At 36.9% G+C, this 288,358-nt stretch overlaps 1 protein-coding gene across 6 annotated transcripts; it reads left to right on the top strand.

Annotated features, from left to right (window-relative positions):
* The first annotated feature begins 111,130 nt into the window (after window positions 1-111,130).
* On the top strand, window positions 111,131-277,921 carry EPHA7 (EPH receptor A7). 6 transcript variants are annotated; one of them, XM_038134119.1, is made up of 17 exons: window positions 111,131-111,469; window positions 115,513-115,577; window positions 119,828-120,497; window positions 165,987-166,142; window positions 167,007-167,342; window positions 231,240-231,364; window positions 234,920-235,088; window positions 242,518-242,626; window positions 243,322-243,377; window positions 247,213-247,326; window positions 251,423-251,608; window positions 252,168-252,229; window positions 253,260-253,469; window positions 254,528-254,677; window positions 259,124-259,317; window positions 260,434-260,589; window positions 274,129-277,921. In XM_038134119.1, the coding sequence occupies exons 1-17, from the start codon at window positions 111,373-111,375 to the stop codon at window positions 274,322-274,324; spliced, it is 3,051 nt and encodes a 1,016-aa protein (XP_037990047.1). In that variant the 5' UTR covers window positions 111,131-111,372; the 3' UTR covers window positions 274,325-277,921. The 6 variants fall into 6 exon arrangements, with proteins under 6 accessions (XP_037990047.1, XP_037990046.1, XP_037990049.1 ...); XM_038134118.1 differs by having other exon boundaries at window positions 247,201-247,326; XM_038134121.1 differs by lacking the exon at window positions 274,129-277,921 and adding an exon at window positions 261,769-263,893.
* The last annotated feature ends 10,437 nt before the right edge of the window (window positions 277,922-288,358 follow it).

Raw genomic sequence — 288,358 nt, 5'->3', positions numbered from 1 at the left:
ACCTTTTAAGTTTAGTTTATGATATTTATGGCTTTTTCAATGTTTAGAAAATAGACTTTTTCAAAAACAGTTCTAAAAATCACAAAACTTAAAGTTACATCTATATGAATAGTGGCCATTTTGATGGAGTTCAGTCAGTGAATTTGGCAGGATTTTGCTATTGTGCTACATCAAACAGTGGAAGAGAGACATTTCAGGTCTAGACCCATGATGTAATCCTTTATCCCAAGGCCTTGTGTCCTTTCTATTTCTAAGGATATTTTCTGTTAACAGTTTTTAAATGGTATTCAACATTGAGGGTGGCATTGTTCTTTTAGGAGAAAGAAGCTGAGGTGAACAGCTTCTTGTAGGTCCTGTAGCTGTTACTGAGGTTTCAGCCTGGGTCCTCAGGACAAACCAAAATTAAACCAAACAAAAGGAAGAACAGTAATGTTGGAAGATAAATCTACAGTTACTTGTGATAATCTGAGTTGAAATATCACTGCTAGAGAAAATAAGCCCAGCACAAGGCATAATTGCCTTTCCAAGAGCTGGGAAATTGCTGGCCTTGATCTGTTAAAGGCATTGCTTTTTGTTCCTTTCTTCTGGCCAAGATATGAAATGTAATTTTAAAAAAAGAATAGACTGACCAAAAAGAAGGTATCAGTAGGTTTCTTTTTTCATTTAAACTGGAAAAATGCTGTTTTTCTGCAGCTAAAGAAAAAAACTGCAGAATTTACAAACATTCCTTTACTTCAAAAAAATACATTCTGCAAACCCTTATACATCAGTGGCTGCAAGTACCAAAATTGTATGCTGTTGTTTTCTTGATTAGCCTGCCTGTCTCTACTCAAAGCTTAGGTAGGATAGCTAGTGAATATACCACAAAACATCACTGGGTAGCCATTGTAAAAGACTAGGAAGTGGAACAGTTTTGTTTATTAACTCTGATACTTTTAATTTCCCTTAAGTATCCTGGATCATTTCTTGTTATGACACTGCATAGATTCCCACAGATGTGTGTGAAGAGTTTTACATGTAAAAAAAATAAAAGCCCCCTCAGTGCTGGTGCCACAAAAAAGTGAGAAATATGTATTTTCACAGTGCCACGTCATGATTCTGCTGAGCAAAACTGACAGAGTAAGGCATAATAGGAGGAAAAGGCAAACAGTCACCTTCAAAGATGGTTTCTGTATTGTTGAATCAGTGTTAAGACCTTTACTACCCTTCAAAAAGGCCGATTTCTTGTAGCTAGTTTATAGATATAGATGCACGTTTATGTGATACCTGTTAGAATAGTCAACCTACTAAACAGAACCCATGGTAATACCAAGTAAACTTATAATGTTTAAATCACTGAAACAGAGAGTTAAAGGAATTTAAATGCTCTGAGGGACTTGAAGTAGTCATGTAGTGCTTCTCTCTAGGTGGAATCAGGATAAGTGAAAAAAAAGTTTAGTGATCACGGCCCATAATCTCCATAACCTTTGTGTCAATGTAAGGACTGAGATTTTAAAAGCAAAATCTATCAACAAATACTCTGTTAAGCTCATGTTGCTGGAAGTCACTCGTATTCTTTTAGATGTTGCATCAGCCAATTTGTTTTCAGTGTAGACCTACATAACATGACAGCTTACAACACAAAAAAGGTGTCTCTCTTCACTTGACAAATTTGATTCCTCAGAATTATCAGATAACATCCTGGTGTCAGAAATTAAAGTCAATTCTCATCTCGCTTACACATAGTTTTCTTCAACAGACAAAAATTCTGCCTTTTCTTGTGCTTTCTCTGAAGAAAACGGGGTCAAAGAAGTACATGAGCATTTTACATGGTAATTAACACATGGTGATTACCAGGAAGGTTAGCACAAACAAAACTTCATTAGCTACTAAAAGCACCTGAAAACAACACACGTGGTGAAAATTTTATTAGAATTATATTTAAAGCCAGGCCTCACAGCCCTTCCCAATATGTGACTTTAACAACTACTGCAGAAAAGATAATTTCTAGTATATTTTCTTTACAGAGAAAAGGTAAATGCTAGCTAATTTTTTAATTTGTCTGGTAGATTAACTACTAGATCTCATTCCTTAATACATTAAGATATTACTCTCATTCCCTTAACAAAGTTAGGCTTCTTAAAGGAGCATTTAATCATATAGAGAAGTCTCCTGTAGTCACTTAACATGCAGCAATTTACTAACTAACTTAGGCTGATTTCTTTGACCTGTCATGGGAGTGCTTATGCAAGTAAGTACTCAATAATTTGGCTTCCAAATGTGACTTTTAGGAAGCATTCAAGACACTCTTCACTTCTTAGTAAGACAACACCAAAATAATTGTATTTATGGAAGAAAAAAAGGGAAAACAAACTTATTACCTGTTATCTCAACTTTAAAAACTACTCAAGAGAAAAGAAAAACAAAAAAAATAATTATAGAGTATTTTTCTCCTCAGAACTTTAAGAGTCATGTCCCCACTATGAACGAAGTGATTTTAGAGTAGAAGTAGACGTCATGAAACCCAAAATGTGCTCAGTGACAGAAACTTTAAAAAACCCAAACTCTGAAATATAAATGGTGTGCATATTCTGGATCACAATTCTGGGTCAATAAAAGCATCCATTCCATAGAAGAGATTAAAAGGTGGGCATGAACACTATAAAGCTTGATAATTGCATAATAGTAACAGTTCCTAACATGTTGTACATCTTGAACTGTGATTGGGAGTTGTCCAAGAGTTTGCTAAATGACATGTGCAAAGGATTTCTAACACACAATCTTGTTCTGATGCCTCTAGAAATTCCTGGGAACTATTTGATTTATGAGTATAGATGTAGGTTTTAATTTCATCTTAGTTCAACATTATATGCCAATGTGTTATCACAGTATTCTTGAAGCAGTAGGAATATAAATCACTCTGTTTTCAGTTACTAACATGTGCTAAGAAATGCTAAGAAATGTAAGTTCATATTACACATTCCAAACTATATTTTATATATGTTTAAATCATGCAGTCACAGACCCTTGAAATATGGGAGCATTTATAAATACGAAAAACACTAAAGCACCAAAAAAAACCCCAAACTGCAGATCACAAGTGTGATCTGTGATTTATGAGCAAAAATTTTGCATTTGACATTCAGAGTTTAATACCCAGATTGCACCAAAATATTGTGTGAACTGATATTAATATCTCAGACCATGTTTTTTTCATCCACTAAATGGAGTAGTGGTGTCTATCTACCTACCTGGTAAAGATAAAGTAAATTGCTTTTTTTTATATACCATGTTTCCAGTTGAAATATTTTCTTGATATAAGTTTAAAATTTTGATTTTCTTTCAATAAAAAAAAGCTATACGTAAAAACAAAGTGAAGGAATACTTAAGCAGTAGCCATGATAATTCTAGACTTAGGCCCTGGTGTATTCACTGAAGTCAGTGGAATTATATCTAAACTAAAATTTAGCACACTGTATGTAATGATCAGTGAAGACACTTTGTGGTAAAGAACTTCATTATTGCTTTTTTATTTGGGCTATTTTTAGGCTGTGATTTTTTTTTTTTTTATGTATCCAAACAAAGATCAGTAACTGCTAGAAGTTGAAACAAAGATTTTTGTCTCATATTGAAGCATAAAGGACCTCCTTTGTAAACTGGTAATTTGTTGCAGGCAGAGATATTTCTGATACTAACTGGATTACATTTCACACATTCTCTCCACATAGCCAAAAAAATAAAAGAAGACCCCATGCAATCTGAGACATGCTGTAACTATGCCAGTTGTTGATTCTGGCTACTTTGGTTGATCTCCATAGAGAAAGTTTAACTGGATAGCATATTAAGGGACAGAGGAATGGAATGTGGTACTCTCACTTTCAGCAGGTTTTATTTTTCAATAAACCCTTGCACTACTCGCTCTGTGTGGATGAGTAGCACAAGATTTGGCAAAGAAGATGAAAGAGAAAATGTAAAAATGCTCTTACAGTTCTGAAGGAGGAAAAAAACTCTATCAAAACTGAAACAAAAAAATTCACAAAAAGCAAAAACCCAACCACAAGGCCAAAAATTCCCTATACAAACCAAGAGGTTTTCCTATGCATGCTGTGAAATGGTATCTTTCAAGTTCTTTTAAAATCTTGAAGAATTCAATTTTGCCTTTTATTTTTAAGTATATTCTACCAGTTTTCTAGCTAAAAAGAGCTTATACAAAGCACGATGTAAGTTCTTGCACATCAGCTGCCAAAAGCAGAACAAGTAGAACTCTGGAGCAAGATTTAGAAAGGAATAAGGCTATTTTCAGTTGAGTCATCTATCCCTTGGCTACAGAGTCAGGGCCTGCATGTTCTCCTGGTAGTCATTAATAGTGGGTCAGTTTTGGATAGGGAGTTTGACTCACCCCTTGCAGGTATGACCTTCTGGAGGCATTTGAGTATGTATTTTGATATGTTCAAGCACAGAAAGGTCACTAAGCTTGTTAGGCTGAGGTTCTGCCAAGCCTGCCCCAGTGCTGACCTGCAAGTGTTTTCTTACAAGTGCTTCAGATGAGACGGATACACACACAGTTCTCCCAAGCATGGGGCAAAGAGGGCCTCCACAGAGGGACTGAGGTACCTATGGCCTGTTTTGCCACTGAGTTTGAATGCACCCTGTGACTGTGATTTTCATCAGCATTAAATATTAGCATTAGCATCACTTTAGTGAGCTGTAGTTTAAATGAAATTTACTATTTCCTCTTTAGTGTTTTGGCAGTTTCAGATTAGTCCGTCTGGGCAGTTGCTTTGCAAAATTAATTACTTCATCCAAAATTTTTATTCTTTTCTGGCCAAATTATCCTGTTTTCCTCAAACCTTCAAAGCTAATCAACACATTACATAACTCCAGCAGATACCAAGAGGAGACACTTTAAAAGAAGACACCTTCAAACAACTGGACTCAATTATTCTTAAAGAGTAATCACTCATTAACCTGATTAAATGTTAACGGCAATATGGTAAAGGTGCTATGTTGTCTAAATACACTCTTTTACCAATTGAATGCACAAAGTGTATGAAAGTAACATGAATTTGAATTGTGAAATTCAAATCATGTGGAGCTAAGCTGCAACTTGCTGTTTTGCATAAGTTCAGAATCAAAGGGCCTATCATTACAACATCATGCAAATCTGTCTAACATGCAGCTCTATTTAGCAAGTAAAACAAGGGCACACAATGCCACAGAATGGTGTTGCTTTGTGAATACAGCATCACTGTTCACTCTGCACACTGTATTTTATGCTGCATACCCTTTCTCATGAATTCCAGCGTGCTTATCTCAGAAGGGCTGGGGCAAGTGCTGTCCAGCAGGTCCAGGTGTCTGACCAGAGAAAGTGTCCTAGCACAGCCTGGTGAGAGCTAATCCTGATGGATTCATAGAATAGTTTGGATTGGCAGGGATCTTTAAAGACTCATCTACTCCAACACCTCTGCAATGAGCAAGGACATCTTCAGCTGCATCAGGGGGCTCACAACCTCATCCAACATGACGTCAAATGTTTCCAGGGATTTGGGATTTTTTTTCTGGCAGATGAGTAATCTGCAACCTGTTCCAGTGTTTCAACACCCTCATTGTAAAAAGTTTCTTCCTTCTGTCTAGTGTGAATCTACTTGTTTTATTTTTTTTTTAGTTTAAGATCATTACACCTTGTTCTACTGCAACAGGCCCTACTAAAACATCTGTCCATTATGTGTACCAAAGACAGCTGGTAACCATACAAACAGGCATTAGCATCGTCCATTGCTTCCCAGCTCTAATTAGTACCAGGATGTTATTTGCAAAATACTGCAGTCCCCTGGAAAATATTGGGGGAAAAAAAAAAAAAAAAAAGCAGCCTTTTGCAGGTTTTTTTGTGCTGCCTTGGATATCTTGATATCTTGAGCAGTGTCCAGGATATACTAATAAGTCTGTGTCAGTGAGCATACAAATGCACTTACCATTTCATATTTGCCTTTAAAAGCCTCTGCCATGCATGCATCTGAAAGGTCATGGGGTTACAGGCTTACACTTCTTTTTGATCCTGAAAGAGAGTTTCAAGGGCATTTCATGCCTACCTACTACCTCTGCCTAGCACTAGAAAAATGACCATTTGAAGTGATGTCTCTCAAATCTGATTTTCCTCTATGTGGAATGGATAATGTATCCTAATATATCCAACCAAAAATAGTCAATAAACAGGTTAGAAACAATAGCTGTACATAAATTAATAAAAAATTGAAACTTGCACAAAGACTTTAAGTTGAATCTCAAACACATAGATTTAATACTGCTTCATATATAATTTAACCATTAAGTAAAGTATAACATGAATCACATTAAAGAAAGAAAGTAATGTTTATCTGGCAATGGACTTTACATGAATAAATCCCAAAAGTTATTCTTGCCTGGATACTGCTGGCCTTTAATTTTATAAAAATTATAATTCTAAGGTTATAAATGTGAGATATGGCAGAAATATCTAAAAAATTATATAGTGCTGGTAGCTTTAGGTATGATAATGAATATGCTCTACTGCCCTTTTTTCTCCCTCAAGTTCCTCCAGCCACCACTGAAGAGCCCCAGCTTTACTTTGCTTATAAAAATTGACATGATTACAGCCCCTGGCTGCTCAGCAGCTTTCTTGTTTTTACATTCATTGAAGCTTCAGGAAATGAAATGCAAAGAGCAAGGATGAAATGAAAATCTCATGTATAAACTGTGTACCCTGAGCACTCTGAGTACTCTGTGTACTCTGAGTTGTGAGGCACATAAAGCTTTAGCAATACTTTACTTGCTAGTACACAGAGAAAAGTCTGTCTCCTCCACACACATGCATACATACAAAGGCACACAATGTTGTTCAAAACAAACCCTCCAGCAAGAATATAGAGCATATTCATTATTGTTTCAAATATTTCTACCTTCCAAATCAGTTTTCTTTTTTTGTTTATAGGTTTTTGGCACAAATTCTTCCTGAAATCACAGATCCTGAAATCTTGCACTGACTCACAAGGAAAAATTATTTGTTTTTTAAAGTTTTAATTTAATTTAAAATATGGCTGGGGAAACAGGTTTATCAGTCCTCACCTCTATAATGCCTAGTATTTTGAGTTTGCTCACAGGAATGCAGGGATTTTTTTTTATTTAAGGGGCTTCAGACACAGATCTTCATGATTTCTCCATCTAGAACTTCTGGGAAGAGGAAGGAAGGGAGAAGAGAATGCAGAAATATTTCAGCTGTGCAAAACATTATTTAAGCATCACTAACTGAGAATCTTAGTATCCTAGAATCTTGGTTTGGGTTGGTGGAAATCTTTAAATGTCATCTAGTCCAACCCCCTGCAATAAGAAGAGACATCGTCCACTAGACCGGTTGCTCAGAGCCCCATTTAACCTGACCATGAACACTTCCATGGATGAGCCATCTGCCATTTCTCTGACTAACCTGTTCCAGCCTTTCACCACCTTTATTGTAAAAATTTTTTTCTACCTATGTAGTCTGCATCTTCTCCCCTTTTGTTTAAAACCTTTAATAACTGTCCTATCACAACAGGCCCTACTAAAAAATTTTTTTCATCTCTCTTGTAGGCCCTCTTTATGTACTGGAAGGTCTCCATAAGGTCCCCTCAGACCCTCCCTTTCCTCAGAAACAGCCCCAACTCCTTCAGCCTTTCCCCATGGAATAGGTGTTCCAGCCCTCCTGTGGATCCACTCTCACACGTCAATAATTTTCCTGTGCTAAATACCCCAGAGCTGGACATGGTGTTCCCAGTGGATCCTCAGAAGCAGGATCAGAGCAGAAGCATAGATTCACCTCCCTCAACCTAATAGCAACCCTTTAAGCTGTATTCCAGTATATAGTTGACTTTTTGGGCTGCAAGCACACATTGCTGGATCATATTCTGTTTTTCAATTCAACCATTGGTGTGCATACTTTTTCTCTTCCTTTTCTTTCCCCAGACTTTCTACTAGCATCTCTCTTGCACTTTCTTTTGCTCCATGTTCTATTACAAAATCCTATTTGCTTTTCAATAGGCTTGATAAACGCTCTGGCCATATTATAGGTTTTCCATGATAACACTGTTGAAAATAATTTCAGCAATTCATAACACATTTCTTATCCCACACTAACACTCCTTTCTGTCTTAATACTAGGCTTTTATTTGTGAGGACTTATGGCGATCAAAATGTGTAACTGATGCATTTAAAACGTAAACCAGCAGAATTAAAAACAGGTTTTTTTTCAGCAGGATCAGTTCCCCATTTCAGAACACACCACACAAGCTGTTATTCTGGTGAATGTAAGGAATAGCTAAAGGCGTGAACAATAAACAGGAACAGAGACTGGATTTTTGGCTATTGCTGAAACTAGCACTGATGACTGAAAATATGCATATCAAATGGTGTTGAATATATAAAAGTGCCTTTTGTGAAGAATGGTTAGTTGATACTTGAAAGAATATATGGATGGTATAGAAATACAATATACCCAACCCTTAAGTGCAAGATACTGTGACAATCGCTGCAAGATTCATTAACACTTTGTGTCAAATTCCCAGCAGGATTTCTTGATAACTCTCTTAGATTTGACACTACAATTTTAACCTTTTAGTCTCAATACATGCTTTAGGCTAGATAGAGTTTTCAGTTCTACAAGCTCATATTGGACAAAAAAAATTGGGCAAAGCTTCCAGTAATCAATGGGTTAAAATGTAATGTCATAAATTTATACAAGTTAAAGACCATACATATATTTAATTATGCAACCAATAATCTAAAAGAGAACATACCAATACGTATGAGAGTATGATCCTCTGAGTTCAGGAGCATACACATACTCCATGCTGAAAACTAAAAATTGTAGGGAAAAGCTGTTAAAAAAAAGCCCATGATGGGATGCAATATCCAGAAGGTAATTATTTAACCTCTAAACTTAACTTTTCAGTCTTATTCTTCAGAAAACTGTTAAACAGGTTTTAATAGCATAATTTTAATGTTTTCTGTGTTTCTTTCCTTACTTAAATTAGAACTATATTTGCAACATAAAAGGTATGCAAATACCTGTTCTAAGAATTACAGAAGAAATAAATAGATTTTCATCATATCTGTTGTTTTATTATTATTACTGTTGGCTATTAAAGAATGCAATTATTAAAAATTATAAAGATTAGATCATCTAATTATTTTTCTCATTTAAAATTGGGCTCTGAGGAAAGATAATTTGTTCTCCTGGAAATTTATGTCAATTTCAAACAAGCAAAAATCATCCTTAAAAATATAAATTGAAAAATTATTATATTCTAAAAACATAAATCCCAACTTGCAATGTCTCAGAAGTTTGTAACTTTTGATAACTCTGCTGTCTGGGCAAAATTCACAGGAGTAAAATGAAAGAAAGCGCAAAGTTCATCTTTAAATATGAGATTCAAGAAGCCCAAATTTAATAATTTAGAAAGAAAATAACAAACGTATGCTTCATGGTTCGTAATACCTCGGCATCTAGTAGAAATATAGACATTTCTTAAGTGTGATTTATCTCCTTGCATCACCTCTATGATGGGACAAATTGCACTCTAAAGAGCCTGCCTGACCTTTCACCCTATTGTGCTAATGTTGTGAAGGTGAAGATTTTGTCTTTGTTGAAAGCGGGTCCAGGTTCCTGAGAGGACCATATGAAAGAAATGGCTTGAGTTGCAAGAGACAACATTCATAGCTGGAGTTCAGCTGCAATAATAAATGAGACAAAGAGAGGCAGGCAGATGCAAAATTAACCCTAGCTGAAATTTTCATTTGTGTTTAGAGCCAAAGAAAGGTGCAACCAGCAGAAATCTCAATTAATTATGAGAAAATTGCTATCACTGGCTTACATTGCTATCAGACTGAAAACTAGTGGAATAGTTTATATTGTTAGAAGATTGGAATCTTCTATAGCATTTTTAAGAATGACATGGTGGCAATCATAAAAGGGCAAAAGGGCCTGAAGATTGAGGAAGTCAATGCTTGCTATAAATCAAGGAAACAAAGGTGAGAATTCCTAGTTTGTATCTGGAGCAACATTTTTTGAAGCAGGAGACAAAATAAGGTGTTGTGGGGGAACTGTGTAACAGATATTCAGAAAGTGCTAAACAGGGCAGTAATGAAACATTGGAGTAGCTAAAAATTTCAGATAAGGTTTTTTGGAAGTAAAAGTTGTTGTTGCACAATTTGTACCCAAAAATTAGTAATTTTACTTTGGATTTCATGTTATTAGTAAAGATTAATTGAATGAATGTGTTCAAAATTGGTATTTTGTGAAATATATACAGTTAGGGTAAATCTTCAACCAAATTACTTGTGGTTTTTCAAAGAGAATAAAAAAGCCACAGGTTTTTAATGATTATTAATAATAAAAAACCAATGCAACTTATCAATTTGAGAATAGACTTACAAAATTAAATAATTTTTAAAAACTTCACAATTATGCAGAGACAACATGATTCTAATAAAATGTTCCTAGGATGTACTTAAAGAGATTCTGGCTGATATTCTTGTGAAGCATGAGATGATGACGTATAGTTTCCAGCCCATTAGTAACCAAGACTTATGCTAATGGCTCATAGGAATAAACATCTTTAAATCAAATGCACTAGAGAAAATATCCAAGTGCCTTTAAAAAAAGTGTGCAGCTGAATGATAAATGACATTTTAATAAATGTTTTAATATTAGAGATACTGATGCTGGTGTTTATACAGAATAAGCAAAACAGCCCAATATAAAATGCCCTTCAGGAATTCATGGCTCTATATGACGGGTTGCAGACAGATAGAATTTCTATGATTTAATTTAATTACAGATGGATGAACTTTAGGGACCTGTGACATGTGAATTAGAAAATTTAATGAATCCATTTCTTATATGAACTTTATTTTTTGTAGGAGTTTTTCCATACTTACTGCACAACGTATTTTACAGTGTATTATAGGGAATTTCAGGCAAAGAACAGGTACTGTCATGAAGAGAAAACAAAATTTTATTTTCATGCCTGATTTTCACTCTGTCTTTGATTCTTCCATGGTGACCTGTTTCCAGAGAAGACAGGTAACTGGTACCTTTCACAGTTACTTATACATCCTGATTTCCTCATTTTCTATATTGTTTAACACTTCAAGTCCCGATTTTCAGAAATGATAAAAGCTACTAATGCTTAAGGCATTTAGAGGAATTTTTTTCAACATACAACATTTGATATAGCATTGAAATACCATGTCTGAATTATCTCTAATTTTAAAATAGTGGGGTTTTTTTGTTTGTTTTAAAATATATTTAATGTATTTTTTTTTAATCTTGAAGGTAGTCTAAATATTATTTAAATGAGACTTCTAGATAAAAGTTATTTACTGTTTATAAAAAGCATCAAGGACCCATGATCAGTGGCATAGAAAAAGCCAATATAATTGCTAGCAAGTCTGTTTCCTCAGTGGTGGTGGAATAATGTACGGGATGTATATACTTAGCTCTGGAAAGAGAACCAAATAAGCTCAAAGCCATGATAAACTCACCTATGAGGAACTGTTGCAAATTCTTCCCACTGAATTAGAAGAGGTAATCTGGCAAAACCAGTTTGTGATCAGATCCTTCAGGACCGTGTCACTCTGAGTATGCACCCAGGGCACAGAGTTTACTTTTGCCCAGGAAACCCTCACTAACCTTCCCCAAACATGGTCTGTGCCAATGGAGCTCTGGTAAGCAATGTAAGCCTTGAGGAAGAAGAGCAGATGCTGAACATAAACAGTGGAGAAAAACATGGGGTTTTCACCAAGTATACTTCAGAGTTTTCACTGAGTTTTCAGAAGGAGAGCTCAGTGTTGTGGTGCGTGGTTTCTTTCATATAAATAGAAATTGGTATGTTCTGTTCTCCCCCATTGAATGGTTCTGCCCTGGTTCCTCCTCCCTATTTGTATGCTGTCAATCTCCCTGCCTCCTCCCTAACTGTCACATTTTTGCTGTGTCATTGTTACAACCCCGCCCCAGTTTCCCATCCATCACTCAGAGGCTCCTCCTTCGCTCTAGAAGTTTCCATCAAATCCGTCGAGTGATTGGATTGGGAGCCGAAGCCCCGCCTCCCCATTGATTTTATTTGCTAGCCCTACAATCTATCATTTGTATCCCTCCGCTCCCTTGCTTTCCCATTGGACATTGAGTTGTCTCCGCCCATGTTTCCACCCCTGTTCATATACCCGTGTCGGTCCTTCCCCAGGGTCTTTGTTCAGCTGGCCCCCCTGGAATTACAATGAACTGGACTTGCCCCTGAACAGAGTCCCTCTTTTCGTTTCACCTCGTCTCCGCTGCCTCGCTAGCGAACTCCAGCTAGGTGCCCTCCGGACGCCCCTGGCGCATCTGGAGAGTGCCCCCCTGCTGCTAGCTGCGTGTCGAGCTAGCCGGAGCCAGATCTCCTCCCCTGCCTGGGGAGTAGAGAAGATGCAGCGCAGCAGCTCAGCTTCCTAATAAGACTTAGAACTACACCAGTTCATGCTGCATCTGAATATGGATTCTTCCATCATCTTTTCTCTTGTCTTGCAGACATCCTGAAGCCACAAGACAGGTATCACAGAAGCATTAAGGTGACAAGGATCTCTCAAATATCACAGAAGATTGGAATATATAGAAAGCCCATAAGATGATAGACTGCCAGGTTAATTTTTTTTACTCCCATCGTAATCCATTAGTTGTGATTACTACCCCTTCAAGCTGATACAGCTCCTTATACTACAGGTTGTTACTTCTATGATTTTTTTTTTTTTTTTTTATTCTGAAGCCAGGCTTTGCTGACTCCTTTTTCTCATGTGGAAAATACATATTTTGGACCATAATCAGTAGCAATCCATTGTCTTCAAGCTGACAATACAAAAAAAAAAATGAAAAATGAACTGTCACAAAGTTCTTTGCATGGTCAGTGATCCAAAAAATGCCAAAGATTTTCTGTAACTTTGACATATAGCAAATTATTCCTCCATGAATTCTTTGTGAATGTAGTGTGAGAAAATTTGTGTAAAAAATAGTCATGTCCTATCACTTGCAGATCTGTACCTTCCTGTCTCAATTAAAAAAAAAAAAAAAAAAAAAAAAAAAAAAAAACCTTGACGTACCAAGTCCTAAGAGGCAGACTTTTGCCCCAAATGTGAGTCATGCTGATTACACCAGCACTGTGAAATAAAACACCATTTGGAAATTTTATGCGTAATAAAAAATACCAACAAACTAAATCATTTTACTGTTCCCTCCCAAAAAAAGGGACATTAGAATTTGCAGCATCTTAGGTTTACTCATCTTAGGGGTAGGATTTTGAAGCGTGATGGGGATGTGTGAGAAATGGGCAGAGACCCACCTGAACAGTTGCCTGCATAACAATTCCCTCTGGCCCTCACAGATACTGAGCTCAGCTGGTGGTTTTTTTTGTTAGAGGCAAAATGTTTCATCGAGTTTGGACCTCTTGTAGAAGATTTGGGAACCATGCAATATTATTGCACAAAAGTTGCTGTAAAGCTTTAGTTATCTGATAACAAGACCCCAGAAAAGCAGGAATGTAGTCCCAGTGGCACAATTTTGAATCTTTTTTGCCAGGCTGTTACAACACAGGAACACAAGTTAAAAGCTATTGCTCACGATGGAATCTCCAGCACCGTTACTGAAAACAAAGCACGATTAAGATGAATAAACAAAAAATATCTTTATCAGCAGACAATTAAATGTAACTCTAGGAACTACTGTTAAGAGTGAAGACCTAAATAAAGAACACAATTTTTTCTGATGTCTATGAATCTCAAAATCTCTTAACCAAAAGCTTTGCAAGAAAGTTTTATGCTGCACATAGTGCGCTAGATAAGGAGATTTTGTAAAAACTGTCACAAATTCACCTTTTTTGCTAAACTCGGTAGGAAAAAATAACTAGAAATGGTTCTAGCTTAAATAACTTCCCCCTGAAGACAACAAAACAACCAAATTTATGTTATATCAAGGATCACTGAAATATGTGAATGAATACAGAGATTAAAATATTAAGAGCCTCAGGAAAAAAAAAAAAACAACTGTGAAAACTTCCCCAAAGCAAAAGTGAAGCCCAGTCTAATTTGCCAAATTAATGATGTTTGGAATGATTTGGCTTCATACATTTGCAATGATTTTATGAAAAAAATACAGAATAATATATTTGACTATAAAGTATTTAATTGTCTTACATAGAGTAAGTTCACACTGGATTGAAAGTGTGAACTCTCGGTTGGATCACCTGACCTGCAAAAATACTTTTATAGTTTTTGAAATGTGGGGGAAACCAGATCAGCTGAAAGTGAAAAGTAATTTTTAGAATAGTCTGTTCATTCTGATCTCATCTTGAATACAATTATTTTAGGATCATTTCAATAAATATGATCTGAGGTTTAAGCATTATATATGTTGACAAAAGAAGAAAGATTAAAAGAAACATATGAGAGAAATATAAGCTTTACAAAAGCACATTAAGGCATATTTTTCAACCATACAGGGATACTGTGTCTGTTGAATACTAAAAAAAATTTAAAAGAGGCAAAGAAAAAAACTGAAACCAAAAACCATCTTGGTTTACCATATTTTCTAAAGGAAAAAAAAAAAAGTATGCAAAAATCTTTCCTTTTCTGAAAAAAAAAACAGGGTGTGGAAAGGAGAGAGAAAATAAAATAACATTAAAAAAATTAAGTTTTATTTACTTTTTGAGTAATATGTTTCCAAGGAGTCATACATAGACAGCTAAAAATATTTAATATGTATGTATGTTTATATATGTTTTTATATAAAATAAAAAACCACACATATATAAATACACATATATATTTATATCAAAAAAATTTTAAAGTAGCAGGTGACATATCACCTTTACAATCATCTAGAATGTTCTAGATATAGTGGTATATTAATATATAGGTGCATAGATATATATAGAGAGTTATACTTATTCACTCATAAACATGAATGTGGAAGGCTGAGTATGTACATATATTTACCAAACAGTTACAGTGGCTTTATTTTGACAGTCGCTCTATATTTTCAGTAATTGGATTTCAGTTTAGAAATCCAATGTAAAGATATTTCTGCTGTACAGAAAAGCTCTAGACACAACACATGCATCTCATTTTCTGAAAAAATGTCTGCATACAATCCTTTTCTATGTCAGTGTAAACTATGATGTATATGTTGAAGATTAAATATGTATATAATAAGTATTTCTATGTATGTTTACATCATATATTCATTTATGTACACAATGTATACTTGAGAATTCCAATGCACATAATCAAAGGTAGACACATATATAACACATGTATACTTTTTATCGTGAATCATATAACCCTTTTATCCATAAACATGAGTATATTCAATCCCACTTGATACACAGACCTGCCTTTTCCACCTTAAAACAAAACACAGGGGAGGAGGAGATTATTTCTACCTAAAAGACAGCTGCTTCCTAAAACAGAAAAGGTACAATTCTTTAAAATTTTCAGATCAAAGATCCTGATAAAGCACATGAACATCTGCATTTCCTTGGGGGAGAGATGAGGGCATTATTTCAGTGCCTCTATTTTACAGACTGCTGCAGGAGATTGATAGGCAAGCAGTTTAGTCCCCCATGAAAGTCTGGCTGATTTAGATATACATACACCTTTACATCTCTTATCTTGTTGTTTTAATGAGTTCTCTCTCCTGTCACTATAAGGTCCCCTGAAAGCAGCCCTAAGCTGGTTGCCACCATGCTTTCATTAAGTTAACTCTCCCCCAAACAGAAAACATGAGGTCAGTAGTATTCTGATTCATTTATACATTAGAAAGGGACCAGGGAAGATGCAAAGATCTCGTATCCCTGTACTTTGTAATGGAGAACCCAAATTTCAGTGAGAAGTGACAATTCATAATGTTCTATATCCAGAATGCACAAACACACACTGGAAACAGCCAGATGTAACAGCATTAACTTTCCAGTGCTTTCCAGGTTGACAAAATGAAGTTTATTTCACTATCTAGATCACACAATTACATAGTGCAAAGATTTGCTTTAGAATTAGGCTTATTAATGTTATTAATTAACACCCAAATCAAGCAGACATGAAAAAAAGAGAATTTGGTGAACCTAATGATATTTTCATCTTTTCTTTACTCAGGGAAATTTCTTATTCTTTCTTGAATCAATAGAACTATTTTCCAATTGCCAAAGCAATATTTTCAAAGACTTTTTTAAAATTATTGATCATCTTGCTGTTCTAATTTTCCCTTCTTTCAAATGAAGTATTGTTCCTAATTAAGCTATCCTTAGATATAGAAGCTTACGAAATTATGTTTGTCAGGTGGGTTGTCCCAAGTTTTCAGTGCTCTGCTTTCAGTAAATGAGTGTAAGTAACAAACACACTGACAGAAATGAAGAAGTTTCAGATTCAACAAAGGCTTAACTGGCAAGGATTAGACATAAGAATATAAATTTCAAGCTTTGAAAATAATTATTAATTAATGACTAAATTATACTAATTAATAATAATCAAGTGATCAGTAACAAAATAAATGCTACAACTGCCGATATACTATTGGGAAAGGAAATTACTATGTAGAAGAAAACTTCCTTCTTCCCACAGCTAAATTATTAAGGGTAATGTAAAGCATTGCCATTTCTGATTTCTACTTAAGTTGCCATGAGGGCACTTAATGGCCTCAGGAGAACAAGAGGTTGGGCACTGCACTGCAGCCTCCATAACAAAATGTATTTATACTGGTCAGAGTGTTTCCTTTTGTCTATGATTGGCTGGTCAGGAACAACACGGACCTGCTGGATTGGGTGCAGATGAGGGCCACCAAGATTGTCAGAATGCTGACCACAACTCTTATGGGAAAAGGCTGGGAGAGTCAGAGTTGTTCAACCTGAGAAAGAGAAGGCCCCAGGAGACCTTATATTATTAATTATTTAATTATTGCAAGGCTGGGGAAGCCTTCCAGTAATTAAAGAGACCCTATAAGAAAAAAAAAAGTTGGGGACAGACTCTTAAGCAGGGTCTGGTGCAGTAGGAGCAGAGGTAATGTGTTTGACCTGAGAGTAGATTTAGATTAAAGAGAGGAAAGGATTTTTAAAATGAGGATGGTGAAACACAGGAAGAGTTTACACAGATAGGTGATGGATACCCCACCCCTAAAAACTTTGAAGATGAGGTTGGACCCAGCTCTGAGCAGCCTGACTTAATGAAATATTTCCTATTCATTGCAAGGAGATTAGACTAGATGCTCTTTAAGGTCCCTTCCAACCAACACAAACTATGATTCTATTGCTACATGAGATCATGTCTTCACCAACGATATGGTGTTGAGAGCTTTCCTTCCACTCATCTTCTCCATGTATTTTGCTGTAGCATGTGATCACTGTAATTCATGCCAGAATAATTGGTTGTGTGGTGACCTTATGATCTGGATCAGGACATCACTGTAGTTTGAAAACTATTATAAAATATACCAACAAATTGGCTGAACATGGATTGTTTCCCTGACTTTGTTCATAGCCCAGATGCACAAGTGGAGATGATGCTGTAGCATCAGTGAAGCATCAAGAACACCTGAAGGTTGTCATGGTTTAAATTCAGCCAGCAACTAAGCACCCTGCAGCCACCCCCTTACTGACCAACAGTGGGATGAGGGAGGAAATTGCAGAAGTAAAAGTGACAAAACTTGTGTGTTGAGACAAAGACAGTTTAACAGGTAAACCAAAAGCTGCAAACAGTAGCAAATAAAAATAAGGGAATAATTCACTGCTCTTCAAGGGCAGGCAGGTGTTCAGCCATCCCCAGGAAAGCAGAGGCTCCTTCACATGTGATGGTTATTCATGAAGACAAATGCCATCACTTCAAGCTTCCCACTCATTCCTCCTGCTTTCCTCATTTTTTTTATGTTGAGCGTGATGCCACATGCTGTAGAATATCCCTTTGGTCAGCTGGTGTCAGCTGTCCTGGCTGCGTTCCCTCTTGAGAGAGAGACAAGTCTTAATGTTTAATGACTCAAACAATTGGCCATTTGCAAAAGCAGCAGTGCTTTGCTGAGGATGTGCAGGGTCACAGCCCAGGGGCAGAGGGGGTGAGCACAAACCACCCACCATGGGGGCTACAAACTGGATTTTGGGCCGTAACTGGAAGAGACTGATAAGAAGAAGATTCTGTGAGGTGGGACAGTGCTGTTGTTAGCATGACAATGTCCTCCTTTACACAACTGGTTCAGCTGTGAAAACTCCCCTTGGGGGAGGTACCAGGAGATTCACACATAGGCCTGAAAGTCTTTCTCCCATCTGATGGGGCATAACTGGCTCGGCTACACTGACATGAGAAGGAGCTGTCATGTCTAATAATGTGTCATAAACTGTCAAAGACATCTGAAACATCCCCAGTCTCATTTCTAGGGCTTTCCACAAGAGGACTGGGCATGACACACAGTGTTACTGCTGACAGTGTAAAACCCCCCCACAGGGTGTTTCTATACAAATCTAATCTATATTAACCCACTGAACTTTGTGGTTTGGGCCCCCATACCCAACAGATCAAGAATGAGATCATCACTTAACCAAATGGACATCAAAATTGCAACAAGCCAGTCTCACTGCTTATTCCATGAGTGGTGATACCTTTCCTCTGTGTTATAGCTCCACTCTAACCTTTCTTTCTTTTTTCCTTATAAATTTTCTGAAGTGTTATTTTTTATGCTTTTATATTGCTATATTTCTACAGATTCTATATTTCTACAATAATATATTGCTATATTTCTCCTTTCCATTGCAACTAAATTGTTGTAAAATAAACCAAACATATATTTTTTAATTTTTATTTTTAGATATTTATTTATTTAAACATACGTAAACATTTGTTGCAATAACGAGTGATGTAGGCACCCTGGGCATGTGTAAAAGGAGTGCTCTTTATTGCCAAAAACCAGGCCTTTCAAAGCAGTTAGCCAGTTATCAGTTTACATAGTTTTAAGGCACAACAATAATACAATAATTCAGTGTTGTTTCACTTTAATCTGCCCCAAGGCAAAGTCTGATCATTAGTCAGAATCAGGTGTTCATGTAATTCTCAATCAGAAGTTAGAGAATCTGAGTACTACAAAGCTTAGAGAAATGTTGGTATCAGCCTTGCTGTTATCCTCTTGAGGTTTAGGAATGAGAGAATAAAAATTGCTAGTTACTGCATGAGAAAATGATTGGTGGTGAAAACTATGTGTGAAAATTAAAAGGAATGAGAAAAAGAAATTTAGCTATTTAAATGCTACAGCGGCATTTTTTATTTTATGCAATGCCCTTAATAGCGTAATTGAGACATATACCGACATAATATATTTGATATTTCAAATCCTGAGAAGAAATAGTGTTCCTCATCTTTTAAAGATTCACTGTGCAGAAGAATAGCAGGATGTTTTGGGACGTGTCTTTTCCAATGCTGCTTTAGAGTATAGTCACAAATGTTCTCTGTCACGCTTCACTCTGAAACAACAGGTAAAAAATTCTCATTTGAGAATAAACAGGAATGTTTATCCAGCAAGTTTCTACCAACTGAATGCTGTTAACATGTTCTTCACATTCAAGCTTTCTTTCTTGAGCTTTAACTATCTAGAGAATTTTATAAATCTGATAGTTAGAGTAAGGAGTCTTACAGGTGTATTCGTACCTACAGGGTTCTGTGCAGCTTATTTCCATTTGATCTTAATGGCCTGGCATTTGAGGCATCTTGTGCTTTCATAACTTCACTGAAAATTGTATTTACTGCATTGAAAGTATTCTATTTAGAATTTACCTTGATAACTATGTTTTTTTCATATTTCTTACTAATTTAATTATTTTTATAAGACCCAAGGCTGATAAAAATGTCTGTGGGCAATTGTTCACACCAGAGCCACAGTCACAGAGGATGTGCAGAGGATGGACTTGGACAAGCTGCAGTTTCTGCCTTCTGGAGGAAGCCTCTCTTACAAGGGCTGAGGCTGAATCAAGAAGTACTGATGTTTGTTCATCAGCCACAGCTGTTTTTTTTTTTTTGTAAACAGGAACTTATTTTTTCATAAGGGGAGTTTAATCTTCAGTCCACCACAGGGCACTTTAAAAAAAAATCTAAATATATCTACAAAGAAAATTATTTTGAGAGATGACTGATGAAATCCAACATATGCCTTGGTTAATTCTTGGCAATCATCTTATAGTCACAGTGTTTAACTGATTCCTATTACTCCTGATACACATTTTATGTAACAGGAGGGGTGGTAGCAGGATAATTGTGGGTTTTTTCCTGAAATTATCAGTTTTCATGTATAATTCTTACTTATCTTGCAGGTTGCTGCTTACATGCCATATCTTGGACCACTGCTCAGTTCTCAGCAGTAGGTACAAGCATGTATGCCCACAATTTTTTTCCCCTAAACTTAACCATATCTTTTTGTGGACACTGTAAATAGAGGCAAGGGAGGAAAAATCCACCTACAAGACTTTATCAGAGGAAGACTAGAGAAGTATCTCAGCACACTGAAATGCAGTCACTCCTGCCTTAAAGCTCCCACTGAGATCTGAAATCAGTCAATGCTGCCAGAAATTGATATGAAGGGAAGCAACAGTTCCCCCTGAGAGAGTGAATGGCGCAGCTCCTCCTCCCCTGAGCTCAGCAGCAACAGGCAGGAGCTGCCTCTTGCAATAAATAACAAGGTGCTTCTCTGAATCCTGAACTCAGCACGATCCGACAACTTCTGCCTCACACTAAAGCTGTGAGTCTGCCGAGAGGGAGCCACACCACCTCATCGTGATTCTGTGGGGTGGGGGAGCAGGGGCAGGGCTGGGCAGGTGTAGTGACAGAGCCTGCGGCAGCCTGAAGACCATCGTCATTAGCAGAAAGAGAGGAACAGAATGCATGATCACAGGCACCACCAAAATCAGAAAGGAGATCAAAGAAAGATTAAGTGGGAGATTAAGTAATCAAAGATTACTGTGATAAAGAGGAAGAACAAATTTGGAAAATATCTGGATCACACCAGCTTATTATAACAGAAAATCTTTCTAGACAGTTTGTCAACAGCATTACCTTGGGAGAGCATTGCTGATGTGTTGCAGATCACAGATCACCTACAATTTCTGAAACATTTAATTTGATTCCCCTTCCTGACTGTCATTGTCTCTCGCTGACATTTAATTGACCCTGTCTTTTCATAACCAGATAATATTCATTAGAAACAAAGTGAAAACAGAAAGATAATACCAAAGTAGGACCTCCAGGTGCTCAAAAAATCATTTGACTGATGTATGTAATTGCCATCATATTGTTTTAACTTTTTTTTCCAAAAAAAATTTATTGGGTTACAGCTTTAAAAATACCAAAAGATGATTACAATATTGCAGAGCGTCAAAACAGTATTTTCAGATCTGCATAAGAGATTTGCATGCTAAGACTAAAACGACCAGCAATCCCTTTATGTACAAGTGGTGTTCATATTTCCTACACACCTCTCAAACCCCATCTCAAATATTTAAAGTGTTACTTTATTCTGAATGTGGAGCACTAGGATAAAGCATATCTATAAATAAGATTTGCCTCCCAAGTCACTCATTCTTGGTTGAGCTTCACATCAACCTGTCCATTCCGTTTTGTTAGTTTTCATTAAAAGCAACTAATTTAAAGGCATGATAAAGACAATTCAAGAGAGGGTAAAAAAGGCCTACAAAGCAAGGCAGATTTAAAAAATTGTATGGGTTTAGCATTTCCTTATGAAATGTGCTGTTAAGTAGGCCCCAAAGCATTAATAGTCTCTGAGATTTTGTTTCTCTCCTGTCTGGCTTCAAAAGACATAATGAGCCTAGAACAACATGTTTTAAAATGATCTACCTCTCTCAGCTAAACATCTTCAAGAAAATATGTTGGAAACACAAAATATTGTGACCTGTTTTCTCTAAAATTTGGCACTACCCGTTTAAATATGTAATGCAGTAATTGCCTCAAGGATAACAACAGCAAGAATAGCTACAAAAGTTGTTAACTGAGATTACCAGTCACCACGCAACATTTTTTTTAATTTACAATTTCCTCATTTCCTCCTCATGCCCCAAAAGGACAGAACTATCCCTTTCTCCTGGCATTCTGTTGTCACAAATCTAGAAGACAGCATGTCCTTTTTCCTTTCCTTTCCTTTCCTTTCCTTTCCTTTCCTTTCCTTTCCTTTCCTTTCCTTTCCTTTCCTTTCCTTTCCTTTCCTTTCCTTTCCTTTCCTTTCCTTTCCTTCCCTTCCCTTCCCTTCCCTTCCCTTCCCTTCCCTTCCCTTCCCTTCCCTTCCCTTCCCTTCCCTTCCCTTCCCTTCCCTTCCCTTCCCTTCCCTTCCCTTCCCTTCCCTTCCCTTCCCTTCCCTTCCCTTCCCTTCCCTTCCCTTCCCTTCCCTTCCCTTCCCTTCCCTTCCCTTCCCTTCCCTTCCCTTCCCTTCCCTTCCCTTCTTTTCCTTTCCTTTCTCAGAATATGCTGTGATACTCTTGACTTTCCTAGGTACTCAAATTTGAGAAAGTAACTGCAATATAGGAAGAAACTTATAAGTCATATTTTCAAAACAGGTAAAATAGAGAACAACCCCTATATAAATAGAGCACTACTTCAGATATAGCTTCAAGCTTAACTGCAAAAGATTTGCTGTGTATTTGAGGAAGAATCATTTTCCTCAGTGTCATGTCTTGCCATAGATTAATAAAGACTTCCTGGTATTTGCTAACCTATGATTTCAAACCACTGGCATCTAAAAATGCAACCCACCTGGAATTTTTTAACTTTAAAAAAAAAAAACAAAAAACAACTATGTCTGGACTGCCTGGGACAGTGTTCTGCTATGACACCTTTATTTAAATAAATAGATAACTCTAGTAAAGACAGCTGGAGGCTGTGAGTAGCTGCAATCAGCTAAATACTCAACTGTGTCTGTAAGACAGTGAGGTTTTTTTCTTTCCATTGTTTAAATACCTACAAGATGATCCTTATGCTTAGTGCATCCCGTAGTATTAATGAGGAATAATGATAACCCTATTTGGAATAAGAAATATTTCACCTTAAGCTCATACACATAGTGGCCTGACCAGGCTAGGCTGATTTTCCATAGCTGAGAGAAGAAAGAGGAAGGAATTACCTCAGATCATGGCTAACAATTACAAGTTTTTGTTGCATTAAGTCAAATGAAATCTTCAGTCTTGTTATCACTGCCAGTCCTTCTCCCCTTTCCTGAACCAAAGCCTCTGCTGCCTTCCCTAGAGCTGCCTTGTGTCTCTTCTCCTTGCTCTTTTACTTTAGCACGAAAACTCTCAGCTAGAATCAACAGCAGATGTAAAGAATTAAGCACACTGCAAGGAACAGGAACAGCATTTGAACTATTGCTCATGCTTTATTCTTGCCTCTCCTGTACAAATTTGGCTCAGACAAAAAAAAAAAAAAAAAGAAAAAAAAAAAAAAAAGAGGCTTTTCTGGGTTACCAGCTAGTTGGCTGTAAAGCTACAGTGCAAAAATCACACAATCTTTTCCCATCAATTGAAGTAGGTTTGACAAATTCCATGAGCAAACGTGCATCATGCCTGTCCAATGCATGTGCTTATTGCATAATTTAACATGAACGCTGATTTCATTTTAAAGAACAGAAAATGGTGAGAGGAAACATAGTGCCAAAAAAGCTTTAATGGTAAAGTCATTGAAGCTATGCTGGTCAGCTGCCAGTAGACAGAGGAGAAAGCACAATCACTGGACAAGTTGGTTTGAGAGAACTGATGGGAATAGGCATGGTGAGGTGACTAGTTTTGTATTTGAGTTTTCTAATCCCTGAAGTCTCTGTGTGTCTTACTCCATCCTCTTTCTACATAGAGTTCAAACCACATTGATTGATTCTTCTTTTATATGTGTTGGATCTAATTCAAAACTGAAAGAACTCTAAGCAAATGCTATCTGATCCTATGGAATACAGCCTATTTTGATATAGGAACTATATATATAACAGAACTGTTGTAGCTTCCACATAACTGCCTGACAAAATCAGTCCTAAGGATACACCAAGCCTGGACAGGGCCTATGCAATCTCCAGAAGCATTTTGGGACCTCTGTAACAGTTGTGACAAAGAGCTATTTCCTCTTACTGCTTTCTATACTTTATGCCCCATCTTTTGCTCTGCTTTTCCCCTCCTTCTTCAAAATAATTTTCCTTGTTAAAAATTTGAAAGTAGTGTTCATAAATATGTCTATCAGTTTAAATAATAAACTTAATGATTAATGCAAGTTGTTGGACAGATTAGTTTTCAGCTGTTCTGATTTTTTTTCAGAGAACTAACTATAAGACAGCTGAAGCCTTTAATATTTTTTATTTTGATTTAATACTTGTTGTGATGCTTTATAGTTATCTTAAAAGCCAGTAAATTGCTCTTAGAACAAAAACATATAACAAAGAGAGTAATATGATGAAGAAGAGGATATATTTATGCACAGAAAAATAAGTAATGTGTCATCAATGTTTTACAAATAGCTTGCAGCATATTTAGACCATATATTTAGAGAACTGATGTGCAAGAAATTCTTCACACATAATCTCCTTATACTTTCTTAATTACAGTTTCTAAAAAATACCTTCTTACTTCTTGGGCTGAACCAAGACTGAAAATAAGAGTAATGAAAAAATTCACTCTTCACTAGAAGGATAAAAATGTCATCATGGTGTAGGAATCAAATGCATGTTTTCATGTGTTCACTATAGCCAGACTATATTAGGACTGGTATTGCTACGAAAAAAGAATAATTCTGTATATTCTTCTGCAAGACATTTACATGTGTTCTACAAAGAATTCTTACTGAAATACCCACACATGGTATGTATAAAATCAACAAATATTATTTGATGACTGCAAAATGATCTACTCTGTTATACTAAAAGACTTCCACTCATTTTGCTCACAAAAAAAAACCCCAAACAACTAAGTTGAAAAGTAATAAAGGGATAATTTGATCACAGTGAATCAGTAGCTGAATGGCAAGAAAAGACTAGATATCAAAAGTTCTAGAGATCAAATCTTCATACTATAATAAAAAAACCATCTTTATACAAGTTCACTAGGGAACATCAGATAGCTGGATGAAATTTTGTGTGTAGAGTCACACAACAGGTGAATGCTAAGTAATCAAACATGCCACAAAATTCTTACTATATGAGTTTCCATAGTGTCATAGTGTGTAAAGTATAGAAATAGGCCTTCTCTGTCAGGAGATTTAAGAACTCATAGAATCCAAGGAGTGTTTGATTTGGAAGAGACCCCAAAGATCACAGAATTCCAACCCCCTGCTATGGGAAGGGACACCTTCCACAGACCAGGCTGCTCAGAAGTCCCTTCCAAACTGGCCTTGAACACCCTCAGGGACGGGGCATCCAAAACCTCTCTAGGCAACCTGTTCCAATATCTTGTCCCTCTCAGTGAAGAATATCTTCCTAACATCAAATAAAACGTTTTCTCAGTTTAAATATAGCATCCTAGCATCAGTTAAGATTCTCTCAGTTTAAACAGAACTTCCTGTCATCAAATAAAAACTGTCTCAATTAAAACTTCAACAAGTTCCCCCTTGTTCTATCACTATATGCTGTTTTACACAGTCCATCTCCAGCTTTCTTGTACCTTTAGGTAGCTGCTCTAAGGTCTCCCCAGAGCCTTCTCTTCTCCAGCCTGAACAAACACAACTCCCTCACACTGTCTTCATAGGAAAGGTGCTCAACCTTTAGAAGACAATTCTGAACACCTTGATGTGTGCTTGCATTGTGATAAATTTGCTTGATGACTGTGGTGCATTGCCTTTCAGAGACAAATACTCTTACACTCACCAGCCATGGTCCTGTGTAGCAGTAGAAATGAAATATTGCTGTCACTGGAGGTACAAATGACAAAGAAAAATGCACTGTATACCACTTCAGACATATATCCATAACCAGTAGGCAACCTCTTTTTTGCAGCCCTTCTAAAGCTACATGATTACTTCTCTTCTAGGCTTTGCTTTAATACATAACTGGATGTCAAAAATGTTCCTTAGGAGTTTGAATAATGTAGAAAAACTAACAACTTCAGTAGAATGTGAATTAAATGGGGACAGTTATAGCACTGACAAAAACTTTCCTGTTAGTAGCTTTTTACCTTAAAACATTTCTCTGCTCCTGTACTGGCTGTATGATCTCACTTCACTGAAACATGGAGGAGAGAGGGAGGGAGAGAAGGCAGAAAGAGATGTTCTGTCTGAAAAGAAAGAATAAGCTAGAAAGAGCTTATACTAAACTGAGAAACTGAGAAAAGGTACCCCGAAAATTTAGAGTTTCTATTGGAAAAGCAAATTAGGTGAACAGAGTGCTTCCCCTCTCTGTCTCAAACTCTGTTCCTGGGAATGAGTTCCAAAAGGTCACCGAACTATGATGCCCTTGGTACAAAGGAGATAATTCTCTGCCCAGTGTTTCCTCAGCCTGCAACAGCAATAGAACTGCAGATCAGGCAGACTGTTTTATGCTTATTTCTTGAACTAGAAAAAAAATAGTTTCCTGCTTCCACAAATATTTAAAATCAGCATATTTGTTATAGTAAGGAAGGAAAAAATTAGAAAGTCTTCTTATAGAAGACAAAGTGACAAAAGTAATAGTAGTCAAGGAAAACATTTTAACTCCTGCTACTTTTAATGTCAAATAGAGATTAAAATACCTAAGAGTGAAATATAACAGACCCTTACAAGGTTCTTTGGCAGAGACCACAAGAGCAGTCCCACTCACCCCTCTTGCCTGGCTGGTTTCCCATAGCAGCATCAACCTGAATGGAGCAGGGCGGGCAGCAGCTGCCACAGTCCTTCCCTGTACCCCATTCCCCCCATGACTTCCCCACAGAGTGGTGCTGATTTCCTAATGCATATTGTGTGTGGCCTTTGAACCGACAAAACTGAAAAATTCTGTATCTAGACTTCAAATCAGGCATACATATAAAAATCTGTCCACACTCCTGTAATATCCAAGTTTTCTGCATCTGCATTTCTGAGAAGAAATTACCCTGGGAACAAGCTGTCTACTTATTTCTGGTATTTTGACAAGGTTTTTCTCACATGCATTGGTGATGAAGGTCTAGTCCCTCCGTCTAGTATCAGAAGAAAAGAAGCATTTCTTCTGGAAATACAAAAGCCAAGATAGCAATCATTCTGCCCAAGTCCTAAAGAAAGGGTTGGTAAATTTCCTCAATCAGAAGAAAATTGCCTTTTTCCACTGTCCTGAAGTCTACAGCTGACAGTCCTGTGTGCTACTTTGTTCCTTAGCCCTGGAAAACTCAGCCTCAGTGACTGCCAAGGTAACATCAGCAGCACTGGGGAAGTAGTAGGAATGCTGCCCCACTTGAGAGGCAGCACTGGATCCCAGTCTCTTCCAGCCTCTCAGGTGCAGAATGAAAGCAAGCTGTGTTCTGCAGGGTCCTTCGAAACCAGGACTCCGTGAGTGGACTCCCATCCTGATGCTTTGTTCATTCGACTGTGAACAGCCTCTGGGTAGCCTCTCTCCCCTTTCTTCCTTCTTCTCCCTGGTTTTGGAAAACTCTGTTTGGTATGTACTGCTGGGAAGTTTGAGCCAAACCTTGTTTTATACCAACAGCAACCCAAGGACATTTTTATATGGAAATCACAAATTTATATAGTGTTTGTTTCAGCCCATGTATTTTAGATTCTGGAAATAGTTGTCCATGGTGAAGATTTGTAAAATGTTTTCTAAGTTAATCTGAGCCACTTCCATCTGAAAGTGCTACACAATGTAGCTTCAAAGTTCAGCAGCTCTTTTCATGTAGTATTAAAAAAACCCAAAACATAAAAAAACCCAAACCAACCATAAGAAGGGAAACAGGTAAGCAGTCCATATTGTACTCACACCAGCTTTAATTGCAACTCCGGACAAGGTACTATTATTGCTAGAAATAATACTCTGCTTTGTTTTATGTTGCTTTTATGTTTGAGTCCTGACCTTGACATCAAACACAGGTTTTTTTTAAGGGTCTTGAGGAATTTTTTTTATTAATCAGGTCACACTAAAGCTGTCAATTTATAACTTCTGCTACTAGCTTTCTAGTCTTGACAAAGGTTATTTTTATTGTTGGTTCTCTATAGAAAGTGCTATTATTTCATGTGATTAGAATGAGGATTTTAAAATGTCTTAAATTGCAGTTTTCTGGAACCATAACCACTGATGGAAAATCAGAATAAAATGTCAGAGTTTTAACAATGCTCTCCTTTACAAGTCTCCATCTCTCAACATTAAAATATTTAGCAGAGTCTGAATACTTCCGGCAGCTTGGAGAAAATTCAGCTTTTTGAACATGGAAATTAAAAATTTGTAGAGTGGAGAGAGACAGGAACTTAGAAAAATGTATCACAAATCATTTTAAGTAGCAGCAACAAATGGAACTTTAGAAATTAGAAGAGTTTCATAAAATCAATGGCCAGTTTATGAGTAAATTTGCCCTCTGTGGATTTGTTTACTGACCAGGAAAGAGCTATGACAAAAATGATCTTTTCATGTCCTTTTAAAGTGACAAAAATAAGATAATCTCCAGGTGGTCTTTTTTTGATAAATCATTTTTAAGCTTAGTGGCTACCCCTGTGTTGTGTTCTGACATCTTGACAAGAAAAAAGTGCTTATAATGCTCCTACAGGGTTTGTTCTAAAGCCTTTCCCTACTGTTAAGCAGTAAATCAGTGACTGACAAGATTCCTAACCCACCACCTCCTGCCAGGGTGACATTAAATTTACACCTTATACTGTAATCTCTTTCCAGCTACCTAATAAGGACAAGAGAAAAGTCACTTCTAGAATCCCAGTTCCAAAACCTTGGGTAATTTCCTCACCAAACTGTACTAGTGGAATGTTAGAAGGTACCTCACCTCAAAGACTTGTGAGAGTCTCTTAAAATTACTCTGCCTTATTCAAAGGTGGAAAAGGCCTTACATTTTTTGACATATAAATTACTGCACAGCATATTATTCGCTTTGGCATATCTGTAAAGGAATACATCTGTACCTTTATACCACGGTGTCTATGTTTCTATCTCCCTAACAATATAGAAAATTATGAGGGTTGCACTGTTTTGGTACTGATGTGGCTCCCTTCTTGGTGGGAGGGCTACTCCTAATTTTGTGGGAGTACTCTTATTCTGATCATGGCCAGTTTACTCCTGCAGCCAGCTGGCCTTTGACACTGCTGAAGCATAAATAAGAAGCTGTGACCCTCTTGCTGTGATGATAAGCTTTTTGTTAACCTCTGGAAGCTAGCGGCAAATGCACTACTCCCTGGAGTGTCTACAGCTAGGAGGGAAAGAGAAACGAGGGAAGAGTAACCCTGGGAGTAGCTCAGTTGGCTGGAGCACAGTGCTAATAGTGCCAAGATTGAGGGTTCAGTCCCGGTACTGTTCATTTCAAGAGGTGGAATCAGTGTCCTTGTGCGTCCCTTCCAAGTCAGAATACTGTGTAATATTTTCTACATTGACAGTATGCCACAGTCATCCCACAAGAAGGATGCAAGGAGGGCTTCCATCAGGACTTCCTGGACAGATGATCTACTTCATAGTATCACCGGATCACAGAACAGTTCTTATGGTAAAGGACCTTTGGAGATTGCCTAGTCCAAATCTCCCTCTCAAAGTTACCCAAGACTGCAAGGATATTTATAAGCCACCCTGAGCCCCTTTGCCTACATGTTGAACAATCCTAGATATATCAGTCCCTCCTTGTATACCCACTAATAACCACAACTGGACTTGCTCCAATAAGCCTGGGTCTCTTGTGCTGTGGAACCCAACAATAGACTGAGCACTCCAGCTGTGCCTTGCCAGCAAAAAGTTAGGGGGAAAGGATCACGTCCCTTGACCTGCTCCTTCTCATTCATCCTGGGATGCTGTTGGCCTGCTCAGCTGCAATAATGCTTTTATAGCTCATGTTGAGCTTTCTGGCCACCAGAAGCCAGGTCATATTCTGCAAAGTTGTTTTGTAACTAGTCAACCCCAGCATACAGTTGCTGCATGAGTTTGGTCCTCTATACACTTCCCCTTGTTAAACTTCATGTGGTTCTTGTCAGCAGTCTTCTCATAAAGCCAAACTGAGTTTATGGGTCTGCAGAAAATTGTTGGTCTAGGCTAAGTACCCCTCACAGGTTTTGTGGGAAAAAAATTAAAGAATATTTTTAAGAGCAAAGCAGTCTCTCCTCTGCCTCCTTCTGTGTTAAGTTACAGAACCTTTTTTGAACTAGACAGGAGCAGCTCTGCCAGTGAACGGGTTTTGTCAGGCCAGCAAAGACAACTTTTCAACATACTTTTAAGAACAAAGGCACAAACAGCATACTTTTTATTGCTTTTATTTAATGACACAGAATACAGCTTCTTACACCTCAACAGACTCCAATTGGCTCTATCATAGCTCTGCTTTGATAAATTTGTCCTCAGCCAAGTACTGGAGGTCAAATGTCTAGGTCCTCATTAATAACTCATAAAATCTTTATGGCATCATAAAAGAGAAGAGAAGAAGAATGAGGTGAATGTCTACTGTTTTAGCAGCTGTACAAATCCAGAAACTAAGTTAAGAAAATTCATCGCTTTAATTGCACAGCTAAACACTATAGAAAAGAATTTCCCTTATGAGCTGCATCCAGTTTAGAATCTTAGACTGTCAGTCAGGGCAGGCATAAAACCTTGGCCTTAAATCTAGTGATCTTAATTTGCTCCCAGAGAATCCAACAACAGTAATGTTAAAGTGAGTATTGGGCTTCGATTGATTGGGTTTTTTCATGCTATGCTCAACAGATTAATATACAAGGACTATTTTCCTTATAATTCTCAGTTGTGTCTAGGCTACAGATTTTCTAAGACAAAGTTGGAAGAAAAAACTTCATATCTGTTGTGTTTTCTAGCAATTCTGTCCAAAGCCTATCTAATCCTTCTGTTTCCCGCTAGAAAGAAGAAAGAGGAGAAAACTCACATAAAATCCCATTAAAAAAATAGCTGTTGAATATCTGTAATGGTTATGGATCCAGCCGGAATTCCAAATCTTTCAGGGTTACTTGATTTTTATTTTTTTTAACCTCCTGGAAATGTTCTGATATATATGCATCATGAATAATTGTAACATTGACCTATACTTTGCATTTGAACATTAAAACTGTTGAATGTACAATGTCTTTATGTGTGCACATGAGTATGAAGTTATTACATGCAATGTCAGTTTGGAATTCAGCCAGCTCTTAAATAAGATTTATATTTACTTCATTCAGGCTTGAGAAGACTTTTGCACATACATTTTACACATAAATGTAATAATAGATACACGTGTGAAAATACACACACCCACAACCCCAGACATACACACACCACTTAAACCTACCTAAACCTGTTAATATGCTATATGTGGTGGGTATATATATATATATATAAAATTTTTGAATTTTGTATATATTCAACATTTACAGATATAAAAAGAAAGAGAGAAGAAAAGACAGAGGCGGAGAACTGAGTGAAAGAATGGAGAGAATCCTTCATGGGTCCCAAGTTTCCCAACCTTCTAAGTCTTTACAGGGTAACTTTGGTTTAGATGAGCAATATGTTGAACTATTTATTTTCCCACCAGGACAACAGCAGGCTTTTGATGGATGTCTAAATCCTATTCTTCAGCAGCAGCAGCAGCAGCATCTGTGACACAAGATCTCTAGAGGAAGTGACTTTTGGAACTCACTCATACTTCTGTCCCTCTGTTCTTGCAATCTGATACTATATTGCATTTTATCTTCAGCTGCAGTTCCCTCATGATTTTCTTCCATTTTTCCTTCATCTTCCAGCTTTCCGTGTTCCTTTGTCCTTCTGCAGTATCCTTTCCCCCATAAATGTACAAACACTTTTTTTTTGTTGTTCTTTTTTTTCCCACTTGATTCTGTACTCAAGAGCTTCAAAGGAAAAGGAGCACAGCTATCAATTATGCTCATTTCCCCATTTGAAAACAGAGGGCAGAGAAAACATGAGTGGAGGTCTCCCTTGAGACAGAACTATGCACCTGGATTATGAGACTTAATGAGAATATATGAATGTAGCAAAGCATAAAAAGTCATATCATTGAGTGAAAAGCAGACATTCATGAGTTTAGAAAGTAGAGCATATCATAATCTCATAAGTATTTCAGGTGATTATTTTCTATTTTTTTCATCCTACTCAGATTTTTTTCTATAAATATGCAATCAAATCAAAGCAAGAAAAAATGTTTCCTGATCTTTTTTGCCTTTTAAATGAAATAGTTTTGACCTTTGAAGATTTGAGGTTTTTGGAGTTTATTTATTTTCTCCAAGAACTATACCTCAGGGGGTCACAACCTTGAATATCTATATTAATTTGCTTTTTCTTGTGGAATTCATGCTTCCACAAACCTGATAGTAATTTAACATATTTTTGTGTAGTTCTAGTGGGGCTTGTTCTCTAGAGTTCAATCTTAGCCAACAGCTTGCTGTGATCCTAATGAAAATCTGTATCTGTCACACTGCAAAATTTTCCTAAAATGGTACTTCAAAAACTAATACTTCAGCTTGCAGAAAATATGCAAATAGAGATCCTAAATGTAATATGCCATAATTTTAATGAAATCAGCTTCCCAGCACTTACATTTATGGAAATAAATACTATTAAAAATGTGCACTGGCTCACTAGGCTAATTTGTGATGTTCTTTCTGCTGCACTCAGTCACTGAAAATTCATGTCTCAAGTCTATGAGGTGGATCTGAACTTAATGAAATAAAATGACAGTTTTTTGCGTTCTAGGTTGTACAAACTTGATGGGAAAGTTTATTTCTGTATATGTCTGGAGATTATAGAAATAAACTGAAATGGGAAATACTAGGTTAAGATAAATGTCCTTCTGACAATTGATTATATAAGAAATAACACTATATACATTTCTTTTTGTTCATTAGTATCTATCAGACATGAACTGATTAATTACACAGATTAAGGAAAAAAATAGATCCTTATAAATTGTATTAAAAAAAAATAAACAGTAGTGTAACTTCCTTAATTAACCTGAAATCGCACAATACCATTAATCTGATTTTTTTCTTAAAACTCAGCTTTAACTTAATAAACTCAATTCCAAACTAATGTAAATATGAAGCAAATAGAAATGAATACTGCTATCTACATTTAAAATATTAAAAGTTATATAAACAAAGCAATTAAGTCAAGGTACACAAACTGATAACACTAGAGCTGACTGGAAAAAATTTATTGGGGTGAATTTTCTTGTGTCTTTGTGACCTACAATATAACACATAATCCAGTTCTGTCACTGCCAAGCTCTCTGGTAGCAATGCTCCTGAATTACTGTAAATAGCTTGCCATTCCCAATGGAGACAGGTGCAAAATTCAGTCTAAAATGCAGGCTTATGCTTCTTATCCTGCAAGAATTGGGTATCATATATGGTTATACTTACTGAACAATAATAGTTTTTTCTTCCTCTGAAGTACTATAAAAATTATATTCTTACTGAATTTTTGAAGTAACAAAGAAAGAGTACATTCTGCTCATTTGAGACTCAGAGATAATTTAAATACCAAATAGAAAAATATCTCATACTGCTCTTGTTATTATTATTTGTTAATTTTTTTTTAACATTTGGAATATTTATTCCTACTCTGACTTATCTTTATGCTAAGTACTGTGTAAATACAAGTCATAAACAGTCCTTGCTCAAAAATACTATTTTCATGGAAGTGAGACTAAGGAGAAAAAGAAACAGAATTGTGATTGAACATCCAGATCAGGGGCTTCGGGGATTCAGATACCAACACTTGACAAGTTTCTTGTAAGTGTCACAGCAAAGAAGATATTTGGTGGGGTTTTGTAAAAATCTAATTTCTACAGCATGGCAGATGTATATGGGAATATTTCCTTAAACATGCAGGACAGCCTGGGAGGAACTATACATATGTTTGTTCTAAAATATCTTTAAGTAAACAATATGAGGTTTCAGCAGTGGCCATATGTGGCTGTCAGTCTGAACAGTAAATGAGAGATGGAAAAGAGTGAGAAAGATTAGTGGCATAAACTTGATTTCCGATGAAAGGTGTAGTTATTGAATGGAAGAATAATGATGAATGATACAAAGTCAAAGTTACAGCCTGGGGAAATGAACCTGGAATGCTATTTTCATATGGACTCTAAGTGGGGATAGTTTGCCTTTGGTGGGATCTAAAGGAACCAAATTACAAAGCTGAAGAGAAAAAGGAAAAAGGAGACAAGATTGATTTCAGACTAATTTTAGACTTCTGCAGCATGAATATTTACATAGGAGCTAGTCCTCCAAAATAGAGGAACTTTTGAGGAAAAAAAATGTTTAAAAAATGATTGGATGACTATTTTAGCAAAATTTCCATTCTATAAGAGCTATTTTTCTCCACTGTATAAGGAGAAATCCAAAGAAAAGAGCACAGATGCAAATGTCTCTACTGCATATAGGTGATTGAAATCAGTTAAATAGCATCCAAAAAGATTATATTACAGGCAGTAGAGATTAATGGAAAAGCTGTGTATTAAAGGTAGTGTACAAAAGGAAGACACAATATTTAAATATAACCTATACCTGAGGACCCAGAGACTATATCTGAGTCAGGTATTTTGAGTGACACACACAGACACTTCCTCTATATGGATTAGACATTAAGGAAGAAAGAACAAAAGTGCTTCCAATTTTCCTAAAAAGATTTGTTTAGATGAGATGACTAGATAATCACCAGGTAATACTGGATAAACACATCAGAATTTTGCCTTAGACAGAATGAAATTGCTCTGCCGTGAAATCACAGATGGGTGTATTCTGGTTGCATTAGTATGGATTAACCATGTTTGGATGATGAAGAAGGACCACTGGCAGACACATGAAACATAGAGAGGAGAGTAAGGCACAAAGGGGCATTCTCTAAAGGACATGGCAACTGAGACTTAGAAGAGGACAGAGTCACCAGGAAGACACTTTTAAGAAAACAAGCATGGCAGTGTTGAAGATGGATGGCTGTTGGTGGCAGTCAGAGCAGGGCGTGAGATTGATTCTGGTATTTGCCATTGGAAGTGAAAAAGGTAATAGGGCTTTTATACACTGCAGCTCACAGCAGCCACACATGAACAGGTTTCTGATTGAAATGAGAATTAAATTAGCTTTGCACTAGAAAAAACCCTCAAAGGAAATGGATAAGAAGACTGGTGCAAATGCAAGTGTGTGTTTGAACTTTTTTTTTTTCTCTTTACAAGAATGGAAAAAATATAGAACTTGTTTGTAATATGAGACAAGAAGCAGAGATCTAGATGCTCAAAAGTGTCCCAATGTGAGGTAAGGAGATGATATGAGACACTTTAGGCCACTTTGTGGGGAAGAGGAAAACAGAAGCTTCCTCATGCTCAATGCTGGAGAAATATGAGAGGTTAGAAAGGAAAAAAAAAAAAGAGAACAGACTCACAAACTCACACTTTATCTCCTTTCTCTCAATAGAAATTGGCAAGGTCCTCTGAGGAGAGAAAAAATAGGGGCAGAAGGAAGTTGTGATGAATGAGTTGAAGCAAATAGAAGCTGTGATTTTAGATATGGAAATCAATTAATTTGGAGAAGCTGATTTATTTCAGAAAGAAAATGTTAATACTGACTGAAGATATAACAAAGGTGTAAGGAAGCAAACCTCCACCAAGAATTTCTTCCAGCAATTTTCATTCCATCAGTGGAGAAACTAGATTCTGTTGGGTTTGCTGGGTGAATAGTTCCATAAGGCATTTGGGCAGGATGATGGGCCATCAAAAATTTTGAGTCCATCTGGCTGCATGCTCTTCACAAATGAATACACCAAAGCCATCTAATGGTCTGTGAATATAAAAAGGATTTTTGTATGGTTCAGGCTTTTGTTAATTAATTTGTTGGATTTTTTTTTCTAATCTTCAGTTATATTAGAAGTCAGTTGGTCCTTTTTTATGCAGAATTTTCTCTATTTGTCATGGTTTAAAAAACTTTTTTTTCCCTTCTCCCTTTACACTCTAGAACCTCCCTGAGTTGAGCATATGCATCTTCTCCAGGAGGGAATCACCTCTCTCCCTGCTGGATCCAGTTTCACCTCATTCAGAGTGTAGTAACCAGGGTGTCATTGTTTGAACCCAGATATCAGCTGCTTAGTTGCAGTTCACTCACTTCCCCCCCGTCTTCCCCTCCCTGTTGGGATGGATAAGAGGATCAGAAGAGCAAAACTGGGAAAACTCCTGGGTTAAGATAAAGACAGTTTAACAGGTAAAGCAAAAGCTGCATGTGCAAGCAAAGCAGAACAAGGAATTTATTCACCACTTCCTGTGGGTAAATGGGAAGGCATGTGTTCAGCTATTCCTGGGAAAACAGAGCTTCATCGTGTCTAATGATTGATTACTTGGGAAGACAAAGTTTATCACTCTTAGTGTCCCTCTACTTCCTCCTCCTTCCCCTATCATTATTTGCTGAGTGTGATGTCACATGGTATGGAATATCTTTTTGGCCAGTTCAGATCACCTGTCCTGGCTGTGCTCCCTCCCAGTTTCTTGTGCACCTTTTTGTTGGCAGAGCATGGAACACTGAAAAGTCCTTGACCTAGGGTAAGTACTACTGAGCAACAACAAAAACATCAATGTGTTGTCAGCATTATCCCAAAGCAGAGCACTGAAGAAGCTACTCAGAAAAAATTAACTCTATCTCAAGCAAAACCAGCACACAGAGTAAGGAAAACAGCAGACCTTTTTGCATAGTCACAAGCTTTTAACAAAACCCAATATGCTGCAGAGATTCTGTGAGCAAACAAATCAGACAGTTATGCCGTACATTACATTGAAGAATGGGAAAGAAAGGCAAAGAGCTGGTACAGATGGAAGTGACACATGGAACAACTTTGCTGAGGCAAGAGAGTCTGGGAGGAGAAGAATTCAGCAAACCTCACAACAAACAAACAAGACATCACTCATCAACTGAAAGTCACTGAAGAGTCCAGCTACAGAGCACTGCAACAGATCCTGGCAATGAAGCCAGGTGATGATCATACAATAGGGTATCAGCAACACAAGAAAAACAGATGTCCCAAAGCTGATGTCTTTTTTTGCATATGAGCTGAGAAACTTTACTTGCAAGCAGAGTAGATATCAGAGGAGATATCACCTCATCAGATATCATTAACAAGAAATTTGAACTGTTGTTATTAATATGAGTGAAGGGAACAGTATTAGGAATTACTTGTAAAGGACGCAAAGTGAGACAGTCTCGTGCAGCCCACTGTAAATATGAGCAATAAAAAAAAGTGAAGAAGAAAAAGAACAAAGTGAGAAGATAGAAGGGTTGAAAACATCAGAGACTGCTAAGCTGTCCACATACCACCTCTAAGGGTGGACTGAGGGACCATCAGATGGTTTGGATGGGTGCACTGGTACCTGGATAGAAAACTGTCAGGATGGCTGAGTCCAGAAAATGATGGTATATGGCATTACATCCAGTTGGCCTGTCACTAGTGAGGTTCCTCAGGACCCAGTAGTGGTCCTAGTCCCGTTTAATATCTTTATTGATGATCTGGAACAGCTGATTGATTGAGTGTATCCTCAGTCAGTTTGCAGATGACACCAATCTGGGCAGGAGTGTTGATCTGCTGGAGGGTAGGAAAGCTCTGCAGTGGGATCTGGACAGGCTTCATCATCAATGATTTAATGGGTGGACATCAATGCATTAAAACCTATTGTATGAGGTTCAACAAGGTGAAGGACTGGATTCTGCCCTTGGTTCACAACAACCCCATGTATCAATACAAGCTAGGGGAAGACTGTCTGTAAAACTGCTTGGTGGAAAAAGATCTGGGGGTGTTAGTCAACAGTCATCTGGACATGAGCCAACAGTGTGACCAGATAGCCAAGAAACACCCTGGTTTGTATAAAAGTAATATGGTCAGCAGAAGCAGGGAAGTGATTTTCCCTCTCTACTGGTGAGGGTACACCTAAAATTCTGTGTTCAGTTCTGGGTCCCTCCTTACAAGACAGACACTGAGGTACTGGACCATATTCAGAGAGGGGCAGCAAAGCTGGTAAGGAGCACAAGTCTTAGGGGGAGCAACTGAAGGAGATGGGTTTGTTTAGCCTGGAGAAAAGGAGCCTCAGGGAAGACCTTATGACTCTCTACAATTACCTGAGAAGATATTGATATTGGTAGGTTAGTCTCATCTCCCAGGTATCAAGTGACAGGATGAGAGGAAATGGCTTCAAATTGCACCAGGGGAAATTTTTATCAGATATTAAGAAAATCTTCTCCACTGAAATAATTGTCAAGCATTGGAACAGGCTGCCTGGTGAAGTGGTGGAATCCCCATCCCTGAAAGTATTTAAAAGGCATGTAGTTGTAGCCCTTTGTAATACAATTAGTGGTAAACATGGTGGTCCTGGGTTAATGGTTGGACTTAATCTTAGAGGTCTTTTCCAGCCTTAATGATTCTATGTGTCTGTAGATCTGTGATTAGCTATTCTGGTGAGGAGACAGATCAGGACCAATTGAACAGCCTACAGCAGCTTGAAAGTCAGTTTTTAAGATGGCCAAGCCGATGTCTTTGTGGTAGTGGCAGAAGAAATAACAAGGCCATAAACTATGGCTAGGAACATTCCCATTAGAGGGGAAGAAGACTTGTCCAGAAAGGTTGTTCATCACTGTCACATGCTATCCAGGAAGGCAGGCATAAGGCAGAACCTTGTGTCCTTGGATTTCTTCCAAGAACCTAACCAAAACAAACCAAATATATAAAAAATAACCAAACCGCATGACCTTGTGGTGGTATAGTCCCAACTAAAATAGAAACTCTGGGCTTGACCACCTCCAGAGACTCCTTCCAGCCAAGACTTCTATGAAATAATATTTCCTCAAATGCAAGAAATTAAGTCCCCTATACTTTAGTCTGCTGAGATGGATGGCAGATGCATCCTCATGAGTCTGCAAGAGCTAGCTATAGAAAATTATTTACGACAATGGCTGCACTCTCTTAGGATTGTACCAGAAATGACAAAAGAAGGTGAAGAGAGGTGTAAAATGGATCATACATACATACAGCTATGTAAGGGATAGAGGCAGTGGAATGTGAGAAAAGCATGGGATGCATGGAGAGATGTGATAGATATCCCTGGATATGGTTGCAGAAGGGAGGGACAATCCAATGAAAATAAATCCAACCAATTTTATTTTTTAGCCCTTTGGTTCTCAAAACTGGCCATTCTTGCTTCTTTCTCTCCAAAATGAAGTACTGAGTCTATCTTTTTTCTTTATGTTTGTGCAACTCAAACTACATAGGGAATTTGTTCTTCCATTTCCTCACTGAAACTTCTTGATGTAAACAATAATCATAATTGTCATTTAGTATAATGATCAAGCCAGTAATTTCTAAATAATTAATAACACTTTGTTTCTTAGTTTTTTGATATTAAAGACAAGTGCAGATAGTACATAAGTTTTCTTTTTCCTCCAAGGAAGAAACTCCTTGATGGGGAAATAGACAACAATGTGAGATTTCATTCAATTTCCTCACTGAGGATGAAAGGATAAAAAGAAGAAACAATACTGAGCATATGGTACACTACTGCACAGTGAAAAATAATGCATTTGTTCTTACAAAGGTAGAATTTTTAGGGGAGTAGTTTTTTGCCACATGCTTGGTACAAGGGGATAGAAATAAAATTAAACTCTTAACACTACTGATTTGGGGAAAGGCCACAGAATCAACTTATGCATAGACAAACAACTCAAAGGTGAGATAGATTGCTGTGTTGTTTATGTTTTCAGTTTCTCTGGAAGTAGAATGCACTACTGCACAGGAATTAGATTCTAAGTTTCTATTTTGCACCTGTCCCACTGCATGCTGATTCTGCGAAACCTCACTCACAAATGTTTGTTCTGATTTTATAGGCAGCTTTTTAAGATCAGTGGAACTATTTGAGTTACAATAATTTATATGAATAGGTGTTTTCAAGGTCAGTTCCAAATCACAAGGGGCAGCATCCCAAAACAGCCTTCGCCTTCTCTGCAAAATAGAGAAAGATTCAGGTTAGATTTACATGTTAGAACCAATAGGATTATATCTACACTGGCAAACTAAACAGAGCCTAGGGCTTTCTTCGACACTGAAGCCAACTGGCACATCCTTACTATTAAGCTCTCTTGCCATCAAAAACAAGCTAACAACATTCAAACTGCCTATTGGGAATGATTCCCACTCTGTGCTAATTTCCAATGCATGCCTGAGAATTATTTTCAAGCACACTAGTTGGAACAGAGTGATATTGTGTCAGAGACTGTAGTATCATTTTAAGAATATGAATGATCATTTTTTCAGTGTCTCTGCCTGTGCTCTGACATGAATCTACCAGCATGAAGAAAAGGCTTACAGACATTTAATAACTGGGCAAAAATGAATTTGAGTTATTGATCTTCAATCTTATCTCACAAATGTTCTCCTCTTCCCTTCATCCCCTTCTTCCCAAACATCCCTGTAACTGCTAGCATCTAAAGTTACCATATGTTCATGTTTGACATTTAAGTTGTTAAATCTCTGGAATGCATATAAAATGCAGCCCATCTCTCCTGCCTTCATCCACTGAAAACCAGGAATTAGGAATTTCTTTATGAAAGACATGGATATTAGCAAGATAGAGGTTTCTAAAAATCTACATTTTTCTAATAGATCACCAAAGGATGCAGTTGTGTTACAACCATTTTGTCTTTAAGGGCCTGGGAAATGAACTGGATTCTTACTTCATCTTACTACAGATGGAGGTAATTCAAATCTACTGCATCCACCTCCCAGAAGCTTTCTCCGGTTGCTGAGACACCGTATTCTGGAAGAGAAAGACACTTTCTATGTTTCCCATTGAACTTGTGCTACTTTGCAGCAAGAAATGCAAGATTTAATAGACTGGAGTCATGCCACAAGAGAAAACCCACAGGTTAATTAGGACTGGAAGTGATGAGATCTCTCTCTGCTCCAGATACTGTTTAGATGGTGTATCTGATGTAAAATGCATTTCATTGCAGGGCTCAGATACTCTGAATTTTATAAGAGGAAATGGATGAGAAGCCCATTTTAAAATAAGCATCACTGCAGTTACATTCTGAGAGAAACCAGCAGTGCTGGTTTGATCAGCCCTGTTCTGATCATCCCTCTATACAGAATAATAATTGCACAAGTGTGGCAAAGGCCAGTCTCATTTTCTTTTCCTCTTGGGAGAGATATGAAAAGACAGCTGAAGCAAAAGTTGCTAAATAATGTTAATTTTAAAAATCCTGCATCAGTCAATCAGGCTTTGTTTCATTGGTTGATGACATTTTGTTAAGAAGTCTTATTATTTCTTAAAAAAAAAAAGCAAAAAAAAAACCCACAAAAAAACCAAAACACAACAACAACAACAACAACAACAACAACAAAACAAAATAAACCCCAAAAAACCAAACCAAACCAAACCAAATCAAAACAAAAAAAAAGGGGGTAAATTTAGAGAAAATATGTAAACAGGGTAAGAAGTCTAACAAGGCCAGGAAGTGTCTTTAGCACTGATGTTAGCTGACTTGAAATGCCCCATGTCCAAACTTTTAAATTTTCCTGTCTTCTAGAATACTGCAGTTGCTTCCGAACTCCCTTCTAGGAGCAGCCAGCGAGCTGTCCTAACTCCTGTACTGTGCCCAAACACTGTCTGGAGAAGTGACACATGATGTGGGCCAAAGGGTTGCTGGGGACAATTCTGGAAATGATCAAAATTGAGCGGCAGAGATGATTTCCTGGCACGAAGTAATAAATGGCTCTTCCATTAACAAGTATGCAGACATAGCTATTGATTCAAATGGTCCTTTCTTCCCTTTTCCTAGGGAAATCTGAGTCAACACTGTTGAGAATTGATCCAGGCCCTTCAATGGGTTTCAAATGAGTGGAAATCTAATCCCATAAGCAGATGAATCCAACTCACTTAACAGAGACTCCTACAAAGTTGCAAAGGTCTCCCCATGAGTGCTTCCTCATCCAGGAAGACCAGACATCATTTCGAGTTATTCAAAGGGCATTGTTAGGGTTTATTTCCTAAATTCTGCTTGAGGAAAAGCTCGTTGCCTTGCCTGACTAGTTATTCAGATTATGAAGTCCTGATTGATGAAACTGGGAATACCGACCGGAATATTGGATATTAGCCTAGAGACCATTTCATGGAGTATCCAGAGATCCAGAGGAAAGCAATCCCAAAAAGCCCCTGGCAGCCATTCTGTGACTTGAATATGGATTTTTTTCTTATCCTTCCATGCCATTTAAATCTCTATGTTTGATACCATATCTTATCACCCCAGGCCCCTCAAGAGCCATAAAAATTTTACTTGTCTCTTTCCCCAGTTTCTATTCCTTTCTATCCAATTTCTCTGCCCTTCTTCTTTCATAGTGAATTGTAAGTAAGACCCACTTTTCAGGACACAGCCAGGATAAAATCTATGGCCATCAAGATTGCATGTATGTCTGTCCCTTTACCATGTCTCAGGTGATTCTCTTTGCTACAACACCCATTCTGTGGACAGCTTGTCTATGAGACTTGTGTAGGAAAGGAGCTGTAACCTTACCATCTGAGACATCCCTGCCCACCACAGCATTTTCTTCTTTACCCAGGCCTCCAAATAAGCTAAAGAAAACTTTCCCAGAACTGGACCCTTATAAGTATTCCATCTGAGTGCTCAAGGGCATATGACAGCCAAAATCCCTCATAAACACACACCATACAAAAGTCTCAACTAATGTGGTTTTACCTAAACCAAAAAATAATGCAAAATTTACATATAAATTTTCACCAACTCTTTCCTTAAATTCTAGGCTGCTTTGTTTAGTGTAGTGAGTCAGGAAGTCATAACTTATTATTTCCATTTTTACATAGGTTGACTCATCTTCACAACATGTCACTAACACCGCTATGCAGCTTTACAAGACAAATACATTTTATATTGCAGTCAAGTCAGGCTGTTCTTCTGAAAGCACTGTATGGTTCTATCACCTTCACTTCAGTCAAAACTTGCCATTATTTTACTTAGCTACATTCTTCTATGCCCATCTTATCCCAAGAAAATTTCTTTTCTGCCAACAAATTTGTTCAAAATGGTCATTTTTCATAGTGCAAATATTGCTCACAGGTTTGGATGATGGTTTGATTAGCCACTCCTTTACCATCCTTCATCTGTGATGCAGGTGTCACAATAGTGCATTGCAGTTGCAGTTGCAGTAGCTTCAATATGCATTCATATTTTGTGATATGAGTATTCCCCAAAAACACTTAGGAACTTTGTGCACCAAAGTGTCAAATACAGGTGCTCCTCATTTCAGTTCTATTCTCACACTAGAATATACTTCTTCATTTGGACAAATATCTTCCATCAAGACCATATAATATGAATGAGAACTCATAAACAAAAAGACTGACAAGAATTCCCTTTGTGGGTAACTCTTGCTATGTTTCCGTTCTAAAGACTGTCTTTTATTTTTATAGATTAAAACACACGGCTGATAATGAAATAGAAAATTAAGTGGAAAACAAATGTTACTTGTCCATGGCCTCAGGTTTTTAAAGAGTAACTGAAATTGTCCATCTTGTGTAATAATTTCAGTGTGGTAAATTTACTCTGTAGTTCCACTAGTCTGGTAGCATGCTAACAGCAAGCCAGAAAAGAGCCCCAATATCCACCATGCCATTTCCCAGAAATTCTTAAAGGGAAGGATCAGGGGAATTGATGTAAGGCATGATCATGTAAGGCAAACCATTAACTGAAAAAAGTGAGCTACATACTGTGTGCTGACTTTATGCTTCCTTATTAATACATTAAGGAACACAGAAAAAAAAGCCAACTGTGGATATTGAGCCCTAATCCTAGTGCTGAAGATATATTCACATGGTGTTACAAAGTCTGAAAAACTGCTGGATAATGACAATCTCAACTTTTCATTTTATTTTTGTCAGGTTTTCACACTTAACTGCCCTCAATGAATAGGGTTTCCTGAGTATCAAAGTAATTGGGTATCAAATGAACAACCTTAATTGTTGCTAATAACTGAAAGGATAGCTTTTGGCCCTTCCAGCAATTTGTAATGAAGGAAGAATAAACCTAAAACTCAGAATAACTTTTCAGCAATTTCTCAGTCAGACAGAATGGTTATGAATGTACATCAATCCCTTCCTCCATTATTCATAAATGTCTATTTAGAGTTCAGCATTTCTACTTAAGCATTTTCCTTTGTCCTCACTGCTGATCAAAATTTGGAAGATTTCAGAGGAAAAAGCCTTCAGGAAAAAAAAAAATAGAAAAGGAAAGCTTAGCAAGATCTCCCAATAGGAAATTACCTTTCATGTGTGTGTGCCAGGGTTTAGGTGTAAATGAGAGAAAGAAACCTAAGAGGGGCTAGTGATGGTCAATAAAGGAACTTATGGTTGATGGGCAGATAGCAGAGCAAGAGGATGTGTACACATCAGCATCCAACAACCCAGAGGAAAAACAAGCCCTTTCTCAGTGGTAGATCTGACACTTGACTTGGTGTATGGCTAAATGCACTGCAATGACCACAAACTGGTGCAGCCAGAACTGAATACCCTGCAGCTGTGGAAACAGTAAATTGATATGCTTGGCTCTTGTGGGATTGAGTAACATTGCTGTAACTGTTGTACTTCCAGTGGACCTCAGCAATAACAAAGCAAGGATGTTCAAGATCCTTTCCTGTTATCCAGCAGAACCAAGACCATTTTCCTTCTTCTCTTCTCTTCTCTTCTCTTCTCTTCTCTTCTCTTCTCTTCTCTTCTCTTCTCTTCTCTTCTCTTCTCTTCTCTTCTCTTCTCTTCTCTTCTCTTCTCTTCTCTTCTCTTCTCTTCTCTTCCTTCCCATTAAACATCTTCATGGTAACATTTTTGGGAGTGCAATTGCACACTGATCAGTCATGCTCCATAAACTGTCCTTGACAAAATTATGAAATATAAATCAAAGAAATGGTAAATCTAACTCTGTGCATGTCTGCATGTTTGTTAACATATAAAGTGTCTGATCAGTGTGAATTTTATAGTGAAAATAAAATTATAAGAAAATTGCTGTCTCTTGATCAGCTATGAATCTGCATAGCAGGTTTTTATCATATTATTTGAATTTGTTTCATATTTATTGAAAGTTTTATTTTCATAAAATCAGCCCTTAGTTACAATGTGGGTATTTTTTACACCAAGTAAGCTTAACATTTTATTTCTCAATAAAAAGATCAAAAATGTTCTGCTCCAGAAATATTGAAGCATATGTTGTCTAAAGGTTTCTAAGCCCCTGAAAGTTAAGTCCTTCTCTAAAGGATTTTTAACTGTTACAGAAAATATAAAAAATCAGAATTAGGGAAAGTGAATTAGCTCCAACCAATTTGCAGGGTTGGATTTTTTTTATGAATTCAGCTTACTGTTGCCCTGTAATAAATCAGTTATTTTTCAACAGTGCAAAGAAAATGCAAAGTGGCTGTAAAAGGCTGACATTTTCAGAAAATGTAAAGTGGCTGTAAAAGGCTGACATTTTCATGCCTTTTATGCTCACTTTCTACCATCTTCAAGTACGTTTAAGACCCTTGCTGTTCCACCTTTATCCAGCTTTCTGCTTTCTCTTATTTATTAGTCAGTCTTGTGTCTTTTAACCTAAACTGTCCTTCAAGAAAACTTAATTTCCATTTCAAAGGCTTTATGAGCAGTTTTCAGGCAGCAGAAATCTTGTTTAATTTAAGGAATTGGTGCAAGATTTTGAGATGCAGGATATGATGGAAGGGAAAATTATGTCATGTACAGAAAAAATTCTGTTGCTTTATTTTAACCTATTTTCTGCAAAACAGGTTGTCCAAAAAGTTTTGAGTGAGGGTTACCTGAATTGTCTTGAGTAAACTTGAAACAAAGAACTAGAGTAGTACTGGGAGCTGTTCATTAGAAAACTTGTAATAATGTATATCTCTGCATGCTTGCAGCAGACTTTTCTGGTTTTTTTATAGATTCCTTGGCTAAACATTCATGATACAGGATACTATACTTTTCAGGATATTAAGGTGATTTTAAGATAACTATTTCAGTTTCATTATAGGGAGCAGGATTTCACATGCAGACATTCATTATTTGCCACTTGGCCATCATCAAAAACCTTCAACAACCCAGGCCTCTTTTTTTTTTTCACTGTTTCATTGAGTCGCCTTGTATTAGGGAGAGAAATCAGTCCTTTTCCTGGGAAAAAAACTGCCAGCATATTCAGGATTTTGGATGTATGCTCAGTCTACACACCCTTTGGGAAAAGTCTATCCCTTAACACAGGTCAAAGATTATTATTCCTAGTAGGGTGGGAATAATTGACTATGGTCAAAATCTTGTTTCCCTGTGGCAATGTCATATGACCAAATCAGGCAAACAAACCTAACACAGAATTATTCCCGGATTTCTGATCTCACATGGGCTGATAGAGTGCAATGATCCTGCATTTTAAGTTTCTTGGGTGCTGAGCAGGGTCTTGTCATCACAAACTGTGAGTGTTTGACAGGCCAGACTGTGAACAAAGTAAGAAAGCGGAACAAAGTTTGCAATTTTTTTTAGGTTTCCAGAAATATCTATTCTGGGAAAAGGTGTATTTCATACATGTTTCTGAAGTCCCTAATTTAACTTTGCCACTGTGCAAAAAATAAAGTAGACAAAAAGTAATTTGAAAACCAAATAACTCTTCAAGTCAAAAGGAGGAGAGATAGGCAGTGTGTGTGAGCCTGCACATTGCGCCAGTGCGAGTTGTGCTTAAAATATCAGCTTTTTGATTTTAGAAAATGAGTTTGGAAGAATACTTGATGATTACTGATTTTTGGTATAATTTTAAGATCGATGAAAGTATATTTGTCACATGTTTCTGATGCATGTATCGCAGAATAATTTTGCAGTCTTTGACATAACAGGCAATCAAATTTATATTCTAAGCCTGATAAATGCTTCTGCCCTCTCTCTTCCAAATACCATCCATTCTTTGTGACTTTATTTTCAATTTGACAACTTGAAATGGTTGGCAGAATGCATCAGTGATGCGAAAAAAGTGCCATCCAAACCTGGGTTTTGATATTTTTTATCATTTTCATAGATAATTTTCCAAATTAATCAATTAAGAAGTCCTAAAAAATAGGCAGCTTTGTTTCACATTGACAATAAATCTGATATTTTGCAATAATACAAATTGATACAAATTAATAATACAATAATACAATAATACAAACTAGAAAAAGAACACACAGTTGTGTGTAAATTTGGGTTCTGAATAATGCTAAAGTGATGGAGTTTAGGTGCTTAAATCCATGTGATCCTTTTTTCCACTTTGAATCCATATTTCCATGAACTTTCTCAAAGAAGTAAAATGTCTAACTTGGATTTTTAAAATTATCACACATTTAAAAAGAAGCACTACTTTGTCAAAAATCATACCTTTAATAGGAGATGATTGAAAAATTCTTACATTCTTTCAAGCACTGGCATTGATAGTGTGTGAATCTGAGGATATGCTACAGAGAATCTGAAGAGCTCTGAAATGGTGATACATGTCTGAGCCATGATTCTTAGGTTGATCATTTGATTACTCACTCAATTCCTGATCTTCTATTCCCAGAATATTTTTTTTTCCTAAAAGCTGGAAAGTAATTATTTAAATACTTTATGAAATCATGTTTAAGAGGCATGAAGGTGGGCACATTTTTACAGTATCTATGTAGCACTAACACAACAAACTAGAAGGGAAAGTCACAACTTCACTGTTCTCTGTTCTGTTCACTGTTGAATGGATCGTTTACTGAAAGCCAAACATGAGCTACTCATTTCACTTGGAGCAAATAGATAATATTAATGGCCTCTCAATATGCACGTGAATATGAAATGTGCAAACTGGGAGCCCCAAGGGACAATGAATATATCGAAGTAGTCCATGAAGAAATAACTAAGAAAAAAAGTTTATTTCCCAGAGGCTTAAATTGATTATGCAAAAAGTGAAAAATCTGGAAACTGAAGGAGAAAGTTAAGGATATGTTTTATAACAGCAAATAAAATACAGACGTAGTTATACATTGGAAGTGGAAAGAAAAATGTGCTCTAAAGTCAATTCAAACCAACACAAAAAAATAACACCAACTTTGATGGCCTTTATGTTGGATACATAACGCAGAGGAGTGGTTCTAACTACAACGAGGATAAAAAGAAATCAAAAACCAAAGCAATTTCATATTTCCCTCTGACAAGAATTACCTTTTTCAGAGTTGTAACTGTACCCTACCTAGTTTATATAGGAGATTTTTGGTCCTTCAAGCTGGGATTTCTTTATTAAATTCTACTGTATGTAATTATAATTTTCTAATTTTTCATAATATAACCCAATATGAACCGATATTATTTGAAGTAATATCTTGGAAACTTACATTCTTTTACTTATTGCCAATTTTCAATACCTATAAAAATTGAGCTGAAAGAATTGTAAATTGAACCATTGTATATAGGGAAAATTCTATCAGTGCCCGAGTTTGTAAGTGTATACTTTTTGGGTGTTACAGTCCATCACAAGTTTAAAAGACTGAGAACCTTGAAACACATCACTGTATGTATGATACTAAAACTTTCTTCTAAATATTCTCTATCAATAATTTTTATATTCTTTTTTGCTTTATTTACTTGGCATGAAAAAGAAAGCTGCAGCCTACCTGGTCAACCCTAGAAAATACTCAACTATGTTTGATAACTGAAGTACTACCTATTAAACTGTTCTGAACTGCTGGCCAGGACAGAAACTTAAGATAAATGTCTGGACTTTCTGCTTTCTAAGGCTTCCTAGGATAAAATTTTCAAAATTCTTTTAACTGAGGTGATAAATATTTAAACTATCCAAACTGAGAGGGACACATTGATAATACACTATGTCATTGTCATGGCTTCAGAGGGAGATAGGTCTGCAGGTACTCATTGCCAGCTTTCAAAGCTCTCCAAGGAAGTTAGAGGACCTGTGCAAAATATCTAAGTACAGAGTTCTTTACATTTGAGTTGTCTTGTTGCTCTGAAAGCTATTGGACAATCCATACCCTAAGGCAAACATGAAGAAACTCAAAATGTTTTGGCCTTGGTACAAGTGGTTTGCTGTTTGTTTTCTTGAGTCCTGTATTCTTAATCAGCACTCTGCCCTCAGAAACCTGTTACTGGATTTCACCAAGGGCTTAATTATAAGTGTAACTTTTCTCTCTTCTCTCTTCAGACTCTTTTCTTTCAGATTTAGCACACTTACCCCTGCAGGTGTACTGTTAGTTTATTCCTAACAACTATGCATTTACACCAGCTTTCCAAGAAACCCAAATTAATAAAATGACCTAGCAGCCGTCTCAAATTCTAGTCCCTATTTATTATTTACGCTATCAATAAACGAAAAAGCGTGTATCTTTTCCTTACCTGGTGTGAATAGAAAGATGCCAGTTTGTTTATTTTCAGACACTCACACTGAAAGCTATTAGAATGTAAGAATTCACAGTTCTGGATGTAATTTACATAAATATGTGACTACTTTTAAAGGTATTTGTTTTCAATAATATTTAGGGGTTTTATTTATTTGCCATTGTTTTAATTTAAAGAAAAAAAATAATAAACTTGTTATTAAAAGAGCTTCGTGACAGAAAACATTTGAAGCCTTTATCATGTTCTGACCAAATTAAATTCTGCTGTTGCCCTGAACAAAACCCTCAAAGCTTTTTGTAAGAAAGCAACTATTAAAATATTTCATTGCAAATTGACTTTACTGTAATTGTGCCTGCTGAAGCTCCCCCTTCTGGAGTCAAGTGTCCATGCGGGAATTTCAGCTTCAATCAAAAACCACTCAGAGCACAGTCTGAGAGCACGACCCAGGCTGACCTTACAGGCTAAAAAGCACCAAGTGAGGAAAATGGCCATTTGTTTTTGATCATCTTAACTTAAAAATCAGTCTCCCTGCTTCTGTTACATGACTGGTTTACAAGTTTTTCGCACTTACTGGCTTTGGCAGTATCGAAATATGATTATTTGTAGCAGGAGGTATGAATTTAGGGCTATATACTGTCTGCAATGCAGGGGCCACAACACCCACTGACGTCAGTAGGGAGCTGGTGTAGTGATACCAGACAGACTTTTATTTAATTGTCCAACTGTTTTCTTGTCACATTTGCTAGTCCCTGGAAAAAAAAAAATCGAACCACCTCTGCCCACTACTGTTTTAAATCCTTGCTTCTTTTTTGTCTCTGACCTTTTTTTACAATTTCCTTTGCTCTTTTTCACATTTCAAGTCCTTCATTTCCAACCCAAAGAGGTTTAAATCCCATTTTTGGCCCTCATTCCCTGAACAGTGTCTAAATAGTAAATGCCAAAAGGAACATGCCATCACTGGGCTTCAAAGCTGGTATTCCAATCAGCTAAATAGAAACAGGGAAGTTCACATCTCAGTAATTACTTCAGGGTGCATGAACAGTCAGGCAAATATTTCTGCATCCACCACTATTTAAAAATGCCATTTCAACCACATTAACTTGTTATCTAGTCTGCTAAAACACATCTTTTCAAGATCTTTTATCTTTTCCTAAACTGAAGGTTGAGGAATTAAGCATTTTCAGCCTTGCCACATACAATTCCCTGTTATTCCATGACTTCATGTGATTCCAGCAACTGGCCCACCCATATTCCAGCGATGGTCAAGACACAGTTCTCAGTGGGCTGAGGTGCTTAATGAGATAAGGTCAACAATGAGCTGGCAGTTGGGACAGTTAATATGGGTAACTGGGAGGAAGGATCATATCCTAAGATAAAAAGAAGAGAGATTACAGTCTACTGAGAAAAGAGAGACATCTGCACGTGTGTGAGACCACTGGCACAGGGCACTAGAAGAAATTGAAAAACTGCCAGGAACTCCTTTGTAACAAGAGAAAAGCAGTAGACATTTATATTTGATGCTGTCCATGTTACCTTCTCATTAGCAAAATAGAGGCAAATGTACTGTATGGAATTAAATTAAAATTTGTACCAAAATATCCAGGTTATCCTGCTTGAAGAGCAGCTATAAATTCACTTTGAACTAGAAAAATAGATTGAGTGAGGCTGTGCAGGTTTGGTCCTCAGCTAGTGCCTATCAATGGTTTCCTTAATATCTGATCATTTTTTCAGGTGATGCTAACATGATAGTGTTTGGGAGGGAAAGATTAGACTTCAAAGTGTTCATGTTCAAGTAGAGGAAAAAATAAGGAGCATTAGGGAGGAATTCTATGAACAGGTGCGTAAGACAACAAATAGGGCATTGGTAATCAGCTGTGGAAATAAAGAGTAAAACAAAATTGTTAGCAACTGAACAGTTAATAATAGTTAATAACAGAAATAGAATAGATAATAGAAAATATTAGAAGGCTATAGGGAATTCTGACTGGAACACGTGCCAAAAGTATTATTCTGTGGCAAAAAATGCAGACATCGTTTGAGAATGTGATGAGCTAGTAAAAGTACAAAACAGTCCTGTTTGGAGTTTGCAAACTCCAGATGGAATGCTGAGCAGAGTATTGGGTATTTATGTCAAGCAAAGTATTGCACAAGGCAGACAAACAAAAACAATCATAAATCTAAAAATCAGAACTATTTTGAAAGGAAATATTGAATGACCTGGCTTATCTTAAGCCAAGAGGAAGGCTTATGAGGTGAATGAAGAAGGGAGGAGGGAAGCATATATGCATATTATATTTATTTATTTGTATATGAGCATGCTTGTGTATATATGTGCAGATACAGGACACTGAAAAGAGAAACGAAAAATACATCTTCTGCCTTCACAGCCCAAATGACCAAAAGTCATGCAGCAGGAAAAAAATGAAGTAATAAGTAAAGTAAAAAATTCTCATGCTGGTAATATAAAAAATAGACTGTCTGGTGATATTATTAAGTCTCTATTAGTGGCCATTAAAAAAAAAAAAAAAGTAGGGCAAACATATACGAGATTGACATAGGCTTAATCATTTAAGTCTTGGGGAGGAAATTAAATGGTGTTTCTTAGGGCTCCCACTTCTATTGAGCATAGAAACCTCCTTACGCCTGGAGTTAGATGTGTCCTCTATTTTTCTATTGCTACCAGATGTATGGCTGTTCCTATGCAATTTTTTTTTCTATAGCAATATAAATCACTTTCTAGGATTAAATTTTCATTTCAGAAATGAAAAATTAGTGGCTTGCTGTTATCTGAAAATTAACAAAACAAACCCAACAAAAGATGTATTGTTAGAGTGTCCTGTACATCTTTCCATCAAAAATATTTTTTAAATTATTTGGAATAGAAAAATTAACAAGTTCATAGATATAAGAAATTCAGTGTAAAAAAAAGCAATTCAAATTGTATTTATCAATCAGATATTTATCAATCAAATATTTATCTAAGGATTTATCAAATCTAAAGTTAAGTTATGAGCCATAAAAAAGGCCTCAGTACAAATTATAAAGGTAAGTTACTTAACAAAATATTAATACACTATACACTACAAAAGAGGGAGTGAGAACAAGGTGCAAGGATATAATATTTCTACAAGTATATTTGTGTAGGTTGAAAGTTTAGATACTTCAAGTTGGAAAGTTGCAGAAGTCTGGTTGTTATCTGATGGTTCAGCAGTCAATAAAATCAGGCTTTTGTTTTTCTTTTTCCTCAAAACTTGAATTCTTCCACATTTTGCTCCCTCCCCAACATATTTTTCTCCTTTCTGCTTCTTATTTTTAGCTGTAAATTTAATGTTTCTGAGACTCTAGTCCCATCTCAAATTCAGTTGAGAATTTATTTTAACTGATATTATGATTCTCAGCTGAATTCAGTTGAGAATTTATTTTAACTGATATTATGATTGTCAACTGGCAGCTAGACTTTTCATTCAAAAGCTTCTGGAAAGAGACAAAAAGATATGCACAATGGAACCAGTTCCTGAAGTGTCCTTCCATTGAAAAGGCCAGAAAAAACCACACCTGGCCTCTCCAGATTTCAGTTGAAGAAATTTTTATGTGCCACCTATATTATTTTGTAACATAAAATAGTTAATATCATGAAATTCAGACAGTCACAAAAGTAGAGTGCAATTACTTATGTTTATTTAAGGGATGAGTATAGAATACATCAGCTTTTGCATATATCAAGTTTAATGAACCTTTTCAGTAAAAGATGTTTGTGCATACCACATTGTTTTTCATGCAATTCTTTGCACTGATTAAGAAGATATTCTTCTTCCCTCTGTAGTCTGGTGTCTCAGTCATCCAATGAGGCTTAGAACAGGTTTACATTTTTTTCATGGATGGATTCATGTGAGTTAGAAGAGATTAGGCATTTTCTTTTATATGTCTTCTCCAGAGGAGAGCAAAGGAATGGCTGTTGGGTGCATTCATCTGACTTTTGTTTCTCTAATTAGGGAACTTTACGTCACCTAAATGCTACATCTGTGACTCTTTTGAATTCCCATTGGCTGTGTAGATCTTAAGGAGATGATCTCACTCCAGAAGCAAAGCATTTTGCCATTTATTTGAGAGAAAGGTTCTTCTCCCAGATAGCACTAGCAGATGAAGCTCTAAAATTCACAACATGTAAATTACAGTGGAAGCACCGTAACTGATTTTTTTCAGTATTAAAAAATGCTTTTTTTAGGTCATGGAAATGCTGACAACTAAAACTAAAAAAAAAAAAAAAAAGGATAATGGAAGCTGGAAGCTATCTCCTGTCTTCACTGTTATTTATCAAATACTCCTCCTTCTCCCCTTCTCATTTCAAACCAAAAGCCAGGGCTGTCATGTATCATGCATTAAAATAAATAAAATAACATGGAAGAGGAGGCAATTTTAAACAGCATTTTGAAATACAATTTTAAGGTGAAAGCAAGAAGAGTAAAAAAAGTTCCTTTGGTGTCATAAGGCAAAAAGTTTTCTATTTCATAAGTTATGTTAAAATGAGTCCACCTTTTACTTGTTTTTTCCTGTGATTGTAATCAGGAGATCTTGATGTGCCAGTATTACTTATAAGCCTGAGGGACCCAAAAGGAGGGTTAAGCAAGTGAATTTTTCCATGCAAAGTCACATAAGAGCCAAAACTAAAGTATCAAAGTTAGAAATTCAGTTGCAAATATATTAGTTAATAAAAGTGCAAGCTCTATTTCCTGTCTCTAAGCAGGAGTGCCATGGAACAGGGCACATCCCCACAGCTAAGATGTCCTATCAGCCAGACTCTATGACCTGCTTGGAAAGATCCATGGACCATGATATTTCCTAGACAGTGGTCAAGCATTGTTTGTTGGTATGTAGCAGAAAGTGATATAAGGAGCATGCCATGTTTTTAAGCAGAACTGATGTTTCCAGGATAGCACTGAAGTGCCTGGCTCTGTTAATTTATTGACATAGCCATAGCCTTTGCCTCCTGTGGTGAAGCATTTGACATTAGGTTACCTCATCTCAAAAGTAAACCTATGAAGTAACATAAATACCTAGTCATACATCAGAGTTCTACTCTGTAAATAGAATTTACAGTTTAGAAGTATTACCTGAATTTAGATATTTCTCCATTTCAAGAAAATTTCTCTGAACCTGACTTTTATTTTGGACATAATGAAATAGATAGGAATCTTTTTACTGGATATTTTTCATTGGAGGTTTCTTATGTGACATATGCATTCTATTCCTACAAATCAAAAGAAGTAGCAATGGTTTCGGGTTTGGTTTTTGGTTTGTGGGGTTTTTTTTGGGTTTTTTTCATAGAAGGAATGGTTTTTATTATGTGATTTTTTTTTTAATATGTAGTAAATCTGGTTCACAATAATTACTATCAAGTTTGATTTTTATTTCAGTGTTCGTTCAATTGTAGAAATCATGAAAAAATCCCCCAAATCAGATTGTGAAGCACATCTTCTAGCATCTTTTAAGACAATTTAATTCTTTGAGCAAATTTCTCAGGAAGAAGAATGTACCACTTACTCAGCAGAGGGGCTGTTCATCCCCAGATTTCCTCAGGCTTTTGCTATTTACACTAAGGTGATCTTACTGGAGTGTTTGTGTGGTGACCAGCACCCCTATGAAGATAGCTACAGAAGCAGAGACCTTTGAACTTGAGGTTGGTTGATGAGCCTGTAAAAACAGCTTGATCTCCTGCACAGCATTTGCCCCATTAATTTTTTCTTTGTGATTCTTCTGCCTTGTAGTGTCCTTTTCTTGTTGTTGAGTTTGTATTTTTTTCTTAGACTAATTTTATACATGGTGGTTGGCAAGGGAGACAAGATAGAGACCACATAAAGCATGGGAGGAGGGAGCAGCAATGCTGTGTTGGGTTACTGCTTTGAGTTGAATTGACTTTTTTTTATCAGTCACAGTTTTCAGTACACTGGTCCACTAAATAAACACTTTCTACAACATTATTGAATTTGGTTCAGAAGAAGCAAAATCTAAAAAATAACATTGAAAACAGAACCACCATGGAAAATTATAACTTTTCAGGAACCAATAAGAAAGCTCTACGTGGGAGATGATAGCCTGAACAAGAACTTTTGGACTGGGGGAACATGAAACAAAATATCAGACTTAGAAATATTAACACAAAATGCATGTCAGTACCAAATTTGCTAGTAAATATATAACAGTAGTACTATTCTGACAAGCATACCCAGTCAACACGGACCAGAACTTTGCTTCAATTCATAGTCACTTTGGCTATTTTACTCATCTTATGAATATATGAACTGTACAGTTTTGTGAAGTGCACAATTTTTTCCACATATTTTGTGATAATTTGGCTGGAAAAACATACAAGCATGGATCATGGTTAAGAGAGAGACAGAAAACCAAACACTCCTGCTGTTGTAGGTACCAGCTGCAGAGTGATAGTGTTGATGTCAATAAGAACAGGAAACTGCTAAAGCAGAAGTACATGGATTCAGAAATTAAATCCATATGATTAAATCCATGCAATCTTGAACAACAGATGAGACACAAGAAGCCAAAATGTGAACCACAAATATTTGGGATAAAAATGGGAAGTCTTTTCTTAACATTTTCATTACTTGAGATTACCCTGCCTCCCACCCCCAAAAAAACCAAAAAAAAACCCAAATCTGGCAATGTGTAGGATGTTTGGAGAATGTAATGCATAATGAAGAAAATAGTCCATACAAAAAAATAATAGAGAAATGTTTATAGACATTTAACCAAAAGACAAATGAGTTAAAAATATGGAAAGGACATCCAGTTTAAGAAAAGACTGAGCAAGAATGTTGACAACCAGCAGGGAGGACAAGGAGAAAGAAGGAATATGAGTTGCAAGATGCCGTTAGAGGCATTTCAGACAGCAGCATCAGTGCATGAAAATGACAGGAACTGCTTTGGAAGTAGTCCAGATCAATTTGGCAAAAAATATTTTAAGACAACAGCTATAATCAGAATGTTAAGTGAACTTAAAACTGAAATACAGGGCATTCCTAGGGCACCCTAAAAGGGGAAAGCTCAGGGGAAAACTATTTGAATACTAAAGGCCAAGAAACAGAAAGAAGGTCCAAATGAGCAGGATGTGCTTTGAGACTGAACTCTGCAAGGACAGAACTGAAGAGGTCACAGGAAAAATTAAATATACCTTTCTGACTTAGTGTAAGCACGGAAGATTATGAACTGATTTACATTAATAATTGCTCTGTAACGTGAATGATTCATGAAGTTAAAAAGTCCTTTTTTAGCATACTGGAAGAAAAGAAGTTCCAGCAGTATAAGGGGTACCAAGCTGTTTCCAGGACAGAGACTAAAGCAGCTGTTCTGTGACAGTAAGTTGACCTCCTCTGAGACAGCACTAATTTAAAGTACCCAATGATTTCTTAATAATAAATGTATGTTCTTTTCTTTTCATCTGAGTAAGCCTATTTTTTTCTATTTGAATATCATCACTGTTTCTAGACAAAATATGCTATGTCTATTAATAAAAGTAGCACACTGTCTTTAAGGGGGGAGAACCATTTTCACTGCAGTTTGCCTACTTCTATTTGAATTTCTCTATGTTATTTCAATAGCTTTAATGAAATTAGTCAAAAGCTCTTTCTGCTGCGTTGCTTGGAGGGAAATGTAGGAACAGAGAAGGAAGCAGTGAGGCCCTGAGAGCAGCAGGAATAGGAACAGAGCTTACATAGCAGGTTACAAGGCCCCAGGAGTGTCTCCTCATGAATGCAGCAGGGCTGGTACTAAGCAGGTTGAGACGCTGTCAGCTTGAAGAAGGAGTGAGCCTAGGGAGAGTCACTGAAGTTAAATGCCGGAGAAGCCATTAGCAGCAAAGCTCTTGAGTTTCTCCTGCCAGGAGTAAAGGAAGGATGGGAACTAATCCTTTCACAGATATCCTGCAACCAGGACTTGATTTCCCATAGATCTTTTACATTTAGCAGGCACTGTTCCCTCGGCTTATCCAGAAATATCCTGTTCCTCCTTATTTCCCCTGCTCACTTGCATTCTTCTCTTGACCTTCACCCCAGCACAAAACGTCTGTTTTAGAGCCATTTGAGATCCCACTCCCTGAGATTTAGAGGAGGAAAAATATATTTGTTGCAATGAACTGCATTCCCCACCCCCAACCCCTGAAAAGAAAATACATGTGCTACATTTTGTTCAACAAATATCCTTGAGGATGTCATTAAAAGAGGATTTGAAGGGAGAGGGGGTTAACAGATATCTGGCTGAGAAAATTTTTCTGAGACACATTTTCTAATCAGTTAGCCATTACAAAAAGTAAAAGGTATTCATCTGCATGCACATTGCTGAAAAACACAGAGAACCATTTTACTGTACTACACAGTGTTATGGGTCAGCTTCCAACTTCAAATACACACCTCCACATTTCTCGAAAATTTCCAACACAACCACAAAGCCATATGTTTAGAGATTCACAGAAATACTCAGCTGGAATTACAATTTGATCCTTAATGCCTCAAGTACGTCAAACAGACTCTTCATTGTGCTAAATGCCATCTGAAAATAATTCTGTACTGAGGTAAGATTGCACGAGGATTTCCATATATTGGCATATGATGAATCTCACACCAAGGGTATGCTTATAGCATAAGTTTACCTTGTGCCCCTGTCTTCTGATTGCAAAATAATGAGTTTTCACAAGTAATTCTCTGATGCAGTGAGAGTGAAAACTCTGTGATCATTCATGTGAGTAATGGCTCACATGCATGAGGGTGAGGTTTACAAACTGGCTTATCTTCTCTCCATTAATTTCTGCTCTGTTAGCAAGAGCTATATGTGCAAAGTATCACCAGCTTAAAATACCTATATTGTCATCCTAAATACATTTGCAATAGTATAATTTCCTTCAACAAATAGTCTGAAGACTGCATAACATTCTAGGTATATGCAAAAATCTCATATTAACAGAAAATAAATAGGAATCAATAACTGCTAAGCTGGTCAAATGGAAAGGGTATATAACTCAGAAAGCTGTTTCATGTCCAGTAATCAGTGTTCTGGGAAAGAGCATGAGAATTAGGCAGGCTGAGAGTGGCCATTTCCTGATATAGCATTTTAGCTTCTACTTAGACACAAAATAGTCTATTTTGTTTGTTCAATTACAAAACCAGAAGTCCTAATTGAAACAGTAATAGTAAAATATTTTTCTTTTTAGGGTTAGGGTTTTTTTATTATTATTTGGTTTTGGTTTGTTGTGGTTTTGGGGTTTTTTTGTTGTTTTTTTTTTTTTTTTTCAATAAAGTATATTACCAGAATATAGAATTAACTAATTATAAAAGTTTTACATTTGCTCTCTCTCAATGGAAGTGGAAAAATTTTCATCTTTCAAAATTCTGTTTCATTTTGAAATCATTCTGACACAAACAGACATATTGACAATGAAATGGAAGAGTGTTATTCACTGTGCTCTGCTTACTGTCATTCAACTGGGAAAATGTATGCAACCCAGCAAAGTTCTCCAACTCAGAGAAAAATCTCAGATTGGGCTAGAACAGGGAAAGAGGAAGAGGTGATATTTGTAATGTAAATATAAAGTCTTACCAGTGAGATGAAAACTTGAGAAAATTGCTAATAATTTTATTTTTTTCTGATAATTTAAGTATTTTAACTACTGTAATAAATTTGTTAATGAATAAAAGAGCATGCATCTTAAATGTTCCAATTTCCTTTCCAGCATATTGTACATAAGATGCCAATCACTTCCAAAAAACCAAAAATTGTTCCAAAGGACCTGGTCTTTTCAAATGGGCTCTGATAGCACATCTTCACCACTCTTTTTAGTCTCTGGTCTCAGTGAGGCATAAGCAACAATAAATATGCATTTACAGGAAGGAAGCATCCTCTATATCCAAAAAAACTAATGTCAAAAATCTCAGATCACATGAGGAGGCCCCATGAGTTTAGAGAGATTGTTGAATGCTTAGGAAAGGATTCCTTTGCCCAAGAAAGAAGATGATCTCCAGTGTTCTCCAAATCTCCCTTACTGACTCAATCATTCTGGGTTTCTGCTGAAGGGACTGCAGGCAAGAATTAAGGACTTGGGAGTATTTTAGAAGTTTACCTTGTTTTCAATGTGCCAAATGGCTCAGAGTCAAATTTTGTCCCAGATACCTAGCTACACATTCTTTGCTCTCCTAGCTTGGGGAACTTTTCCATGTTCTGTCACACTTGAGTGTGCTGTTACAAAAAGAGAACTGGACTTAACAACTAATACAGAAGTTCAAAGGGGAATGTGAAGGCACCAGAGTCTCTAGATAATGACAATGTTTTGTGGTTTAGCACCAGCCATTGCACTCCTTGCAACCACTTATTCACACTTTCCCCTTTCCCCACCTAGTAGGGGGAGAATCAGAAAAGTTAAATTCATGGGTTTAGATAAGAATAGTTGAAATGTTGAAACAAAGTCAAATATAAACCACTAATTATAACCTCATCATCATTATCATCATCATCATCATTGTCAGATGACGGACTAACTCAAGTCAGGAAAATGATGATGACACAATTGTTTACTAACCACTGAACAATACCCAGCCCTCTCCTGAGCAGTAATTGCTCCCTCCCAGCCACCTCTACACAGTTTATACACTGGGCATGAGCTTCTGTGGTACAGAATATCCCTTTGGCCAGTTTGGGTCAGCTGTCCTGGCCATGCTCCCTCCAGCTTCTTGTGCAGCTCCTCACTGGCAAAGCATGAGACACTGGAAAGTCCTTGATTTAGAGTTAGCAATACTTAGCAACAACTAAAATATCAGAGTATTATCAACCTTATTTTCATATTAACTTCCAAACATGGCACTGCACCAGCTATTAAGAAGAAGAACAATTATATTTCAGCCAAAACCTGGACAAAGTGTTTTTAGCACTCAATTGCCAAATCAGAAGACATGCTGGATCAGAAGGAAGATCATACAGTTCATTAATAGAAAATACCCTCACTTAACCAGCCTTCTGCTGGATTTAACATGCCATATTTCCACCGAGTGCATTACAAGGTACACTAAGTGATTCTACCAAGTAAAAAGCAAAACTCATTGGGTAAGGGTTGCTGTAGGACAGCCACGATGCTCAGTAACAGTTCTCATATGTGACAAGTGCTCTTAGTCTTACTCAGCTTTCATAATTTCTAGACATCTGGAAAGAAATTGTCAAGTTTAAATGCAAAGCTATATCAATATTTTTAGCATCTCTTAACAGTTCTTTACTCAATTATAGTTCATCTTTTAGCGAAGGCACTACATTTCTACTTAATTATTTCAGGTTCTGGCAGACTTACAAGCAGAGGATATTTGTTCCAAGAAAACTGTATCAGCTCTTTTAGCAGTCAATATTTCAGGTGGTTCAAATTTCACACATTTTTTCATCAACAGTTAATTATCAAAATGCTGTAAAGGACAATAAGTATTACTTAAATTTAATGATCTTTCAGTCTAGAAAGACCATCTAAACAAAACATAATTCTGATTTCATGTAATGTAGGCTTCACCTCTGTATCCAATTATATTTGTGAGTGGAGAATGAATGACCAGAATATATGTATGTTGAGTAAAATCTAATTTTCTAGAAGCAAAAAGTGATGATTTTCACACTGTCATTAATACAGAAGTAACATTCACAATGAATATTGATAACATATTTTGTATTAGCATAGTTAAATACTAAGTACAGAGAATTACCTTTTATGTTACTTCAGACTGACATTTTAGAAGTGGATACAAAATTGCTAATTAAGTAACAGGATATCTTTGGGAAGAGAAATACAATTTGTAAAGTAAGGGCATAAGCATACAAATAGGAAGGTATGGAGAAATCCCACATTATTTAAAGAAGCAGTTCCAGTTACATAATGAAGACTAAAGAGCTGAGAAAAATCTGCCTTAAAACAAGAAACTTTGTTTCATTCTTCTGCAACAGGATTCAGTTCTGAGGCAAGGTAATCTCCTTATAGAATAGTCCTTCATTTGCACATTGTTGCCCTAAGGCTTTATCTCCAATCTTCTTCCTTGACATTCGCTATTTTGGATTACTTCACTGGTGTACACCTATCCTCAGTTCACAGCTTACAGAAATAAAAATATGAGAAATATAGAAATATTACTTAAAGAAGAGACTAAATAATGATTGATAGAGTGAAAGATTGGATGCCGACAAGCTGTAAACTCAATTATTTCACAGATCCGACATTATGGAATCTTAGGAGAAGGCCAGTGATTCCCATTTCCCATTTTACATGGCGTTAATACCTCAGATAATACCATGAGAATCTCCACACACTGGAGAGTGTGGTAGCGACTGTCAGATATTTGATTCCTCACTTTTTTACCCTGAATTTTCTGTAAATACTACAGTTCAAATTATTCCAAGAGTTTAAAGCAGAGAAAAGAAAACTCACCAAGGTCTTCCTGATTTTTCCTTTTGAAGTACTTTATTTTCCTTTTTGTTTTTTTCTTTTGCAATGTAACAAATGAGCAGAAATCTGTCAGAGTCCAAGGTTTATGCTGCTGTACACACAGCTGAAAGCCATTTTTGACTTGTGGGATGGAGTGACAAAGGACTATTAAATACTTACGGGTTTTTATCATACCACACTCATTACCTCACAACATGACAGCTGGCTGTAGAAATGGACGTTTTAGGTTCTGCCATAACAAAAACCACACTGGTTTCAAGAAAGACACTGTTTTTCAATGACAGTGAATGATGTACAAATATCTAAAAGTATAAGGAAAGTTTAATTACATACAGCACTTGACAGTTAAATTTTGTTTGTCATTAAGTTCCCAGTTTCCTTTGACTTCTCAAGTAACTAGGTTGCCCATTACCCAAGTGAAATGATTCAGCTGAATTGCTGGTCATTCTCCAGTTTTTATATCTGGCTTACTAGTGTGGACACCTGGAAGTTAATTCTCTCACCTCAGCCAAACTGAGTGACTTTTTCCTGTAGGGATTGGCTTATTTGTAGACAAGGCCCTGAAGTGGTTGTGATTTCAAACATCCTTGTAATATATTTCTTTTCTGGGGGGGGAAAAGGGCAGCTGGGATTTTTTCTTGTTATTGGTGCTTTGTTGGTTTGGGTGTGGTTTTGGGTTTTTAAATTTTTTTTCTTTCTCATAATTTCTCTCACTGAATTTGGGCAGTTATATTGATTCTGTCATCTTTTAATTGTTTTTTTTTCCATTATTACCTGCTCATGTTCAGAATAAAGTAATATAGCCCAGTGCATCAAAACACTGAAATTCATGAGTTTTGTCAGTTTATGGAATAATATGCATCAGGAGCCTTTTACAAACAAGCTCATATCTTGTTTGACAGATATCTAATTCACAGGTCTTGGCAGAATGTTTGTGCACTTCAAGCCAGATGTAGGCATCATTTTTCCTGCCATGTGGTCCACTGCGATACGAATCCTACAGTGTCTGTTCCCTTCTCAAAATCTCTTGCTGCTGGAAAAGCCTAGAAATTGCATGAACAGTAGCATGACCAAAAGCCCTTAGTGTTGGCAATTTCCAAAAAAGCGCTTTCTGAACTGTCTCCATCTTCCAGCTCACCAGACCACCTCCCCTCCTGTTCTTTAGGCTTGTCAGCATTATCTGCCCACCTCCCCAGCAGCTCTCTACTCTCAGCAGAGCTAATTGGCTGTCTTGTGCTTAGCCCAGCCAGAAGCAGGATGAATGCACGTGTAGGTGTGAAAACTGGTGACTTTCACCTGTGAGGATGATCCATCCAGGAGCTAGTTTTGGAGCCCAGATCTCATGGTTTTATACTACAACCAGAAGACTAATCTGCCAATTTTCACCTTCACAGTAAGTGTTTATGCATTTCATAGCTGTCTATGTGACAGATGCTGTGATTTCCCTGACTCCATCTGTTTCTGCTGCTGAGTTAGACGCCCACTAGTGATAAGAGGTGTCAGCTTTCTCATCAGAGAAGTTGTCTTTACCGTAGTACTATGCAGAAGTCAAATGGGATGAAATCATCTGAAAACTTTATTACTCTGATGTGCAGAGCAATTGTTCCAGACATGTAACCACCTTTCCTGAAGGCAAAATTCAAAATTCATTCCTTCCTGCAGATCAGGCAAGTGGGTAGTTATGCATTTTTTTCTCCTGTAGCCTTACTGTAGGAAGGAGCTGCATGTAATGTCATGTCAAGGTAATTGAGTTATTCATTGCAAATCAGATTATCTGATGAACTTCACCATTTTTTGCAAAATAAATTATTCAAGGATGCATTAGATGAACAGATCTAATTTCAGGTACAAGTGCTTTATAAATTTTATTCTTTTCCTCTTTTTGAGAAGCTCACAGTCTAATAACTCTGTACTTCAAAGGTAAGAGTAGATCTATGACTCACATCTTAAACATCACGACTTAAAGTACATCTCTATACATCCAAGTGAGGAAAAGGACTCTTGTAAAAAAAGCAGTACATAAACCACTGAGACCTGTCTAAATCTTTGGACAGCTTAAGCCTTCTGCAGGCCTTCTGTGTGCAAGGCAATATATTATTTTATAAATCATTAACATTCACATCGGATTAGATCCAGCAAAGCTCTGAGGCAAGGAAATCTTGCCTAATTGGCCCCTTTTCATAAGATAAAGAAAAATATGTTTAAATAGGCAAGGTGTTACAACTAGTTGTGACAGAAACCATCATTTAGCTTAATAATTGTAAAAAAATCCCCCATACAGAAATGAATGGAAATTTTTCTGAAGGAGGTAGAAGTATGAGGCAAAGATTACAAATGTGGAAATGATTTGCATTCTGAATTAACAGCCCATGTTAAGAGTATGCTTGCAGTTTGTTCAAGGAGGTTTAATCAGAAAAGTAAACTGTAAGCAAACTAACAAGGCATTTATTGCCAGATTCCCTCTAAGAATCAAATCCTTCTGTTTATTAAACAGATTTTTTAAAAGAAAAAGGGGGAATCTACTTTTCAATGAAAAGAGGGATATCTGAAAGGTTGCATCTTGTGGAACAAGTAATAAAAGGGGTGCAAAAAGGACCTCTGAATTGTTTTCAATTTATAAGGAAGATAATTCAGTCATGTGGTCTTGCCCTAAAGTTGAAGTTACATTAATTTATCACTTAGATTGGGAACATCATACAAATTCAGATATTTAATATTTTGGTTTCAGTTTGATTCAAATCAGACACTTATTGGCAGTAAAAATGAATAGATTTATTTTTTTTTATTTTACTGGGCCCATAGTGAAACTGTGTAGTAAAATTTTCAGTATTTAAAACAATTAAGGTAATCAATATATTCTAAAATGTATAAACTTTAAAGACCACTCATTCATTCTTTAAAACAAGTTGCAATATTTATTAAATTTTTAATCAAAGTGTTGTACATATGAACTTTTACACTTTTAAAGTTTTGACTCATTTTAAAGGAAGAATGAAAATTATAACAGGAATTAGCATTTTTGCATATGCTCACATTTTATTTCAGTCTAAAAAGCAAGTCTTCTCAATAGAGTTTTTGGTTGATCCCTATTTAAGAAGAACAAGAAAATATAAACTTTATTATCAAGGGGTAATGATGCATATTACAAGACTCTATTTGCAATAAGATAGACATTATTTCTTCATGTAAAAAATGTAACTAAACATTCAATTGGAGGTATTGCAAAGTTTTCATACACACAAATAAAATTAATATTAAAGAATAAATTTGGTAAATAGTGAAAGTTTATTGGGTTCAATGACTTCAAAGATGTGACTAAAATATCATAAAATAATTTTAATTTTCCTATGTGGAATAGGGTTTCTCATAGATATTTATTATAAAGTCCTACATTTCTGTCTACTATCTCTCCTTTGTTGTAATGTACAATCTCTCCTTACCTGCAATGTGCCAGGAGCTAAAGATACTCCATGTCCTTCAAAAATATTATAATTGATGGAGAAAAATAGAAACTTAAATATTAAGTGAAAGGACATTAAGTATCTAGGAGATGGTCAAAGTACACAAATTGAAATACAGGAAATGCCACTTACAAACCAAACAAAACACTTTTACTCTGTAGGTGACCAAACAGGAGAGTAGAATGTCCAGAGATGAGGTTTTCGACTTTTCATCCTTGTAGACACATAAGCTAAAATCCTCTTGATACTCAAATATGTTTTTCACCTTTCAATTCCTATGGGTACAGACAAGAGGAGATTTCCTTAGGCAATTTTATGCTTATTTGTCTGTTGCAAGACTTATGATCCATTTCTTTCTGTATCATGTCTTTTCTAATCTGATAATTTTCACAGTTTCGTGGATCATGCCTAATTAGGACGATTTGGGACATGGAAAGGATTATTTTATTTTATTTTATATATCTGAGTTACCCATTTTTGTAGAGACAAATAGAAGAAATGTTTCTGTTTTATAAATCCCAATGTTTTTCTGTCAGAAAAAATACAAATGTGTGGCACTATTGACTGATGATCAGTTAAAGAATTAAATTTTATCTCCCAGACTGTATTTTGCAGAACTATCTGGTCAATCATTCCAGATGTTGCAAGTGCAGATTATTCTTACTACATGTAGTACCTTTTTCTCCTTCCTAATAAGTTTTTCCTATTTTTTAAACATTTATGATTCTTGTCTTGGTCATTTTGAATTGTATCCCTGCTCTCCAAAGTACTTGTATCTTTTTCAGCTTGATATCATTAAATAGAGGTACTCCCAATTATTGTTAAAAAAGAAGTGGTATCAGACTCAGAACAGATATCTACCCAACCTATTCTCTTGAATTATTTGACAGCAAACTACACAAAACTATACTTTTCTTCTCTAGTACTCTGTCCATCCAATTTAAATAGTTTTATCTATATCATATTTAAGCTACTTTGATTATGGTTATGATGTCACCAAAAACTGTTTAACAACCAAGAAAAACTACATCTTTCACTTATGTCTCTTCCCCAAGGAATAGCTAGAAATTGTATTGATTCAACATGATTGTTCTTAACAAATCTGTGTTGGCTGTTACTTACTGCCTTATTATCTTCTAAATGCTTACAAATAGATTCTTTGATTTTTATTCCAAAGCCTGAAGTTCAGTATACACATTTCATCTTACCACCTGAGATTAGTGACTGCTAATTGTGTTTTAGCAGTCAGTTTTGTGATGATTCAGTTGTCCTTCCTTCACTGAACAGAACTATTAACTAGTCTGAAATTATTTCAGCTAATTCCCTAAAGGCAAAGACAATTAAATCTCTAGTTTATCTAAGATATTAAAGATTTTAAATTTTTCCTATTATAAATTGAATTTTGACCCTTCTCTGATTGGTGCCAATTGTAAGTCATATCCAACAGTTTAACTTAAAAGAGAGTAAAGAGTACAAATGACAATGACATTTCTGGTATTCTCAGTGGTGTTTTTCTTAGTAGCTTTCCAACCTGATGGCTAACTGATCAATTCCTCTTATGCTAATGTACTGATTCAAAGCATTTTTATCTTGCTTTAGATTTCTGTTTAGCTATAACTTGCAATTTCCAAGTGAATTTCCATTTTTCTTTTAAACTTTTTCTCCTGCTAGATGAAATCTTTGGATTCTACAGTTCTGTGATGCTCCATTAAAATCACTCTAAAGATGCAGATTTAGACCGAAGCATCATATTCTCTCATCTAACATTAGCTATTGAGAAATTCAGGCTACTCTAAGATATTTTCATATGTTATTCCTACAATAAATGATAAGAAGTAGGTTGAAATGAGGAGGTAATCTTATGACACATGCTGTCCTAAATTTGGTCTCTGAGATATGGAGGATAAATTGTCCTTTGGAAATGCTCATCGCTGTTGCTAGTCACAAACTGTGCTCATCACACCCACCACATTGTTCTGAACTTCAGCAAATGTGATGGATCCAGATCCAGTGTTATTTCTGCACTAGCTATGTAACTGTGCTGAAATTATCCTACACTGCCTTAGAAATATTAGTCAAGTTAGATCATAATACCTCAGTGAAAGAAGGAAGTGAAGACTGAAGAACCTGTCTGTTCTCTGCCATAAAACAATGCTCGGAAGTTTAGGACAATAAATATTTTTCACCTAACTAAATATGTACATAGAATACAGAATTAGGAGAAATAGTCAGAAAAATGATGATAAATAAAATGAGAAGGTCATGAAAAAAACCATAACTTTTATTTAAACCTGAACTACTTTGCTCTAAAGAGTGTAATCTGTGATTTCTAATACAAAACTACTTTTGGGATCTCGTTTTCCTGTTGCTTCTTCAGTTAGGCAGTTCTAGCACTGTACAATCACTTGACATGATTCTTTAAAAACATTTTTGCTTTAATGTCTGAATTTTCTTAGTTACTTGCTCAATGTCACTTACAAAGTAGTTAGAAATTAACTGCTTTGGTGAACCTGTTTTGTCGGTACATACAAGTTATACTACAAGTATAGATATTTGTCATCCTGGAATAATCTTTAGAGAACCTTCATGCTTCAAACACTGTTTTCCTTTTCAGAAAAAAACAAAACAACAACAAAAACATAAAATTAAAAGACTATATACCTATTCCCACCATTTCTTAATGCTCATTAGTAAAGAAACATGACACACAATTCCCTAAACAAGTAAATTAAAATATATTTCAGAGTACAAAATCAATAGTGCCAAAGTATAGGACAACATACTTGCTACTGAGTGTTATGATGAAACTCCTGATCTGAAGACCTAGCTGTTGTGGTCATCATTGTCCTAGAATCTAAATTAATAATTAAAATATGATACTTTTGTCTGTTTCAGATCAACACAACTGAAATTTGTATTGTCCTCAGGAAGATGGTGTGATCAAGGAATAGGAAAATTATCTACATATAATGTGGACTCCACCCTGAGTTGGGAGAAAGAGATAGAATTATTTGTATTGACAGCCTCAAGCTGTCAATACAATTAGGTGGGGTGGGTATCTTACATGATATGAAAAAGAGTCCCAGTACTTCAATTACCCATAAGAGGTGATCCACTGGAGGTTCCTCTAGCTTTCCCCAGCCCTCACCCATGTGTTTCTGTTGCTGCCAATTCCTGCAGGCATCAGGCAGAAGCAGAGGCATCTATCCCATGGTCATCAGCACTCACTGTTTGTATTCACTTCTGGTTGTGTATCAGGACAAATCACTGGTGAACATCCTGAGCTACTGCATTTAAATGTTCATAGCTTGTGAGTCACAACTGCCCATCCTCATATCTGTAAAATGAGATGGTAAGTTGCAAATTTCTGATATGCTCTACAAGACTCAATTGGCAATTGTAAAGTGCTTTGAGATACTATAATTTATAAAAAGATTCATATGCATAACCTATGTGTTATTATATCAGTAAAATTTCTTTTATTTATGTATGGGAATATTTTCTTACAGTTCTGGCACAAAATACATAGAAAACCACAAATAAAGTATAATAACCTTTTTAAAATATAAATGATAGTGGGTGTTCAGAACATCAAATGATGGCAAGATTTAGACTCTTCAGCTTGAAGCTGATAAACATATGTACAGATTTTTAGAAGGAGGCTTCATATTTCAGAAAGAAATGCTTAGATCTCAAACCCAAACAAATGGAAAACATAGTTAACTGATCTGCATGATGTAATGGTGGATCTGGAATGGTGTGTGTCTGTCCACCCACTGTTGTACAGGCACTCAAGATACTAGTCATGAAACTATTTTTACCATCATGAGCTTGGTCTTGTAACCACCCACATTTGTCTTTTAGGTTCTCATCTGTCAACGATGTAATTCACACCTTCACTTATAGACCTGACCTGAAGCCAAAAATAAGAAACTAACAATATTTTTTTAAATTTCATTACTTCTCCTAAGATTTATTTTTCTCTCTATTTTTTGAGAATATTTACATGAAATTATTCCTACAACAGCATTCTTAAAAAAAAAACCCACTAGGTCTCTGGGAAAAAAAAGTAATTACGTTTAAAATATTCCTTAGGAAGTAAACAGAGTTTGAGCTGCAGACTGACAAAAAAGAGACAGTTGTTATTCTTGTTTACAGCATGGCTACTTTACTGATTCTACATGGGAACTCTTCAAGAATGAAAGTAGCTCCTTCACCCTAAAGAATGTCCATCTAGTTTTCTGTACATCTTAACCATCAGGACCTTCCGTTCACTTGTCCAAATTAATTTACTTTCCATTTTCAAAGTCTCTAGAGAGCCTTTTAAGTTCTGTATGTTCAGACGTCCTTCTCATAGTTGTTCATCTATCTTTCAAATCCATTAGCTGAGGGATAAGAAATTTTGTTAATATTTATACAAAAGCATCATTAATTAGGACCGAATCTTCTTGGAAAGAAGGCTATTTGACAACTGCTCTCTGATTATGCTCTTGAACTTTAGTCTTCCTGTCCTCATCACTGATTCCCAGATTATGATATCACAAAGAATAATTGAGATTATCCAAATTAGCCTTAAGGCAGGCATCTTCTGTGGATTAATTTTAGAGCTAAGAGAGCAGGTAATAGCTGTAGTCTAAAAAGTGCTAGCAGTCAGCAAGGCTAAATCAGGCTGTTTAAAGATAATTTTCAGACCATATATAGTATTTGCAGAAATATAAATCTATATATAGCAACCTACTGAAAAATACAAGAAACCTGTTATTTGGCTATAAAAGCTCAGTAACTTCTGAATCATGGTTTAAAAAAAATAAAAAAGAAGCCTTGCTTTGAAAATTCAGTCATGCAGCATCCACTAGAAATTTGAGAAGCTCGTGCTGCAGTCAGTTACTCCATTGATTTGTTATTCTGCCACTGTCACTGTTTAAAAATTGTCTACTTTCTAGTGTAAATGCACATGGTTTAAACGTCCAAGCATTGGTTAAAAGCCCCAGTAATTCATAATTATGCTAAATGTATCAATCAGCTATGAACAAGTCCTTATAGCTCAAAGGAGTTAATTCAGGTGTTCCAACAGAGTATCTGCCATCTTCATTTCTGCTGATTACATGGGTAGTTTGTGTAGAACTTTTACACTTCCTAATTTTTCTTGCTACAAAACATTTTTAAAGGATCCCAGATTCTTTTCAGCTTCTATGAAGATACAGTATTGTGACTGCTACAGACTCCTTCAGATAGTATCTTGTGGAAGTTGCTTCTTGCATTAATAGTGTGCACTGTGGGTTCACAGCCTTCAGAGCAGGCTGAAGGCTCCTTTGCTCAGTTAAATACATGGATATCAAGCATCGTACATCTTTGGGCTCCTATCCAAGGTGCATGAGTTCTGTGGTGAATCCAAGACATTATGATCACTTTCCACATTGTGCAAGATGTCCTCTTGCTGCCCTTAGCTTGTGGTTGAGTGAAGTTTATGAGGAACAACTCTTAACTGTATTGTTTGGGGAGGAAAGAGCTCAGTTGCCATCCTGCAACTGTCAGGCACGTCATAGCTTTAAGAGCGGACAGCAGTATGTCAGGGAATTAATGCATTTCTGATAGTACCTGTGCAGCCATTGAGGAGCTACATTTACTAATAGCAGCACAAGCACTTTGTCAATCACTGCACACAGACTCATCCACAAATCTTGATGGTTCCATGTCAACAACGCTCCTCGGGAAGGACACATAAAGATTTGCTGTCACCACAAAGACGCTTTTGCATGAATTACAAGCTGTATGCTTACATAGCAGTCATTCACTGTTGTCAGGTGATTTGAGAAGTCTGTCCTTTAAGTCTGACATATGAAATATGGATACAGAAAGGAATAGCCCTAGAGAGAGTGTACAAAGAACAGGAATCACATGTGGTGGGAGTCCTCTGGATGTGGGATTGTGGTGTTGGAGTCATGGATATATTAAATATAATGAAGTGCAGATGAAATTGATCTGTTGTGTTCAGTTCCTCAGTTGTCTGATATCTGGGGCATTTAAAAGTAAGAAGTAAGCTCAATATCCCGTCAGAAAAAATAACATTTCCACCTTTTACAGTCACACAACTGTCCACTTCAAACACTGCAAAATGACAAGAGACTGAAATGATTTTACTTTTTAAAAAGCTATACCTCACTTAGCACATTCATGTCTAAAAACAGTGCAAGTGAGTTGCTGGTAAAACCTCATAAAAATATGCCCAAATAATATTTTAAATAGATTACTTACTCTGTAAGAGAGTACCCTAATAATATGCAATTATCTATACATATATAGCTACTTATTTTTATTTCATCCAAGCCTATTCATTATCTCTCAGATTTCAAATACCTCACAGCTTCCCGTGAAACCTTGCAGTCTCTCTGCAGCACACTATAGCACAAACGCCTTTGGCCCTTTTTTCGCATTCATGCTGCAGTTTCTAGGCTGCTGCTACTGAGATTTTGGCTGGAAAATGCTCTTTCTTCATGGTTGCCTCCATGAGGGATTCAGCGTAAGATTTAGTTCACTGAGCTTTGACTAAGGTAACATCTGCTCTAACTTAATACAGATCCTTCTGAAGTCCATGGGTAATGTAATTATTCTAATTAAGATATTAAGTCAGTTTGATCCTACAGGCAATGCCTATGCCTTTCTATTGAGATGAGAGATGCACTGGGTGAGGAGGTTAAGACTACATGCATATTAGTAAAAAAAAGACCAGGACTTTTTTGTGGCCTGAGCCAAATCAGCAGGGCATGGTTTTGAGTCCTCCATTCAATAACATACAACCACTTGTCTGCCAAAGCAGGGGAGATACACTTAAACTTCTATTGAAATGATACCTGCCTTAGGCTGTCCCCCAGCAGTGCATGGATATTGTCTGGGACCTGGACACATGAGCCTGAGATTAGCTCACTTGGTTGGAGCATGATGCTAAAACCACCAAGGTTGTGAGTTTGATTCCTGTATGTGCTGTTTGTTTACGAGTTGGACGGGATGATCCTTGTGGGTTCCTTCCAACCCAAACCCTTCTGTGATCCTATGAGTGTGTGCCAGTGGTAAAACCCACCTTCCATCTTCTGTAGTTTCCCAGTATAAGTGGTTTAGTACATGTATATGTATCTACCTTCTGTACAACTAAAAATAAATCAAATTGATACACATTCTGGTCTTGAATGTATTCTATATTAAAAGATCAAATTGTGGTAAAGGAAAAAAAAATTAAATGTATAAAAAAAGGAATTATTGGAACATCACTAACCAATTCACCCACTGTGCTAAAGACACCACTTACAGAACATTTATCCAGAAGCTACACATCTGAGTACTGTCTATACCAGAACAGCCTCTACTACTGTAATTGTGCCAGTTATCAAATCTGGCTCTGCAATCATGCCAGATGCAAAGATTGTCACTGATGCCACAGTAACTTTTTAACATAGATCGAGTTTTACTGACAGGCAAAAACTGAAAAAAAATTTCTCTCTATTTTTTTTGAGAATATTTACATGAAATTATTCCTACAACAGCATTCTTAAAAAAAAAATCACACAATCTCTGAGAAAAAAAATTAAATACATTTAAAATAAATTCTAAGGTAGATTTACATGTGAAGGACAAATGGCATACACCAGAGTTTATTTATAGACTGTAATATAATAAATGTTTTTATTATGTGATTGTAATTTTTCTCATACATACCTTCCATTTCAATATTTTTTTGTTCCCTCTTGACATGGCTATAGATCCCTTTTCTGAATAACTATTATGAAAATTATATTGTCTGATTAACAGCTGTGTAGCTTCCCAATAACCTAAGAGCTCATTCTGTAATCACAGAAATAGTCTTTCTGAGTGCAATGGGGCTATTTGCATGAATAAAGACTTGCAGCCTCAGTCCCTAAATTTGTATTTATAGTATCTTTAAGTATAATAAAATTAAATTACAAATGAGTCTCTGATTAAGTGCCCTTTCAAGTGCTATAAAATCTTACATTGAGCCAGAGCTCCCTACTGTTCCTGTGATAAGTAAGTGTTCAGAAAGATAAGACTGGAGGGTTTAGTAGGATGTAGATCATGGGATCATTTTTACCTGAGTTTTTAATAGAAAACAGCTTTTCCTGCCTACATATAATATGAAAAGGTATCCAGGAGCATCAAACTTCACTCTAGTTCCTTTTCATAGGTTGCAACTACAGATTCAGAAATGAGATCTGGAAAGATTTGACGTGATTGGTTCTCCTCTGGCACAAAACAGAGGACTGCTGGCCAAGCTACAAGTCCTGCAGAAACAACTCTTGTCAAAACACCTTAGTTACAAATATTACAAAGAAATCAAGTGAGAAAAGAAAAGTCAAAGGAGATTTAGACACTGTTGTGAAAAGATCCCAACAGAAAAATAAGGTAGGCAGTGAAGACTGTGATTCTCTCCTGCAAAGACTGATGTCAGTAGCCAACTCGTTAAAGCTCAGGTACTCTTTAGTTGCGTCTCCTATCAACCTTATTTCTTCAAATATCTCCATATTTCCTGCTCTTGAAAGTTACCCATATAACCCATGTCTGAGACTTTGCATACCTATAATTTCTTTTATCCCACGCCAAAAAGATTTTTCTTTTCCCTCTCACCTAGTAGAAGTACAGAGAGATGGTTTTCCCAGCTACACCCTGGTTGCCACCCAGCTTTTTGCCCTGGCCCCCAGCTGAAGCAGACTTTGGAGAGGAAGCAAGCTTCAAGAAAAAAAGGAATTAAATGTGTTTCATTCTTCTTACCCCCTGCCTTCTCCTGCTGGCTGAATATCTGTCCCACATGTCCTGGACAGTTCCCAGCTGAGAAAACATTGGTCAGTTGTTTAAGTGGTGCTTTATATGTGTGTGTGTGTGCGTTTAACCCAAATCTGTAGAGTTCCAGATTTTAAAACCTTAAGCTATGAATCTAGTTGGATCTTATGTTCATGATCTATCATGTTTTATGTATAGAAAGTATACTAAGTGCATGTGTAAAAAAAATCAAGCTAAAATCTTCTTCCCCTTCTATTTGGACTCATACAGCTTTAAGAGTGCAATACTAGGCTGAAATTTATGACTGAGATTTCTTGAGCATCTCCTCCTCCTCCTCTCTTTTCACTGACCTTGGCGTCTGCAGAGCTGTTTCTCTCACATAGTCTCATTCCTCTCTTTGGCTGAGATTTGCTGTTCCACAGTAACTTTTTCCCCTTCTTAAATAGGTTATCCCAGTGGTGCTACCACCATCTCTGAGGGCTCAGCCTTACCTGACAGCTTGTCCATCTTGGAGCCAGATGTCATTGGCTCTATCAGACATAAGGAAAGCTTCTGTCATCTTCTCAGAGAATCCCCTCCTGTAGACCCCTACCACCAAAACTTTGCCAAGTAAACCACTAACGCTGTTAGACAAATATATATAAACATCTTATCTCAGAAAGAATTGTGTTAATGAATATTCATTGCTTGCTGAAGAAGTCCCACTGCCTCAGAAATTACTTCTGTGATAGATGAGCTCTGAGATGTGACGGTCTTTGTCCCTACAGCTAGCAGGACCTAGTACTTTGTAATTTGTTAGCTGGAAAAGTCAAGCAGGGGAGATTAAAAAAGGAATTTTTTTGTGATTAATTTGCTTGCACTCCCCAAATTCAAGTGAAGTAAAAGCTAGAGTGAAGCTGCTCAACATTTCACCTTAAATTTTACCTTGACTCTCACCTCACTCCATCTTGGCGCTGACATATGAGCACAAGTAGATTGAACTTGTTTGGCTGAAGCAGCTATTTCCTGCTATTATTCACCTTGCTTCTTGCTGACATGGCCACTTGCAGCTGGGAAGACTGGACCAACTTGAAGTCTATTTCTTAAACAGCTTACCACTGCCACAGTAAGGCAAAAGGCCGGCTCTAAAATGATACCATCCATGAGCTGCCTCACACGGAGCCAGTTGTCCTATCCATGGGGAATGCACTCCCAGAAAAAGGGTAAGGCACAGTAACTTTAATTTAATCATCCTGAGAGTCAATATCCTTGGTCACCCTGAATATTCTTTGGACCTTTTCCTCTTATTACTTCATTTACATACTAAGCCATTTTCTATGTATTTCTGTGAAACCCCTTGAACATGCAAGTGTTCTCTGGTGTTTCCAGTTCCAATCTTAGCAGAGACCACAAACTTTACTCTTTGTTAGCACCTCAAACTAGACAGCAACTTGGCCATAGAAAGGAACATTTAGTGTTTTATTCATCATTTAACACAGACATCTTTTAAACCATTCATAGTGCATTTTTATTAAACAAAAGGCACATTATTGGCTTAGAGCCATTTGACATAAGTATTTTGTGGTCAAGATCTAATAATGTAAAACATCCTGAAAAACATTTAAAAAATAATATAACAAGATTTGTATGTCATATCACATAAAACTGAGAAATTTAAGGTTGAATAATTGGAAATTATTGAACTGTATGAACTGAATTTTGCTGAAATCTATAAAAATACAACAAGAATATATAAGAAGAAGTTCTGATATCTATTCCAGATGTATCATTTTAGTCTGGTTTCTTGTTGCAGTAAGGCTTATGCTACTATGCTGTCTATCTTACAAATAACTTCTGAAGTCACTCCCCAATTTCAAATAACTTAATAAAGATTTTAAGTTTTCAAAGTTCATATGATAATTGGAATCAGGATACAGAAAAGACCCCAAAGTTATTGTCTCCCCTGAGGGTAAAGCAAATACAATTTATCCCTTTACCTCCTTTGAGGGGAATCAGACATCTGGTCATTCAGCAATTGTATATTGACAAGAAATCATTACAAACAAACATAAAACTACCTAGAGCAAGTATTAATAAAACATTTAAATTATGTGGAGGAGGAGGTAGACAGTGTCTGTGGCAAGAAGAAATGATAAAAGTTATGGAACAAAATTCAAATGAAATAAAGTTATACTGCTTCCATTATTTGTTAAATATCCTTTTCTTTCAAAACTCTTTTTTTTTTTTTTTGTTAAATCCCATCTTCATGTTTCATCTTTCCTTTTTTTTTTCTTTTTTTTTTGTAAGGAGAAGGAGTCTGTGTTTAAAAGCTACTAAAGAACAACCATCAAATAAGATGTACAAGATAAGGAGTTTTTCTTTGTGTGTGTGTGAATTTTGCGATGAGTTATGGAAAGTTCTTAAAACATTAAATTGCACAGTATTAGAGATGCAAGCTAGACTGAAGTTCAGGATGACATGCTTGGATGGAGATACTGAAACATGATTTTAACATGTTTGAATCTGTCATAGTTTATAGGACGAAAGCATCAGGTTCACCAAGTTAAAATATGAAATATCATGTAAATTAAGAAGGAACCAGTCTTTTCAGTATTCTGAGGATAAACACTGAAGGTGTTATAGGTTTGGGTACTCCCATGAATCCTAACAGCACTCTCTGTCTCTTTAAGGCAAGAGATATGTAATTGCTTTCGAGATTCGGCAGAAAATATTGGTTATTTACTAGGCTTTTTTATGCTTTTAACAGTAGCTGACTGCCTTCAACTCCAGTCCTAGTAAAAGACCTCAACAGAAAAGGCAACAAAATGTGCTGAAAAGCAGGGAGTCATTTGCTACTGAATGACCTGATTTTCCTCAAGGAATAAGATCCAAGGTAAAACCAAAACCAGCTGAAAGCTGTGCTGAGAAACAGTTCCAAATAGTTCCTACATGTATCTACACAGAGACAGAGAATATAAGAGAAATAATTAACAGCACAATGGGATATGAATTTAAAATGGATCAGCCTGCCACACAAACATTCAGTATAGACTTTTAAACTGTACCTATCACATTAAATTCAGTCATGTCTGGGAATGTTTCCAGATGCTGGAACACAACTGTCTATGTGAATAAATACTTAAATGTTTCTTGGCACTAACCTGGCTCATGCCAACTAGCACGGTCCAGACCATGCCTGGAGATAGAGCTTGCACCGTCTAGCTCGTTCCCAATAAACATCTTACGTGCTATACCCTGAAGTGGAGCTGGGAGACTTGGCTACCAGAGAGGTGAGCACCACCATGCCAGCTGGCCCCAGCACCTAAAAGTGTTCTAATGCACATATAATGCACTAGTACAGACAGTATTAGTGAGAACTTTGAAAAATGCTGTCTGTAGTAGCTACACCATCTTGAACAGGGAGTAGCTGGTCCCTGGCAGAGAAATCATTGTGTACATCCATAATAGGAAGTAACGAAGAGCAAATATTATTTCCATGCTTGATTCTTGCTCTGTGACTCTTCTGTGTATAGAGATCCCAAATAGTTGTGTCATTGTATGCAGTTTAAAGCACACATTGCTACGCAATTTCTTGTATTCCAAGAGAAAAATGGTAATCACAGATTTCTACAGTAGGTTTTTAATAAAAAAAAAACAACTAGATTTTTTATTTCACTTAATGTGCTAGTGAGAAGAACACGAAAAAATAAGGCTCATCCAATAAATTAGTCAGGATGAAGTATTCTTCCACTCTAATATTAATGACTCAACATCAGCTTGGCAGAAGATATTAAGTTGGGTCTCTCAGGAATCCATTCTGGCTTCAGTATCATTCAATATTTTCAATAATGACTTGGAGACTAAAGTTAGGAATATGTTAATTGCATTTGTAGATGAATACAGGGCTGAAAGCAATCAAAATATTGTGTGGTACAAGACAGATGTAAATGGCTGAGCCTGTGTGTACCTCATAACTTTTTTTTTCTATTGCAGAACTCTAGTAACCATGATCAGGGATTATAGATATGTTTGTCCTGCCAATACTAAAAAATAACTGTTAACAATGATAAATAGGATATAATTCCTGAAAAGGAATACATAATCAAATGAGATAAGGCAAACTCTTCCTGATAAGAAGAAACAACTAAATGTACACATATAAAATATAAGAATCAGTAACTTTGCAGTTAGAGAAAAAGATCTAGGTACTTTAGGAGATGATGAATTAAATGAGTCAACAACATGACATATTTCAAATACCATGAATGCTATCTGTGTTGCATTATTAGGAATGTCATGTTAAACAAGTTAGGCAATTATGCTGCACTGCTTAGCGGTACATCAATGCACTTTACAGTACTATTTTCAGTTCCAGTTACTCCTCAAAAAAGTGCAGAAAAAAAGGAGAATAATTGAAGCACTTTTCCTAAGCAACAATTTAATCAAATTTGCAAGAAACTCTCAAGTGGATGAGTTTTAAAAACAGTAAAATATGCAGACTTAATAAACATTAAATAAATTAATTCTGTAAATACTACATGACTCAACTATCCTTGCATATTAACCAGAAATAAACATAATGTTATAGGATTAAATTTGAGGATTAAAATAGAAACCCGATCATGGATATTTTGTAAAGCTTTGACTTCAAGTTGGCAATGAAAATAGCTTCCAGTTGAATCAAGGAAATACCAATGAGTGTAACAAAATAGGCACATTATGTTGGGTTATAGGAAGATTATTCCTTTTCCAAATAGTTTGGAAATCTTAGGACCATAAGACAGATATCTGTCTTTTGTAAAGAAGCCACAGCCGTTCCCGGCAGAAAGGCTAGAAACAGAACTAACCATGAATCTTGTTGCTACTGGAAGTGTCCTTGGAGGAAGTGCATTAACTGGTAAACTGTAAGTTCTTTAGAGCCACAAAGTGTAGAGAAAGGCTTTACATCAACAGGGTAAAAGGTGTAACAGAGGCAGAGCAATCCAGAGCATTGAAAAAACAACAACAATAACAACAATAATAATATTAATATGATGATAATAATGATAATAATAGTAATAATGAGGTGAAGAAGAAGAAGAAGAAGAAGAAGAAGAAGAAGAAGAAGAAGAAGAAGAAGAAGAAGAAGAAGAAGAAGAAGAAGAAGAGGAAGAGGAAGAGGAAGAAGAAGAAGTTGTTTCAGGAAATGTAATCCACAGTATTGAAGAAAATTAGTGGCTTCGTGAAGGATCAGTAGGAAGGGTAGATGATAACTAGGGATGAAAGGCAGTTTGAGAGAAGTGCCTGAGTATACCAAGTCCTGGGAGAAGTCCCACAGAGGTGAGTTTTGGGAATGGGAGCTATGGGGAAGGGAAGAGACAATGTAGCAGAGGGGGAGTGCAGACAATGCCTAGAATGCAAAAATAGTTTTCCATAAGAAAGCTGAGTCCAATGTTGTCAGCTGACAAACATACTTTGAGTCAGGATGTGGGGAAGGATTCAAACAGTGTGCCTGTGTCTTATCTTTCTACAGGGCTATGTGGCCCATTGCAAATACACAGCTCTTTATATCACTATGCAGAACAAGCAGCTCCAGAAGAAATGGTCATGTGGTCTATTGCCATGCAAAATAATTTATGTAAGCTCACTTCTTTTATCTTACATCTGGTTTGAACAGTATTTCACTAAGACTGACATTTTTCTCCTATTTTTTAGCTGTCTATCAATTAGTTATCTATTACTAATCAATTGCTTGGATCTCTCTCTAGTGAGCAAAGGAAATTATATTCTCAGTGGCCCACCCTTTCCTTTCTCATTCTCTTTTTTCCTTCTCTTTTCCACCTTTCTTTACTACTTTTCCCTGTGTTTGCTTCTTTGCTTTCTTTCTTTTCATTGTACCTTTCTGCATTTCTTATTTGGGATCATTTTCTGCAGACTTTGTGTACTAGATCTGGCTCTAGAAGAATCTGGTGAATGCCATAGCTGGGTGCAGTTGCTGAGTGAGAAGTGAAAAGAAATGGGTATTTATCTGAAATGGGTATTTAGTGTGGAGCTGTCAATGGTTCACTGATAGCTACCCAGCAGAAACTAATGACACTATGAAGCAAAAGGCATTATTATTTTATTTACATGCTTTGTGAATACTTTCCAAAACCATGACATACCCCACCATACTTTCTCCTCTTTAACCAGTAAAGCCCATTCTTTTCTTTTTTTTTCTAATAGCTTCATTAAATTTTCTCTGTTATTCTGTGGCTTTTTCCATGCTGGCCTCTGCATACAACATTCTCCCTAGACTGGAAACTTGCTATCAGAGGCAATTCACCAGGTGGCACATGGGAAAATCCTGCACACATAATTATGTGTTTTAATTAGTACTAATGGGAATTACATGTATAAATACCACATACTTTTGGAAGTCTGTTGCACGCAAGGCAGGAAGGTTACTGAACTTCTATTAAAACAAATGAACTATTTCAAGAACAAAAGGAAGGGATGTTTTCTTTTAATGTTAGCAAATTTTACCTCTTGGTTATAGTCCCTAATCCAACGTGGTAATGTAGTGATTCTATGAGAAGGAAAGGGATTCCATTTCTTTCAAGACAGGTTTTGTTTTTGCATCTATTAGAAAATGAAGAATGATTTTTTTTATATCCATTTTAAAAAGCCATGGAAAAGCTCAATTTACTAAGTGAATAAACATGTACGTGAAAAATCCTTGTACTCCATTAGAATTTTATGACTCTTGTTTATTGTAATCAGAAACCATCAATAGCTTATAGTACTTAAAGGCCATGATATGGGAGAAGGAGACAAAAGCAAGTTGGCAGAAATATTAGCATAAACTGAATACAATGGCAGTCTTTCATAACACAGACTAACAGATAGGAGTAATTAGTTCTACCACACCATTTGAAATCTTGTTTGCCCTATGTAGAAAAGGAAAATAATAATGGGAAGAAAAATATAATTATAAGCAACATAAGAGATGAATTGTAAGGAACAGTTTAGCTCTTCAGTGATACTTGATCATTTAGAAATTTACAAATCTTCTCTTAGATATTTATGAAAGAAAAAAGTACTCTCATCACTGATTACACCTTGAGATCATTTAATGAGCAGCAACTGAAAGCAATTGATTTTACAAACTATCCTTTTTCTTATTTTATGTATCCTATAATCGACAAAAGCAAATGCTAGGATAAATCACAAAAAGATTCAATCTACCAAGCTGTAGATGCATTGTTAACCTTAACTGTAGTACTCATATACACAAATATTTGCAAGATCAACACTCAATTAAGTATTCAAAATAATAAGAACTGGAGCCATATGATTTTCAAACAGTAATTACTTTTCTATTTAGAAATGTGCAATCCACAAGCACTGTTTTCTCAATTAATGTGGAGAGCTCATTTCACTGGAAAAGAATTATTTGAAATTACTTTTTCTTGTTAAAAAATATGAAATAATTCAGCCCTGGAATTTCACTGAACTTAATAGATAAGTGACATGCGTAAATCACACCTGTCATTTTACAGATGAAAGGGTTTGACAGGATGTGAATTGCAACTATAAATCTTCTATATATGAATAGGATAGTAGAGAGTCAGAGGTTCGGTTTTCTAAGTCATGATTTGTTGACAGTAATGGCCCTAATAATTAGTAGCAAGTTTTTTATAATATTTAAGGAGTAAACTTCAAGGGTCACTGATTTTAAATCAAACCTTGTAGCAATTTGAGTTACCTTGTGTTGAGGCATCAGAAGGCTGTCACCTCATAAATCCCCTTGTATTCTTAACTGGTATTGACAGGGCTCTGTTGCAGCATTATATGACTTCTGATTTATTTTGTATGGGAAATGAAGCACTTGCTGTGGAAGTGTTTCAATACTGGAAATTCTCAGAGGGTGGCTTTATTGTATTAATAGAGCAGTACAAATAAAGTTTAAATCGTTTATTGTTCCATAGGCTGCAAAAAATGAGCCTGAAAGGGATCTAAATGTTTCTTTATATCAAATGCTGAAGAAAACTAATTTTTATTATTACAATCTGACAGCTAGATCTGGCATTATGAAAGCTACCCACCCTCATATCAGATCAGCATCAAGTCGGGCAACAAGAAATTTTTTTCCTTCAATATTCAATATATATGAATTGCTTCCTGCTACACAATATTTTTCCAGACACCTAGGTTAATCACTCTAGCATGAGAGAAAGCCATTTCCAGAATTAAATAAATCACTGTTTGAAGGTGTCTCTCTCTACACTGGCTATAAAGGGAGCATGGACTTATTGTATAAAAAGGTGAGAACTTCAAGCAAAAATAAGGATTTCCAGCCTTAGACTAAACCTTTGTCGAACCGACATTATTGTTTCCAACAGAATATACCAATAGGACCCCTAAGTTCTATGTAGCAATTATACTGCCTGTTTCTATCAAAAAAAGAAGAATCTTGCTGAGCCCTTCACTACAGGTATGTAGGTGGTAGGGATCCTCTTGGTGTATGGAGGAAGGGTGTCAGCAAGGTTGGAGACCGACTAGACTACGGTCCATGGGTATGAGTGGGCCCCTTTTGCCTCATGTCAGACTCTTAATTGCCCTGTGAAAAACAGCTCCCCATGGACACGCACTTCTTTTACTCTCTTTCCTTGCATTTGTGCTCCATCTAGACTAATTGATATGTTCTGTAATTGCCAAGGTGATAAAATATGTGGAGTAGCACATTCCACATCTTACTGGTGAATTATTGGAAATTTGTCCACATGCGGGTTCATGGACATGGAGCAGTTCTTAGTGATTCCTGCAGCATGAGGCACACCCAGGTGAACAGGTATATTATGAACACCACCTGCAGTTGCTCTTCCACCTCCTCAAGAACCCCTTTTGGATGATTTTTTTCACCATTTCTTTTTCTTTATATCCGTGATGCTTGAGGACCCACCATTCCCCAGCAACTCATTAACTTCTTGTCGGCCCTGGTCATTCCTGGAATGAGGAAAACATGCACAGGAGCAGGGGGCAGCTGCAGACAGCATAAGTCATCCTACCACATTTCCATACATCACAGCAGCAGGCAGTGCCCACCTGTCCTTTGATGATACTTCCAAGAAATGATGAGTGCTTTTGGGGCACTCTGCTTGCTGTCTCCTGCTGTTTCCCTGCTCTTATGTTTGTGACCCCTAAGTTGTTACCCCCTTCCCTTTCCTGTTTATTATTTCTCCCACAATCCTTCTGCTTGCTCCAGAGTGGGTTTTCTTTCCCTGTTTATCTTCCCTAGAACAGGTTTCAGGGAAAGACATTTTAGCCAGGCATGAATTTGTCCACAAGAAAAAAAAGACAAGAGGAGCACCAGAAGCTAATGTATGTTAAGGGAAGAATGTAATAACAGGATTCCTCCTCTACCTGTTACTCAGGTTCTAGAAGTCACTGAAGTTAGAAATTTTCAGACTTAACCCCTGTGCTAATTGTCTTGAAATTGCCAGTGGTATTCTTCTTCATTTTGACCAACCTTATACTTCAGTTCTACAACCGCATTTATCAAAAATTAATGGAATGTAACAATATTTTGTGAGAAAACCGATTTATCTTCTTTGCTTCATACTTGTTAATTGTTAATTTCATTGGGTTGCCCCTAACTTGTGCATGGTGAGACTTGGTGTAGAAGAATTCCCAATTTGCTTTTGCTATAAAGTATGTGATTTTATGGGCCTCCTTTACATAATTTTCTTTATATGACATCCTTGGTTCCCATTATTAGTCTTCCAAATGAGAAATTTAAAAATATTTAGATTATTGCATGTGACACTGATAGCACAAATGGTACCTTTTTTTTTTTTCCTCCAAATGAAATAATCTTAAAAATTATTGTAGTATTCATTTTGGAGTCCCATTATTAATTTTTTCAGTACATTATATTTCCTGTTCATTTTCTTCCTTTCTCTGAATAATTACCCCCTTCTCATTCCAAGATCTTCTTGAATCATCTCAATCAATGTTGACTCTTTGATTAATGTGAAGAGAGATGACCTTTGCATATAATCGCTGCCCTATTGGCAGTGGAAGGTTATCTCTCCTATGTAATTGTGATAAAATTATAAACAAAAGAATTCTGTGTCACCATTATACAGTTATTTGTCTTTCAAGGCATTAGAAAACATATTTTTACCTTCTTTTTTGCTATTTTTCTTTCTTTGGTTTACTTCTCTGTACTTTTGTTTTATATATTATTTGTCTCTATTTACTTATGGTGATATTTTGCTACATTTGTTCACACTGAGTACTTGAGTAAAATTTTGTTTCTTAATCCTACTGATTTACATCACTGGAGCACACACGTGAGGATTCAAATAATTATGTCATTTGGTCCCCATACTGTGAGCTCTTGGACTCAAACAAACCTTGTTTGAGTTTTGTTTTATTTTTGTTAAGTATCATATCAGTTTTCAGAACTGTAGGAAACAAAAAACGATATTTTTTTTAAAATTAATACATATTATAAATAGAAATAAAGACCTGTAATATCATTAGTCCTTATCTTGATTGTTTAAGGAAAACAGCCTAAACCAAAGCCATTTCCTTCTTTCTTTCTTTCTTTCACAAGCCTATAATTCATGAAGCAGTATTCTGCATCTCCTGAAAGAGTTTAGGAATGGTTGCTTTCCTCTGGGGTATTGCAACTTCATACCACTTTCTTCCTCTGAGCTGTGCCTAAGTGGAATAATTGAACCCATAATTTGCAGTTACACTAGCGGGAATACAATTATAAAGAGTCTCACTCCTAAAACACGTCTTTTTTTCATTTGATTTAGGCACTTAGAAGTCTAATTCCTATTGACTTTCAAATGTGATTTAGCCTCTTGTGCCAGATTTGTAAAGGTATTTAGGTTCCTAATTCCTGTAATCAATGGAAGATAGTAGCCTTTAAAAATCTGGCCCTGAGGTGCATAATTTCTATTGACTTTCCTAAGTGTCTAAGCCACTTTCAAACTTCTGAGTCACGCAGGTGTTTTTGAAAAGTCACTAAATAGTGTCTACCAGAAAACCCTCTCCAGTCAGTGGGTGAGAGTAGGAGTTGTAGTTCCAGTGTGAATACTCTCAGCCTTTTATGGAGAGAGCTGACAATGTCTGCAGTTGGAGAGATGGCACAGAAGTCAGTGATTAATTGATTGGACGTAATTACTATATAAGGCACGACTCCCAGTCTTATCTTGCTCACATACCACGATCACTGTTGTTACTATTGCAGCTAATGGTATTCTTATAAGGCAGCAGCTTTCACCCTTGTCTATACAGGTAACCAAAGTAGACTTTTAGAGCATCAGTCATATTTTGATCTGATAAATTTAGCTATTTATCAGTGGTTTATTCTATGCAAAACATTAGTCTTGCTAAATGCTCAGTTAAAACACAACTTAATCTTTCTGAATACAGATATAGACCAAAATAAAGAATATAAAAAAATTATTTGATAATGATATATATTCCATTTTGCACTCAGTGAAAGTACAACACATGAGCTTTATGTGTGTGTCTTTTAAGAAAGGTGTGACCAGAACACTTGTTTTCCACAAACTGTTGACCATATGCTAGTTTTAGATCATGTATTTCCACTGATGCCAAGTAGGTTTTCTGATTCATATCTGAAGTTGTCTGTGGCTTTTTATATGCAAATAAGGATAAGCATTGTCCATTTTTTAGTATAAATTATGCCCAGATTAAGTCAATATGCTTTGAAGCCATATGTGTCTTTAGGCATTGATGCACTGGTGCATCCTCCTTAGCAACATATTGGTGAGTACCCATCCACAGAGATGATGTGGATGGAAGCTTAGGCAACAAGGCCTAAGAGGCTCAAACTGATTCTGTGTTAAACATTTCTAATAAATGTTGCCCTGAACACGGAAAAAAAATTGTTTCAGACACATATTTGTCTTTTCTCAAATGAATAAACCCAACCAAACTAACAAAATCCCATGCACACATGCACAAGGAAACAGCTGTGATTTTTATAATGAAATTTTGCAGGCAATTAGCCCGGAATGTAGAATAATCAGTTTAAGTAATTTAAATTGGGCAATATGTTGTAGTTTAAAAGCAACTATTGCACACCCTCAGTAGTTACTTGCCATTGGGATATCTGCTCTGCACTGATGCTGCATGTTCATAATATGCAATCTGTACTATTGTTACAACACAGTGTTTCCATGTTTAAAGCAGTCATTACCTTAATGCTGCAAAATTACAAAAGTAGTGACTGTGTTTTACACATATAAAATAAAGATGTTGAAAAAGTGTTCATGGGCTTGCTTTGTGACTGCAGTATGAGCTGCAGATCCCCTGTAGCTATTATAAATTATTGTGGATACACATTCATACTACATGTGATAATGACCCTTGGGAAGAGCAGGAAAAATATAACTTCATGTTATAGAAAATATAGACATAGAATAAGACTGAGAACACAATGCACTGTAGAAGTTCTGTGTCTTTTTTTTTTCCTAATTTCCATTATAAAAGAGATAAAAAACTAAGAATCACCCTAAAATTACATTGACAGGTATGCAAGATTTTCAGCACAAGACAGAGAATACAAAATGAGAATACAGAATACACAATTTATTTTATTTGACTGCTTTCTTAGTTAACAATTCTGATTGTACTAGGGCTGCCCTATTTCCAGGTTTTTCCTGACATGTCCTCATGTCCTCTTTTTCCTCCTGGAAATGGGGTCCAGGTGGAATTTGAGTATTTTGGAGATTTGGGTGGTTTTTTTTTTTTGTTTGTTTGGGTTTTTTTGGGTTGTTTTTGGGTTTTGGGTCTTTTTGTTTGTTTGTTTTTTGGTTGGTTTTTTTTTTTTTTTTTTTGAGAATTCCAGATGTGTGGCAGCTCAGTTGGAGGAACAGCAGAGACATGTAGGCTACATATGGGCAGGTCAATCCATCTGATTTTACGTGTACATGCAGACCATCTGTACAGCTCAGATGCAGCAAGCCCGGTGTTTTGTGGATGTATTTCTCCTGGGAAATCCAGACTGAAAGCATACCTCCATTTTTACTAAGTTAGAGAACTTTAGAATGAGGGACTCAGTACAGCAATGCTCTGTACTACTGCTATACTACGGAACGCTACACCAAACAAAATTGAGATTATCATCTCCTACTCTGTTGTCTCTGTTGTCTCAGCAGTCCTGTTGAGCTGCTTACAAAAAGATGAAGAGAGTAGTGCTGGGCCAAAAAAGCTGACCTTTGTAAAGCAATGGATGGCCTTTTAAAGCCATCACATTGTGAGGACACAGATCAGATAGCACCATATATCAGACACAGCTGAGAGCATACCCTTAACTGGTGATTCAGTGTTTAGCTGCCTCATGGTATTACAGCAAAGACTGATTACAATATATTACTATTCAAGACCATGTCAGTACTCAATCACCACAGTGTGGAACAATTCTTTACAAAATATATCTTCCTCTGCCCCAAAGAAATCCAGGTTAGGTGATATATATGGTTAGGAATTTAGTCATCAGTGACATTCTGCCTCAAATCTAGGCATTAACATTTCTGACTGTAGAGGGTTAACACCGGTTATACTCAACTTTTCAAACTCAGTGATTTAAGAATGCATGGGGTCTTCAGCTCCAGAATTAGTAACAGATGGTGAGGCAGGATTCATTACCAGTCCTGAAGAGCACTTTTCCTTACTTTCCTTGCTCCAAAAGTGATTGAGAATGCAGCCCAGAAATAGAGGTGTGCAGATTGCTTGTCATGGGGAATGCCTGGTTGGTAAAAAGCCCTTGAACCATTGCTGTGCCTGACTGTTATGTAAATCTAAACTCAGTGAAGTCATGGCTGAAAATTAAAGAGATTATTTTAAGAAATGTTGTATACTCCAATATTTCTAACTACTTCTGCGTCACTACATTCTCGGTGCCATCATAGCACACTGAGAAATGTTTAAGCCCTTTGCTATTAATAGATCTTTTTCTTAAGAATTACATTGTTATGAGTGGGAAGTAAAACCTGGTTTGTTTAGGCTTTTAACTTTTGTAGAATTTCTCAAGAATAATTCATGGCACCATACAAGAAAATTGTTACAACCCACTAGAGTATTTTAAGGTACTCTCTGTTTGAAGAAAATGTATATATCATTTTGAACCAGTACTCATACAAAATATCATTTGATAATAAACATGTTTTTCTACCCTACCCTTCATTCTACTATCCTGTCTCAGAAGAAACCCTTTTCTTTTTCCTCCTTTTGAATCTTAGGTACCCTCTAATCCCACAAACCTACTGTTCATTTACATTTCTTTCTATTATCCACAATCTCTCAATGCCTGCTCTTTTCCTCCCAATGATATAAACATTAACCTTGCCACTGAGAAAAAACAACTCACATCTTTCTACTTTAGAGCTAATTGATCATTGTTTATAAAATCTTGCTTAATTTTTTCCTCTAACCTGAGCTATTTTCCAGCATATCTTCGTATGTACAATGAAACTATTCTTATTACAGTTTCTAATTACTCTTTTTTTGCCAGGCACTATTTCATCTTAATCTTTCAGCTGTGTTTGATATTACTGACCTCTCCTTAACTCTTGTCTCAGTTAGTTTCTGTGATACTTTCCTGGATCATCTCTTGCTTTTAACATCTGACATTTCAGTGCATTCATCAAAGGAGAAACCTCAGAGTGGTGGAACTACACACTGTGTTCTAGATTGCTGTCTTCTTTTTCATTTTCTACAGGTAATTTTATCTTCAGATGCAAACTGATTTTATTCTTCCTCTGGTATGACTAATCATACTTCTACTTCGTCCAAATCTGTTTTCTCCTGTACAAATCAAAATACTGTTTCATCTCTCATACAATCCTGAATATATCTAGTTGTTGGCTCAGATTCCATGCAGCTAAAATAGAATCCTTTTCTTAAAGACTTCCTCAATGTTTTCCTTTTTGCTGAAAAAAGCAAAGACCTATCTGTCAATCACACCTATCACCTAGCCATCACAGAAATCAGTATGAACAATTAAAGCTAAACAGTCATTTAGACTTGCTTAATGGTTAATGAAGATTAATAGTTTTAGGCCTTTTTAGACTTCCCTAGATCTTTATTTCCAAGATGTGTCTAAATATTGTGAAATATCTCTTGGTTGAAGCCTTTTCTATCCTTTCTGTCTATTTCAGCTCGTTCCTGTCATTGGTCATTTCAGTTAGCATAGCATCCTTCTCACAGGACCTAAGACAGTTAATTTTTCTCTTTCAATACATTCAAAATGGTTCCATAAAGATCTTTTTTACAGTTTGGCACTTTGACCAATTCATTCCATCCCTCTCTGTCTTTCTCCCGAATTTTCTTTCCCTCTTTCTTGCACTGAACCCTGACTCCTGCTTTCACATTCAAGGAAGAGCTTTTCATGGCTTGTTTTTGCCAATTTCATTCTGTTAAATGCAGTTCTCAATTTTTATGTCAAGCTCTTATGTTCTTTTTCTCTTTGTGTTTTTCTTTTTTTCTTTTTTGTTTTGCTTTACTCACATTTGGAAAGGTATCCTTGTAAACATCTGCAATCCTAACTCACTGTCTTCCTTTCAACCTTTTCCCTGATGCCTTCAAAATACTTCCCAACTGTCTGGCTGCAAGTGCTGAGCCAACTGCCTGCAATGCTGACCACTGTGCCTTATTGTTTCCTTATTTTCCTATTGTAAAAATCTGAGCTTGAAAATTTTGCCTAATGCTGAATTTAGTTGTTCAAAGTAGTCAAAAATTCAAAAAACAATTCATCCACTGTTTATAGAATGCAGTATGAAAATGGGAAAAAATAACTCATTCACATGACAAGAATCTTAATAAAGCTCAACACCTATGTGAAGACTGGGTTAGACAAAAAAAAAAAAAAAAAAAAAATCAACCAAAATCAATATTACAGAAAAGGAGCTAAATTTTGAATTAAATAGTCTTGGATATTATATTCCATCTGTAGCCTTACTTCTCAAAGCTTTAAAAGAAAATCTCTTCCTCTCAAATGGCCTCAGTTGAGTCCGAGGAAAAAAGGAAAAAAAAACCCAAAAAGGTGCTGTTACTGTTTCTGTTATTGTTATCACTGCTGTCATCAAAACACTTCCATTAAGCACTCATGATCAGCAGGATGTACCCACAATGGACACCTGATCATTAGTCCACAGAGTTGCAAACACAGAACAAGAGATCTTTATCCTTTTTCATTCCTTCAGCACATCTCTGTGTTTTCCTCAGATTCTTATTGCTGTCACTCATTTTCTTGCTCTCTTCCTTCCTGTTTTTCAATCCTGAGAGCAATCAGAATGTCAGCAAAAGCAGAACAGCCCAGATGTTTCAGCCGAGCCTCAGCAAGAGCAGTGAAGGAGATGGATCTGGTCAGATAAGTCACGCAACATCCCCAAATATGTAGTGAGAGCACAGAACAGAAGCCATGGTATTAGAACTGACTGGTTCTCCTAAAAACCCCTAGAAGACCTATTTCACCCAGCTTTCACCCTCCTGTTTCTGTTTTCTCTTGTGTATTTTTTAAACAGGAAAATAGGACTTAGCACACGGATTATCTCAACATTCACCAGCAGAGGCAGTGCTGTGTTTTGCACCATGAGAGAATGAGGCTGCAGTGAACTTGCTGAAGATACTCAACTCAGAGAGCAATTGGTAAACTGCAAGCCAAGTCATGCCAGGTGCCTCATATCTATCAGCTCAAAGGTAGCTTCCTCTAGAGTGGATTGGTCTTGTTCTCAGAACAGGGCCTGAATTTCTTGTTCACAGAACACTCAGCCTGAATTTCCTGTAGGTCCTATTCATTTTACCTTGGAACTAAACAGTGAAAAAGGCAATTACATTCTTCTTTTGTTTTGTGTGGGGTTGGGTTAGTTTTCATTATATGAATGTTTTGGTTTTGTTATGTGTTATTTTCTGTCTCAGAGAGCCAGAAGATAAAATGGCCTTGTTGAGCTGATGACTCTTAAAATGTGAATCAAGACAGTTTTGGGTCTTTCCTAAACATTACCTGCTCACTGGTGACTGGATTATGTTAACATTCCTGATTTTTCTGAGCCCATTCATTCCTTTAAAGAGTACCAGTGGGTATTATTTGCCATTCCGTGGTTCTAGTCTATAGATTACAGGTCTTTGAGGCACAGATTTTCACTTATGATCATAATCACCTTACCATGGAGGTCCTGCACCACTGTACTGATGGTTGTTGCAAATAACAGTTAATGTATCTGCTCTTTTTCATTCTGCTGGCACTGGGAACAAGTTTCAATTACAATCAGGGGCCGTGTGTCTTGTTCTTCACAAACAGCCCCAGACCTCACCACAGAGAGTGAACGCCTTCTTCCCTGATGGAAAGGTCCCTCCATCTCTACCCAGCAGGCAAAGATATATATACAAAGCCAAGGCTACAAAGGAACAAGCTGAAGTAACTCTCTTGAGCTAAGAAGCCCCAGGTTAAGGAACAGGTGTTTCCAAAAATTAGGAAGCTGGGAATGGAAGAAGAGGTGAGCTTATTTCCATGAAGAGAGCTTGCCCCAGGCAGTCCTGTAACTCACTGTAGTAGGCTTTCTCAGGGACTAGCCATCTGTCTAAGGCTGACCTATACACTGAATAAGCCACAGAGCCATTTCTGTAGCTGTTGAAGGCTTGCTTGTAAAATCCCAAATATTTGCTGCATCTAACTGATCACACTTCTTTTCTATAGGAAATTTTAGTTTCCAGATCACTTTTGAGGCCAAATAATAGAAAAGACCCTCATTATTTTATGTTACCAAAGAGGGATACATCTATTAAGCATGTCTTGAACACATTAATGTTTTGGTATGTTTATTATATAACTTTATTTTATAGCATTGGAGATAATGATAGCTTGTACAGGCAATTCAATGAAAATAAAATCAAATTTCAGAGAAAAATTAACACTTAGTTTTTTTCTAGAAGAACAAATACTTCGTTCTGAGTATTTGGTAGTTTTTTCTTCTTAATATCTTCATTCTCCTAGTAAGTTCTGTAAGACCGTTCTCCTATGTAAGTCCTTCATTTAGAGATATGTTTTTCTATGGCTTTTCAAAAATTATTGCCAATTGTATTAATAAATAACTATTCACTAGGTCACAGAGTAAAAATGAAAGTAAGTCTAGGATTTTCAAGAAGAGCAGATGCCCCATCTGGGATTCATATCAACCAACCTTGGCCCACTTCCATAAATACACAAAGTTTTAGGTAATAATCTTAATTCCCTTTACCAAGAGCAGAGAAAGATTCAGAACTCAAACTAATCCTTAGATAGGTCTTAAGACTGTTTTGCTGACCTGACATTAACTATAGATGGTTTTAGAAGATGGTTTAAACAAAATTACTATCATTTAGTGGTATAAATCTAAGCCAGATAAAACTGCCTCTTAAATTTTAGATTGTACCCTGATGAAAATCTCAGCATTATACAAAATCCTGAAAAGCTGTAATGTGGGAGATTGGAGAAAGAGCAACTGACTGCCAATATTCACAAAATTGTGTTTCTGTTTCAATTCAAAAAGAAAATTAGTCAAAAAGTTGGCTCCCATGGTCCCAGAGAAGGCTTCAGGAGTAGGGTTTCTAGAAGCAAGTTTCCTCACTTCTGCTGTAAGGGAACTTTCTTGATTTTCTCAGTGATGCTCACATCAAAAGAAAAGATTGTCAGGGATGCTGAACCAGAATATTACAGTGTTTCTTATTCTCTTTTTTCTTTTTTAAATTTTTTTTTTGCTTCACCAAAAAATATTTATTAAACTTAATCCAAGATCAAATATTTTCCAGTTCCCTAAGGCTTTACATTTTGTTAGAAAAAATGATCCACTAAAATACTTTCACACAGCTCTGAGAAAAAGTGTGCCAAATACAGCTGAAAGAGGACAAAAAATATGTTCTGTCTCAAAGCCTTTGCACTGTCCTAGTGAAAGTGTGGACATACTATCTAAGATTGTATATCTCTTCCCCTACCTTGAGCAAAAATTATTTCCCCTTGGTCTGATGCAAACCAGTTGAATTTTGGTGGTTTGTATTTTTTCTTATCTTTTGAATCAAAGAAGCTTTTAAACCATTTGATTCTCTTCTCTCTTGTCCATGAAAGAGCTTGAATTATTCTATAGGACTTCTTCTGAGGACAGTCCTGCTGAGTAAGACTGGGGGTGTTGGTGGATACATGACCCAGCAATGTGCATTTTGCAGCCCAGAAAGCCAAATATGTCCTGGGGTGCATCAAAAGCAGCATGGCCAGCAGGGTGAGGGAGGGGATCCTGCTCCTCTGCTCTGCTCTTGTGAGAATCCACCCATGGTGCTGTGACCAGCTTTGGGATCCACAATACAAGAAGGACATGGACCTGCTGGAGTGAGTCCAGAGGAAGGCCACAAAGATGATCAGAGGGCTGAAACACCTCTCTCTCCTATGAAGACCAAGAGAAAGGGCTGATTTGGAGTTATTTAGCATGGAGAAAAGACTCCAGAGAGACCTTATAGCAGCCTTCCAGTAAGTAAAGACCTTCAGGCAAGCTGGAGAGGCACTTTTTAAATAACGTCTTTTAAATAGTGATGGGGCAAGGAGGGAATGGCTTTAAACCGAAAGGGGTAGATTTAGATTAGATATCTGGAAGAAATTCCTCACTGCGAGGATGAAAAAACACTTGAACAGGCTTCTCAGAGAAGTTGGGGATGCCCCATCATTGGAAGGCTTACAGGCCAGGTTTGAAGGGGCTTTGAGCAAAGTGATTTAATGGAAGGTTCCCTTGTCCTTGGGAAGAGGGTTGTAACTAATCTTTAAGGTCCCTTCAACCCCAAACCATGATTCAGTGACTCCCTAGGCTAAAGACTTACTGGTAGCATGTCTGATGGATGCACTAAAACGCAGGACAGGACAGGAGAGGTAATCTGAACAGGAGTCAGTTTAACAATCCTCGGGAGAAGCAGACCATGCTTTGAGCCCTGCTGAGAGACTATCAGCTCAGCAATCTCAAAGCTGAAATAGCTTCTAAACTGCAAGCCTCCACCCTAATATTCTCATGATTTTACCATAATCCATCACAGCTAATTATATTAACTTTCTCAATTTCATGCCATATGCTTCATTATCTCTGCAAGAGAAGTCAAGATTTCCAAAGGACAGTCTCTTCTTTAAATTTGAATATGTTATATTTTTTTCAATTTCTTTTATCATTGTATCCTACTTATCTTATGCATTTAGTGATGTAGTCACATTACCATCATCAGATAACAAGAAAATTGGCTTTTTCTTTGTCTTCCTTTTGTAAAACTCAGTCAAACCATGTTTCCCCTTTCACAGTTGAGAACCCTGCCCAATGATACAGTTGAAGTTAAAATTAGTTGAAAGGGAGAGAGAGCTTTTGTTGGGATCTGGCTGAAAATCACTGCTTAGTGGAAGGAAAAAGTGCTCCTACGTTTTCCACAAACACTTTACAAGGCAAGGAGGAACTTTAAAGAGGAATGACAGCAAAAACTATTGGAAGATTAATGAGGATCCCTGCAGCCTGGTCTTTTATGGATCACCAGCTTTTCTTTCATCAGCTATATTTACTCAGCAAGTAAATCTACTGCTAAAAAATATGAAAAGCTCTTCCACAAGCCTGTTTAAAGGTAAGAGGCCCTAAACAAAAGAGTTAACAGCATTCTAACAACAAAGAAAGCCTTGAGGGCGGGAAGGAAGAAAAAACCCTTAGGAAAATCTTCATCTTGTCTGTCAATTAGTCATTTTGCTATTCACTGCATTGCAGCTCCTGAACTATCTTTTCTCACAAATGAAAAGAATGCAACACAGAGTGGCTAATCATATTACTGCATTGATCTTTTATTAAGCATATGCTGAACCTCTTGGATTGTTATTAAAACTAAAATGTGTTTATGGCATGCAGCATGTATATCTAGCCTTCTGGATCAAAGTATCTTCTGGCACTGTCACATACTAATGAGGTGAGTTGAGCTCAGAAACTTCACGTTCATCAGGAGAAATGAAATTTTGTATATTATACATTTTTAATGACTTGTCTCAGTCCTGATTTTAACTAGTAATAAATTACATTTGTAACTTATTACAGCAAATGCAATTTGTAATCATACAAAACATACCATGGAAATAGCATTCTATTGACAGAATTTTCTCATGCATTTCCGCTATATTCTTGATGACATGCTGGTGATTCACATTCTATTAAAAATTATCATCTAAAACAGGCCACTCTTAATTCATTCTTAATTCTCCTTGCACTCTGCTCATCTGTGGGGAGGCTCTCCCATATGAGAAAGCTCTGTAGACCCAGGGGATCAAGTCCAACAGGTAAACCAAACTGCTGACAAAATTTTTGCAGGAAATTACTCTCTTTGTTACATTTTCACTAAGAAACTAAGCAGGACTAGGACATGGCTCTAAACAGAGACCTATGACCATCTATGGCTTATCCCACCCACATTTGTAATTGCAAGCAGAGGCTCAGAGACAGAACTGCCTGGAGTGGCCAGCACTAGCTCAGGTTGGGGACAAGGCAGCAGGACTGGCTGCAGAAGCAGTACCTCCTTTAGGAGGGAAGAGATTCAAAACAGGAGTAAAGACCAGAACATGGTCTCTTATTTATTTGTGTGCATATAGCTTTTGTTTGCTTTCTGTCACATCTAAAAGCTTCGTTCATATTTTGTGATGTTGTTTCACTGTTTAAATCACTTTTATAGGTATTTAGCAGATTTTTGCAATATATTCCTTGTAATAATGCTCAATATATAATTACAGGTGGTTAGGGATCTTTTTTTGAAACAAACCCTCTTTGTAAAAATTAATGAATAAGCAAATAAACAGTTTCTGCCTAAGGTATTTCTCTGCAAAGAAAAATCTGATTTAATTTTTTTAATTTCTCTTTGAGAGAAAATAAAATTCCACCATGACCAAAAACCTTCAAATAGAAAAATATTTTCATTTTTCTTTTGGGATTTCCTACAGGAAAACAAAAAATAAAGATTTTTCAGCACGATCTACAGCTTCATTTTTATGCACAAATATCAGTCAGGTTCCTTAGGACACAGCAAATCCTGCAGACTACCAGGTTCTCTACAAATATACCACCATCAGATGCCAAATACATCTTTGTGCTTAGGTCCCATGGTCTGTCACAGAGGACAGGCTATAATTTTAGTAGAAAGGAACAGACTGTGTGAGACAACCAAACAGGCAGAATTTATACCATAACATTTCCACGTGCATCACTTGGCTGGTGAAATTCACCTAAAAGCTGGGGCAATTTCAACATGCTTGTTAAAAACGTGCAACAGAAGGCACAACTGGAGAATCTTCTGTATTTTCCTCAAATGCACACCAGAGGTTCTCTCTTCACTAAATTTCAGCCTGCCTGGTACAGCACTGTACTCACAGAAGGCACAAGTGTGCATATGGGAGAAGGGTGGCAAGTGACGCACTGCCTGCTGGCTGTGCATCAAAATCAGCTGACACCACACATTCTCATAAGCTGAGACAGGTTCAGATATCATGCTTTTCAATCATCCCAAGGTATCCTATAAGGCTGTTTTCATTCCAGTTCTTCTCCTAACTTCAGTCCTATTCATAGTAAGAAATACTTTAACATGCATACATGGAGGCTTTCAGTTTTAGGCAGTGAGTATGGGAAATAATACAGGTAAAGATTTAAACAAAACTCAGAAGATACTGATACAAGCAGGCTAGGGAAAGCATAGTCCCCCAGTCTCCAGGGTCTTGTAATTTCTTCTGTATGTCCATAAGAAAGAAGGAATTTCTCCATTGGTACTTTTTTTTGTGCTCATACTCCTGACCCCAAAGACTTCCTATTGTGTACACCAAGCACTCTGGGGCCAGCCCTGACCACTCACACACCACCACTGTGTAATACACCCCTTCAGCCAAGCTAGGCTAATCAAAAACAATAATTCAAATCCAGCATGTTCAAATGAACTCTGCAGTGAAAGAGAGAGCTAAAGGACCTTTCTGATAACATTTGCATGTGAGTCATTAAGCAGATGCAATGCTTAGATTGAGCATTGCTCAGTTACTCCTCTTCATTTTTTGTTGATTAGGCTATTGGTTAACAATAGTCTGCAAACATTTAGATATGTTTTGAGTAATGAATTGCTGACTGCTGTTGTTAAAGTTTGGATAGATCTCTAATTTTTGGGCCAGAAGTGATGTGCTTCATCCTCACCCATGCTATGAAGTTATTTTTATTGCCAGTAAATGGCTGATTTTTAAGTTCTACAATGGACATTCTAGTCCAAAACGGACACAAATATAATGGAGAAAATGGAAATAATTCTCTTTTTAGAAATACTTATATGTGTTGAAAGATTTGGAACTTTTTAAAACAGTAATTATCTGCACAAATAACCTTTACATTTTTCACATATAGACATCTTTCAGTCTCAAAAATCATCAGCAATCACAAGTTAGCATACACTTACTTGTGAATGTCTATGAAAATTTACTGCTTGACCACATTAATTCTGGTTGTACCACACTAAAATGCAGAAAAGACCACTGCATACTGCAGAGAGGTCTGTACCACATTTTAACTTTAACGGATGTTCAGTAAGTTTATTTTTAAAATAAAATATCACTGTTTAAATACTTGGAAAAGAGAATATATTTGAAAGAAAATTTCAATAAATACTTATTTGTCTGTTCACTCAACCCACTTCCCTTCATTACCATTTGCTTTGGTTTCACCCCTTTTAGAATTTGTTTTTATGTTCTTAGAAGATAACATCATATTTTGTAAAGTTTCTACTGTTCTCAGCATGGCTAACATTGTATAAAGACAAACAGCAAATGGGTAAAAAGTGACACAACATAATTACTCTCCACCTGAAATACTAGGTAACTTATTTTTGCATAAAATAGTAAGGGGTTTTTTTTCCACAATACCTCAAGCATTGTCTGTCTAAATTAATCAAACTTTTAGCCTGGATTTAACTGTCATAAATGCTGTTTTCTAAATAGAGTAAAACACAAGATCATGCATTTTGTTTTTCATAAATTCTGTCTTCTACACAAAAACGGGTTTGCTATTTTCAGCATAATAACCATGTCATCAATAAACTTGCCATTGTACATTGAATATCTTTCTTCCATGAACTCTGTTTCCCTTTTTCAATCTACCTATTCAAATCTAGTGTCTTGGTAATTCAGCTTGAGTTTTGGCTCTAGGGTACTATCTCTCCTCACGCAGTGAAGTTTGCCATCTAAGATGAAGTGAGAGATGTGGTTCATGGAGACACTTGCTGTCTGGTTGTACACATAGATCACGCATGCCAGCCTCTTGTTCAGTCACTGCAAGGTTGACTTGTGGTAATTGGTAGGTTCGTTTGCAGGTTGATTTGCCAGGTAGCAGACTGTGACCTTTAGTGCGTGCCTATTCCAAGGCTACTATTAAGAAAATAACTTTTCAGCAATAGTGGATAAAAGAGTATCTTATTCTTCTCTTACATAAGAGCACATCCAGGACAGCCAGCCAAACACTATATCTCTTCAGGAACACAGCCTATGCCCTCTTATAAACCAGGAATTTTTTTAGATATGTGATGTGCAGATATCAGTGTACATCCCTACACTAATCATCCAAGGCTATGAGCTCTAGAGGTAAAATAGTCTTTGTCAGCTTGAAGGTCTGGCCCTCTCAAGCTGGATTTCCTCATTTGGAACTGGCAAACTTCAGCTGGATTCAGTTGTGTCCAAACCAACCTCTATCTGTCTTGTCAGTTTGAATAACCTCAAAATCTCTATCTGCAGTAGTAAATAAAACAACAGTGTGGAATGTTGCCAAACATCAACTATTTGTGCTGTTAGAGCAGAACGTGGCCAGATCAGCTAGTACTTTCCTAAATGATTCCTGGGCATGGGCAGATGAAATTCCCCATGGGGAGCCTGGAACTGGGTAACTGATTTGCTGGCTCAAACAGTTGAGGAGTGGGATACAGAAACTTCCCTACCAGGCCACCAACGTGACAACATGCACAAACATGGCTTCCCAAGACAGATTTAGCCAAAGTAGGTAAAAAACCTATGACCAGATGCCAGGAAACAGGATGTCCTTATCATCGTCTCAATATCATACAATTATACAAGAGTTTGGGTTGGAAGAGACATTTAAAGGTCATCTAGTCCAACACCTTGCTATAAGCAGAAACATCTCTAACTAAACCAGGTTGCTCGGAGCCTTATCCAACAGAGAATTGAATGTTTCTAGGAATGGGGCACTTACCACCCTTACTACCCCCTTACGTGGGTAGTCCTGTCTTCCAAGTACAGAGCAATATGAAAGGACGACTGCATCACCTCGAACATCCTTGAGTACAGAGAATATATTTAGAAATCTCAAAACACGGTTCTGGTCCTCTTCAAAATGCCCTTAAGGAATTCTTCCCATCTCTGTCAAAGGCTTCAAAAGCCTGACAGAATATCTACCTTCCTGAGTCATAATAATGAAGAGCCACAGCACTAATGACCTTTACACTGGTTGGACTTTCTAGCAATACTTATTTTTGCACCCTAGAGAATCAGTTCTGCAGAAATAGGATGCTCTGCTTCAAAGTCCTATAAGATCCCAGTGGTCAAACATGTTTTGGACTGGCACATATTTGAATGAGCTGGAAAACAGGTCTCAAATCCTTGATTAGTAATGAAATTGAAAGACATAACCTAAAAGGATTAGAAGACTGAGTAGAGATTTGCAGCAGTCCTGTTGCAACCTTATTGCAAGCTGAACTCACACTAAAATAGGTCATCCTTTCAGGGACAGAAAGGAAAAAAAGGCAAGTTTGACCCTTTATGCTATAGAATCACAGTTCTGATCTATTAAGTTGTGTCCTTTTTGAAAATTATACATATAAAAAAGTCATCAAGAGAACTTCGCACTTCTGTTTCTTTTGAAGCCTACCAACTGAAAAAGGTAAAACAGATTTTCTTAAAGTTTTGTGAGGAAAGTATAATCCAATAGTGAAGAGTGTGAACAGCAAATTTCATCCCAGAGTTAATTTCTGTAGCCCATTTATAAATCTTTGAAAATACAGGTTTGTAATGGAAATACTGACAGACCCTTAACAATAGTGCTGCTATAATGAGATTTGTCATTTATGATTAATTGAGGATAGTCTTAAAACATCTTTTCTAAAACCATCTTCTTTCCATCGAATTTATTCCCCATAAAGCTATATCATAAAAATCAGTTCCCCAATTTTGTCAAGTGCCAGAGACATTCTGTTTATTTACCCTTAATAATAATCCAAGTTTCTAACAACTAATAATTTCATCTGTGTCACTTCAATCAAACTGACTTGATTGAAAACCTACAAAAGCAAGGTTTAGGAATCAGCAGTGTTTTTAAAGAATGTATTTCTAAATGCAATATTGTTTTATAATCTGTGAAATAGAAATGGATTTAAAACAAATGTATGCCTAATGATATGATTAAATTAAGAATTAAAAAAAAGTATGGTTAGCTGAAGACTATCTAAAAAAATGTTTCATTCTAAATGTTTCATTTAGTACATTAATACCACTTTGTGAATGCAGTTCGTTTACTCTAGTGTAATTGAATTTGCTTGTTAATCTGTTTCCAAAAGGTGTTCAAAAATACAGCTGTGCAAGCAAATGGAATTTTACAAAAATGAATATTTATGAAGATCCAGATTTCCTTATTCCCAAAGGAATGCTCAAATTTTACTCTAAATCTTTAAAAAGATTTTTTATCTTGCTTCTTGCTTATATTAGTGATGTGGGCTGCTTATTAATCAATGTTTAACAATGTAATTACAGCTGGTTTTAGTCTTACCAGATAACACAGATTAATAAATGACCTGCAACTAGTGAAGTGTGTAGAAAGGGTAATGAATTCCTTCCATCACCACAATAATTTATTAGTAATAAACAAAGAGTATGATGAATTAGAAGAATTTGTAGAGTTTCTGAATATTGCACCAAAATTTCCAGATGAAAGCATTTAATCACGCAGTTTTCATTCATTTATTTCCTTTGTAGCAATTCTGTGAGCTATACTATGCTGGGATTTGCTTTTCTGAGCTGTGTTAAGACTTCCATTGAAAGCCAGGTTCCAGAATTTTATATCAGCTCATGCTGCTACACACTAATCTTATCTGTCACTGATGTTAGTGTAACTTTGACATGAACTAACTAATTTCTTTCCATGTAGCAAAAAAAAAATAAATAAATTAGCCAAGCAAAGCTGTCTCCTCACTGGTCAGAAGTATGCGGAATTCCTTTGGACAACAATATGCAGCTGCAGGTAAAAAGAAGCAGTTATTGAAGCAGCCTGATTAATGTGACCTAACTGTCTGCAAAGTGGGGTTATCACACATATCTGCATGCTAGACAGATGTAGCAGCAAAAAACATAAGCAAATGTAGTTTTAAAACAATCTTATTATTTTAGCCTCCTTACCAACTCTTCTGGCTTTTCATCATTTGGATACAGACAGACATCTTTTGAAATCAAAGTTACACCTTTCTGACAATTGTATAATTCCCTATGAACAGCAAAAACTGAAGGTGAGTAAAAAAAGGTAAGGTATAGATAATACAGCATACCCGATGGCATTATCAGTAATTGCACCAAACAGCAACAAAACTGTAAAGTGACTATGACAGTACCCACAGTGATAATCCAGTACACCCCCTACATAGCACAGCAGCCTCCCCCTTTTTGTGTCTTTACTCCTGCTACTCTGCTTCCCCGAGCTGCCCCTCTCCCTCATTCTGCAGGGCAGAGGAGGAGGCAGGCTGTACACTTAATCTTCCCTCACTCCTCTCGTTCCTCCAGCACAGTCTTGAAACAGAACCAAAACAGTGAGAGAGCAGTCATGTAGATCTGCTGTGCCCTCAGGTGACAGAGGATGCTTCCCAGGACAGGCACAGCTCAGTGAGGGTGTGCAGAAGAAGGCAGTTCAAACATCTCCTACCTGACTGTAGGTTACTGTCTCAACTGTAAGTGAAACTTCCTCAGGAACAACTCCCAGCCCCCTAGAAAAGTCAGGAGGAAAGCTAATAGGGGAAGAGGTGGAGAAAGACCTCTCCATCCTTACAAAAGAATGCAGAATTTTTGTTCCTTTAAAAATCTAATATTACCCAGGTACTTGATAATTTTAATAATATCCAGATAAACAGCTTTTGAAAGCTTTAAGTGGTGTAACTCATCATAAATTTGATATCTTAGCAAGTGCATAAAAACACCCACTCCAGGGGTTCACATCAGGTAAGGCTCAGGCTCACAACACTTGGTAATTGGAAGCGTGTGTGAAGGACTGTTAAGAGACTCAGGACCTACTGTGCTTTGACCAACGTCCAGCCCTATTACATATGTGCATCTAAACACTGCATTGACTTCTATGAGGATTGTATAGGTGGAAGAATTGCAACAGTGACTCTCAAAGTGACACAGTGACAGAAGCATATCCGGGGGAACCTGAGGGCACATCAGTAGGGAATTCAGAGCAGAAATCAGTAAGAATGTACAAGCTACGCCTAAAAATATGCATAGAATTCAGTAGGTTAGAATAGGCTGTAATGAATTATGTAACTGTCATGAATTCTTGCCAAAAAGCCCCAACTAGCATAATATTGTTGCAATTATGTCAATTCACAGGAGATAAGAGACTGGCCCTCTGTAAACAGTGTTTCGTGCATGAAGCTGTATTATCTCTACATTCCATTTATCTAAGACTACTGAATTTATGAGGAAATTATGTATGTAGACACATACATATGCATATTTGACAAATAAATGTACTGAAAAGTCTCAGTATGAACAGATACGGTACAGTACTTGTTTTGAAAGAAAAGTATCTTAAATAATCTCCTAGTGAATCCAAATCCAGATGAAGCTCTTGCCAGCTGCCAGCAGTTGCTAACAGGTACAGTAGAGGCAGTGCAGACTTAAAGCTACGTTCTGATTTCAGCAGGAAGGAATGTGACAAACTAGGGTATTTTGCTGAGCCTGATTAAGCACCTAAAATCTAGCTTAATTATACTACAGCTGGCTATCTGCAAGGCACATTATATGGCAGGACAAAGAGGTAGGAATAGCTGCAAAGCCTCCCTGTTTCTCTCTGAGAGAGGAAAGCCTTTGCATAGGCATGCCACAAGAAAATCTTCAGAGCACTGACTTGCAAATCACAGCGAGTGGCAAAGTTAAGGCCAGGCTGGGGAAAGGAAGAGTGGCTTGAGACAGGGCTAGAGACAGCAAAGGCTGAAACTGGTCCTGCAGTGCACCAGCCAGCTTTAGAAGTGTGCCATAATTTTACAGGACATCTGAGCATTTGAGAATACGAGGGCATTTTCAGCTTACCAAATGAGAAGGTGACTTAATTCTCTTTCAGCCTGCCATGTCCTTTGACTGTAAATTTTAAGAGGCACACAATGGCAAATTTTTGGGTGGTTTTGTTTTGGTATTTCTGTTTGTTTGTTTGTTTGCTTGTTGTGTAGCAACATTCATTGACAAGCCTGTGACCATTTGAGGGAAAAACAAACTCCCACTACCCATATGGGATGATTAGAAAGATATATGTTAACAATGAAGAAGGGAAAAGAAGAGTAGATCTTTTCTCCTGGAATTCAGCAGGTAGATTTCTTCTAAAATATCCTTGGCAGATGCCCTGGGTCTGGTAGACTACCTTTTTTTTTTTTTAATCTTAATACTGGAAGTTCACTTAGGTAAGTGGATTTCTTACTGTGGGGCTTACTACAGTAATACAGCAGTTGTAGAAGTTTTTCTGGTAGTGTACAAATTAAATAAGTGAAAGAAATACAAAATCATATTACCTCACAGAGAGCATAAATCTGAATTCTTTGGTTTTGATGTTCAATCTGTCAGAAATATTTATTCATTTCCATTCCTGAAACATTAGTTGTATATTTGGTTATATTTGAAAATGGAATAAAGAAAAGCTTTAAAAGTGAAGGGAAATAGAACATGTTAATTCACATGACACAACAGAAGATGTTGTTAAGTCATGTATCACTGATGAGTTTAATATTATGAATTTTACTATTAGAAGGCAAAAAATAAAGTCTCAAATAAATTGATACAAGATAGTCTTTTAGTCTACCCAAAGAAGACTGTTAAGACCAAAATAATTACAGCCTGCAAGGCACACACCTGTCTAAAATTGCAGTCTAGCTTTAAGATAAAAAACTAAGTGTATTAGAAAATAAATGGTTAATTTAGTCATAAACCCAAGGAAATTATATGATGCTCCAAGATATGTACTATGAATAGAAAATATATTTGTTACCTATGAGATAAATTGTAGACAGCAATGTAGCAAAAGATTATTCAGGGTAGCCAGAATTAAGAAAGGTTATGCATTGGATTAGAAGCCCTAACTCTAAGCAACTGGGCAACACAATGACAGATGAATTACGGTAGACAGCTGCCCTTTTATTCATGAGAAAGAAGGAGCACACACAAAAAAAATTATGTATAAGAAACCACACCCCACTGCACTATTTAGCTCTTTTTATCACTGCAGCTCAAATCACCCTCTCAAGAAAAACATGTGTAAAAGGACAAATAAAGTATTTCTTGAAAATAAGTGCTTTTCACCTGAAACTGCATGAAAGATACTTAGTGTTAAGAGTGTCGCTCTCATTCAGTTGGAGTATCACCTAGCTCTCATCTAGATCAATGGAACCACTTACATGAGGAAAACATAATCTGAACTGAGGCCTTAGATGGGAAACAACTAAGAGTTTGCTAAGCAAATGCATGTGAAATTATATTATTTAAAAGAAAAATAACTATTCAGTGGGGTGAGATTATCCATTAGTGGTGCATGTTTTCATGCAGATAGAGATAGCTAATCTGGTTGCATGAAGGACAGAAGGGGACCAGAGACAATATTGCAATACTGTGATTTATATTTGTCATATTTACTGATTCAGGCAGGGGTTAACTTGTCCTTTAGGGTCTACTACAGCAAAACCTTTTTTCTTCATTATACAGCCATGTAGCTTAATCTTATAGGGGATTTGTATCATGCCTGCATTTGTATGAGAAGATCATTACTCTACACAAACCAGAATTGGCTGTAGAAAGGCAGTTTGTTAGGTACTTCTATTAACCTTCATCACACTATGGTAAATACTGAAGAAACCACATCCTGAAACTACAGTTGGCAAATTCAAGCCAAAAAGAAATGCATTCTGAATAAGGCATTACTTACCCATGAAACACAATATCACATGCACTTTCATATTTAAAGAGGATAAGATATGCAAGGTCTTGTGATTAAGTGTATCTGGCAAGCATCAAGTATCTGAGGACAAAACAAGCTTCCACAAATTAGTATGAGTATTACTTGCCAGAAATCTGGCTTACTTGCAGTGGATAATGAAAGATCAGTTTTGGGGAGAAGTAAATCCACAGACCAGGACAGAAGTGGCAGTATATCTGCATGGGAACTTGACAAGAGTATGAGAATACGTGAAAGATGACAAAGAGGGAAATCTGCAGAGGGTTGTACTCCTGAGAGATGCAATTCTTAAATTATTCTACTTCAAGGAACACCTTCTCCCATACACTTTGGCAGCTTTCCTGTCAGTAGTGATGCTCCACATCACTACACTTCCTGGATCTAGAGGTGAAAGCATTGGAACTCCTGCCATTGCAATCTGTAGTTTCTCTTTCAGAACTAAATAAGGGTTATTGCATCTGTTCTTTTATCCTTTCCCCTCCTACCTCCTAACACAGAAGGGAGATTGAGAGAAGAGATGCTTTCATGCTCTTTCACAGAAGGAAATTGAGAGATTGAGACTGACTGGAATAGGAGGCAATATATGGAAACAGGAAATCTACTGGGTCTGATTTTTCACCTCAGCTGGGCTTAAAGAAGAATCTAGGACCGTCACAGATGGAAGTGATCAGATGTCACTTGTGCTGAATAAGAACAGGAAGATACTAACCTCACTGGAGCATATTGCTAGAGTTTATCTGTCACTTACAACTAATTGACTAAAATACGAATTAGCTGCCCTTATGGTCAGGCTCTTCTATGCACAATTTTTAGTATGACAAACATCCTAGGAAAAATTGAAGCTTTAAATCTTACAAAGAATTGAAGTCAACAAGGATTTTATAAGTGCGGATACTTGTTGTTGCATCTGGACACAAAGACACTCCTTTAATTCATAGGTGAGAAAGGCAAATTATCTCCTTTCAGAATATCTCCAGATGCTATCACAGGATGATGGCACTGGCTTGTCCTGCTCAAGCTTCCCAGGGGAAGGTCTGCAGCACAATGTGATATACTAACAGACTCTGAAGAATGATCAACAAAGAGACAGTATGTTCTCCAAAGGCTCTTGTTGCTCAGTAAAGCAGTTTGCAAATTCAGGTTTATCAGGGGAAGCAGTCTCACAGGACCCAAATGCAGCATGCTTTTGGACCCTCTACAACTCTGCTCTTTCTCCTCAGGAAAGGCAAAGGCTTTTTTGTTCACTGTATGTTTAATGTGAATTTAATTTGTGCTGTTCTATAGAATGTATTTCATTTCCATTAAATGGCAAGATGACACACCATTCTACCTCTATTTCTGTAGTGTTTCTCAAATTGTATTTAAAATTCATAAATTTGGAAAACCTTATCTATGTATGTATTTAGCACAGTAAAACTTTAAATCTCCCAAGAGAAAATTTGACAGTGAATTTTTATTACCATTCTGATATAAGTAAAGACTTTAAAGTGTGAAGCTTTATGGCACTATTTTTGATTAGTGTTAACTAAAATAGTTTTTCAAAACCCAAAACCAAACGGGCATTTTAACTAGAAAAAGAACTTTCTATACAAGCATGCTTTTCAAACAAGCCAGTCCCTATTCTCTACAATTTCTTTATGAACCAATAATATTTATTTAATACAGTGCCTTCTTTACTATAATAGAGCTACTCTGATTTATAAATCCACCAGATTATCTGAAATTGACAGTGTATGAAAATCCATCTCTGGTCTAGATTTGGAATGTAAGTGCCATTACATCTGTAAAAGTAAATATAAAGTCTGATATAATGATTTACTATACATACACGACTTACAAGTGAAGTGTCACAAAGACACTGAATTTTATATTAAAAAGTTTACAAAAAAAATGACAAAAGTAGCACAAAAATGTGTACTATGTATTTCATAGAAAATATTGCACATGGAAAAAAACAGCTCAGGGATTGCTTAGATTAAGACCAAAAATTCAGGGTTTAGAAGATCTTATTTTATTACTTAAAACTAATTTCTTCTTTTGCTACTGTAAAACAGAGTTCAAGGGTTGTTTTCCTTTTTTTCAAAACCAGTCTTAAGGATCACTGTTCTGTGGACAGAACCAAGACTCAACATGATTTACAGAAACGGTGTCTGAGGCTAACCTTCAACAGCTTTTTGAAACTACTGAAATTTCACTTCAGCCCTGCACAAAGTAGGAAAGAAAGAATGAATGAATCCTGCAAGAAGAAAATTAGTGAAAACTGAACTTTGTAACAACTTTCAAATTATGCTAATTTCCTTACATATGCTCGTGTAGCCCTAGAATTCATCCTATATTTCTTGTGCCACAATTTCAGATAGAGTTTTGGTGAAGACACAGTTAAGTCAATTTTAAGGAGGAGGAAATTATTTAAGTATTTTTCCAAAGTCTGGTTAGAGTTTTGCAATTCAGCACAGAGAAGCTCAGCTAGCATGAAGTTAGTATCAGCATAGTGAAGCTTGGTAATGTCAAGAAAATCATTCTAACTACAAGTAAAACTAAAAGACAGAATCTGGCCTACAGGAGAAAAAGGAGAAAACACAAAAAAAGAGACAATCTTGGATAATATTGTTCTTTTCCCATTAACCATTTATTTTGGTGGTACCTGAATAGTAACACATTGAGTTTGATGAAATTCCCAGTTCCTTTTTCTTCTCACGTTTTTTCTTCCTTCTTCTCTCAGAGGTTTTGTTACCAAATCTGAGGATTGTAGTCCATTTAGCTTGAGTATTTTTGTTCACTTGTATTATATCTTTTTTCTGTTTTTCTTTGCAGAAGATATAATACAGCTGGACGAGATGCAATACAGGATGTGCATCCTACAGAATACAATAAAATACTAGAAAACACTACAAATAAAGAGAGAAAATGGAATAATCAAATTCACTTTAAAAAATTTCAAATTCTTCATCAATTTCACAAAGACTTAATGTGAGAAGCACAAAAACCCCCACTCCCAACACTAACAGACAGTCTCGATGTGTATGGAATGTTTTGGTGTAACAGTGAAAACATCCATGACTGTTTTAACAAAGCAGTACATATAATATGTCATCTTTATCTTCACTTACAGTTGTCAGGAAGGCAGGACATTTAAAACGGCTTGATCAGGAAGAAGAATATACACTTCTTTTTTTTTAATATTTTATTTAATTTTGTTGTATGCTCACTCATGTACACATCCTTTGTGTGGTTAATACATTTACATAACTTTGAGAATCCTAGTATATGTGTATGATCTGATACACATATCATACACATACAATATTAGATTGTATAAAATAGTACAGTATAATTTGTAAGAATACAGGTGATGTTAAAAATAATTGTCTGGCCTAATACTTTATGTTGGACAGGAAGACACCTCGTTACCTTTTAAGCCTTTCTCCTGTAAATATTTTTATTTAGTGAGTTTCTACATTTTTATAAACATGTTCATTCAAAATATCAAAGCAGGTTTTTTTAGTACATTGAAAATTGTACTAAAAAATTGTCTTTTTGGCTTTGTGACATAATAAATGCTAGCACTTCATGCTAGGAAACTGTGGAGGACTAACTAGGTTGAAGACTTCCTACACCTTCGTTAATCACTGTTACAATATATGCAACATGAAAACTAACTTCACCCGTGAAAATTTGCCAAGAAGTCACAAAATCCCTGCGTGTATTTAAAACAGCCTTTTAAAAAGAAGATAAACCTACTCACTGTTCTACACAGCTCCCCTTTCTAAGTACACATGCATGAGGATGGGTATGACAGACGGCAGAGGATGAGAAAACCAAGAGTCTGCACTACACCTACACTTATCATGGTATCCAAAGTGTCAATAGAGCATTCTGAATGAAACACAAAAACTGTCATAGTCTAAGCCATATTAATTATTCAGCAAGTTAAAGAAATATAGCGTATTTTGGAGCCTCTCTCTACACCCCTCTCAGAAGTAACAAGGAGCCCGCAGGGAAAGCGCTCAAAGCCCGGAGTATGGTGGCTGTTTATCCGTCAATGCTGAGCATTACAATATTGTTATTATTTGAAGTAGTAATTCTAATTTTGTCTTATCTACCTAAAGGTTCCACAAACAAACCTCCGCCCCGTTTAAATTCCCATTTATGGCATAACATTTTCTATATCAGGATCCGCATCTGCGCAAGGCGTGTTTCAGATTCTCGCACAATCTTGCCACCGAATTACACCCCTGGCTCTTCGCTGCCTTCGCTTGCTTCCGAGACCATAGTCACTTATTCTGTTTACATCGCAATATCTATCCTTTCGAAAGGACACGACCATGCACCTATAGCGGAGCAGTACAAAACCCGGTCCATGCCGCTCGGCATCGGCCTCGGGAAGATTGCGCGGGGCAGAGCTGGAGGAGGCAGGGGCCGAGCAGGGGGTGCGCAGGGAGCGCGGAGCGGGGACCGCAGCCGGGGCCGCCGCCTCTCGCCCCGGGGGCTGCGCGGCCCCGGCCCCGGCGCGGCCCGGGAGAGGAGCGCTCGCACCGAGCCACCGTGCCCCGCGCCCCACGCTCCGCTCCGCTCCGCGGCCTCATTCGGGGAGCGGTAAGTTTTTGTATCTGTCCCGCAGTTGCTTCACTCCGAAGGAGCGAGGCGTGGGTTTGGAGAAAAGAAAGCGGAGGGGTGGGGGCGTGATGGATCCCCGGCAAAAGCTCTCCCGGTCCGCAGGATGAGCGCTGACAAGAGATTTGGCAAGTTCCTCTCCCCCTCGGGTTTCACTTTTTTTTCCCTCCCCCTCCTATTTAAAAACCGTCTCATTGTGAGAGGATTACACGCGCTTCAGGTTACACCCGGGGAGGGCAGGGGGGAAGCAGCCTCTCCTTTCCCTCCCCACATAACATCTATATTGCCATTAACCTGTTCATATTTGGGGCAAACCGGAGACGCGGGGCGGAAAACACGAACGCAATACAGGGAAGGGGTCCCAAGTGATGTCAGCCCCGAGGAACTTGGCTATTGTGGCAGGGCTGTCTCAGGGAACCATCCCGCAGCTCCTGCCGAAGTTTCCCTTTCTGTGGCAGCGACCCAGGTGCGCGCTCAGCCCGGCCACGGGCGGGCACCGCGCGGAGGCAGCGCGGGGACCCGCCGGCGGCTGCTCGGCTTCGGGCAGAGGCGGGACCCTGGCCGGGACCCCTCTCCCTCGTTACCCCAGCGGCTTCGACACGGGGAGAGCAAAGGGAGCGCCGGGGGAGGGATGCACAGACGTCCCCTCTCTCGCAGGACGATCCGGGCAGCCGCCGCCAGGCGCGCGGGACAGCGCCGGGAGCCGCCCGGGCTCGGCGCCCCGCTCGCGGCTCGGCCCCTCCGTCCCGGCGCTGCGCCTCGCGCGCAGCCCGCGGCTCCCCGGCACCGGCGGACACCCGACACCGCCGCGCGCTCATTGGCCAGCGCTGCCAGCCCCGCCCTCCTGGCCGCGGCGACTCAGGGGGCGGCTCGGCCCGCCGGCCGCCGATAGGTGCTGCTGATTGGCCAGAATGTGCTGTCAATCACGTTGAGAGACGGGCCGCCCCGGGGCTGAGGCCCCGCCCCCTTGCCCTCATTGATATTATCGGCGCGCGGCGCGGGCGGCCGGGCTGCAGTCGGGGCTGGCGGGCGGCCGGCCCGGTGCGGGAGCCGGGCAGCGGCGCGGAGGCGGAGGAGAAGGAGGCGAAAGAGAAAGGCAGCCTGGAGGGAGGGAGCGCCGAGCCACAGACTAGCGCAGCAAATTCTCCACCGTCCTCTAGCACCCACCAAGCGGCGGCAGTGGCAGTGTCTAGGAATAGAGAGCTAGAAATATAAAATCACCCCGCTCCTGCACCATGGCTTTCCAAAGTAGGCTCCCTTCTTGGATTATTTTGTGCTCCGTCTGGCTGTTCCGCTTTGCACACACGGGGGAGGCACAGGCTGCAAAAGAAGGTAAGGTGATGCGGAAAATAAAAAGTTTGAGCTTATTTATTTCTTTTGCCCACGAAGTCTGTTTGGTGGCTTAGTAGGGGACCATCCTGCCCCTGCCAGCTCCTTATCAGCCCCTAGCTCAAGAAAAAAAAAAAAAAAAAAAAAAAAAAAAAAGACTTTTTAGTTGAGGTGGGAGGGAGGAAAAGGCATTCACTGGGGGCTGTGTACGTGTGTATGTGTGAGGGACCGGGACAACTGCCTTTGCTCCCAGGAATGAGGTTTGCGAGGCATTCGCACGTGATGAGGAGGAATGGGGCTGGGAGAGCCCCCGGCCCGGGTATCCGTGCCGGGGAGCGTGGCTCTCCCGTGCCAGCCCTGATCTTCCCGAGGAGGTGCAGGGAGGGCGGGTTACCTCGCTGCTCCCTGGGCAGGGGCTGAGGGCCGAGTTTTAGGGCTCGGGACGCTTGGTGGGAGGCGAGGCACAGCGCGGGGCTGGGCTGCGGGGCGCTCCCCGCCGCTCCCCACCGGGGGCCTGCAGCGCTCCCGCTCAGCGGGGCCGGGCACAGACCGCGGGAAGGAGCATCAGGGCGCAGTTTCGCACGTCCCAGCCGTGCAGGCTGGATATATATTTAGAGGATATATACGGCCCAGTGTAGTCTGCCTGCAATGTATGTGCTCTCCCCTGGCATCGCTGGAGAAAGGTTTAGGGTTTTTACACCATCTGCGTAGCACAACAGAGCTACCCCGTTCTCGTCAGTCCAATACTGGTATCTGTGTAAGGCGCACCCCGCACATTTGTTTCCCCCGCGCACGGAGACAAATCAGGCAGTTTTGTATCAGAGACTGATGGAGGTGTTTAAAATCAATTCACAAAGCCCATCTGGGAATCTCTTTTTTCACGCTGAGAAAATCCGAAATGATTTAAAGGAGCGCCCTGCTCGCGCTTGACAGCCGAAGGCGAAGGTCCGTCTCCATCTTCGGGAGGGGGGACGAAGGCACACACGACATGACATGGGAAGGGGGAGGCAGGGCATTTTCGGTGCCTCTGCATATGTATGCGTTTGGGGTTTCCCCCCCGCCTCAGCTGGATGCGTCAGTATTTTTCATCAAACCTCTGGCATGCAATAAAATATCATTTGGAGCTTTAAAAAAAATGCCTTAATTAAAATGTACTCTGCCCTTAAAAGACGAAGTCGATGGCGAGATTAGAGAGGGAAAGAAGAAGGAGCCTTTCCATAGCAGCATTTCGAAAGTTTATTTGGAGGGGCTGTAAAGCACAGAAACTCTCCCGCGGGGAGCCCAAACCAGTAGCCGTGGGGTGGGGAGAGGAGAAGGGCCGAGCATTCGGACGGGGAGGCAGGCGGGGAGGGTGCGGACTGCCTGCCCCTCTCTGCCCTACGGATTGCCCCGTGATCGGAGCTACGCCGGTGCTTCCCACTGGTAGCCTGTCCCGGTTTTTTTCTGTTATACGTGTGTGGGTGGTTATATATGCATCTATACCTATGAGTGTGCGTGTATAATGTCTGTATATTCGGGGAAAATTACCTAGCCAAAGGAGGGTCAGGAGGGGGCGAGCGACAGACAGAGATTTATAGCGGCTACCTGCTGCAAGCGCAGAAAACTCTGGCGGAAGAGAGAGTTAAAAAAAAACCACAAACAAACAAAAAACCCCAAAACAAAACCCAAACCAAAACAACAACAACAAAAAAGTAACTTTGCAGCTTCACCGCCGGCCCCGCCGAAGGGCCGGTGGCGGCAGCAGCCTCGCGTGTTTTCCTACCCCTCCCCGCTGGGTACGGAAAAGGGATGGGAGGGGTAAAAGGCTGAAAAGTTTTCCGAGTTTCCTTTCTGTAGCTCAATAGAAGCTGCGGTGAGATGCTGGAGAGGAACGGGGCAGGGTCCATCTGTCTCTGTAAGAGGGAAAGTGACCGCGTTACCTGCGGAGCCCTCTGCCAGCGGACAGGACCTTCGGGTCCAGCGCGGACAGGGGCAGCGGGCTATCCCTACGCTCCATGGCTGCGAGAGCTCGAGGCTCCCTTCTGGGGCCACTGTCCCGGGCTCTTCCTCCCAAAACCGCGGCTGCCGGGGGTGTGGCGGGGGCGGCCGCGGGACTGGCTTGCGGCTCGGCTGCCAAGCTCCGCTCTTCGGCGCGGGGGCGCGGCCGCCTGCGCGCGGCTCCGCGCAGCGCCCGGAGCGCGACTGCGGCTCCCCGCGGAGGCGAGAGGCCACTGCTCCCCGCCTGCGCGGAGCCCCGCTGATGGCCCATTTCCCGCGGCCACTGCGGCCCCGCGCTTCGCCCGCCGCCTCTCCGCCTCCTTTCGCTCTCCGCCGCGCCGCGGAGGGACCGCGCAGGAGCCCCGGGGCGCTCGGTGCGCTCCCGGCGCGGGAGGCTGCGGGCCCCCTGCGGCTGCCGGCGGGGATGCGCCGTCCCCCCGCATCACTTCCCCGCGTTGCTGAACGAGCCGTGACAGCCACGGGTCTCCTCGCGCTGGGAGCAGGGCAGCAGCCGCTGGCTTGGAAAGCTCTTCTCCGGTAACTTTGGATGCCAGAAGGAACGCCACGATTCTTCACAAGGGGTGTTTGCAGAGCAGGGGTTTCTGTGTTGGGGTTTCTTTTTGTTTGTTTCTTTGTGGGTTTTCTTTTTGTTTGTTTTGTTTGCTTGTTATCTTTTCTTTCTCTGATGTGCTCAATCACTGCTACGTGATGGCGAATTACTGCCAAATAAAAAGTATAATGAATTGCAGCCGTAGTGTGCTGGTGCTGAAATGGTTACATTTTTGGTGGTACCTTTTTTTTCCAAGACCATTATAAATGTTCTTGTTTAACAAGCCGCCACATACACCACCTGCTTTTCTATAGAAAGTGTTACAAAGTAAAGCCCCTTGAATCCAACCTTAATGTCATAAGCCGGTAATCTTTCTAGAGGGAGACTATCAAACTTCCTTAATGAGTAGTTCCACTTCATTACTGGAATACAGGCCTGTAAGCTACCGTTTTGTGTTCAGCTAGCATTCCATGTATTACTGTATGATTTTTAGGCATCTTTTTAGTAATGCACTGAAATCTTGTGTTGAATTCTCCTTGGAGAAAGGGCCAAAGCTAGAATTAAAACTGTTTTGTTAGACCTGCAAAAGTTGCTTCAAGTTACAGCCTTAAGTCACACATCTAAATATCGTAGACAGTATAAAAATGCTGTGTATGAAGTTATAAATAGCTTTATAGCTAAAGGTAGATGGAATAGGTTCAAATTAGGAATGCTACTAAAGAGCTGGTTTATTAGGTTGTGATTTACCACTTTTGGAGGTAGGGTTACATTCAGCTGAAAATAATTGTGGTGCTGCTAGAACTGATGTCTTTCTGTATATAAATGTCACCATGATGTGAAGATTTTAGGAAGCTATTACCATAAAGTGAATTAGTCTAATTTTGTGTTTGTGAAGTGTGTGGTAATTGCAGAGTCTTTCATTTTCTGTATTCCTGGTTGTCATTTATTTGCAGAATTCTTGCTTTTACTTGTGAAATAAAAATACTTGTGAAAGTATTTTTCACTTTGACACTCAAAGAAGATCATTGCTTTTTCAATGTGACTCTCTGCGAGGTATAGACCAGTCTTGTATAAATCAGTTTGGAAATGTGTTGAAATGTCTCTGTGCTTCAAGCTGATTGTAATGACCAGCATATGGAAAATGTCCTTATGAAAAAGGAGAGGGAGGGAGCATGCATCTTAATGACTGATTAATAGCACTTCAGAGCACTAAAGATCCCTCACTTTGTTTTAAGCAATGAAATTGTAAAGATTTATGTATTTACACTCATATATAAGCAGATATGTGTATCTGCTTATATGTGAATGGTACATAATCATTTGTCTGTTTAGAAATAAATAGCTAGTTGTGGGTGCAGATAGTTTTTTAACAATATGAAGAAGAAATAATAATCTGTACAAAATTTATGTTAATTCTATCACTTTTTAAAATTTGTATTTTGTTCCTTAGTTTTAAATCCCCCCTTGTTATGGTTAACAAGCTGTGGAATTTCTTTTTTTTTTTCCTTTTTTTTTTTAGTAATACTGCTGGACTCTAAAGCACAACAGACAGAGTTGGAATGGATTTCCTCTCCTCCCAATGGGGTAAGTACTGCAGGCAGAACTTAAGTTCCTGAAGATGAGTAGTCAGTTTATCGGAGCAGTTGAAAGACCTGCTTTAAACTAGTTCCCCCTCATATTTCTCTCAGTAATCACACCAAGTGTTTATGGCTTCTTCATTCTAGAATGAAACCTCAGGTTACAGTGTACAAATGTACAAGCCAATTAAAAGCAAGTGGCTCTTTGGAAACTTTTGTTACTTTTATGCTTTGTAGTGTATTTTTTTGTGCTGTACAAAGGATTACACTGTATATTTACAAGACAGTATTTTAAATCACTTTTTTTTCTTCCCTTAGAAACAACAGATCTGCTTCTGTGTGGAAACTTTCTAAAAATATGTTTTTCATTTTCTGTAGAATGGGTGATCATAAATTTGTTTACGATGTTTTCTTTGTAATTGAATAGCACAGATTGAAGTGCTCTAAAATAAAAACATTTATACTGCAGATGTGTTTGAAATGACATTCCAAACTTGAAACATCCCCAAGCCTTGAGGGGCTTGATATCTGGAACTAGGCACGAATTATGTGGTTAAGGCCACCTCCGGCTTGCGTACAAATTAATCTTATGGCATTCTATGAAATGTACTATTGTAAATTACACCATTATAAAATGAGATGTTCAGAAGCATCATGTTATTTTCTTATTTATTATATATGTAAAGTTGGAAAATGCTGCTTTCAGTCTGAATTAAAAGTATTATAAAACCTCTTCTTCCTCAAGCCTTGAGGAAGAACATTTTCAGAAAGATATAATGGATATATTGTCCTATCTTAACTCAGTCCCACATGAACTTAGTCTGATAAATCATAAATTACATGAGCAGTTCTTGCTCATGGAAACAGTCTTGCTGAATCTATTGTGACGCCTTGCACGAACAAGAACTTGGGGGATCAGTCCCTTAATCTTCAGTTCATTAAGAAATCTGGAGCCAAAAGAGCGTGAAGTGTGAGTAGGGATATAAAAGTGTAACAAATCCTTTAAATAAGAAGAATGAAAATGTGGAAGTGTCTTTCTTTAAAAGCAAGATTGTAGTATCAATACAAGCATAAACTGGGAACTAATCTAAGGACTTCAGAGGGAATGTAATGCAGGCTCAATGTGTATGATGGCCAATAACCTCAGCATTAGCGTTTTGCGCTGATTGAAGCCGTTACCAGAGGTGTTTGGAAGATTAGCTTGGTGGCACTTATATTAAGCTAACCTGTAGATAATGAAAGACATGTCAACACATGTTGCACATCATCATACTGAAAGATGAAAATAGAGTCCAATTTAACAAATAGTGAAAAGCGAGTTTCAGAGGTAGAAGTGAATTTCAATCACAAATTAAAACTGAATCAAAACTAATGGCTAGATTTGCATGTGTGAAAGTGTTCAGAAAAAGTTGTCTGTAAATTAACATAAAAGTACCATTTTAATAATGTAATTTTGGAAATAAATGTTTTTCTAATTTTAATTACTGAAATATTTACTATGCAGTAAAGACTTCATGGGAATGAACACAGAAAATTTTGAGAGAAACTACTTCATAATCACAGTAGAGAATATATCAGTCAGGCACTCGTTAAATGCCTCATTCCACTGCAAATGCTGCATTTAACACTGTTAAGATAACTAAGAAGTTAAAATACCATAAATTGAAACCAATAGAACAGGGCATATTCAAACAGATTTGCATGTGCAGCACCATATTTTGCAGCAGGACAAAGAAAAATGGAGTTTTCTTTCAGTGAAATTGTTCACTATAAGAAGACTTCAGTGAATGGTGACATCATCTGCCATAGGCGAAAACATGTTGAAGTACTGATATATTTTTTTTTTTCTTTGCAGACACTCTGATTACATAACTGCATAATAAATCACATTTCCCTATTTTTTTTTGCTTTGGCAAAATATGGAAAAATAGTTCCAGTGCTTAACGTTAGGGATCACAAAACACAGTGCTTTTTGTGTGAATTGTATTATTTTCCTTGATTGTAACATAAGAATCTCTTTGATGCTAGCTAGTCTCATGTAGTAGGATTTTGACTCTGAGAAAACTCATTTGTATTGTATTATGAAGAGTAGGTTGATTTTGTAAAATGTATTTTGTTGTTGGTTTTTTTTTGTTTGTTTCGGTTGGTTGGTTTTTTGAGGAGGAATGGTGATTTGTTTTGGTGGAGCAATCCACATCAAAACTCAAGGAGACAGATTCTGTTGTGTGGTGCATGAGAGTCACTTTCTTGTCAAAAATGAAATTCATTGTCTTACTGAGTATCTTCTTGCAGAATCTGGCTTGGTGTCTTAAGGGAAGAATGCTTACACAAGATTAAATATAAAACAAAAAAACCCCAAACCATTTCAAAGAAACCCCAAAGGGCATGGCATTACCTGGCAAAATTTTAGGCTTTATGCCTTTTTTGTCATCTTGATGGGATTTTTTTTTAATGGGGAGATGTTTTTTGTTATCGTGGTATAGACAAAACCCTCTCAGTCCAGGGCCCCTTTTTAAATTTTTCTTGGTTTTTTCTACCTCTTATAGAGGTGAAAAAAATTACTCATTCAGCTCTAATAAATCTGTTATGAAGATAGACATTCTTTTGTTCAGAGGTTAATACTTTTCCATATGCAATCACTTCAGTTAACTCCATGATCATTTAATAATCTATTTCAATCATTTAATACCATATGCATATAATATATAATACTGTATGTATCTCATCTATATTAACTGTAGGTCCTTGAAATGCGCTTTGATATTTACAATTTCTGTGCATTTCAGCATCTGCAGCTGTGATATATTTTGTGGTGATAACTTCCAGCATCAATTCAGCTGCATCTGTTTTTTTCCTGAAACAGGCAACAACATTAAAATGGTCTCATTTGCTGTCAAATAGGCTTGCAGAGTAATGTACACTGTGTGGCTCCTGATCTGGGAAGCCACTGCCTTCTATGCTTGGTTGCCGGCATGAGGAATGTCAGTGGATGCTCTATCCTGCAGAGGTGCCGACTATATGAGTCCCACAAAGCACTTAAGCATGTGCTTACCATTAAGCTCATAAGTACAGTCACTGATCTTAAGCATGAGCTTAAGTGCATTATTGACACCGGGCCAGAGGGCTGAGTGCCATCCAGAGCAGTCATGGTTGCCTGTATCCTGGGGTGACGATGGCTCACCCCCCTCCTCTAATTTACTACAGCTGCAGTTTCTGCAGGCACTGAAATGTTACAAGAAATGTGAAAAAAGGTGAGAGACGAAGATTGTTTTGGTTACACCTGGGCAGATCTGCCTGGTTGATTTCAGTGGAAGGTTTGCCATTACTGGAGGTGCAAATTCCCACACTACCAAAAGCTGTTAAAGACTCTGGGATTGTTAAAGGCTTACCAGCTCGTTACACAGTTGGTAACCTAAAGAGTGAGCATCAACAAAACTCAGGCTTTGAACCGGAGCGCTTTCAGTCATACAGGTTGTTTTTAATTCTGTATGTAGTCTCACAGTGCGTTTGAACTCCCAGCTCAATGAAGTTTGCCCCTTCTAATGGGGGTGCAGCCACTAGACAAAAGGTGAGATGAGGAGCAGCTCCTACTTATCTTTTCTGTTTGTAAATAAAACAGAAGGTACACTGAAAGAAAGGGAGAGAACTAAAGTGTTTTCTTTTTTTCAGATTTTTAATTCTGTCAATTTTTTCTTGCCCTTTCTCTATGCCATTTCTATCACATAGGGGTGGGAATCATCTGACTCGTGAGTTTCAGGACCTGATCCCATGCTTTCTGTACAATTGCAGGTTTCATTGGAAGCTTTATATGCACAAGTTTTATATACACTAATGCTAAGTAATTTCAGTTTCTAAGACTTCACCGACATTTGATTTCTTTGAAAGAGAAGCTGCCTCCCTCCTTATGGTCTTTGCTCACTCAAAAACCATTGTGACAATAAAGAAATGTGGATGAGCTCAGGGTGAAATCAGAACCTGGTATGCTAAACAGCCTTTTCTGAAGCTGCCCCTTTTCAACTGTGCCCATTATATGACGATGATTTTTAGAAGTTGTATGTGGGAAAGACATGCAGGGGGAGAGAGCCTACTCCTGCATTAATATATATTTTCTTCATTTAGGTGCTTAAAAGTATTTTTAACAACTTAACTGTTAAAAAGAAGGGAAATGTGAGTTGTGTGAAGCTTTTTTAAAATACTCAGTAGTTACAACTGGTGATGTACTTCTTGTTTATTACTAACTGTTTGTTATCATTTTAGTGGGAAGAAATTAGTGGACTGGATGAAAACTACACTCCTATACGAACATACCAGGTATGCCAGGTGATGGAATCAAACCAAAACAACTGGCTTCGGACTAACTGGATTGCAAAAAGCAATGCACAAAGGATTTTTGTAGAACTGAAATTCACTCTAAGGGATTGTAACAGTCTTCCTGGAGTTCTGGGGACTTGTAAAGAAACTTTTAACTTGTATTATTATGAAACAGACTACGACACTGGCAGGAATATCCGAGAAAACCAATATGTAAAAATAGACACTATTGCAGCAGATGAAAGTTTTACCCAGGGTGATCTTGGGGAGAGAAAAATGAAACTTAACACAGAGGTGAGAGAAATTGGACCTTTGTCCAAAAAAGGATTCTATCTTGCGTTTCAGGACGTAGGGGCCTGCATTGCTTTGGTCTCTGTCAAAGTCTACTACAAGAAGTGCTGGTCCATCATTGAGAACTTAGCTATTTTTCCTGACACAGTGACTGGCTCAGAGTTTTCCTCTTTAGTTGAAGTGCGAGGAACTTGTGTCAGCAGTGCGGAGGAGGAGGCGGAGAACTCGCCGAAGATGCACTGTAGCGCGGAGGGAGAATGGTTAGTGCCTATTGGAAAATGTATCTGCAAAGCAGGATACCAGCAGAAAGGAGACACGTGTGAACGTAAGTAAACATACAACTTGCTGTAAATTATAGGTCATGTTCTACCAGATTTTTCTGTGGTTTTTTTTTTCTTTTTGTCACTTTTTTTTTAAGAGAAATGCATCATCAGTCTGCTTTTAAAGTTTTCAGATCCTCAGTCTGTAAAGTTCACACTGGTTAATCTAAATCAGTCAGTCTGTCTGATTATGAAAATCAGTGGTTGCACAATGCAGTTTTGAATTTAAAGAAAAAGGTCGATGTTGTAAGCATAAAGATAGGTTCAGGACTAAAATTATGAACTGATTAATCTGTTTATCGTACCTTTTGGTAAGGCTGAATAAATCATACCTATCACAGAACATTGTAGCAATAATGTCAGGTATGAGTAGGTAAACAGTTTGTTCTTTCACATGATCCCTGACATAATTATAAGGAAGCTAAAATGGATGTAGTAGACAGAATGGGTGTGGTTAGTAATGGGAAGAATACACCCAAAGTCAAAACTGAGCTAGAGGTTTTGTGAAGTGTGTAAAAACTAAATGCAAGACCTGTATTTCAAATAGAGTATCAAATTTTCAGAATAATGTATGATATCCTTTCTATATTTTTTTTGAACAAAACTAACTCTAAATTTTTGGCTTGCAGTTGAATCATTGTGATTATTTTAAAATACTAGCAGATCAGAGACTACTGAGGTGTACTTCCTGATTCAAGACAAATTCAGCTAACCATGTTCTTAGAATTATACTTACCCTTAGCCTTGGTGTTACTGGGGCTCCAGGCATAAGACATTTCTGCTTACCATGAGAAAGAATATTTTATTGTCTTTACTTCCAGTAAGAACAAGAGAATCTGCAGTTTGTTTGGGTATTTTCATGTACGTTTAATACAAGGTCTATCATTTTCATCACAAGATAACACAAGGAGTTCTAGATCACCATATGTTTATTGCAAGATAGGCAGACATTTGTTGATGAGAAATATGGTAAGTGAAAAAGTGGAAAAAACCCCCACAAATCTTTGAAGAGGAGAAATGTACATAATCTCAAAAACAAAACTGGCAGCACTCTCTGAGGTGCCTCAGTCTGATGAGGACTTCAAAAACTGTAGAGGATTTGGAACATCCTAAGAAAAAGTAAATTAGTCTTTTTATTAATAGTTTGTCCACATGAAAAAACACAATTTTGCTTTTGATGAGTTTCTATGAGGAAATTCAGTAGAAGGTGAAGTGAGTGGAGTTGATCTGAGGTCTTTATAGCTCCACACAAATCTTTCATTGTTCTGTTGGGAAGGGATGAAGTCTTAAACACTGCAGAGGGTGATCTCATTAGGAGTAATTGTAATGTGAAAAACTGCCCTGGCAAAAGTGTTCAGTAGACTGTATTAGAGGTCTGTTAAAAATATTATGTGCTGTGTCCCATAGAAGTCTGTGTTGAGGTTTTAGATTTTTTTTTCTGAATGACTGATTTTTTTTTCCTTTTTTAGTTAACTTGCTCCTGATTACAGACCTAGTTATCACTGATGTAATTAATATATTAATTTTATTTGACTTTCAGTAAGGGAGAGAAAATATCCCAAAAAACCCCCAGTGTATGTTAGACAGGGGGTGGGGGACATGAGCTGCTTGAGCATGGCAGGGATGGATAGAGAAGAAATTGATGTTTGGTGACTGGAATTCAAGTAACCTGTTTATTGAACAGGCTTCTTAATTTCTAACTGTGCTGATGTTGACAAAAGAATTAAATGATAACTTGTACTTGAGCCTGGTGGCGTGCTCATTTGCAAGAACATTTCCCGTTTTTGGCTTGCTTCCAAAGCAATCGCTAGGAGAACACACTACTCTGGAAGCGGTCCAGAGGATCATTTATGGTATTTTTCCTCTTTTCTTTCAGTGATCCTGTTAAGAGTTTCAAAACAAACTCTGGCCCCATATTGAGGCAAGCTAATGTATTTGAGAGGGAAAAGGTGGTGGGCAGGCACTCGTCGAGTGTGCGCCGAGTCGGCAGCTCCAAGTCAGAACGATCTGGGTGACTGTGGCACACGCTTGTAATTGCTGTCTGCATGTCCTGTCTGGGCTTGAGGATGTTATTAAGTATGATCAACTATGTAGTGACTGATAATGCAGCTGGCACACTGATACTGCGTCTGTTTTTTGTGACAGATATTGAGAGAAACTTATCTGAACATTGACACTAATGCAACTGGCTATCTGTTACTGTCAAGCTGTGTAACAGATCAAGTGGAAGCAAGTTGGTGTGTACTTCCTTAACCCAGAGCTTTTGTAGCCCTGTCTGAGGGCTCACTTCTGCAAATACTTTGTACCTGGCATGCTGTGTGACTTCTTTGGGACTACTCAGGGCAGAAAGTATTGTGCTCTGTCAGGATGGGCAGACGTCTGTGATTCTTCTCTCGCACTTGCTACAACTCTGCTGAATTTGCACAGTAGGATTGTCTTTTAAAGATACAGAATAATACCTTATCTGGCTGTGTTGCAGCAAAGGTAGGAGTAGATGACCACATTGTCGTTCCAAATATCTCTTTAGCCTGTAACTCAGCAGGGATTTTCATTTGTATTACGCTAGCTTGATTGGCTGTCTGTGATTGAATAATATGTTCCTTTTGCATACAGCTCCTCTCCTGTTTGTGAAATTTATTGAGTTTACCAGATACTAAAACAATTGAATTTTGATTTATACACAACTCTACATTGGATGCATTTTTTTTTTTTTTAATGAATGTAAGTAACTTGTAGCACTGGGAAGGATAAGGAAGAAAACAATCATGAGTGGTGAAACACAAAACCTGGAAAATAAGGTCCCCTGTCTTCCCTCTTCATTACTTGATCTTTCAAACTGAGTTAATTCCTTTTTCCTTTGGATGTACACTGATTACTTCTCACTATACAAGTGCCAAAGAATCCTTGCGACCTCAGTGACATACGTAAGAGAGCCAAATTTCAGAGACCTCACAAATGCAATTTAAAGTAAAATCTTAAAGCTGTGTGAAACCAACATGAGGAAACCAGGTGAGCCTCTGGACTTTCAGCTGCAGATTGTTTTGCTTATGTACAAGGAGATTCTTTCCTTAGTGTTGTTCTTAGGTCTGATGGTGTGTAGCACTAGACTTAGGTGTGGAAATCGTACATTTTAAAGGATTATCTTGAAGGGTGCCTAGCAGCAGTACCAGAAAGGTGCTTAGAAAGATTCAGTTCTTCTAACATTATGTATTGCATCTGTTATGGAAGAAATCCCCATCCAACCAACTGAAAAACTGTCATCCAACCAACAAAAAAAACCCCAACCACAAAAACCCAATGGACTTCTTGGTTACTGTAGTGCACTCCCAACAGGTCTAACTTGGACTTTTCTTGCAGTGGAGTTCATTTGATATGTTAAGCATGTAAAGGAATACACTGTGATCAATGATTGATATTTGAAGGTGAAAATAATTCTATGAGAGCTTCTACTATAATGTATTTTCCTTCTGTTCCATGTTAGTTGGGGGTGCAGAGGAAGAGAATTAAATTTATTCAATGAGAGCAATAGAGTGATATTTCAGAAGGTATGAAGCTTCTCTTAATATTACTGAACTTAGAAATTACATAGATCACTGGGCACCGAGTCAAAAAAATCAAATTCCTAGGGAAAGCCAAATGGGTGCATTTTACTGTTAAATGTATTATCATACTGTATGCATTAAAAGTTGTTTTATTGGCCTCCAAATGAGGAGGGGATTATAGCTATTTGCACATATTGTCTTGGTGAGGTAAAAAGGGAGGTACAGGCTTTTCTTTCCAAACTTTGTCAAGTGCTATACACTGTGCCAAAGAGCAAGCTGTATCTGTTCCTTCTCTTTTTTCTTCTTGGGACAAATGTTTTATCTCTTCAGTTTGTGCGATATTACCTGATAACAGATCCAGAAACTGAATTTGCCTTATGTGCAGCATATTTATGGTAAAGTATGTGTGGTTGTGGAATTTTTTTGTTTGTTTGGTTTTTTTTCTTTCTTGTGTTCTCCTTTTTAATGTTACTCCCTTTAGGAGTTTATGTGCCACATGTTTATTAATAGAGAACAATGAATTAAGATGGGAATGTGAATAAGTTGTAATTAAAACAAATATTACTATGCTTCCCAAAAGCCCAGGTTGCACATATTGTGAATTGGGTGTAGAGTTCCGCTCAGCGAGTGTGTCACAGAAGATGTGGGTGACCTGCAACTTAAGTAACCAATGCTGACATTCCTGCATTTTCAACTTGAAAATTTTTTGCTTTGTGAAGATGGCGAAAGTAGAAGAAAACGTTTCAATGGCATTTATATAATCAGGACTTTAAATGTTTCCTCTTTTGAAGAAGAGTTACCTTTCTTCCATTTGCTTCCAAAATGACTCTAGGGAAGAGAATGTAATTAGTTTCAGCTAATTGAACCTGAGCAGAGAATGAGGGTATCTCTGTGTCACTGAGTCTTGTCATTTTCTCAGAAGCCCGTAGAAGTTCAACAGCAGAGCATCTATCTCCTTCTCTTTTTATTCCCTAACATATTAAATAACTTTTCTGTTCCTTTTTAAAGAAAGGCCAGTGGGATCTGATATCAGGCACCACATACAGCTGAATATTAACTATTTGATTAAAAAAAAAAAAGTTTAAAATGCAGGTGTCTTTGCAAAGGATCCTAGCAGAATTCAGGAATATAAACTCGATACTTTAAAGTGAAAGTAAGACCTTTTAGCTAGATGGTCAAGAATTACTGAAGGTGTTTCTAGCACGAAATAGAGATCTTTAATTTCTGCTTCAAGCCCCCTTTAGAATTTGTAGAAAGTTGAATGTTTTGGCTATCCTTCACCCTGTAGTCTTCTGACTTCCCTTCTTGTCAGGGAGGTGTGGTACAAAGATATATTTTCTTGCTATAGCTTCCTTTCAAAACAGTCTAGTGTTCATGAAGAGGACAATTTTTACAAATTTATTTGTCTCTCTAAGTAATTTGGTTTTCTTTGACCTACTTTGTTCATGTTCTTCAGCTTTCTGGATCTGAAAGCACAGGGAATAGAAAGGGGAAGGAGCTATGTCCACTGTTAAACATGACCTCTTTGAAAGTGTTTTCTGAATGAAGTAACACAAAATGGCTGGTGTTCTCACTGGTCAGGGCTAGCCATTCCCTGAAACAAACTGATGGCTTCATGCTTCATAAAATCTGTTTCAGGTCTCTTCTGTGTTGTGTTTTGGCCCTAAGATACAATTGATTTTTTGTAGTGTTGCTTTGCCTGAAGTATCTCAATTAGTTTAATAAGTCTGATTATAGGCCATCACAGTTTTGGTGATACAGCATTCTCTCCCAAATGTGAAAAAGAGATGGGAGAAGTAAAATGATGAGAAGTCAAAGTGATAAGTAATGAAGGCAGTCAAAACCATCTTGTTTTATTGATAATGCCATCAGAGTGATCCCTAAAATGAATTAACTGCAGAGCTACTGACAGGTTTAGTTCCCAATAAACTAGTCATTTTGCTCCAGAAGAGCTGAAAGAGGTGAGATTGCACAAGCAAATGGGCAGCCAGGAGCCCAGATCCTAGAAGTGGGGTTGTTGGATAATGCAATTGGATGTAGAGCTCTTTCTCTCTCCAGCCTCTTCTCCTCTGCTCTCTGGCCTGCCCCTCTTCCCAGCTTCAGCTGTCTCCAGGAAGTAATTTTAGTTTAGCATTTTACTTGAGGTTTGATGAATACAAATTTCTTCAACTAAATTTGCTGCATGGTTGTTGTTTGGGTGTTTTTTGGTCAGATGCACTGCTGTGCACCGATTTTGAAATGAAAACAAAACCAGCAATGAAATCTAAGGGAATTTTAGTAACATCTCCTTTAGTTACAGGGGAAGCACTAAAACTGTCTGTTTTACGGGTCTGGGATGCCACTACTGGATTAGCTACGGTTGCTCAACAGCTGGGCCATTAACTCCTTAGCCATAAAGTGTATCTGCTGTTTGTTCTAAATGAAGCTTTAGTTGGTATTTAGAAATGGAATCTCATCCTGTCAAGTCTGTTGCCCAAAACCATACATTTTGCTTCTGAAACAAACTTTCCTGCCCAGAAATCTTTTGTGAAGGATGCAATAGGTGTCTAATGGCTTTGCTATCATTTTCTAGGTTTGCAATGTTTCTAAGTATAAACAAGTTTTTGTACGTGAAAAAGAATCTGCTTGCTTGGAAATTCTGAGAGGGTTTTTTGTTTTGTTTGTTTTAGTGTGGGTTTTTTGGTTTTGTCCAGGGTTTCTGTTAACCTCTCAGAATTAGCCACTAAAAATAAATCTAAGTATTCTTTCATTTCTGAGTACAAATGGGAGAAGTCACATATAATCCTCATTAGGAGTATCATAATTGTACATGCATTCCATTAAATATGACTATTAGCTTTTTAAGAAAAAGTGAAACAAAACCCATCCAGAAAACAAGGTTGCAGGAACTGGAAAAAGAGAGTTAGTAGGTTACAGAGAAACTGAAAATAGGGATCAATTAATGGAAGAACTTATCACAGAAAAGAGAAGAACATATTAATAACTACTTACCTAATCTTCATGTATCTGTAAAACGTCTATTATCTCTATGGTGAAATGCTGTTGAAAGTTGTTCGAGAAAGCTGCAGTCCAAAGTATAAATTTTTCTTTGAAAATAAGGAAACTTAAGTAAGGTTTTTATTTAAAAAGTGAGACAACCATATGGCAAGATCTATGTTTGGTACTGAAGCTGAAAAAGAAAGGAAATTATGTGGGTAAAATGTTTGGTTAACTAGATTAGGTTTTGAATTTTGCTGTATCCCAAACTTCCTCTGTTATTGTGAAAATATTTGCTCCTCAGCAACAGTTCCTATATATTAAGCAGTATTAAATCCTTAAGAATGTCTTTCTGTTTTCACTTGGGAAACTGTGGGGATAGTTTTAGTGTAGGTTTTCAGTTAATATGCTTATTATTACTTGAACTCTAGAGTAAAAATTAATTCTTGCTACTTGACTTCTCAGCTGGCTTGCCCTATACTGTGCAAGCTCTGTCTGCAACGCTAATTTAGTTATTAAAAATGATAAGTTGTACACAGTTTATCACAATAAACTGTGTGGATTGACACTTTTTAGATTGAAAACAAATAAAACATGTTCAAATTAATATCTTTAAAGTCAAACTGGATCCTTTGACGTTTTATAATAAGCTGTATAAGTTATATACATATAACTTAATTGTGTTGTTTTTTGCCTCTCCTAGAGGTACTAAAAATATTTCTTTTTTAAAAAAACTTAAGACTGGAACCAAATTGAGAGTTAAACAGTTTGTAGCAGTTTCCTTTTCAAAGAATTAGAAAAGCATATTCAGGGAGCTTACTAAAAGCCAGGCACTTGTCAGGAAAAAAATGTAGATGATTTCTACTCTAATCCTTCACAGAGTGTTGTGGCATCAAAAAGAAGAAAAAAAAAGGCAGGTTCACTATTTAGGTTGGCATTAACTATCTTTAATTTCATAAAAAGAAACCCTTATTTATAGAATGGTGTGTCTAATTTCTTCTATAACATAGCATTATTGTGCAAACAGCAGCAGTAGCAAATGCATTTAAAACATTTTTATGAACATACTTCTCCTTACTTAGAGAAGCTTTTATTCCTGCGCGCTTCCTAATCTTTGTGCTGCTGCTGTCTGTCGCAGTGAGTTCTCTTGTCCCTAAAATTAATGAAAAATATATATGTGGAAGTGAATAGTATCCAGTTAATAGTTCACAACAGAAACTGTAGTAATCTTGTGTTTCATTTCTTGCTCTCAGACACATCAGCAATGTGTGCCTGGTGGCTCTGGTGAAAGTATTTTTGTATACTTTTCCATTAATGACTGTGTCTGACTTCACAGTCTCCCTAATAAACACAACACACCAACAAAAAGGAGAGTGTTTGTTGAATTATTAACACTTTTTTTCTTCTATTTTTCTTCATTAAGAAGAGATTTTCCATTTAGGAAAAAATATCTCTTTGACTGTATATGCTCTTTGGAAAAATTTGCTTCATATCAAGCTAATTTATAAATCTAATTCAGAGTAGCAAAGACAACCAAGTATAAAACTTGTGTGCAGTAAGAATTGGGCTCAAATACTGTATTTCTTGAGTTTAGATCCTGTCAGGGCTTGTATATGTACATTTTATTTAGCTGGGTGGCCCTACTGCTTGTCTTAAGGAGGATAAATTTGCTCAGATCTCTAACATCAGTGTTTTTTACCCAGGGTAATTTGATACTTTAATCTCTTAATTTTTATGATTCAGATTAGTTACATGCGTCTCTTGGCAAGACATGGCTCTCCTGAAATAATAGTACCAAGCATTTTTTCCAGTAAAAGTCTAGTAAACTCGAATTGTTAATATCATCTGATATCAGTCTATTCCTCAAATGTGTGTGATTGATGGGGAAAAGAAGGAAGTACATGATTGAGAAACATAATTACAGTTAATATTTTGCAATGTATTTAGTATACATAAATGCAAAAGTTATTTCTTGTTGTAATTGTGGAGTACACTAAGGCTTTAGAGAGGCTGGGGTAAGTCTGCATCAGGCTGGCTGCTGATATTTTTTTTTTTAACAAAAGAAATTCTGATACTACCATAAATAAATATACTGAGAAAGTGTAAAAATGAGGTTTCTACTTTTCACTAAACAAGTTGTAAGTATGTTAAAGAGGTAATGCCTAATGCAGAAAACTATCTGTAGAATTGCAGGCTGAGGCACCATCCCCAGAACTTAATGGAAAGAATCCTATTAACTTAATGAGAGTACCATCATATGTTGATGTTTAACTACTGAGGAAAGTGCTAAAGTTTTAGGTAAGTGTAAGCATATACTTAAACTTGAAACTTCTACGTTGATGAAACATATTTAATGAATACTTTATTAGAATTTTAAGAATTGCAATATTGTGCTGCTATAAATGTATACAGCAAAGTGAATATAAACAGGACCCTACAATTCCACTGATGGTACATCTCCCACTGGCGAAATATATAATCTCTAGGATTATTTGTGGCTATAACTTGTTATTATTCTTTCCTTGCATGTAGTCAGTATGATATATCATGGAGTCTAGGTGACTGGTGTTCATTTTGCAGTGGATGGAACACAGTGGATTAAACTCATGCGGGGACGTCAAGTGGTGTTTGGAAGTCTTCTGGCAGGTGACTAAAGTGGTGGTCTCATGTGGCCTCATATGGCTATATGCATGTGACCTGCTGTACATTCCCTTTCTTTGTCTCACTTCATGTTCTCAGAATGTGACTAAACTGCAAGTGTCCCCTGAGAGTTGCTAGAGCTAATTTTTCTCAAATTACTATGTATGTGCTCTATTTCCAGTCTTATAATGTAGTGTACACGTGCATATTTTCCTGTGGAAGGCTAAACCCATTTGTAGGAGAGGGCAGGATGTCCATCATCCACTTGTGATGGACCATCAAAACAAAACTCAGGACTTGTATGGAGCTTGTATTAATGACCTGATCCACTTGACCTGAAAAGTTAAAATGACATGGGGCCTCCAACCATCCAAATCCCTCAGTTTCTCAGTTTATGAGCTAATGTTAATTTATGGGTGGTAAACATAGTATTTCTTTAACTTCCTGAGTGTACCAGCTTTTTTTTTTTTTTTCACTAAACAATATAAATTATTATATGGTTTGATTTTGAGAAAAAATGATACATTTAATGAAAGAGTGTGTGATGCCTATTTGAACCAATCAATTTGTGTCCACAGAGGGATATAGTTGGTGTTGAGAAACTCATTAAATCTCTAATATAAGATACTGGAACCCTTGCTTAGCTACCATGAAAATTCTTAAGGAATGTTGGCAATGAGGGTTTGTAAGTGAAGTTTATTGTATTCCTAAAAGTTTGGCAATTTGTGTGCCAAACAGCTTGGCTCTGTTAATGCTGGAACAAATTGCATGTTCAAAAATTTGTCTGTGGGACATGGTCTGAGTGGGCAACATGTGGCTGGGATCACTGGCCATATTTACATGATCTCATTCAACTCGTGTTATCCAGGCTTAGGTCAATTATTTTTCTTGCTGAGGAGAATTTGAGCTTGCATCTCTTGCTTCAAATAGGGCATGTCTCTTAACCAACATGGAGTCACTGTTAGAAGGTTTTATTAGCTACTGCTGAAACTTGTTCTCATAGTGTAGCAGTTAAAAACATGCATACAGAGTGACAGATTCCAATGCCTTAGGTAATGAGCTTTCTTTTTCACATATTTATATGTTTGAATACATATGTATATATATATATATAAACCACACAGACATGCATATAAAATATAAACCATTTAATCTTTACTATTTGTGCTCTAGTGTTTCCAAATGTTGACATAATTTTGTTTTGATTAATTATTTGCATTGTGTCTATATGTATGTATTTATTAGGTGAATGGTAGAACTGGAGAAAAAGTTCTACTGATTTTTTTTTTTTTGCTTATAAGAGTGATGTGTTTGTATGTCAGAGCAAATGGAGATATATTGATATTTTCTCTTGTTTTTGTTAGAATGTATAGTTTTGTTTGAAGTCTTAAAACATCAAGTAAGAAAATGTAACTAAAAAGCAAAAGATTGTAAGGAACAGATTTTTTTTTAAAGATAATATTTGATATTTTGTTTTTAATTTCTACATAGAGATAGTTTTGAGATGTGACTGGAATACTTTCAAAGAGAGGGTATTCTTGATTTTATTTTCTTGGATCAGGCCCGTGATACAGCCTCTTAGCTGATAGCAAGCATTGAATCTTAGATATTTGATTTCTCGTGTTTTAAAATGTCAGTGTATTTTTTCTTGATCGATTTATTGGCACAGTAAAGAAATAAGATAACTCTCCATTTTATTTTTTGTTCAATTTATTGAAAAGGTTTGTTCCATATCAGTAGCTCTTTGGGAAAAAATAACATGCATTATATTATTTACTGAGTATATTATAATTGTGACACTGTTCTGTGCTGATTATGCAAGAACACATTTGTCTGTTATACAGACAAAGGGACATCTTTGAAAGTGTGGTCAGTTTTATTGGCACTAACTAGAAGAAAAGAGTAGTGATAAAGTCCTTCCAAATGATAACTACAGGACATGGATATTGTTTTAACTGTTAGCAAATCCCAAAGCTCCACATTGTCACCTAATTATCTCACCTATGGACATCTCAGCTGGATTTCATCTGCAGTCTGATGCTGGGAAGTGGGAAAGTATCATGTGCTTAAAATCATAATCAGGGTTGAAAATCATGTCCCCTTGTGCAGATGGAGTAGAATTCTCAATCTGTGATCTCTGTCTCATCTCTTTACTTAACACTTATAATTAGTTGCATATCACCTAATTTTCTGATTAAAGGCATAATTTTTTGTCTTTATGGTATATATGCTTGTCTGTCTGCTTTTGTTTGTCAGTTAAAATAAATCTCTACTTGTCCTGTCATTGAAAAAGTCTTGTCAGTGGAATTGCTAGTGAATAATACTGGTAAACAAGGGAGAGAAATGACATCTTTTTAAAACAGTTTTTCTTTTCCCTGGGCAAATGTGACATAGGAGGAGACAATGACATACCTACTTTTGATCTTTTATCTTAAAGATTTTCTGTCATATTTAGAGCTACAGTCATTGTATTGTGTATTATTGTTGTAAAAAATCATGTATCCAAGAAGATAAGATTCAAAATTCCATGACAAGTAGAGATGTATGGTTTTTAGAAAATAAAGCACAGGCTGATAGCACAAATGATGTGCAGTATCTGAGTAAGGGATTTTATTTCTCTCCTTAATACAAGGACTAAATGAAAATGCAATACCTGTTCTCACAAAACAAACCCCACTTTTATAATTCTGCCATTTAAAGACATTTTGTGTGTTTAAGCAGTGACAAGGGTATTCATTATTAATTAACATTCAGGAGATAACTGACTGTCAGTTGCCAGTCAGAGTGGAGCTTGGAAGAATGTTGACATTGATTGATGGACATTATTCTGGGACTATGCACAAACAACCTGCTCAGGTCATCTGAATACACAGAAACATTACAGATCAGCTCCCCATACACAAAAAGCTCAGGCTGTCCTTTCTGAAGGGAGGATATCCTTCCAGGTATCCTAGACTCACTTGATTGTTAAGTTAAGCCTTCACTTTCCTGCACTGTGGTCACTAGTTAAGAAAAGTTCAGTTTAGTGTGGTAAATATGGATTAAAAAAGGTCACTGTTCTGTTTCTAGGTATTTGTGATTAAGGTGCTTAAGCGTTCAGTTTGAAGTGATATTTTTTATGTTGTTTTTTGGCATGTTATATGTACTTAGCCAATGGATATATACTAATGCAATTTTTTCTATGGGCAGAAGAAAATCCTCAACCCTCAATTTACATTATTTTGAAATACAGAGATGGAAGAGGCCTTCAATCTTGCCATCTCTATGATCTCTTCAGAAGTGAGTTTTAAACATCTGCAGTGATACCAGTTGCATGCATCTCCTGGAATCAGTAGTGTATTAAGATTCAGTGGAGACACCCTTATGGCACCCTCCCACCTCCTTTTAAAGGAGGGTATAAGAAAGCTCTCAATGTGTCACATACCAATTCCACGTACCCTAAGCTGAGTAGCCTGTGTGTCGGAACTCCTCCTGCTTCTTGTGATGGGCAGCTGCTTGTACAATGGTGGTAGTACTTAGCTAAAGAAACAGAGTATATGGTAGTTTATGGGCTGTAGAGTCTTTCAGGGAGGTGACACTTTCTTGTGTAAATGAACTGCCTGGTCATCAACGTATGATAAGCACCTTTGTATGATAAGCTTCACAGATACTTATTTCTCATAATTTTTCTAAATTTTAATTTTTTTTAGTATGCTTCCAATATATCTCAGTTTATTAACTAAGAGGGCTGCTCATTAAGGTGGCTGAAAAAGAGAGCATATGAAGGGAGCTCTTTTCCTGTGATTATCCATGGGGGCAAAACTCCTGTGCTCTATTACATGACTCGGTACGTTAAAAATTGGATCTGTCTTGTCTTCTTTAAAATCCCCATAACTTTCAGCTTTGGGAGACATTGCAGTTCCACCCACTCCAGATGGAAGAAGCGTGCTGCTGGGAATCCCTTGCCAATCTATGTCCCTGATAACAGTTTCTGAAGCATATTGGGGAAATCTGTTGAGAGCTGTTATAATTTCATACTTGTGTGCCAGTTTTCTTTCTCTGTTTCTTCCAACTACCCGCTACTGGGGTTCCTTAATGCTTCTTTGGGGCTGGCAGGGTATTCCTACAATGAGGTAGAGCTCTCTGCTTTTACCCAGTGGAAAAGGGCATCACAAACGTTTCTGTAACAAAACTGCTTATTTTCCCTTGGGTAAAATCTTGCTTGCTTTATTCATAAAAAAAAATATATATAATAATGAGTCCCTTGGGACTGCTTGTGAAAGTAAGAAAAACAGGAATTGGCCTCATGTCATAACCATCTGTTATTAACACAAAGAGCAAGGGCCCAGTCTTGCAGTCCTTGCTAAAAGCAGTTTGTTTAATAGGAACTACTACAAATATGAAAAATGTGTGTTTTCCTCATTACTGTGACAATATTCCCTTCCAGTAGTGAAAAAAAAGTCATCATGAATCTTGGTGTACAATCACACAATTACATTATTTTATATTGTGGTAGGCTGTATGCAATAAACATCTCATTCCAAGAAATATATGTATTGCAGTATTTTCAAAAATCACTTCAGCTACTTTCACGCATATTTTTTTCATAGTACATCTTTTTATTTTATGGCTGAATTATGACCGGGTTTTCTTTCCTACTGTTTTTATGACTGAGGTAAACATTTTTTATATATATTTTTTGGTTTTTTTACAGGATCTAGTTTGAAAATGGTGCTATTTTCCCTCTCCTCCAGAAGAGAATGTTTGATTTTTTACTTGATAAATCCCCTGCCCCAAACCCACACACTCTCCAATCCCCTCCCTCAATTATAAAAACAAGTGTTACTGGAGAACTGAAATAATTTGATCCATCTTGCCATGCCACGTCATGGCAGAGAGGTAGTTTTGGTGGCTGTTACTTCCATTCACCTGCAGGATGAACTGCTAGGTTGGATTGCATTTTTTTCCCCAACTCCGTGACCTCCCCTGTATTTTGTATTTCTGTCTTCATATTTGAGAGGATTATTCCGTACTATTTCATACAAACCCCATATCTCTGTAAAGGATCAGCTTGATGTCTTCCTGCCCAGTTGTTTTTCCATCAGTTCATCACTAGTCCTGAGAATTATGCCCAGTCCCTGCAAGGTAACTTGAGCCATGAGTGTCAATAGGAGCATTTAATCCGTGCTCTTTCACTTCTGGCTATAAATCTGTTAGTGAGAACACGGGTTGCTATAATCCTGTTGATTGCACCTCAGTGGCAGGCCAGTCCCCTGGCAGGCTGTAGTGCCTTTAAGGGTGCCTTTGAACTATCGGTCTGGCACAGAGCACATGCAGCACAGCCCAGAATCTGGGAAAATATATAAATTATGATAGGAGGCTGCGTGTTTCCATGGTGTATGCAGAAAGACAGGAATTGCTGTGTTGGATCAAAAAAGTGGCTTGTCAAATCCATTACTCTTTTGCCAGCAAATGTCCAGTAGCAGATGTTTGGAAAAAAAAATATGAAGGGACATCAGTTTTGCTTTTCTTCAACCCAAAAGCATTCTCTACAGCTCTGTTATGTCTCCTTTATGTCCTTTCTCCAGTCATTTTGTCATTCAAATGTTAGAATAATTGTTTTCATTTCATGTAATGGATATGTTCCATATAAGCTTCTAGTGTATTTTTGTGATTTTTCTTAAGTTAGTGCCCTCAGATTGAAATAGACTGGAAATTCTACAGATGTTTGCATTATTAACTATTCAAGCCTTAAATTCATACTTTGAACTTGACTGAAAAGGCCCTTGAGGATCTGATGTAGAAGCATAGACAATAACAACACTAAATTGATTTCTGTGCATTTAGAGATGTAGATTTTTAACAGTTTGATTGGGAAAACTAAACTAATAATTTGTAAATGATGTGTAGGACAAATACACTAGAATTTTATTACAGGAACATTACAGCAACTTCTTTTTCTGTGTTTATAGACACTTTGGGCCATTGAAGGGTTAACCCCCTCCCCCGCATTTCCCCCCCCCCAGACAAACAGGGTATCACTTTCCTTAAAATGCCATTGGGAAACTGAGATAAATGGTGAAGCATTTTCTGTGTTGACATGATGTTCGCCTGTCCGATTGCATCCTTCCCAACAGACAGTAGAGAAGCAATTACAAAAAAAGACATCTGTGCCAAGGTTTGGCTAGCCAGGGAGGGCAAGCTCTTGTGTTTAAGAGGTAGAGAATCCAATCGATGAAAATGTCTGGGCCTGTTAGCACCAATAAAGCTGAAGGCCACTGGGAAGCTCAGGGAGGGTCTTTTGTTGCGAAGATAGAAAAGAGGCCGAAGCTGTGACACTTGGGGAGGAATAGGGTCAGCCAGTACGATCATCCATCTTCCTCAATGGCAGCTTTCTGTCAGTTTTTAACCCTGCTCAGCAGAGGATCTAAACCCCTATTGTTGGCACCAGCCAATTCTCAGCCAAGTGTAAATGAAGTTAATATTCACTGACCTTATGCATAGCCAATGAAGGCCCTTGATGTCATCCTGGAAATAATGTTATCTGACACTTCAAAAAGCAGATGTTGGCAGGTTGTTTGTGGTTTTTTGCTGAGCCAGTATGCAAAGACGCATTGTTTAGGCACCTCGCATTTAAACTGATTTCCATAATAACCACAAATAGGCCTTTTTGACCTTAAATTGACATAGTTATGGTTTTAGTTTGCATATCATTATATGCTGCTCACAAAGCCTGGCTAACTTGCACTAAGTGGTCCGGGGGAAGTAGCTTGGTTCACTTAGATAAGAAATATATAGGTCAGTGAGCAAAATTTATTTATGCTGATAAAACAGTGAGCTATTAAAATAGTTTAAATAATTTAAAGCAGACATTTTTAGAGCAAAATGAAGAATAGTATTTTATTTTGCAACATACCTCCATGAAAGGAAATATGTAACAGAAGTAAAAAAGAAAAAATACCACTTTCAGAGGTACAGACAGCTTTTATTTTGAAAGGCCTATTGCAAGCAATTATTAATGCCTTCCTTTGTCTCCAGTAATATTTTGTCATGGCGAAACATGATTATTTTAATGTTTTAATTACAGAAAGTTAAATAATTCTTACAGGTTCCCCTTTGCCAGAAATTTGTCTAAGACAGAAGTATACTAGTGATATCTGCGTATTTGTACAGTGCATTTCATCCAGACACATCCTCAAACCTTCTGCAGACTTCTAGAAACAGAGCACATCCTCTTGTGTAAAAGCCAGTGTCAAACATATGTTGTAACTCTCGGGTGAAACATTGTGGTTCTTTTTAAAGCGCAGTGCTATTTCTCAGCAGCCTGTCGTTCTGATTCGAGGAAAGTTATAAACATATACCACACATGGGAGGTGAAAAGTATTTGATTTGGTTTATTTTTCTTGTAAATTAGCTGTAATTCTGGCTTACGTGTGCTTATCTTATGTGAGATGAGCATAATAACATATGGTTATAAAGTGCAGATGCAGGATGAGTAGTCATTATTAACAAAAAATTTCAGCTGTATCAACCAGTGAACTTGGCACAACCATGTTTTTCCCCTCTGTGTACAAAATGCAGCGGCAGGTAACCAAAATCTAGAAGATTATCTATTATGCCATGGTATTGATGTTAAAAATATGTTTGAATAATGATAATACTATTAGCATCTTTCAGGCTGTGTTGCATTCCTGTCCTTTTGAAATAGAACTCAAAATATCATGACTCTCTCTTTTTTTTTTTTTTTTTTTTTTGGTCAAAGAATGAGTTAATAGCTGAACTGAGAAAGCCTGATAATCACAGTTGCTCAGGAGGCAATTATCTGACAAGCTGGCAAAGATGAGAAATACCAGAACAGATCTACATCTAATTGAAATCACTCAAATCTGATCTTAAGATAAACAGTCCTAGTATTTTTGGAAACTGTGTTATTGATTGTCTTCTTCCCATCAGTTATGTTTGTTTGTACCTGTTAGAGAAGTGAACATGTTTCCTGTAGTAACAGATTTCCTTAGAAACTCATCAGCTAGAGATTTCTCGCTATGTCTTTGCTTGATATTAACTCACATCAGATGAGAATTAACAAAAAAAGAGAGAAATAAATTCACTAGGTTCCTGGATGAAATTTTAAGGAATTGGTGATTGATTTTGTTTGAAGTACAACATTGTATTTCATTAGCTTCTGGTTATTTGTGTGATGTCTGTGACATATGACGGCTCAGTCATATAGCTCAGATGATTAAAAGGCTAATTTTAGTTTAGAACTGATTTTAATGGGGTATCTGAAAGGACTAATTTGTCCAGATAAATTAAATCAGATTCCCCCTCCTTGCCTGCCCCAATCTTATATTCAGTTTATTCTACAGTTATTCTGAAAATACATGAAGTTAGCTGAAAATTTCTGTAATACACAATTACAGCCAGCTACTGAACATTGTGGAAAGAGCAATGAGCCAGAGAGCACTGAAAGCAATGAGGCACCTTAGTGGGCCTTTAACAAGCCCTAAGTCTGCTAAGCAAGCAAATTAATTTGTTTAAGACTTTACAAAGACCCATTTCTTCTGTAAGTTATATTGACTAATAACCAGATTGAGTCACATTTTTGTTTTACTACTCTCCTGTAAATCGGTTCATTTCTGGCTCAGTTTTGTTAGTCTGTCCCTTTGTCAGGCTTTATCCTATGAAAAGTGTAGAATGCCAAAAGAAACATCAAACGGACCCAATTCTGCCCTCTCCTCCAGCAGAAATGGATACTGAACTACAGAAGTTTATTTCCTATTTCTGGAAGGAGACTGTGAAAGAGAAATTTGCCTTTGTGAATTAACCCATGGACAGATTGATTCATTTCATCCTGTTGGTATTGAATATTGTTCTTATTTTAGTTGAAAGTTTGCAAAATGCTAGCTTTCCATGGGCAGGCCACTGAGGAAGTGATCCAAAAATAATATAAATTGAAAGTGTTTGGTTTAATGTACTTTTCTGTTTGGTTGTGGTTTGGTTTTTGTTTGTTTTGTTTTTTTTTTTCTTAAACAAAACAGAACAAAAGAAGAAATGCTTTGGAGTAAATGTCAGCAGAAGATTCATTAGGGGATGGGGACACAGGTAGCTGGAGGGTGTGGGGAGGTGGTTGGGGTCTCTCCTACTGATGGAAGGCAGTACTAGCAGGGGGTTTGCTGGTGGCATTGGTGCTGTGTCTGGAGTTCTGATGGAGGAAACCTGTCAGGGACTGTGAATCTGATGTTCTTGCTTGGAACTAGATTGTTTCTGCTCCTGATTAATCTCATCTGTAAGAACTGAGCTCTTCAACAGCAGATTTTTTTTGGCTTTTACTATTGTTTAGGATAATATATAATTTTCTGGACTCTGGGTCTCCGCAGAAACAGTCTGTATGGATCTGAGTTCATTTGTATTGCATTGTTAGCATGGCTGTGATTTTCTTTGACAGTTACATCAGCTGGGAAGAGAAGAATGAAATTAGATATGAAAAATTGCTTTGTTCTCCAGAGTTTCTAGAAAACGTCTTTGAAGCTGTACTGTGAAATCTCTAGCACATCTGCAGATGATTTGTACTAATAAAAAATAGCCAGCAAAACTCTGTTGGAGAAAATAATATTGGAAGAAAAAAAGCACAGAAAAATCAATTTTATGAGGAGATAGAATATTTAGTACTGACTCATCTTCCCTAATCAGTAGAAAAATGGATTATATGACTAATAATCACCTCAAAGAGAACAGTTAAACCATGTACCATTTTGTTGTACAGATCAAAAATACTGTAAATTACCTACCAATAATGAAATACATGATTTTACAACAAACAAAATATGCCATATTGGGGAAAAAAGATCAGATGAATGGCATAAAGCACCTGCTGTCTGATTGAAGCCTGGGAATATATCACTGAGGAGAGGGTAACTCAGTTATGAGGAACTGTGGACAGAGAGGAGATGCAATCTAAAGATAAGATTTTGGGCAGGGGCTGAGCTTGAGGAGGACTGTGGTGTTCCTCAGCTTCTACTCTATACTTCAGTGTGTCAAGAGGTGGATGAGCACAAATAGAAAGCAGGTGCTCTCCTTGCTGTGGAAGGCATTCCATCTGATGGCTGGCATAGCACTCGCAAAGTGGTGTCTGAATGCTGTGCACAGCATTCATTATGTGTGCATAGCCAGCACCTCAGTCCGCGTGGGGTGCACAGGGGAGCTGCTGTCACTAATGTCACAGCACCACACAGCCACCCTTGCTCTGCTCCACCAGTTCTGTACTTAGAGCTCTGCCTTTGTTTCGTGACGTCAGTAATGCAAGTGTACAAGAATAAAGGTGTGAGGCCTGACCTTGCCCCTTTGAAATGACTGGGAGATTGTCTTTACCTTTCAAAAGCACTGAGGTCTATTTGCTGCCTCTCTTGTTTTTTGGGCTTTTTTTTATATGGCAACAGTTTTCAAAGTGCCTTTCACACACAGAGAAAAGGTAATTTTTTAATAGATGAAATATCTGTTTTAATAGATGAAATATCAATGGTAAATATTGTGGAAATACCTTTCATAAGTAATGAAAGAAAGAAGGGCTCATTTGTAACCACAGCCATATTCTTACTTAGTGAAGGAGAATAAGGTACATTCTTCCTCTTCCCTGCTGCTCCTCTTTCTCCTCAAATTGGAGAGGGTGTGACAAAAGTTAGGTTCTTGTATTACCCATGCAAAAGACCTCACTGTGTTTTATCCACATGGCAAAAGAGACAGGAAAAATACCACTAAAAAAAAACAACAACAAGATGCAATTTGAATTTGTGATCTCAGCCTAAGGTGATTGGGCTCTGTGCTTTTCATTAAGCAAGTTGGAATGTCTCTTTTCTTTATGCACCATCCCCAAGTGCCTGCAAAATTGGAAATTAAAGATGAGCTGAGTTAAAGAAGAATGGTTCTGAAGCTGAGAATTTATTGGTTTTTGGGTTTTTTTTTAACTTCTTTAGCTTTAGACAGACACACTTAGCTCATGTAGCTGAAATTAATTGGGTCCCCACAATATCAGGAATGTCTGAAATAAAAATTATTCTTTAATCCCTCTGTATGCATCTGTTCAGTCTCTGAATGTAATTGGGTCATCTTTTCAAAATATTTTCTACAACTGGAAGGATAAGAAGCCGTTTTCTTCCTGAAGCTAGAGTTTAGATCGTCATTCAGAAACAATAACAACAACAAAGCCACGTGATTCTTGGCACTGGAATATAAAATAGATTACTAATTGCTTTGGAATTATGAATTTACAAAAAAAGAGTAGAAATTAGAAACTTCATGTGCTCACGTATACTTAGATTTTGAAGCCTGTTTTAAAACCCTCATTTAAAATAACTGCAAAGTTTTTACTTTTTTTGTATTTGGTTGGTTTGGGATTATTTTTCTGGGTTTTGTTTTTTTTTTTTTTGGTTGGTTTGGTTTCTTTTTCAATATTCTTTTATTTATGATTAGCCAGTGTATCTTGAAAGACTAAACCTGGGATCTTAATTCATGTCATACACCAGTGACAGGACTGCTTAGCAAGTGACAGTCTAATCATAATAAATTTGAGCAGCTTTTGCCTGTATAAAATCATCATGGGCAAAGTGTCTCCAAGTGTGGGAGAACATTTATTTGTTGCATAGGTGTAAAGGAGGATGTAATTTAACTTGTGGAAATACTCTTACCACTGATGAGGAATGAGGAGCAGAGAAACCCCTTGGGGACTTTGAAAGATCCAAAGTAAAAACTGGATTTGTATTGCTGATGAATACCAAAACCATCCTTTTTCTTGCAAAATAAACGTATTTCCTGCAGAATTCACTAAGCAGACCATAAGCATGAATGGTTAACTCCCTCCCATATGATTGTGGAGGCCCTTGTAGAGTGAAATCTTTGCTACAGCCCGTGTGTGAAAAATACTCTCTACAGCCAGACTGCAGAGGACTTTGAGCACACGAGATCTGGGTCTTTCACAGCCATGCAGCACATCAGGGAGCACAGGACTTACATTCCAATGTCTGTGTAATTACAGTCTCCCTATGGGTAAAATTTAGGTTAAAAGTGAGGAAATATCCTTCTGCACTGAGCCGCAGAAGGTTTCTAGTCAGGGCACACCTGTTCCTCTGTGCTGAAGAGTGCAGGATAAAACAGGAATTGTTGGTGCAGAACAAGCATCTCAAGGGAAATCCAGGTTTTAAAACTGGTGTAAACTAAACAGGAGCAAGTTTTACTCTGTTTGCATGGTTACAGTCAGGAAAAACTGGCTGTGAAGACTGCACTGAAACTCAGCTTGCAAATCAGATGTTTAGCTATGATTTCCAGTGTCTAGTTTCTTTAACACTGAATGCTAAATGGGGATAAACTACTGGATATGCAATACCAGTTTGATAATTTCAGAACTGTATTCCTCCACATTTTTCTACTTCGCATGTGTTTTTTACTTCCACTGAAGTAGAAGTACTTCCCTAGAAGTTTACAGCCTTGCTGCTGCCCATTTATATTATGACATCTGCATTCCTGGAATGATCAACTCCTGCTCTGCTGAATTAACTGAAATACCCCAGCCTTCACTGAGTTTCTTTGCAGCACTGAGAGGTAACACTTAATGCTGTACTAAAAATAAAGTGCAGGAATTTGGTAAAGTTATTCTGGATAATAAAATAAGTTTGAATTTGCCTCATTGCATGAAGTGCCTCTTGCCAGCTCTTGTAGTGTTGTCACAAGCTTTATGGCTATTTGCTGCTGTACGGTTTCAGCTCCTGCAGAAATATATTTCAGTTTCTGTTCTTGAATTTTTTAAGGGTCAGCTGTCAAGCACTTCTGTTGTTTGACAAATGTTGTGTAGTTAAGGATATCAAAAGGAGACAATAAGTGATTAGGGGTAATCAAAAAAGAAACATGGAAATGCTCATATTTTAAAGTCTCCAATGCAAATAAGTAGAGGTGACCTTCCTGCAGTTAGCCCTTCTGTATGCATATCATTCATTAGCCAGGGAGTTTAAAGTTTTTTGTTCAGATGTGTTTTCCAGTTATGGGCTGTTTAGGGCTGTGTGAAAGTCCAAAATAATCTGTTTGCTTCAAAGGAAGAAAGTAATGCCTTCTAGGCAGTATTATTTTAGGACTAAGAGAATGCCTTTCTATTTCTGTCACAAAGCTCTCACCTATGGTGCACCTGAGGCCCGAAGGGGATCATCTCAACAGAGTTAAAAATGGTTGTTCTTTTATTAATAAAACACCATGTATTATGTTTGTGCCTGTCTTGGCTGCTTTCACAGAGGCATCTCATTTAAGGTCATTAAGAACTCATTGATACATTTATTTTCACCACAGTGTGCTAATAACATTCAAAGGCATTAGTATCTGGCTACTGTGCATTTGCAGAAGTTACAGTGCCAGGTCAGCACACATCCTACTTTGCCATGATAAATGAAGAGTATTAACATATTAGGCCAGAAACAGATTTAAAATATTTCTAGTGTCAGCTTTTTGTCTTACATTTCACTTTTTTTTCATGTTCCTACAGTACTGATGTCGGTAATTAGTATCATATGTTAATTTTACATTATTGTTTTCAAATTGAAACAATGGTTAAACATAGTTTGAGAAACTTACAAAATGATGTAGTAAAAGATAATTCTCTAATATGACCAGAAGTCTCATACTGTCCCTTGCTGCCTCAGTAAACACAAAGAATTAATAGAATCTCACAGTACACTGGTAAAAATTCATAACAAAACAAAATGATGTGTACGTCATGGACAAGCAAAATAATTTTCTTCTATTTGTGAAATGATGTCTTTTAATTTGGCCACTGGAGCAACTAATAAGTTCCTAAAAATCATAAGCCTTGTGTGGAAAATACCACTTTCTACAAAATATTCAAATTTATGCATGTTTTTCTGCCATGACATCTTATTTGCATGAGATAGGTTCATCCATGTTTTCATGAAAACAAATGGTAAACCTCTTGCTGAATTTATTTATCAAGCCTGCATAAAAACTGGATGCCATTTTCTGTTTAGCTATTCCCACTGGGTTTTCACTGGTTGAAGTTCGAAAGTGTAATTTTGGCCTTGGTGATGTGAATGGGGTGAGTCTTAGTTTAATTGAACCAGGAACTGACCCAAAGTATTCTGCTTGTTATCTTATATTCATTTTCTTGACAGCTAGTTGCGATGTCACAAAGCAGAGACATCCTACGTAAAACATGATCTAGAGGAGGTACATTTCTAAGCCTCACAGACAATGATTTATTTTAAATTACCTGTAGTAAGAGAAATTAAGTGGTGTAAAATCAGTGATGTTTAAAGATATTTCACACCTTGCTGTTAGCAAGAGTTAATGTTTTTATTGTGTAGTGGTGAAAATGAAAAGGAAGGTTAAAACTTCTTTCTGATTTTTAGCGTAGTTGTAATGACTATCTACATGCACTGCTTCCTATACTAAATTTTGATCTGAACAACATACAGGACACTGAACGATACAGGATCAAGGTTTCTCTTTCTATTTTGATTCCAAGAGTTTTGTCCACTGTCCCAGGAGAAGCGAACTTCAGCAGACGTGACTTGACTTTACATCTGCGCAGGAGGTTATCCCTTGTAAAAAAGTAGACTTGTGTATGAAACCTTTGTCTTCAGCTTCCTTGTCATCCTGCAGTACAGTTGAACATGTTAGCTCAGTTGGAATAATGTGCTGATTTTCTGAAGATGAAAAAAAAAAAAAAAATAAGCCCTTTCCTCATTTTAGGTTCCCACTTCTGTGCTTTCTTAGATTTCACACTACCTGCTTTGGTTTTAGCAACTGTGATTTCAGTCTGTCACCTTCTCTGGCTAAATATAAAAAATGATATGCTCCTCTCCTTGAAGGAGAATATTCAAGAAATGTGATCCCAGTGAGAACGCTGTTTTGAAGCAGCAGGGATTCTTTTTTCCTGTCATTTTCTTAATTTGTTCTCTGTTTCAAATCTTTATCAGCACCTGTCCTTTTAAGGAAACAGATTAAAATGTCTAGGAGTAAACAGAGGATTGATTTGGTGTGAATGTACAGCTTCTGTGCTTTTACAATACATGAACAGGGATACCACATGCTTTAATGTCCTTGCAGACTCGTAGCTGCTTTCCTTCCTTGCCTTTGTGCATGCTGATTTTAGTTCTTCTTTCACTATATTAGGCATAAATTAAATGTATACTCAAAAAATTTTTCTTTTTATAACAAGGAGCATGTTGTATAAAATGCTAGATAATGCAGTCAGGGCTGGAGAGGGGTTATCCATTAAAAAATGGTGGAGATATAGAAGAAAATACTAAAGATACTTGGGTTAATAAAATGATAACAATATTCTGAAATATTACAGAATATATTGCAGTAGCTCAAATATATTGATGACTGTCTGACTGGGTTAGAGATAAAAGCAGTAGACATGCATTTGCTCTGCTTGCTCTCATTTAATTTCATCATAGTGAGTCACATAGGCATCAAGATTTATATGTGTCTGATAAGTGGTCAGGATAGAGAGTGCTAATGATAGTTGTAATGCTTTCTAGAATTCTACTTCTTCTGACTTTGGTTGACATTGTGACTCTAAATACTGCAGATTCTGTAAATTAGGAAGTGGGAGACAGAGGAGGGGACAACCTACCTCAGAATTCATGCCATATTCATCAATATTTAGTCATCCATAGGTAGATTTTTTTAAAATTCTTCCCTCCCTCCCCCCCCCCCCCCCCCCCCGCCCTTCCCCCATGTCTCGACAGCAGAATGCATGGTGCTTCTCACGGAATATTTATCAGATTAGAGTGTGCATTTAGTGGAAGAAATTCAGGAAAAGTAAATCATAAAACATGCTCAGGGGTTTTTGGTTTGGTGTTTTTCTTGTGGGTTTCTTTTTTTTTGTTTGTTTTTATTTGGTTTTGGTTTTTGTTTTTGTTTTTTTTTTCCTTTTGCAAGTAACTTATTTATCCTTCAGTTCATAGAAAATCTTTTTCATCAGTGATCAGTACAGAATGGAGGAACTTGGATGAATCTTACTGGTTCACATGGGACAATTGTCTCTAGCACAGTCTGTTTCTGCTGATGGCCCTAGCGCTGATGTGACAGATGCTTGGAAAGCTGCTGTCCCTACTGCTGCCGTTGTTGACACCATTGCAAATTCTGAAAGGAAAGTTGCAAAGAGTCTTACTCTAGTTGAAAAAGAAGACCCACTGTTAAAATCAAGGTAGCCTTTTACAGCCTGATCCTGTGGGGTGTCTCTTGCCATCAAATGCTTTTGGATGGTCTTAACTCTATGTAGTGGGTTGAAGATCTTCACCTCTTTAAATGACTGTGGTATTAATAGGAGAATTTGGAATATTGTGAGGCGTTTGCACAACTCTTACTGTCTTCATTTATATAACTTAGGTGTTTGCTGCTGTTGTAGCAGTGGTCCTTGGAGGAACTGCTTTTCCAGGACATGAACAAAGAGAGGAGTGACAGTATTGCAGCTAGAAAAAACATGGGAAAAGATAGCTATGGGCAATTTCCACAGCTCTTAATAAGTAGCAAGAGCAAGTGTAGCAGAGAAAAATCAATAAAAGCCCCTTGTCTACCTTCTTACCTCCACAGCCCTTTCCTGGGACCTGCAAGAAAAAAAAGATGCAGGAATAAAGCATTTATCTTCAATGTGCCTGTCTGTTAGATACATCCTATGGCTGACAGCAAAGCTCTTTTCTACTTTATCATTTCATGCTTGTTTTGGTGGAGAAGAGAGTCAGTTATTCTATTTAATTCTATCAGCTGTTAGAAAGTACTCTCTATTCTAGTGATATTTTTCTTTGAGCAGTTTAAATTCTTCTGAAATGGCGCAGGTTTTGCTGAAGGCTGTTGTTGCTGTTTACTATGCTAATGCCTACATGTTTCATCCAGACTCAAAAAGAGGAAACAGTTGATTCTGGGGTGCTCATTTCCATGTACTTAATGGGACTATATCCCTTCTTTGCTCCTATTTTTCATGATTCAACCAGAGAAGATAGAGAAGTTGAGTTGGGTCTGGTAACAAAATTATAAAGTGCCAGTGTGGGGAATGGATCCCAAACACAAATTTTGACTTAGTACTCTTGTTACTAAGCATCCTTCTACATAATTTTCTCCAATGAAGAAGACTACTTAGCCTGAACAACTGGACAAATATCTATCATAGGTAACAAAGAAGTAGGATGAAATCTCTGAATAAAACCAGGTGTGGGTTTGTTCCACTTCTACTTTATACTTCTGCTTAAAACAGAATAGAGGCCATAAACCCTAAATTTTCGGGCTGTACTATAGCTTATCATGACTAATGAAATTTGAAACAGAGCAGGGTAACCATCTTTCTGAAGCTCTTCATATGAAATGTAGTTTAATGGCTATTACCACAAAGAGAAGGGTACAAAAATGTACATTAGGCTTAGAGATACTTGAATAAAATAATTTTGAAGAAAAACCAGTATTTTGCATTTTACTCTACTGAAACCAACTGGAACAATGGCTAAAACAATGACTAAACTTCTTATTTTAAACACTTTTCATGATGTGACATAAGGACATTGTGCATATATTGCTGTTGACTTGATGACTTCAGAATGTGGACCTATGAAGACAGACCCAGTGAAAAAGTATGTTAAGTTCCCTAATGAGGGAGTAGGAATTCAAAATTGACAGGTTTGGTGTACTCAATGTCAGGAATTGAAGCTGAAGACAAGGCAACAATGTGTCAGCATGTCTGGAAGAATAGTATACATGTTCTCTGATATAAAAAGGACAAACTAGAAGAGCTGAGTTGCCATGATGATGAGTTGCTGGGCTCATCTTCTTCTAGGCAACGTATCTGTTGCCCAGAGAAGGTGTGGATTCGCCATGCCTGGAAGTGTTCAAGACCAGGCTGGATAGGGCCTAGTCTAGTGGCAGGCGGGGGATGAGGATGGGAGTTTGGAGCTAGATGATCTTTAAGGTCCCTTCCAACCCAAACCATTCTATAATTCCATTAATGTTTCAAGAAATATTTTCAAGGGAATCTTGAAAATCAAGAAATCTTTCAAGGGAATATTTGCCCAAGTTCATTGAAATGTAAAATAATTTGAATTAAAGAAATTGAGAATAGAGAAAATGATAGCAGCTTTAAAATGCTTTTGATGCAAAAAAAAAAAATAAGGAGATAATGCAGATGTATGGATTGCCAAATGTTATGTTATTCTTTTATACAGAAAAATTCCCTTTTCCCACTCCACTGACATATTTAAGCATAGCTACAGCCTTAAAAAGTAAACCTAAGCCCTACACAATTAAGGTAACTCTACAGAAAATTAGGAACTAAAAGGAGCAGAAGTTTGCATTGCCTGTTTGACCTTCATGAGAGCAGCAGTGCTATCAATCTTTTAAGTTTAACAGAAATGGTATAAAATTTGAGGAGGAGACATAAATTCTGCTGCATATGCAAAAAGCTGCATGTAAATGGGCTATATACCTGTCGAATCTTTAGCTAGACAATATAGACCGAGATAATACCACAAGTCAATCTCTTCCTCAAGTTTTGTGTTATTGGATTTGATTTAATAGTAAAATCACATAAATGCCACCTAATCTTCTTGAATTCTGAGTCTGTCTGAGGTTTTGCTTTGTCTCCTGTTCTCTTCTGACTTTCTCATCTGAAAGGGCTGCTTTATGTGGAAACTACTCATCTACCAGTATGACTTGGCATTTCTTGTCTTCATTCATAAGATTGTGATATTTTTTCTGAATTTTTTGAGGCTTTGTTTATTTTGATTTTTTTTAAGCAGATCAGTGCACAGAAATTCTTTTATTTCTTCATAAAATCTTAAGTCTGCCTGCCTGTTACAAATACTACAAAGAAAAAAGGAGTATTTTATTTCGATACGCCAGTGGACATAAATAAAAGTGCTATGTGCTTACTCAGTGTCAGGAATAATTTATATTAATTTTTAGGACAATTACTATACGATTGATTAGACTGTGAGCCTTGCTGCCAAAGGATGTTGTAGAAACATAATCACGGAAAAGGTCAAGTATCTGTATTTCTAAACTGTACAGCAGAAACCCTTAGTTCTGCAGACCAGTTACAGCTGATGGAAAATTTTATAGCAGCTTCACTGCAAACACAAAGCAGATGCTGTAAGTGAATGCAGTTAAAAAAAAAAAAGAAAGAAAAAAGAAAAGCAATCAGTACAGCAACCCTAGCAATACCTATTTTCACATTAAATTCCATTTCTTTTTCACAAGCTCCCATTATCAGTCTTTGATGAAACAGGTTTTTTTGACTGCTAATCCACAATACGTGCTATGTTCAGGACTGAAGGAGGATGAGTGAAAATCCAGCACAAAGTAGGGGCTGTTTGAAATCTCTGGTACTACTGGAAAAACGTAAGTGCAGAGCACAGATTGGCGGATATATTGGCTTAAATCCATCCAAAGGTTCTTGTTGGGAGTGTACTGGTTGAAAAGCAGTATTCCTGCAGTGCTGGTGTACATTTGGGCTCATTCTTGCAAATATGTCGAGTAAAGTCACTCTTACATCAACTGTGTTTGTACACATAGTTAAAACCTCTCACTGCATTTGAAACAAATTCTAGTGAGCTTTGCATTCCTTTTGCACCTTATAACTCCTTATTCCGAATGACAATTTGTTTTCACAAAATTCCCAGTAATTATAAAATGTCTTAAAAGCTGCAGCTTAAATGCAGACTCGAGTTTCAAGCACTTACCAGCCTTATAGGACATGGAAACCAAAAGGGCACAAAAGTGCATAGAGGTGCTTTATTAATTCAACATGAGAATTAGCGGCTAGGCAAGGGGGTTGGCACACTTTGTAGTGCAGGAGGTAGCATGTTTTCAGGGATTCCCAGATCCCTCAGAAAATTCTATAATTAATAATTGTAGCTTTATACATCTATTGGCAAAAAGCCTAATAAATGGCTTCTACATCTGCTATTTCAGTGATGTCATAGGTTAGTTTGTTCCAAAGAAAGAACGATGAGACATGTAAAGAAAAATAGAAGGTTTTTTTAATCTCTCTTCATAACAAATGTGTACTTGATAAAGTCTTTAACAGTGCAACTTTCTGCAGTCACTACTAACTGAGTATGATTACTTGTTCTTTGGTTCACCGAAACTATTTGCTACTCAAACTATTCATCTTTGGCTGAATGATACGTCAGTAGAGAGGGTTGTATCATTGAAATATGAATGATTGTGAAGCATGCACATGTGTACACACATGCCCACAAATTAAGATTCTTCAGATGTGTGTCCTATCTGTACTGCTGCTGTAGTGCAGGAAATTGCCAGCTAGCGTTTGTATTCATAGCAAATTAGTTTTCATCACCATCCACATAAATGTCACAATAGTCTAATACAGTCATAAACAACTTGTCTGCACCAGTATTTTATTTTGAATTTAGAGTACTAGTTACAGTACACCACTTTGCTCAAAAGCTCAAATATGCCAACCTCAGTTTGATATCTCATTCCCTGTAGGCATACATTACTCATTTTGGCTCAGTCACCAAGATTTTGTGTGACAAGCTATAAGAAGTTCTACGATGCTATGTGTATGGATCTAGGTGGATCCAGCTATTATTAAAGAATTTTGGACAATCTGCTGTTCTAATTTCTCATCGCTACCCAGCCTCATAGGAGGCTCGATGCATATGAAAACAGGAGATTATGAGACTGTGAAGCTGGCTACCATTTGAGGATTACTGGTAATTCCTATGACTGGATACTTTATGTTGGCATGCCAGGACAGGTAAGCCAGAGAAGGATTTATTTGAAGCTATTGCCTGGAGAGCAGTTCCACTGACCATTTGCAAGCGGCTTGGGCTGGGTTTCTGAACTTTGTTTGTGTGGTCTTGTTTAAGGTGGGGTGCAGTGTGCGGTATGTAGGTTGACAGATGTGATACATCAGTCACAGAAGACCCGTATTCTTTAGGACCATTAGCTTGAGGACCTAGCAGGATAGCCTTTGGCAACTGGGCACTGAGTCCTGGGTCTCCATAGACTATAGTGAGAACTGACCTGCACATAACATGTGTAAGCACTAACTGAAATTTATGTGTTGCAAAATCTTGGGAGAAATCACATCCCAAAGGTTTAATCTGTGGCCTGTTGTCAGCTGGGCAGTAGAGATCAAGGGGCAACTTCTCTAAAAATATTCACACTCTATCACATTGCTGCAGTTTCTGTTGATGTTTCCCTCCCAACAGCCCTTTTTTTTCCTGCAGAAGCCCTCAGGGCAGACTCAGGATACCCAGGTCCCACTCTGACTTTGTATTTAAATCCAGTGTCAGAATTGGCCAACCTTTTTCCTTTGTGTAGCTTTCCTGTCACTGTCTCAGAGGAGACCCATTTGAAATCAGTGGGTCTGCTGGACTGGTGTGCTTGCTGGTGATAAGGAGGTGGGTTGTGTAATGGAAATGTGTCTGGCTGTGTGATTAGAAAAAGTTGGGAAGGGGAGGAACTGAGCACCCTGCATGAGGATTGCATGCCTGTTTTGTTTCCCCTTGCTCAGCCCTATTCCTTTGTTTCTAGTGGACTGCTACAGCCACTCTACTCTCTGAATTTGTTCCATCTTTATTATTCTTATTAAATTAACTTCAATTAAAGTTTACTTGTATCTTTTATCACTCAGAAAAAAATACTATTTAAATATTTAATGCAGAAAATTGCAAGACTTGGGAAGAAGGAGAGCAATACTAGGGAGCCAGCATGCTTTAGGGTAGTGTAGCAGAATTGAAGATGGAAATGCATTAGAGACCAGGGAGATACCAGGGAATGCTTTTTATCAGTGACAGTATCTGCTGTCCCCTGGGCCATTGCCATGACTTTCACGCCTTTGTGGGATATGTTTTATTTCTTACTTGGCAGTTCATCCTTTAGAGAATGAATGAATGATTTTTGAATAGAGCTGCCTAATTAAAAGCCCTAAATTCTACCTTTAGTGGAAAACTGAGTTTTGCCGTGGGCTGCAAGAGCACCTCTGTAACATGGACCGTTTCTACTGGGAGCTGCAGACATGTTAGGCGAGGATGAACTGGGCCTCCTTGCCTGTTATTGAACTTCATAAAAATTTGCTTTTTCTCCCCCCTCACTTACATAAACCAGCTTTTGTTTTCTTTTTCTATTTTCTTTCTGTTTGTGACTATAACAACTTGCTTCCTTTTTTATTTTTCTTTCAGTGTCTTGCTCTTTTTTCAAGGAATTGTGCAGTTATTGAGCACTGAGGAACCAACATCTAGAAATTTGTCTTTCTAACAAAAGGCACAGAGATGTGTGAAGAATTACTTGCACAAAAAATCATTTGAGATACAAATTGTTCACAATTAGGATGCTGAGTCACCTCTACATCTGTTAGATATTTTAAGTAGTGATTTGTCAATCAAAGCCAACAACTAAAGCTTCTCTAAATAAAGAATTCATGTTTACCCCTCATGATGGTGTCACTAGCAAGGAGAATAGAAAAATAGGAGTGAACACAGAGTGAAACAGTTTGTCCTGATGACTTGATGTTCACACTAAATAAATTTCAGGGAGGTGTTATTTGTAGTAGGTCTAGTCTGATCCAATTGTAGTTGGAACACATAAGTTTCACTCTTGGAGCTCATCTTCTGGTTAATTTCCTCTGAAAACAAACCCTTTCACTTTCTCTGAGATTATGTGGTAGGAACCAAAACACAGTAAGCATGGATGACTGGGAAATCCCTTCAAAAGTGCACTCTGCATCCAGACAAAAAGGTAAATGTGGATACATTAGTGTTATATTGGCATTCTTTCTATTCTTTTTTGGTTTTCACTAGTTGAAACCCAAGACACAAGTATAAAAAAAATATAATAACAAAACCCCAAAAATAGAAATTCTGTGTTTCCAAACCCTTAAAAGTTTAGTAAATGTTTTAGAATATAGGTATCCTTGAAAATATACCTGACGGCTGGGCAGATGCAACGGAGATTGTTCATGTTCATACTGCAGTCTTTGCTATGAAATACCAGTGGTCTCAGTGGACCTTTGATCTTCCTCGTTTGCCTTGTCTTTATTGCGTGATTCAGGTCATCTATTGTCCAAGACACCTATTACTTCAGTGGGTTTGGTTTAAGCCCTCAGGATATGTAATTACTCAGTTGACTAATGCCAGTAAGTTTTTGGAAATTTGCAGAGAAGTATGATTGCACAGTTCCAGGGAACCTGGGCCTAGCATGTACACAGAGCTGTTCTCTTAGGGGTTTTAAAGGATTAAATGTAATAGTAGCGTAGACTGAAACAGAAAGTGTGATAATCTTAGTCAGCTTGCTTACTGGGCAGAAGCAGCTTGGAAGTGCAGAGCATTTTCAGTGAAAAGATCTTTTGTCTGGTTAGATAAATATCCTCTTGTTCTTTAACAAAAATAAAGTTCATGTTTTGAGATTGCATCGTGCTGGTTCCATAAAGCTTCCTTGAATATCTAACGCCTTTGTTTTGCAGTGGTGTTTAATCACTTGCAGTATCATACACACTTCAGCCATGCACATTATCCCTTAATTATATACGACTAAGCCCCTCTTGACTGTAAGACATGTTGTTTGTTCAAACGCACTTACAAATCCATTTTCTTATCAGTTCTTTGCTGAACATTTACACAACGGGGTACTGTTTAAATATGAAAATAAACCTTTTATAAAAAAAATTGTTTGACCCACCCACCTGGCCTCCATCTGTGATTGTTCTGTCTCTGCAATCTGTTGTCTGCTTTTCCTCAGCATGTTCTTTATCTTTTTGGATGGCTGCTATCTTTGAGCGACTTCATTGCCCCTCCCTATTTTTTCTGTGCTTAGTAGAAAGTGACATTTTCAAATCATAAGGATCAGCCAGGCAGATTTGATACGCTCTCTGCTATAAGACACACTTCTGTTCAGAGTATGCAATTAGTAAAGACAACTTCATTTCACAGTATCTCAACTCATGCTGTACTATTTGGAATTAAAACATTGTGTGAATCCAAGGAGTTTATCATAAAAACTGGTACAGATAAATCTGTCAGAATTAGCAATGCTTTTCTTACCACATGCTTACTGAAACCCAGAAGTTTCGTCATGTTTTGTTCCAGTTCAGTTTCATGTCAGTGAATTACTATAGTAATGCTTTTCCTTTGTATTTTTTTTCATTAAAGGGGAGTTGTGTGTTTGTAATCTCTTAATAAACTGACACTCTAATCTTTATCTAAAGAGGTTAAATCCATTTTTATTTTAAAGGATTATAGTTTAAATTCTTACAAAGACAGTTAAATTTGCAGTCTATGCACTGATAATTTTTTATTGTCTTCTGTGAACCTGAAAGGGAATTCTTTTTTAAAGAAATTAGAGTGTAATTTTTGTTTCCTTTCTGGCAGTATTTCTGTTTTTTCCCATTCCAAACCAAATGTAACTGTGGAGAACAGTTTCTTTTTTTTGCATTAAAGTTCCTTCAAAAGCACCACAATGGATTCAAAGGCATGAACATACTTTTTCTGAGTAAGTAGGACAATCAGCATTAAATGTAGAAATACCTGAGACTAGGATATGCAAGTAAAGTTATTTTTAGATTCTATAGCACTGTTGTGCTGAAGTGGAGTAATTTCTCTCTTGTGGGTTTTTAGAAGTTGGTCTTTTGTTTGGTTGGATTTGACTGCTGTATAATGATGGCCTTGAGGAATGCATTACAGAAACCTGTGAAAATTTTTTTCTGGATTGAGGCCTGGAATGGTAATAGTAGGTCATTGTCCAAAGGAAACAAAAATGTGTTATTAAGTTATTTTAACTTCATTTCAATTGGAAAGCTTATAGAGATGCCTGCTTCTATTCTATTTCACGAGAAAGCCCTCCAGATTTATTTCTTGCCAGCCAATTATTAAGCACCATTACAGCTAAATTAAATTAAACATCCACAACAAGTTGACTGTCTCAAAGCTTCAGTATGAAACAGAACAGATTCGTTTGCACCACTTGCTTTACAGAGAACATTATCTTTGAACCATGGGATCTGAGAGATATCTGAGACTCCACAAAAAGACCTTCATTATTTCACAGGGCCCAAAATGATTTAATGAAAAATTTCAGATTACCTGAGGCTTTCATAGGAAACTCTTCAATTTTATTTGTATCTGGAGAGCTGTAGGGCAGAATTTCTGGCATTTTTGGAGGGAATAATCTGTGTGAAGATGGAATCTGGCATAAAGATAGAATGATTAATCTTAGTGCTGTTGATTCCACAGAAGTACAAGAAGCTACTCAGGTTATATTTTTACTACCTTTACATTTTATTAATTAATTGATTAAACATTTTTGCTGTAAGGAGTGTTTCTACTCCTTTTTCACTTTCGCCTCCATTTTGCAGCCCTTTACCCTGTGTTAGTGACTTCACAGACACTTAATGGCTGTAGAGTGGCTGTAGACACTTAATGGCTGTAGAGTAAACTGGATTGAGGAACCAATAAAACAGCACAAAAGTTAATTTTACAGTAGTATGTCACAAGGCTTTATACATAAGGCTTTAGTGACATATTAATTAACTTGCCCATATAATAAATTTTTATGTTTTGCAGAAGTGGTTTGTCTTGGGGAACTCCTTTGTTAGCATAAGTGTGTCTACATTGTATTTTGGACATCAGCATTTGAGCGAAACAGACTGTCTGAGTGTTCAGGCTTTTAAAGTCAAGTGTTAGGTGAACTTCATGGCAACCTGGTAAGGAAAACTTGGCCTAGTATCCTCTACCTGGCTTGAGCCAAACACTGTCCCGCCCATACCTGTCCATGGATGGGGTCAGGCAGGCAGGTCAAGGTATGGATTCTCCTGGAAGGTTGCAGAGGGGCAGATGCAGTCTGAGGCAGCCTGAGAAATACCCACCTACAGGCATCTGCAGTTCCTGGGACAGCATAAGCCATCTGTCCCCTGCAGCCACCACACTTGTCCATTGAGGAACAGCTCTGAAGGATGAAAGGCAAGTTGTAAACCTTGGTAGTGCACACTTATATCTCCTTGAGTGGTAGATGTAGCTGACATATTTCAATGACAGACCAAAACTTACCCTGCTTTCTGTTATGCCTCTGATGGTAATTTAGAAGCAACTGTCTGTAAAGCTTTCATCGCATCTTCCCTTCACCAGTTCATGTTTCTTCTCCTAGAAGTTTCTCAGTGCTGCTCACAGGAATGAAGAGTAGGAGTAGCCAGGGAGTGAGAGGATTTTTCAGATGTTTGTAAATGGTTTTTGTAAGGTTTGGTGAATAAAACATGGTGACTCTCTGATTAGAAGATTCTGACAGCCGTACTGGCAAGACTATGGGTGTTCATTTGGCGAGGGAAATGGGAGCCTTTGGGGGGCTCACTAGGCATCAGAGATGCTCATGTCAGGGGACATGTTCACTGCTCTGTATAAAAGGTTGTCATATCGTAGTTGTGTTGGAGTAGTGCTGTGTAATAAGGTTGCTATTTAGAGTGTGACCATCGCTCTTTGTTTGTTTGATTTGAGGTAATGAGGCTAAAAGATTCTAAAATAATGGAGTTTCTTAAAAAAATCAATAAGAGAGTGAAAAAAAACCCAGTCCTACCTAGTACTCAGCACTTTTGCATTCCGCTGTACATTTTTACCTTTAATATCCAGGAATCATATAATTATTTAGACTGGAAAAGACCCTTGAGAGCATCATCTCTAACTGGTACCACAACACAGCCAAATCTACCACTTAACCATGTTCATAAGTGCCACATCTACACATCTCTTAAATACCTCTGGGAGCAATGACTCAACCCCTTCCCTGGGCTGCCTGTTCCAACACTTGCAGCCCTTTCAATGAAGAAATTTTTTCTTACATGTTTTCTTTCTTCTTTTTCTTACGAATTAAACCTCCTTTAGCCTAAATGTCTGAATGTCCTTGAGGACTTTTTCTCTTGTCCTGTTGATTGTTATTTAGGAGAAGAGATTGACTCACACCTCCACATAACCTCCTTTTAGGCAGTTGTAGAGAGCGATAAGATCTTCCCTGAACCTCCTTTTCTGCAGGGTAAACAACTGCAGTTCCCTCAGCTGCTTCTTATAAGACTTGTGCTCCTGACCCTTCTGTTGCTTTTCTCTGGACCTGCTTCAGCACCTCAATGTTCTTCTTGTAGTGAGGGACCCAGGATTGAACACAGTAATAGAGGTTAAAGATTTTCTTGTTAAATCCAAAGGCCTTTGCTACATTGGAAAATCAGGTAAGAAGACCCAGAATACCATGGAAATCTTGTTGGCTTGAAATTCAGATTTGTTTTCAAATGATTTTAAAGTTATTTTCCAAATGATTTGTCAGTGATCAGATTTTACTGTATTTTTATTTTAAAAACAAGCAAACCCAAAATACTTGCCCCTCCCCTTCCCAAAATCAATTATTTTCATTACTGTTTTGATGTTTTTCATTCTCTTTACAAAACAACAGGAAACCTTACCTAAGGCATACTGTCAATGCCAAATCCCAAGTGTGCATTAGACACCTTGAAATGTTAATTTGTGTATGGCCAGACAAGGCATGGCTGTACAGAGCCTGTGTGAAATCAGAGGAATTTAGTTACAGAATCTCCCCTGTCAAAAGTCCCTGATGAACTCGGTGAGTTGTTCATTATTTAAGTGGCATTATTTTATGAGCTTCATTGTTTGAGCTGTGCCCTAGAATAGGGAAGCAAAAAAGTGTTAAAGGAAAATCTCATGAAGACGATCTATTGTATTCATTTCATCATCACCACTGGGTTGGAGCGGGTGGGTTGTTTGTTTGCTTTTGTTTTTATTTTATTTTCTTACAGCTGTTTGAGTTGAATTTTATATGAATTAAAAAAACCAAAAAAACCCCAAAAAACAAACCAAAACAAAACCAAAAACCCAACCAAAAAATCATTACAAGAATGTGACAAATTTAGCATGAATTTTTCATATATCTGTATAGAAAAAAAAAGCCACTTACATCCAAATTTCCACAGCCAATTTCTTTTTGTTACAGCAGTTCTCTGTTGTCTGCTGATGTATCCAGAGATGTGTTATTCTGCTCAGTTAGATAATCATACAAATTTCCTATCAAACCATCATAACTTTCACAACATAAGTTGGTTTGTAGTTTTAGATTTGCTTAGTCACTATAGTTTTAACAGATTCTTTTTTAGTAAAAAATTAAAAAAAAATTAACTGAATATTACCATTTTAATAAAAGAGGAAGGAACAATAACCAAAACCTAAAGATGCAGAAGCTATGAGCAAATCAAGTCCATTTCTTCATTAATTTTTGACTGGTTGAGAACCTTCTGAGGAAGATAAAATTTACACTGCTGACAAGAATTTAGGAATGTATTTTTTTTTTTTTTTTAATTTTTGTGATGAACCTATACCACGTCCTGCAAAGTGTGGAGCATTTGCTGCCAAGCTGGCTAATGAGTTGAGCTGTCACTCAACTCTGAGCAGAAGCTACTCAAGCATCTTGCAAACCTAATCTTGAGGGAAGGGCGTGGTTGAACAAAAGGGGAGAAATGGGAAAAGAATGAACAGGAAACCCAGAATATCTCTTCTCCTTTAATTTGTAACTCACCTTACAATTTTGAACTCTGTAACAGTGTAACAGAGTTACATACCTCTGCATTTTTAGTGCGTTTGTATCTCTCACATGTTGATTTCCCCCAGTTTTCATGGTGGCTTTATATTTGTAATTTCCAGGAAAGTTAATGAGAGGTACATGCCTTATCCTTGTGCAGTGAAAATTTAGAGAAACATTATATCATAGCCTCAATGCACAACTTTTAACTCACCCAGTTAATTAATTCTCCTCAGAATGTTATTGCGTGTCTTTAATTGCCATTTAGATGTAGTCTTTTATGTACTGATTCAGAATGATTAGATTCAAAGTAATTTTGCTGTTACAGTATAGTGACATTGGGTATTCTTTGATTTGTAGGATATGTTCTTCAATCTGATTACCTTGTCCTTGTCTATAAATTAGCCAGGAAAACAGCAGAGTACTACTTGGTGCCTGTGTTTCTTTGCAGCTTAGATAAGTTAAAAAGACACATGGTGCCATGCTTGCTTTGGTGGCTTTGTTTTGTTTGGTTTGGTTTTGTTTTTTTTTTTTAAAGCAGATTTATAGAGAGGTGAAGCTTTCACTTCATTCAGTGGAAAAATCCGAGCAAGCTACTATTACCTAGCAAGCATTCTCTTTCTGGATCTCTGTTTTTGTGACCAGCAGTATGTGAACATCTCTCAAAAGACATTAGTATTTTGGAAAACAAGAGCATTGTAGGCTTGGAAAATTAATATGAGCTCTGAGAGATTCCTGACCGGCAACAACAAACATTCAGTGAATGATGGCATGCAGCCATGGGACAGCCCTATTTAGATATGTCATTCACACTATAGCTTAGGCACCATTAAAGTCCTGAGTTTACTCTGAATAAAACATACCACATAATTCCTTAGTTGAAACATGAATAATCTTTAGATGTTATTGCAGTTTAAAAATCAAGCTAAAATAAACTTCTTTTTCAGTTAGACATTTAGCATTGCATAGTAGTTAGACAAAATACTATAGTCTAAGCTCCTTATAAAACAATATATATTAGGTGCCAGAGAAGGCATAACAGATGCCATCTCTCACTATAAAAGTAATTTACAGTTTCAAACATAGTCATGACTGGAATATACACAAATTATTGGAAAAGAGGATCAGAGGTTATGAAGTCTCTTTTTGTTACTAGATTTCTTGTGTCTAATATTTCACATTGAAATCTACAGTTGGGAATAGTTTTATAATGGTTTACTTTCTGTTTATCTAAACTTTTCAGAGACTTCAGCTACAAAGTGCCTTTGGCCAATGTGATCTACCAGCCAAGTATCCCATAAGAGAACAATGCCCCCAAATGTTTTAAAAACATTTTTTTTGACTCTGTGAAAGGTTAAACCTTTTGCATTTCTAATGTCTCCCATGCCAAATGGTCATGTGTTGTGTTTGTAGCAGGTTAATACAGAAGGGGGTTGACAAATCTTTCTATAATCACTACCCCATGTTGCTTTTATCCTCGTCTGCTGCTCATTTCGGTTGTGAAAAACCCTAATATATCAGTGACAGGAGGTCTGGATTTGTGGCTTACTGTTATAATTACTCCCACTGAGGCACTGTCAATAGGATTAAAATAAAGATTCTAGACCTGTCCATCGTAGATGAGGTCAGCAACACTAGCAGTGGGAGTACTGTTTCTGCAAGCTGTGCTTTTAGTCCTGAGTTATGGAACCATAGACTTTAATATGAAGCAAATATTTGAAAGCTCCAGTGGAGAAAGACCAGCTCTTTTTTTTTTTTTTTTTTTTTCTGCATTAGCTAAAATATCCATCTGTAATAAATAATCTAGCAGCATCCATCTATGTCCTGGCCATTCATATATGTGTGTTAATTTTCAAATGTATCTGAGCCCCAGAGAGTTTCAATTACAGAACAATCCATTTTGAATTTTATAATTAATAAAGTCTTTGCAGCTGCATAACTTCATCCAGGAAACATCTGCATGCACTCTTTGTGTATACATCATTTCTGTGAAAAGAGGGTTAGCTGAATTCTCTTTAATTTTCTCAGGCTTGGAGAAGGTAGAAAGGTAAGGAGTTGATTAAAATAATGGAAAACAAATCACAAGAATGGCGAGTTATGCCCACACAGATATTAAATAAATTCTACTCATTGCTTGTAGGAAAAAATACAGTGCATAGGATCACTTATAGTCAACTTCCTCAAGTGAGGAGAGAAAGGGACCTGGGAGAAAACCTGAACCCTTCCAAGATGGGCAATCAATTTCACATGGTTCTCAGTGGGACCAGCCTGGTACCCCAAGTTCATAGGTAATACTGATATTGTTGAAAATCTGTGATTACTCCTTTGTCATCTTTTGACACTGGCTCTGAAAAGTGTTGTTTTTTAAACATTTTTTTCATCTTATTTTGCATAAAACTGTCATACGACCAAGGCTTACTAGTGATGGCAAACTCAGGGAATGGTGTGCAGACCAGAGTAAGAAGACAAGGTCTCTTGCTCTGCTAGCACTATGTCATCTTTATTCTTATCCTCTTACACCGGTCTACTTTTTTATAATAGGATCAAACAGTAATTAGTGCATTCACCTCTTTAATTATTTCCATATAAACTCAAAATTTATTATCAAAAGCCATGTTCAATCAAGTGTCTGACAACTGTGGGGTCTCTAAGTCTTAAGCTGATATGCCACCTGGAAGCCTTGCACTTTGACAAATGGAGATTTTTTAAAAATTGTTTATTTTAGTAGCAAATAATTTTCTTGATTAATGTGTCAGTATCATATAACTGTTTATTCTTTCTCCTTTGCTTATATAACCATTAATTGTTACATATGTCTCTCATAGCCCTCACCATATTTCCATCATTGCTCCCAATTTGAGTTCCCTAGCTATCCTAGACACAAAATGAATCTCATAGTGTTTTATAGTGAAAAGGCTACATAAAAATGAATAGTACTTAACACATCCTTGTTTTCTTTTCTCCTGTCCCACAAGTGGGACTCCAGACTGCTGTTTGTTGCCGTCTACATCTGCTTTCATTCCCTTCTCCAGAGGTCCTTTGATTTTTTTTCATAAATGTGAAAAGAAACATATACATTATTTGATCTCTAGCAGGCCACTAAAGCATGTGATGAGCTCACAGCAGAGAAGTTGCTATTTTTCTCCATTGGGTGCAGTCAGCAGCTTATGCCGCAGATGTGGCATCATAGTTCTTGTTAGTGTGTGTTAATTCCTCAATATTTACTTTTGGCTTTGAAAAATTCCATTCTTTACAGTGTTTTTGTAGCCTCTTAAGGGATACCAAACATACTGGCTAAAAATGTTTGCGAATGCCCTGACTTTAGCATATGCTAAGCATGTTTCCATGTGGGCACTGCGCCCTGATGCCGCAGCCGTGCCCAGCCGTGCCAGCCCCTACTGTCACCATACATCCTTGTTATGGCTGAGTGCTGCTGGATGTACCAGAAGAAAGCAACTTAGTCCAATCCCAGAAAGATGGTATGATTTTCTGGAGGGTCTTTCATTGTATACAGCCAGAATAGTGTACTGCTTTATCTAGGGCTTCCTCAGTCTCAAACCCCAACTCCAGGAAAGCTTGCTTGTCTGAGAGATTTTGTTCACATTGTTCACATTGTCTCTGTAGTTCACACTGAAACTCTGCCAGCTTCCCAACAAGAAAAATCTCAGTTTCATGGAGGAGTTGGGAAGATTTGTTCTGAGGAACAGCCATGGCTATTGTAGATAAGTGATCAAGTCCATGGAGCTGGTCAGCCCTGGAAGGGTCAGTGATGGACAGTCCCTGAAAGTTTTGAGGCGAAAATACTAAACCAAGAATTGTGCCTTGACTGAAACAACATTTTCTTCTGTATTCATTATTGATTTTGTAGTATATGGGGGAAGAATTAAAACCTAATTGTGTTGTTTTAAGCTGGTTGAGGTCAGGCAGGTAGGTGCTATTCTGTGTCTTCGTGCTGTAAGTAGCATGTAAGACTTTGGAGCAGCTGTTAGAGCAAAATGGGAGCTTCATCTGGGAAGGGCTGTTCTATTAAATTAGCAGCCGTAAATGACTCAACAGAGTGAATGGAAGAGAGTTGTATTTTGTGCTGCCTTTCTTGCCTCTCTCCCCACCCCTGTGCTGCCTTCTGTCATACCCCAGAAGCCCTTCAGTTGCAAAACTACTGCTGGATCTTAACTTGCTTGAGGAACATCAAATGAGCGCACATTTTAATCAGATCAGCAATGATGAAGATTAGAACTACAACATCAGAGTGCTGTCTGACCAGTTGTGTCCCCCTGCATATCTTCTGTCATTGCTTGAGTTCTGTGCCTTGACTTATAATTTAGGCTCCCTTTATAGGGAAAAAGTGCAGCTAATGAGCGTTTTTCTGTACTAATGAAATGAAATATTAAAATGGATGTGATAAAATGTCATTTGAGTTGCCTGAAGCTTTGCCATGAGATACTTTTGTGAAAGATTAGCTGTATTTATCACCTTTAGATTTGCATGTACGGAGCTTTGAGTGTTGTTTGGCTACTGTGTTTGTTTTTGGTTTTTTGCAATTAACATTTTTTATTGTTCCTTATGGAGGTAGCAGCAGTGGGGATTTTATACCACCTGTCCCTGTAATCTTAAAAATATTACATGAAGAACTAAATTGAATCAAAACATGTAGAACTAAAATAGTGTAGAACAAAACAATCTATCTAAATTACTCATAAAATAAAAAAAAAATCCACCATGGCAATTTGGCAAGGGAGGACAAAAGGGAATGGAAAAAAGAATCAAACCAGTGTTTTTGAATGATTCTTTCCCATCTGTTATCTGTGTAGCTGACTGGCAAGTTCTCACACCTTCATAAGTGATCTGTACAACACCATGTTGGTGGAGTTTTCAGTTGTATTTTTCTTTGCAAGGACAATGGTATATGTTAAGAGCAGATAAGGACCCATTGGTCCCCAGTTTTTAAGGAATATAAGTATTCTACTGTTAGCCTAAAAAAAATAGTTTTTGTGCTAAATTTAATTAGGGGAGAATTTTAGAATGGGAGAATAATCTAGTTGTATTCCTCCAAGGAGTACCTTTAATTATAGTGTGCAGCCCTGCATTCCCTCCTTTCTGAAGAACTACAAAGTTTTAAAAAATCCTGTTTAAAAGTGCTGTTTTCATACTGTTAAAAAATTCAGTTCTGAAATATTCTGCCCCGTATATCTCTAGGATTTATAAGTTAAAGGGGTGGTTATTAAATGTGGTCACAAGCCTCTTAGTGGACAAAAAGCTAATGGAATGGTAGCATGATATGAATGCCTGAACCTGCCGCCTGTGTTATGCTGTGCGGGAGAATAATTGGCTTTCAGTCATGTAAACTAGTCACAGACACTCAGATCCTTTGAACTCTAATAAGAAATGAAATGCACACTTACTTTAAATAGTGAGTGGTTAGGCATATAAATGTCTTGATCAAGTCATCAGGAAAAAAAAAAACAAACTGAGAAGGAGTTTTCTGTTTACATTTTGTTATTTCTGTCTGAAATCTTTATTTTACTCTCTGCATCTTTGCCGTGTAATGTTCCCTGCTGAGAAGGACAGACTGGAAACACAGTAGGGATCTTTGCCTTTTAAGTTGCTCTTTGCTTTGCAGAGGACTACATGTTGGAAGTTCCGGTGTATTTGTCCAGTGTTTTGTTTGGTATAAGAGGAACATGACAATTTAAGAAAGGCAGGAAACTATTATTTGGTAATTTTAGCTACATTTCTATTGCAAGTACTAAAAAAGCGGACAGAAGTTTAAATGCATTTCTTAAGGTACGTGTGTACAAATCCGTTCAGCTTTTGTGTGCTTTGGTCAGAAAATTCTGACACAACCTTGGACGAAGGTATAAAAGGATAATTTTGAGCTGAATTTTCCACAACTATGAATTCACAGGTCATGTTTATCTAATGTGTGTCTCCAAAATTCTTTTTGTTGTCTTTTCTAAAGAGCATATATAACAGCTCCTGTGGCACAATCGAGCTATAGCACATTTTACAAGCAGGACTAGATTTTCTTCTAATGCAAACTTGTGCCCCTTTGTCAAAATCAAAGGCTACAAGTTTTGCATGCTAATTGGCTCTGCCAAATAGTTTAGCTTCCACCCACTGGGTTTTTTTTTTTAGCACAACAAATTCTAAATGTTATGGCTATTTTAGGCATATTTTTCTTAAAAATACTTAGTATATTGATAGAGTAATAACCCAAATTTCCTACTGGTGAGATCTACTGTTGATTTACATAATTAATCAGCTTTTATCTATTGTTGTCTTAAGTATTACTGCATTTATTTTTTTTCTCTGTTGCATAAAATTAATCAGACTAATATGATTCATGTTGCTTTAGCAACACTATGGGTCCAGCCCAAAGACTATTAAAGTCAAAGGTGCTCCTCATTGACTTAGTGAGCTTTGGATAAAGTTCATTGTTTTCATGCTCTTTCCATCACTGCAGTAGCACACAACTGAAATAACTGTTCCAAATATCAGTGTCTTTTGATACTTTGCATTTCTGTTCTGAGAAAATATCCAAGCAAATATGAATGTAACCAAAGTAAATTCTCTCCCTCTGAATACAGAATGACTATTTAACTAGATTTAATATTTTGATACCCAGTACAAAGTTTCACCCGCTGTCCCTTTCCTTTGCATACAGGTGATGGCTTAAGAAGGTTAGACTGTCTGTTAGGGTTGGAAGAAAAAAAAAAGAAGAGTTAAATAGTCTGGTTGAGAATTCTTCTGCTTTATTAGAAAGTTCTGGAGGACTTTTGTGTTTTGTTTTGCATGTTGACGCTGTTTGTAAGTTTGCCTGTAACCTTGGTGCTGAAACTGAGTCTTATGTTTTCAGTAGTGTTGTCTGATCCCCACTTTCCTCTTCCTCATTCTCTACAGTTCTCATAGTTTATACATTCCTAAGCTGTCTGTCTAGGTTGCAGTGCTCTGCCTGCAAGTCTAATGGTTGGTGTGTTTCATGTGTGTTTCTGCCTTGGGAACTGTGGCAGCAGCTGCAAGAAGTATTTCTAAACATCAGCATTGTAACACAACACATTTTTTAACTTCATGGGTTTACAGTGAGCAAACCAAAGTAAGAAGTTCTCTTCTTTATCCTTTTGTCTACCTTTTGTCTTTTCCTTGGAAGTTTTAATAAGTTGATTTCAACCTACTTGTCTCTCTCTGTGAAACTGGGGAAACCAATTGAGCAGTTTATGCTGTCTGCTTTCCTCCTCTTTCTTAATGTTCTTACCAGAGTCATCTTTTAAGCAGATGTTCATGCCTTGTTCTTTCGTCAGGATCAGGGTTTTCTGGTGGGTTACAGATTCTTTGGGTTTCTGAGATCAGGGAAGAATAAATTTTTTTCCAAAACAACTAGTTCAGATACCATAAACACTTCAGTGGCCTTACAGCAGATCTCTAGTGTTTTCCTTTTGTTTAGGCCTATTGCAGGCACCCAGATATTTCATACCATTATTGTACTTTTCTTTGGTGAAAAACATATGCTTCTTATATTTATGTGTCCCTCTGTTTTAAAATATTGTACTGCCAGTTGTTGAGGTACATATAGTATTTACTTGAACTCATAAAAATGCCACAAAACCATTAACAGCAGCATCTGAAGCAAAAGAAATTGTGAGTATATTTTGCTTAAGCAAACATAACAGAGTGGGCAGTTTAGATGTTTACAGAAATGTGCACCTCATGTGACAGAAACAAAAAAAGACAGGACAGAAGTCCCTGTAAATCTAAATCTTAATTTGCTTTGTTCTGCTTTAGCTTGTGGCCGTGGGTTCTACAAATCCTCCTCGCAAGATCTGCAGTGCTCCCGCTGCCCTACTCACAGCTTCTCTGACAAGGAAGGATCTTCCAGATGCGACTGTGAAGATAGCTATTATAGAGCACCTTCTGATCCACCATATGTCGCATGCACAAGTGAGTGAGTCATGAATTTAATAGTAAAGGACGTTGCTTAACCAACCAGGTGCAGCCACTTGCAGCGAGTAGTTTTGTCTGGCTTTTCCTGTGTTTGAAAAGTACATTTGCAATGGTAAAAGAACTGAAAGGCAGAAAAACAGTTGACAGTGAATACAGAATCAGCGTAAATATAATTTTCAAGTTTGCTTGGTACAGCTTTGGAAAACATTGCATGTTGCATAAGTGCATAACTCACTGTAATAGATATCATAGAGGCCCAGTTCTCCCTAAATTGTCGCAGACAGCATGCATTACGGGATATAATACCAAAATTAGTAATGTGAAAAATGAAAAGTAGCCTCTGTGGGGCTGCACTTTGATTGGACTATAATTGGATTTGACTTAACCTTCTAAGTGCAAATAGATTGGCCAACACAGATTGGTGGTTCAAATAGTGGAAGTCTCTTAAATCCAAAACATCACTAAATATCTCTGTAACTCATAAGAGCTGAAAACAAAAGACTAGGTGCAGCTTGTGCAGCATGTTTAGAAGAGATGAACAAATCCCATATGTGGAAAACCTGTAAAAGAGAACTTTTAAGGTATATTAACTATTCCTTTTAATTACACATAAGAGAAACAGCTAAAATCAGTTGCTGTAAATATACTGACAATAGTTATTCTGATGTCTTAATGGAAAATAAATAAAGCTCTAACCAAATGAGTTCAAGAAAGCTTTTATGCAGCCCGTACTAAAAAGAATGAAATGTTTATGTGAAGAAAAATACTTCAAGTGTTTTCTATCTCGGTAATTAAAATGCTACCTGTGTGTCCCACTGTGGTTTTGTGTAATTACCCTGGACTTCTTTGTGTATTATGTAGGACCTCCATCTGCACCACAGAACCTAATTTTCAATATCAACCAGACTACCGTGAGTTTAGAGTGGAGTCCTCCTGCTGACAGCGGGGGAAGAAGCGATGTGACCTACCGCATTTTGTGCAAGAGGTGCAGCTGGGAGCAGGGAGAGTGTGTTCCCTGTGGGAGTAACATTGGATATATGCCCCAGCAAACTGGATTAGTAGATAACTATGTCACTGTCATGGACCTGCTAGCTCATGCTAACTACACGTTTGAAGTTGAAGCTGTGAATGGGGTTTCTGACTTGAGTCGTTCCCAGAGGCTTTTTGCAGCTGTCAGTATTACCACCGGCCAAGCAGGTAAGTTTTCATCACTTATGAATCTCAACACTGTGAGACTGAGAGAAATTTGGAACATGCAAACTACAGATGCAGTAAATCAGGAGCATGTTTAGTGTGCTCTGGCTCATTAATCTTTTCACCTTGCCAGCTATTTAATTTGAGCTTATACTATTTCAGGATAACCTGTCCTGTTTCTTGGCCTCAGGATTGCTTTCAGAAAGCATTCACAAAAGACTTAAAGAAGACGCAAAGCTTTGTTATTAAATTCTAAACCTAGGAACTTCTTTTTAAATTTTTTTTATTACTTCATTATAGTTAATTCTCTAGTATTTGAAGATAAAAAAATAGATGTGACAGTTCTATGCAGACTTCCTTTTGGAATTTTTAAAACATGTATGGGAGTCCTAGGTCACTGGAAGATGATTTGGATTTCTGATGGTGTTTTCAGTGTTAATATTTTCCCTCAGGACAATATTTCTGATTTATCTTATATTTCCAGATATTTGATTATGAGACGCAATGAGAATGTGATGATTATTCTTTGTTTCTTCTATTTATCATAATCTGACAGGTGAAATGTCAGGGGAAATAAAATCAAACCAGCATATCACCCCAGGGAAAAAAAGGGCTTTAGTTGTCTGCAGCTGAATGAAAAAAAAAATAAAAGATTTCTCAGATTTAGGTTTCTGAACTGGTCAGTTGCTTGTGGATAAAATTAAAGAGAGGATAGCAAAGCTAACCTTCTGTAATTTTAATAATCTGAAACCAAATTTTATTTGCAAGATATGGCTTTCAAAGAAATATTAAATAGTATTTTTACTATTACTTTTAATAGCAAAAGAAAATATAAAGTGAATAACTAATGTGATTCTTCCTGTAAGAGCAACTGACTAGTATTTTAAAGGATACTTCATACTTATGTCTTGGAGGAAATTTCAATGACTGTGAATGATGGGTTATTTTTTTTTTTTTTAGTGCAGTAGAAATGATCCCCTAAAGTAATGTTTTGAACTAAGAACAAACTCACCAAACAGGGTAAACAAACAAACAAACAGGAAAAACGGTAGTTGTTTTGTAATTTAAAGATAATAATCTCAGAAAATAAAATAAGGGACAAGAAGTTTAGTTCAAAACCTTCCTTCCTTCCCCCAAATTTAGGATAGTTGATATGGTTGTTAAAGTTAGGCTGGAGCGTTTACTCTCCCTATAGTGCTTTTATGGATTCCAAGTGCACGTTTTATATTCTTTTGGAGCCATCTCTGTGGCTGAAAGGATTGGTCTCTGTGTTCATTCAGTTCTTGAAGTTTATGATGAGATTTTCAGCACAGAAAACTTACTCTGAGACTATATTTGTACCACAGATGATATTATTTTGGCACCTTGATTTTTCACCTTCAAAATATTTCTCCAAACATGCACAGATGGACAGTGTTCTGCTCTCTGTAGATGACTGTACAGAACTATCATATGAAAAAGAGGATTTGGGCTTTTTCCTATTTAGCTGAATCAAATTTGCTTTACTTTATGTGCTTTGATGGTTCAGTGGCACACAGGGTAAAGGAAGAACCAGTGCAATTTAGTGGCTAGTATCACATCTCAAGAACGTGAAAAAGCCTTTATCAGAAGTTTGTTGTGTTTTCTCCTATACCTCATTATTGTTCATTATTTTGTGTTGTCATAGTCAAGGATTTACAGGGATTTTATTAGGCCAGAAGATATAATATGGTTATCCTGCGCTATCTTATACGTAACACAAGCTATGTGATTTTATGAAATGATCCTCACATCAAGACAAGTGATGTTAGTGAAACTATAGCTTGCATATATATTAGAGGCAGCATCTAGACTTTACTAAAGATGTAAGTAATCAAAAATCTTCAACCTCCTCGACAAGCTTTGTAAGACCATGAAGCTGGAGATCTGACTCTGTTCCTTCCCTGCTCTCTAGTTTCCTCTGGGATTATGCACAGACCAGCATTTTCCAGGATTTGACACTGTTTAGACAAAGTGTATGACTGAAGCTTTGCCTGTTTAGCACTTCTGAATATAAAGATTTAAAGGCTTCCAATTTGGCATCTAAAAGGAATATATGTGGGGGACAGATTTTGGAAGAAAAAACTGGCTTTAAGCTCTTTTTGTTGCAGTTTTCTCTGTAAAATGAAGGTAACCTTCACTTTTCCTTACCAAGCTTTTCAAGATTTTTTGATTAGAAGTGCCACATAAATGCAGCTTCTTTTTTTTTTCACAGACTTACCAAATTTGTGTTAAAGAAAATACAGACGTTCAGAACAAATGCATTTAGCAAAAAGAAAGACCTCTTCTACATTATTTTTGCAACAGCATGTTTTGGATCCTAATACTGATTTCTTTGGTTTCTGAAGGAGGAAAATATTTTAGGTGGAACAGATTGATGACTATAATTGAACAGAAAGAGACTGGTTGCTCAAAGGAAACTGTTATGTTCTGTTTTTCTCTTTTATTTTACTATAGAGAGAAAGAAAATGTTGGATTTATTTATAGCCAAGTAAACTAGGATTCATGCAGCTCTGATTTGTTCCTGTGTGACTGTTCTATACTTCTGGAAAAACTGACTTTTTTCTGTGCCCATATTGCTTTTTATGTGTGTAAATGTGTCTAACTAAACCTTCTTCACATGTTATTATGCTAACACAATAGGTGGCTATATATAATTACTGGGTTCACCAGTTGCACAGAGGATTGCAATGAGATTTTCCCTTTGTAGTTTTGGTTTAATTGAATTGCTCCTTTGTGTCCATAGTCCCAAAATTCAAATCATTGTGTAATGATAACAGGAAATTATTGATAAAAGAATGGGGTTATAGAATACATTCAGTGTTTCTTCGCCCACATGTAACAAGCTTCTAATGAGACAAAGAGAGCGTGCCACATAAAAGAGCCAGGTGGTGGATGAAAACCTATTTATATTTGTGGAAATAACACAATAAAATGACTGCAAGTGGGTAGGTATCATTTCACATCACTTATATATATATATATATTTATATATATACACGTATGACACATTGCTGTTCATTCCTTGTTTTAAAAAGGCTTTGTGACTAGGCTATCAGTTGTCATGTAGCATATTTTTATGCTTCAGCCAAGAACCATGAGGCTTTTGGTTTTGCTTTGTTTTCTTTTTTTTTTTTTGACTAGATTAAGTACACAAAGTCCCCAAGAAGTAAACCATCTTGTTTCATATCTTGCCTATCCAGCATCATATAGAGAATAAAGGATGTCATCCCAGTACTGCAAGCTGATCTATGAGAACCCCTGCATCCTTGTAGAATTCAGATTTGAATATAGCTAAGCTCTAGTTACAATAAACAAATAAAGAGCTGCACCTGGCGAACAGCTGACAATCCCTACCTTTTCAAGAATGGGTTTTTACCAAAGATAAAATTAACCACTTTCCTGATAAGATATTCCCCTTTCAGTTGTACTGGTAGTTCCTTTGGATCCATCAAATTCCTTACCAAATTTTACATTTTTTCCATACAACACCCAGAAGGGGAATGGAAATTGTGTAGGTTTCACGGGAGATGAATATTTGTTGTATTCTGGCATTCATGCATTTTCATTTTACAAAATATGCTTCAATAACAATTTTATAATTTTTCTGTTGACATTTTTGCAAAGATAGTGTGTTTTTAAAACTGTCTTTTTGCATCCTTTACTTTAAGATTTTTCTGAATGAAAAATGGACTCATCTCTGGTAAAGAGTTACATACACCCAACCTACCCTGGCCTTGATAAAACTTGGGTTATTTTGAATGAATACCAAAATTTATCAGGGTTTGAGAAAATTTAAGTGTGTGTCCTGAGCCAGTTTAAATGGTCTTTATAGTCATTGAAAAGAAAAAATCACATCCAAGGGGACATTTATCATGCCTTATTATCATAGCTACCTAAGACAAACAGAAGTTAAAACGTAATGCAAATAAGTCCCTTAATGTACTCATTGCTCTTGTGCAGGGAGCACTTGCTAATGCTTGCTGCTTCTTCACAGCAAGAGAAAGGTGCCCCATAGCACTCTTAGGTCATGCTGTGCCTTCAGATGCTCTTAATGCTGACAGCTTCACGTGGTTAAAAAATCCTGATCCAGTTCCATAATCAAGACTTACTCTTGAAAAACATTGTTTTCTAGTAACAATTTCCTTTGTATATATTGATTTGCTGCTGTTCCATTTTTACATCTTAGAGTTCAGTTTTAAGATCTTTTCCTACAAAACAAGTAGATTCCAAATTTCACAGTTAAAAAATAACGGAAGCCGAATTTGTCAAATTGGCATTAACCCAGCAACTTGAACTGAAAAAAACATTGCATGCTATAAAATCATGACTATTAGCAGCAGCACTGTTGATTTACATGACAGGAAGAAATGGCTGAATGCATAAATGCAAATCTGTGGGATGAGTTCTGCCTTTCTTAGGTAATTCTGAAGTCTTTCTAAATGTGAGAGACACTTCACATTCTCTCATGTTACATTCTCCTTTCATTCTTGCTGCTTATAATTTTTCTTTTCTTTGTTTCTTTACTTTTTTTCCCCCAGCTCTCAATTATCTCTTCTCATTTTTTAAAGTAGTTTCTTTTGTGGCCTCTGCACTACTGACCATCTTTTTGTTTCCTGTTCCTGTCAGTCTCACTTAAGCCTGACTTTTCTTCAGCGATGAACTGTCCCCCAGCAGAGGCAGCAATCAAGAAGATTGATGCCTGCAGCTTTCCTAGTCACTATGACCTCAGTGTTCTAGTCCTATTCTCACTTCCCTCCTTTCCCCAGGCCATTTTGGTTTCTTCCCATAGTCCCACCAAGTTGTTTTAGTCATCCACCTTCATCTACATCTAACATCCAGTGTTCTCTTCTGGTGCTACATGACAGCTTATTACAAATACCTTCAGTGTTCAACTTAACATTTCTTCAATGTTTTCCCATTTCAGTGGACTTCTTTCAGCTATAGGTTTCCTTGGCTATTTCTTGCAAATGGCTTTACTTTTTGATCTATGCTTCATCTCCTAACGTCCAACTGTAGTTTTCGCACACTAATATGGCTACATCATCAATATATATATTTTTAAAAGCAATTCCTCATGTAAAAAGAATTCTGACTATTAAACATATTGTTTTCTTTTTACCAAAAGTGTTTCATTTGTTGAGCTGTGGGAATTATTTTACAAAAAGTCACTTTTCAAATGTAATATTCACTAAATGCTTTCACTAAACTGAGGTTTTTAGAAACATATATGTGATGATGACTACATTTGGGTTACCTTTTTGCTAATTTTTTTAATGTGAGCTGTATGAATGTCTGTGCTTATTCTTAATAATATTTAAGATATATTTTAATATTTTAAAACTTCTTCCTAGACCAGTAGGCAGAAAGCATATCAGTGTAAGTGTTCTGCACTCCATGGTCTTCAACTAAAAAGGGAAAAAAAAGAGTAGAAATTAGTTGCATATGATAGTTATTATTCTTATACTTTTTTAGATGTCTTTTCTGTGCATTAAAAGAATGGATTGCCTTATTTCTGTAGAGCTAAGACTGCCTATTGATCTGCAATCACATTACCCTGAACTAATATCACAGATTTTTTTACAGGAGGCGATAACTGAGTTTATACCTGAATTAAACTGATGGATAAAAACTTGATAAGAATCCAGTCTCTGTATAGCAAATGCCATCAGATCAAGGAAAGCAGTTTGTTCATTCACTGATTGTATCAGGTCATATTTAATATTGTGACATCCACAAGGTTATAGAGATACTACAGAATTGCAAGGTTGGGGCATTATTACTAGATTATTAAAAGTTAGATTTTTCTTGAGGAGTTTCACAAAGAAGGAAACATCTGTCTAGGATATAATATGGTATGGCACATATATTTGAGAGTTTTTATGAAATTTTATATACATACACAGAACATGAATATTCACAAAAAAATTAGGAGTGACAAGCAGTATATTTTATAAGAAAATGTACCACAGAGTAGCTAATTGATATTAATTCCTTTTTTTTTTCTACTATTTAGTTCTAATTTGTTCCAATATTTTTCACTGAAAGATAAGAGAGATAAAAAGCAAGCAGATGCTAGCTGTGTTGCTTAGGGTCTGATCCTGCACCGCTGAAGTCAATGGAAGCTTTGTCATTGACTTCAATAGGAGCAGGATTTGAACCTTATGCTCTATCAGAACACACAGGAACAAAAGCAATGGGCGCTCTGTCATCCTGAAAGGAAACCTTAACTTCATATCACATTTTGAGTCTGACTATGTCAGGTTTTTCCGCATCAGTTTGTGACTGAATGTAATTTGGATTTTTTGTATAGCATATTAAAAATATGTTGTTGTTGTTTTGTTGGGGTTTTTTTTTGTTTTTTTTTAATGGATATCAGAACTCTTGTCTGTCCAGCTCTATCATAAGTGCTTTTTTGGAAGAGATGTAATAATTTTTGTTAAAAAACTCTTTTTTTTTTTTTTTTTTTTTTTTTTTTTTTAATAAGGACTAAGTGAATTTTACAATAGTTAGAAGTGAAAAGAATGGGAAGCTACACTTCAGTGTAACTATGCAAAGATAAAGTAAAGCTTCAGCTTCACAGAAACAGAGCTCCAAATTAGAAATGGTCTGATTAAGCTATGTATGTTGAATGTTTGGTGGCAACCTGCTCAGAGAAGCATGACAGCCGCAGGGCTATTGACTTTCCTGTGCACTGAGCTATTGAAAAAGCAGGTTATGTCACCATGGTCTAATGTACACTACTCAAGAATAATTTCACCAGCTGCACAATAAAAAACTATGTACTTGAGGAAGAAAATGAGCAACATAAAGTACAATTTAGCCATGGAAAGGAGGGATTCCTTTAGTGATGTCGCACGAAGGACTAGGAGCCCCTTTTTTCTTTTAAAAACATGGACCATCTATCTTCTCAATATTTGTGAGTTAAACCAATTGTCTTCATAAAAGCAGTGATGAAAAATTAACCCTGATCTGAAAAATCAAGTATTAATATCACACTGTCTATGACCAGTCTTTGAAAGGTCTCTAAGATTAAAGAGCTCTACTTGTGACACCTGCTGGGTGAATTTTTAAACTCTCAAAAATCTCTTCTTCTTTCCTTTCATCCATAGTTAGATTTTTTTTCTCATGTCAACAAGTTATTTTCAACAGTGTAGAAACTCTTTGCACTTTTTTATACTTTTTGGGAACTTTATTACAGAGTTCTGTGATGACCCAGCTGGTGTCAAAGACTTCCAGGATAGCTGCACTACAAAGACAAGAAATCGCTTGATATATTTATACTTGGTGATACACATTCTAGAGCAGCTAATTAACTTATGTGTGAAGAATACGCAACTTCACAGACCTTTGATTTTCGCAGCAGAACAACATCCCCACAACTTCCTTTTACTTCTTCTTATGAACTGTAGTATGGTAACTGGATTAATATATAAATAAATGCAGGACATCATCATTAGGAACTCTGAACTCAGTGTTGTTTATTTGTTTCAGACCTTTTGAAGAATTAAAGTGCCATTGTCATTAGAACAAACAAAACCTTTTAAGTGCTCAAACGCTTCTTCAATGAGAAATGAACGTCACTGTTGAAAGGCACTATTGCAAATGTATAAGTGCTACCAAATGTGAAATCCTAATTAAGGTTGAATATAGTGAATTAAAAAATTCTTAGACTGTAACATCTCACAGAATCACAGAATTTTTAGGTTGGAAGAGACCTTTAAGATCATCAAGTCCAACCCATGTTCTAACACCTCAACTAGATCATGGCACCAAGTGCCACATCCAGTCTTTTTTTAAACATCCAGGGATGGTGACTCCACCACCTCCCTGGGCAGATGATTCCAGTATTTGACCATTCTTTCTGTGAAAAACTTCCTCCTTAATTCTAGCCTGTATCTCCCTTGGCGCATCTCCCTAGCCTGCATCTCCCCTTGGTGTCCTCTTGTTCTGTCTGTTGTTGCCCGGAGAAAGAGACCGACCCCCAGCTCAGCATAGCCACCCTTCAGGAAGTTGAAGAGAGTGATATGGTCACCTTTGAGTCTCCCTTTCTCCAGGCTAAATAACCCCAGCTCCCTCAGTCGTTCTTCATACGGCTTGTGTTCCAAGCCCCTCACCAGCCTCGTTGCTCTCCTTTGGACACGCTCAAGCATCTCAATGTCCCTCCTAAACTGAGGGGCCCAGAACTGGACACAATACTCAAGGTGTGGCCTCACCAGTGCCGAGTACAGGAGAAGAATGACCTCCCTGCTCCTGCTGGCCACACTATTCCTAATACTGGCCAGGATGCTATTGGCCTTCTTGGCCACCTGGGCCCACTGCTGGCTCATGTTCAGCTGATTGTCAACCAGCACCCCCAGGTCCCTTTCCACCTGAGCACTGTCTAGCCACACCATCCCCAGCCTATAACATTGCAGGGGGTTATTGTGGCCAAAGTGCAGGACTCTATATAGTAAAGCATTACATGACAGCGTGGCATGGAGCCAACCTACTGTAATGACTCCAGTGGAATTCTTCAGAAGAGAGAAGGTAGCCTATATAGGGGAGAGCTAAAGAAGTTTCTTCATTAAGCTTAAATTACGCCATACAGAATTGTCCAGCAATTTAAAACAGTGGATTTCCAGTTTCCTTTTTTTATATGTATTCTCTTTAGAAATATAGTCAGAGATTGTGCTGCTTTTCTTTTGGAGCACATCATATTTTATTCAGTTACGTATTTTATATTTTGTTGCATGTGCCACTAAGCCTCCTTTTTTAGGAGGAAAACCAGATTTGGCTAAATGGGCCCTCAGTGGAAAAATACAAATCTTCCTCTTCTGGCTCATGGCCTTCTGGCAGTTTAGGGAGTATTAATGGCCCAAGAATAAATGGTTCACCTCTGTCAGGAAAGGGTGAAGATAGACAAATTCTGTTAAGAGATGGGTATGATCTTTCTAATGGTGGTGGGATAATAAGAAAGGGAGACATCTCCCTTAATATACCATTGCTGACTTACCCACTATGACAACCCATGGGTGTCAGCAGATTTTTCAGGTGCTGGAATAGTCTCAATAATTAATAGCCTGGACAATTTTTGCCAACTTTGACATGTCACTGTCCTATGTCGTTTCTTCTGCTTTGTATGTGGTAGACCAACCCTGACTCCATAGGGCATGTTCCTAAGTGAAGAGTTTTATCTGCTACTCTTTTGTGTATATATTGTTTTGTACAGTTAAGCATTTCTGTAGTCTTTCCCTGTGACAGTCAAAATATCTAATTGGTTCTATTTCTAGAGAGAACTCTCAGGGCAATTTACTGAGGAAACCATGGTTGAAGGCTGCAAATTGACAACAATAGAAGTGTTATCCCAAGTTCAATAGTTAATGTTAAGATAGGAGATGCTGATTATCTTTTTCTTTGCTTCGTTAGTGATGAATGGAAGCAAATTTGATGCAGACAACAATCTGGTGGAATGATGCAGAGCTATCTATGAAAACATCTGTACTAATCCACCAATGCAGTAAATTATAGCTACAAGCAAACGACATTGATCCAAGAGGATCATTAACAGCTTTAACCAACTGATCCAAGTAATAGGGTAAATGAGAGAACATTATCAAGATCTGATTTTTACAGCTGTCAACTACAGTTGCTAAAACACGATTGCCATTTCCTCTCAACTTCAACTACTTTATGACTTAAATTTAGTGTATCCTTTTGTGGTCAGCCAACAAGGATCAATTAAATGGTAAAACACGCAGGAAAAAATTGCCCAGTGATCATGCACTCCATTTACCAGGAGGTCAGTCACAAAGGGAGAGATAATTGCTGCAAGCCAGCAAAATTAATCGGGGATGAGCCAGAAAGGATGATGTATGTTCTGTGACAAAGTACGTGACAGAGATGTACGTATAAACCTGTAGCTACTTGCCTAGTTGGGGACACAAGGACGAGAGAAGGAGACGTGAAAAACAATTAGCATGGCTTCAGAGTGAGCAATTCTTAATTATCCATAACATGTCAACATCAGATAATTAGTGTCCCAATTTTTAACAATATTTGGTCATTAACTACAGTAGCATAAGAAAGAACAAGAACAGAGCCATTTGTCTGAGCTAAGTGTTACATAATGGTGTCTACATGTGAACATAATACAACTAAATCATGCTCATGGTAATGACACAGAAATCTTCTTACTGTGAGACCAATATAAACGTCCTCAATTTGAGCTTATAACAAGCTGCTTTTTATGTTTCCATAAGGTAGTTTATTTGTGTTGGCAGCCTGCAAAATAAATAAGACTTTAGTGATAGCTGTAGTTTTAAACTCCCTGACTTTTCGTTTGTGCATTTAAATTTTCACAGCAAGTGTCATAAGTTGTGTGACTCAGACCATTTTAATAATAATGCTAATTAAGAAGAGGTCATTTCTAGCTCAGTTTTCTAAACATCCAGGGCTCTGTGAGCATGCTAAATGCACATCTCTTTGGAAAATTTTCCTTCAGCTCCTTTATCCTCTGTCAATGGTTTTTGACCATTTTTAACTATGTTTGAGAGAGAAGTAGAAATCTTCAGACCTTACGTGTAGTCAGTGGGCCAATAAAGACCTCATTCCTTACTGAATTAGGTAAATGGTGTCAGACGCAAGAGAATCCACATGTGCAGAAACACAGAAAACCTTAAGAAAAAATATTCACAACTGCTCGAATATAGAACTGCTCGAATTTTTCTAATATTAATGCAAGAAACCTTAGCAGTGCAGAATGGGATGTTTCATATCTTACTCCCATCTTGTTTCTGCTATATAAGAAGAGGGAGAGACAGAGACACACATGTATACATGCACACACACACCTACATGTAGCTCAATCTCCTTTTAATCATTCTTTCTTCTATCTTGTTAGTGCATTTTTCAGAATTTTTCAGACAGATTTCACTTCCTCCTAAGTAAGTTTAAGATTAGGAATGAGGTCCTGTCACTGTGGTTCTTAGCTTTGCTTTGTGTGACCGCTCCTGAACTCCTACCTGTGTTTCAACAACTTGTACAAAATTATCCATTGAATCTGGTGTTTTCTCTCATATGTGTGTATTTGCTGCAGCAGACCCTTCAGTTTCTCTATCTGCCATCTCATGTCTGCTGATGGATCTATTTGCCATCTCTCCTTTTGACCTTTTCTGTCTGTCTGTCACATAAACGTTTCTTTTTTTTGAGAATCCCATTTCCTAATGCATCACGGAGAGCTCATATTTTTCCATAATACCCAAACTCCTATCAGGCAGTAGTGGCTGAGTCAGCAGAGCAGATTCAAAGTTAGAAAACCCTGATGCTTATGTGGAGAAATGCCATTTATTTTGCTAAAGAGTCTATTTAAGTTCATACAGCCTGTAATCATGGCTGTGAAATGAGGAATTGGATGCTAATATTTCAGAGCCAATACAGTAATGATGTGTCTCTGTGGATCTCCTGTGGAATTATTCCAAATATTCCCTTGTGTAGCTGAGATCAAAATTTCACCCTTAGTTCTAATTTTTTGTATTGCAGCTTAACTGGTAATGAAGAGGGAGAAGTGTCATTGCACTTTATATTGTGCAGAGTTAATCACATGAAGTATTTTAGGGCTAAACGTTCTGCTCTTTGATGTTGGCATTAAACATTAGCATTTAAACCTTTGGTGGATATTTACATTGTTGTAGTCAGTGGAGATTGATAGGTTTCTTTAGGGAGTGATTTGGAACAGGAGCCAAGTTTAGGAATTGTGCATCGACTCGTCCTTAATTACAGAGGAAGCGTTTGATTACCTTCCCTATTTAGCCACCTAAATTAACTGGCAAAAGTTGATGACTTGAATGCCCTCTTCTTCCCAGACCCCACATACACAAATGTTAATTTCTGCCACAATGTTAACATTAAATATTTACATGATTTTATTTATTTTCAAGAGAATACTAAGCAAGCAAGCAAATTTTAAAATAGTTTGTCTGTGGGATTTTAAAACTCTAGAAAATAATATGCTTGTCTTATTAGTAATTCATGTTATTAAGACTCTTTGAAGCTTTTTACCAAGGACTGAATCAACCAAGGTGCTTAGTGAGGATATTCATATATGTGTGTGTCCTGAAAATAGGGATATTTCACTTGATTGCAGTTTATGGCTTTAATGCTAAAAGTGTTTTAAAAATGAAAAATACTTGTTCTATGATTTATTTTTATTGTAAAGCTAGTTAAGAGTCCCCATTAGGATGGCAGCAGGTGCCTTTCAGCTTATTTTGCCTACAGTAATGCAGTGATGGCCACCCATCAGTGTTACAACCTTCCATATAAAAATGAATTTGATCAGCCATGCAGTAGCACAGAACAATTACTGTCAGATAACCTTCAATGAGCTGTAAGTAGAGAAAGTGAACTCCTTCACCAAACTCTTGGGAGCTGGTTCTCAACATTTTCCCTAGCAGGCACCCCAGGCTCTCAGAATATTGTCACATTCACAGTGCTTTGGAGGGTAAATTCTGTATGCCAAAGAGACTACCTTTCAGACCTGTACTCAGAGGTTGGTGGTGATCTCTCAGGCAGACATGTCCCATCTCATTTAGCAATCAGTAGATATAAATTGATAGCTCAAACTCCGCTGGAATCCCAGCAGACAGGCAGTGGGACTCTTAAAGAAACTAATGGATGTTCCTTGTTTACAAAAGCTAAGCCTGCTCAAAGAGATCAGGATTCTTCCTCTGTTCCTAGCATGTCAGGGCTCATACTTGCAAAATTAACTTATTTGTCTCTCAAAACAGTGTTCCCATGTTGAGATTGCCAGAATTATGGCCAACTAGGTAAGCATGCTAACAAAGTAAAAATATGAACAAGCAGGTGTTCATACTCCATTCTCAACTCTAGCACCATTTACTTTACTAGATCATGTTTACCAAGTCTCCTGAGATAAATTTATAGATGAGGAGGTCTATAAAATTTGACTTCTTGCAAAATATTGTAATGAGCTAATCTCAAAGTGATAAACCTATTCGTAAAATCAGCACAGCTTGTTTTCTGGAGGAAATATCACAGCTGCCAACTTCAGTAAAGTTGGTAAACTGGTACCATGCCTGTCTTGTCACATGGTCGTATAAATTTCTGTGAATGTAGAACACGCCTGGGAACAATCATAGCTTGTTTCATAAATTCTGTTTTGAAAAAGGGTTATGCTTTCCACTGGACCTAGAGAAAGTACTTCAGTTTGTAGTTCGTATTTTTAAAGTTTGCATTATGTTTCAATACTGACTTAAATTTTTGTTTCCTCTACTCACTGTGAAGCCCAGGGAAGGTAAAAATATTCAGAGAATGTGTAAAATACTTTTGAAGCTATTGATAAAACACACAGAACTGTTGTTTCAAAATGTGAAAAGACCTCAAGTGTATTTTTGATAGAAGAAATTTAGTAAAGAATTTCAAAAAAAGGTTTTCTTACCTATTTATGCTTTGATTCAGAGTCAGTGGTAAGATTCTCTTTTACTCTTATAGTTATCTAAGCTATTTAAAATGAATGCTAAGGACAAATAGGGAGGCACAAAATTGCTTTCCATTGAACTACCTCTGAACAGCCAGTATTATTCAGTATCAAAACCTAGAAAGCTAGCACATATTAAAAAAAAAAAAAAAGCATAAAGAGGAGGTGGTAATTATTGAACTTTTTTCATACATTTGTCCTTTTTTGTGCATTTTAATAATCTCAGATGTTGCATCTACTATATGTGTGTGTTTAGAAATTTTCTGTAAAAATCTGGGATTTGCGAAATGCTTACCCCTGTAAGCACTCAATTTTCTTCAAATATGGAATAAATGCTTAGGAATTTGCATAAACTAGCTGTAAAAAATTACTCAATCCTTGTTTTTGGGGATTTTTTCTTTGTTCAGAGGTGCCTGTCGTGTAATGTTTTGAACTTAATCAGCGTGTCTCAGGGGGAGCTTTGGTGTAAAAAGGGGTGGATTTTGACCCATGTAGCTGTAGAAAGTAAAAGTCAGTGATCTCCATTAGACTGTATATCCCGCTGGGTAGTATCAGTTGCCCTTTTGTTATTGTAAGCTCTTTCTCTTACTTTTACTGTTTAAATAAATATATTGAAGCCAAAGAGTTAATGACAAATTCAGGAAGTCTTGACTTAACGGTGATGAAGTGAGATGCATTTTGTGCCATTCAATGTACACAATTTATAGCCCCCGTTTGATTACAGCAGCATGTCCTCCGCCTGTAAGGATTGCACCCGGGGGACCAGTCAACTTATTAATTCATCACTTGCTGCCTTTCATGGTGCAATAGCCCTTTACGGCGTACAAGCAGAGAGATCCTGGAATCTGAAGGCTGCTGGCCGGCTGGTTCCACTCTAGCTGCCCCTTTGTGTGCAGGCACAATGCTGGTAACTTTTCCCCGGGCTCCTCTTTCTCGGAGGCCACCTTACCCTGCTTTTGTCTTACAATAGGAGCATGGTTGCAGGGACTTCCAGGGAGGAACGGCCTTCCACAAAGTTAACCTGTAGCTTTTTTAAGTGCCTTTTGATTTATCTGTCACCTGATCCATCAGCAATGAATAATTTTCATGGAAGGTGCACTTTAATTACCTTCCCATTTGACTAGCATTATCATGCCCTATCTAGGTAATTAATCTCACAAAGTATCCAATTTCAGTCTTTATTGCTGGCAGGCAGGCCTTCTGAATTATATGTGCTTGAATGGGCATTGGGTCTGTTGTTAAACCAAATAGGCCATGAAACAAATTTTGGGTCCTTTCTTTTTTTCTGTCTTTTTTTTTTTTTTTTCCTCTTATCTTAATGAGTTTGTACAGATGTTGTGGTCTAGTTGCTTTTGTTGACATAGTTGAGATTTGCATAATGTAAAGCAGGAAAGGGCAATAGTAGAAAATGGTGGCAGATAAAAAAAAATTAAAAACACAGATCATAAAAGTCAATCAGTCTCTAAGAAATAGTTACCAGGTTGTGAAACTAGGTACCAAAAATAATAATTTTTTTTGCTCTTGAATAATGTATAACTCTCACAGTATGAGCTCTGTATGCCAAAGAGTTACTTTGTAGAGCTGGAGCGTTTGCAGGATAAATTATAAGTCCCCCTCCCAATATCAGATTAAGGATTTCAAATTGTGTTCAGATTTGTGTTTCATTGCTCTGTGGGTAAAAGATAAACCTTTAAAAAATGTACTATTGAAACTGAAGATTAAATAGCATGGCCATAAATTTGTAGATGAGGTTGTTCTTTTTTCTTATGTCTGTCTCATTAAAAAACTGGTGAAGAGCTAAGGTATTTAGAAACTGAAAAAATTTGCCTCTCTGGTTAAAAATAAATAATTGCATGGTGCAAATCTTTCATTTGGTTGCCTGCAGTTTAGACACACTGAGTATGTTGGAAATTCCTGTCTAATTTTTCTGAAAGTGGTTTTTTCCTTCTCTGTTTTCTCTCAGTTTCTTTCCCATTCCCTAATGAAAAAGAAAATAATGTTTATTTTTTTCAAAGGTTCTGACAGAAGAAAACTTCAGATGCAGCTGAGAAGTCCTTGAGAATTTTCACAAGTCCATTTCCTGGAAATAAATTTATTCACTTTATCACTGAAACTGATAAAGTAGTGTGTTAGTTAAGTTTCATGTTTTAAGTACAGAAAAGAATTGGATGAATGGATTAGAAAAAAAAAATTTAAAAAAAGAATAAAATAAGAGGATTTGTGAGGGAAATTACAAAATCTTAAAATGACAGGATTTTTTTGTTTTGTTTTTATAATTTTTAAGTTAGCGGAAGCAATCTGTATGATGCTTATAACTAAAAGCCCTTGAAAGAAGAAGACAGCTTTACGAAGGCACAATTGAACTTGTAGCACAGTTTTCTTCATAACAGGACTTCTTAAATATCATTTTATTATGTGGCAGATTATTTTCTTATTTAATGGGGATAATTTTTTTTTTTAATCAGAAGTTCTTCATACACTAGAAAATTTTGCATAATTGTGGTTTATGCTTAGAATTATTTTAAGGGAAAAATCTGAAAATATTGAAGTGGTTCTAAAGTGGAGACAACTGTGTTTAACCATGTGACTCTCACTTCTACCACTTTGAACTTCAGAAAATTGGAACAATAAACAGCATGGAGATTGATACTGGAATGCAGAATCTTTCACCTTCAGGTCACCAATTCAAATTCAGTAAACCAGTGACCAGAAATTGTTACCATATGAAAGTTGTTTGTGAACTTTGTGGAATTTAAATTATGATCTCAGTTCATTTTCTTCTTCATAAACTTCATCATAAGCAGGGGTTTTGGCAGTCACTCAAAAGACTCGGTAAGATTAAAGGAGCGTGCCCCAGTAAACTTTTCACTCCTGGTCATGATCCCTTCAGGTGAACATAGTGGTTGGAGAGTTTTATGTTGCTGGTGTGAATTGTACTTGTTTTTTGGATAAAGACAAAACTTTAATAGTTTTTTTTTTTCTTTAAATAGCATATTTTAATTAATTTGTGTCTTCAGAGGCAGATACTGACCCAGTGTTTTAGACTACCAGTCTCATGGGTGCTCCTGTATTTTGAATTACATTCAAACTGAAATCATTTGTGGAATATAAAGAGAAAACAATTGACTGCCTTTTCTTTTTAAGCAGCTTTACCAAATGATAAGCAGAGCTCTTCAGTGCACTGGGAAAGAACATATTTTGGTAGTTACCAAATGGCTCCTGCCATATATTCAGACATATATTGCAAGTATAAGTAGTTCTTTTCAGTCACAGGAATATAAAAAGCCTTGAAAAAAATCCTTTAAAAGACTTGAATAAAGTATGGTCATTTGCAGAGCATGAAGGATCTTTTCCAGCTGCCAAGCTGCTGAGCTTTAACTTTGCTGTTGACTTCCAAGAGATCTGTAATATTTGGTCTGAAAGTATATGTGTTCCCAAGTTTCACAGCTGGTGTTGAGACAAGATACAGGGTGCTTAATTAAGCTCTTTCAAAGTATGTTGCTTTAACAGCTTCCTTCAGAATAGTGATAGAGCAAAAGCCATTGAATAGTGATAGCACAAAATAGCCTTTTTGAAAGGTCATTTAAGGTACTGTACAACAGCTCTTGTCTGTTAAGAAGAGAGTGGTCTAGTGGTTTAGGCAGTGGACTGCGGCTCTTGAGATCCGTGATAAATTACATAGTCATTCCCATAGGCATCTTGTGTTACTTTGGATAAATGACTTAATCTCTCCATGACACTGTTCTTCACAAGAAGAATAAGGATAATGGAACTTCTTTGCATCAAAGAAGCATTGTGAGGAAAAATCCATTAATGACTGTGAGGCGTTCAGATACTGTTTTGCTGGTGGCTTTAAAAATACGAAGATAGGTTAAAGTTATCTATCTTCCATGATTTGGTTTTTTGGGGGTGTTAGCCTTTTCTTGTTAAAATGTAAAATAGAATTAAGCCCTTGTTTTCATGTTAATCTAGAGGTATTGGTGTTTTTTGTTAAGTAATGGCCAAATTCTTTTTGTCTGGAATTCTTCTAAACCTCCCTAAACAGACCTTTTCATCCCTCTATATCTAAATCCTTTTACGTTTTAAAGAGAGATTTTAAACAGGACTAGTCCAGTCACCAGCTTTTTAAGAAGGCTTGCATCTCCTGCAGCTCTGTTGGATGGATTGGGTAGCTGTGAGTGGTGCATAAGAAAGAAACAAATTTCAGCAAGAATCTTGAAGCTTTTAGGCAGACAGAACAAGTAGCTGTAAGAATGAGTAAACCCTTAAGGATATTTTAATAATAAATTTACTTATTAAAAAAAAAAAAGTCCTCAGATTGTGAGCTTTCTGAAAGAGGTTTTTTTTTTTTGTTGTTGTTGTTGTTGTTGTTGTTATTGTTGTTGTTTTTCCCGGAACTTTCCTTTTAATAACTAATAATTGTGACTTTTCTTGGCAACCTGATTCTTGTGAATCTTTTTGCAATGTTCTAAGAAAGTCTTCCATTGGATAAAACCGGGTCTTCAATGCAGCAGTTTTTAAACTGTAACACTGATGCATTCCTTCATTCCCTAATTGCACCTGGGAAGATCTGGACCTCATTGCAGTTAATAAGCTGTTCACCTAGTACTCTAAAATAACAAGACTGGTCGCATTAAACTGCATTTTCATGGCTAACGTTTTTCTCACCCCACTACTCCAAATGAGAGGAATAATTTTATGGAGATAGCGCCATTGCTCTTGTATCTTTCATGTGGAAAGATCTTGGGTTTGTTTTAAATTGGAAGCGTTATAAAGCTTAGGTGTCACCTTTCTGCCACATTGCAAGACTGTTAAAGCTCAAGAATTTGTTCCATTTATGCGCATAAGCTTCTGTTCTGATGGCTGCAGGACAGTCCATTTTAAACCTGATTGTCTCTAAGATCACACAAAAGTAGGTCTAAAGAACAGCAGAGGATACTAAACTTTGGGGATCAATTTTGTTATTTTTGGGGTTATTTTTTGAAATATAGATAAAGTCATGAATAGTCAGCAAATCCAAACCACTAATATTAGGAGGTAATCACAAAGTAAATTTTAGGTACAAACACAGAGGACAATTTCCCATATCTCCAGCTGAGGGTGAGCAAAGGCAGAACCATCAAGCCTCGTCCTCCTGGTTCCTCTTTCAGCACATTCTCAAAGCCACCATTCTTCCTCACACATTTGCTGTGTAAAGCTATGATTGTTTTGCCACCTTCTTGCTCCACATTGCATTTTGCTGACTCAGCCATAAGGGGAAGAAAGAAACTCAAATACTCAGCTGAAGCTTTGGGACTTCTACCTTTTTGGTTCCTGTGGTGGATGGACTTCCACCCAATGGTATATTCCCCTCTTCTGGCCATGCACAAACATTTTGCTTTTCTTAATGATCAACTAAATTATGATTCTCACTAGGGATAACAGGGAGCTTCTGAAAGCTGTTTCTTTATTAATCTTGATTTTGAAAACTTTGGGTAAAAGACTGAAGGGGAGGTAAAGTCCATACTGCTGAAGGAAAAAAAGTCAACTTATAAATTGTTTTTAAAGCATTCTCTAGATTCTTCTTGAGGTAATGTTTTGCATTTGAGCAATGGGCTAATAACATTTATGATATAGCTGGCTCTGTAGTAATACAAACCCAAATACCTGAAGAATAGACAAATCTCTAACACCTTGTCTACATTTCAGGGTATTGTAGACAACTTAGCACTGTCCTGTCATCATGGGAATAAGGTGTCCTTGCACATATGCGTTTTAACCTGAAGTTTCACATGGTATTCTAGTCCTCTTTTCTTTCCCTTCTTTCTTATGACTGTGACATCATTGTTTAGTGAAATAGCAGTGCATCATAAGTGTTTCTGATATTTCACAATTATGGAAGTCATGAATTTTGCTCAAAAGACGAAACATCACAGTCTATTTACAGGGTGAATTCCAAAGGTTTTCAGAATTACTATTACAGCAGTTGTAAATGGGGGTTTTAGCTGACATCTCTATCAATTAATATGGTTCATGTTCTTGTAAAAAAATTAGGATTTATATGAAATAGTTATCCTCATGTTTTTTGAGACATAATAGTAGAACTTAGCAGTCTACTAAATACCACATTTTCTAAAATTTTCACTACAGTAGTGCAAGAAGCCATTATTCTTTAAAAAGAAGACAGGAATTGCGGCCTCTTTATCTTTTCCTGTGCAGCACAAAAATGTATTCAGTTTAATGGAATGCCATAATGTACTCCTAAACTGTCAGATTTCTAAATATGAGCCATACATCATGACACTGCAGAACAATGTATTTTGTACCAAAGCAGTTCTATTAGAGAAGGTGAAAATATGTTAATCCTACCTTGATCATCAGGGACCCATATGAATTTGTATTGTCCTGTTAACCTTGAAATGACTTGGTGATATAATTTTTTAATTTTTTAAAGAAAATCTGTTAAACTGCAAACAGTATTTTTCTTTGACAATATTATTAATGACTTCATAGACATCAGTAATTATTATTTGCACATACACAAAATATTAAAAATCTCAGAGAAGCTTGTGTTACACATTATTATTATTTCTCTTTTGCCCAAGGGAATACTCGGAGGGTTTTTTTTTTGGGGGGGGGGGAGGGTGTTGTTTTGGTTTTTTGTTGTTGTTGTTGCTTGTGACTTGCATCCGTTTTGAGTTAGAATACTAATTTTTTTATTGTATTCTACAGCTCTCAGTTTCTGTTTCCTACAGATTTCACTGAAATGCAAGCCAGTGTTGGAAAATATGGCCACAGAACTGTTACACAGATTTATAGATTATTGCATTGAATTGTCTCAAGTGTAATGTCATACTAGGAACAACTGAAAATGTAGTTCCAACATACATGGTAACCTTTTGGGGAAATTAACCTTTTAGGTGTTCAACACTAATTGTATTACTAAGTCTATTTTAGGGGAGGGATATGAAGGGAAAAAAGAAAGTAGTAATGTAACAAGTGTTACAGTGGGTAAAATGTTTAATTTTTTTTTTTTTTTGGAGTTCATAAATTAAAATATAGTCAGGTAGATCTAATACTGCTAAACCTAAGAATAGTTAAATTTTGGTAACTGGTTATGAATTAAAAGAAATGTCTTCAAATATCCTCTTTCCATGAGACACCTTGGGGAATTTGATTTGGGGTCTTTTTTGTTTGTTTTTGTCATGAACATACACATAACAGAAGAACTGAAGATATATATGGCTGTGGTACAGATTTAATATAGTGTAATATCTGTAGAGATTAACTGTGATGAAAAATGAAACAGATGAGGCTTAGACTCCTATAAGAGTTGAAAGCAAATTCTTCACTTTTGTGACATTAGGTGCTGTATTGTTATTGCTTTCTTGTCTTCAACTGATCTTAAAAAAATCACTTTGAAAGCAGAAGCTTGGTAATGGCTGTATGATTAATGACAATGAACTTCAGATCAGTTTTTTAAAATAGTCATGAAACCATCTATAGTTTAGATTTAGTTAAAAATATATTTTTTTCTTTCTAACAAATGTGGAGTGATTTATAGTTTGGGGTTTGGCAAATTTATTTCCTTCTGAAAAGTCCAAGAGTGACCACTTGCAAAACATAACTTATTCTTCAGTATGAATTCAACATGGACTTCATCAGACCTGACCCTCTTTTTATTGCGTCTGCACTGTGATCATCTCTTTGAGCATGGAGAAACATGTAGTTTAACACTACATTAAGGAGTAATAATCAGCTCTCTTTCACAGCTGAAAAAGAAACAAAATGCTTGAAGGTGCCTGTATACTGCGAGCTGTGTCCTGCATTAGTACTCATGACTCCAATGGGAAGGAGGCAAGAGAACAGTTTCCTCTTACTCTCAGGTCTTGTTCCAAAGATCTCATGTAAAGGAAATGATGGAGTAGAGTGGTTTTGAGCAGTGAGGAGAATCAGAGTATTTTATCAGTAGCCCCTTATTAGGAGAGGATCAATAAGGGTATCAATAGGAGTTTCACCCTCTGGTTCTAGAAAGTCAGGTGATTCAGAAGGTTTCAGGAGAAACATGCTGGAAGAAAAGCTGTTGGACCTGCTTAGCTGAAAACATAGCTCCTTTCATCTGCCTTTAATTTGGCACTGGAGTGTATATGGGTTTGAGAGCCAAAAATCCTGTCCTGAGGTGAGTGTGCCAGTGCTCATTTTTTTTTACTTTTGAGAAAAGGACAGGCTAAGCTTTCTGTTAAAATAGGGTGCTGTGACTCAGAAATGCTGTTCCAACACTATACCATAAACTGTGAAATAGGAGAATCAGGTCCCTTCTTTAACTGTTGAGTTTACTGTGCTCCTTCCATGTCTTTAGGAATATCCTTTTCCTTAGCCCACAGAGCCATGTTTATGTATACTGCCTAATTTTCTTCTTCTGTTGCCTTTATTTCACCTGATAGAGATTCAACAGGTATCACAGAGGGAGTCCACACCGCCTCAGATTCCACTAGTGTTCAGAAATGCACTAGGATTGAATGCTGGGGAACAATCAGGAGTAACATTCCAACTTAATGAAATGCCTAGTACAAATGTGAGAACAAATGGTTGGCTTTGTACCATCAGATATTTAGGCTGGAAATTTTAACTTTTCTATCCATCAGACCAGTTCTGAAACAGCCTTTTGATGGAAGTAGTGGGAGACATAATGTGATTTTAAGATGGAGTGTGGATATTCTTTTGGAAGGAATGACATCACATGGTTGCCTTAGATGGCTGGTGACTGGATGCAGTGATCCCAAAGTACACTTCCACTCCTACCTTCTTAATTAGGAAAATATATTTTTTTATGTTCTCTGGTTTCTCAGAAACATTTCACCTGTAATTTGATGGTGGTATTTTTTTTATTGCCTAAGAGAGGCTGGACATAGAAAAGAAAAAAAAAATGTTTAGATTGCACAAGTCTGGTAATTGATATGTGAACTGGAGATGATGAAATCACTGTGTGTAGGGTAGAGAAACAAGGAGGACACTGTTCACATTGAAATGGCTGGAAGGGATGTATAAACAATTATGGCACTTTGTAATACCTGTTTTAATATCGATGTCAAGACTGATAAAGCATAGAGTAAGTGTTGTTTCATTGGATAGTGTAAATTTAGAAGGTGAGCAAAGACTTATCCCCAGTTCGTTTACTTTTAAATGAATGTCGCATTTGTTAACATTTTAGAATCTGTAAGTTCTGCATCATTGGTGCTAGAATTCCATTTGACTGTATTCTGACTTCACCATTTTTTCAAATGCATCAAAGCACTTCTTTGCAATTTGTGGGAGGACAGAAAAACATGTTGTAGTCAGTAAAACGAGTACTTGCAAATACTGCCTTACATTGGTTCTACAGTTAAATGAGTTCAAATTAGATTTTTTTTTTGATATTATGCCATCAGTGGTTCAAACCCAGAAGACAAATTTATGATCCTTAGTAGTAACTGGTCTTATAATGCATTTTAAACAAGTTTTGCCTTTGTGTTGGACAAAAACTAGTCGCTCAAAGATTTTTCTGCTACAGATAATGGTAGCATAGTCTTACGTACGGCCAAAGTGCAAGGGACTCTTTGGAAGATTGTGTTTATCCTGGCTTTGTTAGTGTTAAAACTTCTGCTCTCATATCCTGTGCTGCTAATGACTCAGCACCTTCCTGGAGGTGAAACAAGAAGATGCCAGTCATAATCAAGGTGTGAAAATGAAGTTTGGAATTATATTATAAGGAGGTGCTTTGCAATGGGTCATTAACTTGCTCTATGGAATGAAACCCCTGGAGGAGGGTCTTTAAGATTACAGATTATAAGTAAGGACATAATTGTTTCTACATAATTGTCTGATTATGTAGAAACATGATAAAGGTTCTAAAATGTGCTTTCTCTGAATGCTTCAGGTGGTGAAGACCCACTGATTGATGCCCATGGTCTGATTTTCAGCAGTGATTATTGTGAGGAGCTGTTTTTTTCAAAGGATCAGGAAAGAAGTTGTGGTGACAATACACAGGTTCATTTTGCACCAAATTATTCAGTCAGGCTTCAGGGACACAATGAAACAGACACCTACCAGACTTCTTGTCAAAATTATTTTATTGCATAACTGAAATACCATTGGACTTGTAGGCGATTGACATCTCTGAAAATCATGATGTGAGATACAAGAACCAAGTAATTGAAAATTAGAGGCTACCTCTAAAAATTTGTGCATTGTCATGAATTGCTTATATGCATTCTTTATTATTATTATTATTATTATTATTATTATTATTATTATTATTATATATCATTACTTGAAGCTTATATGGAAAGGAAAATGGATTTCTTCATTGGTGATCACAGTTAATTTATCAAAGAAGTAGAGCTCTGAAAGGAATTGCTTTTAAAACATTGTGGGTTTTGAATCCATTTTTCTTCCTTTAACAAATTGATGTGTCATTCTTGAAAGATCAGCAAAATCTCACAAAGACGTAGTAGTTTTTGTATAGCTTTGAACATCATGAAATTGATCCTTTTATATGTGTGAGTGCACACATACATATGCGGTTTAATAACCTTCATTCACCTACTTCCGGGTACATATACTCTTATTTAAATTTAATGTAACGACCTAAAAAATTTCCAGCATACAAATTTTCCAGTGTTGAGATTGCTATGTGTTCCTTCTTTGTTTGTTAGTTAGTTGGCAGTGTTAAATTGCACAAATGTTTAACTCATGGTCACTGTAGCTACACTTCTTTATACTCTTTCTTTTCACCTATCATATTGAGTTATAATGGGGAGTATTATTACTGGAAATGGATACCTGCAGTGTGAATCCAAATGTTGAAAGAAGTGCTAAGGATGATTCAGAAGACAGCTCTTTCTCACTCTATTATGCCGAACCCTTTGTCCCTTGTGGGAAAAAAAGAATTTTGCAACTGGATTTGTTGCTTTTCAAATGAACTGAAGTCCTGTTAGCTCTAGCATTGACACAATTTTTTAGAGGAGAGGCGTTAACCTCAGTGTCCTAAGCAAATTCCAGTTTGAATAATTATGTCTCACATCCATGTCACTCCCCCTGTAGCTTCAGTTGGATTAGCTATTCATTTCCTGGCCCAAATCTTTGTGTAGCATTTCCATGTGCTCTGTAAGAGGTTCCACATTTCACCCTAGAGCAAACTGTAATTGTCTTTCTTTGTCTGTCCCCACATACAGACACAGAATAATTGTGAAACTCTTTGCAGGCTTGTAGAGAAGCTAGCCAAAGGCCAACTGCATTAACTAAATTAAGATAAAATTCTAGATCCAGCACAATCTGAATTTAAAGCAGGACTTGAAATGGTTTTAGTGGCATATGTAATCTGCCCCTGTCAGTGGAGACAGTACAGACATCTATTCTCATCACTTTAGACATATCTGAATCATTTAACACAGTTGATCATGAGATAGTACTTTCTTGCTTGAGAGAGGTAGCAGGATCCAAAGTAATACACTAAAATGGTTGGCATCATTCCCAGACAAGCACATCCAACCAGCAGTCAGGGCAGACTGCCTTTCTGTTCTTCATTCCTGTGTCTCTCAAGAATCAGTTTTATTGCTAACTCTTTTTGGCATCTATATTCAGCTACTGTGTGAACAGGTCAGATAGTGTGCTTGAGAAATATGCAGAGCACATACATTTCCTTTCGTCCTTTGAGGCCTGTAACCATTCCAGTTTCACTGTAGTGGCAACTGATTGCAAAAAACAGAACAGAAATAAAGAATAGTTGTTTTGAAACTGAACCTAAATGAGGCAGACAGAATAAAGTGACAAGTCAGTGAGATTCCAGGCCTTCTGGAAGTAGGAGCTTCTGTTGAAAGTTATATATTGTTTTTTCATCAATGCATTCCATAATTTAGGAGTACTTCTGTATTCTGTGTTGACAGTAAACCTGCTACTGAGTGTCATCTGGTAAATAAAACTCCATCTCTGAATAAGAGATTTGACCTTATCCTGCTGGATGCGGCACTGCATGTAGTTATTCTTGGATTTCTTGTCCCTTGGATGACAGGAGCACAGTATACCTGAGCATAAAGCTCTTGCCAGCTAGGGAAAGTTATCTGGTACAAAAGGTTGCAGCAGCTTAGACCACCAGGAACACATGAGACTGCCTTACATTGGCTTTTCAGAGAATTAGGCTTAACTGCAGTCTCCACTCTTATCTTCAAGACTCTCTGGCCTGGGCCCAGATATCTAAAAGGCTATCTGAAGTCTCAGTGCTTGATAGTTTCACTGCTGGAAGTTCTTCAGTAGATTTCTTCACAGAAAATATAAGGCTTATCTGTAGAAGGGAGCATACAGCAGTACAGTTTGCATCAAAGTCTCTGAGTTAATTCCCAAGGAATCTGATGACTATCGAAATATTGCTTTATTTCTCTGTGTGATGCAAATTTCTTGGACTTGCTTCTATCTTGATAGTTGCACAGAAACAGCCATAAGCAGAACAAAAAAAGCACTTTGAAGCTTAGGTGTTCAGTTACTCATTCCCCTCCTCCTTAAGAAAGGATGAGGGATGTATACTAGATTTATATGCTTCTGTGTTTGTAAATATCCCTGGCTTATAAACTAGTAGCTCAAAGAACTCCAGTGAATATAGGCCAAATTATAACAAATTATATATAGATGGGAAATCATTAATATGAGAACTTGATATATCTTAGGCTTTACTTCTAAAGAAACTGCTAGATTATTTTTTTTTTCTAGGTCACATAGATAATAGTGCAATAGCTACACCAAAGTTAAATACTAATATTATAAAATAAATGTTAATAATTTTTTAAAGTATTATTCCTTACTGTTAGCCAGCAGGCAGAGATGCTGGCTACTACAGAAAACCCAATTTATTTGTGTACAGTGCTGGATATTGATCTTGGTTTTAAAATTCTTCATAATTTTGTTTGTTTTGTTTTACAAAACATGTTTTTTCATTATTCTTTGACTGATGCTAGTAGTACTTCTTTCAGAGAAACTGAAACCACGGAAGGTAGTAAAGTAGTTTATGCATATGTGCCTCTGCACAGAACTTCGTAATACTCGGTTTATTTCTGGCACTCATGTCTCACAATTAGATTTATTACTGAGATTTTTTTGTAATGTTTCTTGAGTTAAAAAGGAAAGAAATTAAAGAAAAAGTTATTTTTCACAGTTTAATTGTATTAACTTGTTAGATACAGCAACAGTAAGTACTAGATTTCAATGTGTAATCTCTAGTAAGAACTGTTAGGTGATTAATTTTATTGATAGATATATTTTCCACTGACACATTTGTATTCCTGCAGATAGACAAGTCATTGCTAAGTGGAACAGAAAAAGTCAAATATACAAACTTACATCTTTCTGCAGAATTTGGATACTTTTCTCATGACTGTTTTGATTTGTGTTTTTTAATTTCACCAGCTGAATGAACTTTCTGGCTTTGCTATGTACTAGGCTTTAATAGTAAGAATCAACTCAGACCAAAATCATGAGAAAGCTGTCTCAAAAAAGCTCAGAAGTCTCTGATGTAGTGTTTAAGCTGTTAATTGCTTGCCACGTTTACTTAAAGCACATTCCTGGGTGACATTCTTTTTAATTAGTAGGAATTATTAGATGTAGCAGGATTTTTTTTTTTCATTTCTGTAAGGAATATATGTAACAGAAAAGAAGAAGATATAATATCAAAAATAAAATTTTACAGTCTTGAACTGAAAGATATTTAGTTGTCAAGGAGTACTTTGCAACTAAAGAGATCTGATATCTCTTTGGTATGAAATTTTTTGCATTACTCTATTCACTTCAATAAAATTACTTTTGGGATTTCAAAAATTAAGAAAAGCATCATACCTTTTCATCCTTCTTGAGTTTCTACTCAGATTTCTTTGAATTTTAAACCAGTCTATTAATTGATTAGTTTGCTGTTTTCTGACTTCCTATATTACTACAACTGTTTAAAAGCCTTAACTGGGGTGGGGAGTTTTTCTGGTCTTGCCTTTAAGATGACAGCGTACAAACCAGCTGATGGACTGAATCAGCTGGTCTTTCGAGGTAAATAGACTTGTATCCATTATTTTCAAACTGTTGTTCCTTAAGGTGTAAGATTACCTCAGGACTCTGGCATTTGCAGTTCAGGACTCTCAGAAGGAGCAGTGTACAGACCCTAGCAGGTATAGCAGGAAACACATACCTGAACTTCTTGTGGCTAGGGATATTCTTCTCCTCCGGCTCAGCCACTGTCATACCCATGTTTCACAACAGCCACTCAAGATTTCATGGTGACAGAACTGGACTGCCCCACACCTTCTGTCATGTTCCCAGTGGAGGAGGGGAAAGTGATAAGCACTGGCTTTGTGCAGTTCAAACCTTGTTCCTATTTCAGACTTGGTACATTATATTGCTTATTGCACAGTGGCAGGTGCTGTTCTCAGTGCCTTCTCATTACCACGTGAACTTTCTAACACGATTTTGACAGTTCAAGCAAGAGCCACATTGACAGTATTTTTCTGCCATTCCTTGAGGACTTTTATTTCTTTGCTTAAGAAGATCTGACTGTTCAAAGGCCAGAAAAATTTAACAGATCAGGAGCTAAATCTCTGCCTGATACAAAAGAATATACACAGCTAAAGTCAGTGCAGACTGGTGGTACATCCAAGATTTTGGTAGCATGTTGTTTGCACTGATCCGACAGGTATTCCTCCTCACAAAAAAAAAAAAAAAAAAAAAAGGGCATCTTTTGTTTTCATGAAAGGCTCTGAAAAACTACAGCTGTCATCCCAATGTACTGGAGTGACAATTGCCACTCTGGGTTTGCAAAGCAGTGCTTTGGGAGCAGCCTGACAAAGACACCAGCCTTGCCTGCCTCCAGGCTGGGGCAGAGGGACCAGGGGCTATTTATAGCTGCTGCACATTGGTCAGGTCACGCAGTCACAGAGGCATTTGCAAGGGCTCTGCAAAAGGCAATGTGAAGGTTTATCAGCTCTGGATTTACATTTTATTTGTCTCTGCTTTTTGCATCAAGTTCATTCTGATGGATTTTGTGGGTTTGAGGCAGACTATAAATAGATGGTTGTGTTTCTTCTAAATATATTCGTCAGAGGAAATAAAAAAGTGAGGGGACACCTGGAGTTAAGATTTTAATATTTCAGTTGTTACAAACCAACTCCAAAAACAATATTTTTTTTTCCCCGGCAGATTTGGTGTGAAAATGTTTAGTTGAGCAGATGGAGCCGCAGCTGGTAGTGTACATGTTTATCGGGATAGTTGGCATTTAGCTGCATCCAAAACTGATGTCAGGCTTGAAGATGCTAAAAAGTGGCAGTGACTGGAAGTGGAGAGGGTGCTTCATCAGATCATCTAGCAGCAAATTTATTTAATTTTTATTACTTTGGCCTTGTAAGAATAAATTTAATCCAGCGGGGAGTTAAAGGTTTAAAAATAAATCTAAAAATAAATATGTCAAAACAGGTAAACATTTGCTATTACTATGCTTTAATAAATAGCCTGAGGAGTGCAGAACATAACCCAGAACGTATTGATGTTTAAGGCCTACTTAGCAAATAACACACATCTGCTGATGTTTAATTAACATGTATGCTTTGCTGGCAGATTTCAGAATCCGTATAGTTCATATTTACCACTGTAGTCTCTTGTTTCACACATAAGAACATTCAGCTGGAGGTTTGAGAGAGGAGAGGGCATATGAATGGTAGTGAGGAACCAAGATGGAACAGATATGTGTAGACAGTAATGATTTTACAGTTGTGTCTAATGCACACAATGAGATTTGATGTCCCGTTGTGCAAGGCACTGTGCAAACAGTGGGAGAGAATCCCACTGCCAGGGAGTCTTAAAGGAAGAATATGGATTCAGAGACCAAAATCTTCATTTCAAACAAACATTTCAGATTAAATCTCCTTAGAACAAACTTAATATGAACGAGGGACAGAAGTACACTCTTTTTATGGTCCTGGCCATGCAGCAGTCTGATGACAGTGTAGGATATTATTTTCTTTAGGTTAATAGTATGCCATACATTTCTACCAGGGATTAATTTGAGTTCAGTGTTATTTATAGAACTAGATTTTTTAAAGCATAAACAGTTTCTTTTTTTTTTTTTTCTTCACCATACTATTATTCTTCCCAGAACAACTGTTCTTCCTGTGCAAGTTGCAAGTTATTCCCAAATGTTGTAGATGCACCTTGGGCTGTAAAGAAAAGTGGAACGTGTCCTTTTTTTTTTTTCTTTTTTCCTTTTTTCTACGATACACAACATTTGATAACACTGGCATGGCAGAGATCTTTTCCAGTGACATTCCCATACAAATGGGGTAACATAGAGGCAAGTGAGATTTATTCATGCACATTACTATCCTGTAGGAAGCCAAGAATTTTCCCCTCACTTTTGGCATGTGATATTCTGAAGTAGAGTCTTTTGTTTGTTGTCATTGTGCAGGTAGCAGAGAAAAGTATCTCTCCAGGCATATAAACTGGCTGCATTATAAATGACAGTCTGAGGGGAACCAGACTCCTTTTCTAGATGACCAGTGACGCCTGTCACCTCTTTGCCGATGGGTTGTGAGTCTACAGAGTACCAAATTGTAATGGTGCCTTCAATAACAGAATAACAGCATGTGGCATTGTGCAAGCTCTGAGCAGTTCTGCTTACCTTAGGGCATCCTTGGAGTTTGCTATAACACAGAAAGGCCCCCCCTCCCCTCAGCTGTCATCTCCTGGGGACTGTTCCAATTTCCATCATAATCCAGCCTGGGAAACATGAAAAAGTGCCAGAAAGTCATCCTAATCCTGCATTTCACTGAACTAGGCTTCCTGAAAATATAAGTTTGTACAGAATTCTAGTGCCGTGTTTCTTCCTTGTAGGAAAGTTGCATAAGAAAATTATTATGTAGCAGCATTTAAAGATGTTTCAATCACAGACCATACCTATAAATAAAAATTGCACATTCCAGTTGTTGATGTCCCTTTTATATCAAGGCCACGTCCATTTTTTAAAGCACATATGCATTTATGCACTCCAATGCACTCCTCCTCAGCAGGGCAATGGCATAATTATGCAAACTTAATGATGGTGAAACAGTGGCATGAGAGATAAAAAGCCATGATGTTTTATGAGGAAATGAGTTTGTTACACATATTTCCATCAAGCCAATTCCACAGGACAGAAGACACAGTTTCTGTAGTAGGTGCGAGGGGCATGGGGAGCCTCTTAAAAATGGGATTATCTCCTATTATCTGTGTCCAGATTCTTTTAGGGACCCATGAGGCAGTAAGTTTATTCTCATCTCACCTTTTATATTTTAGTGATGTCTCAGGACTTTACTAATTGTACTGGACCATACTGCCTCCAGAGCACTATGTTTTATTACCACTAATTTAGAGCTTTTGGTCAAAAGATATTTTTACACTGGCATTTATGCAGTTTAGTGTATTATAGATAAACCTGATAACCTGAAAGGATATGCCAGTTTTTTATTAATATTATTTTAAAATTTGAGCTCTATGTTAATTTTTCAAGAACATATAGCCATTTTATCACCTAATTATGAAAATTATATTCCGTGACATCTAATTAGAATGAAAATTTAGAGTGTATGTTCTTTCTTTGTGCAATGGAGTTTGACAAAAATGCTTTGTACACTAATGGCTGCACTCCTTTTAAAAAAGCTAGTATAACTGTTCTTCCTCAGGGTATAGCAAAGAAATATAAAGCTCATCTTTTAGAGCTCCTTTTTAAGTGGAGGAAATTATAACATACATACATGAATTTTCTCTAATATATAATTTTACTAAAATTTTGTTAATATTAAAACCACAATGTGTCTTAATTTCTGGTGAAACCCAGCATTTAATAAAGGAGTAGTTTTTTAAGAGCAGGTGTGAAAAGTAGGGAATTGTCTGATCTCAGCTGCATTTCTTTATTTTCATGACATATGTAAAACTAAAATTTAGCAGGTGGACTTTGTACTAAATCCAGATACAGTTGTTACCAACAACTGGTGGTGAATTTACAGTATAAATACATAAGAAAGTATATATATGTGGCTTCCCACCACTTTCTTCACGCAAGTTTTTCTATAAAGTGTGCCAGATGAGGTTTTTCAGAAAGATATTGAAATCAGAAGTGTATTCCAAAACAGTTGATAACAGAGACAATAGGAATTATCTGAATTAGGAAAATGATCATATTTAAGCTGTATTCTACAAAGAGACAGAAATATTGGATGACAGTTCAGCTGCTGTAAACAGAGAAAGACTAAAAGTCCTTGCATAATCTGTTTGTTACCATTAGGGGCTGAAAATTAAAATTTAATACAGCAATCCATAAGGAAATTAGTATGGATATGTTCTGAGTGAGAAAGTGCTTTACATAAAGAATACTATTGGACAGGGTGTTGTAGCCCTAGAAAAGACACCAATTTATTTTAATTTTCCAAACATATCCTGATACATTAGACTTATCTTTGGTATGGGGACATTAATGCTTCAAAAATGGGCTATACCTGGAAAAAAAAAATGGAAGTCAGTGGATAAACTAAACCAGTCTGCTGCATTAGAGTTTTAATGTATATTTGAACATGTTGCAACTGAAACAGAAATTGCACATTTTTCTCCTGTTGCTTGACCCCTGAGACATGATTGTCTCCTTATTGTTTGTTTTTTTCAACAAGAGTTTGAATGTACTTCTTTTGAAAGCAGGCGGTAGAGTGCTGATTTAGACTTGCTATGTACTGCTGCCTTCACATTATGACTTGCTTAAAAAGTCAAGGCTGTGTGTTTCCTTGTGTTTCAGGAAGCCAAACTCATGGATAGTTTTAGTAAATATACAGTTGATCTTTCATATTAGCACTTTGTAGATTAGAGGGTTTTTTTATATTCCTCATCTTTCTCTCTGCTTGCCAAATCAAATCAACCAGTCTGTCTCATTTTATGTATTTTTAAGAAGAAATAGGCATAAATAACTTAAAAATGGAAAGCCTTTGCTGCGTTTATTTTTCTTGTATGTGTCATCACACTCAGTTGTAAAGTATAACTATTTACTTAAAATAAAAACTTAATAGTCTGAGTAAGTTGGGGCAAAATTGAAGGAAGTTTCATCTTCACCCTGATTAGCATAATTTGCTTTGTTTTGATAGCCAAAAATTGTTTTTATAGTACTAAACAGTCTTTTCACAACCTACCAATCATGGCTTGATGGATTCATTCATTTTCAGATTCTAGAACCCACTGCTCCGGTGTGCTGCTGCAATTAGAAAATCAGTCTGTAAAGATAAAAGGAACTTAATAAATCTCACATTTTCAGATTTGTGTTTTTATTCTCTACTAGTCATAGTAGAATGTATAGCTAATACATTTTTCCAAAGGCATAGTAGTAGTAATAATAATAATAATAACAATAATAACAATAATAATAATAATAATACATAAATAAGGAAGATGCCTTGTATAACAAAGCAAGTAATTTTCATGGTTGTCTTCTTTGGGAGAAGAAAAATTGCTGGTGGGTGTAAAGAAGCAAGGAAAATCTCACTGCCTCACACACTGTTGCTAAATACAAATATTAGTAATGGTCTTGTCTTTCAGAAATGTTCTCACTAAATACATACAGCAGGGTCAGTCAATGACCTTTTTGTTAAATGCAGTAATTACATTATGTTTTCACAGCAATATGCCTTGTAGGGTTCATGTCCTAAATATAGGAAAATCCCTAGGAAAGTGTGATGAACTGATTATTTTCCAGTCTTCATATCCATTTCAAATAGGCGTAAGAATTATTATCCAATGCTGCACTGGAAACTTCTGATGGAGAGATATCAAGTGTCACTGAAGATATGAAAGGAAATCATTGGCAGAGTGTAGTAAAGAATCCAAGCATCTCAACTCCAAGTTTTGTTCTTTAATAATTTAAGCAGACTAATTACTTGATGTGAGCTTTTTTTGGTAATTTATAATGTAATTATTTTTCTTATAAAATGGTCTGGTTAAGCTACACATGTAGACTGCATTCCCCTAAGGTGTTAGAAATTGAAGACAATCTAGCTGCTATATGGTTTATAGTTTGGATAGACACCTGGAAATGCCATACATTGTCTTTCAGCAAAATTCCCTCCTTCTCAATTCCTATTTTCCCTTCTAATTTTTTTTTAATTTTCCCTTCTAATTTTTTCCTCTCCCTTTTTATCACTTGTTCAAATAGTCTATGTATTTTATCCTTCAAAAAGTGCATAAAGAGTCACGTGGCAGCCAATACCAGGTCAAAACCAGAGGGAAAAATTACCTGCAAAGCCAAAGCAGCATTATCCCCTCCATAACTGCATTGATGTTGGCAGATGTTAGTTCTTCTCATAGGTTGGATTCTCCAAGGGGAACTCTCAGGGCTTGAACAAACTTCAGGAGCATCCTGGCACTTCTGCTCTGCAGCTGGCGGGCTGTGCAGAGTAGGGGAATTGTAACTTGCCTGGATATATTCCACCTCCCTGCACCATTTGAAAAGGCTGGGCTGCAATAATCCAGAGCAGTAGGAAGACAAAAGGAGTGAGACCTAATTCACTTCTTTGTGATGTACTACTCTAAACTTGTTTTCAGCAGAACTGTATCTATCAATGTGCTGCTCAGAAAGCAGCCTTATGAGAACGCTTGTGTTTGGGTTTTAGCACATACCACAGGGGTTTGAGTCTAGTAAGGGAGAGAAAGATCAGAGCTTGCATTATACTGCTTCCTTCACTTCCTTCCCCTCCTATTGTCACGTCTATCTCCTACCCCTTCACCACAGCACTCTTGGCATCAGGCTTCCTAGGCAACAGTTGTCTCCCACTCAAATTTCTCTCCTACCTCAAAGATTGTTTAGTGACTCCTCCCCAACATTTTAGCAGAGTTAGATGTATGTATTTTGCCTCTCCTAAGTGAGAAGACATTAAAGTACCTAGCTTGTTTAGCAAGAGAAAGGCAGATAAGAAATGGTCCTTAAGTTAAAAATGCATGCATCTAATCCTAGAACAATCTTCCAGCCAAAAAAACCAGCAACCTCACAGTATTTTTAATTTTCGTATCCTGACCACATAATGTCTGCAATGTTAACAGAGAATAAAATTTTCTAACACAGATATCTCTTTCCAATCATAGAAGTGTGATTTGTCAGAATTTATATGCTGATTCCAAGAAATTTCAGAAATTAAACAATATATTACCAAATAGAGGAAGTATCTAGAAAGTGTGTCAGTCAAGCAGACACATCTCCAGATTATTTTAGGCTATTTAGAGATGGAGAACTTCCCAAATCAGAACATGTGAATCAAGCTGTCACTTAATAGAAGTGGCATTTCTTAAAATGTTTATCCATTGTTTTCAGAAATGTCAATATTCCCTGGATTTTAGAGAACTAAAGCCAAACAAAATAAAAAAGAAGGGTAAAATAAATCTATTTTAAAACAGATTTCCAGCATTTTAAAGGAAACAGCTTATGATTAAAAACCAAGCAAAGATTGATAATCATGTTATTAGTCAGGCTATGTGAACTTGATAGCAAGGAAAGCAAATTCATGCTCTCTGTCAAAAAGGTAGATACTCACTCCATAGAAATTATATAGTTGCAAGGGAAGTTTCTGAAGCTTGTTTTTGAACACTGAGCTAAAAGACTGTTTCTCAAGAAGCCAAAGAGAGGACAGAGAAACTCAAAGCCCCTGGGTGTTGAAGTCTTGTAGCAGCAGCAATCAGGAGACAATACAGTTCTGGCTGTTTTGAAGCAGTATAAGGTTCATCATCTTTTTGAGCCATCATCACAGAACCATGGTTGGAAAAGACTTCATCGAGTCCAACCTTTTTGACTGATTTCCACCTTGCAAACTAAACCCTAGCACTAACTGACATGTCCAGTTGTTTCTTGAACGCTTCCAAGGGTGGTCACTATACCACCACCCTGGACAGTCCATTACAACACTTAACAAACCTTCCTATGAAAAAATTCTTCCTGATGTCCAACCTGAACCTCCCTTGGGCACAGATTGAGGCTGTGTCCTCTCATCCTGGCACTAGCTCTCCCCTGAGCCTGCACTCCTCCAGGGTAAACAATCCCATCTCCCTCAGCCATTCCTTACATGACCCAGTCTCCAGACCCTTTACCAGCTTCATTGTCCTTCATTTTCCTGTGTCTCAAGGGTCACTTTCACACAGATTTAAGTTCTGGACAACACCATCAGTTTACATTTGGTATGACTTATTAGAAAATACAAGTTTATTGTTTAAGTTCTCTCTGTGAAAGAATTCTATTTCATCTAATTCCAGACAAAAATAAACTCAGTATATCTGTGATATACTTGTCTTCATTTAAAATATTTGAAATATTTGTCTTCATTTAAAGTCGATGTAATCCACAGATAATTTTTATTGGTCATCACAGCAAAATAACTGTAATAATTCCAATAATAATTCCAAATAACATCCTGAGAACATTATGCTCAGATATCAGAAGGTTCCAGTCATAGTAGCAATGTAGTTTTTCTGATATGCAACCACCCATTCTTCTTATACAAATATTGCAGTTTAAGGGATGGGACAACATGATTGCCTCTTAAAATGTTTGCACTGTATTTTGAACCAATAGTGTAGAAATTTTTAACAGTTTTGGGTTTGATATAGTGTCTGGGCCTGCATAATGAGAAGAGAGGCTAAATGTAGAAAAGCTTGGTGGAGGAAGACAAGGAACATGCAGTTTCAGCTGCAAAGGAGTTGTACGTTTCATGGAGTGCCTCAAGGAGCTGACATATGAGTGTCACTTTCCCTATTCAGTAATAAGAAGGAGTTTTTAAACGTGTCTATGTCTCTTCTTTGTCCCATTTACACTTCTTGTAATGCAGTTTTGTCTAGGACATTGCAGCTTTGACCAGACTCTTCTTCCTGAAACTAAAGAGGGAATGATAATCAAGAGAACTTTCGCAAATTTTTATTTCATTCTTCATAATATTCTGGGGACATTGAGGAGGAGGGATGAAGAACAGTTAATTAGAAGTGAATAACCAAATATGTGTAAGTGTTTAGCTAGTTCAGTTTATGACTCATCTCTTCTGTGTGCAAACAACTGAAGACTCATCTTGTGAGAGGCAACCTGGTATTTTAATAGTTGAGCTTTTGCCTTTGAAAAGCACAGAAGAAAGGATTTTAACAATTGAATTCCTTCTTGAATATCTTTTATTCCCCTCAAGAAGAAGGATGAGAGAATTTAAAGAGTTCTGAATCTTTCGATGAATTCAGTCAAGCAGTTCTCAGGGGTGGTAGCCCTGTTATCTCTAGGCAAGGTCTTATTGTATGGCACGTATAATGAATTAATAAAATGATAGCCTGCTGCTTCAGGAATGTTCAAGTGTCTATACCTACTCCCTTCTGAGTCTGAATGTCAGTTATGACTTGGTCAGGTTATTCAGAATAAAAAAACCTATAAGATGATGACTCCTGAAGGGCAATTTCACATTATAAAAATTTGTATTTTTAGGAATGTTGATTTAATAAAATGTTGATTTAATAAAACTGTCTGGGTACAATATTCTAACTGTTGAATTATTCTTGAAATATTACTGGCAGTAACAATCGTAGGGGCCTTGTTAGGATCTCAGGAATTTGTTTCATGTCTGGTTGGGGGCTTCCTGTCACGCTGCTGGAGTCTACTGGCTGTGTGACAGGAGAGAAGTCAGCCCCTCCAGGTTTGATTAGAGCTTAAAAAAAAGGTAAACCCTCAAACATATCAGCCATATTGTTCCTAAATGTGGAATATGTAAAATTTTCTCAAGAAAAATGTTCTTTAGTGTTTGACTTTTGTATAATTTCAAGCCTAATCAACAAGAAGGGAGATTTAATCTGTTGAATAGCAGCTAACAAGCTGTAAGTGATGTCCAGGTGCTAGAAAAACTAATTACCTGTTGGTAGAATTGCCTTGTTAAGGTTTAGGGCTGATGTGTTCAATGATCTCAGACCTAGGGGGAGGTTAAAAAAGCTAGAGAAGAAGGATGCCTGCTGATAGTGGACACAAAGAATACAGAATTTACAGGCCACAAGGACATCTGGCAGAACTCCCAAGATAAGAAAGAAACTAACAAGGCCAGCTCAGCAAGTGTGCTGGAATCAGCTCCAACTGGGGAAAAGGTAATTCTGGCAGGGGGAGATCATGACCACTGAGTCATGGACCACTGACCCAAGAAACCCACTGACTCAAAAGGAGAGAAAAAATGAGCATGTGAACTAATTAGCATGAGAAATGAGAGAATCAATAACCAATAGAAGATAGAATACTAATTAATAAAAAAAAACTACGTAACTTGTAGCCAGTGAACACTAATTCCTTTGTTTGCTGAAGTTATGAGTAGTAAAAAGTTTTGATAGTGGGTGTGCTTGATTTGGGGAATACCACTGAGCAGCCAGGCTTGTGCAACTCTGAAATAATTGATGTCTCTCTTGAGTGACTAATTTTTGGCTTGTTGTACACTGGGTAATGAATCCGATTCTTGTGGACAACAATATCCTTTGTGACTTTGTCATGAGAGCATAGACAATGCATTCCACATTTTCTTGAAGTATTGTGCTTGATGTAGTTTTTCATCAAAAAAGTCTGCGTAGTAAAGGAAAAGGAGATAAAGAAGAGCATTTGACCACACATTTCTGGAGTGTAAACCCGGGAATCCCAAAAGTGTGCTTAAGGTACAGCACTAACCCGTAAGATTTTCATAGGGTGGTTTCATTTTGCTGATGAACATTTATCTACCTTTATATCCCTTTGTGGCTATTACAAAAAAAGTTTTCTTAGTTTAAATTCAACTGAATGGAATTCCAACAGGTTTCATTTATGTTGAAGCTACTCTTTATAAGTGTCCTTAATATGGCACCAGTTTTAGCTTGTTTTTTTCTTTTATCTTTTTTTTCTGGTGGTGGTGATTTTGTGTCTTTAAATACATTGACACACCTTAAGAACATGTAGAGATTAAGTTTTCCAAATAATTTAAAAGCAAACTGAAAAAAAACCAAAACAGTCCACTAACTTGATATATATAATTTGAAGCATCCTGGACCTCAGACAGATGCTAGGACCTGAAAAGGATTAATGTGTGTCTTATCTGTGAATCCTTGATAACATATATATATAAGTCTTGTAGAATTGACTGCTTTTGTTTGCAGAATAGATCTTGCCAAAAGAAGAGTAGTATGCCAGGCCATATAAAAAGTTACACATAGCATCTCATTTTTTAGGTAGGATTTATAAATGTGAAACTATTTAATGAAAAGTTAATAACCATGTTTGTAGGATTTCTACTTTGGCCTAATCCTTTCTTCCTAAGAATTTGTGTGTAAACATACAAAGGCTCATGCCTTCAAGGCTTCACTCTTTTTCTGTCCAAAGCCAGAGGCTTGCAAGGGAGAGCTAAGGAAGGACAAACCATAATAAAATTCACCTTGAAGTTAATGTGCAACAGGTGTATTAATTTCGAGATGGATTCCCTCTGTACTGTTCCCTCTGCAGCATGTATGAGATTGATGAGACACGAAGTGAACTGCAAGAAGTGGACTCTGAAAGGAAGAATGAAGCAGAATCTAGACATTCTTGGCAGAGATCTTTCCACCAAGTGCACTGGCATTCATGTGTAAACCTAGAGTAACTTAGCTTAGTATTTCCCTGAGCAAAGTTTGCCTAATATTTATTACACAAAGTTACATGGAGTTTTTAATCCTTTGCCTGCAATGTTTCAAATATAGAGGGCAAAAATACCTACTTTGTGTTCTTCTTAAATATAGTTAAGAGTATGGGAAAGTAGTAGTTTAGATGTAAAGCAGGCAGTTGGCTGTAGATGGGTTAATTAATTTGGACTTGATCCCACAAAACAATCATTTTCAACAAAATTAGTAACCAAAAGTCAAAATATGCTTAAATATCTTAAATATTGACTTCATTTGACTGAAAGTTTAAGCACAGGTTTTCAGAATTTACAGAGCTGAATTTATTTACTAGTAGATTAAAAATATGTTTACCTCTCAATTTTATTGCATCAGATTAAACAATTTCAGAATCAGAAAATGAAATTATTTAGAAAGGCGAATGGCATAAATTCTAAATATATGATTTATTTTCTATTAGTGCTATCTTCAGGAAGAAAATGACAAGGAAAAAAATCAAAAGCAGAAAACCCTTTCTGTGGCTTTGTGACTCATTTCAGGTAAATGATTGATTCAGGGTAGCTCAGAATCTAATCTACTATGACCCAGTTGTATCAGGGTGAATTTGGCTTTAAAGTATCACCCATTCCTGGAAGCATGAGTAAAAAAGCATTGATTCAACAGTCTCGCTGATAGTTTGTATTAGAATCAGCCTTTCAGCAAAGTAACAAGGCTTAGGTAAAAAAAGAGTAGTTTGGTGTTTATTTATTTGTTTGGTTTTGAGGTTTTTTCCCCCACACAAATCTGTGAGAGACAGTGAGTGTAAATCATTTTCTCTTTGTGTATTCAGCCTCTATTCATTTGTTGAAATACAGAGCTAAAGCTGCTTTTTGGAGAAGCCCATACTTAAGCATATTGAAGACTTTCAGAAATTAAAGATTTTTAAAATGTAATCTCTTCCAGGAGACAGTGAGGGAAAGGATCTTGCCAGAAGCTCATCTTTTTAAAAAATGACTGAATGATTTATAAAGTAGCATTCAGATTGATTTAATTGTTGAGGCTGGAGCAAATCATATCCTGAATTTATTGCAGATTGGGCTATGTTAATCTGCAGGCCAGGATTTCACAGCTATGAGTTTGTTGATTCCTCCTCTCTCTTCTTTCATCTCTTTCACATCTTCTGTTGCCCCTTTTCACTTCCTCTTTCCCCCCATATGTGTTTGGGTTTTTTTTTTTTCCTCTTCAGCTTCAAACCAAATTAGATTAATTCTGATTTAGTTTGAAGGGGTAATGGAAGTCACATTTTTTCTTTCTAAAGCTTTCTGCTAATGAAGGGCAGTGCCTGGATAGCTCTGTCTTAGGGTTTACTCAAAGCTCTCCCACTTGCCAGAGCAGACTGTATGTGAGTTCAGTTCAGTGAGCCTGTGAGAAATAGATTGTAGTTTCCAGGAGTAATAAAGGTTTGGTGTGGGTAGATCCTGAGATGGAGCTTTGAGTTATCATATGGCACATCACTCGTTAGTGATTAAGCCTCAAAGGCTTCAAAACAGTGACCATTTCATGGAAGATAAAGAATATATTGTATGCTTGCATCCCTTCAACTTTCATTGTGCTTCAATTCTGGTTTTTTGTCTCTTTAAAAAAAATATCTTTAGAAAGCTTCTCTCACACTTTGTCTATTTATGCTGTCTGAAATGAGATCCTACTTCTCCCCCCAAATCCTCTTCAATTTTCATAAGGAAATATGCTGAAATTTAAGAGCTGCAAACAGGTTTTCAACATTTTCATATGAATACAAAGAATTTTTATCCTCTTAAAAAAAAAAAAAAAGAATTTTTATCCTTCCCATCTGTCAAAGTACATAAACCTGCTTTCCAGAAAGCATATCCCTGATTGTAGGCACCAGAAAACTAGTAAGAAGCTATGCTTATCTCTTAATAGCAATAATTTTACGGTGTTTAGTAGAGCTGACTAGCATGACATTTTATTTGCACTTACAATCCAGACATGCCTAGAAAAAATTAATAAAGTTTAAACATCTAATGTTACTGCAGTTCTTTTAATTTTGATCCCTTGGCACATACAAATTTGAGTGAGGTGAGGATGCAACACTGCATTTGTATTGTAAAAAGCTCTTCAGGGTTTTTTTCCCCCCTCCTTCGTGCTTTACCCTAGATGTCATCCTGAGATAGGGAGTAGAGCTATCATTTAATCCCCTCTGTGTTCCCATGCAAACAACTGTATATGTCTCTAAGGGTGCAGATCTTCAGTAAGAGCATTAGCAGAAGAACGTGTGGCCCATTTGGCAGCCCAGGATCTGGGGTCCTGCTCTTGCCCCTCTGTCTACATGTGGATGCAATCAGATCATTGAGCTTCAGCATGCTCCAAAAGGCCCATTAAACATTCTGCTCCTACACTGGGCTCCTCTTTTTCACCCATCTATGATACAGAATCAAGAAAAATATTTACGCAGAAGTCTTGGAGGTATGAAAATCAAAATGTTTCATCCCAGTCTTAAAGCCTGGAAGGAGAGAGTGAGCTGTTGATGCACAGAGACATGTCTGAGCCGCAGCACTCCTGAGGAGGGCTGCTGGGGAGCCTCCAGATTTCTCTTTGTTTAAAACTATGTCACCATTTGAAATCTAGCTAATGTGGAGAGAATTCATAAGCTGATTGCATGCAGTGCTTTCCTTGTTAAGGGTTAATTATTATGCGTCTTTCCTTGCACCATATGGTGGACTTTTCTTTGCTCTGAAATGCCTCTCCTTTCAACAGCTCTGCAGATTAAAAAGTAAAGCTCATTAGCTAACAAACGCTATCCCTTTTACTTCAGATTTACATGGTTTTATGTAATTTTACATACACTTGACTCATTGTCAAGTATAGATAGATACAGTTTATGAAAATTGCCGCCTATTTTTAATATTTCTCTTTAAATAAGTTATGGTAATGTTTTGTTTTGTTTTTCTATCTTCTCTGTACTAAGATGAAAATTTTCTTTCTATACCTTAGTACTGTATTTACAATAAGGCATGACCATGGACATGTATAGTCCTCAAATGGCAAAAGTTTAAACTATTCGTTGCTGCAGGATCAATGCCAAACATCTCCTAATAAAACTGGTTGTATGAAGTCAAACCTTCCTTAAATGTATTTACTTTTGTGAGAATCCTAGCCTAAATGTGGTTACAGATAGAACCAGGCTCTTAATTTTGGGCTAAAATTTTTCAGACTGATGGGTTTTGTGGTTTTTCTGCGTAGTAGTTTGTGGAAAAAAGGTACCAGGATTTTGAAATAAAATACTCATCTCTCAGGTTAAGTGAGAAGAGAAGGGGTAGAATGTGGGGGATTTTATGACTTATTTATATAGGCATATTTATTTGAGCCACACTTGCAGCAAAATAACTGATTTGAAATTCTGGCAAGGAAATAGCGATTATTGATTATTACTTTGCCTTTTTAATATTTTTTATTGAATTCCTTTTTGATCTGACATTATTGCCCATCTTTGAACAGTACACATTTTGAATGCACCTTTTGTGGACTTATGCCTTAATGAGTGTTATGGAGATGCTAATAAACATTCATTTTGATGAATTCTGGCAAATATGGGATAATGGAAAGTTTTAAATTTTGCACATATGTTACCATTCTCTTTATATTTTTATATAATATTAAATACACTTTAGGAGCCACTGGAAACAATCATTACTGTAATATTAAAAGATTTATTCCTTCAGTATTGCCATTACCATGCCCTACTGGTATTATTGTTGTCTGGATATACCGCTAGCATTATTGATTATTAATGGTGGAATAAGAAAGAGAATTCTGCCAGTGCATTATAAATATTCAGAGAAATGGAATATGCATTCTCATTGCATATTTGTGGTACACAGTTTGGGAAAACAGGCCTTTACTGAAACTTTAAATTATTCTTTGTCCCATTTGATTTTCCATTTTTTTTATTTTTCCAGATATTTTTAAGCTTTTTCTGCTGATGACCTATTTTTTTCTGATTTACTGTTCAAAGACTCTTTACTCCAAAATCTGATCAGAACTGTTACGGGGAACATTATTTGTGATGTCACAAATCAACTTTATAGTTTTTCTGCAGGACTGAGCCCTGCTAGCCAAGATAGAAATAGAGGTACCCTATCTTGTTTCTTGCAAGTATTTCTGATAAAGGAAGAGGATGGCAGTGAGTTATGTCTAAGGCAGGGGAAAATAGACGTAATTCAGTTACTTTTCTGCTATGAATATGTCTTATTAATTCCATGAAATCACTGTAATTTTTTGTCTTTTTTTTTTTTTTTAAGTATACTTAAAATTATCTCTCATCTGCAGAGCCATATAAACCCTGCTACCAAACTAGCTGAAAGACAGTGTCATTACCAGGGTTGGTTTGTTGGTTTTTTGGTTTTTTTTTCCGACTGTTTTTAGTTTCTTTTGGAATAGCATTAAACAGCTCCCATCAGACTTCAGGCTGACTACATTAGCCATTAGATCCACATATAAAAATGCATTCTCTAACCATAAAAGCTTTCTACTCTAAGTAAGAATGGCATGCTATGCCAAGGACAAGGTGAAATGCTAATGACCTGTTTACCTCCTTCCAACGGTCTGCATGGTGGAATAGACAAAAGTCCTTACTCTGAGGGACAGCTTTATGATTCTGATTTCAGGCACTTCCTGAGTAATTAAGACATGCTCATTTATTATGCCAATTTACAATGGTTCTGTCTAGATAACAATGCAGATTCCTCAAATTTCTTTCCACCATTTTAGATGAAAATCTCTATCTGCTGGTTCGATAAACATTTCCCATGTCTTATTTCCTAACTCTCAGACATGGACTTTTTTTTCTTTTTATTAGACATGACAGAAAGAACATTGCATAGCTTTTGAACTTCAGATTAGGAAATTAAGTCAAAAGTTAGTGAGAGTTTGCATTAAGTCAGAAGTTGGTGAGAGTCTGCAAATTTTGGGACTTGGAAAAGTTCCTGTTCCAGAGTATTTAAGATACCACTTCTCTTAAAGAATGATGAAATACACATTTAACCAGACTTCAGGCTAAAAAAACTCGCAGTAAAGCCCAGAAAAAAAAACATATTTATGCTTTTTAAATTGAATATTATTCTACACATGTTTGATTTTATAAGTTTTTTTTAAAGAAAATTCTAATATTAGAAATTGTTTTAAAAGAATATAAATAATTACAAGGGAAGATTCTTTTGACAATGAGAACTTTGCTGAATTCAGATATTACAAACTATTGAATCTGATTGGTGCCTTTGTTTGTATATGTGTTTGGTGTTATTTTGGTGGGGGAGCTAAATCAAAAGAAATAAGCAAATAAAACATTATTAATCTAATTAGATCTAATGGACATTTTTGTCAAAGTATTTGTAACTAGGTTATTCATTCCACTATTCTAAAGATTTATTATTCATTACATATATATGTATTATATATTACAAGTTATATTACACTGAGAAAATACTATATATTAGAATAGGTAATCATTGCTGTATAATCATTTTCTAACGTGCTCATTTTTTAATCTTAGTATTATGAGCCATGTGACTTACATTAATGCAGAATTTTCTTTTCAATGAATACCCTAATATTTCAATGTGTACATGTGTAACACATATGCGTCTCATGAACCAAACACTAAGTTACTTCTAGATAGGTATAAGCTATATTACTCTTTTAATAACAGAAAGACATACAAGGGAAAAAACAAACAAAAAAAAATAAAACCCAAACCAACCAAATAAAAAAATCCTGTTGTAATGAAGGAAAATCTTATGCGTAAATCAAAACACGTGAACTTAAATTTAGTCAGAATTGTCAGGTTGAATAACAGTGAGTTTAATTTTGTTTACTATGCACAAAACCAAAACAATTTACATATGTAATACATAAATAGGAGTTAAGTTATAACATTCTCTGGCACTCTACTGATTTGTTTCAGCTAAAAACCTCACCTTATATCCCCATGGAAATGTCTATATTAAAAAAAAAAAAAAATAAGAAGAGCAGCCCAAAAAAGTATTCCTTAAGCCATCATTCTTAAAATAAAATTATGGCACCTGCTTTTTCTTCTGCCTTTGGAACCCTCTTCTCAGGAGCCCAGATCTGGAGAGCAAAATTCATTTTTGGTGAATAAGAAGGGTTGTAATGACTGTAGTTAAGGGAAGGTATTTCATACGCCTCTGTGATACAGAAGTATCAGAGCATCTCACCCACGCATTCGCTCATTCCTGAGATACTCCAGCTCCTTACACTCAGTTCTTCTCCAGAGTAGTTCTCACAGGCAGTATAAGTAGTTCCAAAAATATGTCCTAAATTTACTTTGCAATGCAGGACTTGTAGTGACTCTTCTATAAATTGACTTTAACCTGTGAAAAGAAAGAGGGTGTAATCAATAAAAGGGTGTGATCAATGTTTAATATTCAATAGTGTGTAATCTAAAGTGGCACAAGCAGCAAATGTTTGAATGGCATTTCTGAGACAACTTCCTTTGAGGGGCAGGAAGTTTTCTCCTTGAGCTGTGGCCAAGTCCTAGATATACACAGGGAAACCCAATTTGAAAGAGAGATACAGTGATCTCATGATTTTGTTTTCCTGCATTTTTTTATCATAAATCACTAGACTGATGTTTGCCCTTGAACAGACTCAGCTTTTAAAGCAGGAATTTCACTGTGAACTGAATGCCCTGATTTCTCTCTTACTTTGCTTTAGAAAGTGATGCCACCATTTCCACAAGTAAGAACAAAGGAGGAAATAATGAGATAGTAAGCACTGTTAATTTGAGTTGTAACATCATTTTGTTAGGCTGTTTAGTGTTTTGTCATGCTGTGTGCTAGCTTTGCTGACCTTTTGGGCAAGCTTTGGCCAACTGAGATTGTATTTGCACAGTAGATCATATTTTGACAAAGAAACTGTTTTTCCAGACTCCCCTAGGACAATATATCTGTGTAAGTTCAGTCACATAACACTTTCTAGATAAGGACACAGGCCTAATTTTAATCCTTATCAAGTTTAGCACCTACCCAGAAGACTGTATCTTAATGATAAAGTTAGGGGGTTTTTTTAAGACTCATGAATCCAACAACAAGACATAGGGATGTTAAATCAGAAGGTGACTTTGCTCTGAGTCTTGAAGATTTTATTTTTGACTTTGGTGTGCCACTTAATGCCTAAAGCTGCATGATGGTGAACCTGGGTTTTCTGGTCTGAAATCAGCATTAGAGCATGAGGCATCCAGACACCTTCCAGTCACTGCGCCAGATGCTGATGCTAAAGGCACTTTAGTTCCCCAACTTCATTTTAAATGAAAATTTCCAACACCTAAGGCAGCTGTATCTCTGTTAGTAGTGAAATTCCTCATTTTCTGTACTTTTAAATCAACATGCTTTAAAAGTGGTATTTCCCCAATGTTTATGTAAATGCTAATAAACAATACATTTTTCAAGTGAAATGAGGGAACTTATAAATAAATACTTGCTTGCAAAAGTCAGGATTGCATTTGCATGAGCATACCACCATATTTATTTAATCCAGGAAACATGATGTGATTTATTTTATTATCAGCACCACTTCGGTGGATTTGGTTTGGTTTTTTATTTTATGGTATTTATTATTGGTTGGTTTGGGCATGATAATTATCCCAGCAAATTCAGTTTGCTGTTTCTCACAAATAAAAGAACATTAAAATGAAAAATTACAGTGTTTTCCCAAGAACATCTCTGTGTAATCAGAGATCTGTATCTAGTACAAGAAAGAACAGTATTCTTTTAGGATACAGAGATTCATTAATTGGCAAAAATCAATGTCCTGGCAATACAAAAGTCCAACAGCATTTATAAATATGCAGACAATACCACAATAAAGATGTGAAAATTACAGGTTGATCACTTTAACACTTTTTTTTATTATTTTATGTCCTTAATGCACAAGTCATTTGTAGTACTGATTCTGGTGAGCAGACTTAACTTGTGAGCAGTAAAAACAAAGCAGGTGTATTAGCATTTATTCACAGCTGATGCTCCAATGGATCAGATATACCAGAAGATGCATAAACCATCCAAACAAAAAAAGTCCCAGGTGATACATCTTGACTGAAAGATCATAGTGCAGCCTTCATTGTGCAGAGAGTTAGTTAAAGAGCCGCATCCTGACGTACACAGGTAACGTTGTGGTTTCTCTCAAAGCTGTAAGAAATGCAAGAACTAAAATAAACTTAGAAAGTTAAAAAGAAAGATGGAAGCACTAAGTTAGTACATAAAATTATATGTCTAAGAGAGAAGTAGTTTTTTCGAGTGCATTAAATAAACCATTTTTAAGACTGCAATTTCAAAATAGCTACCTTGAAAAAAATAAATCTTTTGAGAATTTGAAAAAGGACACATTAATTTTATTTAGAAGAAAACTGTTTGAATACCATGACAAAAGAATCAGGAAGAAAGAAGACAAAAATTAATTTCATTAAGATCACTTCTTTAGTCTGACCACATCGTTTTATTTTTTTTTAATTATATCTATGATCTAACACAAGGCTGGTTGATTCTAATGATGCAAAGACATAATTTGTTTTTCCAGCCGTTAGCGGCATTTTACTCTTGGGGCCTCTTTCTCAAGTGGTACACACTGCATCACATCCCTTCCAGTCCTTTGGGGGATGCAGGCTAGTAGTATGGATGCCTTCTACTGACTAGATTTAGACCGTTGTTCCAAAACAAAGAGGGACGGAAAGGAGTACCACATCCTGTTTATTATTTTGAAGAGAATTTGCCATTTCCAATTAAGAGGCTGGAAGATAATTGTAGGATGTACAAAAGAGCCCAATTTTAACACTCTCTGTTCAAACATAATTGTCTCTTAAACAAACCACTCAACGGTAGTACATCCCTGATTTACATATGTAACTTTTAATCCTCCTCTTCATGTGCCATGGGCAAGCACCAAAGCAAACATCACAGTCTGCTGGAGTGAGATTTTCTGTTTTAAGTAAAAGTTCAAGTTATATAAGTTTCAGTTCAATTACAGTTAAGGTTTTCTGTAATAATATTAGAGAAGACCTAGAAGTATAACTTCCTGAGGTTGCTCTAAATGATACATCAAATTGGGTCACTTTTGATGACTGGGTATAGCCTTCCTTACAATATCTCTATTTTGCTGTATTTAAGAAGCCTGTCTTTTCCTTTTTCTTTGGTTCTTCTACAGTAGAGACGCTTAAAGTCTTCATTAGGCTTTACCATTTTGTTATTTAAACATCACAACTTCATTTGAAAACTCTGAGAGCATTTAAATACATGAAACAACATAAATCATAGTTGAGTCAAGAACAAAAAGGACTTTGGTTTTACATTTCAATACGAACAAAATGAGAATGTGGAAGGAAGATAGGAATTTTGTAGAGGAAAAAGTTCAAATCAGTCTCATCATACATTTATAAGAAGGAAATGATAGGATAACAGATATGTAGAAGGAAGGTTGACCTTTCTTCTCTTGTCTGCTTTATTCTGGGAGGAGAAACAGTTTTGCCCATATCAGCTCTATTCAGAGAAGCCTGTGGCTCTGTCCAGGAAAAGCTGATACAGGCTAGGGGAATTCCTGGATTGTCTTCCTACATCCTGATTCCTGGCTAAGGGACTTTGCTGTGGAAACAAAGAAAATAAGGGAGATTCACTTTCAGTCCCAGAACGACTGGGGCAAAGGATGCTGTTTAAGCAAAACCACCCTTTCAGCAAAACTGCCGCTCTCTGGATAACCGGTGACAATCTGGAAATCTGTATCTTGAGGAAATGGCAACAGTGTCGATCCACCTTTCACTCTGCTGATTAATAGCCTAATTAAGAATGTAGTGTGTTCCATTTGTTATAACCTGAGTGTTACAGTGCCATGTTATAAAGTGCTAGTGGTTAGATTCTTCTTCATTTCACCATAAAATAATACCACTGGATTTTTAAAAAACATGAGGTACTCCTGTCATCCTTTCCTATTTATTTGTATTTTATGCCTTTGAGCTTTATTCTGTTAGGTTTACCATTAAAAATTAGTCACCAGTTAATGTTCTGAAGGCTTTGGGTACCTGGATTATTCTTTGGAAAGAACTAAAGAACACCTGCAATGTCTTAAGGTAATAACTGTCAAACTGTCAGAGGCAAAAGTAACAAGCAAAAATATTTGCAACAAAAGAAAGGAGAAGACAGCCGTTGGAAAGGGAAGCAAACTATATTTATAAAGCTGGTTGTAAAAGCAGTTAATGCTAAACATGTGATGTTTATGCCAATAGAATGAGTCAGATGTGCTTCAAGTGAAATACTGTATTTTGAGCTGCCTAATGTCACCAGCGCCTGCAGGGACAGTTTGCTAACTCTCCATGAATACACAGCCAGCTCTTCAAAGTAATTTTCATTATGCAACAGTGGAGCTTTAAAGGCATCCTCCCCTATTGATCTTGGGTTTGCATGATTCAACTTGTTAAGAACAAGATAAAGCTCCTCTGATAAACATTGATATTCTATAGGTAAGGAGAATTTCTTTTGTCTAACATTTTTATTGTCATTGTTTGTATCTATTCAGACAGCTTAACCTTCTGTAAGCCTCTAGTAAGTCATTAAAATGGCTTTCTCCCACAACAGTTAAGCTTCCTTTAAACTCTAGCCAGCTGCTTGCATTCCTGACCTTCTGGAACTTCTGAGCCAGTATTTGAGACCAGTCATGGCACCTCACCTACTGTTACGCAGTCTGGACTGGGCCAAAATTTTTTCCAGATTTTGCTTTCTTCATGTTAAATTTAATGAAAGAGATGCAGGCATCTGATTTTTCAGAAAGAATGCACTGATTGAAAAAGCCACAACCTTTCCCTTTCCCTTTCCCTTTCCCTTTCCCTTTCCCTTTCCCTTTCCCTTTCCCTTTCCAACTTGGGACCATATTCCTTTCTTGAACCATATGGCCTGAGCTATGGACTAGTATGAAAACTAAAGAAAAGGATCAAATGGGATAATTTCACAGTAATCTAATCCATCTTCAAAAGTGTTTCAGATTTGGAATTTCTTTCCCACTTCGGTTTTTTTGGGGTTTTTTTGTGGGGGGGCAGTGGTGGAGAGTGGGGTAGTTTGACAGCTACCTTGATATTAAATATATATATATTAACAAAATGCAAATATAAAAATATTTCTAAGTATTTTAAAAAACAAATTGATGATCTCTTTTATTCTTTTAAATTCTTTGGCAAGCAGTTAACCAGAGTTGAAGAGGGGAGAAGCACATGCATAACATTAGAGTATGTAATCTGGGTGGCCTGGCTGTACAGTAGAGTTCAAACAGAATTTGGGGTGATCCTGTTACTTCAGGCCATGCTAAGTCATTTAAGACACATACATATGGCTGTTGTGCTTTAGGTCAGCTGGCCAGCTGTTCACGTGTTAAACCTCACAAATCTGCATTAGTCACAATCCTAATTTATCACATATTTTTTTAATGCATGCTTCATAGAATCCAATCTTGTGGAAATTGCTTGCAAAAACTCAAAAGTCTCTTTGTATCTAGAGGGTGAGAGTGGTTTCTAGGCACTCTGGAGAAAAGTTAATGACTGCAGCAGATAGGCGGGTAGGTTGTATACTCCGTCTGCCAAACTTGGTTGTGTGTTGCATATCGACACAAATTTTAAACTCTGAGTAAGCCAGACTCTTTACAGGATATGCCTCATTTACCTCTTGAAGAGTGGCAGAAGTTTCCACCATCCCTCAGAGCGGAGTCCAGCCTCCCTAGCTGGGTGCCTGAGCTGTACCAGAGAGGATGCTTCTCTGTAGGCCTTTTAGGGCAGCCCCTTTCCTTGATTAGATTTCTTATTCGGAAAGTTTTTAGGTATTTACTAAATAGACTCAGAGGTTTAAATTGGGAAGACTAGTTGCCAGCTGTGGGTGATAAATTGAGACAAATACCAGAAATTAGCATTTCTGTATTTCTATCAGAGAAAACAAATATTAGATGAATGATTTAAAATTTAATAATGATAATGAAATTATTAAAAAAGCATGAACCTTATGAAAGATGTAGAATGAGAAAACTGTCCTACCAGTCAAGTGATGTAGGTTCCATCTTAGGACACACCTGAAACAATCTAGCCTAAAGGCACACCTAAGCCTTGCTTACTTGGGATCTGAATGACCAGAAGGATCTCCTTCTCCACTAACTCAAAGGACCTTAAAGATGCTGGACTTGTATTTTAATATTAATAAAATAATAAATTAGATGGGATAAGTTCAGGCAGATATTGCACACTGGAGTGTGAAATTTGAGTCCAGATAAGGAGAATTTATGGTGAATTGTACATTACCTTAAAGATGTAATATATGCAGTAATAGTTCTTTTAATAAAGATAAGCCAGTTGTGTGTTTCACTTTTAAAATAAGTTTGCAGTCATGTCTTTTTGAAGATAGTTATTCTACTTAATCTGGACACATACGGCATGTATAAAGATCTGATTGGTTCCTGTGGATGCAGATGTTATTAAAAAAAGTTCCATGAGTCTCTATATCTGATATGTGTATTTCATAAACCTTAGTTTGGATTAGAGAAATGACAAGGTTAAAGAAACAAAAAGCTTTCAAGTCGAGATTCAAAATAAAACTTGGGCATATCTTTGCCAGTTTTTTTTTAATGACTAATTCAGCCACTGTTGGCTAGACAGAAAAAAGGAGATTTCTACTTTTTTGCTTTTTTTATTATGCTTGAGCGTGTGTGCAGTACAGCTTTGATTAGTTAAGTAACCTGTATGTTAAGTAATCTCTACTATTTTCCCTTTTCTAGCAGTGCTCACATAAAAATCTTCAAAACCTCATAGCTAGGTAATAAGTAGAATGACTACTTTTATCATTGAATGTTTATGGAGGAGTTTCTAAGTGGTTTAGCACAGCTATTTTTTAAGTCAGGGCTTTTACTTGCACGTATAGGGAGAGTAATGAACATTCAGTATATTTATTATCATGGGAAATTCCTGTACCAATAATTTATTTTTTTCATTTCATACAGTAAGCAGTGCTGAGACCATATTCATTAAGGAAACCATCTATTGATATTTATGATTCTGATGTATATCCATCTTAATATGTGTTTTATAATGCATTCATGAGTATAAATAATTACACTGGAGCTTTTTCAAATGAATAAGATATTAGATGGTTGCTCAGAGCATGTAGTTCTATTTCTGTTTCTGTTTACAACCTTGCACATTCTGTTATTTAATACATTGTCGGTCCAAGTAATGTTGTATTGTTTGACTGATCTAAATGTGACCCATATTGTACACTGTGCTCACTCATGTCAGCTCAGTTGCTGTGCTAGTGATGGGCCTTGGAATCACTAATTTTGCATCTCTTGCTGTTGGTGGCAGTAATTTCTACTGTAGACCTGGAGGCTCTCACAGGGAAATAGCAATTAAAAAGTGATCTGCACAGTCTTTGTAGAAAAACAGTAATTTTTTATTAAAACACAGGATTGTGCTGTTGTTAAGACTCAAGTTTAATTGCTTTTGTGGCGTTCCAGTTTTATGGCCTTTTTGCTGTCTCCTTTACAATCTGGAAGGACTTGATAGATATGTAAACACCATTTTCCAGACTCTCATTTAGCAGAACAGCTTATATATATTAGATGCAGTCTGAAGGACAGACCAACCCTACTCTCTCCCAATACCCTAACTGATTGAGGGAATGGAGAATCAGATCTAAAGTTTATTATTTGAGATAAATAGAACCATCATAAACTATTCAAGATACTTATTCACTTTTGCTTATTTTTCCAATATATTGAGTAAATGTGCAATAAAACAGAATCAGCTTTGTTTGGTTGGGTTTTTTTAAGTTTTGGCTTTCTGACGTATTGTTGCATGGTTTTGAGCTACTGCAAAGAGCCCATTTTCATCTCCATCATCCTGAATATTGATTGACATTCAACATTCAGGATGAAAGGAGTCAATGCAGTCACTACTTGTTCACACCATTAAAAATTGAAATAGAATCCAACCCAGACGCTATTCTGGTCTTGTTTCATGGATTTTTTTTTTCCTCTTATAAAATATTTGTTCAGACTTCAATACTACATAGGAATATTTTCATCATTAAATTGATTTTCTGCAGTTTTGAAGCTGGACTTATATAAGTAGTCACAGTATTTAAATAGCAGTTTGCTAAAATACCTCTAGGCTCACCAGGAATTAGACACATACTATTGTATGTTGAAACCTGGATCCTACAAGATTTGCATGAGAGATGAATCTGAGCAAACTCCTGGCTAATTACCTTCAAGAGCTTTAAGGATAATGGAATACCTCCTTAAATTTAGGAGGAAGGAAAAAATTGTAGATAGCGTGTGAGAAAGATGGGGTCTACCTCACCTAAAAAGTACATAAATGTTATGTGTCAGTTTTATTTGCTTTACTAGATTATCTGTTTCTTCTGAAATCAATGCCTAAATTCGCTGTGTAGCCAGTGGAGGAAGTTTTTCAATGGTCTTCAAGTGATATTTTAAAATTCACGGGTCTCAGTTTAAACAGGCAGTCTCTCTTTTTAGATCTTTCCAGTGCACTTACCTCCCTGTTACAGGGAGCAAACCTTTTGAGTGAACTTCAGCACTTAATTTATGTGTGCTGTAGTTGCCTAAAGGGGAGGTGCACCCAGGTGCCTAAGTTATATTTTCTGTATCTCATATAGAATTGCTTCTGAAATAAAAAAGTAAACATCAATCTCTGTGAAATTGGCAAAGTAATTGTAATCTTTCTGTTTAAAAAGATATTAAAAATTGTAGCCAATTAATGATGTAGCTATGTTGCATAATCAGTTGTGGTAATTACATTTTTAATTACTTTACCCTTAGGACCTGATTCTGATCTTGTTTCCATTGGTATAAAGCAAGGATAACTCAGATAAAATCAATGCAGCTAAACTAAAATATAATTGATGAGAGGTCAGAATTGAGCCCTAAATGGTATGCTAAAAGTGGAACTAATCAGAAAGCTAAATGGATTTATAATTTGTGCAATTGACATTTTCGTATTCTAAACCTCCAAGAAGTTAACCTTTGGATACAGAACTTTCCTTTAGAATCTCATAGTATTCAGGGAAGTGAAGGCACTAGAAAGCCTGCTAAAAAACAGAAAAAAAAAAAAAAAGGAAAGATAAAGTTGATTCTGTACAGCTTTTAAAACCACGTAGTAAATTCTTTCATTAAATGATTGATGTGTTGATGTGTTTCCAGCTTAATACATTTCTGTGTCAGACAAGTCTTTGAGCAAAGTTTTCTGGTAAGCAGAACCTGGAGAAGCATTAAACCATAACATGTTCTCAAATAACAACAACAAAAAAAATTCCCCAAATCCAAAGTTGCTATAAGCAGTAAGAAGTTTTAGGATCTAATGTCTACTCAAAGGGAAGAATATTTAAGATCTTTTTGAAATTATGTACAGAGTCTACTCTTTCTGTAATAGATAGTAGGGATACATTTTTTAAAAATCATATTTTATCATATGTAGTTGCATAAGCCCTATAACTATATTACAAGTTTTAATTTATTTGGTGTAAAAAAGAAAATAAAAAAAATTAAAATATTTTCATACAAGATTTGTTTGCTATATTTTTAAGGAAATATGCACATTATGTCTAAATTAGTTTTTGCTGTTGAATAGTGAAATGTTAATTTGTGTTGTATTGTCAAATCAAGCAAATAGCTTTGCTACACAAAATACATTCCCCTGAAGATAAGGGGTTTTCCCTCTGCATTTGCACAAGAGTATTTTTCAAACAGTTTATGCAGACATCCAAAATTACTTCATTTGGGACAATCAACATTGTATCAAATGGATTTTTTCTCAGCTGACAGAACGTATGTGAATTTTTGTCCATCAGGAGAAATTTTGAATATTGTGTTTTTGTCAGTGGCAGTTCTCCACAGCGGTGACCTCTCTCTGGCCGGTGAAACTGCTTCCTCTACAAGTCCTGACCTAGGGAATCAGGGGCTGTCTGCTGTGCCTGACCTTCTCCTCATGGACATGACTTTCCCTCCTGAGCATAGTCAATAACTTCAGCCTTACTTCTGGTATTTATCACTGTAGCAGAGATTCCCAAACGGATATTTATCCTTCTTCCTAAATTCTAGAGATTTATTGCTCTTTGGTAAAAAACAGCTCATAACATGAGAGAAAATGAAAACTGTTCTTGCATGAAGTTCTTCCTGTATTCCCTGTGAGTACTTCCCATGCTGCTTTCAGAAATATGCTCATTTTTAGCAGTGCTATTATGATGCATTTCACAGGAATTTGGAAGGCTGGAACAGAAGTTGTTACATATTTGAGGAATGTTAGTAGAGTAATATTTTTTTCCCTACAGAACAATTATATCTTTGGAAGCATCAATTTGATCAAACCTCTGGCGCATAATTATTGTTTTGTGCTGACATCTTTATATAATATTTATATGGGTTTTGTTAATATTTGATCAACTGTTTTTAATTTTTTTGGCATGGCACTTTGTTTCCAGATTTTGGTTGGCCGTGTCTGAAACAAAATGCATTGTTACGAGGCTGGAATTCACTCTGTTTTGTCTTGGATATCTTACACTAAATAAACATAATCTAACCACTCCACAGGCCTCCAAGGCCACTATTGTAAGTCACCTCTAAAAGTAAAAATTCTTCTCTAAAAGTAAAAATTTCTTTTCTGAAGTCAAACTAGAGTGGCAAACTCAGCTATGAAGCAGCAATAAGAATGTATTAAGGGGATTTTGTTGTTTTGGTTTTTTTCCCATGTGTAGCATCCTTGAAGCTGACATCTATTTGTGACTGAATAGATGACAGCATGAAATTCAATTACAGCAAACAGTCTCAGTCATTACACCTGTCTGCTTCCAGAGAAAAGTATTTGTAAATTGGTTTTTATCCTTCTGTTCCCTAAAACCTATGTCTGTAATTGACACTTGCCAGCAGAGATGACTGGAGACAGAAGGAGAACATTATGTGTCTGAGTATCCCACCAGGGAAAAGAGTATCCTCATCTTTGGAGAGTTTTGTGGTGTTTTGTTTTCTTTAATGAAGAATGATATCTGTGTGCCAAGGATTTACTGCAAGGCTGGTGGCAGATGTTTCTCTAAAAAAAAAAAAATATAGAAAAAGTTATGAAAGATGAATCACAAAATAACACAGGACAAGAGCAAAAGCTCATTAACATAGAAATATTTCTTTTGCGAAGGAAAACAAATGCTTCAGGAGAACAAAAGCCCCTCTCTGTTATTTGTAAGGCTGGTTTGTTACTCTAACACATTTGTAAGAATCAGGTTTGTGCCTGACATGTCAAAACTTATTCACAAAACAAGAGTTGTGGATATCTTGGGAGACAACGTTGTCACTTGTTACGCAACTCAGCATCCGTTCAGCACTGATTGATGCCCAAGTTGCCAGTTTTCAAAGAAATGAGATGCAGACATAACAGTAATATTTGTACCAAATGTCAGGCAGAAGAAACAGGGGAGTTCATAGAATGGGTCTAGATGTAGACTGTGACCAGGAAAAAAAATCAAAACATGATAGACAAGCTGTCAGCCCGATCTTTCCTAACTGTTTCATTTCTTTCTGGTAGATTCTTTTTCTTTCTTTCTGTGGGCTTCCCTCCCCAGAATTTTGCCAGAATAGACAGCATACAGAACTGATCCAACTGCTAAGCTTTGAGTTCAATAAAGGAATTACCTAACCATTATGTATTTCAAATGCATCAGATGTTTAAAATATATGGACAATTAGCAAATCACTACATATTTGGTAATAATGTTATTGGAGCATAAGCATTCTTAGAAATTTGCTAGTGATATTAGGGGAGATCATAATGTATTTATTGTTTTTTTCCTCATGGGTCCCTTCCCACTCAGTATATTTTTTTATTCTATTTTTTAATTTATATTCAACAGTTTGGGCAACTACTGCTTTTGTTCCTCTCTGTAGATCAGCAAGTATTTTGAGAGTTTCTCAGCCATAAAAGTAATGGCAAAACATGTGATGGAGTAATGCAGTCAAGTATTACTTGACTACCTTGCCTGTTCCCATGTACTCGTGACGTCCCCAGGTGGCTCAGAGCAACTGTGTGTGCCTCTGCTGATGGCTTACCCAACACTGTAAGCGCAATGTGTTATATTTATGAGCTGGAAAGTAAAGTGTGTCAGCAAGGAAGTTAAAAAGGTTTCTCTGTAGGATATTGTTAGTGTAAAATATCTGATTTATTTGGGTCTTTTTTTGAATGGTACAGCTTGTAAACACAGTGGGGAATTTCTCTGCCATTGATCCAAAGCAATGGGTACTAATGGCATAATACAGTGGTACTCAATAACCTTTTATCATGGGTTGCTTTGTCATGTGGAGGCTTAACTGAGGGGAGAGAAATGCACTGTAACAAAACAGAAAATCTTGTGAACATCTATCAATACATTTAATGGTTTTCAGTATAAGAGCTATCCTGATATTTTCTGTTATCTTTTTGCATGAATTATGATATAGAATAACATTAAAATTATTGTGCATATTAGTGTAAACATGAAGTGAAATGTCGGCATTTTTTTTCAAAGCATTTCAAGGACAAGCTGCGGTAATTTTCTATCATGGCTTTAGTAGCACTCGAGTGAGTGCAATAGTACAGTGCTTTGAAATTTCTAATAATTTGAATAATTAATTTTTTTTTTCTTTCTTGTAGAAAAGCTTTTGTATCTTTCTAAGAAACAGAATATAAAAGGGAAATAGCTGCACAGTAAAGCGTTAAAATTTGCCCAGTACCAGAAATCTGGTCAAGGCTGTTTTTGCATCAGACAGTTCTATAGAAGTAAACAAAGGCTTGTGTCCTGAAGCAAGGGAGGGCATATATCCTGAGGTGTCCTGTTTCAGACCAGCACAAAAACCAGTGTGGTGCCACATGCTAACCCCCAGATCCCTGACAGCAGCAGCTGCAATTCTTCAAGGTGTATAATCTGTTTGTCTTCCACTATTATTTAGTAATTTTGGCAATTCTGACACCTGTTTCCCTTGAGAGCAAACCAGAACATGGTTGGAGGCCAGGTTATGACTTCACTTTCACTCTTTCTCCCGGGAGCAAATCAGTGCAGAAAGGTGCCCTTTGGGTAATCTGGGTGCAGGACTGTAATAGAGTTTGGGGAGTTTTGTATTCTCTTCCTGAGCAACCATTTAAGAGCTAACAACAGTATAATTTTCTGCTACTATTTTCATATGCATATATACATATATATAGCATATGTATCAGTGCATATATATATGTGTATATATATATATATATATATATATATATATATACACACACACACACGCATTCATTTTACATTTGTTGTTGATAAAATGTCAGATTACAGTCTCACTTAAAATAGATGTAGAGGAAAAACAACTCTGTTATCCAAAGATTTCTGCTAAAAAAGGACACAGCAAAGACATGTTAAAAAGAAATAACAGAGTAGGTTATAATCATTGGGATGCCAATATCCCTGTTTTTCTATGTTTTGCATCTGTTGGCAATGTCCCCTTCAGGCTCAATACTCAAAACACCCTTCAACTGCTGTAGAACACTGTTGCAGAAAAATGTTTTATGTCATGTAAAACTTATATTGGGCCCTAAGATACAGTTTTACAGGGATGTAAAATTGATCTCGTGCCTGCTGTAGGAAAAGCTGGGGATTTTGAATGATTCTTGCGTATCTTCATGGTATGAAAATAAAAGATGCCAAAATCCAAGTTGTCCTTTACGAAGTGCAGTAAGGGTGTTATCAAAGTGGCAGTGTTAGTGTTTTGAATTTAGCAAGTACAAAAGGAAGCTCAGCTTGACTTCAGCACATTATTGCTGTTGTAAGATAGGAAATAATAATTAAAAAAGGAAGTCTGATAGCCCATTCCCTCTTTAAAATTTGTATGACAAGTCATGAAGCTGGAGTTGCAAGCATAAATTTGGTAGAATTTGTTAATACAGGGTTTAGTCCTGCACAAAGAGCCTGTACTCCTGTTAATTTATGAAATTTTCTGTATGAAGTGTGACTGCCAGATTCTAAACCCTTATTTCTAAGAATTTGGAGTATTTTTTTCCGTATATATGAACTACTAAACGCACAGAATGCTGCTTCTAGAGACACTATTTTAAAAGTATCGAATTAAAAGTCTCCATGACTGATGCTGTTGATGGAATTGAGACATATTCAATATTCAGGACTTTAGGAAATCACTGAGATATGGATAGGTATGTTCCTTTTGCTGACTTACCTTTTTTCAGTAAATAGATGTTTACAGCTGATTTTGTGGTAGCAATTGGTACATTATGCCTAATTCCTCTTATATGTTAAAGTCCAGCTTCACATATTTTAATTTTGCAGTTTCTATTGTTTGGGTTTTTTTGGTTGTTGATGTTTGCTTGGCATTTTCATTTGATTGGTTTTGGGTTTTGTTTGTTTAGGAGTTTGTTGTTTTGCTTTGTGTTTTTGGTGGTGATGTGTTCAGGCAGACCTGTCTTTGCCTTCTGGAAAGCACACTACGGATCAAGGAAAATATTAGTCTTGAGAACCGGAGAATAGCTAAAGATAGGGATTAAAGGCATGAGCAGTATTATAATTCAGAATTTTCAAATGACTCTGGACTAAAAGCAGCAATTTCCAAAATAATTGCTACAGTATTCTAGACCTTAATATTTGCAAATTTTAGTAATGTACCATATGCTTGGCTTAGCAGTATGGATGGAACACATCAGTCTACCAGATGCAATATTCTATCTGAAAGAGAATATATCCTTGGAATATCCTGCTCTTTTTGTCACCTCAGTTTTAACTTTTTATATAACTTGATCTGAAAATGATGACCAGCTTGAAATCTATATAACTTGAAGGCTTTATCAGTAAAACCCAGCACAGTTATATTTCTCAGTGGCTGTGATGTTGAAACCTGGGGAAAATCAATTTTTTCTTTTGCTGAATGGTATATTTGAAGCATTTAAAAAAGGTGAATGAGTGTGCTGAGGGCCTGTCATTCTCAAAGTACTTTCTTATGCTGCATGTGTAGGTACATCTGCCTGTTAGCCCTGAGAGGCTGTGTGTGTTTGATGCATTGGATGTTGTGTCAGCAGGAAGGAGAAAAAGAAGAGATGAGGTATATCAGAAAGTTGATAGCAAATGGTGTTTTGAACAGTCTGTATCCCCCCTGTGTAATATATTATGGAAATAATGATTCTGTCAAGTGATGCTTCTTTGAAACCTGGAGTGATACAGTAGGGATTATGCATGCTCAAGTCATTCAGGACTTGGTATATAGTTGCCTGAAAATGCTGCAAAAAGTGTCCTTGCCATGAAAGACTTCGTTAGAGATTCAGTGGCAAGAAGCAGATTGCTAGCAGAAAAACACCCTGAAGTAGTTTATTATTATTGTTATTGTCGTTATATTTTTAATCCTGTTGTTATGGAGTTTTTTGTTGGTTTTTTTTTGCAATTTAATTCCCTAATTTGTCTTGTACTTAAGGATGAATTGAATTCTTTAACTCATTTTCAAGCTAGCTCAAATATAGTTGTTTCAAAACCATAAAAAAGTTGTCAATTAATTAGCATAGATAGGCAATGAGAAGTTGGCTAAAAGTTTAAAAGGAGGTGTCAGGAAGCCATAACAAATAAAACATGAATGTAAAACCATCTGTAAGAAAGCCACAGAGAGAAGCTAGAGGAAGAATATTATACTAGAATAAAGACCAAAATGCTTCTGACCTGTATACTTTCATTAAGCAGAGATCAAGAAATGCAGCCCAAAAGGCAGGATAAAGTTAGCCTACCCTCTCAATGGATTGGCTTATGTGGCTGCTCTAGTTTGAAGAGATTTCTGGGAATGAAAACAAACTGGTGTTCTTTGCCAGAGGAGCATACTCTGGCTTCAGTCAATTTGATGATTCCCTTCTTCCCCTGAAAAACATGGGGACTCACAATACGGTTAAATAGCATGCTGCATTTTAGGAATCTCATGTGTTATGGGAATTATATGCCACATAATTGTCTTCAGAGCTGCCAACATATGCAAGGTTGAACTGTAGGTTTGGACTTTCTCTTTTTCCTCATGTGGTTCTTCTAACAGTGAAAAGTAGCGCAACTTTTTTTTAGTTTTGGGTGCAAAAAACCTAAAACAAATACAAATTACCAAAAACCCTACACACAAACCCAAAACCAATTTGAATGCTGTCTTGCAATGTTGATCAATTTGGGGGATTTTAGTTTGAATGGAAATTCTTTAAGAATGGAATATGCCTGTTTTTTATGTACTTTGTACAGGTGTTAAGCAGGAATGTCGCACAGTGTATTTCATTTCCTCGATTAAAATCTTTCCCCTCTCTCGGTTCCTCTCCTTCGCATTCCTGCTCCTTTCCCACATACACAGAGTTAACTAATAGCAAGTTTATTTTGCTTCACTGCTTTAAGAAAAATGAATGCTGTGGCCAATGGAATGAAAAAATTTGATAAGCAAAAACAAAAAGCAGGAAACATGGAAAACAAATTCCAGTGACCTAGGTAATATAAAATTGTTCAATGATAAGTACCAACATTAACAATTTCAGGCATCTAAAAATGTAAGATTAGCAATTTGAGAAACATTTATCTGGATGAGATAGAAGGTTATACATGAAACATAATGACCTCTCTTGAAATTCATTCAGGATGCAGAAGTTCTTATTTAGGCAAAGAAGACAACTAGTTAATCATGTCAAAGAAAACTAGACAGTAAATTAGTTTGCTGCATTCTAGCTATGAAAAAGAATGTATTTCACTAATTAAAGTGTGAAAATACTCTCAGCTTTTAGAAAGAGAATGCAAGGAGAGTGAGACTGATCCTGGCTTTGTGCAGCAACCCAGGTTGTTGGTCTGATACAATTTTATGATTTTATCATTTAGGCAGCCTAGAGTAAGAGATCTTCAACATTGATTAAATTGATTATATACAGCATAATAGTTCATAGTGAAGATTATCATGCATGGCTTCAAAACCTAATTTTCATGTGTTCTTGGGGCCTGCAATGAAATTTAGCCTACATGAACACACATGTTGTAATTTTAAGAAAACCCTAGAAACTTCAAAATCACATTAAGAAGTTAACAAGCCAATTTAATTTTTCAGAGGTTTATTTTCTTGATTGTGCTTTAGGTATTTTAATTTTATCATTATGTTTTTATACTTAATGATATAGGAGTGTGCATTCCAGATGTTTTAGGTTATTTTAAAAAACTAGAGAAAGTGAAGATCACCTTGTTGCTTGGGATAAGAATTGTATTTTATCTGAAGATTACATAATTTCACATAATGAAAGTTTTATACACAGTTCTGAAATAAGGTGCTGTTTTTTTTTACCTAAAAGATTTAAAATTATCATTTTTTAAACAAGAATTTCAATAAAGAATCAGTATTAGATTCTGTGTTAGAAAAGGATATAAATTTATCCCTAATTTATAGCTAATATCTTTAGTATTATCTCTAGTATATTATTTCTAAAAAATTTATCTCAGACACCTTTCCTGTGTCTGAGTCTGCCCCAAGACTAAGTCCTTACCCATGTAAATGGCATTTAGCTTTTAACTGTAAGGGGCTGAGGGTCAGGTCCTCTCTTTCTTTATCTTTTGCATGAGCAAAATTGATTTCCATTAAACTGAATGAGAACAAGATCAAGTTCTGCATGGTTCCAATACCGTGGTTGTTTTTCAAAGTGCTACAGTTTTACGGGACTTCTCTTCTAGATTCAGTGTGTATGTTTGAGGAAGACTGTGATGTTTGGCCTCCTTTGATGCTGCACATCAGAAAAATATCTACTGTCTTTCTCATTAAAAATAAGTTGAGAAAGCGAGTTATTTTTCAGACTCGCATGGTTTATTACATTCTCTCTTAAACATTTTTATATGAGAGCCAATGTCTCTATAATGCTTCTATACTGGGTTTGGGGTTTTTTGATTTCAAAAGGTCCTTGTTTGTGGGTGGTATTTATTAGGAAACTCAGTGTGTGTACATGTGTGTGCACAAAGTGTGCATTTATTTATATCTCCGTAGAATGAGGCGGAGGAAGACAGTGTCGCCTTTGTTCCATAAGATCTACTCCTTAAATTGTCTTGCACTTTGAAAAAATGCTAAGACCAAATATGGAAACTTAGCTCTAAAGAGAAAATGTCCTGGAAAGGTTGGAACTAATGAAAAAGAGTGGGCTTAGTCTCTTAACAAAGTACTTTTCATCACCATGTCGTAATCAGATAATGTAAGAGATTATTTCTAAGCAGAACTGGAATTAGTCATATCAAATCAGCCTAAATTTTGATTGTGCTTCTAAAAGACTATTTTTCTTTTTATGTGCATATCGGAAACATATGCAATAAATATTAAGATTTTTCATTTACTACATATCAGTCTAAAAATTTGATTTGCTATCATTATCAGAATTAATTTGCTTAATTGTTTTTCCTATCTCATCAATCTCAGTTTTGCAGTAACTCGAACAATAACACCTTTAGCTGTTTGTACTTTGGTTCGATTTCTGTTCCAAGTTTATGAACAGTAATAGGGATCTGCTAGAATATTCATTAGCTTTGAATAGTGAGCTATGAAAAGGTGCTTTCTTTTACCTTAATGAAAGTTGCTCAGCGTGGGGTGGATCAGTAATGACATTTGATTTTAGCCATCCAACGAATTTGCTTTTTATTTATTGACACATCTTGTCCAAACAGCTCCCTCGCAAGTTAGTGGTGTAATGAAAGAAAGAGTGCTGCAGAGGAGCGTGGAGCTTTCCTGGCAGGAACCAGAACATCCCAATGGAGTCATTACTGAATATGAAATCAAGTATTATGAGAAAGTAAGTGCTAAGATTATCTGTAATGTGCAACAATGTGTTGTTTGCTTTATGTTGGCTTGCTGCATTGTGGAACAGTGTTAAAATCATCAGCTATCAACTACCTCGTCTCTCCAAAGTTAGTGATTTTGCTCGTTTTTCATAACTAGCTAAATCCTGACATTATTATTGCTCTCATATATCTCAAATATTATATTGTGGAATACTACAAATGAAATATACACTTGAAATATGCCTTTCTTATATTTTTTTTAATTTTAAAGTTGTACTTGGATATTTTTTACCACTTAATTCCTGGTTTTACATCTATTCTACATTGTGTTTGAAGCTTGTTTCATCTCCTTTTGTATCAATGTAATTCTAGTCTTGAAATGATGTATCAAGTACAACTCCTGACTGCATTTTGTATTTCCTTATGAGCTGGGCAGCTTCTACTGGATGTCTGAAAATTTTCAAAACACTTCCAAAATTTTTAGGAAATAAATATTCCTTATTTTTCCTTTTAAAAAGGACCAGGACTGTGAAATTTATCTTTCACTTGTTCTCTCAACACAATAATAAATTGAAGGCTGCTTTTCAGTAGTAGATGAAGTGATCTCTGTTTCTGGTAGAGTGAAATTGCAATCTTACTGATGTCAGTCGGAGTTTTGCCATTCATTTCAGCATGTCTAGGGCTTCATTCATGATAACTTTGAAGTACTGCAGAATAAAAAAATTCTGACAACCGTAAACTGGATGAAAGCAGAGTGAAGGCAGGTTGTACAGCTCTACGTTTGTCATGGGACCCAGACTAAGTTTGGCTCCTCCAGATTCCTTGGGAAATTGTCTGCATAACATAACATACTCCTAATTTTTATAAAACATTCTGTGAAAAAAAGAAATTGTATTAAAATGAAAAAAAAAAATGAATAGAGGGGATTCTTTGTGGTCACTCATCAAGACATTTCTGCAGTCAAGGTAACAGTACCCCTATATCAAAAAGAGCATGTCAGCTTAGGTAACACAGAATTAGGTAAATTCAGCCCAGATTGAATGTAATATCAAGTGTCATATTTCATTTTCAGTGCTGAATTACACAAATATACTTATCAAAATATCTTTATATGACTGGGGAAAGGAATAAAATTTTTATTTGTTGAGGCTATCTTCCAGTTTAAGTTGTTCACGCTAATGATTCTTATAATAAAATCTAACAGAGAGGTACAGATAGCTAAATAATTTTTGGGAAGAAATTTTACTAATTTTAGCAGATGATTTTTGTCCCTTGAGCATGTGTGTGTACATACACATGCAGATAAAGTCCAAGTATGTTAAAAATGTAACATATTTAACAAGGGCAAAACTGTCCTCTGAACCAAAAAAAAAAAAAAAAAAAATTGAAAACCAAAAACCTGGCATTTCTTTAATGTGCAGAGCAGTTTCTAATCTGTTCAAGTAAAATAAATAATTTAAATGGGTAATGTAAAATGACAGAAAAATTACCAAGATACCCAGCTTTTTATATAATGATAGCTTTTAGAATGTGGCTTTTATTATTTTCCCTATATACTCATTTTAAATAACAAGCAGAATTTCATTGCCAGTTTTCTCTGTGTTTGCAAAGAGAAAAATTGAAGGGTTTTTTTTTTTTCTTTTTTTTTAATGGAAGGACATCTTCCAATATTATACTTAGTACAGTGAAATTAATAAAAGAGAATAAAAAGCTCATTCTAACAGTCACAGATAAACTGGACTATATAACTTTAACTGAGGCAATTTTTGCACAAATACTGAAATGTTTGTTTGCCTTCCAAATAAATGCATTTCAGCTTTAAAGTTTATTCATAATCTTCTTGCTCAGAATGAAAGAGGCTATATAAATTTTGTTCCACTAGTTTAGAAAAAAAGAAAAATAAAAGGATTTGAACTTTCGGCTCCTTTTAGAGCCAAATTAAATCAAACATTTTTTGTCATTCTGAAATACTCTGATAATACTCTGTTTTTTTCACCTCTCACTTCTGGCTAGGGCTGGAATGGAAACAGCCTGAAATCCTCAAAGTAAGCCTGTCCTGTGAGATTTCTAACACAGGTTATTTTTAATTTTTTGGTATTTATTTATTTTTGAATACAAGGACTGCTGGCAATTCAAGTAAGCCTCATCTGTACATCAAAACCCAAACTGAAATTCCACTGCGGCTTACAGTTCTGAACCTGTTCATGGTTTCCTTACACTTGTGTCTCATCTCTCAAGCATTCCTGTTCTTTCTCACATACCAACATACATTCTGCCGTGGTCCTCACTTACAGATGATTTAAACTCTTGTGGAGAAGATATGGAAAATTGTTGCTAGCCAAGACTGTGGGCTTGTTCAAGTAATGGACTGGGCAAGAATCAGGAGAAACCCTTACTGAATCAGAGAAAAGAAATCATATATGTTCTGTGTAACCCTGTATCTCAGCAAAAGCCTTTGTTGCTTTACTGACTGTGACAGAGAAGGCTCTCCATCACTTTTAGCTGGTGAAATATTATTGAAATGAGTTACAGATTTATTCCTTCCCTCTGTATCCGTCTCATTAGCACTGCTGCGTTCAGCTCATGCTTCTCTGGTCATGTGGTGCATTCAGATGGTTGGTTAATTCATCTCTTCTGCCCTTCAAATCAGGGTTGCATCTGCCACCAAAAATCAACAGGGCTTCACATATCTGTGCTGAAACATAATCTGTGTCAGTAAATGTGATGAATAAGTATAGCTTTTTGAATACTCTAATGATCTGTGATGCAGCTTTTGTACTATTTCAAAGTGAGTTATTACTCATAGGGTTTGTAATCTTACAGCTTCAAATTTGTGGAGAGTCATACTGAGCTTCTTTCCCTGGATTCCTCTTTATGCCTTAGAGCCTAAAACTGAGAAAAGACTAAAAACCAGAGATAAAAATCCAAATGAAAACTGAGTTAAGGACCTCAGAAATTATGCAAAATCCAGCCAATTATACATTGGCGATATTGTATTTTTTAGAGGTGATAGAAGGGTCCGATGTCAAAGTAATGATGTCAGAGTTTTTCCATTCATTTCACAATGTCTAGGACTGCATTCATTATAACTTTGAAGTACTCAAGAAATAAAAAATTTCTGACAGCTGTAAACTGAATTAATGCAAAATGAAGGCAGGTTGTGCAGCCCTATGTTTGTCATGTTCTGACTATGAAAGAAAAATTTCCCTGTCCTTGAACTGTTTAGAACTCACAGATTCCCCTGGAAAGCTGTGGTTGAGTTTTTTCTCGGCAAAACTTCACAAAATTTAATCAGAGCCAAAAAAGCATTTTTTTTGGGATGTTTTCTGTTTTCTGAGTAACAGTATGAGCATCCCATTTGAATTTTATGTTACACTTAGAGCTCTTCATTGCATTGACAATGTTTTGTAATACTCCACAGAGTATACTTTATTTTTGTCATTGGGGGAAAAGAGTATTCAGCAAATTGAAATAAACTACCCAGGCTGGCTGTCAGTTGCTGTTGTGCAATCATGATAAAATCTGATCTGTAAATTTGGTTTAATCTTTTGTCTTATTGTTTCCAGGATCAAAGGGAGAGGACCTATTCAACAGTGAAAACCAAGTCCACTTCAGCTTCTATTAATAACCTAAAGCCAGGAACAGTGTATGTTTTCCAAATTCGTGCTTTTACGGCTGCTGGCTATGGAAATTACAGCCCCAGACTGGATGTTGCCACATTGGAAGAAGCCACAGGTAAGGAATTAGGTTTACAGGAAATTAACCCTTTCTGTAGAGGTAGTTAGTAAAGCAAGAAAGGAAATTGTCATAAGCAATATAATTACAATTAGAAAGAATTTGGTTCCACATGAAGGTGAATTTTTGTCATTGTCTTTTGAAGGATGAGCTTCCATAATTTATTTTACCAAAGAAGTGAAAATTAGTCTTATAATTGGCTGGAGGAGATTTGTTACATATTAGATTCTTCTCCTTTCCTCTCCTTCTAATACGCAAAGACTTTTTTTTTTTTTAATTCAAATATACTTATTTTCCCCCACAAAAGAAGTGAGTAGTGGTGAGCTGAATAACTCAACTAGATTCTTCTGTAACTGGGGAGAGAAGGAAGGGATATTTCAACCCACAAAGACTTCTCCAGGCTATTTTTTTTCCATTTGATTTTCTGAAAAAAAAAAACAAACAACAACAACAACTTGGTAGTTTAGTTTATGTGTGTGTCATCAGTTGTAATTCCATCTTTAGTGTATTTTGAATTCATTGGCAATTTAGTTTAGTGAAGAAATGGGAATCTCAAAGATACTAAGTTATTTTCAGGATCATATAATAAGTTGTAAGCTGTGTAACCAAAAAACTTCTCCCATCTGTGAGACCTGGTAGCCCTTAGCCCCTTTCCAGGAACTGTGTCCCTGGCAGCTCCACCACCCAGTTTCAGACCCAAATTTGGTTACCCTAGTTTAGAGCATTTGCTTCACATTGACCTTGACATCAGGTCAGCTGGATTGGGAGCTGGAAATATAGGGATACATAGTCTGTGAATTCAAAGGGTATGGATGCCATACCCTCTTTGCACCCTCTGCAGCAGTCTATCTAAGACTGTGTGCAGACACGCATTATTGCAACCTGTTAATTGCAGCCGGGTGTCGCCTGCCCAACTTGTGCTTATTCTTAATATACAGTGGTTAGGTCTTGATTCTGCCTTAGTTCCACACAGAATTTAAAAACTATAAATAATGAATAATACCACATATCTAATAGACCTAATTGAAACAGTAATTATCATAATAGAAGCAGTAAGCTGTTATTACTGATATTATTAGCTCTGTGTCTAATAGCATACTTCCCATCTGTAGAAAGACTCAGTAGCAGAATCCCCATTTTGCAGAAAGGGAACCTGAGGTACAGCCAGAAGTAATTTCTTATTTTCTGGAAAATAAATTAGAAGTCTGTCATAATAAATTTCTGCTAATTAGATAATTTATTGTCCATAAAGGTTTAAAATTACTACATCAAAATATTTCCCCAACAGTTCTTTAATTATCTGAGTATTTTTTACATACTGAGTGTAAGCAGACTGGTAGCTGCTAAGATTAGCAAAGATGATTTCAAAGATAAACAGTTTTGACTGGAGTTTGGTCAACATATGGGAGATTAGAAAATCCTATAATAAATGCATCACTGACCACTCTCCTGTACTCCTTTTCTGATTCAGATGATGAAAAAATGCGTATAAACCACAGAGATTCTTGGCCACGATGCACAGCAGGTTGCTTTTGTCACAGGCCAGCTATATGCTTTGAGATGCCATGAAAAATGTCTTGTGTTTTCATTAAATAAAATTCTAAAAGTAGCATATTTTCCATTATCTTGAGGCAACCTTATAAAATATCATTCCCAGCAAGGATAAGCATCCAAGATTTCCCATATAGGGTTTTCAAAAATAATTAAAATGTTGGTAAAAAGATATCAAATTCCATTAAGCTCTTCTAAAATTGTTTTATATTAAAGTATTAATTTTTTATATTTTATTCATCATTTTATCAGAACTTTCAGACTCATCAAATTAGTCTTTTGTTAGCATTTGAAAGGAAGACCTTTATTAGATAGTTTTTGGGAAACAAACCTCAAGGGATGTACCATGCAGGTGAACACTAAACCGTGTTATGCTACAGTTTAGAGGCTTTGGCTTCTTCTCATTATTCAGTGGATTTCTGAATTCAGCTTTTAAAAATATCCAAGTATTTTAAGAAAAAAATGCACACACATATATTTGTGTAAGAATATATATGATGACCGCCACATTCACTCATGTTGCCTGCGTGGATTTGTCCTGGCTGTTCCTCTGGTTGGCAGTGTTTGGTTGATGTTGTTACTTAAGCAGATTTTTGAATAGTGTGCTGTTTTCTGAATTGTGATAGAAACTGTATAGCCACTTTTCAATATTTGAAGAACTATATCCATTATATTAATACTATCTGATATGTAAAATATACATATATTATACCTCTATTGGATCATATCATACATGTTGGGTATTGCATAAATATTTATGGAAAAATTTCAAAATTATGAAGTAAATATGCTTTGTAAAGGCAGACCATTTCTATTCTACACTGTGTTTGCCACAGATCAATCAATGGCTTCTAGTCATAATTTTTGTTGGCTGGTTATTAGAAACAGAAGTCCCTCTGGAAAAGCACACAAATGCATAAGATATCACTGAAGTGTCAATTCTTTCTCTTGGTTCAGTGACATATTTAAAAGTCAAGTGGTTTGTAGCCAGTGAACCTAAAGACAATCCTCTGCTTTTTGTAATGAAAGCTGATCTTTCCACTTACAGAATCACAGAATCAATTAGATTGGAAAAGACCTCTGAGGTCGAATCTTTGACGTCTTTACAGCTCTTACTGTTAAAGTAGGAGCACTTTACAAAACCTGGCATGAAGTCTTTGCTTTTTCCTTTTTCCATGAATCAAACAAGACTGAAGCATTATGCATACGTAAAATTGATCTCCAAAGTCTGAAATACCAATACTACAAATGTTTATAGAAGGCATAAAGCACATACTTAAGAAATACTTAAGAAAGTAGTATTTGGCATACATGGATCCAGTTATCATTGAAACTTTTATGGTGAACTTCGCCAAAAATTCTTTTCCAGAAATCATGCATTTGAAGTTGCTTGTGCGAGGAAAGGTTGTTGGAGCAGCAGCAAAGCATTTTTAGCTGATACCCTTTTTAAAATCCTCCAGGGTGTTTAGAAATGCATTCCCATCCCTACAACCATGTATTTAAAAGCTGGTTTAAATTTAACTCCTTTAAATTAAGCATTGCGCATTGAATAGCTCAGATCAGGTGTCAGCTGTAGCTGAATGCCCAAGTACCAGCTCCCTGTGTCGCCCTCTGAGCCTGAGCACAGCTTAAGCAGAGGTAAGAACTTTCCTGTCCTACTGATTCGCTGTCATCGCTGTTGTGGCATCATCAGTGACAGGTAGCCATGCAGGAACCCTCTGAAAAGACCTTCTGCATCCCAAAATCCTTCCTCTAAGAACACTCTAGCATCTTTGTTTCTGCCAAGCCACAGAGATTATTCCGGAAGCTGTGCTCTGATTCACCCTTACACCAGCAGACTGAGTTCATCACACAGGAGAAGCAGCAGAGTACCTGAACAGAGGCAGATGTCTTACACTGCTGTCACTGAAATTATACCAGATCTTGCTCACAATCAGCCCCCTCCCCTCTTTTTTTTAAAGATGCAAAAATAAATCATACATTGCATCCCACCTGTCTTACCAGGTGGTCATTGTACCATGTCCCCAACATTTTCCAGAGCCCAAAAAACATTGTCTGCTTGCTTCCAGAATGTGCCAGTACCCAAAATCTGTGAGGCACTTACATAGAGCAACCCACTCACATATGTCAGCCTCTATGCACTTCTCTTGGCTGCTGGTCTAGGTGACAGGCAGGGCTGGGGATTTTTCCAGACATTTTTGGATGGATGAAGCTTCACGCCCTGGCCAGGATGCTGCCTCTTCTTCACTTCCAAGTGAGGTTTGTGGTGAAGTTCAAAGAGAGATGGGAATAGTTTAGGGAAATGCTGTATTTTACAGAAATTTAACATTCCTTGGAATTGTGTGTTTTGATGACCTAGATAAGTTGCAGGAACTGAGTTATATGACTTTTACCCCTATACTCTTGCACAAGACAGTCACCACTGATTTCTTAAATGCTGCATGAGTGGAGTATAGGCAAGTCTACCGTAGCATCCTACTGACATGTGTATCTCATAAAGTTATAGTTACTTAAAGATAAGCATTCTTTTTTAGTTGAAGAGTTATAGCAATAGTGTGATCTTCCTCATGTGCATTAGAGAGTATATAGAAAAATTACACATTTCTTCAGGAAATACAATTAGAGGGGTGTGTGTATGATGTGTGTAATTTCCCTACAGTGCAGAGTATTCTAAGTATGTGTAGTGCAACAAGGGGTTTGTTATTTTGGGGCGAAACAGTTGGTACAGGTCAGTATCAGTGAAAAAATAAATCATGTTGATTGGCTTACTTCTCCCAAGAAAATTCTGGGTTATTTGTTTCTATGGGAACCTCTGAAGTCTGTAACAGAAGCCCAATTCTGTGGAGTTCATAAAACCTGGTGTAGATATTCCAGTTCAGTTACCAGTACCAGCAGTAAACAATATTAGCGTACCATTAATTTAGTTAATCGGCTATCCTTCTCTTTAAACTGTTGGCTGCATTTCAGTCATGGGACAGTTTACATGGCCCCAGACCTGCTGGAGACAGATGGGGTTTACCTGTCTTAAAAGGGGAAAAGGATTCTAACCTGTGAATTTGCAGGGCTGGTTGACAGGACTTTAAACTAGGTTTGAAGGGGAAGGGGGTAAGACCAGGCTCTCTAGAGGTGAGTCTAGGAGTGGCATGCCAATGTTGGGGGTGAAATCAGCCCAGCTGAAATGCATCTACACCAATGCACACAGAATGGGTAACAAACAGGAGGAGATGAAGGAAATCTTATAGGCACAGAAACAGACCATCCCTGTGTGCTGAAAGGTGAGCCAGGGGGGAAGAAACCTGGCATGGCTGAATAGGGAGCTTTCACTGGAACTCAGGGAAAAAAAAGTTTATGACCTTTGGAAGAAAGGGGCAGGCAACTCAGGAGGCATATAAGGATGTCATTAGGTCATGTAGAGAGAAAACTAGGAAGGTGAGAGCTCAGCTAGAGCTCAATCAGGCCACTGTTGTGAAATGTAATAAGTGTTTTATAAAAAAGTTAACAACAAAAGGAGGGTCAATTAAAATATCCATCCTTTTCTTGATGTGGAAGACTGTAGCCAAGGATGAGGAAAAGTCTGAGGTCGCAGACAACTGCAGATTGACCAATGTGACACCCGTCTATGAGAACGGCTAGAAGGAGGGTCTGGAGAGCTACAGGCTGAGGTCAGCCTGACCTTGATGCCAGGGAAGGTCATGGATCTATTCATTTTGAGTGTGATCACATGGCACATACAGGACAACAAATGGATCAGGTACAGCCACCTTGGGCTTCAGAAAGGCAGGTCTTGCTAGATCAAACTGGTTGCCTTTTATTACCAAGTTACCTGCTTAGGGGATGTAGTCCACCTGGACTTCAGTAAAGCCTTCAATACTGACTCCCACAGCATTCTTCTGGAGAGACTGGCAACCCGTGGCTTAGACAGGTGCACTCTTTGCTGGTTAAAAAATGGCTGGATGGCCAGGCCCAGAGGGTGGTAGTGAATGGTGCTACATCCAGCAGGTGGATGGTCACTAGTGGGGTTCCCCTAAATTCAGTAATAGGGCTAGTCCTGTTTAATAATATAATTGATGATTTGGACTCCCTCAGTAAGCTCTCAGGTGACACTTAGTTGGACCAGAGCATTGATCTCCTGGAGGATAGAAAAGTTCTGTAGAGGGATCTGGACACTCTGAATGAATGGGCCAAAGAATACTCTATGAGGTTTGTAAGGAAAAGTGTTGAGTCCTGCACTTGGGTCATAACAACCTCATACAACACTACAGGTCAGGGGAAGAGTACCTGTAAAGTGGCCCAATGAAAAAGGACCTGTGGATGCTGATTAACAGCTGGCTGAACATGAACCTGTGTGAGCCCAGGTGGCCAAGAAGGCAATGGCATCCTGGCTTGTTTAAGGAATACTGTGACCAGCAGGATTAGGATAGTGATCACATCCCACTGTATTTGGCACTGGTGAGGCCACACTACCACACTGTATCCACTTCTGGGCCCCTCACTTTGAAAAGGACATTGGGTTGCTGGACCATGTCCAGAGAAGGGAACAGAGTTTGCAGCAGCACAAGTCTGATGAGGAGAAATTGAGGGAGCTGGGGTTGTTTAGCATGGAGAAATGGAGGCTCAGGGAGGAGCCACTCTCTAAAAGTACCTGAATGGAGCTTGTAAGGTGGGGGTCAGTCTCTTCTCAAGGACAAGAAAACAGAGCCTCAAGATGCACCAGGGGATATCAGGAAGAATTTTGTCACTAACCAAGTATTTAGTCATTGGAATGGGCCAACACCTCAGGGAGGTGTTCCAAGTGGCACTGTAAGCAGCATTTACTGCTGTGGTTTAGTTGGTAAGATGGTATTCGGTCAAAGATTGGACTTGATGATCTTGGAGGTGTTTAACAACCTGAATGAATCTATGATTCTGTGATTCCAGCTGACTCTCACTTACTCAGTTCCTCATGTCTGATCGACCTCTCTCTCTCCCTCTCTTCATCTTCTGGTTCGGATCCTCACTGTTACAAACCAGTGCATCTCCAGAGCTCAGGAGAGCTGTGCTTACTTAATGTATCTGAGTACATGGCCACCCTTATTAGATGTCAGGCAAGCAATGTTTTTAACAAGCTCCAAGGTTTCTCAGGCTAAGTATTACATCCTCAGTTTACATTAATGTGACATGTATACATTTACATATATTAATAGAACTGGCATATCTGAATAAAAAGAGCAATAATGTGGGGATATTTTAGCATGTAAATTCTCTGAAGCATGGAGAATTCTATTTTGTATTAATGTGGAAGCACCTTTTTGTTGCTAGCAGAAACAAATGGTAAGTAATAATAGCCATTTACAATGATTAATAGCAGTAAGAGATTGAAATATGCTACATAGGAAATCTGTGTTAATAGTGTTTCAACACAAACATTTTTCTTAAAGACACTATTTCCTTGGAAGCCCTCAAAGTCATATCAATGAGTTTTAGAGGGGAGACTAGGAGCAGAGTTAGGGATTATTCTCCTACTGTCCCTCCTTACAGGAATATCCAGGACTTCCCTTTTAGGAGGGAGCCAAAACAAATGCAGCAAAGCGGTAGTAGGGAGTGGAAGTGACTGATGCTAGTGGTGCTGGCTTTCACGTAATGGCTGTACCACTTTGGCCAAGGTAATTCCAGCTTGGCTTCTTTTTATTCAATGTAGACAATCATTGACTCGTACAACATTTAGTTGAATTTCCAGTAGAGGCGCTTCCTTAGACTAACTTCATCAATGTAAATGTTTCAGACAAAGGCAGTCTACAACAGTAGACAGTCTACAATTCATGATGATTGATTTAAATTTTTGAAGTCCCTTAGTAGGGATTAATTTTTAACTAATCTCAGCTCTGTGCTCTGTTTGCAGCCACAGCTGTTTCCAGTGAACAGAATCCTGTTATTATCATAGCTGTGGTTGCTGTGGCAGGAACTATCATCCTGGTATTCATGGTGTTTGGATTCATCATCGGACGAAGGTATTGCATCTTTGATGGACGTAATCACATCTGACACCACTCTTGTGAAATCTTGAGACATAGTCAAACCTGGGGTAGTAATTTGCAAAACTGAAACAGAAAAATTCTTAGTAAGGACAGTTTTCATCTAAATCCCGTTGTCAATTATATGATATGTCCTCTTACTTTGGCAAGATACTTGTATCAAGATGTCCTTTTTGTCCTACGTAAATGTGCTGTAAAAGGAACCCCTAGCAGGTTCTTTACCTCTACTCCTCAAAGTCTTTCTTTCTGTTCAGTTTTCTCACATGGAGAAGTCTGACACTTTATCTGATCAGCCTTTAAATGACTTTACATTCAAAAAAAAGAGACACAGCAGTAAGTTTAAGAATAACCTCATGTAAAACAGTGTTCTACTTTCAAGTTCTTTAATCCTCTGTTTTATCTGTAGAAGCTTTTCACCAGAACTAGAATTTTTTTCTCCAAGACCTGTCCCGACTGGTATTTGATACAAAAGCCTTTTGATTGCAACTGTTCATGATTTATTTAAAACTTTGCTGTCAATAGAATTATAGGTGAAAGTTTCAAAAGGCCTATAGCAGTTAGGTGCTCAGTGCCTGAAAATCCCAGCCTGCAGAACTGATTTTGTCAGGACTTTAGATGTGATAAGTAAATAATTATTTACTAGTAAAACTGGTGTTTTCCTTTCTTTTTAGGCATTGTGGCTATAGCAAAGCAGATCAAGAAGGGGATGAAGAACTTTACTTTCATTGTAAGTGTTTTGCTTTTTTCCCTGCCTTTCAAAAATTCCAATTTGTAATAGTGTAGACAATACTAAACCAAAACTCCATGAAAGATAATGCCATAGGAAATTCAAAAACGCTGTGTAAATAGCAAGTGGGAAGTTAAACACTGTAAATATGTGACCTGTACAAAAAGAATGCAGATTGAAGTCAACATTGCTCACACAGATGGTTTTATTTCTATATATGTCTATGATATACTGTTGTTTTCATTCTGCATATTTTGTTTTCTTTAGGTTGCTTTGAATACATGTTTCACGTTGTCCTAATGATCCCTCTGAGGTGCAGTATTCAAGAGACCTTTGCCTAAGTGACTTTTTGATCTTTACCTCAGGCAAAGATTTCAGATTAAGAAAGTGTGAGTCACTGCATCACCCTAAAATGAAGCTGTTCTGTTCAAAAGCTGTGTTCTGCTACTGCAAATACAGTAGCACCATCAATATTTGCAAAACATAATGTCCTTAAAAATAGGATATTTAATATGAAAAGAAAGGTCAGCCACTTCATTACTGTTGTGTGATCTGCAATCACTTGCTTAGCTAAGAGTAGTACCGAAAGCCTCTCTTGTTAAAATCACATCTAGCATTTCAACTTAAACTAGAACCCTGGAAAAACTCAACAAAACACATCCTTCTTGGATTCATGACAATTGAAAATGTAAGGCGAGAGGAATGTTTTAATCAGTTTTAGAATTAGTCATTGACTGAGGAAGTGTGTTAAACTAAGTTGCAAAATTATTTTGAGCAACCATAATTGAAAAAAATCACAGAATTAAGTTTAATATAAGTTCTGATGCAGAACAATGCCAGTCTTTCCAGTCTTCTCCCATACCTGATCACTCTCATATTAGTAAATGCTATTTAGTCATGCTCTGCTGTATTTAGCCTCTGTTGTCTACCAATAATTGCAGTTGTATTTTAAATCCATCAGATTATTATTTTTTATGAAAGCAATAGGGATTTTTTTAATCATGTTAAAATCATGAGCTATTATCTAAAAGTAATGTCACATGGAAAATGAAGTAGCTACTAGTCATAAATTCTAAGCATTTTCTCAATGCATTCCTCTTTAAATGAATAGTTCTAGCAAAAGCTCTGCTCAAAATCACATCAAGGTTCTGTTTTACCTTTCTTCCCTGAAAAAAACAGCTGGAAATTGATCACATTTCCTAATTTGGGTGTGTGGCTATCTAAATTGGTTAAATGCAGTGAGTGTCTACGTAGTGACATCAGTGCAGCTTTAGTCAATCAATTCGTAAATTGTGCCAGAAAAGTGGAAAATCATAATGAGATAAGAATTATGTATCATGCACTTTGCAGTGCAGCTGATTTTGAAGAATTTGTCAAAAATCTCATTTTACTTAAATGCTGCTCTTCTGGGAGTGATGGATTTGAAATTTGCCTCCCATAATGCATTATAAGCTTTCCACATCTCCAGAAGAGCTACTACTTTTACTTTTAAAATCCCTGTTATGTCCTTGAAGGAATAGATCAGCTATGTATTTTTGTTTTTCAGTATATAAACAAAAGGGATACGCTAACTAAATAATTTCTTATCTCCATTGTTGGTGAGATTTTTTTTCTTTTTTTTCAGTAAAAGTGTAAATTAATTAATTTGAAAGCTGCTACTTAATAATTGATAATTGATCCAGAAATGGTGAAATTTTATAAATGTTCCTTTCCCTCATTTTACTTTCAAGAAATCTGGTTGTCTAGGAAATTAGCCTGATTATTGAGCATACAAAGTGTTTCTTAAATCATGGCACCAGATAAAAGTAACTTCTTCCCAAACTAGTTTTCCTTCATCTGTTGATTATAGGTGTAGTATTTAATTTCATTTGATAGCCATGTGAAGAGTGAGATGGAACCCAGTGCTGTGGTCACCAGCTTGGTCACAGACCTGTGAACACCAGTTTGGTGGCCTTTTGCTCTGTAATAGCTAGACAACATTCTTCTACACTGAGGTACCAGACTGGATTTTCAAAAATGTGACTTAAAACAAGCACTTACTTAGAACAACAAAATTTACAAGAAAACATTTTTTAAAGCAGATTTTAAAGCAGTGCATTTAATGGACCATCATATATTTCATTTCAGTTCCCTTCATCTCTCTTTGACCTCAAGTGCTACACTTGAAGATACAAGTACAATGGAGGAGTTTAGTCAAGCAGTTCAGATTTATATTTGGTTTCCTCCTCCTCTTTTCATCTAACAACGTCTGCACATGCAGGCCAGCATTATTTCACGTTGCTATGCCAGGATAGCCTTGGCCTGTCAAAATGTTTTATGACAGCTTGAACAAAGACCCGTCAGAGGCCCACTTGAGATTCGCAAGGTTACTTCCAGTCCAGGCCCTTTATCACAAATACAAGAGGATGTCTCCTTCTCCATCTCTTTGCCTTAAAGCACTACTACCAGAGGTCAACGTACTACTTAATTCTCATTTTGTCCAGTCTCTTTTGGTTTTAAGAAAAAAATATTTATAATTTAAAAAAATATCATGCAAATTTCCAATACAGCTAAAAGAACATCCATTTAAATACATTATGTGACAGATAACAACATATAGGCAACATTTCAAATCATTTCTCTGGATGTAAATTCATTATATTACTGAAACAATTTCTCTAGGTTTATTTTTATTTTTCTTATGGTTTGTGGATTTAGGTCATTAATACCATCTAAAACATAAATACACATGATTACTACACTGTTTTTCAATACAGTTTCAAATTTAATATATTTTATGTTAAATTCAAAGAATATAAAGCAGCTGAAAATTATTTATGTTTTGTATTGACTTTTGATCCTGTTCTTATTTATATCAATTAATAGAAGAACATTTTTGCATTTTCATATTGAGTTTTAATTCACTGAGTATAATCAAGAATACAATCCTTGTGAGCAAATTTATATCATAAAAATGGACTGATGAATAGATTTCCAGGAATGGATTGATTAATAGATTTCCAGGAGCTTGTACTTTGATCAGAATAGCAAAAGATAATTTACCTGAATCATCAGCAAACTAAGGGAGAAAACTGCATGCTGGCCAGAGCACTATGCTGCCTGAGCTGTACTAAGAGTGGAGAAAAAATGAACAAAAAACAAGTTGTTGCATATTATTCACTTAGGTGCTTGAGAGGGGAGATAATTGTGCCACAGAGGCCACTTTGCCTTCCTGTGCCTCTACAAGTTGGCTGCAGGTGTTTCTCATGTTCGTATTATAGTGCAAGAAATACACCTAAGGTTGTAATTTCTGAGTGCTGTGAATGGTTTGACTATTGCCACAGTCTACAAACAATGTTATATTCAGTAGATTAAGCAAACTCAAGGAGGTGGAGGAGCCTTTCAAATCCCACTAGAGGAGAGAAGTAACATAAAGAAATGCTGTTTACACATCCTGGGTGAGGACAAGATGTCCTTACACGGAAAAGAAACTTTCACCTCCTCTGCTGGTGTTATACCCTTTCCCCGCTTTGTTTTTACTCCCACTCAACCCTTGCATTTTATACCATTAAGCACTATTTAATATTTATTATTTCTTTCAGTTCAAGAGGAGATGCAGATGTTTATGTTAGTCATTTTTTAGAGATGGGATTGTTTATACTCGTGTCAGCATGCTTGCAGATGATGCCTAAAACTAAGGTTGCCTCTCAGAGTGGCTCTGGCTCAGGCGGCATGAAAACAGGTTCACTCTTCCAAGGAGCACTCTGCATAATGAAATTCCTGGGCTGACTGCACAATAAGTGCTTTTGCTTCATCACAGTCATGCTTTCTTACATCATTACAGTTAAATTTCCAGGCACCAAAACCTACATTGACCCTGAAACCTACGAGGACCCAAATAGAGCTGTCCATCAATTCGCCAAGGAGCTAGATGCCTCTTGTATTAAAATTGAGCGTGTGATTGGCGCAGGTAAGGCTGCCGTGGCTTCCTGATTCAACCGTTCCATTTAGCCGGGATCGAAACTCATTCATCATAATGACAGGCAAATAATTATACCTCAGGTATAGAAGAACTTTTTGAATTTGCCAGAGTGGTTAAGAGCAATGAGGCCACACTTGCTTCTAAAATGTAAAACAAACAGGGGAAAAGCCCAACTACAACTAAAAAAACCCAAATAAATGAGTAAATTAAAAGTCTTGCTTGACATTGAAAGCTTATGGGTTTTTAATCAAGTATCTGCTGTTAAAATTGGACCTGGGGGGAGTGGGCCAGTTGTGCTGCCTATTATTTGCTGTCAGAGTAAAGGCGTTAGGCATTTGTGCAAATTCTGCTGGCTTGCCTTTTGCAAGGGGGCTTTTTGACCTCTGTAGCTTTGTTCATGTGAGTAAGGAAAACTGGCTGCAGCACAAAATCTTAAATAGAGAGTGGGAAGGTCTTGTTTCTGTATAACAAAATCTTCCCTAAGGCTGTTTTTTCTTCTACCATTTTTCTTTTTGATATTTTATGAATATAAAAAGTTATTGTTTAACTTCTTATGACTGATTGTAATTGCACCAGCACTACATTTCTTTTTTTTTTCTCTTGAACTGTCTACCACCTACTTAAGCCATGGTGTTCATGCTCTAAAAAGGCAGTTTCATTTGTTTGCATTAATAAGATACGTGACATTTTTATTGCACTACTCCATGTAGTGAAATTAAGTTTCCATGAGTAAGAAAAATATCAAATACTTTGGATTCCTGGAGGAAATGTTCTTTTGCTTTCCTTTTGTTTTATATGAGTATTAGTAGAATTCTTTTAAAATCACCTGTAGTTTGGTACTGTAAATTACATGTTGCAGTATTATTTAAAAACAGAAGAAAAAATCTCTAGAATAAGTTGTTTTACCTGTAAAAAAATCTTTACACTTAGAATTCACAACGCCTTCTAAAAGTAACTTCAGTCATGTTGAATCATGTCTTAATCAAGGAGTAGTACCATTGAAATTAACCAGACTGCTCAGCAAATTATTCCTTCAATGAGTAAGAGCATAAGAATCCAGCCCTTGCTAACTAGTAATTTTTGTGATGCCAGAATGGCAGCATCTCTTCTAATAGGTACACAATATGCAAGATTAGCATAGAAAATTTGATGAGCTTTATCTTTTGCTTTGAGTTAAAAAGCTACCAGCATAGCAACAGTTCAGAGCACAAAGATATATTCAGTTGGATTTTGCTAATGCCTTCTGAGAAAAATGCTGAAAACACTTGAGCTGCAGAGTATACAGTTTAAAATGCATTTTCACTGTTATGACAAATTCCAGAGTGTTAATTTTCTTGACTGCAGATGAATTTATTCTTGATTTTAATGGGTATAATTGATAGCAACAACAACCAATGTGTGTCAGTAGTCATTCTGAAGAAAGTTAATTAGGAGTGCAGTGGTAAAAGCATATTGTGTGTCATGTTTAGCTATGGCTTTAACCTGTTGATGTAAATAGCAAACAGGAGTGAAATGAAATGCAGTCCAGGAACAACAGAAGCAAACAGACCCAAAGCAGCAGTTGAAACTCATACATCAAAGAAGAATATGGAATTTCTGCTAATGACAGCACCAGAAAAGCCACTTAGCAATCTCAATATGCATCAGCAATGCTGGCCACATCAACTATTGAGTAGCGCCACGTTTCTCAGACACAAACAGGGTGCAAGTATGCTTGTACTTAATTTGCATGAGGGATGTGTGCTTTCCTCGCCAACACTTTCATTACCATCCCACTGTGGCCACCTGTCAGATACAGAATATGGTGTCCACTATGTTAAGTTGTTCATACCACACATCTTTGTTTTAGCCTCTGCTTTGTTGACATGCTGAGCTAGTGGCTGTGCAGCTGTGCAGTATTCCCTCTCTTCTTGTCATACTTTCCAGTTTATTTTTGGGCATAGTTTCAGCAGAATGTACTATTTTATTGGGAATAAAAGTAGTTCATTGGCTAGCATCCTGGCCTGAAATGCATAATGTACAGGTTGAAGTTTCTGGTTTGCCCAAGTGTGTGTGATCTGCCTTTGGAAATCAATCAAAATCAGATCACAGAGAGCTGAAAAGGAGTTAAGCCTTAGTGTCTCCTGTGCCAAGTATCCTAATTACCTGGCTCTGAAATATCACAGACACACAGACACACTCCTATACTCACGTCTTGTTTTCGGCATGGAATGAAACAATTTTGGAAAGTACTACTAGAGAAAATTGTTATCCTTTAGGAAGTTCTTGTGGCTAGAAGCTGTGAGTGAGGTGAGTGGTGAATTCATTAATAGTCATCCATGTTGCTAATGAAGTGCAGGAGGGAGGTTAAGGCACCAAGCTAGGGGCATGAGCAGCTAGTTGTTGTGTATGTAACAGCTGTACCTTGTGGCATTCTTGGCTCAGTGCCCAAGGATGGTTGAGGATAATATGCAGGCAGGAACACTTGTGTGGTCAATTAGCTTAGGTACAGCACAAGGTATATGGAATTAATGTGAGCTAGCCTTGGTTCAGCTAGCATAGAATGTAAGGGACAGGAATTTGATTCTGTATGCAGTCATCTCCTATCAGGGTCGTGAAAAGAGCCATACTGAGTGGAAGTTTGCTCAAACTAGTCAGTTAAAAATGGTCAAAGGCGTGGTCAAAGTTCTACCCTTCTGGATGAACTGTGAAGCCAAGACCCAGGTACTGCTTTTTTATTTCCCAAAGCTCGATTTGGAGCTGATAGGAGAACAGAAGTGTTCAAATACTGATGGTGTCCTAAACAAGATTTTTTGCAGCCCATCCATTAAAACACCTCAACGTCTATCTCTTCAGGCATTCAGCCCAACTTCGTGCATAGTTCTCTCCACTGACAGCCAGATACCTTGCCAGTGTGTATGTCCACTTCAGTCCTGATCTCACAAGGTTTCTCACAAAAGGATTCTCTAATCAAACTCTCTGTGTAGGTCTTGTCTAGTTCAGTCATTTTTTTCAGCACTCATTCTAAAACATGTAGATGTAGGTGTGTCTGCATACTTGTGATACGTAACAGCTTAATGTTAAGACACTCCACAGGTATGCAGGAGAGAAATTTCTGACTTGATTTGATTTGGGGGAGGGACTTGGAACCATGTCTCTCAAACTCCAGATGAGTTTGTGAAGTACCAAATTATTAAATATTTTTGTGGTTAATCTTTTATTTAGTAACATCTGTTACTACCCTCTTCTTCTATGTATACAAGGAGATTTTTCTTCCTATCTGCAGAATTGAAGATCTCACTTTTGCTCTCTGCTGACACAGCTGTGAGGCAAGGGACAATTCTTAAATCTTTGATAATCTCGTTAATAGTGAGGTAGATATATTGCCATTCAGCTCCATATCTCACATGCTTCCATCCTCTTTTCTGTCTGATGGAGTCAAATTACTTCTCTTCCAGATTTGGTTTTTGGGCCTTTTTTTTTTGTGTTCTTGCTGGCTGTTTGGTCTTTTATCACAGGCTTCTTCAAGTTCCAATTGTCTGTTAGTTTAGAACCTTTTACTATCTCACAGTATTTGCTTGTGTTTGTTTAATGTAACAAAACTGTTATAAGTCACACCTTTCATTTCATAATCTGTAAAGTAAATAATGCTGCTTGAAGGTAATAATGTAGTGCTTCATTTAACACCATAAGGATGCTAAATTAAAAGCAGCTCTGCAAGACCTGCCTTTTGAAAGAAAAAAGCCCATTAAAACCAAAGATAGCAAGAGCAGAATGACATTTTTTACTTAGGAATGGTATTACTATTTCAATAATAGTTTTCTCTTATGAAAGCCACTTCATTTTTTTATTCTCTGTTTTTGAAAAAATGCAAGAAATTATTAAAAAATCTCCTAAAATATTCAAATAATAGTCCTGTCAGTTGGCTTAACTGAAATGTTTATTCCATAGGGGTCAGCAATTCATTTAAGGGGCATGCTGAAGTAATCCATTTCCAATATAAACACATTAAATTTAAACACACACTTAGGTGGCTATTTGAATCAAGTCCTAAAAAAAAATACTGGTATTCAGAGTAATTCAGCATTGATCTACTTCATTTTAGGAGAGTTTGGTGAAGTGTGCAGTGGGCGTCTAAAGCTTCCTGGCAAGAGAGATGTTGCAGTAGCCATAAAAACTCTGAAAGTTGGCTACACTGAAAAGCAGAGGAGAGATTTTCTGTGTGAAGCAAGCATCATGGGACAGTTTGATCATCCCAACGTGGTTCACCTAGAAGGAGTCGTTACCAGGGGTAAGCATCAGCTTGGTCTGTCAGTCAAATAACAACATGATGGCAGAAATTAGTCTGCCTTATTCATGGTCAAAGATTCAAATTATAAACAGACTGCACACTCCTAATGGATTTTCTCCTGATGCGTAACTAACTAAAACAATACTTACTTTATGCTGCAACCTGAGGAAAAAAATTTAGATGCACACATGATTAAAAGATGAAGTACTTTGAAACATATTATTTTTCTAGTTTCATTTAGCCTCAAAGACCGTGCAGAGAGATAAGGTTTCTCATGTCCTTTCATATAATCTGAAGTGTCATTATTCCAGAGTCCTGTTCACACAGCAGGAGTTAGGAGAACAAACTGACTTTTTGATTTGTATGGTTCGGTTTTATGAATCATGGCCACTTTCCATGCAGATATTTAAGAAATTAGAGCTCTGTAACAGTGCTGGAGGGCTCAGAAATGTTCAGTGTCTGAATGATTCAGTCCTTCAAAGGAATAGCATGTGTTTTATCAAAAAAAGGCACTCCATTTGTTTTACTGTTCTCAAATATCTGTCTTCTTTTCTTTCAGGGAAACCAGTCATGATTGTAATAGAATACATGGAGAATGGGGCCTTAGATGCATTTCTTAGGGTGAGTACCAAAATGAAAACCTATATAAACATATTTAAAGTGACATATATTGTATATTGACACTTTAAAAAATAAGTCTTATACCTGTGCATATAGAGGCATGCATGCATATATAATTAAATATAATTAAAATATTAATTATATTATATTATATTTAATATATTTGAATAAGTATAATTAAAATGGTTTTCAGGTAGAAATGGAGTTTTGATAAATACTAGCAGGTTCTCTATGTTGTTTCAGCAAAACCAGATCAGAAATGAGAAGATCAGACAGCATCATGTGGGGACATTCTGGAATTTATGTGGTTTAGAGTGGCATAGACAATGGTGGGTTTTATTATAGCCACCAGTTGAAGTCAAAACTGCTCATACCTGAAGTCCAATCTTCACCCTTTTGGGAGCAGAATTTTACTGTGTCAGCATGGTTGAAATCAGCCTAAAAGAATCCCTAAATGAATTATGAGGCTGTTTAAGAGGTGAACAAAGAAAATATAAATGTGAATTCAGAAAAATTAAGGGGTTTTTAAGTGTGTTCTGAACTCGCCAGTTCTGACTCCTTGCGAGGTATGCATGTCAGGGTGAGATGATTTGTAAACACTCTATAGAGAACAGATTTTATTTTTTTAAATAAACTCCAAGCTATGAATGAAAATTATCAGTAGCTAGGGTTACAAAAATGAGGTAGTTCTTATTTTCTTGATACAAATAATTATTCTGAGAGATGAAGAGCATAGAAGCAAGCTATAAGAACATTAGGAAATCTTCATTAGATAATCTGTCCTGGAAGTGACTTGCCACAAGTTAGTGAGAAATATACAGTGGTTAGCAAGTTTTGTTACTATCAGTACGTTAATTACTCACACATTTCTTAACTGGATGCACTGCTTTATCTCTGAAGGAAGTGTGTTTGAGGTGAGTTTCTTTGCCACAGAAGGAGTAAATAACCGGAAAGCTGAAGTCATAAAACTGATCTTTATTTCTCTTCTCAGCTATACTAACAAGAATTGCTGCTCCTTTCTTCCCTCCAGAAACATGATGGGCAATTTACTGTCATTCAGCTAGTGGGAATGTTGCGAGGAATTGCTGCTGGAATGAGATATTTGGCTGATATGGGATATGTACACAGGGATCTCGCAGCACGCAATATTCTTGTCAACAGCAACCTTGTTTGTAAAGTATCAGACTTTGGCCTTTCCAGAGTTATAGAAGATGATCCAGAGGCTGTCTACACTACAACCGTAAGATAAATCAATGGGTTTTGATAGTTTTGAGATATGGTTATTTAGAAGTGTCTCTTCTGGAGAGTATAGATAAGACAAATACATTAATTGATGGGGGGTTTTAACCAGTCAAATGGAAGAGTCTCTGCAGAAATCTGTCTCTAATTAGGAGATAATATTTTTGTAAGAACATAATTTTTTATTTGACAAAGTTCTAAACATTTTGTACGGTATCTTCTTTATTCCATTTCTCATGATTTTCTGATTGAACAAATAAGTTTTACCCACAAAAATTTTAAACATCTAATTTACTATGAGTCAATTAAAATATTTGTAGGCTGTTACAATTTTTCAGGCTAGATTTTATCTCACCAAAGGGAGAGACTAGCTGGAGGCTAGTCTGTGACAAAGCTCAACTCCTGTATTTTCCCTTGCTTTTGGGTGGGACGCTTTTCTTAAATATGCATTCATCAGGCACACTATGCTCTTTATTCTTTTGTTGAGCCAGCTCCACTTTCCCACCCATGGGGCCTCCCTGTACCTATTTTCCCATGCTGAGGGAAGGAGGGGCCCCTGGAATCTGCTCCGACAGGCACAGGGATCCAGGAAACCACACCGGTGCTCACGGCTGTCACTCCTGCCATTGGGCTCTAAGTGGGATCCTGGTTTAAAAATGTCAGACCAAGATTTCGGAGGAGCCGTGTGACAAGTCAGTTGGATTTATACGCACAGGTTGGGATTCCCCTCACCTAGCTTCAGCCAGCCAGGAGTTAAATGGCTAGTGTAAATCAGACATCTAAGCAGCCCTTTAAAATCAGTGAAGGGGTAATCACTTCCATAGAAATTCATTCAAGGTAGCTAATACAAGTATCTAAGTATCTATGTTCTGAGTGTTTTAAGATACTAAGTTTCCTTAGACACCTGTGAAAATTCTGCAATCGGTCCCCCATCGCTGATCATGTATGTGCTGCTCTTGATGTTGATGGAAATAATTATAAATGCATTCTATGGAAGATGATATGAAAATTCTGTGGGTGAAAAAGAGAAATTTCTTCTTTTTTTTTTTTTGTTCATAGGGTGGAAAAATTCCAGTGAGATGGACAGCTCCAGAGGCCATTCAGTACCGCAAATTTACATCAGCCAGTGATGTGTGGAGTTACGGAATAGTTATGTGGGAAGTAATGTCTTATGGAGAACGGCCTTACTGGGACATGTCAAATCAAGATGTAGGTTTGTCTGTTCATGAGCGTGTGTGTGTGTTAGTAAAACCAAAATTAAGTCTTGTAAACACATACATATGTATTTCACTATAAATGCATAAAATGTTGGTCTAGAAATAAGACTTACCAAAGTACTGTGTGGTTGCCAAAAAATGAAAGAGTTACAGAGCTTTCACTTTTTACCAAATTCAAAGTCTTTTTTTTTGCCACATGGATATTGTAGGTTTCTGTCCTAAGTATCAATTAAAACTGGAACATCAAAAATAGTAATATAGGGTCTTCACTTTACTATGCTTAAGCATGGAAAGAATTAATTTTTTTCCAATAAAAAATAATTCTGAGGTTTTTGACCTTAGAGCAATGATTAATCATTTGAAAAAGTTGCTAAAAATGTGAGTGGCAGTTAATGACCTACTTTGGCTTTTTCAAGTTAATTATGCTGATTTAAAAGTACCCTTGTTTGCATAAAATATGATCCAGAGCAACAGGTCAGCAGTAATAGAACAGATGGGTGTTAATCTTGACTTCTGACAGGAGTATCTATTAATATAGAAATTACACAGGAAAAAGCCATACAGGTGTGAAAGATGTCAGAAAGAGTCTCATTTAAAGTTCTTCAGGTTGGAGCTTGAGTGGTTTTTTTAATTGTTATTTTAATTTTTGATTGAATGATCAACATCAAAGATGGAAAAAAAAAGATAAAAGTGTAGATGATGAGTCAGTTTGGCACAGTGCAAAGTTGTTAATATTTGACAGGTCTCAGTGTCAAAGATTTCATGGACTGTCAAAATATGGGCAAACAAGTCCTTGGGGCAGAGAAAGAGAAATATTTACATTCCCCAGACACCCAGTAGAGTTTCATTTCTTTTGACACCTTCCTTCTGTACTAGATTCAAACATAAAAGAAGTCTGACAGGAATATAAGATGCCTCAAAGGCAAACCTTACCTATCTTTCAGGGAACAATAAGGAAGAACTTTTAAATAGAGGAGAAATTTGGATATCTTTATGCTTCTTGTTAGATTTTGAAAAGCATTCTGTTGAAAACTTCATGTAAAACACATGACTGAGCCTCTTTTAAAAACAGCTAATTGCTACTTCTTACAGTTTTATCCCTTTTTAGCATCTTTCATTATAATCGTCAACAGCACATAGTTAAAAGATGCATCAATTGCTTGGTAAAATAATTCCAAATATTCTTGTATGTTATGATCTTCAGCCATGTTCCTTCATACCATATACACATCTTACCAATCCCTAGATAATCTATGATGCAAATATTTAGAATCACCTAATGATTTGTTCTTTATTCTCCTTCAAAGTCATCAGTTGGAGTATTTATTGGTAATGAAAAATTCTAAATGTGTTCTTCTAATTTTGCACTCAGTTTTTATATTTATGTGTATCATTTTGCCTAAAAGTGGATGTGGGTGTAGTCATAGAGCAGACCAGATCTCCTAAATAGTAGGCCTCCCTGACTTTGGATCTTTAGATAGCATTTCTTTAATCCTGCCCTTCCTCCTTTAAGACATTGATTTAGACAGATGGAGGATACATATTTCCACTGTGAACTCTTTTCAAGCAAAGCCCTCCTTTTTGCAATGATCTGGGGCTAGGGTGCACCAAAAGAACACTCATCCTACAAAGTCCCTGCAGAGGCACAGCAGGCTGAGCACAGATGATAGACAGAGGGCCCAACTTCCCAGAGCAGTGGGCTCACCTCAGCGTAATCCTTGATAGTGGCAGTAGCCCTCAAACCCCTATTCCCCTCTTAGACTGCTGATGTTCTTGTTCCCATTTTGTTTCTAACCTCAGTGTGGATTAGTTCTTCAGGGAAGGGCAACACTATACTTCTAGATTTCTTACCATTATTATAATCATTAATTTGTATTACTATTGTATGACCATAGTCAGAGTTACAAAATCACATTGTCCAGTTACCTATATTTAATACTTCTTTGTTGGCATCTAGTAGATAAAGTAACCAGACCCGGTCCTCTTCTATCCTGTTTTGCATCCTCAGTCTGCTTATGGTAACAGCATAGTCTTAGCAATATTCCCTTTTACTCTTTTTGCAGCAAAAGCAGAATTTCAAAAACAAATTGTGGGAAGTGTAGATAATATAAATCAATTCTATTAGTGAGAACTCCAGCTGTTTTCTTTTTGTAGATTTGCTTATTTAAAAAAAAAAATTCCTGCATCTATTTCATTTTCTTTGAGTACTGATGTTTTGAACCACACCTCTTCCTTTCTTAGCAGAGCGGACACTTGTACTTTACTTATCAATATTTTAGAATATTTTTTCAGTGTTTTGGATATTCACAGCAATTCTATGCATCTCTAGCTGACTCATTATTTCATATTTCCCAGTCTCACCCTTCTTGCTGAGAATACACATCAGAGAAGCTGATTCTGAAGTAATACCTTTCAAAAACACCAGCATCATCATCTTGATTCCCCATTCTCTTCAGGTTTATCTGCAGTTCGTAGTGAATGGGGAAAACTTCTGTTCTGATCCCTTCATTCATGTTTTCACTCTCTCTTACATTCTTAGATGGAGTCTTATGTAGATAGTTTGCCAGTTCTAAGGGTATTAGATATTTTGATGGTTGCACTGTGGTTGCTGGCACCTACTTTTTAATTTCTCATTGGTGATCTCTGTCTTCTGACCTCTTAAGCAACTACTTCATTTATAGTAAATCACACATAGCATGCTCAAAGTGTTTAATACCTTTTGCCATTTAGAGGGTCAGAAATTCCTGCATTACTTTTCACAGCACAGCAATTGTCCTGTACACACTGTAGATTATTTTCCACTTTCATTCCACTACTACTTCTAAGCATAAGGAGCTGTTCTTTTTTTTTTTCTCTTAATATAGCTCTAAAGGATCTTACATTTTACTTTTAATGGGTTTTTTTCGCTATATAGCTCTATTTTTCCAATTTCCCTGCTCTTCTACAGAAAACCTCTCTCCACACCCTCCCTGGCAGACAACTTCAATGCTTGTAAAAGGTCACTGCACTCAGTCTTCAAGGTGTGAATGTTTCTGCAGGAATTGAATATTTCTCAGTCATTTTTGAGCTGTAGGACAGTACTGTCATTCTAAATGTTCAGAGAGAAAACTGAGGCCTAGGGAGATTAGGCAACTTCTCTGAGGTCAGAAGGACATTCTGTGACACAAAACTGCAGTCAGTGCCTTACCACTGGCCTATACCTTCTCTTTTCACAAAATTTCTTTTATGCAAAAGGTTTTGATACAAAACCTGGCTGGATTTCAGCCAGCTTTTTAAAGGTCACTCTGTATTGTCTACAGTTCTGTCTACTTTGCAGTCCACTACTTCTGCATTTTTTCACACAACCTTCAGAATATTTTCTTTCTGAGATTATTATTTTTACTAAAACCTAGATATTCACCAACTTTGTTTATCATACCAGATCTGCATCCCAGAACTACATCTAGAACAGCTTCTGATCTTGCTTTCTATACAAAATGAGGGAGAAGACAGTCCTATGCACTCCCCTTCAGGAGCAAGCACCCTTCCTTAGCAATTCTAATGCTGCTGTGTCAGTCAATGTCAGTATACTTGAAATCCCCCATGAACAGTGTTTTAGCCCATTTTCACTAGCTTTTCTTATCTGCCTTGCTTCCTGATGTGCTTTTTTATTCTGCCCTCAAGGTTTACAGCAGTTTGCTGTGATTTTACTTTATCCATTTTTATTTTTTACTTAAGTCCAAATGGACTTGGCTAAGGAAGTCAACGGGTGGGTGTAATTCTTGGTTCAGACATTTATGCTGTCCTTTGATCATATCATCATCTAGCAGCATCTCTTATTAAATCTAACTTTCTGTGATGTATTAAAATAGCATTTACCCAGGTCTTTCTCTCTCACATGACACAGTTCTGCTGCTTTATCATTAATATAACACGGCTAGACATAGAATACAACTTTTTTCCTTAGCAATTTCTATCTGCTAAACATTTTTCTTGGATCCTTTTATAATACCTTCAGGCTTCTTGTATTTTATATGTGCATGCACAGATATCCATCCATTTAAAAGTCAGTTGCTTCTACCACACACTCTTTCATAAAAACCTTAGGGCTAGTAATAATGCTTTCTGAAATAACTCAATTTATCAATCTATCTGCTCCCTCAGTGAATTTAATTGTTGTTCCCTGCTACTCACTTGTCTAGGTAATATAGCTATGTTCTGCACATATAAAACAATATGCTTAATAAGCCCAAAGATAAAGCTGGGCAAATTATTTGAAAACCTGAAGGTTAATGTCAAAACAACAGACTCACATTTTTACTACACCAATGGCAAATTTTAGTTTATTGATTATTTTATTGTATTTTATTTTATTTTTCCTTAGATATTTGAACTGGGTAGCAATACATATTCTTTAAATTACTGTTGATGAAAAATGATTAACTATTTTGGCTACTAGGTTATAAAAGCAATTGAAGAAGGCTATCGTTTGCCAGCACCCATGGATTGCCCAGCAGGACTGCACCAACTGATGCTGGATTGTTGGCAGAAGGAACGCGGTGAAAGGCCAAAGTTTGAGCAGATAGTTGGCATTCTGGACAAAATGATTAGAAATCCAAACAGCTTGAAAACCCCCCTGGGAACCTGTAGCAGGTAAGAAAAGCTTTAGTGTGTGTTCTTATGACGGTGCACATGGCTGGGCTCTGGATGTTCTGCTTGGTGGCTGGTTCCAGTTCAGACTTATTTCATCTGTCTTTCAGTTCTTCCTTCTTTCTGTTCCCTGTTCTTCTCTTCTCTCATTTGCCCTTCTTTTTTACCATGCTAAACAAAACCAAAAAAAGACTTTCTTAAAAAAAAAAAAAACAAAAACAAAACAACCAAAATAAAGTAAATATCGCAGAACTAACACATTTCTCAGTAAACTGCTGCCTGCTCATCTTTCTGCACTCTCACCACTAGTCTATATTTTCCTTGTTTCTTAAAATCATAAAGTCTGGAGGGCAAGGATCATTGCCTACTGTATGTTTATATGATGCATCCCTTGCCCTAGGAACTGCTGCAGTAGAAATAGTAATTAACAATACTCATGCTTGGCCAATGTACCTTGACATGCTACACTGTAGATTTTTATCTTTCATTTTCTGGCTTTAACTCTTTTCAGTGATTGCATCTCATTGTATTTCATGATGTAGTTTTTAATGGCTTCTTCATAAATTTCAGGTGAATTATTTAATCATGGTAATCTTTTGATCTGTTAGCTAGACCACTGTACTAGGGAATCAACTGGCCTGTGTTCTGCTCCTGATTCTTCTACTGACTGATTTTCTGTGTGACCTTAAGACTTTGTGTCTCTGCTCTTCCTTTGTCTTTGTTTTGTCCCATCCAATTGAAAAATGGGAGTAGCTACTACTATATTTTCTAAGATGCATAAAAGAATAGCATCTTTATTTTACTCAGCAACATAGAGACAGCTGCTGTCATGCTAGGTAATAAGGTTGATTTTCTATTGGTAACAGTAGTCCATTAGGCTGATTTTGCTCACTCTGACCTTTCATCTTTTGTGTGAATAAGCTTAGGAAGTACATATTGTGAGCTACAGAGCAGTCAAGACTTATTCACAGAATAATCTAAACTGTGTATAAAGGCCTATTACTTTCTACTCTCGACATTTTTAATACCCAAAACTTATTTGACTCTCACCTTGCTAAATACTCCCTGATGTTTTACTCTCTTTGGAAACAACTTACTTTCCTTTTTCCTTCTCCATAGACCAATTAGCCCTCTTCTGGACCAGAACACTCCCGATTTTACCACTTTCTGCTCCGTAGGCGAATGGTTACAAGCTATTAAGATGGAAAGATATAAGGATAATTTCACAGCAGCAGGCTACAACTCTCTTGAATCAGTTGCCAGGATGACTATTGAGTAAGTTAGTACTGGGCATGTTTAACTTGCATTTAGGGAATTTCTAGGTACAACAATACATAATGTTCAACTCCAAAACTTTACTCTGAGTACAAACATTGTACTTGGGGGTCAAATCAGCCATTTTAGCAGCTGATGATGTTGTATTAGAACATCTCATGAAAGGGCAAATACCCTGCTACCTTTGTGTGGCATCACTTTTTTCCCTGCCTTTCAGACCAATTGAAATAACACGAAGGGACTAGAATTTGAGGGAGAATGTGGCCCCTTCCAAAGTATGTATGTATAGGAAAATAACCACTTTGCCTCCACCACCTGATTGGTACCTTTTTCCCAATGTGCTCTGGGAAGATGTGGAATTTTCTTCTAATTGGCTGGGGGCTGTCTGTGTCCTGCAAGACAGGACTTTGCATCAGGATAAGTCTGTAGAAGCAAAACAATTTTCTGAAGGCAAATACGGCCTGTATCAGTACTATCATCTTGAAACAGGTCTCCTTGTCACCCTGAAAACAACTTTCTTGTCCTGGTGGTTGCCAAGCACATGTAATTCCTCTTAGAGAGTGGTGGGTTTCTAAAAAAGTTTCTAACCCAATATTCTCAAGATTTCAACCCTATTCTTATCTGCCTGGTGTCACCAGGGGTCTCAGACTATAGCTTGGGAACTGTTGTCAGAGTCCACAAGCTTCTAGCATTAGTAGGGGAGGAGTTGAAACTGCTGCTCCTCATTCATTTGCATGATGGGTATGTGTCAATATGCAAAGGCATCTAGGCATCTCTTTGGAAACAGACTATGATCCCCAAAATCTTGTATTTATACATAACTTTGTCCTGAAAACCACCCGAAGTATTTTACAAGAGAAGTGTCTTTGTCTTCGGGTGTCCTTAAAAGACACACCATAAGATTATCAGATAAGATCACGTAAAATATACTGACCTCCTTCTCAGATGTGGAGACCCACACAGTGCAATTGCATGACACCTGTCATGTAATTGCACTTGTCGCTGAGAGGTTGAACAGTGCCTGTATGAAACTTCCCAGTACTGAGCTGAGGTTACGGCGTGGCTTCCGTGTCAGAACCCCGTAGTCCAAACTTCTGTGTAGCTTTGACTCACAGTTGAATACCATACAATAGCAGTCTAAGTTGAAAAATTAACAATGTACGCATTTATCTTCCCCAGGGATGTGATGAGTTTAGGGATCACGTTGGTTGGTCATCAAAAGAAAATCATGAGCAGCATTCAGACTATGAGAGCACAAATGCTACATTTACACGGCACTGGCATCCAAGTGTGATAGACATTTCTCCCTTATGAGGGAGGTGACAGACTGAGAGAACAGCACTGGCCTTCAGTATATATGAAGTGCTGCTAGAAGACACTTGATTTCCTGGGTCCTTCCTGCAGTGAATAGAAGAGCTACAAGAAGCACCTACAGACTTGAACTCCTAAGTGCCACCAGAATTTATGAAAAGGGAATTAGGATCCACCAGTGGTGGCAAGGAAAACAGCAATGACAATAAACAAAGTACTACCTGAATAAACATACAAACACCTTGAGCTCTCTAACCTCCTTTTTATCTAATAGACTTTTTAAATGTACATAAAAATTTTAAAAAGAATATATTTGTCAGATAAAATCATGATATTATTGTTGAATTCAACAAAATATTTTCCTTAAATCTGTGATTTCTGAATCTTTTTTTAATCATTTGTGTTTATTCTTCATAAAGACTTTCTTTTAGTATAATGTTTATATCTTTGGACCTTTTTAGTGCTAATTCAATGACACATTACTACACTGGGTACCTCTGAATTTGAGTTCCTAGAGATTTAAGAAGCATGACCAAGCAATGTATATCTATCCAAACTTTGGTATCCCTTTGTGCCATTTCCTTTTGTTAAGTCAACACCGTATTGACATGGCTAGCTAATTGGCAGGGAGTCAGGAAAATGCAAGTTGCCAAGAGCTCTGATATTTTTTAAAGAATTTTTTAAGGTTATACATATGCTATCTTTTAAAAGAAAATAAAAGAGAAAAAAAAAAAGTAAGAAAAAGAAAAGCAATAATGACCCCTAAGTAGTTCTAGGCACTTTTAGCAAATTGTTTGCAAGATGATTTTAATGGACTAGAGTTAAACTGAGATATATTCTAAGACGTAGATCTACAACTGTAAACCTGCTGAGACACAGCATTGAATGGACAAGTGATTGTAGGAGTGTCTCAGAGTATGGGTGCAGTTCTCCAGTGTTACCTAAACCATTTAATCTGAGCACATCACGTTTTTTTTCAGTACTCTGCATTAGCAAATCTAAGAGAAATAGCTGGTGTATATTTTCTATGAGTTTAAGCCGTATGCAGTCCAGCTGTCAGAATAAGGACATAGCTTTTATATGACAACTGTAGAGCATGAGACCAGGGGCAGTTCAGAATTTTCAATTTTTTTACAAGCTTTTGGTGCTCTGAATGAACATGCGTGTGCGTGGTCACACAGACGCAACAGTCATTCATCAGGAACAGAGATGCAAAGGTAGTTGCTCAACGGAATAACTTTTTACACCATTTTCTTAGTTATAAATTTTGTTTGATCAAAATATTTAATTACCATAAGCAATAATGAAGAGAGTATTTACAGGTATTGCAAGAATGTACATGAACCAGAGAGAAATGCTTAAAAAAAAAAAAAAATCTGAAAATTGTGAACTACCCCAGCAATGAAATGCTGTACTTCCAAAGAGAATTGGGCTGCTTCTATTGATTTTGATAGAGAAAGATCCCAGGGATCAGTCATAAATTGGTCTGGTTTGATAATGTGGGCATCCACACAAAAAAAATAAAAAACAAAAGAAAAACCTTGTAAATGTTCCTTTGTAAAACTTGTAAATTTTATTTATACTGTCTTGTTTTGTACACACATTTATGTGTAGTGAGCTCTGAATACATTGAAAATGCACTATATTTTTCTATTTTACTTGCAGAGCATCACAAACAAACATGTATATTCAGTGCTACATAATGTGTTTTCCCACATTTAGGACCAAAGATAGTTATCAAAAACTTAAATGCATCCTTTCCTCTCCCCCTCCTTTTTTCTCCCCCTTTTTAAATCACTGTACAGTGTTATATTTGTCATTTTATTTATTTGTTTCACTAGACAAATCAGTTTGGTTATACTAATTTTTTTGTCCCCACCCACCTTTGTTGAAGAAAATCTGTAAAAAGCTTTTAACTAACGTAATCCCGATACATAGACACTTCCATTTGTAATCTTTGTAATAGACTGTAAATATATTTTTGGAACTATAATGCAATGTGCATAAGGGTTATTTTTCAGTGTCCATATATGATTGTTTATACAATTCACAGCACTTTACAGTCATGCTGAGAAGCCTAATTTATTGCCTGGATTTGGGCAGAGTAAGAAAAAAATGGTGACTATTCTTATTTCGTATTAGATTGTCATTCAGTTGTAACGGAGTTATTTTCACGTATGCAGCTCAAGCTGGTTTTTTAACTATTAAAATTAATTTTCTAAAAAATCTGTAGGAGTAAGACGCAGAGTAGACTGCATGCCCAATATTGGAATTAGTCCACGCAAGCACTCGGCCAAGGCACTTCAAGTAGCCATTAGAACACAATTGAAAAATACACAATTAATAAACATCAGTTTTGTGTTACAACAAATGCTAAGTGCCTCACTACTGAGGTGAACATCTGTGGGCAGCTGGGCAGGGTGCTTGACAGTCTTGTTGCTGCTTTAGGCACCCACCTAGGAATTTAGGAGTCTTAAAGTTCAGACACCTGCTTCCTTATAAATCTCGGCTACTGTCTCTAAGGGCTTGGTCATCAAAGGTGTGATGCAGCAATGCTGGTATTGCTGAGAATCTAAAAACCCTAAATGCAAAAGAATTGAGGCCAGGCTTCACCTTTAGGACTTGTTTAATATGCTGAAGCACAGAGGCCTTGAAGCATGTGTGGTGATTTGGGCTCACACACGTACAAGTGAGGGCCCTAATGGTATTTCTTCCTTAATTTTCGTGGTTTGATTTAAGCCATCTTCTTTGAATAGTAAATATATTTTAGCATTCATCTATATACCTTGACTGCCTTAATGTTGCCACAGATTTTTACACATTTGAAAGTGGTAGAGTAGACCCAGAAAGCACAATCGCGATCAACCGCAATCAATCAGATAACTTATCTACATGTTCAGATCATTACTGCAATTTAGAGCACATGCATGTAAATGGATTTGTAACTGGTAGAGCAGCAAAATATTGACATCGGTTACAGTTCCCCAGGTTTCAGAAAACACAGTCCAGGGAAAGAAAAAAAAATGCCAGAGAAAGTTGATGCTCATGGGAGGAACTGAAGAATAAATTGGGTCACAGGGAGAATTAAAGGCTAAATGATGAAAAAAAAGAAAAATTCAGTTCTGGATTTATTTCAAAGAATTTGGACATTGTGCATTGCTAATGACAGATTATCAGGTTGTCAGTGAGACTCATATTTCTTGACTTTTTTCATCTGCAAGCATCTAGAAGAGAGATGCCTAAAAAAAGCAGGATGAATCTCCTTCTGGGAAATCTTATCTCCGTTAGATATTGAGGGAAGCCAGATGATTAGCTTAAATTATGGCGTCTAATATCTATATAGCTAAAGATAGGTAAAGTGATTCCTACCCTATCTGTCCTTGGCTGCTACAGTTTTCCTTGTAAGCCGAGTGTCATAGAAAGGCAGCTCCTCCACCACTCATGTATCCCAGAATGTATTTAAACTGGGCTTTATTACAGAGAGAGGTGATTTTTTATTATTAATATTATTATTATTCAGAGACTTGTAACAGGCCATCTAAATGCTTTTTGTATGTGGATATCAATTCTTGAATTTTTTTGTGATTGTTCTGAGGAAGACCCGCCTAGTAAATTACAGTTATTTAATATTTTAAATAATCAGAAATATTTGCTGACATACTGCTTTAGTCCAGAGGTTATGTGATCAGATATGATAGTTGCTGTTTGCAAAACCATGTTTATCTAAAGCCTTGTCATGTAAAATCTTCAGGAGGCAAAGATGCTTAAATGTATCTCAAATTGAATGTTGCCCTTAATATCTCAATAATTGAGCTCTGTCTGTATTACTTTCAATTTAAAATGAGTTTTTTTTATATTTGTTTAAGCTTGAATTATCTGGCAGCCACTGAGGGAGTTTGAAAAAGTGATTTTAAATTAAATTTGTTTTTCCACTAATAATAATATTCAATGAATAGTTTCCACTGTTTTGAATGTTACAAATCTATTGCTTTAATGTGGGGGATGAACGGGGTTTATTTTTGTTTTGTTGTTGGTATTTTTTTACATTTATTGGTTAGTAGTTGAAATAAAAAAAAAATAATAATTTGTCCTTAACTTTCTAAGTAATTCATATACAGCAATTTTGAGAGTGATTTAAATTCCGTGACTTTTGGGTTACTGCTGGGAGGGTGATCATGTCACTACAGCCATAATGCCAGGTGATACAGGAACACCCTGCCACAAGGGCAGGTTCAGCCAACATTCTGTTGCCCAGTAATGATGTGAAGCAGTTCACTGGCTGTGTGAAAGGAGTGAAGGGCAACTCAGACAAAAAATGGTCATTTCACCTTATAAAACTATGTTTGTGACATGTTAGAGCCAAAAAATCCTTAATTCATTGCTTCCCTGCATGTGGTTTAAAATTGATGCGTTCATGATATGCATTTGGTCTTTGGTGGATTTTGTTTGTTGGTTGGGCTGTTTCTCTTATTTGTTTTATTTTAAACAAGTGGCATTTGAGGTTCTCATGGAAGAGAACAAATTCCGTACAGAATGACAAGTGCTGTTTTAGAAAAGTGTAATACGAATTCTTGCCCAAGAGCCATTCTGGCAGCAGGTGCTGCAGGGATATTCAGAGAGTTGGTGCTATGATTTGCTGAGCACCTATCACAACAGGTTTTCTCCATCTTCAGGACCTGTTAGGATTGTACTTCTGATCAATTAACTGATATATGGACACAGGTGAATTTTTTCCCCGCTAGGTTGTAGTGGACCTACATTTGGTAGATTTGAGATTTCCGTGACTACACAAAAGCCTTAGTCTAAAAAGAACTTCTAGTAAAACAAGAAATCCTGGGCTGCCACCTATGTTTTTTCTTATATTCCCTTAAGGGTTTCAAATGTAGCCAACAATTAAACAGAGATCTTTACTGTTTGCATAGTGCAGCCCTCTATTTACTAGGAAATAGGCAGTTCTGCAATTAAAGTTCCTGAAAAAATGGATTGGGGAGGGAATACAACGATTTACAGGGGAAAAAAAAAAGAAAAACCTCACCTAACAAATGGCCTGTGAAACCCAAAGTGTAACAGGGCTCCCCATTTTTTGCAACACATTTCATATAGGTATTTGAAAAATATAAAGGATCAAGCCACAGGCATACAAACTGCAATATCCTGATGAAAGAGTTGTGACAGAATGCAAGCTAATTTTGTAAGAGTTTTTCCTCTGGATTTGGTTTTTTGAGACTTTTAAGTTACAATAATTGGCACATGCATTTAGAGCCAAATCTGTTGGGACAAAACAAAATGAGTAAAATTTGCATGTCTATAATATCCATGAAATTCTCAGAGCACTTTCAGGGTGGAAAAGGGTTAGGCAATTTGAAAGTGAAAGGAGTGATGTTGTTACGTCCAACAAGACTATGAAAGGTTAGAAATTATGGATGAAAACCCTCGCTTTGGTACATGGTGAGAAGTCAGAAGATGGGAGGGAGTGGAAAGAGAGCTGTGAAGTCATTCACAGTGTCTCAGTCTAAGTTGTAGGGATCCACAAGACATTTCTGGCAGGGGAGTTAAGGAGTGTGAAGATTTTTTAAGTAAAGAGACACTGTTAATATAATATACCTAATAATGTAGTGTAGAGTGGTTTCAGTACTCTGATTTTTCCTCAGGCCAGATTGGAATTTGTCAAAGAGACTAAATTGAGACAGATGGGAAAGCAACTGGTAATATACAACTCATTCAAGCAGACTTAAAATCGAGACATGAAAGGAGAATTTTACAATAAAAGCCTGAAAATAAGACATGAACTGTGATGGTATTTACTCTTAGATGATTCTAGACTAGCTCTCTTTAACTCTCATATAGTGATAGCAGATTTTAGCACTTATACCATACAAATTGGGTGAAATAAATGTCTAATTAAAATGACCAAAAAAGAACCACAAGTTAAAAAATAACTGATGTCTTGATAGATTATGAAAAAAGATGTGATACAGCCAGGCAAAACTTGTGTAGCCAGCCAAATGAATCTTGGACAAAGTAAGACATAATTCCTGGTGCCAGAAGAGCTAAATCAGGAATAGAAAATCTATTCATCCATAGACCAAGGCTTCTGCATTTGATTGAACAAAATAACCAGTTGTAGAGCTGTGCTGCTAATAATAATTAATAATAAAAAACTACAACATAGAGGTCCTCTGATGAATCATAACATGGCTAACAGTGAAAAACACAAACAGTGCTTTGAGCCATAGCTGTGCCCAAAGACAAATGTGTGCTACTGGTATTAGAGTTCCATGACTCTGAGTATGTAAAGTCATTTGTAAATTGGAGGCATTATAGCCCCAAGCCCATAACTAAAGCCTTCCTCTTTTTCTGTGCCAAAACAAAACAGAAGGAGTGATGAGAGTCTGTAGGATCAAACAAGTGCAATAGAAATTACCTTGTGATTATATTGCCTAGAGATGTAGAGTCTCTCTCACTGGTGATATTCAAGAACCATCTGGATGCAATCCTGTTCAGTGTGGTCCAGGATGACCCTGCTTGAGCAGTGAGGTTGGACCATATGACCCACTGTGGTCCCTTCCAACCTGACCCATTCTGTGATTCTGTGACTACTTCCTTATAATTATTAAGAAAACCATGAATTTACATTAAGGAACAAACTTCCTGATCCAAAGATACTGTCTCACTGAGAAGAAAAATCATCCATTATTTTTACTTAAACATTCAAACCTGGCTTGCAAGAGGTTAGACTGAATGATAGATAGATAGATGGATAGATAGATAGACAGACAGACAGACAGACAATGTGTCCACATTGATCCCTCTCATTTCATGTCTGTAGAAACATTACTCAGGCAATTTCTTGACTGTTCTTCAACCTCTGTTACTATGCCAACTTCCACTGTCTTCCTGAAGGGCTGCATGTCCATTTTAACATATCTGCTGTAAAATGTTTTAATTTCCTTTTCTCGGGGACAAACAGCCTGTGCCAAGAACATGTGTAGCTTAGCGGCAAGAAGGTGCAGGAATCTCAGATTTGTTCTCTCCAGCATGTTCTTTTCAGTCATAGTTATAAATTAAATGTGTTATTCCCCTGGTCTTTCACATAGAACATTGCATGAGAAATCTGATTTGCCTGGAAGAAACTTAGTAAAATCACTAGATACCTCCTGAAGACCACTCAAAAATGGCATTTTTTAAGTGATTGGGTGATTAGGATTTTGTTCAGAAAGTGAAAGAGTTGCAGGGCTCTTGCCCCCAGGCCATTTAATTCCAGGTCTCTCTCCTGATTTGTTTACTGGAGGAGCCCGTAAGTCATCCCTTATATTAATCTATACAAAATAGAAGTGTCTCCTTTGCCACTAGACAATATTTGTACCCTCATGGGCTGCCGGAGAAAAAGGCAGGGCTAGATTAAAATCCAGGCCAATATGCCTACCTGAAGAAATTGGGCCAGCAAGGCACTGAGAGGTATTCCTAATGAGGATTCTACTTTAATATTACTAGGCCTTAACCACTTAGTGCTGTGGAGAAATGATTCATTGCTGTTGTGGAGGGAAAAGCTGCTCTTTACCACATAGGTTCCCTACACTTCAGTTCATCCACTGCCAATAGCAGGAATGGAGGCAGGGAAGGAGAATAAAAAATAGCTTTCAGGCATTTCTTTGTAGTGCTCTTTTCAAGAGAAATAATTGTCTCAATGCCTACATTACCTAAATTTGTGCAAGAGGTGAATCCTCTTTTATGCCTTTTACTTGCTGGCAAAAGCATCCCAATTATGCTGTGTGCTCTTTGTTGCAAGTCTCAGCCACAAGCTGCCTCCTATCCCATGAAACTGCTTTCCTAACAGTAGGATGACTTCCAGGCAGTACCTTTCTTGCAGTACTTACTTGAGTGTCGCAACACCAGATTCCCTCTGCAGTTGTCCATGTTTGTTGCCTTGTGCAGAGCTGCCGTTGAGGGATATTTTCTCATCCATGAGGTAGGAAGATATTTGTAGCACTATGCTCTACTTCAGTTTCTCCCCAGCTGGCATCAGCCATTAACACTTACCTAGCAGCACCCATGCTTCCCTGCAGGGTAAGCAGAAGATGATCACGAGGAAGGAATATTTACTATACAGCAACAACAAAAGCAATGTCTATCTACAACCAACAAACTATGAGTCAGGGAGACCAGTCTTAAGTGCAGAAGTCATTAGTGTTGGTCAAAACAAATCAAAACAAACAAGAAAAAAAAGTGCGTTTACAGTGGAGGGAATTGTTGAATACAGAAGAGCAGAATGTCAGGCTCACATGGAATGTCCAGTTAACACCAGCGTTACAAACTAATGGAGTGTATTGAAAATAATGTCAAAATCTTTCTGTTGGCAGTGCAATCTAAGGGGGAGCTGAATGGCAGGAAAAAAAAAAAACCACCTGGTGAAGGGATTATGTCAGAGAAGCAGGAGAAAAGAGTTACCTTTTGTGATTTTACACTCCTCACAATGAATGGGGGGAAAATCTCTTCACATTTATCTGTACTGTTATAAAAATTTCTTATGGATTTTATGACATTAATTGCTGGATTGTTGAAAATCGTGTATGAAAACTAATGCTTGACCTGTGTCATCTGCTTTGAATTATTTGCTGAAAAAGCAAGAAGATATACCTTAGAAATATTACCTGCTTTCATTATAGCAAAGTATCTAAATAATTATTGAAAAGGGAAGAAAAGTCTGCACTAAGTAAGCATTTAAAATAGCTAATACCATTTTTACACTTGTGTCTTTTTAATAGGATTAAGAAGCTGAATTTGCAAAGGAATCGCAAAGCTGAATTTATCTTTTTTTGTAACATCAGATGCTGTCAAGTTATTTAAATTTAAGACTGCATATATATATTACATATATATTAAGAATACATATATTATATATAATATATATACACATACAGAATATATATATATATATATATACATACACATGGAAGCCAGTTATCTTAGCAAAGACTAATGTATGTGCAAATGTCATTGAAGTATTGCAGCATACTTTTTCAAAACAATATATTATATTTGGCAGTGCTTAGACCTAAGTTCTATTGTTTTGCTGCTATTATTTTTAATTTAAAGCACCTTTTGGTGACAGAAGTCCTTGTTAGCTAAAGTCAGTGAGCATTAGTAAGCAAATGAATATGATGTAAATTGGTACAAGCTGTTTGCTTCAAGTAGGAAGAAATCTCACAGAGATGACATCCAGCTGTTACTGGGCTCACTCTCTCTCCTTTTTTAATGTAAATGCCGGAACAAGACAACAGACTGACTTTGCTCATGTATATTGATAGCTGAATCATGGCTATCCATGGTTCAGGATGTTGATGGACAGACATGTAATACCTGTTTGGCATCCTTATGGATAAGGCTCACCTTATTTTCCTGTGATTTGACGGGTGGCCTACTTTTCTAAAACTTGTGGAAATGCTACATATCTCTTGGGTGAGAAAGGCATAGAAAGACTAAGATTGACTCTACACTACTGGGCTGTGGGAAGGGATTACAAAAAGGCCAACATGATATTTTTAACCTCTAAAAAGGGTTGGTGTGGGGAAGGAGAGACTTATGTATTGGTATTCATATGTTACCAGACACATTGAGCTGCAGCTGCTTGCCTGGGAAAAGGTTGGTTAGGATAAGGCTAGTTGAAAATTACCTCTGAAGTCACTTCTGGTACTGTACCATCCCTTCCCTCCTGATGCACCTTTCCTTTTCAGTAATCCCCTCCTTCTCCTCTGAAAGTCTTGTTTATGACACTTCTCTGGGACTGGTTTTTTGAGTAAAATGGAGATTTTTCTTGGAAGACACTGAGTGGCCTTCTTTTCCTGGAAGAGCTGGTATCTCAGTCTGCAGGCACCACACTTTGTCATATCATTATGACACTGCTCAATTATTAGATAAAGTGCATGTGATCTCTTTGATCCTTCTTTACATGTATCTCCTGTTGAAAGGATGAATTTAGAGATCTAATTTCAGAGAAGGTTAGGGGCTGTGAATCCTTGACACATCCTGATTTAGAGTTGGGATACATGATAGCTTACCCAGGGCACTCAGACAGCTAACTCTCATGGGGTTTCCTTTATGTGGAAGTTACAGAGTGGGTAGTAACTTTTGCATGTTTTCTCTCATTATTGATTTTCGATATGGCCTTGGCATGTACCAGAGACTGGATAATTAAGTGCTAAATCCAGCCATGGAGATGTAGCAACCAAGAACTGAAGCCCTATCCTCACTTCAGAGGCTTTATCTACCCTCTCTGACTGGCCTTCAGTTTCCTGAAACTGTTTTGGGTTTCCATCTCTTTCCAGGGAGGTAGACTGTCTAATTCAAATCTGGAATTATATGGGACAGCATGGCAGCTAGAAACGAACCATTATGATAATGAGTAGCTGGGTCCTAGTGATGCTAGGAAATTATCTCATTGATTTGCCATATGTTGCACAGGGATCCTAATCTCCCATTTGTTGATGTTTCATTCTTGTTTTATTCATGCTATTCTTGCACCTGGGCTCTGCTCTGGTGAAACTGTTACTTGGGCAGTGAGAACTACTGGCAGCCCAGAGTGAAGCTGTGCCACAGTCCAGGGTGGTCCTGTACCCTATTTCATTAATCTCTTGATCTGGAGACCTTAGTTTTGATGCTACCCAAAAAATATCAGGAGAGAGAGAGCCAATAAAAATATAACTTGAGGTTTTAAATACCTATGCATCAAAGTGACATTTTTGACTACCATTTACGTTTAGCTTTGAATAAATTCACATGTCAATCATTTTTACTAATTCAAAGGCTTACTTGTCTTCAAAATACTAAAAGGACCTATCAGAGTAAAAAAGTTCTTCCGTTTTGAAAAGATTTCTCCTCAGAGTGCCTTTTTGATGAATTCTTTTCTCATGCATTCCATGCATTACTAGGGCTTCAAAGGGCAGGTGCAAAAAAATCTAATAGAAATGAGGTTTAGCTTAGTTAATACCTTCCATTTATGTAAAATTAGTCCCTAGGACACTTCATTGAGACAGAAGAAAACTTTCTGTCCCTCCATCAGATGGCTTCCTCTAGCTCTTCTTTTTGTTTGTTATGCCTCAGATACTATGGCTATTAATAATACCAGATCCTCTTCTCAGTTTATCATAAAACATCATGTTCCCATTATTTCCACTTTGGTGACAGAGATGTATGGCATGCAATGATGTGTTAATATCACTCTTCTCTTGAATGAGTCTCTTCCCTTTGATTCACACTGTTAAATAATATAATCCATGTGCTAGAATTACAGATACTACTTTGGAAGCAGCTATAAGTATATTGGTTGGTATAGTAGGGGGACATTCCTCTGCTAGTTTATTTTTCTTTAATACTAGTGTTACATTGGCTTGTCTCAATGTCTATAACAAATTTCTTTTCTCCCAGGAATTTTCAAATAATTTAGTTAAGAGATTACTAGCCATATGTAAAATAATTTCCATTCAGTCTTGGCCTACATCCATTAGTGCTAGAGCTATATTGTTTAGAGATTTCATATGACTAGTCTGTCACTAAATGTACAGAAATATCCACAACTTATTCTTTCCTTTTCTTTTTCCAGATCTGGGTTTGTTTTGTTTGGGCTTTTTAAGCAGCACAAGTAACATAAACATTGTCTTCAGTTGCCTAATATCATATAATGACTGAGATGAGTCAGGTGAAATGTTTTATAAGATTCTTCAGCCATACTAAGAGCTTCTGATAATACTGGGCTAAGGGACAGTCTGCTTATATTAGCTTACATGCTAGAGTCTATCTACCTTGTGTATGCTCTTTTTAATTAGGCAAAGTTAAATTGAACATACCCATTCCACCCTTGTCCTGCTTCTCTGTTTCAAACAGTTATTTACATCTTCTCCCAGTACTTGATTTTATTCCCTACCCCCACCTGAAAAACTGCACCTCATTCATTTATTTCCTTTGTTTCCAGTACTGAAATTGTCAAGTATAACCCTGTGGTTCATTGGGATCCAATCTGAAACACAACTACATTTCCTTCATGTTAGAGGCGTTTGCTTGAGAATTTTTGAGTTTATTGATGTTTACCTACTCAGTCAATGAGAATTTTTTGTCAAATAGTGGTGTATACATGGCAATAAAATGATAGTGTAATTTGCCTCTATTACTTCCTGATATCAGGATTCTGCTGCACTGCAAATTTCATATCTGTTGTTATTATTTGTTTGACAGAATCAAAAACATGCCAGGTGCTTTGCAAAACAGAGAACAAGAAAAATCCCTTTCCAGAAGAGATGACAGCCTGAATAGAAATGGCATAATGGCAGGAGACAAAGGAAGCAGAAAGGGGAAGCAAAACAAGAGTTATAACCATAAAATCATGAGATTGGTTTGGAGGCACAGTGAACGCTATGAGGCATTTTTTTAAAGGACTGTAGTTGGGATTAGAGAATGGAAATGTAGAAAAGCAGCATGGAAAGGAATGGAGAAGAAGGGAGGAACAGACTGGCAACAGGAGGAAGAGTAAACAGAGGTGTATGGGAGAGGCCAGAACACACATCTGACAAACTGAGGATTATGACTAATGACAAGGATGAAAGACCACATCTGAAGAGCATGATGATTTCAGGAGGATGGCGAAGCAGGACATGTCGATGCTGCTAGGGAGAGAAGAGCCAGCAAAGATGCCCTGGAAGCCTGCCCTGGAAGCTCCTCACGCTAACATAACCCTGCTTCCCCATCTTCTTTCTAGCTCCCCTCTTATACATAAAATATGTATATAGAAGAGCAAAGGAGAAGGAGAAGCAGCTAAATAAACTTTTCCAAAGATCCTGCTGGGGAAGAAATTTAAGCTGCGATGATACAGATTTACTCCTACTGATACTGCTCGTGGTAGCAAAAGGCAGAGAGCATTCTGTTAGTCGTACTCCTTCAGATGAATCTATGTGAGTCTTTGCCTCTGCTTACAAATAGGCCTTGTTGAGAAATATTCAGCAAAATTACAACACTCCAGCCAATCTGGGACATTTTAAAATGTCCTTTCATTCTAGAACAGAAAGAAATTATACTACTCACACTAAAATGGGAACAGGAAAGAAAAATATTTTAACAGTTGCTTTTTTTTTTTAATGCTGAAAATAATCATTTCAGTATTACAGAAAAATATAAAGGGGATTTTGCTTGTTGTGGAAAAATAAAACATATTATAACTTTTCATGAAATTTCTGATAAAATTGGGAATTATTTTAATTATGCAGGACTGGTTTTTCTGTTGTGGGGTTTTTTTGTTTTTTTTTTTTTTTTTTTGGAGAATTGGTATTTTTAGAAGAAAACAGGAAAATTGCCATGTTCGGTCTGTCAGACATTTTAAAATACCCTGTTTTCCAAGGTAAGAATTCTTCAGGAGTAAGAAAGCTGAAAAGTGGCCAGTCTAATCTCTTCCTCACTTCCTTCTCCTCTGCTTCTGTGATCAGACATGTCTAATGATTAGTCTGCAAAAAGCAAAGCCAGTTTCTATGCCTCCCTGAGAAAAGGCATTTTGCCAACTACTTTAAGAATTTTTAAATGGATCTACTTACAGGAAGTCGCTTTTTTTGCTGCAGACTATGTGTCCACTTAAATCCTTCTCAAAGCTCTTCCATTTTGTCTGGAAAGGTTTATCAGAAAGCATGCTGGAAAGGCTCAGACCTTTCTGTCTCCAGTGAAACTGTTTCTGAACATAGTTATAGCTTAGCGGATGAACTGGTATGACAGTTGAGAGACTACTGCTGTTAATGAAGTAGTCTATTACCTTGGCATATATAGACACTTTTCACTTGGTACTTCTGACTGCAAAGTATTGCTGTTTAGGCTATTGTAAGTACTTGCGCATTATATTTTTTGGTAAGTTTTAGAGGACAGAACTGGGTAAATTTTTCATCTCCTTCAGGGTAACACAGCTTTTCATGAGTCTTTCATCTTGAATGTATACTAGAGTGATATCAAGTTGGTTGTTGTGACACCTTATCAATGTTATGCCCATTTTTAGTTTCTTCTGGCAGTGGAATGATTTGTCTCGTGGAGACAATGGCCTTGTTTAAAAATGATGACTCTGGATAAAATTAAAATAATTTGTTTGAGTGAGGAGGAGGCAACTGAAAGTCATAGCTGAAATATTACCAAAAATCCTTAACTGGTTGGATTTGTCCATCATTTGCTTGAAGATTTTGGTAAATGGTGCTTTATTGGGTTCCCAAATGCCAGCAATGGCCAAGCATTTTCTTTTAATTTTCTTCAATTTGGATTTTGCTTAAGTTAATTAAGCTTTTGTCATCTCAGGGTACCATTTTAGCAATGAGGTTACAAGACCTTCTCTGTCAATGTAAAAAATTTGGCTACTTAAGAACATATGAGGTATAGAGAGTAAACTCAATGCTCAGCAGTGCTTGAAGAGTGATTCCCACCTCAGTAATTTCTCTCCACTGTTTTTGGAATAATACTGGATTAAAATCCTATAGTCATGGTGTCAATTTACCAAAATCTTCTCTGCTTAAATTATTCTTCAATTAAATGTAGCTCAAAGTTTTATAACAATCCACCTATCATTAAAAACATGGGATTGCAAAGTAGTGTCATAATATCACCCCATAATATAGATTTTTTGCATATAACTTTTACATATTTGAAAGAACTCCATTAACTCAGTTGCATACAACTTTTTTGCAATAAGAGGCACAACAAAAAGCAATATCAAAACACAGGTAATATTTCTACTAATTTTATTTAGCCAAGCTCCAGATTTTGCATAATTTTGCCACTGCTTCTGGCATGATAGTAGATATGGAGGTTATCCATACCTGCCTAACTTTTGGTGCTGAGAGAGGATTCAGCTGTGTGGCACCTTACAACCCTCTGATACCAAAAAAAAAATAATAAAACAAAAATTCCAGTGGGAAATGTGGCATAACCTCTGGGAAATGCAGTTTTGACCTACCTTCTGGGTTCAGACACTGAACTGGATGCATGATTTGGGAAGGGATTTAGTACCAGCTACCTCAGTAGCCACAAGGTGGTACAGGAAAAAGATTGAAAAAAAACCAAACTACTGTAATGTATCCTGAGACTGAAGGACAGCATGGTTATTTAGCCTATATATTAATTTCTAGCCTTGCCTATATTTCTCCTCACAATCCTTCCCTGATATTGTGTGTCAGCTCTTTCAAGAAGACACTTGGTTGTGCATAAAGTAGGAATAGCTGCACTGACTCAAGCCACGAGCCCACACAGCCGTGTGTACCTGGCTGTGTGCCTTGGTGGGATTACAGTCTTGTTATAAGGCCTCCACTGATCCCTGCAGATCAGGGAAACCTTCAGCTGTTCACTTCCAGACATCTTCAGGGCTCTATGTCCAATATGTACAGTTCAAATACTTCCCAAATCAGGGCAGTGCACTATGATGAGTAGTCTGAATTTGTCCTATATTCTGTGAATTTACTTCTTTCTTCTGTCAATCTTCTCTCTCTGTCTTGCCCTTCTTTCTCCTGAAGTAGAATGACCAGGGCTGCATGAATTATTCAAAATAAGAGTGTATGATGTATTTATACAGTGATATAGCGATACAGTGTATTTATACTGTGATATATATATATATATGTTTTCTATTTTGTTTACAGTTTCTTTCTTAATCATCCAAATATCCTGTTTCATATTTTTACTTGATACTGAGTGCTTGACTTGATGTTTTCAGAGAGATGTCTGATGTTAATTCCTTATTTTTTTCTTCTCAAGCAATAGTTAATTTGTAGTCCCTGCCTGTGTGTAAACAGTTAGACTTATTTACCCCTTGTTCAGTTCTTTCTGTTTTATCAGATTTCATCACTCCTTCATGGCCAAGGGCATTGAAAATTGTGAAATCATTTTACAGTTCTTTCCAAGCAGTTCCTTACTGATTTAACGTACAAAAAACATTTTGTATCAAACTTTCTCATCTGACAGTTCTTAGATATCACATTTCCCTTTACTACTAATAAAAGTACTTTTGCTTAAATCCTTTGTTTTATTTCATGCTTCAGTCCAGGAATCTTTGCAAACATTTAAGTGCCCAATTTCTGTAATTCACTTATATGTTTTTAAGGTTGGGGGAGGGAGGACTTCAAACTATTGTCATTTGTGTTTTATTAACTGGAAAGATTAAAAATAGATTTTAGACCTTCTTATTGCCTCCTGGTTCTGACAGAGTGGTTATACAACCTTCAGAGTGAAAAATTGCTAAGGGCTAGATCCATAAACTGCATCTAGGAATGCCTTTAGCCTCTTAGATCTCCTGTCTCCTTGCAAAAGCTGTAACCCAGATTAGTTACATCCCTCTACACTAGAAGAGAAGACCTGGGTGTTAAGCAATAACCTCCACCAACTCTTTCATACTGAGCAGGGAACAGTCTGAGTGAACAGAAGAAATACCCAGATGGGTTAAATTAAACCAGGGAATGGCATACTGACATTGGTATATTTTTCAACACTGCCCTACTCGTGGGACTGTAAGGTGCTGTGAGGTAAGACTTTCAGCATCTCTCCCACAACAGCTGTTTCTCTTGTTGATCCCACTATTTCTTGCAGTGAGCTCTAGAACCAAACTGCAATGCTGAGGTCACAATCCTTGTTTCTCTCTTGCACAGTAAATGTTGAACTTTCAGGGTTAGGCAACAACTGAGTAGACTTTGGGGAACTGCCCTGTCAGCATGAGCACTCAAAGCTGTATTTAGCCACTTCTGTTTAAGTGCAAGTGTAAGATGGGGTCTAAGTTACAGCACCAGTGAAAGCAGTGACAAGAATTTGAATCCCAGCTTTGCATACTTGTTAAACATGCTTGTCAGAAAGGACTCACTTTATAAAATCCATATACAACCTTCACTCAAATGGCATTCTTGCAATCCTCCAAAACCTGTGCTTGGTCTACACAAGTGTTGAGCTGTGACCCATGTTACCATGTGAATACTGACAGTATGTAAATGTAGACAGGTGAGTAGACCCTATGAGTTATAAGTATTCATAACATACCAAAAATCTTAGATAGTGGGGAAAAGGAGTGAGCAACATAAGTGAACCATGACTGACATTTAGTGTTTCTCAAGCTGAATTGTATGCTGAATATTGGAGAGAAAGAACTGGGAGCATATTTATTTGTTTATTTAATGTTTTAGAAACATCTGCACTTGCCAGTATTAAAAAAAAAAAAAAAAAAAAAACCTACAAAAAACCCAAACCAAACAACCAAAAAAAAATCAAACAGAAAACCCCCACACCACAGTTACGTACTGTGCTTATTTTTCTGTAGTTATAAAAATAATTCTATCAAAACATATAGCTACACTAATCTGGTCAGTGACAAAAGTGAACCAGCTGCCATAGGATGTTTGGGATGACGAATTTCCATCTGTTCCATTACATCTTAGATGTCTGTAAATACTTGTCTGAACCAGTAGAACTTTGAGAACTAATAAGACAAAAATTAAGATACTGCAAACTATAAAATCAATCTGCCTTGTGATTTTTTAAAAAAGAACTTGCTCTAAATGACTGCTATCTTTATTTCTGTAATCTATATCTATGCATCTATATTAATACAAGCTTCTGTCATCTATATCTATGTATCAATATTAATACAGGCTAGTTCACACATTTGAAATTATTTTCTTTCTCAGTTTGTTAGATTTATATGTTGGCACAGTCTCTCCAGTGCTTCAGCATTTTTTGTTTTGCTGATATTAACATGAATGGCTTTGACTTTTTAATTGATAGTTATTAATTGAGTAATGATGTCAATAAAATAAAAGACAATGAACAGAAATTTGGGATTAGGGTAAAATTCATAACACATCCCAGCTCAACCTGTCCTTCCTGGTGTGTACTGGGCAGGCTCAACACTTTTTGTATGTAATGCCAAAATGGCACAGGAAGTAGATTTTTATGCACTGACACCAAATAACAGTAAAGCTCTTTCTAGGCTTCATATACTTAGAGACATGAAGGAACTCCTAGAAGGCTCTGTTTTTAAATTTGTCCAAAAACATCTAAATGACAAATTTGCATTCACACCAGATCCTAGAAAAATTCCCCTTCCTTGTTCGCAGCCCATGTCACCAGCACTTTCTAGCTCTTTTCTTACACGACTGAAGACTTCATTGGTTGCTGGTTGCAGGCTTACTCATGAAAAATGTCTTTTTAGTTTTGTTTTGACTGTAAACTACACTTACATTATTGAAAGACCTGTTTCAATCTTTTTTCTACTCCAAAACCCAGATTTAGGAAGTGATAAATGATTGATTGATTCTTCAGAAAAAAAAAAATCATCTACTTCTCTTAAAGAAAAAACATTTCCTCTAACATACCTTTGCTCTAAGATTTCCAAACATTTGGGATCTCAATTTGAAGCCATTTATGAGACTCTAACTTTTTTGAAAGTACTGATTTCCAAACCTCTGAAATACCATAATTCTCAATTTATTATAAGCTAAAGAAGCATAAAAAAGCATCTTTAAAGTAAAAGGAAAAGCCTTAGTTAGTGAATTTTCTTTGACATTTTAGGACATTGATTTATATAATGCTCGAGTTCTCTCTTTCTTATAAATGTATACACATATGTTTGCACTTTCATAGAAAAGAATCATAGAATGAGAGCCATTTAGTTTGGAAAAGGGTTAGATTGAGTCTAACCCTTAACCTAGTACTGCCAAGTCACCACTAGATTATATCCTTAAGCACCACATCAACACAACTTTTAATACCTCCAGGGACAACGACTCCACCATTTCCCTTTTCAAATGCTTGAGAACCTTTTCCATGAAGAAATTTTTCCCAGTACCCAAACTAAACCTTCTCTGGCACAACTAGAAGCCATTTCATCTTGTCCTACCAGGAGTTACCCAGGAGAAGAGATCAGCCTCCTGTCACTACAACCTTTTTTCAGGTAGTTGTAGAGAACAATAAGGTCCCCATGAGCCTCCTTTTCCCCAGGCTAAACAGCAGCTCCCTCAGCTGCTCCTCATTAGAATTGTTCTCTCAACTTGATCAGCTTTGTTGCCTTATTCTGGATGCACTTCAGCTCCTCAGTGTACTTGTGGTCAGGCACCCAGAACTGGACACAGTACTCAATGTGTCACCACACAAGTGACAGGGGCAGGGGGACAATCACTGCTGGCCACATGACTTTTGATAAAAGCCAGGATGCCATTGGCCTTCTTGGTCACCTGGGCACACATCTGGCTCATGATCAGCTGGCTGGTGACCAACTCCCTTCTGTCCTTTTCCGCTGGGCGCTTTGCCTGACACTCTGCCCAGCCTGTAGTGCTGCATGGGTTTGTTGTGACTGAAATGCAGGACTCAGAACTTTGCCTTGTTGAACCTCATACAGCTGGCCTTGCCCAACTGATCCACTCTGCCCAGATCCCTCTGTAGACTCTTCCTGCCCAACTTTGTGTGATTTTCAAAGTGACTGATGGTGCACTCAATTTCCTCATTGAGATCATTGATAAAGATTAAACAGAACTGACCCAAACACGGAGCCCCAGGGAATGTCACTAGTAACTGTCCACCAATGGAATTTAACTCCATTCACCACCACTTTCTGGGCCAGCCATCCAGGCAAGTTTTACACTGTAAACACCTTCCATACCATGAGCGGCCAGTTGCCCCAAGAGAATCCTGTGGGAAATTGTGTCAGAGGCCTTGCTAAAGTCCCAGTAGATACCATCTGCAGACTTTTCCTCACCCACTACACTGATCACCCTGTCATAGAAATCAGCTTGGTCAAGGTAGACCTGCCTTTCCTAAACCCCTGCTGGCTGGGCCTGATCCAGAATTTGTTAATCTGCAGTCAGACTCACATGCCGAGCCAGGAGTGTTGAAAACTGATAGAAAATGTCTTAGTGAACTCTTCTAGTATCTCCCCTGTACCCTCAGGTGAATCCCATGCAGGCCCTGTAACCCTTGTGTTCACCAAGTGGTGTAGCAGGACACTGAAAATTTCCCCATGTATTATAGGGGATGCATTCTGTTCCCCATCCCTTTCTCAGAGGTCTAGTTACCCCCCAGTGTCTTAAAAATTACTCATGTTATTATTAAAGACTGAGGCGCTACCTCTGACTTTTCCTCATTTTTTACTATATTGCTCCTTGCATCCATTAAAGGATGGAAATTCTCTACAGCCTCCTTTTTGTTGCTGTTGTGTTTATAGAAACGTTTTATATTATCTTTTATGGCAGTAGCTAGATTAAGTTCTAGTTGGGCTTCAGCCCTTCAAGTTTTCCTCCTGCAGAACCTCATGACATCCTTGTAGTCTTCCTGAATGGCCTGCACCTTCTTCTAAAGGACATAAACTCTCTTTCTTCCCTGACTTCCACTCAAAGCTCTCTGTTAAGCCAGGATGGTCTTCTTCGTCACCTCCAAAACTTATGGCAGGTGGCAGAAGCCTGCTCCTGTACTTTTAAGATTTCCTTCTTAAAGCACATCCAGCCTTTCTGGATTTCTTTCTCCTTCAGGACTGCCTCCCAAGGGACTTTGTCAGCCAGGCTCCTAAGAAGGCCAAAGTCTGCCCTCCAGAAGGCCAAGCTCTGCTGATGCCACCCCTTACTTCTCCAAGAATTGCAAACTTAATTATTTCATGATGGCTGTGCCCAAGAAGCCTTCTGACCATCACATCACCCTAAAGTCCTTCTCTGTTCACAAAAAACAGGTCCAACAGAGCCCTTTTTGGCTCCCGCAGATATTGTGCCAGGAAAATATCTTCCACACGCTCCAGTAAACTCCTAGACCATCTTCTCTTTTGTTTTGTATTTCCAGCAGAGATCTGGTAAATTTATGTTCCTCATGAGAACAAAAGCCATGTGAGACTTCTCTTAGCTGCTGGTAGATTATTTCATCCACCTCTTCATCCTAGCCGGATGGTTTCTAAGAGATTCTCATGACATATTCCTTGCTGGTCTTTCTTCCAATCCTCACTTGTAAAAAGTCAACCCTAACATCACCATCATTTAATTCTAGGCAATCAAAACATTCCCATCCTTGTCTACCCCTTCTGAAGGGTTTTTTGCCATCCATTGCAGCACTCTAGCTGTGTGGGTCTTCCCACCATATTTCTGTGATGGCAATTATGTCATAGTTTTCCTGCTGAACCATGGCTTCCAGGTCCTGTTTGTTGCTCATGCTGCATGCATTGGTGTAGATGAATAGCCAGGGAAGTCTCTCAATGTTAATATTACAAATGAACTTTAAACCAGTGGACAGCCATTCTAATCAAAGCTGAAGTATCAAGGAAAACAAATTGAGATGGTCAGTTTGGAGGCAGGTTTTTCTAATAAATACAAGGAGTTTGTTATATGCATGATTAAATATTTCAGCTAAATGAAACTTAGAAAATGCATTGTTGTCAACCATAATTAATACCAATTTGGACAGGAATATTTCAAACACTACTGTAGTAGGTCTTGGTTGCTAGAACCAGGAGAAATTTCTTTGGGCAGTTCAAGATATATAGTTTTCTTACTATAAATTTCTTATTATTTGTATTGTCAAGACTTTGCCAATTACTTAGTAAAAAATATATGGAGCACATTCTTTCTGAAAACTTCATATTTTAATGTTTTCTAATGTATGTCTAAAACACAACTTATAGGTTTGGCTTCTAACTTATAGAAAAAGTAGGCAAGGCTCACTCAATAAGATAAGTGCAGGCTTTTGTAGATGATTCAAATTAAGTTCAAAGTTAGTTGAACATAGTAATATTATTCATCTCAGCCAAATAAAAATGTAGAAATTGTCACATTAGTCTATTCAGAATTATATTTTATCTGTACAGGTATGAAAACTGTACATTCATTTTGATGGTGAATAAAAAAAATGAAATATTTGGGTATTTGTGTAGTCACAATTTAATTATCACCAGAGCTGTCCATAATTTCTTATGTACAACTAGGCAAAATTCTTGGGTGAAAGCTTAAAAGCCTAAGTTTACTTGAAATATTATCTATCTACCCATAGGTGCACACAGTATTCAAGTACACATTCACAAACAGATGTAGAGAAGCCTATCAAAAGGACTTGTCTTTGTTTCTTTTCTCAGAAACTAGAGATATGTTAAGAATAAAATAATTTAAGCAAAGCTTTGCCTTTGTGCAATATCTGAATCAAAATTTCACAGAAACCTTCCTGTGTATAAAGATGTAATTTTATGAAATCCAACAAAAACAAACACTGAGAGATGTAATCTGCATTCTTACTTGCCCTTTTTGTGTCCATTTCTTGCTTTTATTTTTGGTGATGGTGCTATTTTCCACCTCTTCACTTCCATGCTTCTGGAGAAGGTTAACAGAACTAATGATTAACAGCATTCCCACAAGGGACCTAAGAAATAACCTCAAAATTATACAATGTGGGCATTAAAGTAATTAAATAGTCCCACTGTCACCCTCAAAAATAGCAGGGACTAGTTTTACCACTTCCTTCCCTCCAGACTTCTCTCATATGCATTTTATAGTGAAGTATTTCCTTGGAAAAAAAAAAAAACAACAATGCACAAGTTCTGAAACTTTTTTTTTTATAATTACCAGATGGAATGGAGTTGGTGAGGTGAATGTAACCGGGATTTAAAAATATCAAGTGCCATTAGGTGACGTTAAATGTAATGAAATCTCAAGGTCAACTTAATTTCCTGCATCTCCTTATCTCTTTGACACATAGTACTGTATCTCAGTAGCTGCCACCAACAGCTACCATCAGTGTGCTTGACTAATTGGTAATCAGTCATGTCACTTGGTGTGATCTCATCCAGTCTGACTATTGAACCTGAGTGCAACAACAAAAAAGGAAATGGAAAACTCTTCGCAGCTATGTGTTTAGCCCACGTATTTTCAGCAGCACTATACGCCTGCAGTTCAAGCTTTCATTATACTATGTTAATAGGCATGTTTGGATTTGATGGTTTTGGGAGGAATTCATATAGGAATAGTCTGTAGGACTAAAACCCATGGCATTTAACTACCAACCAAATAACCCCATCAAATGCTGAAAGATAAGATTTCGTAGCAGCTCAACAGCATTAAGACAGGGAAAAAAATTTTTAAAAAATTCCTACTCGCATATTCTTTCTCATCATTAACCATTTCAGCGTGGAGTGTAGCCAACGTAGCTGAATGGGATGTGATCCAGCAAAGTGCTTAAGTACACCTAGAATATAAGGGCAAGAATATCCCGTCAAAGTTACTATATGATGACCCACATGATTAAAATTGCACAGAATTTTAGGTGGGTGTTTTTCTGGATTAGGGTCTAAGGAATGAGGCATTTAAGTTCAGCCTTTCATGTGCTAAAAAACATTTACAAATCTTTTTAAGAGATGACATATAAAGAAAAATTACTATCTCGCCTTTGACTGCTATACTCAGGACAACTTCATATGTGAAAATCCTGCACATTAAGTGATCACTTTATTCCCAAACTAAGCAGTTGTCTGAAATGGCAAGCCACAAGTGCTAATCTCTGCTACTAATAAACAAAAGTAAATCATGGCAGAAACCTCGTTTATGTTCAGTAATCTCCAGAGGATTAGCATTTCAAGGGATCAGATTTCCTAAACTCCTCTTTTCTGATAACAGCCTCTGCTGTGAGGTGACACACCAATAGACATAAATTATCTAGAGCTGCAGATAAGCAGAGGCCATTTGGGGGTTCGAAGTGCAATATAAATAGATGCAAAACAGTAGGGGAACTGGTGCTCATCACAAACCTCAGACGGATTAGCAGTTCAAGCTCTGATTTCCTTGCTGTTTTTAGCTGTGATTTATCATCAGACAGTGCCTGAGCGTCTGTTTTATCTGTGATAATTTAATGGTTTAATGGCAGCCCCTTTATCTGGGGGTCATAATTAAGCTTGTTTGATCAGTTTCCTAACAAGCACCTCCTCTGTATTTTCAGCTATGCCTATTTTTTCTCTGTGTGTAGCAGCATTTTTGCTAATTAGTATTAACAATATTATTGTTAAAAATTACTGATAATGATAACAATCTCTTAAAAGGTTAGCATTTGTCTGGAGGAGAAATGCAAACCAAAATGAATGCAAGACTTTGAATCTAAATACATTTATAGGGGATTATAACTGTAGTGTCTCATCACCTCTTTGGTTTGTCAGATTCACATCCAACTCAAATACATAACTGAATAAAATAATTTCAAAATGAATCATGTTTCTCTGGTGCAAAATTAACATCAATTTGAAAATAAAGATTACTCCAATCTTACAGTGCATTTACTGTCCCTCTCTATCTTCCTACTAATAAGCTATTTCTTCCACTCTCATGAGAATTTTTCCAACAAAAGATTAATTTCAAAGCCTTATTATGGCTGTTTTAAAACACAAGTGCCATCAAAATGACATTTTAGCTATTAAAATAACTATTAAAGAAGCAACTAATTATTTTTTAAATGTACTGAATAATGGATATTTGAAAGGAAGTCTTGCTAAGATTTTATTTTTTAAGACAATGCAGTGACAGGCAAACAAATGTGTTAAATGTGGTGATTTGGGTTGTTTTGGGTTTTTTTTTTTAAGGAAGATCAAATAAAAAAGAAACAGATTCAGATTGGCCACACTATTTCTTAATTATTGATGTAATTTCCTTAATTAAATACCTTGGAGACCACAGGGCGATGTGACTAGGTTATGTCACATCTTTCCTATACTTTCCTATATTTAAGGAAACAAAATGACTGGCTTTAGAAAGACATCTAAAGAACCAGATCACATGTATCTAGAGACAAGAGTTATGGTAGTAAAATGTGCATAAATCTATGCATATGTGAATTTATGTGAATTTGCACATCTATATATAAGGTTTTGTATTATGTATTTCATGTTATGTATGTTTTTGTCATATGCGTAAATTTATATAGTCAAAGATTGATTAAGTTTTATCTTTAAAATACAGCTTATTTAACTTTTGAAGAAAAAAATAGTAGTGGGATAGAGAATATATAAATGTCTAACCTAAATTAATTATTTAGATACTATAATTAATGCAGAAAGACAAGGTTCATTAGAAAGTGAGTAATTCCTCTTACCTGATTTGCTTGTTTTAGAATTAGATCCATTGCTTTTCTTTCTCCTGGCAATAGATAAACTCCAGATGACATGGCTAAGCTTGCAGTTGCTTTAGGGTTAGATGAGACTATACCCACATGAACAAAAAGAGTAAATTTCAGAATGAGAATTTCCAATACTTTCTTATGATGTTACCTCTCTGTTCTTTGCAAATGGAAGAACTGCCACAGAAGTATTATATATGTGTTTATATAAAAGTATTTTCTGCCTCATGTAGAAAAAGGCTCACCTGAAAATCCTGAATAAACCAACCTTTTCCTCTGGATATTATCAAATAAACTATAATAATATTGATTAAATAGGCAAAGACTTGCAGCCAACCACAAAGAAAAACAAAATGAAAAAACAACACATCTGTTAGTTCTCCTCTACTAATAATGCAATTTTACTGACTTTTGCTGAGTCTTGCAGGTGGATCAGAAATGGCCTGTGTTCAGCTGTTTGGGTTTGGCAAGTAGGAATTTGATTTTAAGCTTGTTATCTGGCCAAGAGTATGGCAGAGGAATTTACTTGGAGTATTACAGACTATAGTCTCGAAGGAGCTTTTTCGACACAAAACTCTTAGTCCAGTTCTTGATGAAATCAGTGAGAAACTTTTCACTGACTGCAGTGGGATCAGAGAGAAGGTGCCAGCCCCATTGCAGCTGCAGCTGGCAGTTGCCGGGGAAGCTGGAATTTTACTGAGCTATGAAACAAGCAAAATGTGTGAAAGATAGAAATGACAAGGTGTAAAGGAGATTGCAATATAACACACCAAAATCCTTAACTGGTATCTGCAGCTAAGGCCAGTGACACTTGGGTGCTGAGGTGGCTCTGGGAGGCCTCGATGAGATAAACCCACACAGTCACAGAGATGTGTGCTTTACACATCCAGCTTCACAGATAACTTTCCAAAACTAACAAGACAGAAACATTCCTGGATGAATACTGCTTTTGTTGCTGCCAGTATGTGACAAGTTCAGATTTTTTTCCACCACTAGAACAAATTGTTAAGGATATATAAAATAGGAGTCTTTGCCCAGCTCACAGTGAGAGCAGAGACAGCATTGTACAGTCACCACTGTGTTATGTTGTTAGTTGCTCACCAGCTAGTGCCAGACATAATATAGTCAAATAAATCTCCAAGAAGAAAAACATCATGAACCTTTTGAAGTGCTGAAACCTTTGTTTTAAGTTCACCAAAGGTTTCAGTCGATCTTACTGTTGTCAGTATAGAAAACAATAAATATCCTAAATACATCTTATTGTCTTAACTTTGGCCATTACTTGCCATTACTTGCAGAAATTATGCTCATTCTAAAAAAGAAATCATTGATATTACAAAACAATGCTCAT

Source organism: Motacilla alba, chromosome 3 (assembly GCF_015832195.1).
Source record: "Motacilla alba alba isolate MOTALB_02 chromosome 3, Motacilla_alba_V1.0_pri, whole genome shotgun sequence".
Classification (NCBI taxonomy): Eukaryota; Metazoa; Chordata; class Aves; order Passeriformes; family Motacillidae; genus Motacilla; species Motacilla alba.
Note: the sequence above shows the minus strand (reverse complement) of the source record. Positions and strands in the feature narration are given on the sequence as shown.

What these genes read in the sequence shown, in the direction of transcription:
- EPHA7 (XM_038134118.1), top strand. Translation starts at nt 111,373, where the DNA reads ATGGCTTTCCAAAGTAGGCTCCCTTCTTGGATTATTTTGTGCTCCGTC. An exon ending in AAATCAAGTATTATGAGAAA is followed by an intron (nt 231,365 to 234,919) that starts GTAAGTGCTAAG and finishes TATTGTTTCCAG; the next exon opens with GATCAAAGGGAGAGGACCTA. An exon ending in GGATTCATCATCGGACGAAG is followed by an intron (nt 242,627 to 243,321) that starts GTATTGCATCTT and finishes CTTTCTTTTTAG; the next exon opens with GCATTGTGGCTATAGCAAAG.